The 288,358-nt window shown below is 41.7% G+C and overlaps 11 protein-coding genes and 1 long non-coding RNA gene across 26 annotated transcripts; 6 read left to right on the top strand and 6 right to left on the bottom strand.

Moving 5' to 3' along the window:
• The first annotated feature begins 9,058 nt into the window (after nucleotides 1–9,058).
• Nucleotides 9,059–10,763, top strand: LOC133951409 (uncharacterized). Its single transcript, XR_009920454.1, has 3 exons — nucleotides 9,059–9,234; nucleotides 9,496–9,631; nucleotides 10,451–10,763. It is a non-coding gene; the product is annotated as an uncharacterized LOC133951409 (long non-coding RNA).
• A 93,172-nt stretch (nucleotides 10,764–103,935) lies between these two features.
• sphkap (SPHK1 interactor, AKAP domain containing) lies at nucleotides 103,936–133,331 on the top strand. 2 transcript variants are annotated; one of them, XM_062386696.1, is made up of 12 exons: nucleotides 103,936–104,185; nucleotides 106,164–106,266; nucleotides 107,716–107,826; nucleotides 122,243–122,302; nucleotides 122,665–122,805; nucleotides 123,424–123,688; nucleotides 124,919–128,279; nucleotides 129,418–129,579; nucleotides 130,908–130,991; nucleotides 131,469–131,518; nucleotides 131,950–132,134; nucleotides 132,682–133,331. In XM_062386696.1, exons 1-12 carry the CDS (start codon nucleotides 104,151–104,153, stop codon nucleotides 132,832–132,834), a joined length of 4,710 nt encoding a protein of 1,569 aa, XP_062242680.1. In that variant the 5' UTR covers nucleotides 103,936–104,150; the 3' UTR covers nucleotides 132,835–133,331. The 2 variants fall into 2 exon arrangements, with proteins under 2 accessions (XP_062242680.1, XP_062242681.1); XM_062386697.1 differs by lacking the exon at nucleotides 129,418–129,579.
• A 305-nt stretch (nucleotides 133,332–133,636) lies between these two features.
• On the bottom strand, nucleotides 133,637–142,970 carry daw1 (dynein assembly factor with WDR repeat domains 1). Its single transcript, XM_062386698.1, has 13 exons — nucleotides 142,884–142,970; nucleotides 142,190–142,262; nucleotides 141,577–141,721; nucleotides 140,867–140,925; nucleotides 140,663–140,785; nucleotides 140,438–140,537; nucleotides 140,094–140,201; nucleotides 138,950–139,056; nucleotides 138,723–138,825; nucleotides 137,836–137,950; nucleotides 137,565–137,641; nucleotides 134,913–135,075; nucleotides 133,637–134,609 (listed from the first exon to the last, which is right to left on the bottom strand). The coding sequence occupies exons 1-13, from the start codon at nucleotides 142,921–142,923 to the stop codon at nucleotides 134,575–134,577; spliced, it is 1,248 nt and encodes a 415-aa protein (XP_062242682.1). The 5' UTR covers nucleotides 142,924–142,970; the 3' UTR covers nucleotides 133,637–134,574.
• A 4,664-nt stretch (nucleotides 142,971–147,634) lies between these two features.
• Nucleotides 147,635–150,257, top strand: LOC133951860 (thiamine transporter 1-like). Of its 2 annotated transcripts, none has more exons than XM_062386080.1 (7): nucleotides 147,635–147,857; nucleotides 148,085–148,320; nucleotides 148,403–148,931; nucleotides 149,139–149,217; nucleotides 149,404–149,543; nucleotides 149,673–149,814; nucleotides 149,987–150,212. In XM_062386080.1, the coding sequence occupies exons 1-7, from the start codon at nucleotides 147,711–147,713 to the stop codon at nucleotides 150,079–150,081; spliced, it is 1,368 nt and encodes a 455-aa protein (XP_062242064.1). In that variant the 5' UTR covers nucleotides 147,635–147,710; the 3' UTR covers nucleotides 150,082–150,212. The 2 variants fall into 2 exon arrangements, with proteins under 2 accessions (XP_062242064.1, XP_062242063.1); XM_062386079.1 differs by having other exon boundaries at nucleotides 147,637–147,857; nucleotides 149,404–149,596; nucleotides 149,987–150,257.
• On the bottom strand, nucleotides 150,232–172,930 carry agfg1a (ArfGAP with FG repeats 1a). Of its 6 annotated transcripts, none has more exons than XM_062386072.1 (14): nucleotides 172,547–172,930; nucleotides 164,338–164,431; nucleotides 162,023–162,138; nucleotides 160,822–160,987; nucleotides 159,462–159,624; nucleotides 158,263–158,382; nucleotides 156,745–156,816; nucleotides 155,150–155,365; nucleotides 154,366–154,540; nucleotides 153,715–153,794; nucleotides 153,165–153,272; nucleotides 151,644–151,796; nucleotides 151,351–151,445; nucleotides 150,232–151,137 (listed from the first exon to the last, which is right to left on the bottom strand). In XM_062386072.1, exons 1-14 carry the CDS (start codon nucleotides 172,711–172,713, stop codon nucleotides 151,078–151,080), a joined length of 1,785 nt encoding a protein of 594 aa, XP_062242056.1. In that variant the 5' UTR covers nucleotides 172,714–172,930; the 3' UTR covers nucleotides 150,232–151,077. The 6 variants fall into 6 exon arrangements, with proteins under 6 accessions (XP_062242056.1, XP_062242057.1, XP_062242060.1 ...); XM_062386073.1 differs by having other exon boundaries at nucleotides 151,644–151,781; XM_062386076.1 differs by lacking the exon at nucleotides 155,150–155,365 and having other exon boundaries at nucleotides 172,547–172,929.
• Nucleotides 172,931–173,609: 679 nt separating this feature from the next.
• Nucleotides 173,610–176,294, bottom strand: mrpl44 (mitochondrial ribosomal protein L44). Its single transcript, XM_062386631.1, has 4 exons — nucleotides 176,079–176,294; nucleotides 174,699–175,167; nucleotides 174,424–174,602; nucleotides 173,610–174,234 (listed from the first exon to the last, which is right to left on the bottom strand). Exons 1-4 carry the CDS (start codon nucleotides 176,252–176,254, stop codon nucleotides 174,060–174,062), a joined length of 999 nt encoding a protein of 332 aa, XP_062242615.1. The 5' UTR covers nucleotides 176,255–176,294; the 3' UTR covers nucleotides 173,610–174,059.
• A 1,695-nt stretch (nucleotides 176,295–177,989) lies between these two features.
• LOC133952151 (dynein axonemal assembly factor 1-like) lies at nucleotides 177,990–179,978 on the top strand. Its single transcript, XM_062386471.1, has 2 exons — nucleotides 177,990–179,031; nucleotides 179,111–179,978. The coding sequence occupies exons 1-2, from the start codon at nucleotides 178,152–178,154 to the stop codon at nucleotides 179,953–179,955; spliced, it is 1,725 nt and encodes a 574-aa protein (XP_062242455.1). The 5' UTR covers nucleotides 177,990–178,151; the 3' UTR covers nucleotides 179,956–179,978.
• A 553-nt stretch (nucleotides 179,979–180,531) lies between these two features.
• On the top strand, nucleotides 180,532–182,505 carry LOC133952150 (dynein axonemal assembly factor 1-like). Its single transcript, XM_062386470.1, has 2 exons — nucleotides 180,532–181,528; nucleotides 181,611–182,505. The coding sequence occupies exons 1-2, from the start codon at nucleotides 180,622–180,624 to the stop codon at nucleotides 182,459–182,461; spliced, it is 1,758 nt and encodes a 585-aa protein (XP_062242454.1). The 5' UTR covers nucleotides 180,532–180,621; the 3' UTR covers nucleotides 182,462–182,505.
• Nucleotides 182,506–183,556: 1,051 nt separating this feature from the next.
• Nucleotides 183,557–188,044, bottom strand: mffa (mitochondrial fission factor a). Of its 5 annotated transcripts, none has more exons than XM_062386460.1 (8): nucleotides 187,833–188,044; nucleotides 187,085–187,295; nucleotides 186,610–186,779; nucleotides 186,441–186,532; nucleotides 185,384–185,548; nucleotides 184,468–184,524; nucleotides 184,220–184,304; nucleotides 183,557–184,130 (listed from the first exon to the last, which is right to left on the bottom strand). In XM_062386460.1, the coding sequence occupies exons 2-8, from the start codon at nucleotides 187,287–187,289 to the stop codon at nucleotides 183,999–184,001; spliced, it is 906 nt and encodes a 301-aa protein (XP_062242444.1). In that variant the 5' UTR covers nucleotides 187,290–187,295; nucleotides 187,833–188,044; the 3' UTR covers nucleotides 183,557–183,998. The 5 variants fall into 5 exon arrangements, with proteins under 5 accessions (XP_062242444.1, XP_062242445.1, XP_062242446.1 ...); XM_062386461.1 differs by having other exon boundaries at nucleotides 186,613–186,779; XM_062386462.1 differs by lacking the exon at nucleotides 185,384–185,548.
• Nucleotides 188,045–192,272: 4,228 nt separating this feature from the next.
• Nucleotides 192,273–251,980, top strand: LOC133951285 (multiple epidermal growth factor-like domains protein 6). Its single transcript, XM_062385132.1, has 36 exons — nucleotides 192,273–192,355; nucleotides 193,377–193,511; nucleotides 194,196–194,305; nucleotides 194,527–194,631; nucleotides 211,336–211,458; nucleotides 214,449–214,571; nucleotides 215,788–215,913; nucleotides 216,323–216,445; nucleotides 216,893–217,015; nucleotides 218,792–218,929; nucleotides 219,100–219,222; nucleotides 220,363–220,485; nucleotides 220,608–220,850; nucleotides 220,945–221,073; nucleotides 223,719–223,847; nucleotides 224,499–224,627; nucleotides 228,630–228,764; nucleotides 229,247–229,381; nucleotides 230,442–230,567; nucleotides 231,683–231,814; nucleotides 232,480–232,611; nucleotides 232,915–233,043; nucleotides 238,808–238,936; nucleotides 239,627–239,755; nucleotides 241,123–241,251; nucleotides 241,643–241,771; nucleotides 242,624–242,752; nucleotides 242,878–243,006; nucleotides 245,088–245,216; nucleotides 245,434–245,562; nucleotides 246,531–246,659; nucleotides 247,040–247,168; nucleotides 247,335–247,463; nucleotides 248,959–249,087; nucleotides 249,240–249,368; nucleotides 249,767–251,980. Exons 1-36 carry the CDS (start codon nucleotides 192,273–192,275, stop codon nucleotides 249,844–249,846), a joined length of 4,611 nt encoding a protein of 1,536 aa, XP_062241116.1. The 3' UTR covers nucleotides 249,847–251,980.
• On the bottom strand, nucleotides 224,566–227,833 carry LOC133951286 (EH domain-containing protein 2-like). The gene is made up of 6 exons (XM_062385133.1): nucleotides 227,560–227,833; nucleotides 227,254–227,430; nucleotides 227,013–227,110; nucleotides 226,224–226,636; nucleotides 225,669–225,833; nucleotides 224,566–225,569 (listed from the first exon to the last, which is right to left on the bottom strand). Exons 1-6 carry the CDS (start codon nucleotides 227,778–227,780, stop codon nucleotides 225,009–225,011), a joined length of 1,635 nt encoding a protein of 544 aa, XP_062241117.1. The 5' UTR covers nucleotides 227,781–227,833; the 3' UTR covers nucleotides 224,566–225,008.
• An 8,860-nt stretch (nucleotides 251,981–260,840) lies between the features above and the next one.
• Nucleotides 260,841–287,900, bottom strand: mecom (MDS1 and EVI1 complex locus). Of its 4 annotated transcripts, none has more exons than XM_062386700.1 (17): nucleotides 287,430–287,900; nucleotides 285,703–285,837; nucleotides 279,179–279,281; nucleotides 278,969–279,082; nucleotides 278,325–278,436; nucleotides 278,024–278,171; nucleotides 277,696–277,876; nucleotides 273,413–274,805; nucleotides 273,108–273,195; nucleotides 271,695–271,721; nucleotides 267,416–267,582; nucleotides 267,215–267,292; nucleotides 265,477–265,646; nucleotides 264,207–264,351; nucleotides 261,752–261,997; nucleotides 261,448–261,634; nucleotides 260,841–261,174 (listed from the first exon to the last, which is right to left on the bottom strand). In XM_062386700.1, the coding sequence occupies exons 3-17, from the start codon at nucleotides 279,225–279,227 to the stop codon at nucleotides 261,040–261,042; spliced, it is 3,240 nt and encodes a 1,079-aa protein (XP_062242684.1). In that variant the 5' UTR covers nucleotides 279,228–279,281; nucleotides 285,703–285,837; nucleotides 287,430–287,900; the 3' UTR covers nucleotides 260,841–261,039. The 4 variants fall into 4 exon arrangements, with proteins under 4 accessions (XP_062242684.1, XP_062242687.1, XP_062242683.1 ...); XM_062386703.1 differs by having other exon boundaries at nucleotides 277,720–277,876; XM_062386699.1 differs by having other exon boundaries at nucleotides 273,108–273,198; nucleotides 287,430–287,899.
• Between the last annotated feature and the right edge of the window lie 458 nt (nucleotides 287,901–288,358).

Below are 288,358 nucleotides of genomic sequence, written 5' to 3'. Positions count from 1 at the left end.
TTCATAGCTTTGCAGCAGACTTCTTCAACTCGCCATGACAAACGAAGCTGCATTTAACACAGCTGCAAGTGAACGCCTCATGAGACTCTGAAAAAAGTTACGTCGTCACAAGCTGCGGAGCTGTGTATCACGAAGAACCGGAGAACGGATGGCGAGTCTGGATGAGAGGACGGCGGCGGAGTCACTGTGGACGTTGTTCGCTCAGCAGGTTAGAGTGTGGGACTCAAAGCTTTTTTCCCCTCTCCCGTTGTGTCTTTTCCTGTGTGAACTCTGCCGCTCTCAACAGCAGCACTGGCTATGAGCTAGCTCCTGCTAGCTCCAACGAAGCATCTCTCAACTGCTATGTAAGTTAAACGGACACTTCTGACTGACTGTGATGATAAGCAAAAGAGACACTGTGGATGTGTGATGTGTTGTACTGCATTTGTTTGATCTGTTTACTAATACTAGCTCTAATAAATACTGTATAAATTATATTTTGCTCCTGAATTGAACTGTGTTAAAGGGGTTCACATGGAAAATATATGTTCAATTATGTAAAGGGTGATTTTTGTTACTATTATACTAATGGAGATTTAGCACTTGCTACACATTGTAAGAGCAGCTGTTCAAAGGAGCACTACGTCTTTTAAGGCTCTTTATTCAGAGTCACGGTGTTGATGTCCTGTCACGTGTTACAGTGAAAAATAACCGTGTCTCCCACCTTCAGTATTTAAATCGTTAATCTCAGACTGACTTCACTGAATTCTTTTGTTAAATATGAGTAAGTCATAGCCTTGTACCTTTACTAGAACAGACAGTGTCATACAGAGTTGTGGGCTTATATGCACTACCTATTTCCTAATCTGAAATGATTATGCTCTGATTAACTTTGAACTAATATTTTATTTTTACCATTTAAAAGTCTGTTAATTACTTAACCTGGCCCATGTATGACTTTACATATCTGTGTATTGGTTTCATGTTCCTCTAGAAGGTCCAACTTGACACACAACTTGAATCCAACCAGACTGAACACTGACTCCAGGTACAGACCTGATTTCATTACTTAAAAACAATCAAAGTATTGCACATAATACATAATGTATTAAATTATAATGCAATACTTTTAATGTGAAATAGCTCCATTAAAAACATTCATTGTCATGGTAGTGCACGTTTTAATCCAAAAGCATATTCAAATACACAGTTGAATATCCACAGAAAATAAGATTACACACTTTGTTCATATGTAACTCTTCCTCTACAATAATGACGATCACTTTCATGTTTCCTATCATTTTATTAGGGACAGACGAGCCTGAAGGACACAGCTGTGATGACCATGTTCTGTCTCTTATGGCAAAGCAGAAATATAAAACACTGGGTTCTTATCTAAAGTGTATCAAATCAGATCTCCACCATGTTGCTGCTGAGGACATCAGGTGCTGCAGTTCTTCATCTATGAAGAGAAAAAACGCACTGTTAAAGAATGTTTTGTGTTGTGTATAAAGCACAACAGATTTCAGATAGAACTGTTGTACTGTGGTCTTGGTTTATATCCTCATGGTGAAATGTACATATTTTAAGTCCCTTCTGATAAAAGTGCTGAAAGAAATACAACATTGTACAAATACATAAAATGTCTTTCTACCTCATCAGTACTATTCAAGGTGATAATCTCCCACAGACCTATTGATAACAGTCCAAATCAAGTCTTTCCACTTCTCTCAGTGTGAAAACATAATTCTATAATTAATTTGAGAACTGTTTACAACACTGATGTGTGGAGATTAAAATCATACCTAAACTGTCTAATTCACTGTAAAACTCCATGACATTCGCAGGCCATCTGTAGTTAAGGGAGCAATGCATGGAGTGATGTGTAGATTACTAGTTTGATGATGCATGAGGAGAGGCGGTGGTCGAGTGGCAGAAACTTGGACTATGGGCAGAGAAGGTCTCTGGTTCGTCTTTGGTTCGACTCCATGGAGAGACAACAAAAGTCGAACCTGGATTGATCTGTCCAAAAATCCAAGAGTCTCCCTACCCTCTCTAGTGCCCATGAGCAAGGCACCTCACTCCCCCAACATCTGCTCCCCCGAGCGCCGTACATGGTCGCTCACTGCTCTGTGTGTCCTGCACCAGATGGGTAAAAAGCAGCGATTAAATTTCCCTACCTGCATGAGTGTGCCTTTGCATGTCTGTGCATGTGTTTGGGATGAATAAATGGATTTTAATCTTAATCTTTTAATCTTAATCAGTTGTCTTCCAGTTGACCAGCATGAAGCTGCAGATCTCCACCATGTTGCTGCTGGGGACATCAGGAGCTGCATTAATGAGGAGCAGAAGCGTACTGTTATGAATGTTTTGTGTTGTTTATGAAGCACTACTTATTTCAGCTAGAACCGATGTACTAGGGTCTGGGTTTGTATCCTAATGGTTAAATGCACATACTTTAAATCGCTTTTGATAAAACGTGACAAAGAAATACAACATTGTACACATAGATAAAATGTCTTTCTACCTCATCTGTAATATTCAAGGTGATGATCTCCCACAGAGCTGTTGATAACAGTCCACATCAAGTCTCTCCACTTCCCTCAGTGTGAAAACATAATTATATAATTAATTGGAGAAGTGTTTACAACACTGATGTGTGGACATTATAATGTTATCACTACTGTCTAATTCACTCTACAACTCCATGACAGACTAAATAAACGATGTGAAAATAGTAATGGCGGATATACCATCCTGTATCAGAATATTGGTGAAACAGTTACTATCACATGAAACGTACACGTGTAGCGTATTGATAGTAACTCATTAAAAAAAATAATGTCACAACCAAAACAAGACTGTCGAGTTATCTTGCTTCAATCTGTTCATTAGACGTGATAAATAAACAGTAACTTTTATAACAATTACATATTACAAAAAACTTGAGGCATGTAAGCATATGATGATAGATAAAGCAATAGGTTATGTTGGATAGTTTCAAGGTTACTTACCTCTAGTTCAGCACCAGCGGCTGGCCAGAAGAAGTGGAGCGATCTTCCTTGCCGCACAGGGCAAACGCAGGCAATGTGGAGACGAGCGCTTGGTCATCGAACGTTCTCTCTTCCCCGACCGCAACAGACTTGAAATTGCCTGTGCTCGGGCCCGTTAGTGCTACAACGTAGCCCTAGTTATTAGGGCCCGAGCACCGAAATCGGTGAGAGGACCTATTGAAATTGAAAAGATTATTATTATTATTATTTTTCTTCGCTCAGTGAATTGGCTTTTTGAGGGCTTTAACGTGCTCAAAAAGTTTCTAAAGTGTACAGTAAATTACAAATGTGCGCAAGTTTACGTTTTCTGAAGTATTTTGAAAAGGGCGTGGCAAAATGGCTCAAGAGCGCCACCTACGGAAAAGCCCCTCATTTAGCATTCACCGATCCTCAAAAAAAACAAAGATTATTGTGTATCATGACTAGATGCACAAAAAAGTCCATCAGTGCATTATGAATAACGCAACAGGAAGCCCGCCAGTTTGACTTTAGTGTCCATTTTGGTCATATTCCATATTTTTTCTTTGATGTACTTGTCGTACAGCTTTCATCAGATCAACTTCAAATTTAGACGATCGTCATCACAACAAATTGGAGATCTAAAGTTATTGAAGGATTACGTTTTAGCAAAACCGTCTGACCGTGGTGTGGCGTTAAAGTTTGATGAAACGCCATCAAAACACACGCTTCCATATTTCAGACATATTTTATCCAATTGAGTCCAAACTAGACACATACGACAAGAGTCGCCGCCAGAAGACATCGGTGCAGAAATTGTGACTTACAATCACAGCGCCCCCTGGTGGCAACAGGAAATGTCTTGTTTTTGGTACGTGTTATGTTTTTATGTACTACTCAGACAGCTTTCATCAGATCAACTTAAAAATTAGATGAGACTCTACAAAACAAGATGAAGATCTAAAGTTATCAATATTTAAACTTTTCATCATACCGTGTGACCGTGGTGAGGTCTCAAAGTTCGACTAAACGCCAATATAAGCGAGCTTCTGTAACTTAGACATATTTTGTCCAATCGACTCCAAACTACACATATAAGACAAGAGTCGCGACCGGAAGACATCTACCTAGAAATCATGACTTAAAAGGAAAGCGCCCCCTGGTGGCATCAGGAAATGTCTTGTTTTTGTACATCGTGCGCTTTGATTTATTTGTCGGAGAGCTTTCATCACATCAATTTAAAATTTAGACGGGTGGCATCACAACAAGATGGAGATCTAAAGTTATCAAAGAAACAACTTTTCGACACACCCTCTGACTGTGGCGGGGCGTCAAATCAGCTCACCATGACACACGAAAACGCTTAAAGGGGACATATTCGCTTTAAAGGGGACATATTATTTCCATTTCAACACAGTTGATATGGTTCCTTGGGGTCTTAATGAAATGTCAGTAAAATATTTTGGTAAAAATACCCCAAGGACAATTTAAAAAAGCACCTTTTTACTCTGTCTAAAACAGACCTCCTCAGATCAACCTGTTTTGAGGGCTTTAATGTGCTCAAAAAGTTGTAGGAGTTTGCAGCAAATTCGAAGGTGGCTTAAATTTACGTATTCTGGAGTATTTTGAAAAGGGCGTGGCAAAATGTCTCAAGAGCGCCACCTACGGAAAAGCCCCTCATTTAGCATTCACCGATCCTCAAAAAAAACATAGACTATTGTGTATCATGACTAGATGCACAAAAAAGTCCATCAGTGCATTATGAATAACGCAACAGGAAGCCCGCCAGTTTGACGTTAGTGGACATTTTGGTCATCGTCCATATTTTTTCTTCGATGTACTTGTCGTACAGCTTTCATCAGATCAACTTCAAATTTAGATGATCGTCATCACAACAAATTGGAGAGCTAAAGTTATTGAAGGATTACGTTTTAGCAAAACCGTCTGACCGTGGTGTGGCGTTAAAGTTTGATGAAACGCCATTTAAACACAAGGTTCCATATTTCAGACATAGTTTGTCCAATTGAGTCCAAACTAGACACATACGACAAGAGTCGCGACCAGAAGACATCACTGCAGAAATTGTGACTTAGAATCACAGCGCCCCCTGGTGGCAACAGGAAATGTCTTGTTTTTAAGACGTGTTATGTTTTTATGTACTACTCGGAGAGCTTTCATCAGATCAACTTAAAAATTAGATGACACTCTACAAAACAAGATGAAGATCTAAAGTTATCAATATTTAAACTTTTCATCATACCGTGTGACCGTGGTGAGGTCTCAAAGTTCGACTAAACGCCAATATAAGCGAGCTTCTGTAACTTAGACATATTTTGTCCAATCGACTCCAAACTACACATATAAGACAAGAGTCGAGACCGGAAGACATCTACCTAGAAATCATGACTTAAAAGGAAAGCGCCCCCTGGTGGCATCAGGAAATGTCTTGTTTTTGTACATCGTGCGCTTTGATTTATTTGTCGGAGAGCTTTCATCACATCAATTTAAAATTTAGACGGATGGCATCACAACAAGATGGAGATCTAAAGTTATCAAAGAAACAACTTTTCGACACACCGTCTGACTGTGGCGGGGCGTCAAATCAGCTCACCATGACACACGAAAACGCTTAAAGGAGACAAATTCGCTTTAAAGGGGACATATTATTTCCATTTCACCACAGTTGATATGGTTCCTTGGGGTCTTAATGAAATGTCTGTAAAATATTTTGGTAAAAATACCCCAAGGATAATTTAAAACAGCACCTTTTTACTCTGTCTAAAACAGACCTCCTCAGATCAACCTGTTTTGAAGGCCCCGCCCCCCTCTCACCCCGCCCCCATCTTACCCCACCCCCTTTCACCCTTCTCACCCCTCCCCCCTCTCATGGAGGTGTAGGACATGTGCTTGAATGTGTTCTCACTACAGAATGCATTCAACATCTATAGGGCAGATTATGGGCCTCGTGAAAATTTACGTATTCTGGGGTATTTGGAAATGGGTGTGGCAAAATGGCTCAACAGCGCCACCAACGGTGCTTTCCCTCATTTACGGAGAAACACCTCATTTAGCATTCACTGATCCGCACGAAATTGAAGACAGTTGTGTATCATCACCAGATGCACAAAAAACGCGCCGGAGCAATATGAAAAACGCAACAGGAAGCACGCCATTTTCGATTTCGTGGCCATTTTGGTCATATTCCATAATCTTTTACTTTGATATACTTCTCGTACAGCTTTCATCACATCAACTGAAAATTTAGACGAGTGTCATTACAACAAGATGGAGATCTAAAGTTATCAAAGAAACAACTTTTCGTCACACTGTCTGACTGTGGCAGGGCGTAACATCAGCTCGCCATGACACACGAAAACGCTTTAACTTCCGTGTTCATGGGTCCATCTCCCTCAAACTACATGTGTGTATCATCAGCCCCCCTCCCTTGAAGTTATTCAGATGGTTTTAAAGAATGGGCGTGGCAAAATGGCTCAACAGCGCCACCAACGGAGCTTCCCCTCATTTATGGAGAAACACCTCATTTAGAATTCACTGATCCTCACGAAATTGAAGACAGTTGTGTATCATCACCAGATGCACAAAAAACGCGCTCGGAGCAATTGGAAAAACGCAACAGGAACCCCGCCATTTTCGATTTGGACCATATTCCATGTTTTTTATTTTCAAGTACTTCTTGGAGAGCTTTCATCAGATATACTGAAATTTTAGACGAGTGTCATCACAACAAGATGACATCAACAAAGACACCATGACTTAAAATCATAGCGCCACCTGCTGGCTACAGGAAGTGAAGCGTTTATCTTGCAGCAGTGCGCAAATGCATGCTGAGACGAGCGCTTGGTCATCGAACGTTCTCTCTTCCCCGACCGCAACAGACTTGAAATTGCCTGTGCTCGGGCCCGTTAGTGCTACAACGTAGCCCTAGTTATTATTATTTTTCTTAGCTTAAATGAATTGGCTTTTTGAGGGCTTTAATGTGCTCAAAAAGTTGTAGGAGTTTGCAGCAAATTCAAAGGCGGCGTAAAATTACGTATTCTGGAGTATTTTGAAAAGGGCGTGGCAAAATGGCTCAAGAGCGCCACCTACGGAAAAGCCCCTCATTTAGCATTCACCGATCCTCAAAAAAAACATAGACTATTGTGTATCATGAGTAGTTGCACAAAAAAGTCCATCAGTGCATTATGAATAACGCAACAGGAAGCCCGCCAGTTTGACTTTAGTGGCCATTTTGGTCATATTCCATATTTTTTCTTTGATGTACTTGTCGTACAGCTTTCATCAGATCAACTTCAAATTTAGACGATCGTCATCACAACAAATTGGAGATCTAAAGTTATTGAAGGATTACGTTTTAGCAAAACCGTCTGACCGTGGTGTGGCGTTAAAGTTTGATGAAACGCCATCAAAACACGGGCTTCTATATCTCAGACTTATTTTGTCCTATCGAGTCCAAACTACACACATAAGACAAGAGTAGAGATATGAAGACATCTATACAGAAATCGTGACTTAAAGTGACAGCGCCCCCTGGTGACAGCAGGAAAAGTCTTGTTTTTGTCACGTTTTATGTTTTTATATACTAGTCGTACAGCTTTTATCAAATCAACTTAATATTTAGACGACTGTCATCACAACAAAATGAAGATCTAAAGTTATTGAAAGATCGACTTTTCGTCAAACCGTGTGATTGTGGCGTGGCGCTAAAGTTTGATGAGACTTCGGTGAAACGCACTAAAACACGAGCTTCTGTATCTTGGACATATTTTGTCTAATCAAGTCCAAACTAGACACATAAGACAATAGTTGCGATATGAAGACATCTATACAGAAATCGTGACTTAAAATGACAGCGCCCCCTGGTGGCAGCAGGAAATGTATAGCTGACACTCTGATGTATTCCTGCTCATCCAATATGCAAAACCATGTCAAACTTTGTTTAATGGGTTTCAAGACATTGATAATGTAGCCATAAGATTATTGTGACTTTTTATCATGCGGTTTATTAATGGCATGGCTTGAAAGTTCATCAGCTCGTCGGAGAGAGTCCCATTGAATCCCATGTTAAAATGCCCAATTTTAGAGTAGAATTAAACCTGTTTACAGCATTATTCAAACTTTGGTTTTAGTCTCAATCGCTATGTTCTTCCTTCATTAAAACTCTGAGGGGGTGAACTTTTTCGTAACTACCTCTATATCGCTATAATAAGCGATATAGTGGTTTGAAATTTACGTGACGTCACAGTGAGCTGCGCCCTCCCTTCTCCTTACTTTTTCCTGTGTCATTGAACACAACTCGAGACTTTCGAAACCTCCCACTCAGTATCGGATGAATAACACAGTTTGATGTTTTGCTTGTTCTGCTGACGGACACGTTAAAGACGTCTGCGCTCCCGTTTCTGTGGTAAGTCAAGCTCAGTATTTTATTTAGATGTGTAGAAGTGATTCGCAGGGTGTTTTAGTACCATGCATTCGAGCTAACGTCCGTTAGCATGGAGGCTAAATACGAACTCCGATCTGGGGCATTAACTCCTGTTTAATGCGAACGGCACTATTACCGACACACACCGATATGAACCGACATGAGTAGGTCCGCCCAGCAGTGGCATGCGTTAGTTTATGAGGTTAAATCTGAGACAGGAGACTGTGTGTGTCCGGTGAATTAGCTCCATCAGGATATCTATTGCTATAAAATGGTTTCACTCGCCAAGGCATTTGACTTGACAATGTTACACAGTTAGTTATTCTACTGAAACAGACTTACAGTGATCAATTGAAACGTGCGTATTTAAAGTCACATCTGTATTTTAAGAGCAGATGTTTAAAGGGGAATTCAACTTCCAAAGCTCTTTATTCAGAGTATTGTTATGATGTCTTACAGAGAAAGCTAAACGTTCTGCTGCCTGCACTGTTTACATTGTAATCTCAGGCAGATTTCACTGAATTGTTCTGTTAAATATAAATAAATTATAGCCTTGTATCTTTATTAGAACAGACAGTGTAATAGAGAATTTGATGCTGATGTACACTAACTATTTCCTAAGCTGAAATGATTATGCTCTGATTAACTTTGAACTAATATTTTATTTTTACCATTTAAAAGTCTGTTAATTACTTAACCTGGCCCATGTATGACTTTACATATCTGTGTATTGGTTTCATGTTCCTCTAGAAGGTCCAACTTGACACACAACTTGAATCCAACCAGACTGAACACTGACTCCAGGTACAGACCTGATTTCATTACTTAAAAACAATCAAAGTATTGCACATAATACATAATGTATTAAATTATAATGCAATACTTTTAATGTGAAATAGCTCCATTAAAAACATTCATTGTCATGGTAGTGCACGTTTTAATCCAAAAGCATATTCAAATACACAGTTGAATATCCACAGAAAATAAGATTACACACTTTGTTCATATGTAACTCTTCCTCTACAATAATGACGATCACTTTCATGTTTCCTATCATTTTATTAGGGACAGACGAGCCTGAAGGACACAGCTGTGATGACCATGTTCTGTCTCTTATGGCAAAGCAGAAATATAAAACACTGGGTTCTTATCTAAAGTGTATCAAATCAGATCTCCACCATGTTGCTGCTGAGGACATCAGGTGCTGCAGTTCTTCATCTATGAAGAGAAAAAACGCACTGTTAAAGAATGTTTTGTGTTGTGTATAAAGCACAACAGATTTCAGATAGAACTGTTGTACTGTGGTCTTGGTTTATATCCTCATGGTGAAATGTACATATTTTAAGTCCCTTCTGATAAAAGTGCTGAAAGAAATACAACATTGTACAAATACATAAAATGTCTTTCTACCTCATCAGTACTATTCAAGGTGATAATCTCCCACAGACCTATTGATAACAGTCCAAATCAAGTCTTTCCACTTCTCTCAGTGTGAAAACATAATTCTATAATTAATTTGAGAACTGTTTACAACACTGATGTGTGGAGATTAAAATCATACCTAAACTGTCTAATTCACTGTAAAACTCCATGACATTCGCAGGCCATCTGTAGTTAAGGGAGCAACGCATGGAGTGATGTGTAGATTACTAGTTTGATGATGCATGAGGAGAGGCGGTGGTCGAGTGGCAGAAACTTGGACTATGGGCAGAGAAGGTCTCTGGTTCGTCTTTGGTTCGACTCCATGGAGAGACAACAAAAGTCGAACCTGGATTGATCTGTCCAAAAATCCAAGAGTCTCCCTACCCTCTCTAGTGCCCATGAGCAAGGCACCTCACTCCCCCAACATCTGCTCCCCCGAGCGCCGTACATGGTCGCTCACTGCTCTGTGTGTCCTGCACCAGATGGGTAAAAAGCAGCGATTAAATTTCCCTACCTGCATGAGTTTGCCTTTGCATGTCTGTGCATGTGTTTGGGATGAATAAATGGATTTTAATCTTAATCTTTTAATCTTAATCAGTTGTCTTCCAGTTGACCAGCATGAAGCTGCAGATCTCCACCATGTTGCTGCTGGGGACATCAGGAGCTGCATTAATGAGGAGCAGAAGCGTACTGTTATGAATGTTTTGTGTTGTTTATGAAGCACTACTTATTTCAGCTAGAACCGATGTACTAGGGTCTGGGTTTGTATCCTAATGGTTAAATGCACATACTTTAAATCGCTTTTGATAAAACGTGACAAAGAAATACAACATTGTACACATAGATAAAATGTCTTTCTACCTCATCTGTAATATTCAAGGTGATGATCTCCCACAGAGCTGTTGATAACAGTCCACATCGAGTCTCTCCACTTCCCTCAGTGTGAAAACATAATTATATAATTAATTGGAGAAGTGTTTACAACACTGATGTGTGGACATTATAATGTTATCACTACTGTCTAATTCACTCTACAACTCCATGACAGACTAAATAAACAATGTGAAAATAGTAATGGCGGATATACCATCCTGTATCAGAATATTGGTGAAACAGTTACTATCACATGAAACGTACACGTGTAGCGTATTGATAGTAACTCATTAAAAAAAATAATGTCACAACCAAAACAAGACTGTCGAGTTATCTTGCTTCAATCTGTTCATTAGACGTGATAAATAAACGGTAACTTTTATAACAATTACATATTACAAAAAACTTGAGGCATGTAAGCATATGATGATAGATAAAGCAATAGGTTATGTTGGATAGTTTCAAGGTTACTTACCTCTAGTTCAGCACCAGCGGCTGGCCAGAAGAAGTGGAGCGATCTTCCTTGCCGCACAGGGCAAACGCAGGCAATGTGGAGACGAGCGCTTGGTCATCGAACGTTCTCTCTTCCCCGACCGCAACAGACTTGAAATTGCCTGTGCTCGGGCCCGTTAGTGCTACAACGTAGCCCTAGTTAGGGCCCGAGCACCGAAATCGGTGAGAGGACCTATTGAAATTGAAAAGATTATTATTATTATTATTTTTCTTCGCTCAGTGAATTGGCTTTTTGAGGGCTTTAACATGCTCAAAAAGTTTCTAAAGTGTACAGTAAATTACAAATGTGCGCAAGTTTACGTTTTCTGAAGTATTTTGAAAAGGGCGTGGCAAAATGGCTCAAGAGCGCCACCTACGGAAAAGCCCCTCATTTAGCATTCACCGATCCTCAAAAAAAACATAGACTATTGTGTCTCATGACAAGATGCACAAAAAAGTCCATCAGTGCATTATGAATAACGCAGCAGGAAGCCCGCCAGTTTGACTTTAGTGGCCATTTCGGTCATATTCCATATTTTTTCTTTGATGTACTTGTCGTACAGCTTTCATCAGATCAACTTCAAATTTAGACGATCGTCATCACAACAAATTGGAGATCTAAAGTTATTGAAGGATTACGTTTTAGCAAAACCGTCTGACCGTGGTGTGGCGTTAAAGTTTGATGAAACGCCATCAAAACACAAGCTTCCATATTTCAGACATATTTTGTCCAATTGAGTCCAAACTAGACACATACGATAAGAATCGCGACCAGAAGACATCGGTGCAGAAATTGTGACTTACAATCACAGCGCCCCCTGGGGGCAACAGGAAATGTCTTGTTTTTAAGACGTGTTATGTTTTTATGTACTACTCGGAGAGCTTTCATCAGATCAACTTAAAAATTAGATGAGACTCTACAAAACAAGATGAAGATCTAAAGTTATCAATATTTAAACTTTTCATCATACCGTGTGACCGTGGTGAGGTCTCAAAGTTCGACTAAACGCCAATATAAGCAAGCTTCTGTAACTTAGACATATTTTGTCCAATCGACTCCAAACTACACATATAAGACAAGAGTCGCGACCGGAAGACATCTACCTAGAAATCATGACTTAAAAGGAAAGCGCCCCCTGGTGGCATCAGGAAATGTCTTGTTTTTGTACATCGTGCGCTTTGATTTATTTGTCGGAGAGCTTTCATCACATCAATTTAAAATTTAGACGGGTGGCATCACAACAAGATGGAGATCTAAAGTTATCAAAGAAACAACTTTTCGACTAACCGTCTGACTGTGGCGGGGCGTCAAATCAGCTCACCATGACACACGAAACCGCTTAAAGGGGACATATTCGCTTTAAAGGGGACATATTATTTCCATTTCAACACAGTTGATATGGTTCCTTGGGGTCTTAATGAAATGTCTGTAAAATATTTTGGTAAAAATACCCCAAGGATAATTTAAAACAGCACCTTTTTACTCTGTCTAAAACAGACCTCCTCAGATCAACCTGCCCCCATCTTACCCCATCCCCTTTCACCCCTCTCATCCCTCCCCCTTCTCACCCCTCCCCCCTCTCATGGAGGTGTAGGACATGTGCTTGAATGTGTTCTCACTACAGAATGCATTCAACATCTATAGGGCAGATTATGGGCCTCTTGAAAATTTACGTAATCTGGGGTATTTGGAAATGGGTGTGGCAAAATGGCTCAACAGCGCCACCAACGGTGCTTTCCCTCATTTACGGAGAAACACCTCATTTAGCATTCACTGATCCGCACGAAATTGAAGACAGTTGTGTATCATCACCAGATGCACAAAAAACGTGCTCGGAGCAATGTGAAAAACGCAACAGGAAGCACGCCATTTTCGATTTCGTGGCCATTTTGGTCATATTCCATAATCTTTTACTTTGATATACTTCTCGTACAGCTTTCATCACATCAACTGAAAATTTAGACGAGCGTCATCACAACAAGATGGAGATCTAAAGTTATTGAAAGATCAATTTTTCGCCACACCGTGTGACCGTGGCGAGGCGTCAAAATGTGACTAAACGCCATCAAAACACAAGCTTCTGTATCTTGGACATATTTGGTCCAATCGAGTTCAAACTACACATGTAAGACAAGAAGCGCGACCTGATGACATCAACAAAGACACCATGACTTAAAATCATAGCGCCACCTGCTGGCTACAGGAAGTGAAGCGTTTATATCGCAGCAGTGAGCAAATGCATGCAACGCTGAGACGAGCGGTTGGTCATCGAACGTTCTCTCTTCCCCGACCGCAACAGACTTGAAATTGCCTGTGCTCGGGCCCGTTAGTGCTACAACGTAGCCCTAGTTATTAGGGCCCGAGCACCGAAATCGGTGAGAGGACCTATTGAAATTGAAAAGATTATTATTATTATTATTTTTCTTCGCTCAGTGAATTGGCTTTTTGAGGGCTTTAACGTGCTCAAAAAGTTTCTAAAGTGTACAGTAAATTACAAATGTGCGCAAGTTTACGTTTTCTGAAGTATTTTGAAAAGGGCGTGGCAAAATGGCTCAAGAGCGCCACCTACGGAAAAGCCCCTCATTTAGCATTCACCGATCCTCAAAAAAAACAAAGATTATTGTGTATCATGACTAGATGCACAAAAAAGTCCATCAGTGCATTATGAATAACGCAACAGGAAGCCCGCCAGTTTGACTTTAGTGTCCATTTTGGTCATATTCCATATTTTTTCTTTGATGTACTTGTCGTACAGCTTTCATCAGATCAACTTCAAATTTAGACGATCGTCATCACAACAAATTGGAGATCTAAAGTTATTGAAGGATTACGTTTTAGCAAAACCGTCTGACCGTGGTGTGGCGTTAAAGTTTGATGAAACGCCATCAAAACACACGCTTCCATATTTCAGACATATTTTATCCAATTGAGTCCAAACTAGACACATACGACAAGAGTCGCCGCCAGAAGACATCGGTGCAGAAATTGTGACTTACAATCACAGCGCCCCCTGGTGGCAACAGGAAATGTCTTGTTTTTGGTACGTGTTATGTTTTTATGTACTACTCAGACAGCTTTCATCAGATCAACTTAAAAATTAGATGACACTCTACAAAACAAGATGAAGATCTAAAGTTATCAATATTTAAACTTTTCATCATACCGTGTGACCGTGGTGAGGTCTCAAAGTTCGACTAAACGCCAATATAAGCGAGCTTCTGTAACTTAGACATATTTTGTCCAATCGACTCCAAACTACACATATAAGACAAGAGTCGCGACCGGAAGACATCTACCTAGAAATCATGACTTAAAAGGAAAGCGCCCCCTGGTGGCATCAGGAAATGTCTTGTTTTTGTACATCGTGCGCTTTGATTTATTTGTCGGAGAGCTTTCATCACATCAATTTAAAATTTAGACGGGTGGCATCACAACAAGATGGAGATCTAAAGTTATCAAAGAAACAACTTTTCGACACACCCTCTGACTGTGGCGGGGCGTCAAATCAGCTCACCATGACACACGAAAACGCTTAAAGGGGACATATTCGCTTTAAAGGGGACATATTATTTCCATTTCAACACAGTTGATATGGTTCCTTGGGGTCTTAATGAAATGTCAGTAAAATATTTTGGTAAAAATACCCCAAGGATAATTTAAAAAAGCACCTTTTTACTCTGTCTAAAACAGACCTCCTCAGATCAACCTGTTTTGAGGGCTTTAATGTGCTCAAAAAGTTGTAGGAGTTTGCAGCAAATTCGAAGGTGGCTTAAATTTACGTATTCTGGAGTATTTTGAAAAGGGCGTGGCAAAATGGCTCAAGAGCGCCACCTACGGAAAAGCCCCTCATTTAGCATTCACCGATCCTCAAAAAAAACAAAGATTATTGTGTATCATGACTAGATGCACAAAAAAGTCCATCAGTGCATTATGAATAACGCAACAGGAAGCCCGCCAGTTTGACTTTAGTGTCCATTTTGGTCATATTCCATATTTTTTCTTTGATGTACTTGTCGTACAGCTTTCATCAGATCAACTTCAAATTTAGACGATCGTCATCACAACAAATTGGAGATCTAAAGTTATTGAAGGATTACGTTTTAGCAAAACCGTCTGACCGTGGTGTGGCGTTAAAGTTTGATGAAACGCCATCAAAACACACGCTTCCATATTTCAGACATATTTTATCCAATTGAGTCCAAACTAGACACATACGACAAGAGTCGCCGCCAGAAGACATCGGTGCAGAAATTGTGACTTACAATCACAGCGCCCCCTGGTGGCAACAGGAAATGTCTTGTTTTTGGTACGTGTTATGTTTTTATGTACTACTCAGACAGCTTTCATCAGATCAACTTAAAAATTAGATGAGACTCTACAAAACAAGATGAAGATCTAAAGTTATCAATATTTAAACTTTTCATCATACCGTGTGACCGTGGTGAGGTCTCAAAGTTCGACTAAACGCCAATATAAGCGAGCTTCTGTAACTTAGACATATTTTGTCCAATCGACTCCAAACTACACATATAAGACAAGAGTCGCGACCGGAAGACATCTACCTAGAAATCATGACTTAAAAGGAAAGCGCCCCCTGGTGGCATCAGGAAATGTCTTGTTTTTGTACATCGTGCGCTTTGATTTATTTGTCGGAGAGCTTTCATCACATCAATTTAAAATTTAGACGGGTGGCATCACAACAAGATGGAGATCTAAAGTTATCAAAGAAACAACTTTTCGACACACCCTCTGACTGTGGCGGGGCGTCAAATCAGCTCACCATGACACACGAAAACGCTTAAAGGGGACATATTCGCTTTAAAGGGGACATATTATTTCCATTTCAACACAGTTGATATGGTTCCTTGGGGTCTTAATGAAATGTCAGTAAAATATTTTGGTAAAAATACCCCAAGGACAATTTAAAAAAGCACCTTTTTACTCTGTCTAAAACAGACCTCCTCAGATCAACCTGTTTTGAGGGCTTTAATGTGCTCAAAAAGTTGTAGGAGTTTGCAGCAAATTCGAAGGTGGCTTAAATTTACGTATTCTGGAGTATTTTGAAAAGGGCGTGGCAAAATGTCTCAAGAGCGCCACCTACGGAAAAGCCCCTCATTTAGCATTCACCGATCCTCAAAAAAAACATAGACTATTGTGTATCATGACTAGATGCACAAAAAAGTCCATCAGTGCATTATGAATAACGCAACAGGAAGCCCGCCAGTTTGACTTTAGTGGACATTTTGGTCATCGTCCATATTTTTTCTTCGATGTACTTGTCGTACAGCTTTCATCAGATCAACTTCAAATTTAGATGATCGTCATCACAACAAATTGGAGAGCTAAAGTTATTGAAGGATTACGTTTTAGCAAAACCGTCTGACCGTGGTGTGGCGTTAAAGTTTGATGAAACGCCATTTAAACACAAGGTTCCATATTTCAGACATAGTTTGTCCAATTGAGTCCAAACTAGACACATACGACAAGAGTCGCGACCAGAAGACATCACTGCAGAAATTGTGACTTAGAATCACAGCGCCCCCTGGTGGCAACAGGAAATGTCTTGTTTTTAAGACGTGTTATGTTTTTATGTACTACTCGGAGAGCTTTCATCAGATCAACTTAAAAATTAGATGACACTCTACAAAACAAGATGAAGATCTAAAGTTATCAATATTTAAACTTTTCATCATACCGTGTGACCGTGGTGAGGTCTCAAAGTTCGACTAAACGCCAATATAAGCGAGCTTCTGTAACTTAGACATATTTTGTCCAATCGACTCCAAACTACACATATAAGACAAGAGTCGAGACCGGAAGACATCTACCTAGAAATCATGACTTAAAAGGAAAGCGCCCCCTGGTGGCATCAGGAAATGTCTTGTTTTTGTACATCGTGCGCTTTGATTTATTTGTCGGAGAGCTTTCATCACATCAATTTAAAATTTAGACGGATGGCATCACAACAAGATGGAGATCTAAAGTTATCAAAGAAACAACTTTTCGACACACCCTCTGACTGTGGCGGGGCGTCAAATCAGCTCACCATGACACACGAAAATGCTTAAAGGAGACAAATTCGCTTTAAAGGGGACATATTATTTCCATTTCACCACAGTTGATATGGTTCCTTGGGGTCTTAATGAAATGTCTGTAAAATATTTTGGTAAAAATACCCCAAGGATAATTTAAAACAGCACCTTTTTACTCTGTCTAAAACAGACCTCCTCAGATCAACCTGTTTTGAAGGCCCCGCCCCCCTCTCACCCCGCCCCCATCTTACCCCACCCCCTTTCACCCTTCTCACCCCTCCCCCCTCTCATGGAGGTGTAGGACATGTGCTTGAATGTGTTCTCACTACAGAATGCATTCAACATCTATAGGGCAGATTATGGGCCTCGTGAAAATTTACGTATTCTGGGGTATTTGGAAATGGGTGTGGCAAAATGGCTCAACAGCGCCACCAACGGTGCTTTCCCTCATTTACGGAGAAACACCTCATTTAGCATTCACTGATCCGCACGAAATTGAAGACAGTTGTGTATCATCACCAGATGCACAAAAAACGCGCCGGAGCAATATGAAAAACGCAACAGGAAGCACGCCATTTTCGATTTCGTGGCCATTTTGGTCATATTCCATAATCTTTTACTTTGATATACTTCTCGTACAGCTTTCATCACATCAACTGAAAATTTAGACGAGTGTCATTACAACAAGATGGAGATCTAAAGTTATCAAAGAAACAACTTTTCGTCACACTGTCTGACTGTGGCAGGGCGTAACATCAGCTCGCCATGACACACGAAAACGCTTTAACTTCCGTGTTCATGGGTCCATCTCCCTCAAACTACATGTGTGTATCATCAGCCCCCCTCCCTTGAAGTTATTCAGATGGTTTTAAAGAATGGGCGTGGCAAAATGGCTCAACAGCGCCACCAACGGAGCTTCCCCTCATTTATGGAGAAACACCTCATTTAGAATTCACTGATCCTCACGAAATTGAAGACAGTTGTGTATCATCACCAGATGCACAAAAAACGCGCTCGGAGCAATTGGAAAAACGCAACAGGAACCCCGCCATTTTCGATTTGGACCATATTCCATGTTTTTTATTTTCAAGTACTTCTTGGAGAGCTTTCATCAGATATACTGAAATTTTAGACGAGTGTCATCACAACAAGATGACATCAACAAAGACACCATGACTTAAAATCATAGCGCCACCTGCTGGCTACAGGAAGTGAAGCGTTTATCTTGCAGCAGTGCGCAAATGCATGCTGAGACGAGCGCTTGGTCATCGAACGTTCTCTCTTCCCCGACCGCAACAGACTTGAAATTGCCTGTGCTCGGGCCCGTTAGTGCTACAACGTAGCCCTAGTTATTATTATTTCCCTTTGGGGGGCTTTTTCAGGGTCTAGACATGCTCAAAAAGTTATGAAACTTTGCAGGAAATTCAAGGTCTGCGGATATTTTAGTATTCTGGAGTAATTGGAATTGGGCGTGGCAAAATGGCTCTACAGCGCCCCCTGGAACCAGCCCCTAGGTTTCCACATAACGGATTTTCATCAAAATCTGGATATAGGTGTATCGTGACCAGTCATGAAAAAAAGTCTCATGGAGCATTATGAAAAACGCAACAGGAAGTCCGCCATTTTGCTTTTAGTGGCCATTTTGGCAATATCCCACATTTTTACTTTTACGTACTTGTCCCAGGGCTTTCATCAGATCAACTTCAAATTCAGATGAGTGTCATCACAACAAGATGGAGATAAAAAATGATTGAGGGATTTTTTTTTTATCACACCGTGTGACCGTGGCATGGCGTTAAAAATTGGTTACACGCCATCAAAACACGGGCATCTGTATCTCGGACATACATCTTCCAATCAAGTCCAAACTAGACATGTAAGACAATAGTCCCCGCCTGATGACATCTATGCATAAATGATGACTTAAAACCGCAGCGCCCCCTGGTGGCAACAGGAAATGTCTTGTTTTTTGCTTGTCTTACACTTGGATGAATTTCTCCTCATCCACTGACCTCAACCATGTCAAACTGTATCAAATGGGTCCCAAGACATTGACAATGAAGACATAAGATTACCGTGACTTTTTGTCAAACGCCATATGAATGGCGTGGCATTAAAGTTCATCAACTCGCCGTGAAACACGAAATTGCTTTAACTTCAGTGTTCATGATTCTATCTCTCTCAAACTACATGTGTGTAACAACAGCCCCCCCCTGAAGATATTCATATGGTTTTAAGAAATGGGCGTGGCAAAAAAACTGACCAGCGCCCCCTATAGGGCAACCCCGGCACTACGATGGCCGACATTTATACAAATCTATCGGGACATGTGTCGTTTCATAACAAACAAAAAAATATCTTGGATAGGTATGCTTGACCAAACAGGGAGGCCGCCATTTTGGATTAAGTGGCCATTTTTTTTCCATATTCCACATTTTTACTTGATGCACTTGTCCCAGGGCTTTCATCAGATTAACTTCAAATTAAGATCAGTGCCATCACAACAAGATGGAGATAAAAAGTGATTAAGAGATTGACCTTTCGTCACACCGTGTGACCGTGGCGTGGCGTCTTGAGTTTGATTAAACGCCATCAAAACACGAGGTTCTGTATCTCGGACATACATTGTCCAATCGAGTCCAAACTAGACATGTAAGACAAGGATGCCATCCTGATGACATCTACACAGAAATTATGACTTGAAATTACAGCGCCCCCTGGTGGCTACAGGAAGTAACATGTTTTATACTTTGATGAACTGCTCCTGGCTGATTTACAATATACAGCTCAAATCAGCTCAGTCAAGTCATTAGATCATGGTCAGAATTGTGACGTTTCCTCAAACCGTGTAAACATTGATGTGCGGCGAAGGATTTTCCTTCGCCAAAGGACACGATGTTATCATAACTCCACTGTGCATTGTCCTATCACTACAAAACTTCTGTCACATGGTCAGAGTCCAAGCCTGAACAGCTCTATGTGTCAATATTTCCTCAGTGTCATAGCGCCACCTACTGATTCGCCAGGAAACAGGAAGTACTTTGTTAATCCACTCTGCATTATCCAACCGGCTCCAAACTACTGACCTATGATCACAATCCTGAATAGAACAGCTCCATATATGAATATTAGTTCAGGATCATAGCGCCACCTATTGATCAGTGTGAAAATTAAGTTGTGTTAACATTGTCCAATTGACACAAAATTGCTCACGCTACATCAGAGCGCCTACATGAACAGATATATATGTCTGTGCGTAATAATAGTGATGGCGCCACCTACTGGCAAACCTACTGCCGCAGAGCGCAAAACGCATGCAACGTGGAGAAGTGCATGCTCGATCGATGATGTGCGCTTGGTCATCGATCGCTCTCTCCACCGACCGCAACAGGCTTCAACGTGCGGGTGCTCGGGCCCGCAAGTGCTACAACGTAGCCCTAGTTTAATATGAATCTAATAATTCCAATGTTTCAGTGTTTCCAGTCTGTATACAAATTAATTACTGATTTAATGCTTTGTAGGTGCTCTTTGAGTTGAATAAAATGTATGATTCGTCACTTTTACCACTCCAATATAAAAAGGAACTAAAAGGACAAAAACAGCCGGACTTGTCTTGCTCTCTCTGCTGTACACACCAGTGGTTTGTCTGACCCGGTGTAATAAAACTTTATTAGGTTGACTCTTCTGAGTCCAGTGTGGGCATGCTGTGAAAAGGCCTCTAGAACTGCAGCCCCACAGGGAACGCTGGCAGCAAGGTTAAGAGGGGCCCTACAAAGTCAAAGGAGACTCAGTATGGTTACAGAATACTGAATTGACAGCCAGCCATTGGAAAAGTTGACTGATATATTTTTCTGTACAAAGATCCCAACGATTTCATATATTCTGTTTTTGTGGGGGGTAAATGAAGTTGCTTATGCTTATGAATAATACATAAGCCCTCACTGTGTGTATTTTTGTCCAAAATAGATAGTTTCTAATCTGACTTCACAGCCCTCCCCTTACCATGTACTGTGTCACCTTCAAGGGTGTGACACATCACAGCACTCTGGAGGCCTCAACTGAACATACATGAACTGAATGAGGGCCACTGCCAAGGTCAAACATCACCATATTCTTGGCCGACATCGACCCTGATTTAACTTTTCTTAAAAACCACACCTGTGCTTTTAAAAGATATATATTCAGTGCAATTCTTTACTTCAGAGATGCTCAACAATCAATCATGAATATTTACATCCTTAGATATTTGCAATTTGTCAAGAATTATTCTCTATCATTAGGGCCCGAGCACCGAATGGTGAGAGGCCCTATTGAATCTGTAAGGATTTTTATTATTATTATTATTAGGGCCCGAGCACCGAATGGTGAGAGGCCCTATTGAATCTGTAAGGATTTTTATTATTAGGGCCCGAGCACCGAAATCGGTGGGAGGCCCTATTGAAATTGAAATGATTATTATTATTATTATTATTATTATTTTTCTTAGCTTAAATGAATTGGCTTTTTGAGGGCTTTAATGTGCTCAAAAAGTTGTAGGAGTTTGCATCAAATTCGAAGGCGGCGTAAAATTACGTATTCTGGAGTATTTTGAAAAGGGCGTGGCAAAATGGCACAAGAGCGCCACCTAAGGAAAAGCCCCTCATTTAGCATTCACCGATCCTCAAAAAAAACATAGACTATTGTGTATCATGAGTAGTTGCACAAAAAAGTCCATCAGTGCATTATGAATAACGCAACAGGAAGCCCGCCAGTTTGACTTTAGTGGCCATTTTGGTCATATTCCATATTTTTTCTTTGATGTACTTGTCGTACAGCTTTCATCAGATCAACTTCAAATTTAAACGATCGTCATCACAACAAATTGGAGATCTAAAGTTATTGAAGGATTACGTTTTAGCAAAACCGTCTGACCGTGGTGTGGCGTTAAAGTTTGATGAAACGCCATCAAAACACAAGCTTCCATATTTCAGACATATTTTGTCCAATTGAGTCCAAACTAGACACATACGACAAGAGTCGCCACCAGAAGACATCGGTGCAGAAATTGTGACTTACAATCACAGCGCCCCCTGGTGGCAACAGGAAATGTCTTGTTTTTAAGACGTGTTATGTTTTTATGTACTTCTCGAGAGCTTTCATCAGATCAACTTAAAAATTAGATGAGACTCTACAAAACAAGATGAAGATCTAAAGTTATCAATATTTAAACTTTTCATCATACCGTGTGACCGTGGTGAGGTCTCAAAGTTCGACTAAACGCCAATATAAGCGAGCTTCTGTAACTTAGACATATTTTGTCCAATCGACTCCAAACTACACATATAAGACAAGAGTCGCGACCGGAAGACATCTACCTAGAAATCATGACTTAAAAGGAAAGCGCCCCCTGGTGGCATCAGGCAATGTCTTGTTTTTGTACATCGTGCACTTTGATTTATTTGTCGGAGAGCTTTCATCACATCAATTTAAAATTTAGACGGGTGGCATCACAACAAGATGGAGATCTAAAGTTATCAAAGAAACAACTTTTCGACACACCGTCTGACTGTGGCGGGGCGTCAAATCAGCTCACCATGACACACGAAAACGCTTAAAGGGGACATATTCGCTTTAAAGGGGACATATTATTTCCATTTCAACACAGTTGATATGGTTCCTTGGGGTCTTAATGAAACGTCTGTAAAATATTTTGGTAAAAATACCCCAAGGATAATTTAAAACAGCACCTTTTTACTCTGTCTAAAACAGACCTCCTCAGATCAACCTGTTTTGAAGGCCCCGCCCCCCTCTCACCCCGCCCCCATCTTACCCCAGCCCCTTTCACCCCTCTCATCCCTCCCCCTTCTCACCCCTCCCCCCTCTCATGGAGGTGTAGGACATGTGCTTGAATGTGTTGTCACTACAGAATGCATTCAACATCTATAGGGCAGATTATGGGCCTCGTGAAAATTTACGTATTCTGGGGTATTTGGAAATGGGTGTGGCAAAATGGCTCAACAGCGCCACCAACGGTGCTTTCCCTCATTTACGGAGAAACACCTCATTTAGCATTCACTGATCCGCACGAAATTGAAGACAGTTGTGTATCATCACCAGATGCACAAAAAACGCGTTCGGAGCAATATGAAAAACGCAACAGGAAGCACGCCATTTTCGATTTCGTGGCCATTTTGGTCATATTCCATAATCTTTTACTTTGATATACTTCTCGTACAGCTTTCATCACATCAACTGAAAATTTAGACGAGTGTCATCACAACAAGATGGAGATCTAAAGTTATCAAAGAAACAACTTTTCGTCACACTGTCTGACTGTGGCGGGGAGTCACATCAGCTCGCCATGACACACGAAAACGCTTTAACTTCCGTGTTCATGGGTCCATCTCCCTCAAACTACATGTGTGTATCATCAGCCCCCCTCCCTTGAAGATATTCAGATGGTTTTAAAGAATGGGCGTGGCAAAATGGCTCAACAGCGCCACCAACGGAGCTTCCCCTCATTTATGGAGAAACACCTCATTTAGAATTCACTGATCCTCACGAAATTGAAGACATTTGTGTATCATCACCAGATGCACAAAAAACGCGCTCGGAGCAATTTGAAAAACGCAACAGCAACCCCGCCATTTTCGATTTGGACCATATTTCCATGTTTTTTATTTTCAAGTACTTCTTGGAGAGCTTTCATCAGATCAACTGAAAATTTAGACGAGTGTCATCACAACAAGATGGAGATCTAAAGTTATTGAAAGATCAATTTTTCGCCACACCGTGTGACCGTGGCGAGGCCACGCGACCTGATGACATCAACAAAGACAACATGACTTAAAATCATAGCGCCACCTGCTGGCTACAGGAAGTGAAGCGTTTATCTTGCAGCAGTGCGCAAATGCATGCAGCGCTGAGACGAGCGCTTGGTCATCGAACGTTCTCTCTTCCCCGACCGCAACAGACTTGAAATTGCCTGTGCTCGGGCCCGTTAGTGCTACAACGTAGCCCTAGTTATTATTATTATTTCCCTTTGGGGGGCTTTTGCAGGGTCTAGACATGCTCAAAAAGTTATGAAACTTTGCAGGAAATTCAAGGTCTGCGGATATTTTAGTATTCTGGAGTAATTGGAATTGGGCGTGGCAAAATGGCTCTACAGCGCCCCCTGGAACCAGCCCCTAGGTTTCCACATAACGGATTTTCATCAAAATCTGGATATAGGTGTATCGTGACCAGTCATGAAAAAAAGTCTCATGGAGCATTATGAAAAACGCAACAGGAAGTCCGCCATTTTGCTTTTAGTGGCCATTTTGGCAATATCCCACATTTTTACTTTTACGTACTTGTCCCAGGGCTTTCATCAGATCAACTTCAAATTCAGATGAGTGTCATCACAACAAGATGGAGATAAAAAATGATTGAGGGATTTTTTTTTTATCACACCGTGTGACCGTGGCATGGCGTTAAAAATTGGTTACACGCCATCAAAACACGGGCATCTGTATCTCGGACATACATGTTCCAATCAAGTCCAAACTAGACATGTAAGACAATAGTCCCCGCCTGATGACATCTATGCATAAATGATGACTTAAAACCGCAGCGCCCCCTGGTGGCAACAGGAAATGTCTTGTTTTTTGCTTGTCTTACACTTGGATGAATTTCTCCTCATCCACTGACCTCAACCACGTCAAACTGTATCAAATGGGTCCCAAGACATTGACAATGAAGACATAAGATTACCGTGACTTTTCGTCAAACGCCATATGAATGGCGTGGCATTAAAGTTCATCAACTCGCCGTGAAACACGAAATTGCTGTAACTTCAGTGTTCATGATTCTATCTCTCTCAAACTACATGTGTGTAACAACAGCCCCCCCCTGAAGATATTCATATGGTTTTAAGAAATGGGCGTGGCAAAAAAACTGACCAGCGCCCCCTATAGGGCAACCCCGGCACTACGATGGCCGACATTTATACAAATCTATCGGGACATGTGTCGTTTCATAACAAACAAAAAAATATCTTGGATAGGTATGCTTGACCAAACAGGGAGGCCGCCATTTTGGATTAAGTGGCCATTTTTTTTCCATATTCCACATTTTTACACGATGCACTTGTCCCAGGGCTTTCATCAGATTAACTTCAAATTAAGATCAGTGCCATCACAACAAGATGGAGATAAAAAGTGATTAAGAGATTGACCTTTCGTCACACCGTGTGACCGTGGCGTGGCGTCTTGAGTTTGATTAAACGCCATCAAAACACGAGGTTCTGTATCTCGGACATACATTGTCCAATCGAGTCCAAACTAGACATGTAAGACAAGGGTGCCATCCTGATGACATCTACACAGAAATTATGACTTGAAATTACAGCGCCCCCTGGTGGCTACAGCAAGTGACATGTTTTATACTTTGATGAACTGCTCCTGGCTGATTTACAATATACAGCTCAAATCAGATCAGTCAAGTCATTAGATCATGGTCAGAATTGTGACGTTTCCTCAAACCGTGTAAACATTGATGTGCGGCGAAGGATTTTCCTTCGCCAAAGGACACGATGTTATCATAACTCCACTGTGCATTGTCCTATCACTACAAAACTTCTGTCACATGGTCAGAGTCCAAGCCTGAACAGCTCTATGTGTCAATATTTCCTCAGTGTCATAGCGCCACCTACTGATTCGCCAGGAAACAGGAAGTACTTTGTCAATCCACTCTGCATTATCCAACCGGCTCCAAACTACTGACCTATGATCACAATACTGATCTGAACAGCTCCACATATAAATATTAGTTCAGGGTCATAGCGCCACCTACTGATCAGTGTGAAAATTAAGTTGTGTTAACATTGTCCAATTGACACAAAATTGCTCACGCTACATCAGAGCGCCTACATGAACAGATATATATGTCTGTGCGTAATAATAGTGATGGCGCCACCTACTGGCAAACCTACTGCCGCAGAGCGCAAAACGCATGCAACGTGGAGAAGTGCATGCTCGATCGATGATGTGCGCTTGGTCATCGATCGCTCTCTCCACCGACCGCAACAGGCTTCAACGTTCGGGTGCTCGGGCCCGCAAGTGCTACAACGTAGCCCTAGTTATTATTATTATTATTATTATTATTATTATTTCCCTTTGGGGGGCTTTTTCAGGGTCTAGACATGCTCAAAAAGTTATGAAACTTTGCAGGAAATTCAAGGTCTGCGGATATTTTAGTATTCTGGAGTAATTGGAATTGGGCGTGGCAAAATGGCTCTACAGCGCCCCCTGGAACCAGCCCCTAGGTTTCCACATAACGGATTTTCATCAAAATCTGGATATAGGTGTATCGTGACCAGTCATGAAAAAAAGTCTCATGGAGCATTATGAAAAACACAACAGGAAGTCCGCCATTTTGCTTTTAGTGGCCATTTTGGCAATATCCCACATTTTTACTTTTACGTACTTGTCCCAGGGCTTTCATCAGATCAACTTCAAATTCAGATGAGTGTCATCACAACAAGATGGAGATAAAAAATGATTGAGGGATTTTTTTTTTATCACACCGTGTGACCGTGGCATGGCGTTAAAAATTGGTTACACGCCATCAAAACACGGGCATCTGTATCTCGGACATACATGTTCCAATCAAGTCCAAACTAGACATGTAAGACAATAGTCCCCGCCTGATGACATCTATGCATAAATGATGACTTAAAACCGCAGCGCCCCCTGGTGGCAACAGGAAATGTCTTGTTTTTTGCTTGTCTTACACTTGGATGAATTTCTCCTCATCCACTGACCTCAACCATGTCAAACTGTATCAAATGGGTCCCAAGACATTGACAATGAAGACATAAGATTACCGTGACTTTTCGTCAAACGCCATATGAATGGCGTGGCATTAAAGTTCATCAACTCGCCGTGAAACACGAAATTGCTGTAACTTCAGTGTTCATGATTCTATCTCTCTCAAACTACATGTGTGTAACAACAGCCCCCCCCTGAAGATATTCATATGGTTTTAAGAAATGGGCGTGGCAAAAAAACTGACCAGCGCCCCCTATAGGGCAACCCCGGCACTACGATGGCCGACATTTATACAAATCTATCGGGACATGTGTCGTTTCATAACAAACAAAAAAATATCTTGGATAGGTATGCTTGACCAAACAGGGAGAACGCCATTTTGGATTAAGTGGCCATTTTTTTTCCATATTCCACATTTTTACTTGATGCACTTGTCCCAGGGCTTTCATCAGATTAACTTCAAATTAAGATCAGTGCCATCACAACAAGATGGAGATAAAAAGTGATTAAGAGATTGACCTTTCGTCACACCGTGTGACCGTGGCGTGGCGTCTTGAGTTTGATTAAACGCCATCAAAACACGAGGTTCTGTATCTCGGACATACATTGTCCAATTGAGTCCAAACTAGACATGTAAGACAAGGGTGCCATCCTGATGACATCTACACAGAAATTATGACTTGAAATTACAGCGCCCCCTGGTGGCTACAGGAAGTGACATGTTTTATACTTTGATGAACTGCTCCTGGCTGATTTACAATATACAGCTCAAATCACATCAGTCAAGTCATTAGATCATGGTCAGAATTGTGACGTTTCCTCAAACCGTGTAAACATTGATGTGCGGCGAAGGATTTTCCTTCGCCAAAGGACACGATGTTATCATAACTCCACTGTGCATTGTCCTATCACTACAAAACTTCTGTCACATGGTCAGAGTCCAAGCCTGAACAGCTCTATGTGTCAATATTTCCTCAGTGTCATAGCGCCACCTACTGATTCGCCAGGAAACAGGAAGTACTTTGTTAATCCACTCTGCATTATCCAACCGGCTCCAAACTACTGACCTATGATCACAATCCTGAATAGAACAGCTCCATATATGAATATTAGTTCAGGATCATAGCGCCACCTATTGATCAGTGTGAAAATTAAGTTGCGGAAACATTGTCCAATTGACACAAAATTTCTCACGCTACATCAGAGCGCCTACATGAACAGATATATATGTCTGTGCGTAATAATAGTGATGGCGCCACCTACTGGCAAACCTACTGCCGCAGAGCGCAAAACGCATGCAACGTGGAGAAGTGCATGCTCGATCGATGATGTGCGCTTGCTCATCGATCGCTCTCTCCACCGACCGCAACAGGCTTCAACGTGCGGGTGCTCGGGCCCGCAAGTGCTACAACGTAGCCCTAGTTTATTTTGTTTTGTCTCTACTCTTCTTTAGTGAAATACTTTACGTCATTTTGAGGGTGCTTTCTTACACACATCACGGGTGCAGGCAGCGAATTCTGTACAAAGATCACACAAAAAAACGTGAGGAAAATAAGACAGAACAAGAGAATGACTCAGATCAGCCAGGAAAAACCAAGGAGCTTGTAGGTAAGAGAGGAGCTAGCTCATTTGCAGATAGACGTGGCTTAGCTTGTCTCCACCAGACTCAAACAGCACTAGTCTCCTTTAGCACCTCTTTAAGAATAATGCAGCACAGTACAAAGAGAGCCTACACATTAGGGCGAGTGCTTAAAACATACCCCCAACTATGAAGCAAGAGACTTTAGCCTGCGGCACACCATATGGCATAGACTCACAAAGATGGGAGGATATTTCAGCTGCTGTTTCAACATTGCGACGAGTACAGATATGTAACATTATCTGGATATGAAATGACCTCTATCAGGATGTAAGATTCTGGTCATATCACACAGCCCTACCAAAGTTTGTTTTTTTTACGGAGTGGTTAAATTTCATACTCTATATTTTAAAAAGAACAAGATAATCAATCAAAATGAAAATAACTTAGTTCAAAATATTCTACCACATTACATTTTTTATACAATCTATTTTAATCTCCCTTTAAAAAAGCCAAACCTTATACATGCTCTGTGTTTTCTTGACATCATATAATTGTATATTCTGATAACACATTTCAACATGCATGTCTGTACAGTTTCCATATATAGATTTCTAACATGCACACTGTCAAATGACTTGTATCCAACACATTTAGACCCTATACAACTGGAGCTAATGATGGCAGAAAGCTTAAATATTGTTACAAAATTAATAAAATAATTTATATATATATAGAATATACTGTAGGTTCATAATACCCTCATCACCCCCATTTATAGGAATTTCACCTTTTTCCCAAAATAAAGAGAAAATGTCATGTCTTCAGTTTGGTGAAGCAAGGAACAGTACCACAAAAGATAGTAATGCTAAAACATGGCTAAAAACTGAGAAATTTGAGAGATAGGATTGTAAGAGACATTTTTTTAAGGCACTGATATACAACCGTTAACGATCTAGTTAACGGTTCTAACAAGTCAGAACTTTTTCTTTCACATTCCAGTTTCTGTCCTCTTCTTTTAATCCACTTCTCGCTCTCCAAAAAAATACCCTGGTTTCTTTAACTTTTGGATTGTGCTCTTCTCAGGCTTCTGTTTTACTGGGTATGGCTGCGGGTGAGGAGAAGTCACTGTTGCGTCCTGAGCTGACTCGAGCAGGGATGTATGATTGATGTAATGTTTGCAATTCAGAACTTAATTTATTAACTGGCACCACCCCTGGGACTCAGCAGGGGCTTCTCCTTCCTCTGTTTTCAAGGTTCTACAAAGAAAGGAAAAGGAAAATTGCACTTTATGATTTTATGAGTCCACAAAATATGGTTTCCCAATGCTTTGGATGCAATTACAAGCTTTCACCTGCAGTTTACCATTGTTGATAAATGCTTAACTGATTAAAACAATACATATTATTAAATCTCGGCTTCAATAATAATTATTTGATAGTTTTGGCCCACTCAGCTTTACAACTAACAGTGCTGTTAGTTTTCATAACATGATTTTCATACTCTCCCTACTGAAAATGTTCAGTAGACCATGTGACCTTGCAAACCAAAAGGACAGATTGACAGATTGCCGTCAGGTTTGTGATCTGCCCAACATGGACTCATATGTGGCGAAGCATAAAGATGGTCTCTCATCTGGGAGATATGCAGATACGAGACAAGTGTAAATTGAGCCCAACACTGCACATGCTGAATTGCACTGTGTACAAGCCGCTTTGTGAAGCCTTATGCAGCAGTTAGTGGACAGAAGCTGTTAACTGGCTGGACCAGTTCCAGACAGTCTTATCAACAGCCACTCAGAGAACCAGTGGCTCTATGGATGGCTGGCACATAACATCTACTCCTAAAACTGTCCCATGATGAATGGCCCCAATTATGGCCATGACCTTTCTCTTTGTTACTCACTCCTTCTCCCCGATTGCTCTCATATACTTTCTGTTTCTCAGTTTACCTTTATTTCACCCCTGGTTTCATAGATGCTGCTGTGAGTCACTCAATTTCCCTTCTCTTTTCCTACTCATTTGCTTTTGACTCCTTTTTTTTCATGGTATTTCTTTTTTTTCCTGTTTATTTCTCATTTTGACCATAATGTGCCCGGATGGCATAAAAGAAAAAACACACTCGCCCACCACTGCTGAGATCCTGTTTCAATCTTTGGCAGCAGTGCTTGGGGCCTGTCTTAGTGCTCAATCAAACACAACTGGCAGTTTGTTAGCTGATGTGGGTTCATGTCCTCGTTGTTGAACTAGTGAGTCCCACATGCTGGCAGAGAGGAGAAACAAGTCAAGATTCATCCAAACAGCACAAATGTTATCTGTAGCCTATTTTCAAAAGGAAATGTCTGTATCCATCCTCTACAGTTATGTAAATACTACAGTTTTGCACATCATGAAATCCTTGATGTTGTTAACTCTACTGTCCAGTGCCATTAAAACATTGCAGAAGAAGAACAGCATGCATGATGGCTGGATAGACAGATGGGTATATGCTTTATTGGGTTCAGGGGAATATTTTGGATGTTGGATTTTCTTTCCATTAAATCCTACATGCATCAGTTGAAAGCAATAACAAGGATAAACTAGGATTAAATGGAAGTGGCAAATTGCTCTGAAATCCATAAGGATACAAGAGAAAAAGTATCTTAGCCACAATATTCTGAAATCTGAAAAAAACGGCATTCAAAGAACTGTCTTATATTTCTCAATCTTTGCTTTTTCCTACAATATGTTTGATGCACTAAACACAACCAGTGTGTGTGTGTGTGTGTGTGTGTGCCCATGCTGAGCTGTTTCTCTTCCCTTAGTTTTCAATTTTCTCTCCTCTCTTGCTCCTTCCCTCTCTTCAAACCATTTCCCCAATAGCCACTCCCCTAACTGTTATTCCTGTGTGTATGGGTTTGTCTTATCCCTGCAGGCAGGAGACAGATGTCTGGTAGGGTTTTTACAGCATAAGACTGCAGGCGATGGCTGGAGCAGATGAATTGGATTCTGGGGTCAAGCAGTGTTTTGGACGGGGTGGCTGCTTTCAGTGGTTTCCTCCTTTTATATTGACAAAATTCAATACATTTTATAGAAAAGAAAGGAGACAAAAGAGCCCATCTTCTAAGTTGAATATCTTTAGTGTGACGTGATCGATTACATAAAAAATAAATTGTAATACCCTATCTGGTGACATAAAGGTTGAACAAAAGGAAAAGAAAACACAAGACTTGACACATGCTCTTATTTGGATTTCCAGATAAGAACGCCTGTAGCGATATCTGTTTTGGGGGAAACAAAGGTTTCAGAGTGAACCTCTCTGCAGTTTTAGATGAGGTCAGATTTCAGGGAGATGATCTTTTGTCTGAGGTCGTCACTGTGAGTAAAGATGATTCAGTTAATAATCCACCCAGAGTCACCAGGGCTTTCTTTAATCTTAGAACTGGTTCTTTCACATCAGGGACAGGTCCTTGGTGGTACTGTGCAATTTCTGGTCATAGCTGTTATATTGTTTATCAAAATACCTAACATCATTGAAAAATTAACCAAACAAGGGAACTAATAACTCAGGTGATTTGTTATATTTTACAAGGGAGGTGGTCACCGATCACAGACTTAAAGCTGATTATTGCCTGCCTGCTGAAGACTGTAAAATCTTTTTTTTTGATGTTTAATGGCCACTGATGGCCAATTGCAAAATTCTGTCTACAAATGCAGCTGAGAAGTGCACCCTTCAAATATCTGTATCCCTTTAAAGTCCCAGTGTATCATAATCTGTTGTAGGCCTACAGATAAATCCTAGTGTCTGTTAAAATGGTAATTAAGGTGTCCTTAGGCCGAAGTGGTCACAGTGACAGTCATTGCAGCAAGCCAGTGGCTTAGATGTTGTAGGAAAAGATGTGTAGAGAGTAGTCCCTTTGGTCAAACATGGCATAATCGCAATTGTACAAGATGCTTTTATGCCTAGTTAGTCATCTCACACCTGTGTGTGTTTTAGAGGATGCTGGGGAATTTAGCGTCTTAACTGAGACATGAAAAAGGTTAGGTTGTTGATCTTTTCCACTGCAAGGCAAACTCTCCCTGCACATTTTCTGACTCATCAATAAAAGGAGGAATTGTAGTATGTTTTTATCAATAACAGTTTAATGTGTTTTGGGTTTCCTTTCAATAAATGTATTCATGCTTGATCGCTGAATGTTTTACGACCATTACAACAGCAAGATAAACTTTTATTTGCCACTGGCTATACTATGTGTGAGAGTGAAGCTTTCTATCTACGAAGGCCTACTTAAATCCAAGTTACACATTCAATATTATAATCAATATTTTTTTCTTCTTTGTCAGTTGAAGTTTCAGAGCACATCTGCTTGATCCACTCTTTAATTAGCATTAACAATACAAAATGAGCAGGACACTTAAGGTTTTTTGATTGCACTCATAAATCTAGTAAATTAAGCAGTTTTGTTGGCAGCAGCTGAATTTCTCGAATGCCAACAATAAACTCAGTTGCTCACAGGCGGAGCATATGTGACACTGGTAGCAACTGGGTGTTTGTGTGTGTGTGTGTGCGTGTGTGTGTGTGGCTTTTCTATCTCGGTAAATATGATTGATGCCCTAACAAAAACAAGCAAACTATGAAGATGTGGAAAAAGGGAAATGATCCCTTTGATTTCGTTGATATAGTTTCCACACTACATATCAGGAACTGTTGATTTAGATTTTCTTTCCCTTTTTAATTTGTATAGTTTTTTCCTATCGTGTAATATATTCTTACAACCCCAGTGTTTTTGCAGTCTACAGGTCAGTGCGCTGAAGCATGTGAAGGTCATATGCCATTTTTAAGGACACATTTTTCCATGCAGGTAACATTTCTGTCCTCTCCCGTCCAGTACCCTTTAGGTAATAACCAACCATAAAAGCATTAGAAGAGTGTGGCACCTTGTCAAGCTTTAGGCTTGTTGTCCTGTGCTGCCTGACTGTGTCAAGACTAGTCCTGTTAAGAGCTCATCATATGGACCGTTCATCTATTTAAACATTCAAGCTGTGTATGTGTGTGAGAGTGAAAGAGATTTGTATTAATTATGAGTGGCTCAACCTGGAGCGCCGGAAGAAAGAATAACTGTAGCTTGATGTCATTCACGCGTAGAGTATAGGCTGATGGAGCTGCACTTTCATCAGCGGTCTTCTTTTCATTGAAAAATAGATGCATCTAATTATCTTCATTAGAAGGACGTGTATGTTGTATCTCTTAACTATTACTTGTTTACAACAGTGACGTTAGCACTAATAGATTTGGCTCCTTAAAATAGAAATGCAGGCTAAAGACATTACCAGGGTTATCTCGGTTCCTGAACAACCTAAAATATCATATATATATATGTTTTATTATATATATATATATATTTATTATATATATATGATAGATATTTTATTATATCAGATGTGGAATATACAGCTACCAGGAATATGCATTTCTTTGATAATATGGGTAAAAGACCTAACTATGTATAACATGGTGATTTTGTAATGTTAACGAGCAATGATGACCCTAATAACCAACATAATAAAACAGGTCACTACCACATAACAAATCCCAATATAACCCCTGTTGTGTGTCTAACTCTCCCGTGAACAGTTGCTGCCTAGCACCCACTCTACTCAGCAGGGATTAGGTACTTTTACACACACACACACACACACACACACACACACACATGCACACACACACACACACCAAATACTCTCTATCCTGAGCCTCAGTGAGAGGTTGAAGCGATAGAAGCAGCAGGAGAGCGGAGACAAAAAAAACAACGGTTTGCAAAGAAAGAGAGAGAGAGAGCAGTCTAACCTCTCTACAAAGGCAATGTGATCGACCCTCATGAGTGTGGTGAGTGCTTTTGGGCGTGTTGTAATAATACCTGTTGCTGTTTGATGTACCTCCTCTGTGGATGTCAACAATATGTGGGTGGTGGTTGGGTGCATGTTCCTTATTGTTTGTGTGTGAGTGTGTGTGTGTGTGTCAAAGTACTTTGCAAACAGTGCTGCAATACTTGTTTCTTCTTGCAACAGTGGCTCCTCGCACCCCGACAGTTTAATTTGAAATACTGAGGGAAACGCAATGCTTGAAATCATTGAGATCCATATCGCACAACAAAAGTGTTGTGTTGGCATTTGTAGCACTGAAACCTTTTGGTTCAACCCGGTTGTATTGTCGCTTAGTGCACCTGCCACAGTACAGCTTGATTGCTTTATTTGTTTGTCAGAGTGTTATATGTTCTGTCAGGTTGTAGTGCTGTGTAACAGCACAGTGTCTTTTATATCAGTGCCAAGTTGAGTTTGTTGACTCGGAGCTTGTGAGACAGATGAACAGCCATCAGTCACGCTGAAAGTTCACACTCTCTCTCTCACCTTCTGTCTTTGTTTTTAAACTGATGAATGTGTGGTTGTGTGGCAGTAATCAAGGGATGGAGTGGCTCTTATATAAGACGTGAAAAAATCCCTACATAATTCCAACCATGCCTAGGATAAATGATTGAATATCCCATGTTACAGACTTGAACAGGGCACAGGAGGTGCTACTGCATCTTCAGTTCACCAATGCATATCTCGGATATTCATATTTTTCAGAAATATTTAACATTGTTTTCAGAAACCCCCTTTGTTTCATTGGTTTTCACAATGCAATAATACATATTACGCTTACGTTGATTGTATTTTTTGCCTGTAGGCTGTGCTTTGACATATCTGGCCAAGTGTTTAAATGCATGTTTAGAGAAGATATTCATTTATATTCTTTCATAAATGCTTTTTGTCACCTGACCTGTTGTAGCGCCCTTCGAAGCCAAATTATAAGCAGATGATGATTATGTAGTTTGTTAATGCAAGTATTACCTTTTTGTAACGTGTGGAGGTTAGCATTGTTATGTTAAGAAGGGCTGGACCATGAATACCTTGGAAGCGACATCCGTTTTTTCTGACGGAAGAGCAACATGACAAAATATTCCGCTTTACTATGTTCATAAGTTGAACTCGTACACATATTAAACAAAATAAATGTTTGTATACTGCAAAATAACTTTAAGCTAAAATGTAAATTTTCGAAAGTAATAAGGCTAAAACACAGACTTTTTTCAACAGAAATGCCAAAAGTAAACAAGTAGGTTTTACATATTGACTGGAGGACTAGACATATCATTGAATCATTATTTATATAGATTTTGTGTAATTATAATATTAAATGTTACAAATGTTGATGTGTGATCTGCATTGTTACATGAACTTACGTTACACATAACAAATGTTTTCGTACTCAATAAAAAGCTGCAGTCCTATTGTATAGTATCATGTCATAAAAGAATTTCTCACAGTTTTTAAACATCAGATTGTGGCTTGGTGGAGATCTTTAAAGATAAACATGCCTAAGTGATTAAATCGATGGCGGTAAAACCTTACGGCTATACATTAGCCTTTAGTTAATCAAGAATCGTTAGTATGCTAATATACAGGAAAATGACAGATTTAACATGCGTTAAGTCATTTTTATCAATTTCACCATCGTAGTTTAGCATTTTAGCATGCTAATATTTACCAATTAGTATTAAAAGTATAAAGATTAAAAAGTATGTAGTGTGACAAAAACAAATTGTTTTTTCTCTTTAACTTATATCACAGTGCTTTTCTGAGTTAAAAATTGACTGACACCTACTGCATAATAGTCCAAACTGGCAAAGTACATTGTTTTTATGTATCCTAAAAAGTGTAGCCAAATGGATTTTTAATGACGTGGGTTATGCATTGTATGGAATTGGGACGCCGCGTACAGAACATCTCTCCTGTTGTCAGGGACCTTGTCGGTGCAGATGTATGACCTTAACAGACCCTGAATTGAATGTTTGTATGGCTGATGACTGCTGTAACTGAATAACACAAAGAGGAATTATGCTGGAGCTAACTGGATTAGTGTAAGGCGGTTTAGCAGGCTTCCTGCAGCTTCATAGGAGGAGCGCCTCTTGTGCTGTCTTATTTTTCACTTCAAAAAATATTTGAGCCACTGAGGGTAAATATCTCTTGCAGGAAACTTTTATTCAAAATATCTACTGTTGCATCTTTAAAATAAATATTTATCATACAAAAATGTGATTATAGAAAGTAATAATAGAGAGAAAGATTAAGAAAGACAAGGCTACAGCAAAACAAACTGCTCTGGCTTGAGAGTAAAAGGTTATAATATTAAAAGTATTAAATATACTTATCACCTCCTTTAAGGTGCAATGCATGTAAATAGAAAATGTACGAATTATAGCCATGGTATCAATTGGGAATAATATAAAGGAATAAGAGAAAATTATTTCTTGAGGGAAAGCAAGAAAAAGGCCATGATTGGCAATTGTTCAACTCTGCAGTACACAAAACATCAGCAACATGGCAAAGTAAAGAGGACAACGATTTATTACACTCTAAGTTCCAAACTGACAAAAGTTCAGCTGGTTCACTTCAGATTTTCCAAAATGGTTGCTTTTTATTTTTTGTCCAAGTGTGGATTGCAGGATTGGCCGCATCACAGACAGAAACATAGACATGCAGACACATTAAATATGACAAATGAAAGGAAAATCAATCACAGCCCAAGCTTACTCTCAAGCTGTTGACACAAGCCTGAAATGTGAACATACACAATCCAGACTGTAAATCAACGCCATGACACGACCCAAAGTGAAGCCAACGTGTCTCAGTCGCCCACTGGTGGCCGATTACTACATAGGTCAGGAACCACACCAACCCCATGCTAGCAGCTGAAATATTGGCGAAATAGTTTCAGTCATTTTACGTAAAAGTTTGTTTGTTATAAAAATAAGTTAAAACGTGATAATTGACAGCAAAGACTGACTCACGATTCAAGCACATGAATCAACAGTACTTCGCTGCTGCAGCTTCATACGCTGATTGCTAGTGTGCAACCTCATATCCAAGATATTTTGACTTCATTTCTGGATAATGGAGATACATCATCCATCTTTATAAAGAGTTGATTAAAAAATCACACTCACATATACACCTACTTTTAAAACATGAATACATATTTGATTCTAGTTTCTATGTCCCAACAAAAGATAATTTGACTTTAACACAAACCAACATCCTTGGTTTTTTAGATTTGTTGAACTGAGATTTTTTGACCATCAATGTGAAGCAGTCAACTTTGTCCTTACTCACAATATTTTCCTTAGGACCATTTGTTTTTCTGTATTTCTTCAGCATTATGTATATTGGGGTCTTACTTCAAATCCTATGTGTGCAAAGTAATATGTGGTATTGACTACCAGATGACTGAGCTAAATTTTTGTAGATTTTAATATCATTCACTGGCAGAAAATGTGTGACCTACTTTCATTCATTCTCACAATGATTCCCACAGTTTCTAAAATCCTTATACTTCACTGTCCAACTGCTCCCTCCTCTCTCTCTTCTTTATCTCCCTCGTCTAAATAACTAGCACTACTGTAGTCTGATTTAGAGCAGCAGTTAGCTGTGTAGGTAGCTTAATGAATACTCTGGAACAATTATAGAGTAAGGAAATTACTAAGTAAGGCGATAATAATATGCTACCTCACATGGTAATAGTATGTCCCCTCTGGACAATGAGTTATTAATGGTTAGTATACAATGGCATCTACATCCCCAGTCCAACCCTCTGGCCATTTTCGTCTCCCTGCTGCTGTTCTTTTGAATTTTTCGTAGCAATGGACAATAATGACAAGAGAGCATAACAACACAGGACTCTCTTCATCTCCGTCCCACTTTGTCTCCAACTGTTTTCGTGTCAGCAGCTCGCCAACGCTCTCATCTGATTCTTTCTCACCTCGCTTTACGGTTTCTTATTGCCATCACTTTAGCTCAGGCAACACCTACACACCACGATCCTGGTGGGGGAATGCAGGGTATTAAATTATTCAAACTCCTGGTAGAAGGTGTTACCATTAATCACTTGGATCCTTTTCCGGCCTCTGTCAACATGTCAATAGAATGTTCTAATGCTGAGTACAAATCTTAAGGAATCAGAATTAGAATTCGTAAAGATTAATCATATGAGGTGATGTTGGTAGTTGACATAACCAAGACTGAATCTTCACTTAGCACTGACTTCCCCAGGTGCTTCACAAATCTTAGCTCTACCCTTCTGAGCGAGACCGAACACCCCTTCACTGGATTCAACCTTGTGATGACCACTTATTTATCAGATGGACGTTCACCTGGAAATCGTTTTGGTCGATTTAATCATTATGTGGTGATCAGTGTTTATGGTGTGACGGTGGTTAAAAACTAATCAACGAGAAGAGACAAAAATATGTTTGATTCATAGTGAAGCTGCAGCTGCTCAGAGGACGTCAGCTCAGTAAGAGGTTATTCATATGTGGCCCAGGAAGGATAAGCGTGTGGAAAAGAATGTGGACGCGTCGCCCAGACCATCCCCGGAATGTAGTCTGGCATGATCGAAATGCTCACCTGTACTTATAAAATTGGATTGTAAAAAACACTATCACCAGGTGTGTAAATGAGCTGCTTTCTGCAGGTTAAATTGATAATATGTGTTATCATTTTACGATACGGATTGTAATGGACCTAGTATAAGTAAAAAACATTTACTGTGTATATAAAGATTGACGACGTGACAGCTCCCCAAAAGTGAAGCTAAATTTAAATAATTGAGATCTCCCCCTGGTGGTTGGCTAGACAATAAGCCATGCCTCTTTATGTTAGTCGAGAGGCATGGTTGCACATGCACCTAAAAAAATCTAATTACATATTACATTTTTTTCCCCCGAAGATTGTTTTGGTTGGTTACAATCTGTGTTTTCATGCTATAACAAAGGCATGAAAGGTCACAATCTGAAGTGAGACTAAGCCACGATTAGTCAGCTCTACGCCTCTCTGCAAACATTTGCTCCACAATACGTCAGAGCCCAAGATGGGGGCAGTTTATATTTTCTTCATATTTGTAAAACTGGAAGAAAAGTAGATTCTGAGACAACCAAGCAGTGGTAAATCTTCTTAAAAAGTATTATACTTAGCAAAATGTTCATTATTCAATCGCACAAACCTCGTTTTTAAACTTCATAATGCAGGTCTTACCAATCTCACCTCTGACTGAAAACAAACTCTTTTCTTGGAGTCAATATTTTTTAGAGAGCAGCCGAAGGTCATCTTTTTATTTACAACAACGAACAGTAGTTTGTTCACCGCACTCACTCTTCCCCTTGAACTCTGTCCCATTAAAAGAGAAGAAAGCTGAAATTTTATTTTTATCTCTCCCGGATGTCACGCTCCTTGTCCACAGAGGACATTTTCATTTGTCTGATTGATTCCCTCAGGTTAATTTCACCAACTAGCTAACAAAAACAAATCAATTCTGCTCTACAACTTTGACGACCTCGCCTCTGATAACCCTATGTGTGCCGAAGCACCTAGTTAAAGGAAGGGCCAAACATGAGATTACAGAAACATTGATGCCTGAAGGAACTGTTGCCAGAGCCAGAAGAGAACTAACATGCCAGACGTACCAATAATATTTCTTAAACTGACTGATTCCAACGTTTTATTATCACTTTTGTGATTTGACTACAGAATAATTCTAGTTGTGCAATCATTAGATTTGATGACGTTAATTTATTTTAAACATTCATGCATTCTGGCAACAGCTATTTTAAACATGATTAGACTAATAAACTAAATACTAAACTATAGGCAGTGATACACGTCTTCATGAAGGATACAGCATAAATCCAGCTACTTAAAAAACGTTTGTGCTGTTCATCTATGTGAAAGGCTTATTAATTCTTATAGATTGAATATACAAATGGGTTTTAGGGGTAGTTCTTATATATTTGCTAAGGCCAGCTTATTTGATTACTTGATAGCTGAAATGTCATGTGTTGCAGTTCCATGCAAGCTTCTTATATTTAGATGTCAATGGTAGCAATAAACGAGACAGAGGGATAGAGAGATTTCTTGACAGCCATATTGATTTTCTTTGACAAACTTCTCTCTTGAATTTGGTTTGGATGTGCGATCCACTGACACCTGGAGTGCTGTATCGATGTTCTGATAGCTATCAGTTAATCTACTCGCCTATTGCCAAAGCAAAATAAGATTCCATGTCACTCAGGCTCATTGAAATTGACCAAAATCTCCTTGGTGTCTGATAAATTGTTATTAATGTCATATGTCACCTATTGTTTTGTTTCTTTACACTGTAATCTCGTCTGAATGGCAGTGTTGGAGGATAAAAGTGTGTTTAGAGGTGAAAGGTTCCTCACAGCACCATCCATCATGTTATGAACTAGAGATAGGCAGACGGCGTGTTTTTTTGACTTTTCACATTTGTGTCAGCACCATATGTTTGTGGTTTTTTGCAGTGTATGTGTCACAGTGTGAATTTGTGTGTGTGCCGGCCTGCGGGACACCGCAGCCTACAGAGGTGAGTGGGGTTGAGCAGGATGCTGTCAAGACGGTGTTGAGGATCTACCATTTGAGCAGCAGTTTGACAGCAGACATTCTCCAGAGTGCAGCCCACTGGAAAGCAGGAAAACCAAGATGCTAGCCAAAGCATGCTAATGAGCCATGGGCAGTAATTCTGTGTAGATCGGCATTGTGCAGTGTTAATGTGTGTGTGTGAGCACATTAGAGTTACAGCACCAATATACCAAATAAGAGGTTAAAAATTATGAATTCATGGATTGATTGAATAAAAAAATAATGAAATGATAAAATATATTTATTATTTTTATATTACAAAAGCAAGTGTTTCAATTAAAACCCAGACTGGAATTATGCCTTATACTCAATTATTTCTTGCCACGATTCTAGACCGATTTGATACTTCCGACAATCGGGCGAAATCCAGACTGCAGGGAACACTGTGCCGATTATCTGCCAAAATAATCCTTAAGTGTGGGGGTTTACAAAGTAATCTTATGCCACCAATTGAGTTGGAGCCTCCACGATCTTAAATCATAACCAAATAATCGCTTCCTACAGAAACCCACAATAGCTAGAGAGAGCGCAGTAAGAGAGCAGGCTTACCAGGACGCATCACCAGCAGGATGTTGCGCACTTGTACAGCTGTGACTAAAACCAACAATCAATCCCACTCACCTCCATTTCGCACTGCAAAATGTATACGCCTTCTCAGCCATGTCAACATCTGAAGTTTCTTCTGAAGTCTTACGTTTAATTATGCAAGTGTTCCACACTCCAGATCAGAAGGTGACAGTAATGGACCTAAAAATTGTTAACCAACCATCATTAAAAAACTGAAGAAGAAGAAGAAGCGATCACCGCAGTTTTTGCGGGATTTCAAGTCTCTGGAATCACCTCTGTGAAATTGTTTCCTCCAAAGGGCAAGTGTGTGGTCAGATATTCTTTCCAAATCGTCGAGTGTTCTGAGGATTTTAAGATAACAAATCGGTCAAATCTGTCATTACATCTGTGTTCTCCCACTGTTTTAAAATAGCCCATGAGTTGAAAGTCCTCTAGTGTGCAGCAGCCCGTAATTAACACTTTTTTCAACACTTGTTGATTGAGAATCATTAATTCAGTGTAACTATCTGAAGATAGGTGTAACTATGAGAGGTGTTTGCTGAAACCGCATCCACATTATTTAATTGATGCAATAATGTAATTGAATCAATTTGTTGACATGAAAACTCCAATGTTGTTCAAGGAGAAATATAAGTTATTCTGTGAGCTCTAAAAGGAACAATGCATGATATTGATGATGATTAACACACTGCAGCATCCTTTATTTCAAATAGCCTTTGTATCCTAAGCAGTCAAACAGCCCTTGTAGCCCTAAAGGTCTAAAATAACTAATACTACTATTACATCAACTGGAGAGGGTGCTTAATTTTTACCTGGTATAGGTTAGCCTTAACTATTTTCTTTTAGCTTATATTATGTAGGTAGCCATCAATTGGAAGACTTGTTTTATATGAGTTACCCTGAAACATTTAATCATTCAAAACATCAAACTCTAATGCAAAACTCACTCTAGCAATCAAGGACCCATCGATTCGAAATTGACTTGATTTTCTGATACTATCTGCCCCTGTTATTACTGGTTACCTGACATGTCTTGAGCTAGAACACACCTTAGGTACCAGAGGTTATTGGACACCCGAGGTTACTTTAATTATAAACTCTTTGTGCCTCAAGATCTTTTCTTGTTTATAGTTTGTAATTCTGTAAAGAGGAAATGCTTGTTTTCTGCTCATATTTTTCTACATCCCAAACCCTAAAGGGACCCAGTCACACCCAGCTCATATGTAGTCAGACACTAGTTTTGCTATTTTCGGTTGTGCATTATTGTTGCCTAAACAGGGGTCACTGCTCCTGTCCCTTCGTTCGCCTCCGACTTGGTATCAGCTGCCTCGGACTTGGTATCAGGAGCTGAGAGGAAATATGTTGACGAGACTGTCAGAGTGTGAAAAGGGTGGGGGTGGGTGGAGATAAGTGAAGAGGACTGCATGGGAGGAAAGGGTTGTCTGGGAGAGAGGATGATAAGAGAGATCGATGATAAGGAGAGGCGTGTCTGAGGAAGCAGGAGAGAGAAGTGGAGGTATGACAAGAGGAGAAACAGGGGTATGGGGATAGGGAACCGATAACAAATAAAATAATTTCTTTTGACGGACATGTAGGTCAAATTCAGTGAATTATTTTTGCCTTTGTAAATCCGTTCCAGAGTGATAACTAACTCTCAGTTAGTTGCAGTATATTTTATAATTATGTAAACCTAATTTAAAACTTATATTCTATCAGTTTTATAGATATTTTCATCTTCTGCTGCCAACAGCACTTTTTCCCATTGGCTTTTAAGGGTTTGAAATCTCAGACAATATAATGGTTTAATGGTGTCACAGTATTTCACAATTCTTATGCTTGTTTGGTTGGGGGTTTGAACATGTGTGCTTGTAGGTCAGACTCTGTCTCGAGGAATGTTCCTGTGAAAATGAGGATTTTGTTCTCTTTGTATGGAAACAAATGTTTTTTAAGATGTCAGCCAATGAATGAAGCTGAACTGCAGCAGTGGATGTTGTTGGATGACTGTGACTTTATCATAGCTGGCCAAGAAGCCCCTGGATCCCCCAGCAGCTGATTACCCTACACCTGAATCCCTTCATTGTTTTTTACATTACACAGGAGTAGGGCTGAACGATTTGGGGAAATAATCTAATTGCGATTTTTCCCCCCAAAATATTGCGATTGCGATTTAATATGCGTTTTTTTTATTTTATCCTCCCCCCCCAGAAAAAACATAATGAATAATTTAAATATGACCAACACAATATTAGATACGTTTACTGTACAATATTCTTTCCCACATTCTTATTTAACTGCTCATTACAGACACAAGAACACAAAATCGGGAAACATTTAAGTAATTTAAATCTGTAACGTATTCCGTTACATTAACTAATCTGAGTAACGTATTCTGAATACTTGGATTACTTCCACATTGAATTGCATTTTATAAGTGTTGGAATGCGGCGTTGTTACAGTCAGTGGAGCAGCAGCAGTTTAAGCTCTGTGTCCGCGGAAGCGGCGGGCCAGCTGGATGCGATGGAAGGGCAGCTGGCGGTAGTCATGCAGCGGTATGGAGGCGCCGGGCCTCAGCAGGAACACCCCCATGCTGAACACCTCCATCTCGCAGATGTGCATGTAGGTGACCGGGGGGCTCTGGAGCCCGGCCGCCCCGGAACTCGGCTTGCTTTTCCACGGAGCGATTTTCAAGTCCGCCGCCCGCACCGCGGTCACTGGCGAGATGAGCTCGCTCTGTAAGTCCGCCACGTCGGCCGAAGACTTTAGAACCCTGTAGGTGATGCAGGCTTGCTCCGCTATCTTCTTTATCAGAGGAGTTTTGTGGTGCTGCGGGTGAGGAGAGCAGCCCAGAGCCCTACTCTCTTTCGCACGTTTTAATCGCGCACGTTGCGATTAGAAAATCGCGTTTTATCATATCGCGATTTTATCGCAAATGCAATTAATCGTTCTGCCCTACACAGGAGCCATAACTGATAAAAGTGATGGAAATTCTCTGTGTGAAACATCTGCATTGTACAGGAGCACAGATGAGTGCTGTGGAGTGTCAGTTGTAAATAAAGGCCCATTGCAGCTTTGGGAAGATAGCATTGGAATGACGGTCAGTGAACCTGACCACGTGTTTATAAAAGACCTGCAATCTCACAATCTCACCCAGGCTAAATCAAGCGTTTAAAGTTTTACATGCGGTGGGAATAGACATCTATGCTATATCATAATGGGTTTTTTGACCCATCTGTTCATCCACCATGATACAGGGTCTTCATAAGTCTCTCACAGGACACGTAGGACTGTAAGGTGAGTGGTTTGTCTGTATGTTAATGTTTTTTTCTCTTTAGCTTTAGTTAGTGATGGGAAGTTCGGATCTTTTTACCGTGTCGGTTCTTTGAATCTCGTTCACTAGAATGAACAAATCTCTTTTTGAGTCATTCGTTCGTTTCAACCGGGGGGGTGCAAACGATCCAAAGACTCGTACCCGGCAGATGAACGAATCGTTCACCTCACGACCGTGTCTTCAGATCAGTGACTCGTTCTTCTGCCAACAGAGTCTTCGGATCAGTGATTCGTTCATCTGCCGGATACGAGTCTTTGGATCATTTTCCACGTGACCTGCAGCAGCCTATGCAACAGTCCCGATGTGCGGCCACGAGAAAATGAACGAATCACTCTTTGAGAGGACTTGTTACTCCCGAGTCCTTGTAACGATTCGTTCAAAACGAACGAATCGTTCACGAACGACACAACACTAGCTTTAGTGCCGCTATAGATCCATCAATACAACATCAGTGTTATTATGGATTATTATGGTGAGACATTACAGGTGAATAGGGTAAAATGTATTGACTTTGTTAGCTTCAAAACCCTTTTGCATTTCAGGTTGCAATGTCCTTGAACTCTCATTCAGGCCCTCTCTTCTCCCAGCTTCATCCTCTCCAATTATGGTTACTTTTTTGGGGCATTTATTGGAAGATAATACATCATTGTAACACCAGTGACAAGAAAATTTCAAAAGAAGCATAATTTACCTATAGTTAAAATGTTTGGTGGTTTTACGTTCATCCGTGCATTATCTATACCTGTTATCCTTTGGGGGTTGCGGGCGCCGTAGAAGCCAATCCCAGCTGCCGCCGGGTTACAGGAAGGTTACACCCTGGAAGATCGTTTGTGTATCTCAGGCCCAACCTACAGAGACAAACATCCATTCACACCTACGGACAATTTAGAGTCTGTGATCCTCCTAACCTCAATCTGCATGTTGTTGGACTGTTTAAGGAAGCCTGAGCGCCTGGAGAAACCCACAGGGAGAACAAGCAAAATCCATACAGAAACACCCAGGCCTTACTACGATTTGAACCACTAACCTACTACTTGTGAAGTACTTAATTTAATTAAAATTACATTTTACATCTATTCAGGAATTGAAACGTATTTTATTCTTGTTTTTGTGCTGCAATGAAAATATCAGAATCCCCAACAAATGTAATGATAATATTAAAGGTATCGTTTAATAATGTAGAACATTTGCTGTGTGTGCAAAATTGCGGCTTTAAAAATGTTTCCTGTCAATTTAGTAGCTTCATATTTTGGACAATGGAACATTTGTTGTGGGGATTTGTGATGTACTCCTGCATATCAGTACAAAGCAGGGCAGTATTTTTTACAGTGTGGGCTGAGCTGCCTGTACCAGCTCCTCTCTGCTCTGAGTGATTAGCTCCGTTTGTTAGAGGACAGTGAGAGAGAGACATGACTGAGGCTCTCACAAGTGTCCTAGATTAATGGATTATAGATGAATGGGCTTTTTTTCCCCATCACTTGGTGATAAATGAAACAATTTATTCTCTACTCTCTACTACTCAGTCTTCCTTTTGTCTTCCTCTTTCACATCCATGGACTTTATCTCTGTTCCTCACTTCTCAACTATGTGGAATTGGATTTTTCATCTTTTTCTATGGAGTATGGTCGGTTTTCTCATGGCTGGCTGCTTCTCAACATATTGCATTAGGAAAAGTCACGGCCTCTGGGTTGACACCAAATTGTTGTCGGGTGGGTTGACTCACGCCACAACTCTATGCTGTTCTCACTCTTGTCTGTCAACCCTGGACTCTCTGAAGCACTCACACTGTCACCTTCCCTGTCTCTTTGGACTGAGGTTCTTTATGCCTGGGAGACACCTGTCTGACAGAGGGAACCATATATGTTTTTTCACTGACATGTGTGTGGTCTTGCTCTATTTATGAACTCATTACCATACATATGAATAAGCTCTACCTAAAACAAACCACCCATACATTTTCTCTCAATTTACTCCTCTAGACTTATTACATCACGACTCATAGAGACACATTAAAGTAGATAAATTATAATTCATAATAACCTTGTTTTTCTGCCATGTCTGCAAACCATATCATTATTAAGGACAAAAGCACATGAATAATATCAATATACAATTTGGTGATGAAAAAGGGTTTTCATAGTTATATATTAAATTATTTATTTATATAATATGAAAACAAGATTAAAACTGGAATATAGGTACTGTAATAACTGGCCTATTATACATGCTATCTTGTTTTTCACGTGATATAAATTTAAAGTAAATATATACATTTCTAACTGAATTTCGCCATGATGCAATTTGGATATTAAAGGATAAAATACAATGCCCTGTATGCTTGCTCATAATATGAATATCTTTTTTGTCCAGACTAGTGAAGAAGGTTAGTAACACGAAGAGTGTGATCCCCTCCTTTTCTTTTCAAGAAAGGGTAGATCTGGTAGATAATAGGTTTTAGCTGAGAAACAACTTAAATGACATTAAAAGAGACTGATTTGCACAGTAATCTTCATACGTCTCTCACAGGACACGTACGACTCATAAGATACGTGGTTGGGATGAATGTTAATGTTTGTGTGTCTCTTCAGCTTTAGTGACACTTTTTAAAAGAGTATATCATAATGTCACAGTGGTGACAAGACAAACATTTTTTGGTATTTATCCATTCAAAGCGAAAGATTATTACTCAATGAAGTGGCAACACGTGAACCGCAGGAGCACTTAAGTCCACAAAGCAATCAATGTCAAGAATATCACACAGCCCACGTAGCTGGGAACAACAAGTCACAGGTTTTCATATAACATATTTCATGACATAAGTTTTAGTTCAGACCTTGGTCCAGTCTTGTAGGTATAAGTCAATGCTGGGTCCAGTGTTGATTGCTGCAGTAAAGTGGACTGTTCTAAGCCATGTTAGCAGGGAATTAAAGTCCTCGACAGTGTGTGTCACATGTTCTGCTTTTAAAGTTGCATTTGTTGTCAGTGGCATGTACCACCAGTGATTAACTGTTTTTACTGAAGAAATTGTACATTTTGAAGCTGTTTATTCTCAGTAGAGCAGAGTTACAGAATCGATGAGGAGGCAAGTGTCAGTAAAATAGCATTAAATGTAAATTTTCCTTTTATTTCTAATAATTGTGACACTCACATACTTTTATTAAATTGAAACCAATGTAACAGTCATATTAGTCACATTGCAAGAGAACTCCGGCAGGTTTATAAGAAAACAACCGAGAGATGGAGGTGACAAGTAACAGACAGTTACAGTGAAATGCGGAGACTGGTAGTGCTGCTGCGCAAGTCCTGCAGTGCAATACGACACCATGTGCCGCTGATCATTAATATGCACTGAGGAGTTATGTGACAAAAGGCCATAGCCAAGGCAATTTCATTTCCTAAGCTGGGCCTCTGAGGAGTTCATTTCAAATGCCCTCCAACCACGACTGAGTCTGAATTGCATTTGGAGGGAGAAAGTGGTATGATTGAGGGAGGGAGGGGGTTATTGCTGACTTGTCACCAGTTAAAAAGCAGAATCAACACAGCAATGCTGAAAATATATAATGCCATGAATACATGATTTCCCCTTCAGTGTGTACTCAATCTCTGTAATCCCTTCGATTGGGGAGATCGTCCCCCCGCTGGCATCGTTCATGGAGGCGAGAACAAGAGCTACTGAGCATTAGCTCTACATGTTTAATTTCTCACACGGTTGGTAAGTGCAGCTGCTGATTTGGACACTGATATGGAATGAAATAAAAATGTACAGTTGCAAAACGTATAGTGAGCATAGGTCCGATTTGTCTCGGAGGATAAATCTAAATCTTCTTTGAAAAGTTGGCCTGTTGATACCCTTCCTTAACCCATGTCCCATGTTTATGCTACCTTGCCATATGCTGGTGATCTATCCAGGGTGTACCATTGGCAGCTAGGATTGGCTCTAGCAACCCTTGGAACCCCTTAAAGGATAAGCAGTATTAATTAATGGATGGATATGCTTTTAGGGAAACCACTAGTCTGGCTCCATCAAAGATGCCCTTCGACATCTCCAAAATCTGACATAAGCCTATGTACTGATTTCAGATTAGAGCATTAAAAGTCCTCTAACAATAACCAAAAACTCTATTCTCTAATTTCCCAAAATGTCAAACCATTCCCTCAACAGCAGCTTCTTAATTGCAACTGTTCCGGGTGTTTGCGCCCAATTCCTCACAAGTCCTGCAATCACGGGCTTTGTGCTTTTAGAAAAATCAATGTAATTCTTGGATGTGACTGGCTTGTCAAATAAATAAGACCGTTGTTTAAAGGTGCTCTCTTGTGCCTTTGAGGATGGTTGCTTTCCCAGTTTCCAATGATTTTTCTGCGACTAAGCCAACAACAACTAATCGTAACAGTGAATTGATCTTCTCATCTAACTCCCAGTTCCTCCAAATCACCAAATTCACAAGGTTTTTGGGCTGTCCTTTCAGCAGCTTTATTAGATACCTCAAAGATTCAGCCGACTTTAAATTCACTATCCACTAGATGACACTCAATGGACTAAAATCCCCACCAGTAAGACTTTGATTTCTTGGTCAACATTACACCATGTGGAGATCTGACTGGTTTGGGTGTGTCCATGAGAAACGTCATCAAATGACACCAAATTTAAAAGATCACCCAAAGTGACAGTTGCCTTCAGTGGAGCACATCAACCACAAAAAAAATTTCAAGAAAATGTATATCCACCAATGTGGGTTTGTTTGCAGGATTATGGAAACATTTTGTCGAGGGGTGTGACCAATTACGTTTTTTCTCATTAACATTATGAGAGGAAATTTGCCCAGATTTCTCAGGGACAGTTCATGGATCTTGATAAAAAACATCAGGCATGTTTAGATTTTTATTTGCATCTTGTGAATTTAAATTAAAAAATTCATAAGGGGGCTGTTGGACCTTGGCAGAGGTAGTCACTTTACTTAAAATGTTTCTAACTATAATTTCGAAATTGAATATGTATTTATAAAAGCCAATATATAATTCTGTCCAAATAGAAATTTTGACTTTTCTATTTGGACAGAATTATAGAGGATACCTGGCTAAAGGACACTGAGGAGAAGCTTCTGCATTGTGTGCTGAGTTAGATGCAGTTTGAAAAGGACTTGGCGGCCTCAGATGGGACTTGAACACAAAAGAGAGCCAGACAGAGTGAGTGTGTGGAATCAATGGCATTTAATTAAATTGATATGGGGAGCAAACAATGCAGTATATCACTGGAGCTGGTCCTCCATGCTGCAGATAAGCCACCTTGCCTGCAACATGGGTCAAGAGCAGAGGTTAACTCATGTAGTCTTAATCCATCACACAAACAGACACACACACAGCCGTAAACACACCAGCGAAAAATGAAACAATAAACACTCTTTGCTTGGCTGGAGACCTTGATGAACAATTTCAAGAATTTGCTTAGTCTTTTGACGTCCTAAGTATATTCCATTTTACTCTGAGATATTTTTGTCCTATAATTTTTTTTTGAAACCTTAACACCAGCCCTTTTGCTTTCATGTTCTCCCCTTGTGTCTAATATTAGCATGCAGCACTAAAGAGAAAAAAAAAAACACCTGTCACAGCAGTCAACTGGAAAAGAAATGCTATTTCTTTATTGTCTTGTTTGTTTGAATGGAACATTTTGTTTTTCTAAGGAGCAGGCAGAAGTTGACTTGAGGAGTGTGGGTCTATTTTGCCTGTGTAAGCGCATCAGATGAAAAAAGGAAAACCGAAAGCCATGTCTTTTTAGTGAAAGGTCAGAATAGGCTTTTCTTGCTCCCAGTGGATTCTCCATCTCACTCAGGAGTAAAGAAAACAACAAACACTCACCAGGCTTTAAAAGGAGATTAAATGCCTGTTTCTTTTCCTCCCGCCATCCTTCCTCCCCTCCCCTACCCAGTAGGGATGTAATGGTGCTATCTCCCTGCAGATCGGGGACATAAATGGATTGCATTTAAATAGTCCGTCGACCTCTCGGAGTGCTTTACAATTTATGTCTCATTCACCCTTTCGCACACTGATGATGCAGCATCAGGAGCCATTGATGAGACCATCATCTAATCTGGCTGCAGGGAGCCACAGATACAGTATGTGGGTAATATCATGGGTTATATTTATCCACTGTGAGGAAACCCTGCTGCTTACCATTATTTCTTCAAGTGTATTATTCATAAAAAGGGGGATGTCTTCATCGACACCAATATTCCGGTATTAAGAGAATAAGACACTTCCATGTAAATAGAGTCTTCCGAAGAAGCACTGATAGGCTTATACTTCAAATTACCAATAATCAAATTAAGACCTGGAGTATTCATTCATGTAAACATCATAATTGTACTAATGTCTTATTCAGAATAGGATCAATATTCGGAATATTGCTGTCCATGTGAAAGTAATCAATGTCACCACAGGCAGCACAGGAATCTTTTAAATCTAAAGGCTCATTTAAGCAGCACTTACATGTGAAAAGAAAAGGAACCGTTACCGCCGACACACGTTCATTTGCCCTTTACGTGGGCATTGTGGTCCAGCAATACACATACACTGGAGGGCAGCTCAGAGTAAAAGGTTTCTGACAACATAAAACATGTCATATAGAGGCCTGTAGTTTCTTACCTGCTCAATAAGTTCTGCCATTCTTGAAATTTCTTCCTTGTGTCCCATGGTCTTCTGTCTGTATCCATATGCTTTAAGAAGACGTACCCAATAACAGACAAAATGAACACATGGCTCTGTCTGTTTCTATGTAATAATCTAACGTTGAGCATAAATTTACCTTAAGAGGGATATGCTTACGTTTTAATGCTAAGTGGTTTGTCGGCAAATACACCTTAACATCGGTAACCAGTGTTTCCCACCTTTTGGGTGAAGTCTGACTATCTACATGGACACTAAAATTGTTGTGGACGATAGCACTGCAAACAGTAATAAATCACAGCTATACAAAGCAGTGATGGAGCAAATTGAGATTCCTTGATATTATGAGTAGTGTAAAAAAATGTAATGTTCATTATGAAAGTGTAGCTCAACATATTAGCATAAAGCAGGCAGCCACAGTCTAGATCATTAATGGCTAAGCACTGGTATTACCATGTAAGCGATAGGCAGCCTATCCTTGCCCATGATCCCCTGCAGATTGCTTAATTCACGGCCCATGTGTATGATTTGATAGAGGCCCTCAGGACCGGAGGCTATAATGTAAAACACTGCTATTGCCTCCATCCTCTGCTGAATCGTCCCACACTAGTATTAGCTCCAACAGTTAAAGGTGTTGGAATCCAAAGTATTAGATCAATGGTTAAAAAAGCTTTAGAAGATATTCAAACAGTTCCCTGCTCACACCTAATTAGCTTTTTACAGGGGAAATAAGTGAAAAGAAACTCTGAAGTTATTTAAAGCTTCTCTTTGTCCATTAGATAAATGGATAGTTCACCCAAAAATGTTAATGTACTCATAATCTACTCACCACTATGCAGATGGATGAGTGAAGTGAAGTGTTTGGGTCCACACCTCCATGGGCAAAGTGGTCAGTATAATCATTGAATTTTCATTTTTGTGTGAACTAAGAGGAAGAGCAGACTCAAAAAAGCTGCAGCAATAAAGTCAGTTCATATGGATGTATAATGAACTCAGAGGCTGCTAAAAGAAATGGACATAAAGACCGCTGGAATAAGGTGCTGCAGACAGCAGAAATTCACAAACAATTTAATGGCACCTTGCATCCAGCATAGAGAGACAAATGCTCAAGAGCAGCAAAGAATGTATGAAGGATTACAGATGGCACGGCAAGTTAAGTGAGTAGTTACTAGCAAAATAATTGTGAATTGTGAATTCATCGCAGCACTGTTGGGGGTTACTCACACTGAGGCAGAGGCTGGACACTGACCCACATATACACTCAGAGGCTGGAAGATCAGTGCAATACAGCCGATGAGTGAACATTTGGAAACAGTGAATGCAACATTTAGGTGACAAAACTCAAAAACAGCAACCACCCAAAAAGGGGGAAAGAGAAAAGGATGAAAGAAAGGAAGCGACCGAGATCAGACGAGAAAGGAAGAGAAAGTAGATGAGGCAGGAGACATAGAGAGAGGAAGCTCAAAGAGTGGTGATTAAGAGTGCGTGAACAAGAAAGAGAGAGAGAGAGCATAAAGTAAGCCCAGCACAGCCAACAGGGGAAATATGTTACCAAATACATCATTTTATTTTTATTCCTTTTCTGAACGAGAACCCTTCAAAATAACACGTTGATGGTATGTAAGCAGAGCAGATAAAGAATTTAACTTCAAACCACCCTCTGTTATCATTCAAATGTGTTATTGTTCATTTAAGCTGTATTCTTACTAAACACAGCCTTTTCTACAGGGTTAAAGGTCAGTGCTATTATAGCAGCCAGTGTCACCGTCTCCTTCACGTACACCTGCCTCGCCATCAGTCCCTCATCAGCAGCCATTTCAAAACCAGATTCACTCTCTTGATTGCAATAGTTCTTTATGCTCTTTTAACCTCATTCTCCCATTAATTGGCTGGCTCAACATGGCCAATCACAGCGTGACGTGTTGAGAATCTGTCAGCAGGCATTGGAGTCGCTGTGAAACAATGTCAGCCGGTTCGTCAATGAGACAACAAGGGGTTGCTTTTCTCGAAAATAAGTGTGTGATCAGAACAGATTTTTAGTCACATTGAATTAGTCAGTGGATAGGGAGTAAGAACTGGTATTTTAATGGTGGATTTGCCCGATAGTAGGAGAGAAACCCTTCTCTGCAGAGGATACTCACTCCCTGCATGTATTTTTTTATGTGTTGTTTTGAGATTGTATTGTTGTGCTTGGCCTTGTGTTTGTATCTGATGGAGAAAGACTGCTTTGTATATGGATTCCTTAGTGGTTGCTAACTTCATGCAGTCTATCGATCTAATGAAACTTATTGTCTGGAACTCCTAACCACACCACAATTAAGCTTTTTTTACCAACCAACAATATGACTTTAACAAATTGAATACTGAATAAATAAATCCAGTCAATGTACTTCTACCTGTAGGCAGTGATAAATATTAAGCTTCCTGGTTCAATGTATTGAAAGGTTTAGAGCCCAAAATACCAAGTGACCCTTGCTGTAAGTTTAAGAGCCACATGTGGATGCATGGGTCAGATCGACCGTCAAATAATTCCATTCAGCTCCAAGCCGCTGCTTTAGAGAGAAGTTCAACAGCAATGTAATCCATCTATATGCATCATTTTAGCATTAACTGTAATTGGCTCCTAGTTTCATATTGAGCAGCTTGTGGTGACAAACATTCATCCGCCGGGAGCAAAGTAGACAGATGCTCTCGGTCGCTCTTTTTCCTTCTGCATCTGCTGATATCTGCTCACTGGGATCCCCTTGTGTCTTTCTCTCTGCCCGTCTCACTCCCGCTTTCTACGTCTTGTTAAGCCAAGCGTTCTTTACAGCTTGATGATAACAAATGGAGCAGATCATAGACTGCGCTGGAACCAGTGGTGATTATCAAGTCTGTGAAGTAGATCTTTTGCCAGACTGTGAGATTAAGATTTAAATTGTGTTGTTCTCTGTGTTCAGTTATCTGATGCATTGTGGCCTTTGTTCCCGAGCAGGAGCTCATTGCTGTATACATTAATGTTGCTTCTCTATTAATATTAATTGGAACATGTCAAATTAACAGCAGGCAGTCCAGACTGTAGTTATGAGGGAAGCCATCCTGTCTCCCTGTGTTATTCTATTAGTATGCAAAACACTGATCCTGCTCACACAGCGACCCCATCTTAAGGTCATGCACTTAAACAACTAATAGGTTTTGAGGAAAACAAAATGCCACACTGATTAAGTTCCTTTTTACAAAAACAATGTAATGAGGAAACATTTATACTGATCATATCTATATAACTGTTCACTGCCAATGCAAATACGGGGAGAGCGTGGCCTAGGGGATAGTGCGGGTGTTCTGCAACAAGAAGGTTGCTGGTTCGAATCCCACTCTTTCCCATATGCATGCCTAAGTGTCCTTGGCAAGATAATGAATCCCTACAATGGCCCCTTATGAATGCTGAGTGTTCTAAAAATGTAAGTCGGTTTGGACAGAAGCGTCAGCTAAATGAAATGAAATGACATGACATGTAATGTAGTAACAGTAAATGTATCCACACTGCTCCACACCTTCAATATACAATATCAGCTCAGCTTGATAATCTAAACAAAAACAAGACATTGAATAAAAAAATAATTAATCGACCTTGCAGATTAATCTATAAAGAAATAATCATCAGCCGCGGCTCTGCTCTAAATACAGAACCTATTGCCCTCCTATATCTTGTTTGTGTAACAGTGGCTTATATGCAGGACCCCTGTATCTGTTTCAAGTCTTCATTCTAAGCAAAGCTAAACGACTGCTAACAGTGGATTTATATTTACCAGACAAATATGAGAGAGGTATCAATCCTCTCACTCTTGCCAAGAAGCAAAAGGCTAACTGTACTTCCCAGAATTGATTGAAATATTTATAGTATGAATGATATCTCTAATAAGACGTCAGAGGGTTCAGCTTTCATTTCTAGTTATTCTTATAAAGGCCCATGTTACTCTGAGCTGCAGTGATAGAATCAGAGAATAAAAAGATTAACATTGTCAAGAAATTATGTCTGAAATCAAAGAATCTTTTTATTTAACAAAATCAAGATACACAATTTATTTTGTAGCTTTCTTTATTTTGACAAACCTTCTCTTGATTTTAAAAGTTTAGAGCAGTAAACTGGATTGATTGATCTATAAAAATATCTATTTCTGGTCATTATTTGTCTTATCACTGGAGACGCTCTTGTCCCTATTAAGATCCTGTAGAATGATGACTGGTGAAAAGTAACTTGAACCTATAAAATGAGAAAAAGCTTACACGCAGGTGTTTGCACACCCAACCTGCCTCATTTATGCAGCCACGCTTTCTTCTTCATTCACGCTTGTGTGTGTCAGCATAGACACAGATAGTCAGGTTTGCAGATCAGACACCGAGTGTGCCTCGTTTCAAGGAACCGTAACGCAGAACCCGGCCCTCCCCCTCATCCCCTTCCCCCATGTCTCTGACAGTTTCCTCTCCCCAGCTAAAGCCTCCCACAGTTGATGAGTCAGCCAAGATACAGAAATAGGGCATTTTTCATGTCCTTTTTTCTTCTGTCTTTGTGTCACACTTCTTGGATACATGCTGTGCACGTTGCAAGTGATACACAGAATGAGCCACTGTCATCACAACAGAGAATGAGGAGACCTTACGTAACCAAGCTCTACATTTCATAGTATAGAGCTTTTAATCAAGGCAACTAATGTGATATAGCTTCATTCTGCAACCAGGCCCTTTACAGTGCTCAGCTGTAAACACAGTGTAATTTAAATTTGATGTAATGCTACTGCATGCTGCAGACGTAGAGACTGGATAGAAAGAAAACCAATGACTGGAGTCTTTACATGCTAATGTCTAGGGCCCTGTAGCTCGAAAAAATAAATCTGATAGTGAACTTTAACTAGTGGGAGCTCCACTTCACTACACTGCATTAAAGAAAGGATTCTCTCTCTGAAACGGAAGTTTGATTAACAAATGAATCATTGAAGAATCAATACTTGAAATAACATTAGAAAATCATATTACAAACTTTTAAAGGAGACTAGGGAGTTGGTGAGAAACCACAGGTGGTACACTTCAGCTGTCATGACGTTTCATGCTGTTTTTATTGTGTCAAGTGACCAATTAAACCAAATGTACCATTAAAATAAACACATAGATAAACATTGGTATGATGAGAACTACCTGAAATGAGAAAAAAACATATTTAGTCTTCTTTACCTTTTTAGTTTTATCCATCTCCCACCCACTAACATGGAGGGGGAATGGACAACCATTTCTGCAGCAAGTCACCAGGTGGCGATTGAGATGCTTTGGCTTCAGTTTCAGGGTTCTGTCTTGTCGTCCATCTTTATAATTCAGTCTACAATCACAGCCTCCTCCACCATCGGCATCTTTGTTGTTGTTGGAAACTCAACTGTGCGTTGCTCTCCAGAGGATTTATTTCTTAACAACTATGCCTAGCCTTTCATTCAACACATCTGTGTAACTGAACAACTTAATATAAACACAAAATGAACACAAACTAACACATTTGTAGAACCTTGATCAGCATCTTGTTTGAATAGTTTCTGCCTTTGCTTTACCTTTTTATCAAATTCAAACTCCTGTAGAAGAAAAACTGAGGAAGAGAAAATAGGTTGTGTTATATCACAGAGCTCCATCACAGCACATACTGTTTCTTTGCATTAGTGTGATGTAACCATGCTAATTTAATGAAACTGACCATATCTGAGCCGAGTTTATTGGGCTGTTATAGAAAACCGATGCACAATAAAGCATGGCACTGTGAGCATAATGGCTGTGATGATGATGACATCATCTTTAGAAAGGGAGGTAAAAGCTCTTCTAAAAAGTTTTTCTAGTTCTGCTTCTAGTTTTTTCTCCTCTGAGCATCACTGGGTTGTTATAATACAACTATCAGGGTGAAAAAAAAAACACATCGCTCCAGCCATCAATCATCAGGGGCAGACAGAACTAATTAGATTAAGTGGCAGCATTTTGATTTTCCATTAGGGTCACCTTTCTCACATCACCTATCTTTTATTGATGGGACTTGTGGTATCAAATAACGGCTGGTGGGAGAGAGAAAAAGAGACATACACCCCCCCCCCCCCCCCCCCCCACACACACACACAAACAGGGAGAGGGGAAGATGCGTCAATTTTAATCTGTCTCTGTTAAAGTCTGAAAATGTTGTTCAAGCTGAATGTTGTAAAATGAGCTAAAATGTGGACAAACCAGACGGGTTCATCCATTTTTTTTACTTTAAATATTTCTGTTCCCATCTGGCGGTGTATACGGTTGTGTTGTGGACACACGGCCACTGTGGAAACAATATTAATTACTCTAACATTTGAGCAATTACTCTAACATTTGAGCAAAGCAACAGTAGAGAGGACAGCTCTGCAGCGGACATGCTAATTACTAAGTAACGACAACGCAAACAACCGGCTACAGATACTTGTTAATTCATTGGGAGCCAAAATGTTACCACAGCAAGCAGGATACACTAAGCAATCTAATCTGATAAGTTCAATCAAACTAATGACTATAAAGTAAGAATCTCTGAATAAATATGTGTGCGGTTGTGTGTGTGTGTGTGTCTCCATGTCAAAGCCTAAACTGTACATCCTATCAAGGTGGCTGTAATGCTGGGGACCTTAAGAAAGTGTGTTTGGTCAATAACTGGGACACACAACATGTTTGGTTTGACGAACCTCGAATAAACAAGCGATCTGCTCTGCAGCAGCAAGGCAGGACTTCAAGGCCCTGGAGTACTTGGCGTGAGCACAGTCGTGATCAGAAATGTGAATGTTTGCTGAAAGCAGCATCTCTAATCTTAACTGATACATTTTCTGTTTCTGTAATTTGAACAGTACAAAAATATTCTTATTTGTTTATGATACCCCTGATGACTGTAGATGATAATAACAAAGTAAATCATAATATTTTGGACATTGGGACAATCTACATTTACTTCAGGATGGTCACTATTGTTTTTCAGGAACATTCTGGGGTCAAGAGCATCGGTAACATTTACTGCGAGAGCATTTAGACTAACTAGCAGCATGAATGATGCATGACTGGCTTCTATTTGCATGTCTGTTTGTCTTCCTTTCTTACACTCACTCTCTTTTCTATATGCTCCTCAAGCCCACATTGCCCCTCTCCCCTTTATGCTAACAACCTGTCATCTGTGCCATCCCTAATTATGGTAGTTAATTACACAGTATTTCCAGAGACCAAATATATTTGATCTGCATTGACCTCGCATTACTTATATTGGAAGAACAAGGGGAAAATCTGCTTTCTGTGCTGGCTGCTGTAGTGTTTTTCTACAATAGAAACAATAGTGTTTGGTCACGCAGTTAAAGATATGAGCTTGACATTGCACTCAGCGCTTTGAGCAGACACTCAACATATACAGTGCATAATGCAGCTAGAGTGCAAATATACCTGTAGGTGATCGCAGTCAGGCGTGATGCAGGCGGACATGATTTTCTTCTGTGAACATGCGAACAGGATCCGAAGGAAACGCGCGAGGCTGCAGCATCTGTTCAGATACCATCAGCCAATAATGAGAGAGAGAAGCTCCCTTTGTAACATCGCTGCATACAAAATACACACCACAAGCCCCATAAGACTGCCTGACATGCACTCAAATGACAACATATGCAGGTACAAAACACACACACACACATGCACGTTATCTGTCTGTGTGTGTAGTCGTCTCATAAAAACCACAGGTGTGTGCCACAGGGGTCACTTTTCAGGGGAGACTCTGCCATCAGTAATAATGTATCAGGACTTCAATCGCCTCGCAACACGAGACACAGGCGCCGATTGATTTGTGGGTAATGCTATTGTATGGCTCTGACTGGCTCCCGTCTGATTTAACACACATATGCACAAACAATGTATGCTGATCCATATACACCAGACTGCAGCCAAGTCATTTATAGAACAAATATCAGATGGGTTGTATTCTTTTCATGAAACAAGATACAAGACTGTCTTCACACAATGCCATAGAGGTTCAGCTGTAGCACAGACCTCACTCAGGGTTTCAGCTGTAGGTTTACAACAGAAATTCTGCTTTCATTATGAATGAAGCAATCAAATAAAAAGTGGTTTGCATAACATGAATTCCGAGGTAAAAACACATCTCTATTAATTCCGGATCTGCTCAGAGGCTCCAAAACTCATGACTGATGTAAACAGGTTTAAATTATTAACTGAGAAACAAATTGTAAAACATTTATGGCTGCAACTCATTTCAAATATTGAAACTTAAAAAGAGTATTTCAAATAGAATGCACATCAGGCGATGTCAAAACCCAAATAACTTGATTGCTGAAAAATCTAAAGTTCAGTTACACAAATCTTACAAAGAAAGTAGGAAAATCTGTCTCTGTCAATGTAATTTAGCTTTCGTAGTATTTTACAATAATTGCATATCAGTGGAGCACAAAACACAGCCAGGTCCTTAATTTCTGCACCAAATTTCACACACATCAGTTCAACCTAAATACATTTTTGCCCCTTCTTATAATGTTGAAAGTAAAACAATGTCTGGGTCCAGAGGCAGATCTCCACCAAAATGTAAGGAGTTCTTCTTCGACCCATACTGCATCCTTCAACCAAGTTTCATGTGAAGTGTCTGTCTGGTAGCTTTTGTGCAGCCTAATCTTGCTTACAAACAGACCAACTGATTCCTTGTCTGGTTCAATTGTTTGCATAGATTGTAAAAAATGAAGTTGTCCTAGATTACCACATTGTTACCCAAAGTTATAACACCTTCTCTTTTCACGTGTGAGGCACCATGAAAATGATTTGGTGCACTAGGTTATTTCAGGCACTACACTATATCTGCTCATAATTTGGGGACCACCTCTTTGACTGTAATTATTCATGAGTTGAGTCTCTGCTCTCTGTTACCCAATCAATTATCAAAATACTGACCAATAATGAAAATCAACAAGAAAGCTGAACACTGGTGACATCAAACATGGCTGTTAAGATTCCTAAACTAACTGATTAGAAAGTCTGACCTTTCACTTACACATTGTGCCTTGAGTCAGACTGGAAGAGGTGATTAATCTATCATGAAGCTGCTGCTGGCTCATCATGTATTATCTGTGAGGTAGAAAGAGGAAACTCATCAACATTTGAATAGATTAAAAAGTGAACATTTTACTGACATCACGTCTGTTGCCCGGAATTCAATTCTCGCTCCACAGTGGATCAGAGAGAAATGTCTGAGAAAACAAACCAGAAAACTTGGATTCAATTAGGTTCATTGCAGCGTAAATCTACATTTGATTCTGTAGTCTGTGTCATGAAGGAAAGGATGCCACGTCTTCCACTTTACTTCTCTAGTAAAGTGTACGTCTTCATCCCTCATCAAGTTACTCCATCATGTCTCTTTAAGGTCGACCGGGCAATTAAACTGCCATCTTGGGCTTAAGTGATCTCAGCTTATTACTCTGAATAGGTACATCATTAGGTGCACTGTCTGTCTTCCTCCCACTAAAAAGGATGTCGACTCATCTTCTGTAAAAGGAAAATAAATAAAAGTGAAGTAAAACGTACAACTATTTGCGTTTGGTAATGGCAGTGGGACTTAATGGAATTTCAATGTTTGCGTTATTTAACACATTTTCCCTCCAAAATGTACTAATGTTGAATTGACCTCACACTTCAGATCACCATAACTCAACAACATCTTTGTGAAATATAGCTCGGCCAGGAAACATGGGGACACGGACAAAAGTCTATAAGTAGAAAGGAATCGTGGACTTTGCAGTCAGGTCACAGCCTGGGCACTGATATGAAAAGCAAGATGTTCAGTGAGCGTTATGAACAGGTCATGAAAGTGGTGTGTCTCGGGCCAGAGGCATTAGAGTGTGACTCGGGCTGCAATTCTCTGTCCAAACTCAACTGAGCCAGAGAGAAACCTAGACCGGCCCGAAACCGACAAGCATGCTCGTCATTGTGTTTGAACAAGACCCAAGTTCAGCACAATGAAAAGTGTTAGATAAGAGCTACATATCCCCTCAGCCATGCAATTAGAGCCAGTATTGAATTTAAATAAAACAAAGTAATTAAGCTTGATATAAAACAGTTAAATACAACATTTTAAAACAATTAGTGAGGACAAGTGTAAAACCAAACAGACAAGTGTAAACTGTATAGGATTAATGTCCCCTATTTCACATATTTGCAGGATTGTTGGACGTTAATTGATCCATGAGTTTATAAGAAGGTTGACTTGGTGATAAAAATCTTAAGTCAGGTAGTGCATGCAGCCCTGCTCCTGTACCATCTTAGACAGTAGCAGAGGGAACAGTCTGCTGGCTAGATGGCGCTGTATGCCATCTTGCAGACATTCTGTGACAGGCATGGTCGTCACATCCTAAGATTGCATACCAGGAATAAAACAGGGGTCATCTCAGGAATCCTACTGCTGGACCATACAGGACGTCCCTGTATGATCAGGGACATGAGGAATCTCCCTCCATTTCCCAAGACTTCTTTCTTGTGTCAGCCACAATGTTGTTGCATATGTACATTATTGGACACCTATATCACACGCTCGACGTGTCTTACTGTACACAGGTAGAGAAACTGGGAAGTTTGTTTACTTTGTGAGGACCATTTTGAGCTCACAACCTACATAGTGAGATATTTTTGGGAAAGTGAGGACATTTGGGCCAGTACTCATTTTCTGATGAACTTTGAATGGTCCGTTTCAGGGTTAAGACTAGTGACCAGTGTTTACCGTATATTGCGTATCAACCATGCCAACTTAAAGGACACATGAATGAACAGGTATGTGGACAGGGATAGATTATTTATTTGAAACAGACATGTCTCTATTTTTTAGGCAAAGGCAGCATTAATGAGCTTTAAAGCTTTCTGGTAAATGGGATTTCTTCCACCTATAGTTTACTGTCACAAAGTCTTATGACAGGAGCAGCTTTATTTCTAAACAAGTATTTTGTACGCAAAAAGCAATGACAGTATAACTGTTGCCAAAATTAGCCCAAACATGAGTTAAAACTAGGTCAGAGAAAAAAGGTAGTAATTGGACTCTGCGATATTTAGTCAAATATTAAAAGGGAAAAAATATTCCTCTCTGTGCTGCTCTCTCTTTCTGTGACAGAATGTTGGTCATGCCACGTCTTTCTCGTCCGTGTGTTTACACTGGCGTGTGATCTGTGTTCAGTGATACTGTCAGTGTTCCCCTCTGCTTCCTGACACCAATATAAGAGACTGTGACTGGCTAATGGGTTTTGACAGGGCAGAAAATTGATCAAGTGGCAGATCAAAAGCTTTGAGCTGGGAGGCTGTTAAGTGACAATTTGGGGTGATCGTGAGCGTGCGAAATCAATTTATAGCTTTAGCAGCGAGACCGAGGTGCAGTGTGCTGTGCACTATCATACCCACATTACCAGGGCTATGTCCAAAATATAATTAGGTGCAGGGGGCTTGTGTAGCGAGAAGCTGGTTATAAGAGGATCACACCAATTTTCAGAGTGCGGCTGACATGCTCTGTGCTCTGACCTTCTCTGTTGTCCCAATGCCAAGACACTGTATGACTGGAGGACAAATTAAATTAAAAAATGTTGTCGAAATGCTTTGTGAACAATGGCATCATGGTGTAAGTCAACAAATATGTTCAGCCTGACACACTGTCAATGATTTGGCAAATTATGAAAAGGTTTAAGGGGAAGGATATTACACAAGACCAATGTATTTCACTTTCAGTCAAAAAACGGTATGCTCCTGTTTTTCTGTGTGTGTGTGTGTGTGTGTGTGTGTGTGTGTGTGTGTGTGTGTGTGTGTGTGTGTGTGTGGGTGGGTGTGTAGCTTGTGTGTTTTTTTGCTTGTACCTAGGAGAGATTACATGCAATATATAAACACCTTATTCTATGTCTTTTATGTTTTCAGTTGGCTCAAGTTGGAACATGTATTCTCACTCAGTATTGTTTGGAGCTTGCTCAATGCAAGTTACAAAAGTAATTGATGTATAAAAGCTAGGATTTGTGAAATATGCCCTATGTGAGTTATGGCTGATCTTGTCATCACTTCAGTGTTACATCACATTTGAATGAGTACATTTATTCAGAGTTGACGTGCCATGAAAATTTTACTTTTCATAACATAAATCAGTCTGACTAATTTGTTTCATGATAACCTGTGGTTGAACCCCATTCCACAAACTTAGCTTTTCAGGATTTCAGTTGTTTGTGCTCCTAGTGTTTGCTGGCCTGCCTCACTGCCGAAGCAACCCCAGCCTCAAGGCGAACCAACGAGACATCTGGTATGTCTGTTTTGGTTTTTAGGTACAAAAATAACCTTGCTATAGATTTAAGACTGTTTATCGCTTTGAATCTGTGTGTATCTGTGTGTGTGGGGGTGTGTCGGTGCGTGCATGCATGCATGCCCTTGTGTGGTTGTGTCCCAGTGATGTGTATGAAATAAGGGATGTTACATTTCTGAAACCTTAATTCCACTCTCTTCCTCCCCAGTGTTTTCTCTTTTCCTCCTGCAGCGCAAACACACACACACACATAGACACACACACACGCACACACGCACACACTCTTCCACTCCCATAAGCTTTACTTTGGGAAGTATTTATACTTTTATGATTTAATTTCCCCCTAATTTGTACCCCTTCACAACAATTTCCAGAGGGATGTGGTCTATTAAGGCCTAGTTTGTGATCTCGCAGTGTGGCGTAACAGCAAGATGCATAATTACAGATTAAAGAAAGGTTGAAAAAACATTGTTGTTTGTCCAAAGCAGCTTCAGTCTTAGTCCTGCCTGTTCTCATTTCCTCATGTGGGATTCTGTCAGTTGTTGATGCAGCTTTGGGCACAAATTAGCTGCTCTTGCTTTGATTCATCAGATCTCTCTGCTAATGCAAATGTGGGAGCTATTTACAAATGAGACTGCAGAGAGGAATGAACAAAGTCACAGTTTTAATGTGATTAATCCTTCATCCCTACAGCACTGTGTTACACGGAGGAATAGTATTTTTCCCCTAGTGTCTCCAGGTAGTATTGCTGTACTCGCTACTCTCGCTACCTGGTAAAAGATACTGATTGCTGCAGGACATAACAGAAGCACTTTCCTCTTTCAGTGGTGATGTGACATTAACCAAGAGGTCATTTTTTACCTGCAAAATGTTCTGCCTGATTTTGCACAGACCTGTGCAGTGAAAACCAAGGTTATCGGGCACTAATAAAAAGGCTCATGCAGTTATTAAGGATATGTTAAGCAAAAAAAAAAAATTATTGATACAGAGTCCCAACTTTAAATCTCTACTCACACAGGGTGGACGATCTGGCCTCTAAAAATCACATTACAATCTTGTTAACAGACAATCATAACCCTGTTTATTTTAGAATGGTTATGTGCATCAGTGTCTTAAATCCCAAGTTGTCCACAGCTTTAAATGACAGTTAATGCCTTTTTAGTTTAACACAAAACATGGAAACCTTTTGGACTCTTGTTACCTCAGGTTTCACATTTTACAGCAGACAGTTTGACATTATAGCAGAAAAACACAGGTGTGGATCCATTTAGCTGCTTCTATGTCGGACCTGTTGGAACAGAGTCAGTGTTAATGTTATTATATTACCTGTGACTTTCATAAAAGTCAAAACACGCTGAAAAAGAGCTGCGGCCTCGGGCCTGTGCCACACCGCTTACGTGACCTGTGCATGACGGCTGCTGAACCTCTTGCTTTTCATTGTAGCGCCCTCATTAACAGCTTTGAGCAGCTGCAGAGCCTTTGTGACATGCACATCTGTGACATGTTTTCCAGCAAAAATAGCCACTGAAAAGAGCTGTTGAGTCATATCGACATTATACCAGCAACATTACACAACTGGCACAAGTTTTCATGGCATGACCACATCTGAAAATGTCAAAAAACATTGGGTACATGCTTTTTATCAAATATAATTTATTTCAAGGAAATTTGACATTCAGTTTTAAATTGCCATAAGAAGAATAACTACAAGGTTGCCTCGAGAGCCTACCTTCACCGAGACAAGCGCCCCAAACTCCTGATGTTTTTCTTGTTTTGCATTTCACCTTCACTGTCAGAACAGTGAGTTTGAAACATGGAGAGAGAACAGGGGGAAGACAGAGAGATGCCCAGAAAGTGGATTGGGTTAAATGGGTTGTAACCCCAGCTGTTTTCCAACAAAATAATCAATTGCTCAAAATATGAATCTACTTTAAAACTTAAGACCTCCCAACAACCCCTGCTGAGATTTGATAGATAGATCCCCATTGCTTCAATTCCTTTTGATTAGATAGATAGATAGATAGATAGATAGATAGATAGATAGATAGATAGATAGATAGATAGATAGATAGATAGATAGATTACTTTATTCATCCCGAGGGGAAATTAAGTCGTCATTGCAGCTGGTACATTTGAATACAATAAAATAGAATAAAATAAAAAATATTGAGGTAGAAAGAATAAAAACAGAACACAAGATAAAAAGGTAGATAAGGTGCAGTGGCAGATGATGCTAATAGTGCTGATGATATGATGGTAATGTTATTGTTAGACAGTATATAAAAAAATAGTACAGTATATATAGTATGTAATATAACATAATATATATTTATATATGATAGTAATTATACCAATATAATAACAGTAGTAATAATGGCAGCAACAGTATATATAATAATACTAGTAAATATAATAATAATAATAACATGTACACATGTATAAATATGTGTATATAGACTTATATATACAAAGAATATACAAAGAGTATGATATTATATATGATATATAGTACGGGTATAAATATAAGTATTTGACGATACAATAGATAATATAATATACAATGAGTGTAAGAATATGTAGACAGAGTGTGCAAAAGACAGTATTATTGTATAAAATGATATATAGTATCAATATGGTTTATATTAACGCATGTCACATATGATATGATGTATATGATATATGTTGATGGTGAGCCAGGCCTGGGCTCTCTGCCACCGGATGATGGTTTTTGTCATCTTTTTTTTAGCCAGGTCTCCTTAACAGCTCTGTATTCACTGTGCTCAGCACTAATACACCCACAAGTTGGATAAACCATAAATTACATATTAACTTGTTATGCATTGGTAGATATTTGCATGTAACATAATTAAGTCTGTTTTGTCTTGAATATTAATTGACTTGGCTTTTTAACATTTTTTCTACCCAGTAGATATTTTCCTCTACAATCCCTCCTATTTAATTTGCAGTTCCATGGTTGACCGCAAAAATACAATAAAAACAGTTATGGCTCTGAGGATGCATCCATGTGTGTCATAACATCCATATATGCAGATGTATTCATAAATGTATATGTGTGCCCATATGTGTCATTCATGAATATGGATAGAGAGAGAGAGCGCGAGAGAGCGAGAGAGAGTGAGAGTGAGAGAGAGTGAGAGAGAAGGCTAAACCACAGAGGCAGCATCCGGTGTGATACCTGGCAGAGTCCATGAACCAGCACGTCACCACAGAAACTGGACAAACAGCGTGATGGTGCAATTAACACAGGCCTCGACAAACTATAACGAGCTCTTGGCAGCCCTCCCCCCCCGGCGCAGAGCTCGTTAAACCTCTTGTGTGCGCTAATGAGCCAAATCTACAGTATGTAATCAATTAATCTCTTTGAGGACACAGAAGAAGGGAGTCGAGCCTTTTGAAATTACACTGAGGAATTTGTTTTTTTTATTTAGTTCGTTTTTCCGTGACGTAGAGTTCGAGCCATCCTGTTTATTTTTCCTCTGGCAGCCGAACGGAGGTACAAAAAAAAACAAGTTGGATTCTTCTTCCGAAAGTGACTGTTCGTAATGAGGACAGCAGTCACGTCTAGTAACGTGTGTCTGCTATGTCACCTATGATAGCAGTTCAAGATCATGTGAGATCAAAAGAAACACACAGCATTTAGTACAGTAGCATTATTTAGTGTTTGGTGGAGGGACAGCTGAAGCAGTTGAGTTGGACCAGCTCCAGTCACAGGACGTCTCTCCTCTTTATCACTCTCCAAATTGAATGCACCATGATTATATGTGAAGTGGTCGTCGTGTTCACCTCATTTAAGCTCGAGAGTCTTGAAATGTCCAGACGTTGGCAAATGCAGCACAAGTTGATTGAAGTCTGTGTCGAAATTCCAAAATAACTTTTCAATCTAAAATTTGTGAATTAAACAGATGGAAAATTACACAATTGACTTTGTCATTTCAGTATCTTGAGAGTAAAGTGATGTGTGTACTTAAGTTATGATTCAAACATTTCCCCTTCATGCCCAGATGTTAAAAAAAAATGTATACACCAGCCGGATGACCAGTTATGAAGCTATTCTCGCCAATTCATTTCTATAGTATAGAGAAACTGGCAATGGGCAAACTCTCAGCCTGCAGACCTATGCTGTAACTTCATCAGTCACAGTCATGTGTAACACTAATATTCCAGATTTTGATTCTCTTATTTGTGCACTGTAGATACTAAACAACAACAAGCATGATTGAGGATACATTTGTCCTGTGATGATTGAAAAATAGCCCACTTCAGCTTCCCTGTGCCACAGTGTCAGTTTATCAGCCTCCCTGCCACAGCAGATCAACCAGTGATGTGGGTCAGGCTTTGTGAATACTGCCAAGACCTTATACTCTGCTCATTCATTGTGTATTGTACTGTATTCATGTGTAAGTTCAAAGTTGTGGAGTCATTTCATCCGTGGGACTGAGGGAAACTAATCTTGGAAGAGGATGTATTGTGATGTAGATTGTAAAAAGGTGAGGAAAGGCCAAAACAGTGGGAGAGAGGGAGAGAGACAAAAGTGCAGACAGGGATTAAATGGATGAGAGCGCACGTTATGCCAGGCTGCTGTAGTGCAGGGATCCGGTTACATGCTTTTCCCACAGGGTCAGATCTAATGGACACTGAGACAATCGATCTCTACTGTATTACTGGAACACATGGCATTAGGCTAAATACAGGTCGCACACACACACACAACACACACACATACACACACACACACACACACACACACACACACACACACTTACAAATATATACATACTGTACATAAAGAGTAGTCTTAAATCAACTTCCTCTCCATCACTATTTATTCCCGCATCCAGCCTCACACGTCTGCCCAGAGACAGAACGTGCGGAGAAAACCTCAAACACACATGCAAGGGATCAGTAAGCAGTCAAACACGGCCGCTCGACAGGCTCATTTAGAAACTGTGTGTACGTAAGTCAGGGTGTCTGAAAATAGCCCTGTGATGTAAATAATGCAGCGAGGCCATTGGGAGGCTAAAACCAAAAGGAGGGAGGGAGGAGGGGAGATCGACAGGATGGATGGTGACAGGTGTGAACGTATGAAAAAAAACTTGGGAGGAAATGTTCGTGTGAGTAGATTAGCATTTGTCGCTGTTTATTAAGGTGACTCGCCGTATAACAAATCACACGGAATAAATGAATGAAAGCTGCTTCTAGTGATCTTAAAGATTTTGTTTGCATAATTGAAAAAGCGATCAAATCAATTTTTTTTATATGGCAATACAAGATAATTATATATAATACACTTTTATTTCTAAAGCACCTTTCATACAAGAAACGCTGCTTAAGATAAGAACATTCGAAAAAGTTATATTTAAAAGAAAAGTAAAGAAAAGAAACTGGATAAAAACCGAAATTAAAGAAATTGAGTGGAAGCAAGTGAAAGATCTATTTAAAGGCTAAAATAAAGAGAAATGTTTTAAAACATTTACCGAACATTTACTAAAAGACAAGACAAAAGGTTAAAGACTCAGTTCCCTGACTCATTATTACAGATCATTGCTGTCATGGATGAAACACTGATGACTCATGGCAGGTTTGGAGGCTCAGACCTGCTGGGGCTCTTTTAAACAGCTGTTGTTCACTGAGAACAAGACAGGCTGGAAAAGGGCAAACCATAGGTGTCCTTCCCTCAGGGAACAGTGGTTATATCCCAAATATCCATCTAATTGCTTTTTTTTTTTTCTATCTATCTGTCCAAATTCGATATGCATAAACGATTTGTGCTCATTATCCAGTTTCAACAAGGCAGCATTTGATCACTCTGTGACTTCAGGTCATTCATTTTGCAGTGAGTTTCAAAGATGGCCGCGCCAGGTTCAAAATGATACAGTGGTCCAAGCACGTTTTTTTTGGAGAACAAGCTGTGGCTAAATATTCATATACTGAAAGATATAGAAGTTGCAGAACTGTTTCCGTCATCGTTGACTTCTGCTTGTCACTTGTTGTGTATGGTCATTGTGGTGTCATTCTTAGGAAGGTTTCTTATTAATATACTATTGAATGTTGTGCGAGTCGATCTGGATATGAGGCATCCATAACAAAAATAACAAAATATAACGTTGATTTTTGTAAAAGTATAAGAGTCCTCTCCTCTCCTCTCCTCTCCTCTTTCATAACTGGCATATTGTGTCCGATCACACTGATTCAAGTAAGAATGTGTGTGTTCCGTCAGTCGGACACGGAACAGAAAGCTGAAAAACACCCATTAAACTCCTGATGCATCGACGTGAGAAATGCCCCTCAATCGTTTAGTTTTGTCGATTTCTCCCCTGATTGGAACATTGTGCTGAGGCTTTGTTTATCACTAAGTGCCTGACAGACCTGTATGCCTCCAGCTCCACGACAGGCACATAAATACATCATCAGGTTGGGCTAAAAATAGACCCACTGCTGCTTTGCAACACATAGAAACACACACGCGTACAGTTTCACACAACTACAAAGCTGTTGCCAAACACAGACATTACAGTTTAAAAATTCAGAGGCTGAAACACAGAGGGTCAAACGGTACCTGCACTTCTGTCAGTAGATTAAAACAGTGTCAGTTACCTTGTATTAGTGTGGATGCAGCGGTTCAATGACTATAGGACACACTCTTTGAGTGTGGGGGTGGCGGCCCACCGGTTCTACATAAACACACACACACACACACACACACACACACACACACACACACACACACACACACACACATACACGTACCATTTCCAGCATTTGTCTCAAACGCTCTCCCACATACACACCCTTCCATTTTCCAGTGGTAGAAACAAGTCTACTGTGTCCTTCTGAGTCACCTCAATCCTCTCCCACTGGGCACTGCATGGTCGCACCTGGCAGCCCACATCAGAGGGACACACACACACACACACACACACACACCCACAAAACCATAAAACCATTAGACCATATCTTCTAAAACAAGAAAAAGTGTGTGTGTGACGTAGCAAACACACGTGTGCTTGCATGCAAGTGTCTGGTGAAATGAGGTGACTCAGAAAGATTAACACAGACGTAAATGCTCTCTGACAGGGTCAACTGAGTTTCCAGAGTTATGGTGGATTTAGTATTTTTAAGATATATAAAACACAGTCAAAATGTCAGTGTGATGTCAATGTGGTGGGTCGTAATCTTTCCATTTGAATGGAGACTATTGAAGTACAGGTTCATTTCGTTAATTTGGGTAACAACTAGGTCTAGATCAAGGCCACCACTTCTTGTCGGAATAAATTTGGGTCTGTTGGTGCAGACAGAGGCATCTCTCACACCTGCTTTTTTGGTTAAGACTATACAGAAAAAAGCCCAAAGAACTAGAACAAACAAGGTGGACGGGACAGTGCCCTAGGTGTAAGATTTAATCTTTTGAAACGTGAGAAATGGAAGCCCCCCCCCCCCCCCCCCTCGATCGTCGGATTTGTGTCCACACAGCTCACTCTTCAAGTGAGAAAAACACAGATCAGTTTTTGTTTCAGTGATGAGCCGTTCACGTCTCTGTCAGCGGGATCATCCCAATCAAACCGTGGCTCAATGAACAGATCTGTCATCATTCACTTAGGCAACGTGAAGTGTTCAGTGTAAAGTGTCATTTCTAACCCTAACCCTAACCCTAACCCAGTAACAGCCAAGTACAACACTATCTAATAATATCTGCAGAGGTGGTTATGTTTACATCTGCATAGTTTGTTTGTTACCTAGAAATATTACGCAAAACTACTTGATGAATTACAAAGAAACTTGGGGCAGGATGTGGCGTGGGTCAGGGAAGAGATATAAACTCATATGGCTTCGGATCGGACGGTGGATTTGTTTTTGATTTCTTTCCAAAATATTTTCTTCCAGATTTCCCAGAGAATAATTCATGGTTCTTGATGAGATCGGCATATTTAAAGGACTGAAAAAATATGAGTGTGCAGCTGGATGCATGTCGGGCCTTTGTGGAGATACAGTATGTGCTTGACTGATTCTAGTTGAAATATTGTAGTAAAAAATAGGGTTAAAAACACCTTGATATGTGGAACCATCAGGCAACGGCTGTATTGTCTCATTTCAAGTGTATTATGAATGCTATAAGGGACTGTGAGGGGCTTTGCTGGTCCTGATATATTATTCCACTTTCACTTATGAGCATTGCAACTTTCACATATTTGTATTCACTAAACTCCCTGTGCAGTTTTGTACATACTTTACATATTTCGTATACAGTTCATTCAGAAGGTAGTCAGACCACTTCGCTGTTTGCACATTTTGTTGTGTTACAGCCTTATGCCAAAATGTATTAAATTTTAATTATTTACCTCATTAAATTTACACTAATTAACAAAAGAGCAGATTACATAGCCATACTTTGGCAGTGAATATTGTAATACTTTAGCAGTATATTTTTCAGTCAAAATATACACATTGCAGGTTCTGTGTGTGATTTCTTTCTTTATTTCAAACATTTCCCTTAACACCATGTATCCACTGTATGCAATGCCTTATCTTAGTCACTTCTACTGCTCAAAGGTGACTGTCAATCACCTTCCCTCTCCCCTCTGAGACTGGCCCCCTTCACTCCAGTGTGTCCTTTAATGCCACACATGTGCATCTACCTACTCAGTAGGGCTCTGACCTTTAGAATAATATTTAGACCTCCCGGCACATTAGGCTACTAGCATTAAAAAAGGAAGTGGGATTTTTGCACAATGTGCAGCCATTTATGAGCTCTACAGGGCATACTCTATTCTGGGTCTCTAACATATTCTTATTTTAAGTGTTGTTATTTTCCCTTTCTTACACAGGCAAACAACCTCCCTTTTCATACAGTTCTATTGTCACTGTCACAGTTGTACACTCACCTTTCTCCTCAAAGAGCACATGTAATAATGAAATATAAAAAAACTAGAGGATCATTTGGACTTTTGGGGGGAAAATGACCATTTTTCACATCTGTTATTCCTTCACAAAGTGATACAAGAAAATTGTATGGGTAAAATGGTTTTTGGATTATTTCTGTTATGTAAAGGAGACAATTATCCTTCTTCAGTTTTTCCCTTTCCTCTCGTATGTTTTTTGTAAACATACATTGTAAAGTGTGATGACATGTGACGATGCCCGACATTTGCATAATGCATGACCAGTGGCTAGTCTTGCATAGCCCGGTGACAAAGCCTGGTAAAGCAAGAGTATTTCCTACACACGCTGAAAGCAGATGACCAATCACAACAGAGTGGGTCATATCTATATATATTACATATATCGAAACTACTTGTGGGTAATGTGAAAATAAGGAATAAAGCACCCCAAGGCAAACAAGTCAATCTATCAATCAAATTTTATTTGTATAGCCCATATTCACAAATCACAATTTGTCTCATAGGGTTTTAAAATTGAGAGTCATCCTCTGTCCTTAACCCTCAACAAGAGTAAGGAAAAACTACTAGAAACCCTTTTAACAGTGTAAAAATACGCAGAAACCTCAGAGAGAGCCACATGTGAGGGATCCCTCTCCAAGGACGGACAAAAGTGCAATAGATGTCAAGTGTAGGAAAACATCATCCAGAAAAAGGTTTTAGCAGCAAGTATAAGTAAATGTTTCATGAGATAGGAGCATGTTTTCCTTTGCTAAATCCTTAATCTATGGACGAGCCAGTTTGTTAAAGTGGTATGTAAACAAGACTGTTTTTTTTAACTGTTCCTCTTTTTCACTTCAAGTTATTATGCTTTGACGGTTTTTCTTAAGCTTGCGTCACAAACATTTGGCTTGTGTCAAGCTGCAGAAACTGGGGCGAGGACACTTGACAAAGAGGAATGCCATCTCTCCTACCTGATTAATATACATCATCTCCAAAGAAACTTACTGGTCACAAGTGGCTCCGTGCCTAAGAGTAAAGTAGTCACTTCAAATCCTGAAGCATCAGCGTCTTTTCCAGACCGACTGTTGAGTTACGCTGTGTCAAGTCCTCCAGTCATCCCACTGCGAGCTGGCGATCTGCTGAGATCTGCTCGCCTCTTTCATAACCACTGTTTGTTGGTTAACTTGCAGTCACAAGTAAGAATTGACACTAACGCTAACGCCAAGCCAGCAGGAGCGTTAGCTAAGCAGCGTTTTTCCCTTCTCCCCACTGAGAGAGTGGGCCGGGAGCGAAACACGAGTGGGAGAAGAAGAAGCAGAGGAACACAGAAAAAAACTGACTCACACAAACCCTGTGTTTGGTCCTTTGTCTGCGTGCTGAAGGCATCATTTGTCATTCAGTTAGCATTTGCCCCCGATACAGAGGACGACATAACTGTGTCAGACACCAGGTTGAACCAGCAGTCTGAATAGATGATGCAGCTGTTCGGCGGCTGCTTTTGATCGTTCTTTAAAACAGTGGGTCTCAGTCTCTTGTGGAGTAGTGGACCCTGGGTGATGTGATAATGTGCCAGAGGGATCCTCATGGCTGAAGGTGTTCAAACCCACAATCTGGAAAATGTAAGGGACTCGAGTAGTGATATAATAGAATGGAAGCAGAGGAATAAAAGTAACTTTTCCCTACAAACTTGTCTCAGAGGAGGCTCACACTTGTGTAATATAAAGGCGAAAGAGAGAGTAATATATTTGATCTCTCAGTGCAGTGTCTGTGATGTTCAGTGGTATCAGAGGATCATATACTGCAAAAATTGGACCATAAATGAGAATGAGATGAGGCCTGAGTTAATTCAGTTGTCACAGAGACAATGAATTTGTCCTCAGTGTCAAATTACAGCATTTACGTTGTTTGGTTTTCAAAAACAAATGTGCACTTGCATTGCCCTCCAGCAAGCAATCAGCCGTTTAACTGCTTTTGCCCTTGCACAAAATGAAACCTGCAATAGTTTATTGATCGATTTGTTACACAACTGACAAACTGATTGATGATTAAAATTAATTCCAGTTATAATTAGCTAGTCTACATTGTGTCTAAAATATATTCTCTCTTTTCACTCTCTCAAATTTTCTCTTCAACACTGACATGATCCACATTCAAACAAGCTGCTATTGGGAGTGAAAAGAGCACACAGCATGTGTTACTATATAAAACAAAGAGGAAAGAAGTATTTTTTACTCATTAAAGATGAAAGTAAACAGATAAATCCTTCAAGGCAGACACAATGTCAGTGGCTCGTTTTGGAAATCTCTCTATTCAATTAAGCACCAGACAGGCAGGCTGAGCATGTGAAATCAAACACACCACGGTTATCAAATATGCAGTATATATACAGCAGGGGGGAGAAAGAAGAGGGATGGGATGAAGAAGGAAAGAGAGAGGGGGGCTAATGCAATGATAAGCAGCGGGTAGGACCAACTTCGGTTTGAGAGAAAATTCCACAAAGAAAGCGACTATCAAAGCAAGAATCAGTTCTGTGGTTCTAACTATATAGGTGCTTTATGAACCTGTATTGAACCTGTGTTGTATTGCTTGTATAAAGCTGGATGACTCCCTAATACCTGCCCCCTCCTTAGTAGTGGATGGGATAAGGACCCAAGTAAAAAGTAAAAGTATGCGTCAAATACAATTTTCTCAAATTTGATTATTTAAGGTAGTTATTATCACACTCATTTTTGGAAATGACTGATCGGCTCAATTCCTGGAGATGTGTCGTCCATCTTTATTTACAGTCTATGATTAATTCTTGCCTATGTAGTTTTCATTTTGCCATTCAGCGCCCACATTGTTCAAATAGCAAATACAGTTGCTATATTAAGGCAGCACAAAATGATCATGCAAATTTGTGGATCCATTTCTTCAAAACTTGGTCTAGGTCTTTTTGCCTTAAGTTTTGTTGGAAATATGTGCCCATTTGCAGCCTGTCCATATTCCACATCGGTGCACACACCAGCCAGGAGCAGCAGCGTCTGTGGGCAGAGCGAGCATGCACCCTGTGGACCATGGTAATTGGTGGGAAATGTCAGTGCCTCTGTCCTTGGCCTCTACCTTTCCATCCCTCCAGTATAATTTTTTGTCATCCTCTTCTTTTAGCTTTTGGAGGCTTACTGTAGCCGCTCGCTAACACCAAAGATGGATTCACAGGCCAGAGCTGACTTTTCATGTTCGATTTTTGCCTTATTTTGCTTTTTCCACCGCATAATCCGATTTTTACTGATGTTTATGTTATTGTACTTATTTTAGCATTTTTGTTGCCTTTTTAAATGCCATTTATGGAGTGACACCTGCGAGCTAGCAAAGACAGCTATCTCCAGCTGCGCTGCTCCAATCATGTGACACATATCATGTGACATACCTCACTCTCCACAACCATCTATAATACACACCCACCTTATCAGGTGATCTATTTAAGCAGAGAGAAATTTCCCATCATCCCCTTTACCCGCACTGCAGCAGTGGTATTGCTACCAGTTGCTTCAGCCCCTCGACCACCCCAGCATCCACCTGTAGGCTTCGACGGGGGGGTTACAAGTATTTGCCCATCACTCCCATCATTCCTGTGTAATCATATGGGGAGTGATTAAGTTGGAGCCTAGATGCCAAACACTAAACATGTTCTACTGCTGCAATAAACATTGGAACATGAGTTGTCTGTGTGAACTACAGCTATAGAAGCAATTTGTGAGGCTGAAGAATACTTCCTGTTTGTTGTCTATACTGGTGGGAAGCCGGGGGTCTCTCTCCTAGTTTGCATTCTGTGTTTGAGTTCAGCAGCAGCAAAGTGGATCCAGTCTGTCAGCAGGCAGTGACTCCCACCGATGAGACTCCCAACAGTAGCTCTGCACCTTCGAGCAAATAATGAGCCATTATCTAAACATAAGGGCGAAACAGTCCTCAGTACTCCCGGGCAACAACAAGCAGCCTTGTGCAGAGCTAACATCTCTCCCTCTCTGCTGCTCTGTCACTCACGCTGATGCACACTGAACTATGACGAGTCACACACACTGATATTTTCTTTCAAACCGACAGGCTCTAAGGCTCCCTGTGCAGGCTATTCCTCTTGATGAGTCATTTGCTTGTCAACACCTCACCGCCCCACCTCGCTCTGTCCCTCAATCCCGGAGCCGCTTTGTCACTTACTGACAACCTGAGAAAATGCTGAGCTGATTTTAGCTTGTGCCCCCGAGATAATCCTGCTGAGCAGGTTAGTTGCAGACAGCTCTAACAATGACCTGACCTGAGAATGAATTATAGATATTGATAATTTATTGTTTATTGTTTGTTTATTCAGAGAAAAATTAGCATTAGCACACTGAAATCAAGTTCATACAGGCTGTCCGTTCGTTCCTCTGTCGGTCCAGCCGTCCATCCATCCATTCATCCATGAATCTGATAGCTATGTTGCCTATCCTTTTGAGGATTAGGGTTAGGGGGGAGCTTGAGGCGATACATTGTGCTAGAGACGAGACATGTAGAAAGAATACAGCGATGACCACAATTAAAAGAGAAAGACGTCAAGGAAATATAAGAGAATATGAAGAGACATCATATTCAAAGATCTAAGAATTATTTTATAGGATCGATGAGGGTGGTTTCACTGCTTCTGTGCATATAAAATAGCATTTTTTTTGGCAGATGATAAATTTTGTTGACCCCATAAGGTATCAAACAAGGTTATTTGTGAATAAATGAGAGTATGACCTTTGTACCAACCAGAATTGCATTTGCATTAGTTTTGGGTTAAGGTAAAATAATGGGATAACTTATGCATCACCTTTTAATTTCAGCTTAATTGCTAATGTGAAATTAAAAGGAAAATGAACAGAATTACAGGTTATTTTCTTTTCTGCGAAAAATGAATACAACTAAGGATCAGTAGTTAATTTGTTAAATAGCAGTTGAGGGCTCCGATGATTAAAGCTCAGTAATTAAATATAATAGAAAACAGTTGAGCACACAACTCCCAGCAGTCCCCTTAAACTCAGTCTGCCCCTTTTTCTAAAACCAGGCCAAAAATGTAATGGGTTCTTTCTTGGCCCATGTCTTGGCCCAATCTATTCTGTAGTCTTGGCATTATACTGCTGACAAAGGAAACAAATCAATTGACGGACGGACAGAGGTAAAGGGGTAAGGTGTGCAGTGTTAGGTCCAGGGGGTTAGCGTCATGGTTAATGTAAGGATGTTAAGGGTAAGGGTGTTATGGGTTGCAGTAAGGGTGTGGTGGGTTAGGCTAAAAGTTAAGTGGCTAGGGTTAGACTGCCCACATGCTGAGATTAAAGAGGCTTCAGTATTAATCAGCCACAAAATAAAAGGGTGCTGTGATTTTATTAAAGATATTCAAACTGCGGCTCTGTCTGAGTATAGACATGCACAGTTGTGTTCTGAGTACAAAACACAAAAGAATAAGAAAAGCAGCCACACGTGAATGTGAAATGAAACACAAACAAGTGAGACAGCCCCCAGATGGAGCTGCATATGGAATATGTCAGCAAGGGGAAGAAAGCAGGGAGGATGAAAGCGATCAAACCTGATCAATATGGAGAATTTGATCAACAGAGGTTACATAGAGAGAAGGGGAGCATCTTCTTCATACTGTCGGAACATTTCCCATTTTCTCCTCTTCCCCTGTCTCCCCTTGTTACCGTCAGTTAGAGAAGTTTGCTGACAGGTAATGAAGAGAGACCCGGTGCCATACTGAAGTCCAACTAGCCCCGACACTGCCAGAAGGGCTGAGTGGCTGATTCAGTAACTCTGAGCTGCCATCCTGATTTTATTGCACTTAATGAAAACCTAAACCCCTGCGCTTCTTACTCTGCGGGCCTGACAGAACCATCACCTAGTTTTTTAGTGCTGTTCTATTCACCTTTTAAATATCAACAGTAATAAAAACTGATCAACAGCAAAACATTAAACAATAATGAACATTTACTATAAACGTTGCATTAACCTCTGAATTTCCCTCTGGATTAATAAAGTATCCATCTATCTATCTATCTTAACCTGTCCATTTAGTTCTTCAAGCATGTAAAAGCAAATGTTAAGTGTTATTCACATTTTCTTTTTTCTCTGTGTGGTACAGATATCCTGTTGCGCCACTGCAATATAACACCTGCCACGCATTGAGCCTGACACAGCTGTGATGTGTGAAAAACCCGACGTGAAAAAGAACATGCATCAATATTGTGAGGGATGGCTTCAGATTAAAGTGGTTTGTCGTGGATTAATCTTTAACAAACTCACTTGCAAACACAGCATCGTTTGCCAATACAGAACACCACTAAAAAACAGTTTTCGTAAGACTCTATACTAAGCTCCATAGAAGTGCTGGAAGTTATTCCGAAAACTAAATCATACTGCAGGCCTATTCAGCAAGGAATTTGTCCGACACTCTCGACTCAATAAGGTACCACTGATTTGTTTCCTTTGATTAAGAATGTAGTTCCCTAGGCCTTCAACTACATATTTAATAAAAGAGACACAAAAAATTACCAAAACATTATGCACAGATCACATAATGACAGAGCTACTGACCCAATGATGCTAAACTAAAGCTGTAAGTCATCCATTTGCTCATTGTTTTTTTCTCCAACCATGTCAGCCTTTCTGCCTCTAACGATGCCTTCAGAGAGACGGACTCACTGTCCCTCACTGTATCTGTTGGGCTGCTTGTTTAGTCAGCCTGTCTCAACGTGAAATGACCTTCCAGCGTGGATCTGATATGATGGATCAAATTGATGGGGAGGTAAAGGAAGAGAGAGGGCGAGGGTAATGAGATTATCTTGAAATGTGTTTTTTTTTCTTTTTTTAACGTTCCTCTATCTTGTTCCACAAACCTATTAAGTGCTTGTGGACACTGGTTAAGATCAAAGTGGATCCATCAAAGCGAGTCTACTTTCCCCCGATGTTTATCACCCCTCTTACAAGAAGCATTACAAATTACCCCAAACCCTGTGCCTTGGGACCTCGTAAATCCCTCATAAGAGAGTCCCTCTCTCTCTTGCTTTGTGTATGTGTGCGTGTGCCCCGTGTTTGTGTCTCAGAGTGTGTCTGCGCTACAGCTTTGAATCTTTCATAGTTTTTTGGAGCCTGTCTCTTTATTTCCATCAACAGAAGAGGAAGGGCTACAGTCAACCAGGTGATCTCAGGATGAGAGCTTATGAGATTTAATCTTTCAAATCAATAAGTCATCAGGATCAAACTGCTTCATATTTCTGTCTGTTTATTTACTCTGTATTTGTTGGTCAAGATGGAGTTCAGAGTAAGTCGATTATTAAGAGGCATCACAATCCTACTGTACCCCAACATCGTCTTGCGTAACATTAATACAAATTTTCACTGATGAGATCAGTAGGGGCCTCATTGTTCTGAAGTGCAAGACGCTTTAATATGAAAAATGTCCCCCAGCGTTCAACAGACTAAACACAGGTAAACAATAACTTTGTTGCTGTGCATGGGAATAGCAATCTTTCTCTACTGTCTTTGAACTGGGCTGCAGATCTGCTGAAAGAGAGCCACTAAAGAGGCCAATCAGGACCTGACTGTCTGTCTGTCTGTCTGTCCATGGGACGATTGTCCTGTCTGTTGAGATGTTCGTTGGAGGCTGCTGTGAGCATATAAATGAGCTGCCAAGGCATCACCCAGTATAGTCAAGTTGCAAACAATCTTTAAAGAAACAAGATGAAAGAAAGCAGTATGTTTTCAATAGTGGACACTTCGTATGTCACATGTGTGTATCTGAATGTTCAAAGCTTTGAAGTGTCTCGTTAAGCTTTTTTTTCTATACATTTTGTATTGTTTTCATGAATCATTGTATACGTTGAGCATGACACAAATATGCACCGTTAAAACGCATCTCTAATAATGAAAAAGCATTCTTTTTTTAATCAGGATTTAATCATCAGTTGATATAGTGCTTTAGTGATGTTTATTTATAACCTACCAAGAAAAATTCAATTAAACTGGCACAGTTCAGTGGAGAGTGAATAAACCAAGAGCTGTGCCCTTGGAGTGCCCTAGGGATGAGCACGTTTTGCACGGTTTATAATCTTACTTAGACATTTGAGAGGAGACACAACAAGGTACATTTAATCCAAAATAAACCGCATCCTACAGTATGCACTTTTCAACTGCTAGGACTGACTGTGTTGTTTTCAGCCTGGTCTCATTTAATGCACATACTGCTCTGTGTTTTTCACTTTCTACACCAGTGAGGTGAAAAGATGACGATGAGATTATATAACACAAGATAATAAATTTGACATACACTGTGACCTTTAAATTAAACCACAACGTATGCAGTCAGATGTACTCTTTTCTAAAGGCTCCCCAGGACATTAGACACAACATGCTGTGTTCTGGTCTATTTCCCCAATTAACAGGACATCATAATTTGTCTGTGCCCTCAACATCATGTCAAATTACCAGTAAAACCCAGAGGACGTATATACACAGTTAATGCTAATGATGATGGATGGAGATAAATAAATAGTTATGCCAGAAAAACAATCTCTTGATTTACATTATTACTCCTTTAAGGTTAAGGGAGCTCATGGTTGAGGGTTAAGGGGGATGTCACACTTTAGTAAGCCCTATGAGGCACATCGTGATTTGTAAATATGAGCTGTACAAATAAAATGTTATTGATTCATCATTAATAATTGCCACTTGTTAGAAGATTAGAGAATGATCATGTCAGTAAGAAACAATAAACAAACAAAGGTGTCCCCAGGACAGGGAGCAGGTGCTGCGTCGCAGGTTTAGCGAGGTAACTTAAGGTTCAACTGTTATCAGTGTTATCAAGAAGTATCACAGGATCTTAACAGGGACCAACAAGTTCAAAGTAAGGTGATAAAAAAAATCTGTAGTGGCAAAATTATGCGATTGATTTATAAAAATATACATTTTCTTAAAGGTTCAGTGTGTAGAGTTTAGTGACATTGCAAGTTAGTGCTGAGTTCACCTCACGTAACCCTCCCCTTTCAAACATGAAATAACCTGTCCACAGATTCTTTCAATTCTAGGGTAAAGAAACAACAATTTGTACAAATTAGATGAAACACACCAGTCTCAACATCTCTAGGATTATTCAATTTTTAATTTCTACCAATAGACCCCTTTCACCTTAATCTTACACACTGAACCTTTAAAAGAGGTTATAAGGAAGCGACAAAGATTTTCTTGTTGATCGATGACTCTAGTTTTCTAGTGATCTGATTGGTCAATAGTTGGGCTGTGATCTGTTATCAGTAAATTAACTTTCTCCAGAGCAGATTAGGGGTGCAGCGTAGGTTACCATGGTGATTTATCCCATAAAGAAGGGAACCAGCTTTGATTCTCCGAAGATGAACCTGAAGCTTCCTCAATAACTGCTAATCCTGCCTCAACCCCTTGTCTCATAGGTAGATAACAACAGTGGAGCACTAGCTAATGACTGTTTGTCTAAACCTCTCCTTCCTCTGCACTCATTGTAATTGACTGAACAAATGTTTTCTGACTCTATTGAAACCCTGACGTGTGTTATATGGTAATACAGTTTGCAATTGCATAAGACGCATTCATGATAATTAATTAAGTTTGCATCCATCTCCAGCAATCATCAAGAGGATGTGTCCTTATTGTGTTACAGGAAGCAATTAAGGTGCATGTGTATATGAAATTAACTTAAGCATCAACACAAGTGAAATGACTTCATCATTGTGGGCTCTGACCTCATTAAAATGTCCAAATAATGTAATCAGTGTGTGCGGCAACCTCATGACAATTCTCCATGACCTCATCATAGCACGGTGACAACCGAGCCGTGCCCTCTGCAAACACACAAACAAAGTGTGTGAGAGAAGTTTATCTATTCATCTATAGTTGCGTGTCATTTTATTTCAATTTAAACCTCAAAGTACCGTTATTATAGGAGTTTAAATATGCCACATGTCTGCATTCATTGTTGACTGTAAGGTATTATGCTATAGCTTGTATAGGTGTTTTTAATGCATTAGAGGTTTTAGTGGGATTGCTGATATTGAGCAGTTTCCATAATGTCTAAGAGTCTCTTTGCTTTACATACAGACTTGGCAACATTGCCATAGGGGTTTTACAACATCAACTCCAGGCCAGAATAAATAAAACAAGTACGTGCAGTAGTGAATGAAAATGTTTTTTAAATGCAGATTGTGTCTCGCATATGTTCAAAACCTTTTACTATTCATCTCTATGGCATTAACATACAGTACAAATAAACCCACTATGACAGCTCAATTTCATGCAGCAAAAACTACAGTAGATATCTGTTGTATGGTTCATGCTGATATATTCTGGATAAAAATTATTTTCAACAAAATAGATTTTATATTCTTCTACATGCAGTTGTAGGAGAAGTGCTTCAGAGAGATTGGGTGCAGTTTTAAGTTAAATATTGAACAAGCTTTGGATGTCACGGACTGAATATTGGTAATCAATACAACAACGATATGGAGCATCATTGAAAGTGTCATGAAACAAATAAAAATACATATTATTATTTTCCAGTGTGGTGAGGAGCAACATTTATTTTTAAACTGCTAAAATAACACCACTCACTCCTTTCCCATTGCAGGGTGTGTCATGTTTGACGTCACGATTGCATTGGAAACAAAAGCGTCGGAAGCATTTTGGACTATACGAAGAAAAAAAAGTGAACTGTTGCACTTGTTTACCCTGGAGTCACATTTGAATTACACTGCATCAGAGCTTGAGCTGATATAAACCTGCGTATACTGCAGAGTCATTTGACCCTGAGAGGTGATCCCAATTGTATCCTTTCCCATTGCAGACAAAACCCAGATATATGCAGGAGTTAGAGGGTTTTATATGACCAGTGAAAAATAAGCTTTTCTCGGTTCTGGTCAACCGCAGGATTTCTGTCATGTGCCTGCTAAGATCTTCAGCGGCACCTGCAGGCTAATTGCATCTTATATCTAGTGTAAAAGGCTTTTGTTTATAAATATGAAAATGTGCCTCTTATTCGGTTCTGTTCAGTTGTACTTGTCTGTAGAAAATATTCAGTATTCATAATAAATGGTCAATGCTACTATCCGCATCAACAACACTTAGCAGGATCTTATTATGTCATTATCATTCGATATGTTGCATGTGTGAACTACTTTGTGTGTGTGTGTGTGTGTGTTTGTGTGTGTGTGCGTGTGTTTGTGTGTTTGGGAGTGTTTTAACCACTCACCTGTCTTTATGTGTTTCAGGTAAAAAAACCTGGGCAGATAAATTAGGACAGAGAATTAGACTGAAGATGCTGTCGTCCCTGTTCACTGCGCTGCAGACCTTCACTGAGCTGTAAGACTTTTTTCTGTTGTCTATATATTGACCAAGTTAACTCCTGGAGCTTCCACAAAAGATTGTGTTATCATTCTCGATTGGGAAAGAATTACAAAATGTGTCACTCATCTCATCTAACATTTTGAGAGTCCAGCTCTAACTGGCACTCAGTGGAACACATAGTACCTCTGCCAAGGCCCAACAATTCCCTTAAATTAAATCAAGCTGCACCGAATAGCACACACTTAATACGCTCTACCTTGCAATGTCAAGGAAAGTGGAGAAAAACATTGTATGTCTACCAATTTTCGTGGAGATCCATTCTGTACTTTCTATGTAATGCTGCTGATAACAAACATACCAACCAACAAACCCAACTAACAAACCAACAAAAAGACAGGGTTAATAATAATAACTAATGAACTCTCATTGTTATTCAAACTTGAGTGGACATCTCTTCATGCTTCCATGTTTGTTTTGCTGCGATGGCATGTGGATGCACTCCTTCTTTGGAGTTATGTAGCCTACAAATCAGATAATCAAAATGATATCAATGTATTGGTAGATTCAACTTTTCCCTAAATACCATGTATTGCAGCTTGTGCTTTATTTCTGTTTGTCCACACATTTGTATTTTCTAGCTCAGCTCCTCTTCTTTTTCACCAAATCATGTTTTTGCAGTTAAGGAAATTCCTTGCACCCTAAAAGTCAAGTCTAACTGCTTTTGAAATAAAAAGCAGTAACTTCAAGGTGTATAATCACAACACGAAAGTGAGCATTGCCTAGAATGGTTCACCTGCAAATGGTATAACATTGAGTTAACACACTTTCAAATAGATGAGGCTCCCCTGTTTACATCAGTCATATGCTGGACTTTTACTGAAATCTTTCCTCTTCGATTTCCACACTGCTCTGAGAAGATGTTCTGCATCACAATTTATCACTGTCATCACTTGCTGTCGCTGCTTTCTGTCCCTTCCTCCATCTCACTCTGTGCCCTGTTGTCAAGAGAGGTGGTGAAGGGGTAATGATTTATTTAGCACTTTGTATGCTTCATATTCATAACATGTCAAACTGAATGTTAAAAAGGAAAGAAGTAAACACAGAAAATGTAAATAAATACTCATACTAGATACTTCAGAGAGTCTGGAGAGTTGACTGACCAGGAAAGGCGAGTTGATTTTCTTGAGTGACAGGAATCAATGGCGCTTTCATGGCAACTGCAAACAATTATGTGACCTAGTTTATACAGGGACCAGCAGCCGGGCTTTTATTTGTCAAATCTAAGAGCCCGGGTCATTACAAGGGACTCAGCCGAAGTTAACCGATTACTGCCAGTGATTACTTACTTTCTTCTTCTTGATTAAAAAAATACTTCATCCAGATTCATTTTGTTTGGAGGAGTAAACAATTAAACCAAAAGATTGACCATTGCGAAAACCAGCAACAGTTTTGGTCAAACCAGATTGTGAAATGGATTTGATTCGACAATCCTGCAAGGTCTTTTCTTCATATTCATTTCAACCCATATACCTAATTATTGAACACATATATCAACCTGACATCTAAATTAATCGCTGCCTTGCTCTGATGAAACATCTGATGTCAGAGGGTAATGATTAGGATGAGTCTACTTACAGCTGGTTTGAGCCAAAACAACTTTCCTAAAAATATTCTCTTTGCTAGTTTCATGCAAAGCTTTCACAGACCCCAATTCCTCCCTTGTATGATTCCTCTCAGGAAACCTGCTAGTTGGATGATTTTAATTGTGTAAGTAAGCATTACATGGGCTGATAGGCATAGAGCCTAAAGTGTTCACATTGAAGAGGATGATAGTTTACTAACTTTGCTATTTTATTGTGTTTATCCCAGAAAAACAATTGCTGTCATTATACTTTTTTTATACTGCTGAGTTGCTTCTTTTGTATCAAATGTCTAATGAACTGGAATTGATTTCCATGTGATAAAGCCTGGATATTGGAGGCTCCCCTGCCCTAAGCTACTCATTTTAAGATAGCACCCCTCTGTTTTGCTAGAGTACTTTCCATCCCCTCCACATGGAGGCCCTCTGTATTTCTCCACCACATTAACAACTGTCTCCAATCTGGGGGTGATTAAAATGCTTAAGTTATCATCAGGGTGTGAGCTTTTATCCTCCAGGGACTCAGGTTGGGTAAAGAAAGTGAGATAAATGAAAAGCCAAGCACTTGTGCACGCCCTGGGACTGCTCAGGCAGTGAGCTGGTCATAAAGCACTAATGGTTGCCATGCTGCTGAGAGAGCACAGGCCTCTGAGAGACACCTCATCATCAGCAACAGCAGAACAGGCTACATAACAGGTGCCACAGCACCCGAGTCACACCGAAAAATGAATGGGACAGAAGCTGAAATGGGTGGGAGAATTGTGTGTTTTATGTTATATTAGAGGGAAGGCGAGGAAGCAGCAAGGAATGTTTTGTTCTTGGTTGCTTAACATTGGCAGCAGCTGAGGTTGAAATGATGGGCTGTTGGTGGTGCTGCTGCTGGTAATTTGTTTTTACTTTCATGGGAAATAGCAATGTCCATTTTTTCAGGTTTTTGTGTCATTCCTTTGAGCCAGCAGTTGCAACGGAAAAAGGTTACAAAAGACTATAATGTGTGCAAGTCTGGTAAAGAAGAGAGAAATAAAACATTTGTCACTGAGCATTGGGATGAACAGCTTACACATGAACCGACTGTCGTTCAGTATTTAATACATCTATGGAAAGACAGATTACTGAAGTCCTATGTAAATCTTTAGATAAACTTGACCTGTAAAACACTTGGAAATATGAGCAAATGTCAGCATGAAGCAGCATCATGCAGATGTTGGAAGCACACTTCAATGTGCTGCAAAAGGCATCAGAAACACCTGCTTAAAGGGATAGTTCACCAAAGAATTAAACTCGCCACTATGACAATGGAGGGGTGATTAAAGTGTTTTATTATCCTATCCCTTTAGGATTCTCTGAGGTTATCTGGTTGAACGACCTGAGACAGATTGAAGTAGGGCAGAAAATAATTGTAGGGCAACATGTACTCTGAGTGACAACAACTTGAATATGTACAAGTGAGCAGCTGCTTGAACAAGGTTCAGTTGTCACTGGTCATTTAGAGTGTGGATATGTGTTGAGCACACTAACAAGAGCACAAAAACCTGCAGTAATAGATTATGAATGCTGATTTATAAGAATCTTGTATGTGATTATATGTACCACTCTGTTTGCTTGAAAAGATGGTTGACCTAAAGCTCAGTACTGTACCACAGACGTGTCGGAGTCTAGACACAAATGCTAGCCATGTTTGTAGTTAAGGATGTTGGTTCAGCAAGGGTTTGAGATAAATGATAATGTCTGCATGTCTGCAAGCTCACAAGTACAATACAAGTTTTCTTAGGCTTATATAGCAGAAGCCAGAAAGCTGAGATCATCTATAATTCATCTAAAGGGGTTTATCTCTCTGCCAGGTTTATGATCCATCATGTAGTTGCTAAGATATTGTTTGCACCAATAGTGGACTGACCAACAGGCCAACATTACCCTAGAGCATGGTGTTAGCATGGCAACAAATGCACATTGAATTCAGATATAACAAGACATTATAGATAAAGATAATGTCAGTCAGGTAACCATGTCACTGAGCTGTGGTGCGCTGGTCTTTAAACATTTGAACCATTTATTAGCATTTTCTGAGCAACTGCCTTTTATTTCTAGCCTGGTTTTTTTAAGGGATGTTAAACTGTTGATAAGCACTATTTTTGCATACGTGCACGTTGAAATCCTGTGTTCAGCATTTGCCAAACAATTTTTAAGCATATTCATATCACACGCTCAAGCTTCAAGGTGAACACAAATAAGATTGTGCTCCACAATGATCCAATATCGCATGACAAACATGGTTGGTGTTATTGGATCTGTAAGACTTGGCTACCTGTATTGAAAGCAGTGTGTTTGCCTTTCCTTGTCGGAAACACAAAATAGCCTCAAATCAAGTATGTGCATGTATGGCAGGCTGGGCTATGGTTGTTGCTTGGTTCACAGATGTTGTCAACATATAATCAGTGCTCAGAGGGCTTCTTCTGAACTACACTAATCATAGGGAAGATTGGGTCTGTAACATGGGGTGTAAATTTGCAGTGATTTTCTCCCCGCCTCTTTTCCCAGGCCTTCTCTCTTTCTCCTTATGGTTGAATAAGCTCACCTTTAAGCAGAACAATCCTAATAGCCCTGTGGCTTCCAACCATAATGGCTTTGATGGCTCTGGCTTGTTCTGGCTTCTTTGTTGCTCTCCTTCAATGTATTATCTCCATCTGCACAGTTGACTCTCAAATTTTACTCTTAGTATATGAAATGGATGCACTCTTCAGATCTTCAGCAGCATTGCTGCATTCGGATGCCAGATAAAGGATCAGTGCAAGATAGAGGTTGATAGTGTGTGTCACTGTTGGTTTTCTTTTGATTCTTATTTTTTATAAGCTGTATACCTGCTATCCCCACTCTAAACTGTTTTACTTCTTTGATGGAAAATAACAGAGTTTTATGAGACTGACCAAAAGAGTTGCTTTGACTTTTCAAGCCGGTGGTTGGAGGTGAGAAAGGCTCAGTTATGAGTGTTGTGCCGACATCACACCTCTCTGCAGCAATCAAGGTCAAGTAAACTGTTTTAAAACGGGAGCAGCTGATCAGATGTGGATTGTGAAATGTTGGCCAATGCATGCAGGCTTTCATTCCTTGTTCTTTGATGTAGGATTAGTTTTTAATCTCCCTAATCGTACCCCTCTGAAAGAGATACAGCCTCGTCTCTCTGGGTTGGTCAAGCGAGTGGTGGCAAGATTTGGATTCCCCATTTCTGCTATGTTTGCCTCACAGGCCCACATGGTGAAAGGAGAATGAAATTATGAATAAAGATCTATACCATTTGTACAGTGTTACGTATACGGGAAAACCTGTGTCACCGTAGCACATGAATGACTGTGTGATGAGCTGCAGACCAGGCTTCCCACATGGAAGAGCAGGGATAATGAGAAGCTGATACGATGAGAAGACTGAGGGTCATTAGAGGCAGAGTGTGTGTAACATTGGTGACTGCCAGTATTTTCTGAATGAAAGCCCACCTGGGAATTCACCACATAAACATATATAGCATATGCAGTTGTGTCCAAAATCAAAAGAGACAATTTGTTCCATTAAGGTGAATGGGAATGACCCCACAAAAAAGCTCACACATCCCATAATGCTCCAGCAGATGCTTTGGGGCTGTAGGGACAGATGGACACTGTATCGTTACCAGAGCAGACAGAGTTTTTGGTTGTAGACAGTGCGACGCCTGAGTTAACCTGCCTTCAGCCATCTGTCCCAGCAACTCCCTGCGCAGACTGAATCTGAGACCATTCAGCACGTATTATGGAAGTTGGATTATACAAGTGTGGAGGATTCTGAAAAATGCAACGTCAGCAAAGCCTGATAATCGTGTAAAGTTTTGAGAGTGATCCAACAAATGGAGCAGCTTCATTGGAGCTGAAGAGTTAGACAAGAAGATTGATACTGCTCTCCGGTCTGTGTCAGGCAGACATGAATATAAACTGGCAGTAAAGCAGCAGTTCTTTTTATTTGTATAGATATAATAATAAGATATAACACGACCATACATCGTATATAAAGATTGACAACGTGTCTTGACTTCCTCCCACTGTCCAGAAATGAAGCCAAAATAATTTCTATATGAACGCTGCTATCTTGTGCATTTGGAATTTGACATTTGACATTTACAATTGATTGTTGATTTTGTTTGTTTCCATGTCTCATTCTGCAATATGCAGGGGTTATGGCCCTTAACAAAATATCTCCGGGTGAAAGAGAATCCCATTCTTTTTAAGCTGTAACATGTGGATCTTGTTTGGACAACTTGTTTAGTTAGTACCATTAAAAATTCACAATATATGAGACACAGGTTTGTTTGTTTTTCCATCAGACATGTTGCCTTGTCATCATATAAGAAAATCACAGTGGCTTCATTCTGAGACCTGACAGTGTGAGAGTGAAGCAGCATGAATGATACCAGAACCTTGAAACAGACACACCTTAATGGGATTGAGCCCTCCTTTATTTGAGTATTTACGGCTCTGCTTTTCCCTCTGTGACATGTCAGCATGTCTTCAAGGAAAAGATCCTATTCAATTCCTTGGATAATAATTATGATGTGAAGACCTGTTATGATGAAAGAATTAGACAAATGGTCCCCCCCCCCCCCCCTAATATTTATTGGAAACGTTCATGAAAAAGTCACAAGGAGAAGTACAGTAACAGTACAGTGAGGGGAGTCTCGAGCCAATTTATTTAAACTGCAGCTGAGGAAGTGCCAGCTCACCAGTGGCACAGTGCACCAGTTGACAGAGACAAACTGTTAGCTTACAGCCAGCAGCATCTCATTCGTGACCTTTCAAATGATTGCTGATTAGGAGCACTCAGCGGCCTCAGGCGAGGGGGAGAGGGAAGCAGGGAGGGCAGAGGAGAGGTGGAGGAGGGTCATCCTTTCTAAACAACAGTGTGGGCTGTTAGTGTTTTCATTTAGTATGTTTGGAGTCCCTCCACTGGGCTGAAACGCAGACTGGTTTGGCTGAACACAGGCTGCTAATAGAGAGAGCATCAGCCACTCAGGAGACTAAAGTGTCTCCTCAGCAAACACGGGCTGTTTCACACATCATGAAATTGTATACGGTTTGTCAGTAATCCAATAAACTCAAATCTAAAATATTTTAACTTCACTCATATATATTTTTTAATGTATTTATATCCATATATTGGTGGTTTTAATGTTTTCCAAACGTAGCTCCAGCTGCTTTTAAATATATAAACGTATTTTTAGAAGACAAGGTTGGATTATGTGAGGCTGGGGTCTATTAAAATGTCTTTGCATGGTCCAAACCAAATATCACTGAAAATATGATCATGTACAGCTGCAGCCATTCTGTAAATTCTTGCCCCTTGAACACAGCATGACATTATCTATAATCCCTAATGTCTGCCAGGGCCCATCAGGCCCTGGCCCACATGAATTATTCATGCAACATGATCCTCTGGTTGCATAATATATTTGACATCCATGTATATATGGAACCTTTATGGTGCTTGTTCATAAACATGAAGGTCATTTGGACCATAATGTAGTTTGAAATATGTCAATGCAACCAGCAGTAAACATGAGGGTGTCGAGAAGGCTTCAACTTTAATTCACTTTTACATTAGATTAAAATTCTTATAACAGGGGTATTCCATAAAGAGCGGAGGTCCAGATAGAGAACATTTCCATGTCAAATCAAAGAATGTTCCAACAATATTTATTGATAGTTTTCATATTTTAAGAAAAAAAAACTATGCATCTTAAAGTGCTGGATTTTAGAAAAGTGTAAATGAAGTTTCACCTTTTCTTTTTGTTAAAAAAATTGGTTTCTGCTGTCTCTTCCGCCCTGTGAAGATATTTTTCTCTCATTCAATTATCACGTGTATTCTCCCTCGTCTCATCTGGGTCTGAATGGTCGTCTGAAAGCACAGACTTGATTGACGGAGTGGAATCGCCTGAGAGGATTTACAACAGATGCAATTTGTCTTGACCTCTAAACCAGTGCCATAAAGTCTAGAAAAGCTGCGCCGGTTAAAATAGAAACGCTCCATCCAAATTTTGCATTGGCCTCTGATGCATGATCCAGACTGCAGTTTCCCTTTTAGTGACCTATGGTGTCCATCTTTTAAAGAGTGAGTAACTAATTCATAAGTAAAATTTTCAATCTGTTATACTAAAACAATTTTATAAATAGTTTGTGTGTCTAGTCCATATTCATCATGCCGTAGGGACCTAAATCTGTTCATACAATCATAAAACAGGGATGTGTCTTCCTTAAGGAGACAAAAAGCCAATCCCCATCACGAAAAATCATTAAACTTCAAGGTCAACACACATTTTAAGGTTACGTTGAGGTTAGGGTTTGGTAGACTAAGGTAATCAATGTAAGGCAATGTAATGTCCTCGGAAGTCACACAAAACGAGTGTGTATGCGTGTGGGTGTGTGTGTCACCTCTTTTTAAAATATTCTGAGTTAAAGGCAATTATATGAGGACAGACAAAATAATGACACTCAGAATTACTCCATGTCGGCTGAGGCTTTTTCATCCTAGTTATTTCCTCCTCTGCTTAAGGCAGCCATTTTTAGCCACAGAGGATCTGACACATTGTACGTCTGTGAAAGAAATCGTTGTGGGCGGGTGAAACAGTCGAATTTTGATGGACGACTACTTTTGTTTTCAAGTTATGACTTTACAAACAAGCAGAAGTAGTATTATCATAATAATAATAATAATAACAATTTACAAAAAGGTCTCCGTTGTGGCAGGGATGAATAATATTGTATACCCAGCAGGTATTTACTGAAATAAGAAAAACACATTACCAAGCCATATGAGATTGCAACAAAAGGGAAAAGAAGGGGGCAAAAACAAACAGAGCTGAGGTGGATGTGTGATGTAGACCTGAGGAGGGGGGAGAGAGAGAAAGAATGAGAATGAGTCAGCAGCAGTTTTCACGTTCTCCCTTTCTAAGGACAGATGTTTCCCCGAGATTAATATTCCCACTCAGAGTTTATTCGTCTGTGTTATCCTCACTCTCACCAGGTGATTGCATGCCTCCTGAGCAGCCAAAAAGGCTTTTCTTTTTTTTTTCCTGCAGCCGCCATGTCCAACACTGTCACAGATTTTAATAAATGATACTGATAAGGCTGGGCTGGTGGGGGAGGCGAGTAAGGCAGGGCTAAAATTAGCCTGACAAGGAGCAGGAATTGATTTCTGTTTGTGCCCTTCCCGTGCCATTCATAGCTTTTCCATTTCTTCATGAATGTTTTAAAGTGTGGAAATCTTTACCACTAACGCCTCTGTCCGGACCAGTCATAATTTACTCACAGCCAGTTGTTCCGCACTAAAGGCTGCAGCAAGCCAGCAGCTCCCACTCGCTGTGGTCTTGATTGATCATGGATTTGATAGGTTACACTGAATAATGGATCACCGTTTCCACCGACATCTGAAGGTGGATTTCTGTGTCCTTTTATTTTCTCTCGGACCCCAGGTAATTGAGTGGGCTTTAGAAAAGAGGTATGAGTCTGTTATATTGATCTGCTGGAGGTCATTTCCTAACCTGAGAACGGCTGATCAGATTTCAGTCGTGTGACTGTGTGCAAACTCATGTTGACGTTTTTGTTTGTGTGTGTGTGTGTGTGTGTGTGTGTGTGTGTGTGTGTGTGTGTGTGTGTGTGTGTGTGTATGCCATTGTCCTTTGTGATGGGACAGTGAATGGGTTGCCTTGTGGGGTTCTTGCTCTAACCTTTGCCACATCATTAACTTTACCCACAAATCCTTTGTCCTGTGTCCAATTCTTCTTTTAATTCCCTCACCAAATTTGTATTCTGCCAACTTCTGTTTTCGCAGAGTTTGAGTTTTTAATTCCACCTAATTACCTCCACTAACAAAAGTAAAAACTTTTGTTTTCACTCTTCGCTCTCCTAGCCAGGTACGTGAAACACTTACAAATGCATTTTGCTTAAATGTGAAAATTGCCCTGAAGGTTTTTTTATTATTATCTTTCGTATTTGCAATTTTGCAAGTCATCAGCTGAACAGCATTGCGTTCTGGAACTTTTTTTCTGAGAACTTGAACTGCAATTTAACATCAGTGCAAGGGATGTCAGCATCATTCGGCAGAATTTGGATATTATTCATATTTAATATGGTGAGAAGTGTCAAGATGTTTGATAGACATAAAAACACCTTGAGAAAAATTCACACTGATCTGCTTCATGTTTGTATTTGAGACAAGAGTTAAAGTGTAACATGTGGACCTTTAGGCTGAACTTCTGTATGGGCTAGTGGTGGTTTGATCATGATGTTAACACCAGCATGCTGAAATTCTTAGAATACTAACCAGCAGATTTCAAATAGGTATAATGTTCACAATCTTAAGGCCTTTGCACACCAGACGTGATTTATTTTGTCTGATTCATTTGCACGTTAATAACATTTTTCAAACTTGTATCCAGTCAATACAAGCTTTCACTTCAGGGAAGGAATCTGTGGGAGATTGTAATTTACATTTTTCGGACCAAGTAAGTTTTTCCAAGGTTTCACTTCTGTCATTTGCCCTTTCAACAAATCATAATGTGTGTTGTCGTAACGTCATAACGTGCTGTACACTTTCATTTCACACAGATTTCACCTAACGCTTCAACTGTTTATTAACGAAGTGGACCTTTCTCAAATAATTTACATACTGAGGAAAATACTTTCAGTAGTTCTCCAAACTGACAGACATCCTGAAATATATGTACTGAAGCTACGGCAATACAGTTTAAGCCCCCGAACAAAAGAGTGAAACTCACCAAGCTCAAGTTCTTGGGTGTATCCCGATATTTATTATTTTTACTAAGTAAAAGCACCAAATCATTATTGTTTTATGTTGGTTTCTTCTTTTCCATAAGTGCGATTTCATGTGATGTGAGTCAAGTGTATTGAAATTCCCCTCTGAATTATCTATTTCATGCAGTTTGTCCATGTCGCCATTGATTCGCCAAGGCCTTAAGATTAGCACCAACCACAAATTTGGGTTGTGACGAGTGGCTAAATGTATGCTGCACAACTGTTGCTGTATGTGATACTGTGTAACACAGAAAATTGGATCACCACGACTTTTGAGTCTCATAATGTTAGTTCACAGTGATCTAGTGCTCCACAGTAATTATCTCCATCAGTGCCACATTTAATGTTTAGCTGCTGACGTTTAATACTCTCTTAATTAGACAGACGCAGACACTGTTAAGCTTTTAAAGAGAGCCCTGTGGCTTGTCAGTTATCCTCCGCGCTCATCGTGCTCGGCCACGTTCTTGACCTTCACTGCGTCTCTCGTCAGTGAGAAGCAATAATCGAATTGTGGAGTCAAAGCACCTGGTAGTGCAATTTTTCTTCATGTAAAGTGTGACTGTGAGTCAATTTAGGTTTATTTTAATGTTGGCAGTGTTTCCTCTTTTGTTTGAATCCGCTCAGCCAACTGCTGCTGATGCATGCGCCTCACAGCAAAGGCTGACCAACAAAGACCGGTGCCAGTTTACACCCTCATTGACCTCCTGATGCTGACTGATTAAAAATGGACCAAAAACATCTGGGGCTTTCTAACTTGTTTTCAGTTTTTTACACTGAGACAGAGAAAGTGTTGATTCAATCTTTTTCTTGGTTGAACTCGATTTTTCTAGATAAAGATGGAACATCCAATTAACATCAACAATGTCCCACTTCAGTTGTGTAGGCTTGTATTGGAAACAACTGTAGTGGAACAACACATTCATACCTAGTTGCCATGTATTCATATTTTCTAAAAGTAAAATGGAAATAGGGAGAGGAACAGCCAAGGTGGCTATTAATACTGCACTATTATTTATACAATTTGAAAGATAATAAAATAATGATTACATTATTTCTATACATTTTTTTTAGGAAACATTCAATTATTAACATCCATTGCAGGTTAAATATACTTTTTTTACACTTCAAAAATTAAGGCAACAATCATGAAATGGATCTTTTACAGTAGTTCCCTCTAAAAAAATAAGTTGAACCAAATTAATTTCAATAAAAAAGGCTTAGTAATATGGTCTAATTACACTATTAAAGATTTTCTACCTTCTTTTTATAATCAATCATACAATCTTCCGACCCTTTAAACGTGTTTAGCTGTGTTTAAAGTTGCATATCAGCCCCTAATTATGGGAATCTCACTCTTATTAACCTCCAATCACACGACTGGCAGATGATATTTAAGCCAAATTGGGGCCGTTATGTCAAACATTGGACACATCTACTAGCGTGTCTTAATTATATGTGTGCGTTTCTTTGTTTTTCTTCCTGCTAAATTAAATGGTCACTCAGGCCATTTCCCAGCCTTGTGGGGAAGATTAGGGTGGACAGGTGATAATCAGCTGCCAAGATGGACCAACGTGACTGACACAGAATGAAACAGGGCTTTACATTCAGAATAGGTGAAAGAGGAGGAAGAGTGGAGCCAGGATTATAGAGGGAGAGGGATCGAGATAGAGAGGGAGAGATTATACTCAGTCTTTAAGAAATCAATTCAACCTGCTGCTCAGCTTTTCAATGACTTTTGCTGCTTAGTGATCTGACAGTAAAATCTTGACCGAGTCTTCTGTGCTTTTGCAGCAGAGTACCTGTTATAAAACCACAAGGAGTGTGTCATCTTTTGCAATACCACTGAATTCAGATAATGTCTCCACTAATCCCACATCAAGGTCATCTGAAGGAGTTTTTTCACCTACGTGATACTCTCTGCATTAAATACATATCATAGCATCATTACCCAGCAGGTTTGTCACTGACTTGGCTCGAACAAGGCCACTGGCGGCTTCTGGCCAAAACCTGCAGGCCTCCTCCCAGCAGCAGACAGGAAACACAATCTGTCACCACCAACAGCTCCTACTGTAGTTCAGCCCAGCTCGGTGCTGCAATCATCACCTCTCCTGACACGCTGCATCCTTCAACAGCCTTTTATTTATCCTTCCTATACAATCCTTATTTCTCCAGCTCCACTGTCATATCCTCGAACCATCAATGTATCAGGATCATTCTATGTTCTTGTTACTAAGCCCTGTGCTCCACTCTTACATTTTAGAAACAAAGGGTTTGTGAAACCCTTAAACATTCATTTTAATTCTTTACGAGTCATGTTGAAAAATACTCACCAAAATATAATATGAATACGTTCAGTTAATGCCAATGTTGTGTATATGTAATTTTACTCATAACCTAAAATGTTAGGTGTATATATAATATTAATATTTTAAAAAGTGAATTTTTTATATTTTATAACAAAAGCTGTGTTGGGGGATGACTGTAGACTTTATAGGTAAATTATACAAAGTAAAAAGGTTTGTGCCATGCAAACCATTTGTATAATATATACTTCATATCAAATGAGTCTCTCCACCTGAAACCTTTCATGTATCTATTATGATCAGGTCCTGTAATCCTATGTCTCCACAATGATGGGAGCACATGGAGGATTGGAAAGATGGATGGAACGGTTTAATAAAAATGAATCTGGAATATCTGAGATAAGAGTGGGGCTCGGATTACATTAAATACATGCTCATCAGTTTAAAAGATACTGTGCACTGTACATTAGGTGATATATGTGTCCCTTTTTGTTTTTGTTTTGTGTGGAAAATGCTCATTGGTAAGGTCTGGATATAACCACAAACTGGTGGTACCAGAAATTATCCTCCAATTATTTGTTATTATCAAAACTAATTAATTTCTTCTCAATCAACAAATGGATTCATTAATTTCCTTGTTTTTTCAGCTTTGGTTGTTCAAGAATCTCTTGTGTTTTACTCATTCTTGGATTTGGTCAGAGATTCAGACTAAGACTGACCTCCTGTCTGAGGCCAACGAAAATAGTGGATGGATCTCTCACGTTTGGGGTCTAGTTGCTGCCCCAAGTCAAAGAGTTTAAGTATTGTTAACAAGTTGGGTAAGATGGAGTGTAAGATATTCTTGCAGGTTGATTTGGCTTCTGCAGTAATGTGGGAGTTGTTCTGGACCGCTGTGGTGAAGAGGGGACTGAGCCGCAAGGCAAAGCTTTCAATTTACCAATCGATCTATGTTCTGACCCTCACCTATCTGGCCATGAGCTCTGGGTAGTGACAGAAAGAATGAGATTGCAATTTCAAGTGACTGAAAATAGTTTTCTCTGATGTGTGGATGGGCGCAGGAGTTCAGACATCAGGGGGAAGCTTGGAGTTGAGCTATGGGTTAGGTTTGGAGGGACATACAGTTTAAGTTGATATATAAAAACCTTAACTTCCTCCAAGGAAATCAGAAGTAGCAGCCATGAACTTGGGTGTCAATTTGCAACACTGAAACAAAAATATGAGATTGAATTCATTTAAATATTCAATATAATAACAGGTCTTACTTTTATTAACATCACTCAGTTTGGATTCACTTAAAATTGAAATCAAATGTGTTTCATTCATATTAGATAGAAATGATTGGAGTAATTAAAGGACTTTTTTCCACCAGCTGATCCTTCTGACTGAAACAAATTGTGGCTTATCATCAGCTCCGTTGATACCTTCACCTAATGCCAGCCAGAAGACAGGATTGACTTCATTGTTTCATAAGTTAATACTGTGTCATTTTTATCCTCAAGCACAAAACGTTCACACTTTGTTGAAAAACATTGATACCTCAGTTTGAGAATCTGACCTTGTCTGGCTTGTTTCAGAGGATACTGTCGGAGTTTGGAGCATTGACTAATCGAAACACTATTATGAACAGAATTATCTTTAAATATTTAAACAGTAAATTGAGTTATATTTTCGACATTTTGTTTACTTCTAAAACGCAGGCTTATTTAAGTATTGGTCTCACAGTTCTATCAGAGTACTGTACACAGTGACAACACAACCAGACATGGATCATCATATATCAATATACAGCAGGTCTGTTTATATTTTCAGAGATGACTACTGTATCTGAGCTGCAGTGATAGACATCAAAGCCGGGCTTCATGAACTGAGCACAGTATCTGCAGGTGGAATCAAATGCTGGTTCCGAGCTAGCCGACATATTGCTTATTTACTGACTGAAGCTCCGCTGTGAACTCACACGCCCCACCAAGTGCAAGCCTGAACCCTTTGGCCTCCTGATGCTCTATAAATACCTTTTCACTTCACGACCACTCACATATAACATTGCATCTTCTCCTCTCCCTCACTTTCTTCTTCTCGTCATGTGACTTGATTCTGTCTTGAATTAAAAATAGTCCCACTGTTACTGGGTATTTGACAGAGAGTCTGTTCTCTCTTAATTTGTTTTTTCACTCGCAGCTCCATCAGATGTCTCCTCTGCTGATGAGAGCAGTCAGGTTCCGCTTTCATCTCCACTTTAGTTGTCCTTCCATCTTTTTTTTTTAAAAGTGTGCAGTGGATTAGTTCGCCCGCTCCCCCGCTCCAGAGAAGCCTTGGGATTAGGAGGTGTGGAGGGCCACAGGGAGGATGATGAAAAAGAAAAAGAGGCAGAGAAGACAGAGCTAGAGGGAAAGATAAGGAAAAGAAAGTAAGGGAAGGGTTAAAGGGGGAATCGCAAAAGGAGTCAAAGGAGGATAAGAGCGCATCCTATTTAATAATATCTGTGTGTGTGTGGTTGTCAGACTAAACATCAGTGAAGTTTGACTAGTGTTGGTTTTTGGGGTTTCTAACATCTCCTTGTACCAAAGTGTCTGATGTTTTCGTGGTTTGCTGTAACTGATTGTTTATTATCAGTCTATTGGCTCCTTTGAAAATCACCAAAAGTGCTCCACTGTTGCTATGCGACTGCTAAAAACTGTTTCAAAGCAGCTTGAAGCCCTGCGATCTTTATCTGGAATGATTCACTGTTGGAATCTTCAAAACCATCAGCTTCCTGCATGCTGAGTCTGAATGCTACATGCATGAAAACCATAAAGAGCTGTGAGGAGATGTCCACTTTGTATCACAAACAAAGGCAAGAAGAAGAAGTCACTGGTAAGGAAGGAACTCCTTTGTTTGATTGTCATTCACGTCTTGTGACATAACATAGTCATTTGTAACTGGTGTTCACAATTTAAATGTAACCTGAAAAAGTACATTTTAATTTTTCTCATAAAACGTGGCCAAATCCTTTTTACGGGTAATCCTAGCCGTGCATTTGCAGACAGATTGCGCCAATACGGCACAACTTGGCTGTCTTATTTCAACTGCTCTTTTAAATAAGAAACTGAAAAACGAACCCCTCCATTCCGGAGCAACAAAGGATCCAATGATTGGATCTGTTTCGGACAAACCCATCCCAGGTTCACATTGTACTCCAGCAATAAAGCTAACAGTGCAGTGAATACATCTGCTCAAAGTAGCTATTGATGCAATGATAACACTGGACTCACACATATGCTTTGTGTAAACGCTTGACCGTGGGCGTGTCCGATGCTTGGTGCCAGCTTAATCATCATAATGACAGCAATCACAGTTTCATGCTTAGGATAGACGACACAGCGGGCAAAAGTGCTGAAGTGATGTGCGCTAGAACATAGAATGTAATGGTTTTGGCTCCTTGAAGAAAGCAGCTCCTGAATTGGGCCAATCTCAGATCTCAGGTGAATGTAATTAAATGTATACAGTATGACAGTGTGTATGAAAGAAAGATTTTCCTGCTACCCCTTTAAAACGAGTTGCCTAGCCATATCTAGTGACTCTTTCTCCACAAAAAATGAGTTAAAAACGAGTGGTGCCCATCCTTGTGTATATAGTGTGTAAACATGTAGTCAAATGGACCTGCTTCTGTCTCTTGCAGACATTTCATCCAAGAGGTTTCTCCAAGTCTAACAAACAAGTAACATGTTTCAGGTTTTTAACCTCTGTGGCCATTTACCTATGTTGAGAGCCACTATGTCAAACATGCAGTTCTTTGAAAACCCATGTACCACTTCTGAAGATTCAGTGACCCGGATGACTTAGAACCTTCACAGATACCTTGACATCACTTCCCTTGACCTGTGATATGCCATACTGTATGTCCTGTGTAGCTAATTAACACATTGAGAATTGTCTACAAGTCAAAGGGAGTGAACGCTTATTACTATCATAGTTATATTATGATTATAGAGTTATAAATGAGAGTACAGTGGATTCAACGTCATTGCTTAGATCATATGTTCAAAAAGGAGTGCAAATATGAAGTGTAAATGCAGCAAGTGATTCAAACTCAAATTAGTTAGTTTGCACAAGATCTTTTCCAAATTGATAAAGTATCAATTCTTGCCCTAAGTGGCACCTCTCAAAGATGCTAATAACTGTCTCTCATCATCAAGCAGAGAGATATTCATTTGACGAATTATAACGATGCACGTTTTCCTCTTCTCACGATTCTGATGAGAGAAAGTTTGCCTCCTGTCACAGCTCAGCACATCAGGCTAATTGATGTCAGACAGTTATTTTGAGGCATATGCAAAATAAAAAATATGCTATGTCACCTAAGTCAGATACTACATCCTGACCAATAAGTGTTACTGTGGGCAAGAAATACAAACTATACAAAGGGAAATACTTAATTTTAGTCCCACATTCATGGAAAATGTAAAATGCAAATATGCGTTTGGCTGGAATGATGCCAAATCTTCTATTTTAAAATGCTAATTCATACCACAGGAAAGATCGAATGGATTAGGGTTGTTTCCTACAAACTACAAAACTCTCTCTCAAAAAAAATTACTCTGTCGTTAGAATATTGTCTTCATGTTAGAATATTGTCGTCCCCCCCCCCCCCCCCCCAAATGTTGATGGTACGTCTCTGTTTAGTCTGAGTTTTGCTTTTCCGTAAACTTTCAGAAAACGTGCACAAGTGAAAAGAAAGAAAGAGCTTTTTTTTTTTACATTTTCACAAGTATGTCACTGAGCATGTGTCAGGTTGTGATTGGATAAAACATAATTAGTCATTTGCAGGAAGACAGCTTATTGAGGCTTTCTTAACACCTCATTGTGATCGTTTTCAGAGAGATACTCGACTGGAAAAACAGGGGAGAAGCATAACATTTTGATTTGCTTGAAACTTGCTGAAGTTTAATACACTCAATGAGAATCTTGGGAATGTTTTACTCAGATATATTTGATTTGGGACAGGGCGGTGAGCCCTAGCGAGTGTTTTGTTTGTTTTTAAACATGGGACCTCTGAGGGCTGCAATGCTACACAGAGATTGCCATCACAGACGTTGGGTTTTGATATTGTTAGGAGCTGACTGAAAGCAAATGGCATCTCGAGGGAGGGAAATCTCATGGCTGCTGATAACAGCATGTAAAAATCTATTTTCTTTGAGACAAAGTGCACACTGAAAATAAAAATTTCCCTTTGGCAGAAATGATCCTTTTAGCCGAGTGAAGTGATAGATTCACTTTAGCCCCCGTGCACAAAAACATAATCTGTCTGTCTCTCATGCACGCTCAGGACCACACAAACATATCTCATCAGGACCCCTGCCTTCTTCTCCTGACTATCCACAGGTTCCTCATTCTCTGCCCACCACTTCCCTTCTCCCCCCCAGGGTCTCAGTGGGATGATGGAGAACTGCAGGTCACGACTTCTTCTAGAAATTGATTATAGTTTTTTGTGACTTTCCTAATGGACCAAGGAGGGAATTCTTTACTGTCACCATCAAAAACAGAGATTGTAGATATTGCTCTCTGTATCGGTTCACTTACTGCTTAAGATGAGGGAGATGGGCTATCTCAAGTGGCAATTGGGAGTGAGGAAGAGGGGGGGGGGGGGGGGAGTTGTGATTGTGTGTGTTTTCTGTATTCCTCATATTCTGCTTTGGTCATTGGAGTTCAGTTTTGTCATTGAAAGGAAGGGAGCTTTAGTTTTCAGGGTATCAAAGAACTGAATTTGTTAGATAGGGATTTTGTGAAAGTTTTTCATTCACTGACCTTAAGATTCTAACTATCAAAGACCTTTTTTTGAGGGGGGGAGGGGGGGTGGGGGGGATAATCGGTGTTAAAGGTGCCTGAGACTAGGATATGGACAAACGGACCAAGATTTAGGCAGATCAAAAGCGGTGGTCTTAACTCGGTAAAACACGGTTCGGTTTGTTCGTAGTATGAAAACACTTTTTGAATCATTTTGACATTCTGACCAATTACAGGGAGTTGAGACAGCATTGAACAATAGAGGAGGAAGATGTGGAAGCGACTCGCGGGATTGCTTCCAATGTTGAACTCCGAACGAAACCAATGTAATGAACCAGTTCATTAATTTCCTCTATTCAGACAACACAGAGGCCAGACTCACATCCATCTGCAAACCAATCAATGTCAAGTATAAGTAGACACAGCCTAAGAAGATGGCAGCTCAATTACAGTCTAATATAATCCTCTAAAATGTGACCTTCATAATACAATAATACATGGACAGGTCAGCTTCTGCTTTGCTGGTAAAGAAGCGCTTGAGGTGTGTTGATGGATGATTCTGTGAGCTCTTTGAGGGTCAAGGAGCAAAAGGCGGGTCAAGCATATCATTTATTGCACTGATTTACAGTCCTGTGAAAGGAGGTACAGCACCTGCCTGAACAGAGGAAACTATAGGAGTGAAATTCTCATGCAGGTGACAGGTAGACAGGGCTGCAGGTGTTTGTCACATCTTAGCTTGGGTCTTTCTCAATCTATACATCTTTATTTTTCTAAATTAGCAAGCCTATGTTCATCCCCCACTTCATTACTGGTGCTGTTATACTGTCAGAGCTATATATTGCTGTCTCAGCATTCTTCAGGGATCAATACCTTTATTATCCTCTCAGTCACATCTTAACAAACGGCCCGAGTGTAAGTGGTTGAATGGAGATGGTATATGAGGCGCAATGATAGAAAAACAACTACGCACTTGTGCGCGTGCCACTGTTTGTACACACTAATGTGCGTCAAAATGCACGCGCACTGTCCATATCCATGCCGTTGCCTGCGTCGTGCAGCTCATTACGTTTGATCCATGCGGGCTTGATCCTGCGCCTGCACTCAGCGCACTTGGCTGACAGACGCGCAGGGCAGACAGTGGTCTGCTGCTGCTGCTGATTCCTCCGGCTCACGACACCAGTGCTCCTTCAGTCTGGTTGAAGCAGTCCAGTCTGGGATTCCTTCAGCGCTGGTTCGGGGAGGCGCATCTGGACCGCGGAGAGCGTCCCGGAACAATTACGCGTGGCTGTACCTGAGCCCCTGCCCCCACACAGGGAATAACCGCACCGGCTGAGGACACTCTGCCTTTTTTAAATTGTTGGCAGAATGGCGGGCGCGAAGTGCCTTCTGAAAACACCGAGGTAAGTGACTGCTTATTTCCCTCGTGTAGAAAGAAAAATGTTGATGTGCATTGTCGCATATTTCAGAACTATAGAAGTATCCATGTTGGCTCTGAATTTATCAAGCAGGGGAAAAAAATCGACTTTATAGTGTTGTATTGCATCTGTGGTGTCACTGTAATATCCGTGCTCGCTATTCAATCTGATGTGACATTTGTTGCAGCCTTTATAATATAGAATTTTAGATGTTTTATTAAAGCATCTTTGGGATGAAGCAGCCTAAGTGTAAGGTGACAGTGCACAGCATCGTTTATGTTGCATTGACTCAAAGCGTAGTGTTTTTTGTGTGACTGTACAAACTGTTACAGTTTGTGATCAGGGTTGAAAAGAGCGCTCATTCAGAGTGTTGCAGCAAAGCCGCTTCACAGCAGACTGTCGGTGTTTGTGCAGTAAACAAGAGACAGTCTATTTCAGCCTGCATGGGCTGAATGATGGAAACGAGTGGACAGCAGTCACATAGAGATGATGGGACATTATTTAATAGGATCGAGTCCTGATTTTCGCAAATTAAAGTTCTGCATCTTTAAATATCCAAACTTTCCACGCTGATTATTTGGCCCGATTGAACGCGTTTCCAAAGCGGTTATCAAGGCTCTGGCACAACAGTTGCACCTTTGCTCACTAATGTATCCTTTGGCGAAATCCTCAACCATACAAGCGTCAAATTTACAGCGGTCGATCGTCCTTGAAATACAGATGTTTCTGGGGTTAATTGTGTCCTTGGGTCGGGTTTGTTCCCTCAGGGGCTCAGCGCGCAAGGGGGCGCAGCAACCTGTCAGTCAGCCACTGTGTCGTGATGCAAAGGTCGTTATAATCAAAGGGGTCGTGCGTGAAAGACCTATCTTCAAATGTCTATAGAAAACCTCTCATCATGTGCATGAACACACCAGGTTGTCTATTCATTTTTTACAGTGGTCCTTTTTTTTTCCTTCTTTTTTTAAGCAGAGTTTGGCGCTTCCAATTTTCTGCATGCCTCCAACATTCGCTGCAGAATCGGTGTGCGTGTGTGCGTGCGCGCGCGCGTGTGTTGCATGGGTGTTTTTGTTGTGCGTGCCTCATGCAGCTCCCTATTTAAACCGCATCACATCCAATTCTCTCCAGTAGCATTTAACCGCAAACTCACTTTCCCCGGGTTTGTTTACATCAGGCATGTTTATTAAAGAGATAGTGTGATCCCTCAGGGGCTGCCAACATGGACTACCTTTAATTTGCTTTGAAATATGTGTATAACAGAAGAAAAACAAAACACAACTGCTCCTATTTAAATATGCATCACGAGCCTCTTTATTTTCCAAATTGATCCTCATTAATGCCATTCCAAGATAAGCTTCGATTTGGCTTATCTCAGTGAAAGCAGGCATGGTGGATAGGGAAGCCTTCCTTTGCTTGTGTGAGTTTGCTACTTTGCCTTTTAGGCCCAACGCAGACATTCTCATCTCATTGTTGCAATTTTGTTCTGTGCACCAAATGAAGGTCACATGTTTCGTCCCTGTTTGTCCTGCGCCCTAATCCTCTGCCGCCATTTCTGTCAAAGTCAAATTTCATGATTTGACAAGGTGGTGCTGTATTTTTTGACAATTTAATGATAATATTCATATGAAATGAGTTTATTTTCTCACACTCCTGCAAAAAGCTGCAGTTCTCCGATGGGGCCAACATGCAGCTTTGGCTTCATGTCAGGGAGAGTCGGTTCCATGAGCGTGTTTGTGCAATTTCCTGCAGAGAGAGAAAACTTCACAGTGAAGCAACGTATGGCCCATAAATGGCTTCCCATACGAACGGCCACATGCTGTACAGTGAGAACAAACGTGACATGTAACACGGCTGCTCCAGTCAGAGTGGAGATACAACCCATCCTCGCTGATCACAGACTTGATGCTTGACAAGAACAAGAACTTGCTCTTACAAAGTCGACTTTGTGCTTTTTTCTGCCTTGCAGTAACTTCCAGTCGTCTGCCATGTTTGAAGGCTCTGAGTCTGCTGAGGTGGAGGGAGGCAGCACCGACAGCACCGTGGCCTCGTCCATCAGCGCCTGCAAGAAGGTAAGAAAAACAGAGCTGGGTGCTCGTGTGTGCATCTACCCACATGTGTCCCTCTGTCTGCGCATGTCCTGTATGTATGTGCATGTGCACCTGTCCGTCATATCCGACCCCTCATCACTCTGCGTTTCCAGCAGTGCGAGCGACTTTCATTTCCTCCTCCGGGGTGCCAGCGACACCCAGGGGTTGTGTAATAAGAGGAAAAGCCACGGCCCTCGGGTGAGCCCGGTAGATTTATCATCTCCAGGTGCCACAGAGACAGGAGGGGAAATGGTACAGATCAGTGGGCTGAGGTGGAGCCTAGATTGAATTTCCTTTCAAAGTGTGTGTGAGTCTGTTTGTGTGTGTGTGTGTATCCTTTACTGTACGTGTGTGTTAGTGCATTTGGACTCACTGGTGTGTGCTTCCTAATTAGCTCACCGCCCATGATCTCAACGGACCACCACTCCGCAGCGTCCTGTAGAGACACGAGGTGACGACTTTGTTATAATTGAGCATCAGGTTCTTCTGTCCTGTGGCGGCCGCCTTTTGCTGCGATCACTCCCGGCGAGATCAGCTGAGTGTACGTCACCTTCACCTGGACAAGGGCCCACGCAGATGGCCCTCTCCTGAGGTTGCAAGACTGAGTGCAGGGAGTGATTTGTAGCTAAAAATACAGAGTGAGATGAGAGAGGACCGTGCACACGTTGTATCTGTCATATTTAAAGTAATTACATAAGGACTATTTTTAATATTCAGCCTACAGCAGCACAAACAAATGTCTCATGTATTGATAAAAATAAATAAACCATATGGCCAAATCGTGTAATTGAGATTTGAGGTTTGGATCCATCCTGAGGTTTGGATCCATCCTGGTAAATACTCCGGCTTTTTAACTTTGGGATTATATAAGTCGAAGAGACAAATTAATTAAGCAAAAAAAAAAACACTTGCTTGTCATCGACAGTAGCATCTCTGTAGCTGCAGCTTTCACACAAAAGGCTCCATTACCGCATCTCTCCAGGGAGGAGACGTCAACTGTCTCCTCATATACACTGTGTGTGTGCGTGTGTGTGTGTGTATATATATTATGTGCCGTGTCTGGTTAGCTGACACATTATTGATCTTGTGTCTTGGACACTTATCCTGAAGTAAAGATTCTGGAGAAAGGTCAATTGATCCCATCAACCAAAGGGGGAGGCCCAGAGGCTGCAGGCAGATGAAATTGAATAGGTGACTCAGATTGTGTGTGTGTGGGTTTGTGCGTGTGTGTGTATGTGTGTGTGTGTGTGTGTGTGTGTGTGTGTGTGTGTGTGTGTGTGTGTTTGTGTGTGTGTGTTTGTGTGTGTGTGTGTGTGTGTGGTCCTGGTTTGTGCTCCATGTGTGTCCCTGTGTGTCCCTGTGTGGTGTGACTTCAGCACCACTCCACCTGAACTGTGTTTATTTATCTGTGTGAGTGTGTTTGTGCTGCAGGTGTTGTGCAGTAACAGCGTGCTGGACTCGTCCGACTACTGGCTGAGGAACGAGAAGACTCTGTGTAGACTGGGCCTGCTCGACGATGATGCCGAGGGAGGCTGCACCATGGTGAGTACAGCCGCGCCGCGGGTGATGAAACATGCACAAACTTCCAGCGGTGGCACCAGACAACAGTCAGATATCAGAAATGATGCAAGATATCATCTGAAAACCACACACTCCTCACCCTGTGCCCTTCAGTGGCTTCACCTGACTGCTTTGTTGACAGGAAGTAAATAATGTTTTGTGTTGCAGCAGGTTGCTGACTTCTCTTTGCCCGCTATTGAGCTGCCATGTTTTGCTCAAAAGGTCTAATGTGTATTTTATTGTGTTGAGAGGATGTGTTGGTAAAAAAAAACTTTATTAAGGCCAATGTTAAGTCTGCGGTCACATTACTATGATATTACTTTCTTCTACCACTTCTCTAAAAATGGAGTAATACTTCTTCTGTAGTTTTTCTATTCTAACATATTTTATAATGTATTGAAGAATATATCTATTTCACCTTCAATACAGTAACAGCTTCTGCAAGCAGAGTATTTGTTACACATAAATTCACCTGAACATCACAGATGGCCACATCACAGCTCTATCGGGCTGTTTGTGTTTAAAGAGCGACAAAACAGCAGAACACAATCCTGCTAGTTTAACTTCCTGTTTTGCTGCAGTGATGTAGGGTGTGTGTGCCTTGCTCATGGGCTTTGTGTGCCTGTTGGAAGGTGGAAATTATGACTATTCACAAATGACAAATGTATAACCAAAGATGTTGTAAATTACACAATTACAATCTGCAAAAAAGAAACTCAATGAAATCTCAGCAGCACCTTGGTAATTAAACTCTTATTAGGAAGATGGCGCTATATAGGGTGGCATGTGGTCCAGTCGTTGGAATAACTGTTGCCTCACAACTGAAAGGTTCCCAGTTTGGCTGGGGTCTTTCTGTGTGCCGTTTGCATGGACAGATAGATGGATGCTTTATCGATGCATCTGTTGTATTCATTTTTATGACTAAATGAAAAGATGGTTACAGAGGGTTCTTTAAATTCCATCTCTACTCTACCACAGCATATTAAAGATAGTTTGACTTTCTCCTTAGATTAGAATAACCTCACTCTTGCTCAACAAACCTCCTCTACCTGCCTCTGGACTCTCAGAATGTCAACATCAGTCCTGACATGCCAACTCAGATCAGGTGATCATAAGTTAATGCCATTGGATTAGGTCTACCTGACGACGGGAGTACTACAAAACTGTCCCCATTTGTTTAACAGACACATTTTAATCACATTTATCAGAATACAGTTATGTACTGTAAATACAGCAAGTGTGTCTCGCTGTGCTCACTCTCAACATTCACTTATTTAAAGCTCTTCAATCCTTGATCAAATTACTAAATGTAAAACTGTTTGTTGTAGCCTGACTCTTAAACTGTATCTACAGTGTTTGAATCACTGTAATCACTGTCCTCTGCATCATTATCACGGTGACTAACACCGAGCATATTAATCACAATCAGCAGCACGCATTTGAAAATACATCAATCACTATACAGCAGCCTGTGCACATTAGTCAGTGTACTATAAATTTACCTATTTATTAATAAAGTCTGGAATGTTCGGAATGAGAACTCTGGGCATTTAAAGTTTAAAACAGGTGTAGTGTGCTGCTGATGAAACATAAACTGTCTATACAAAAATAACTCTAAGTTTAACCTTGTGCGTAATGGCATTAATGAGCCGTTCTCAGACTCTCCACGCTGTGTTCGGTGCGTGATGGGATAGATCATGATGAAACTATAATGGTTATTTCAGCTGACATAGAGAGGCAGACTCTTCTTAGATTTTAGGATTTAAGTACTGAGCTTTGGGCAATAACTTTGTTTCTAGAACTGTTAAGTCACTATATGATATATAGTTTTTAACTGTGGAACATTTACACCACTACACCAAAACTCCATCCAGGCCTGCAGCATCAAATTCACATGCTGGCTTGTTTGGCATCAGGGGCCACTGGTTGGTGGCAACACGTGTGAAATGACAATAAAACAGAATACAATGAAAAGTGACATTGGAGTTTAGAAAAAGGGGGATTATTGTCAACACAAATTACTCAGTCGTAGTTCTCTAAAACATTTTTATTGACTTTGACATTTAGAGGGTACTCTGGTCACTGTGGATGTGGGAATTTATAAAATATGTCAACAGAGAGAAAGGGAGAACAAGAGAGAGAGAGAAAGCGGCTATTAGCTGCAGAGGACAAACATGCTTTATCCTCTCTGTCCACCAATTCTGATGTGTCACCTTTGATCACTCGCTCATCCTAAAAAGCAAGTTAAGCATGAACTGCTTTCGGGGCTTTACTTGTATTTGTTGTTGGTGAAGAGGAGTAACAGGCGAACGTATGAGGACAGATTTACAATACGAGTGGTTCATGTTGTGTTTATTTTTTTATCGAAGATGACATTTTGGCTCAGAGTCCCTGTTGTTGTTTGGCCTCATTAAAGAACCAGTCTGAAACGCATAATCGCTTCTCTGAAATGTCATCTCTCAATAAGAAGGACTTTCTCAATCCGCACTTCAGTGATGGCCTGATAATAAGTCTGAATATCATTTCCTCAGGGGGTGAAAGTCAGTATTCTCACCTTTGACTGTAAAAAATCTCTGTTCCCTCCTCTTTGCCATTTCTTTGGTTTGTCTGTCTGTCTCTGAGCCCCGACCTAGACTTCGCTGATCAGGTCCTTGACTGAATGTTCGATTTCCATTCTAACATTTCTAGACTATGTGTCGTCCTTAAGAAAATCGTTCCAGCACAGAGATACTGAAGTGCAGTACAAATGTCTAAATATATAGTGTAGAAGAAATTCACGGAAGATGTCAAGAGAGTTTGTTGAGATAAGGGCAGACGTCGGTGTCGATAAATAAAGTCGCGTGATCTCTGCAGCAGAAAAAATTACGTTACTTCCTGCTTCTTCCTGGCGCAGCAGCCCCTCACCTGAATCCTGAATTTGCTGATGTTGTGGATGTGTCTGTGCAGAGAATCTCCCGCTGCGTCATGGACGTGTGAGAGGGAAACTACAGAGAGAGTCTGGAGCCAATTCTTCTGACTTTATCTGCAGCAGGTCATGTCTGGAAACAGCGTATGAGAGGTGAACCAGTTGTATAGGAAAAGTCAACAACCCAATTGAGCATCACCACATCATCATACTCAAACCTAGCCTAACAATAAATTAATTTCTTTATTGCATCGCATAAAAGCAATTTGCATAAATCTGGGTGCAACTCTCAAATCATGTATATGAGGAGTTCACACAATGCGATTGGCTGTTGTCAGCAACTTCCAAAAATTGTTAATGACTGGAATCAGGATTAAAACTGTTTAGTGTGAAATAGGCTTCAGACTTTAGAGTCTTGATTTAGTGCCTTTTTAGTTCCTCCAAGTCATAGCAAAGATTTAATAGCAGGACAACCTTAATAGAGCAGAACAAATTTTATTTGTATATTCTGTGCTCACAAATCACATTTTACCAAATAGGGCTTAATAAGGTACGAGGTCCTGAGAGACCTCAGGACGGACACAAAGTGCAATATGTGTTGTGTAGCAGAGCACACGTTAACATTTACAACGTTTAATGAGAAAAGAAAGCGTCTGATATAATTGGCGAGGTACGTCAATGTTTAAAGGATTTGTCCAAACTAAAAAGTCTGAGAGAGATGAAGGGAGCAGTAATGACACTTAGTGATTTTTTACACAAAACACAAAGACATTTTTTCCCCCTCCTTCCTTGTCCCTAAAACATGCCTCAAATATTGATTATCTTTACCAAGGTAACAGCATTGATGTTTTAGCGAAGAGCATCAAATCTCACACGCTCACCTCCCAGCTCATAAGTGTGAGCGGCCACATGCTGAATTAAATTTTAGATTTTAAGAGATTTCCTTTTTTGATTTTTGATTTTTTTGTTCAAGTACAGTTCTCATTCTTTACATTCTAGTGGGTTTCTGGAGGACAAACAGTACTACACTAGATTTATGCATTATACCTTGAAAAATTTTACATTTCATACTTTTTCACTGGAAATTCTGTTTCTGACAAGTACTTAATTAAAACAAAGACATCCTCTGTGCCGATCATGTCCCAAGCTCCTGTCTGATTCTGGGATGAAGCATGTAAAATAAAAAGCTTTTTCATAATTTCTGTCTAAATAAGACAATTTTGGCCTGTTCTCTATGAATCACATTTAATGTGGGTGCCAGCAGATGCAGCCCGTCCTCCCGCAGCATCGCTCGTGGACTTGGATGTGACAAATTGCTCTTCTCCGCTCGGCTTTGCCGTGGTTTACACAGCCAATCAATCTTCGATTACGACTGATGACGCTGGGCAAAAGACAATATTTCTTCTGTCCTGGTCTGAACTATACTGGCAGGAGAAACGACGAGCAGAGAGAGGAGAAAAAGAGAAGGCAAAAAGAGCATGTGAAAATGAAAGCTGACCCAGAGAGAATGAGAAGACGATCATAAAATCAGGAAACAGTGGTTACTCGCACATGAAGAGAGCATTATGACATTTTCAATCTGTTGACTTCTGTTGAACAAATCAAAGCAGTTGTAGAATTTAATCAAATTATTAGTGCTTGGCAAAAAGTTAAAAACCGCTGATTCCTCAAGAAACAATCTTATAGATCCAAATGATCCAAAATTAGCACATTGGATTGTCCCAAATATTCACCGCATGAAGGCCAAAAAACATAAAAGATATAAAAAGTGGTTAGTTTCACTGCGTTTCGCTCCATCGTCCACCTCTGGCTGCACCGTGTTGTCCCCTTTGATCACTCACTCATGTTTTCATGCATGAGGTCACAGAGAAGTGTCATGTCGCGGTGACAGTCAGCCTGAATTTCATCACACCCTTGGGAGATTTCACAGGGTGAGGGTTTTCCCTCAGTAGGGTGGCACCTTGTATTAATGTCAAGGTAAATAAATAGTTCCATTATCTCTGCAACTGATTTACATTTAGTTTTTTTCCCTTTATTCATGCATTCATATATCTTTTGTGCATAAAAATGAAAAATAAAGATCAGAAAAGAGGGGGAAACTAATACATGCATGTAAAGTAAAATATAGTCCATTAGAGGGGTCCAGAACTGTGAGTAAAAATGGACGACATGACAGCTCCCCAAAGTGAAGCCAAAGTGTCTTCAGTATGAGTCACAAGTCCCTCCTCCTCCATGTATGTGGATGGGACATGGACTAAAGCCCTCAAAGACTGTCTCCGTTATTTTAAATAGTTCTTATCAGTATTATTATTGCTTGTAGATTTTACTTAGTTATTTGATGTTATAAGAACAAGGTGAAACATCAGGATTGACAGCTGAGACTGACGATTGGTTAAGAATGTATAGCGGCAGGACCGACTGCATGTTAGTGGATGGGACATCAACCAAACTGAAAGTTATAGAACTTTTTCCTCAAAGATGGTTTCTGTCATTTTATGTTGTTCTTATCACACTGATTTTTGTTAAAGGGATCATTTGCTTCTTTGAAAGTGTGAAAATGCAGTGAATTGTCATGACAGCTGAGACCTGCGATTGGTCGAGCACTTGTATTGGCGATCTTCACGATCTCTAAATCGCTATGTCAAGTAATTTATTGTGAGCTCTATAGCTTTGAGCAAAGCCACAAATCAATGAATATAGCTCGGAATTTTTGCTTTATCAAAAAAGACTAGTGACGGGATAGGGGCACCTCAGGGGCCAATCCGATTTCAGCTGGGGCTAGTGCCCTGGCACCGCCCCTGGTTGTTCATCTTCATAGACAGTCTTTGGGTCCGAACAAAAAAATTAGTTATAGAAAAGTTATTTCTGCAAGAAAATAAACCCATATATATCAACTGCAGGAAATGTTTTTCGTTGTTTTTTACCCAACCTTTTCCGTGAAGGATAAGTCAGCCTCCAGTGTCCTTCCATTCCTCTCTGCTTTCTGCCATCCTGCATTGAACCTTCAGTCCTTGGAGGACAGCGATCCATTCATCACTGGATTCAAACACTTCACAGAAAAAGGGAAACAGAATAAATATGTCATCAGCCGTGACAGGAGCGCTGACTTACAGCAGGAAGACAAATCCTCTCCTCTCTCTAAAAAGTAAACCTCTCCTTTACCCCTTTTACATCTCCACCTGACATAATGAGAATGAGCAGTCTTTGCTGCTGTGTTTGCTTTTCTTAAAAGTTGAGGCTGACTATCTATCATCAAAAGCCTCTGGACAAAATCTGTAATCCCAGTTTTGAGTTTGCATTTTCATCCCATGTTTGCATGGGTTTTCTTTCCACATTTCTACCACACTCTAAAGAAATGCAGATTGGGGTTAAGTTAATTAAAGACTTTAAATTGAACGTAGTTGTGAGTGTGGGGGTTTTTGTTTCAGACATGCACTGAACTCTGAACATTCAGTGGAGTTTCTCCTGCCAGCCCCCCCTCTAAAATCTCTGGATAATGTCTTAGGGAGCACAGATTGTCTGTAGGATTCACCGCGAGCAAATGGATGTATTGATGAAAAATGTGATGCTACAAAGATGAAAAACAAAACGAAAACAAAAAGAATACAATTACTTCAGGACACAAAAGCAGAGCCACTCACATAGAAGACACCAACAAAGGCGTCAAGAGAGCTTTTGGTGATGAGGGCCAATGTTGATGTGCTGCAAAGAAAACCATGTGAGCTAACCTGAACGATGTCTGTGTTGTTTTGAACGCGCCGAGAATTCATGCCTGAAAATGCCTTGTGTTGCTCCTGCAATACACTGAGGACCTACTTGACGTGTACTCCGCCTCTCGCCCAATAGTCAGTATAGGTTTGGTTCCAGCCCCCCCTCATGACCCTCGAAAGGAGAAGTGGTATAGATATAGATAATGGAAGGCTTTACTGAACACCATAGAATGGTACCTACATCAGTAGATTTCTTAATACAGTGTTCGTACTCATTATGTACTTACTCAAAGTCGAATTAGAGTTTAGTTCATTTCCAAACAAAAACATCTGATCTTATTGGCTCTCTTTTTCTGGACAAAACCTTAAGATTATTCCTATTGTGACGCTTATAAAACCCTGTGAAATCTTTTTTTAATGAAAACACAACTTAGCCTCTCACCAAATGTGACACATTCAAATGTATGTATTCCACAGACGACAGAAGCATCTTATTATCCACTGAGCCTCCACTCGCAACCTGCTATTCGCGGTTTCCTCACAGCACTTTCGCATTTTTCTGTTCTCTTGTATGAGCATTTTAATATGTTACTTTCCATATTTACGGCTACATGTGTGATTCTCTGGTGAATGTGACACTCCCCAGAGACATTACACATCCGCTGTTTTCAAGAGTTTCCATTACATATCCATATATTTCATGTCTTGAGAAGAACCAGGACAGCATCAAGCTCATTGATGTACGTCTTAGCCCGAGGCTGCAGGATGAGCAACTCGCAGCCAAAACACTAAGTAAAAGTGTGTGTGCTGATAGTCTGCACTCACAGTACTGCTGATTTCTTTAAGCTGTAGAAAGGAACAGTTGATTAAGTGCCAAGCGTTTTCACATCTGTATTCAGGGATGGTACGTTCAACCATATTTTTCTTTTACTACTAAAATACTTGAAGCAAAATGGCCGATAAAAAAAGCAGCTCTGTCAGCCTGAATGTGCAGCATGCGGGTTTCATCGTGTTACGCATTTTATCTGCACGCACTTAAATTTATGAACATGTAATACGGCCGTTTATAGCCACCAGTGTGGTATCTCAGCCTTCCTGTCTGATCCTTGCACCAGAACTGTGGATCTTGTGGGTTGAACATGGCAGAGTCACTGAGCCCGACTCTTGTTTCCCTCCTAAACTTCATGTGAATCAGATCAAAACTTAAAACGGGGTGTAATTAAAGTTGTCAGCTGCTGAGATGAGTCAAAACTCAGAGAGTTATGTCGAGTTAAGGGATTGTGGCAGAGACTTTGGTCAAACAGCACCAGCTTCACAGGGGTGTGGGAAATGGTAACTTATCGTATTTGTTAATTTAGGACACTCACAGACAATGACAGTGCTAATGTGGGGGCAAAGGAATTAACTCTGATTGTATGATAAGTAGCCTGTACACTGTCTGTGTCCTCCTCCGATGTCTTTCATCTTGCAGCAAAAACCAAAGCGATCCACATTTTATTGTTGCTTATGCAAAGAAACACAAACTTAGTGAACAATACAAAGAGGGAGTAAATTAAATTAAAGAGTTGCCTCCCTAGAATCATGAAAAAGAGCGAAAGGCAAAAAAAGCCAGAGTAAAAGAAAAAAGGGAGACAGAAGGAGTGAGAGCAGCAGCTGTGTGTGGGAGGATCATAGTGAGAGAGAGGGACGACGTCCTGAGGAGGTGTGAAGCTTTGATGGACAAAGACACTGAATGTTTGTAATGCTGTCTTATGCTGACCACGTCTCTGCACATAGTGTTGTATTGAAACTGTGGATAAGTATCTGTTTAAGCTGTTTTTTAAAGGGTGTGTGAGTGTGTGTGTATCTGTGTGTGTATGTGTGTGGAGGAACAGAAGAAAAATGCCTGGCTGACAGTTTTTTTATGTCCACGGCCAAATACGATTTAATGCATAAATAAATCGGGACAATTGAACCCTGTGTGTGTGTGTGTGTGTGTGAGAGAGAGATAGAGAGAGTGTGTGAGAGATAGAGCCTGTATGTTAGCATGAGTCTGCATTGTTATTGCCTCAGACACACACACACACTGTACCTCCAGTAATAACACACTGTAACTGAATCTGTCCGTTTCAGAAAGAATCCGCTACTGAGTTGGTATGTGGCATCCGAACCAATGGATTTGAATGGCCACTGGGAAAACCTAGTTCACTGGTTTAAGTAGACAGCTGAAGTTGGTTAAGTGATCTAGAATTGAGATTAAGTTGTTTTCAAGTTTAAGGAATTGATAGCGTTAGTTCAGACAGGCCACCAAGTCAAGCCCAGCTCAGCTCCAGCTCAGCTGATGGCTCAACTGACTCCCTTCCATGCATTCATTGGCAGAGCTCAAACATGGCACCTTATTCAAGCAGCTTCAGCCTGCTCCCCCTGCTGCTTCCCCTTTTAGCCTTTGCAACCCACCTCCACCTTGCCTCCACCCTTTTTTTTTTTACTGTGTTTGATTTATTCACTGTCATTTCTCTTGTCATTGATGCCCACTCTGTTCTGTTCCCTTTGCTGGTCATTTTAAAATATATTCAACGTTTGGCTTCGTAAACAACGAATGACTTAAATGTGCCCCTTACTGAATCAGGAATGGATGTAGGACATATAGTTAGTCCCTCTGTGCAGATTATGGCCCCTGATTTAGAAAGCAACTGGTCCAAATCCACTTTTGCTAATTTAACTGTGATGGGAAAAAGATTTCTTGCTGAGGTGCATGATTCAGAAGGGTTGTACTTAATGAGAGTGTCGTCTCCCAGTCCCTTACAAAGACAGGTGTGATTGCATCTTGGTGAGTTGCTGTTCTAGTTAGAGATTTACCGGGGAGGAGAGAATGTTTCTCTGCAGAGGAATCTGCAGAGGAGTTGTATGTCGGTGCATATTACTACTACTTAAAATAACAATTGTAATACTGACTGGAATGAAATACTGACACTTACTTAAGACCATATATTTGTTGGTTAATCGTACATTTGCTTTTCATTGCCATAAGTAGGGTTGCAAAATTCCGGGAATATTCAAAGCTGGAAACTTTCCATGGGAATTTACGGGAAGAAACTGGAAATTGTGTGGGTAATTTATGCTAACTGTATATACCTTGTCATATACAGACATAAATATAAACATTTTGCTTTGTCGTAGGCTGATTTGAGCCCTGAGGCAACTTTGGGCACTTGACTATATGCTTCTGCATCTTTGTGTCATTCTTAACATAGGTCTTTGCACAGTATTTGCACACAGCCTTTACTCCTACATTGGCTGGGGTGAAATGTCTCCACACATGAGATAGTGCACGTGGAATTGTTCTGTAGAATAAGATGAGAAAAAAGCTTGAAAAAAACACTGCCAGAGATATAAATAGTTGGCCAATTGGAATCGTCTTTAAAAATATTTTACAATTGATGGATAAATGAATAGAAATAGGATAGATGAACAGATGAACAATCCACAATCAGCGTGCTAATATATTTGCCCCAGTAATATTATCGAAACCTACCTGACTAGTCCTGCACACTACAGCAGGCCTCAATAGCCCTGCTGTAGAGTGCAGGATGCTGGGAATTATCTCTGCATGTGATGGAGAAATGTACAGTGGAGGGTTGAAATTCAACGTGCAGCATGTGCTGCATTCCATACATCTTTAAAATACAGTTTTGAATGATGTTTTTATTGCTCAGCGTTTACTTTGTGCATTTTTTTTTTTTTTAAATTCCCAAAATTCCCGAGCTTAATATTCCCATTAGAATTTTCCGGAAAGTTTCCGTAAATTTACCAGGAATTTTCTACCCCTTTGCAACCCTAGCCATAGGACAGCAAAGATTCAACAATGCCCCTAACCACACTTCATTTTAAAACCAACACATCCACGGGGGGCTCGTGCATTTGCTGTTTAGAAAGTGTGTGCACTGGACGGGAAAATTACACAATTGAATTGTGTCTTCGCTGCTGGTATTTTTCTCTGTATCACAAACTGAACACTCACCCGACGCCTTCTCTCCGCGGTTGACTTTCCCTCTCTGTGTTGTCAAGTCTCTTCCGTCGTGTTGTCAGTCGTGGAGGTTGAAACAAGTTATGAGCCCGTTGAGAACGTAAGGAGAAGAAAGTACAGGGATTTGTGATCATACCTAAAAAATCGATGTAAGTACAGTAACAAAGTATTTGTACTTCGTTACTTCCCACCTCTGGCCTGGTGCCGCATTGCTTTGGGTGTAAGATAGAGCCCTAAGAGGGACATACATGGTTTTCCATTTGAAAAAGAAACACCAAGATGACCGTCATTACATTAATACTAAATACTGAATTAGGAGTTCAGTATCTTGCCAAGGATACTTCGGCATGCAGTCGGGTGAGAGTGGGGTTTGAACCGGCAACCCTGTTGTCGCAGAGCCACCACTCTAACCACTAGGCCACACCGCCCTTATGTTACAAGTGTTCCCATTTGTCTGAAGCTGAAACTAAAACGTGCCTCTGCTACCGTCAGCCGCCTCTGAGGCTGTCTTCTGATCACAATTCCTGCTGTCCAGTTTGGTCGTAGCGCTCCATCAGCACAGGGGGTCACCCTGAGCTTCTGGCTGGGCCAACACTGAGCGCAGCCGTGGATTAACAGGAGGTGAGCACCTAGTGATGCAAGGACGCTCGGAGAGACACCAAAACATCTGCCACAGCTGTGGTTTGGACACAATATAATATAATGGCAAATACAGATTTTAGATTTGATTATTAAAATGGTCAGATACTCAACTTCAAGTGAATGCTCTTATGCCGTGTATCTTCTGAATATGTACAAAATAATGGTTGCTAGATCAAATTAAAACATTATAATATGTAAGTTGGTCAGTATTGTGTTTACATATTGTTTTTAGTGGCGAAAAAACTCAGTCAAGTTTTTGTTGCCCTTAAACTTAGTCATCACTTTTTCTCCTAACAGTGTTAGGACTGCCAGTCTCTCTCATCTGGTGCACTTCCCAAGCCCTTGAGTGTATCACTTTGTTTTCACGATATCAATTTAGCCCTGCGTAAAGCTATACTTTCATCCTTTCTGTCTTTTCCTCCCACTCTCTTTTTATGCCTCCGCCGATGTTTGTATTTGGTCAGTCCTTCAGAGACAGGCCGACGCATTCTTTTGTCATCTTGTGTGTCTGTGAAAAAGTGATAGACTCAGAGTGTTACCTCGGGCTAATCTGACACATGGACACAGAGATGACTAAATGATCGTCTGTGTGCCAAATTTGGAACCACTGCCTCTCGGCTCTCGCCGTCTGATGGGGTTAAATTGCTTCTACCCCTCTCAAGGTCAAAATCATGCATCACTCACCTCGCTTATTTCTCAAACTGTGTGTTATCTGAAAGCGAGGAGTTGGCAGGAGGACGATCATCTGGCCACTTTGTTGAAACGATTTAGAGTTTGGTGGATACTGCTGAGGTTCGTTTAAGCAAAGGTTTCATACCTCCTATTTTCATGTTGTGGTATAGACAGAATTGAAAGAGCCCTGTAGCCACTGTACATCCCAGACTGTATATAAAGATGTACATCATGACTGTTCCCCAACAGTGAAGCCATATTGTCTCAATTGCCCTTTGTGGCTGCCTACAGTATACCTAATAAACCCTGCCTCCTCCATATTGGTGCATGGGACATGGCCCAAACTAAAAAGTCAAAGATAAAATCAATTATGGTTTCTTTCATTTTGTGTAGTTCGTATCACACTGATGTTAAAGTGCTCATTTACAGAGTGAATCGCGTGATTGACAGCTGAGACTGACTCCTGATTGGCCGAGCGCATGTAATGGAAGGACCATGGTCCTTCGGTCAGTCACAGATCTCTACTGCACAGACTCTGGAACATAAGACTCCTTTCCATGTATGTTCACCATCAAAATAAATAGCAGTAGAATTTAAAAGCCTTTAATAAAAATGGCCAGTCCATTGTCTTTGTTTTCAGTAAATGGTCCCACATGTGTGTCATTGACATTTAACAGCTTTTCTGACAAACAGGTCCTTGTGACGCATTCACTAAACTGATCTGAACAACAGACAAGCAAATGAGCAAAGTGTTTGTGTCGTCCTCGGGCTGTTATTTCGAGGGAGAAACAACAAAGGATGAAGCTTCTTTGTATTCAGATGTAACAGGTGACATATGCAGTCAATGAAGGGCAGGGGAGGAAAAACACAAACGCACGAATGCATGCTCACTCCCACTCACGCACACACAGGCATACGCTTGGTTTGATCCGGGTGACACAGGAAACCTTTTCAAATATTCTGTCACTGTCAGCTGACATTGACTTCACATTCTGTTACTAGTACGGCTCCATTTTCAAGCAGCAATTTTCATCGCATTAAATGTGATAGTTCGGAAAATGTTTTTTCAACTGGAGCATACCAGATTGGAGGTGGGGGGCAAATTGGTTTGTCTTTGACAGTGCCGCATTATTGCCTCAAATGAAGGACATTTTGGCTCATCAAGCTTTGCAGGCGGTTCTTGTTTTCCCCTGCTATTGTTCCTTTTTAATCTTAGCTTTTATTCTGATGAAGAAAACCCCAGACTGTATTTTGTAGGAAGGGTATTGGTGTATGCAAAGTACTGCAGAATTACAGAAACTCATGAGTGCAGTTTGCTTCACTTTCCAATCTGCAGCTGCTGCTGAAAACAGACATGACGTGATTTTAAAAGGGGGAACATGTAGAGTAAAGAATATGCATAGACCTTGACGCTGGATCTATTGTGGAGCGCATACCTCGACATGAGTTTCTTGGAATAGACCTCGTTGACAACCAGAGATAGGGTGCAAAAAAAGAGAAAGATGAAAAACATGCTATCTCACATAACCTCTGAGGCTGTGCAGAAACAAGCCTGCCAGGATGAACCGAGAGCAGCTCAGGTGGTTTGAGGGAAATTATCTCTAATGGTGATATGTGTCATGATGTGATTATTTGAAACTATATATATATTTTTGCAGAGGAGAGAAAGGGGGAATGATAGCACTGGGGAGAGCGAATATGGAGATGTCAAGAGGTAAAAGAGACAGAGAGACAGCAGGATGCTTGTGCATGTTTTGCATTGAAGAGACATGTCTGCCTCAGTGACTCACATTACAATGAGGTTTGATTAGCAATGACAAGCAGGGACGCATTTAGATGTTAGACCTATATAGATTTATATATAGAAAAGTGTATCTTCGTGACTGCGACACAAAACTGTCACGTCACACCGAAGCACATCCACAGAACATCCGCACGCTCCGCACATGCAGATTATGGCGACTCGGGCTGGAACTAAGCCCCTCCCCCTCAATCGCTGTCGGTGCCGCGCTTTATCCTTTTAGCCATGCAGGCCTCTCTCTGGCAACGCCAACTCAGATCAGAGGACGGGTGATGCGGAATCAAACTGCAGCCGTCGGATAGTCCCAGACCTCCCAGCACTGACACAAAGGCTCCATCACAGACCATTAGACCGCAGAGTGAGAAAGGGAAAGGAAAGGTGGAAAAAGAGACGGAGACAGAAAGAAAACTCATTGCTGGTTTACACCTGCTGTTGGCAGCCGCTGACAAACAGGAAATTGTTCTGAGGACTGAGAGACATTGACTTACAGTGGTTATTGAGAAGCGACAGACAGCTGCTGGCTTTTGCTGAGGAGAGCTACCACTCTGTCTGGTTTGCAGGATTTGTGACAAAGAAGTGACACTTTTCTATTCTACTCTCCCTCAGCGTGTGTGGTATGATCCGCCCATCACTATAACGCACTCTTTCTCTTTCTCTCTCAGATCTGTTTTGTAAATCTCGACCCTCAGAAAACGGACTGTCGTGATGACAAAAACATGAAGGTGAGCTAATTCCTCATCCACGCACATGTATCCCCCCCTTGCTTTCCCGCCCTCTTTTCATCTCCTAGGAGTTGATCGTATTTCGCATTTAAACATTGTCTCAGTTGCCATGGATTCAGGATCATTACCCAGAATTAGAGGGTTGATTAGTTTTAGATATGCAGATTTCCCAGACAGCCTAGTTTATGCAGCTGCTGGTGGCAGCAGTGTGCGATCAATTATCATTACACATAGTTCAAGAGTTCTCGCAGGAAGGCGTCTGTCTTTGAGTTGGAAGCACAGAGAACACTATGTTCAGTTTTGAGGATTTACTTTGTTGTTTAACTCTTGTATTGTCTCTGTGCTCGTCATGTCTCCTACAGAAACTGGCATCCGTGTCCCCAGATCTGCCAAAGCTCATTGAATTACTTACCGTCCACCAGCAGAAGGAAAATGAGATTCTGCTGTTTGGCGGCCTAGAAGCTTCAGACGCCTGCCAAACACCCCCACACCCCCCCTCGCAGGTGAGTCCGCAGTGACTTCTTTGGATCCTTGCAGCCAGTTTTCAACCTTTTTGAATTAACGGCCCCCACAGTGCAGGGCAGAGTGTGCAATCTGTTCCTCACTCTTGTGTAGAAATCTAGTGTGATCAGATCTGAATCTTTTGTGCTTGACACAGACGAATGTGCATTCATTTTATCTATACTCATTCTCTCCATTCTCACTCCAATAAAAACCTATTTGATTCGGTAGCATAGAACTTCATGTTACACAGAAAACCAACATTTGCATAGACAAGAACTACTACTTATTATTATTACAGCTAACTAATAACAATCATTTTATTGGAATTTATCTTTACATTCCAGCCACTTAGTCTCTCACTTGAAGGTCAGTAAAAACAGCTCTGTGTAAAACAACTGTTAAAATCAATACACAGCCTGAGTAGCCTGCACAGACAATTCAACTTTCATGAGGGAGTCCAGTGAGTCAATCATACATTATTACATATATAGAATCTGAGCTGCGGAAACTAACTCAAGGTGTTCATGTGTGAAGGAAGAACATTGTAGAAATATGATGTATATGTATGTCCCTTGGGGTGTGCATGCAAGAAATATAGGTCTCTATGTGTTATTCAGGGCCGGCATCAGAGAAGCACGGGCGTGTGCCTGGTTCAGTGTTCGGGGCAGAGACGATGCACCAAACCCGGAGGCATCATCTTCGAGATCAACAAGTTCCTGATCGGTTTGCAGTGGGGAAAAGAGCGGCAGCACCAGCACGGCCGAGCGGCAAGGCAGCGGGTTGAAGACGACACCAATCGCTCCATCTCATCCATAGAGGAAGACTTCACGACCGCTTCAGAACACCTGGGAGATGACAGCGAGGATGATGGCTTCAGAAATGGTGAGATCTTGTTTGAATCTGTGTTTGCGTCTGGGTTGGCAGGAATTCTCAAATGGGTTTCTGCATTTCAATTACTTTATTTTGACTATTTTCTCTTGAATAACTGAGCTTAAATAAAAAGAAAATTACAGATGTCACATGATTTTTACAGTTTTGTTTCCGAATTTGCAAGATCCAGCCATCTATTCTTATTTACAAAAAGTAATGTAAATGTATCTGTATGAATATTATGAAGTGTGATTATTCCAAAGAAAAATGAGATTTATGGAAGTAGATACTTTTGCACAACTGACAGCTTGAGTCAGCATCCTTTAAATTCAAAATCTTAGATTCAATTTAGAGCACATACTGTGCAGCGTGAAGCGACTGCACCATCATTTATTTTGATGGATGGCATGTCTCTCCAGCAACTACATGACAAGGGAAACCATGAAAATATAAGTTCAAATAATAATACATTTTTAAAGCTTGTCCAATTCCATCGAGTGCATCCACCTATGTGGATAGAATTATTTTCAGTCCCTTACAGCTGTAATGTTAACATGTGAAGGCCAGAGTCAAACACAAAATGCAACACAGTCAACTCTGCTCAGAGTCAATGTAATGCTCATATTCAGACAATTACACTACTGTGTATGAAGGGTGTAGCAGTGACACATATTTACTGTTCTTTCTTAGTCTTTTAAATGGTAATAAAAATGGTAGGGATTTTGTCTTTCCTTGATACTTAAAATTCTAAGGATGGCAGAGTACTTCCATTGCATCGTAAAAACATACATAAAAAAATCCACCTTGCCACTATTCACGAATATTTCAGCTATTCTTACACTGTTCAAACTATATCTTACTATTCAATTTGTGAACACTTTTAATTGTTATGTTTTGTTTTATTGAGGAAACATCAAGTTTAATAAACAAATAATCCTGTATTGTCATCCTGTGGTTTATTTCTCAGCTTTTAACATGAGAAAAGTGCAGCGTATACCGTATCTATTGCCATTTTGTTTTACCCTGGTGAGGAAATGTACCAGATGAAAATAATAATCTGAAAATCAGTCCAAGTGGAAATTGAATCCGACAAAAGAGACATAACCTGGCTCAGTGAAGGATAAAACAGGTTAATATCCTGCTCCTGCTGTGACACACCAGAAACTAATGGAGCTTCTTTCTAATCAGAGCAGACATTTTTCACTCCCTGTCTCTTTCTGTTTCCCGCTTTACTTTTCACAGAGCCCGAGAGTGGTGATCTGGCAGAGAGCTTGGTGGAAGTTGCACAGAAACACTGTGTCAGACTTGCGTTTCAGAGGGGACAGCTGGCCCGTCACCAGGGCAAGGAGGACACTGAGGGGCAAAGGGAAGGGCATCAACTTGCAACTTGTCTCCATGCCAAGGAATCAGCTGGTCACTACGCTACCAATCTGGCCGAGTCAGTATTGCAAGATGCCTTCATACGCCTCTCTCAAGATGAAACCTCCTTTGTCTCGGAGGCTGCTGTCAGCGTGTCTCTTGCAAGTCAGCCGTCCAACTTCACTGGTCCTTCGAAGGCAAAAGAGACTTCCCAACAACGCACCTGCTCTTTTGAACTCCCCAAGATTGTTATAGTTCAAAGCCCAGACAATTCTGATGGGTCTGCAGAATGGCCAGAGACACAGGTGTCCCATGCGCCCAACCAGGATATCACAGCTACAGCCAGAGAGACGACAGAAAATGGGACACAGGTCCATATTCCACCACACAACAATGGAGGACACGCCTCCAAACATGTCGGGCTGGCTTTGGCCTGTGCTGCCAGTGTCATTGGCACCATTACTACCCCACAGTTGACAGAGCAGCTCGCCATGCACTCTGCTTCGGAAAGAGACACAGAGGAGGCACTGCAGGACCCAGAGAAGAGAGGTGACTACTCCGTCCCCTCAGCCATGTGTGGCATGGCTCAGGTAGCTGGCGCTGTAGCAGCTGTGGAGATAGCAGAGGAGTCAGGGGAGGGCTGTGTTTCTGATGCAGATTCCACTGAAATCTTCACAGCATCCCGGGGTCTGATGTCTGTCGCCGAGGCCACTGCAGCCTTCACATTGCACTGCAGTGTGGCAGGGGGTACCAGTGTTGAAGCGTTTCGTGCTAACATTGCTGAGGTTCTGCACAGGGAAGCTGCGGAGGTGCTGACTCAACCACAAGGATACAAAAGTGTAGCTCACTTGCTGGAGGCCACACATAACAAGATAGTAGATGGCATTACTTGTCCACAAAAATCCTGCATGGATGAAAGGGAGGTGGATGACTTAATAAATGAAGTTGCAGACAGCCTATTTAAGCATGCAATAGAGAAAGCAAAGAAAAAGAAAGAGCTGGAGGGGACTGGAAAAGATGCACCAAGCCTCCAGGTTTGTCTGCAGGACAGTGTCAACAACTTGCTGTTTGATATCCTTTGCCTGACACAGAAGAAAATCAGTCACGTCTCTGAAAGCAACCAAGGATCATTTGACACACAAGAGTGGGATACATGTGTTAGGGAGCCTCCATCTACGAAGGATAACAAGGATGTGTTAAGTCAATTTCAGTGCTTTTCTCAGCTTAACCAATACTCTAACAGCGACAACCACAGTGGCACACTGCACTGCACAGACAAGCCTACCATGGTTTCTGGGCTTAAGGAAAAATATTTGTCTGAGGAAACGGATACATTGTCCTCCACAACAAACAACAAAGAGCAACAGTCACTGTGCAGACAAAGCCTGTTTAAATCCACCTCCTTGCCTGCCCATGACTACCAGCCGGGCAACGGTGCCATAAGAGAACCTTGGAGTGAAATCCCATTGTACAACACAGAGAGGAGGGGGCGACTGGTCACAGGAAGGGATAGCAGACAGGCCTCCCTCACCCCGCAGTCCTCCCTCAACTCTTGCAGCTCTCTGTTGTCCTTTAGAATGGACTCAGAATGCAGGACACCTATTACCTGCTATGCTGATGATTTGGCTGCTACAGTGGTGTCTATGGCCACAGAATTAGCGGCCATCTGCCTGGAGAACTCTACTGGCAAACAACCCTGGTTCTGTGCGTTAAACGGGTTGTCTCCTGAAGGGCCAGAAGCCTACCTGATTCCTGCTTGTCGCACAGTGCTCAGGAGGAAAGAGGGTCAGAGCAGCAATGCCACTTCCAAGAAACACCGGGCACCACGCCTCAGTGAGATCAAAAGGAAAACAGAGGAGCAGCCAGAACTAATGGAGCGGCTTGTGAACCGAGTGGTGGACGAGTCAGTCAACCTTGATGAACCACAGGACCCATTTGCCCTCTTTGCCTCAGAAGTCACAGCTAGGATCATGAACTGCCCTGAACTTAACGTGGTAGATACTTCCAAATCAGGCCAGCCACGTAGCAGGCTGCAATGTGAAAGGTGGAGCCGTGGGAAGGCATCTAGTTATGAGAGTATACCAGAAGAAGACTCAGATCCTTCAGGCACACCCAACAGACTGGGGCCTGGCAGTCGGTTAGGTCAGAACTTGAGTCGTGGTAGCTCAATCTCAAAGCAGTCCAGCTGTGAGAGTATCACAGATGAGTTCTCACGGTTCATGGTAAACCAGATGGAGACTGAGGGCAGGGGCTTTGACCTTCTGTTGGACTACTACGCAGGGAAAAATGCCAGCAGCATTCTGTCGGCAGCCGTGCAACAAGCTGCATCAAAGAAAAATGGTCACCTTAATATCCGGGCCTCGTCCTGTTTGTCCAAGCAGTCGAGCACAGAGAGCATCACAGAGGAGTTTTACAGGTTTATGCTTCGGGACATGGATAAGGAGAACAGGGAGTATGGCATTGCCAAGACTAAAGAATGGAGCAACAGCCTGTTTCCTCCTTCTGTTAGGACACCGTTCTGCATACGACAATCATCTGTGCCAGACCGGCGCTCCTCAGACTCAAGGCTGACTGTCAACTCACCCATTAAAGCAAACTCTTTTGATGGATTTGCCCGCAACATGCATGGAGACACGCTGAATATCTACCCCGCCAACTCTGTGTCAGCCATGGGACTGTGTAAGTCAGACTCCTGCCTCTATCAAAGGGGTAAGACTGACCAGATTACTGATATGCTGATTCATGAGACCTGGTCGAGCTCGATTGAGTCCTTGATGAGAAAGAACAAAATCATTGCTGATCCCGAAGACAGTATTGAGCTGGAGGCTTCAGGTGACTCCCAGCCCCACGTGCAGGAGTTTGCCAATCGCCTGGCAGCTGACATAGTGGATATTGGAAAGTCTGCACTCGTAGGCCAGCAAGATGCAGCTGGGAGCACGTCTGGGTCGCACCCACAGCCACATATGCCTGTTGGTGAAAGAAGAAGGGGGTTCAAACAATCTCATCTCAGTTGTGGTCGGAGTAGGTCCAGCCAGGACCAAGCTGGTACTGGAGTAGGATCTGGGGCTAGTGACATCAGCGCAACCCGCATGAGGGGCCCCAGAGATGTGCCACTGATCCACATTGAGGGAGATCATCGGGAAGAGGAGGCTCTCTCAAACCCTGAAAGGCTTCGACGTCAAGAAACCCCACCAGACCAGTCTACTGCCAAGCACACGGAGAGAGCTGCAGCCATCAGCGGCAGGTATTACACTGCTCCCAGTCCTGTGTCAGAGTTAGACCAGTATCAAAGAATTTGTATTGGCTAGTCGTTGAATTATCATCCTGTAGATCATCCTGATTCATCGGAGAAAGTACAGATGATTATGCCAATTAATTAAGAACCACATGGTTATTTTGGGATAAATCATTAAACTTAAAAGAAAATCACCACTAAACAAATAAATTCCTGGACCTACAACTGTCCGAGCTATTTTAAGGGTAGATCAGAGAGTGGCAGGCACAAAGATCTATTCTTGGAGAAAACCAATCTATTTTAGCAGTGAGTGAGGCTTGAGAAACTTGGCTCGGCTGTGACTCACACTGTCTGTCTGGGTGATGTACTGTGTGTAGAAAGCTTTTAGTGGCTCGATGTTTTATCCACTGTGGGGCTGTTGAGCTCTCCTTGATCAGCACAAGTTGCAATCACCCTTGGCTAACACACTAACACCAGCAGACACGTATTTCTCTCTAGATTGTGCTGACACTACTGAGACAAGGACCATGGGTGTTGTATTAGTGTTTGCTTGAGCTGTTTAACAGTTTATTTCAAATCGATTCATTTGTGTTTCATCCTTCTGGTATTGCATTATTAGATTAAGTCAGGTTTACATGTGATATTCAAACCAAACTTACGTTTTAAGAGAGACAGGGAAGTTTAATCCTGAAACAACAGGTGTGCAATTGTTTGTCCCTTGTGTAAGAGCGGAACTCAATCGCTCAACGAGTCAATAAAACCTGATTTCCCTCTGGAATTGTCGAGGATGGCAGCCTTCAATCATCTGATTGTGAATTACATTAATCAGTTTCCTGAAGAAAAAGAAAATCCAGCAGTGCCTCTGGGCAATGCAGTTTTACTGATGCATAAAAAAATATTTAAATGAAAATAGTTTCTTTCTATCTTTTTATGTAGTGCAGTTATTTGAAATTTCAAACGCTTTTCATTTGTGTCATTGTTAGAATACTAACTGTCACAATACTTTAAAACTTTTATACTGCATTTTGGTATTTATTCAAATTGAAAACAAGGAGAAAAAGACACATGTGAACCACACATATCAGCAGATGTTGTGCACATCTCGTGGATGGGTTACTCCCACCATCTTGCGGTTTGCTCTCCCCAGCAGTGAGAGGGACAGGCCAGCTGCGGCGGTGTCTGCAGTAGTGAAGCGGGACAAGCGTTCAATGAGTGCTAGCAGTGAAGAGAGCATGGGCAGCTGGTCCCATATAACCCCAGAGGACGACCCCCACGAGGAGACCAGTAGTTTTATCCAGCTGAGCGAGGGGTCAGTAACCGTTGCTCCTTGATACTGCTCAAAACGCTGCCACCCCCCACCCCCCCCCCCCACCCTCACCCCGCTCTCATTGCTGAGACTTGTGCTCTTTTGTGCCAATTTACTCCCAGCTGCTGCAAATATCCACAGCCTGCTCAGGCCGAGACGTCACTCCGCAGGTCCCTCTCTCCATAGCTCCCATACAGGGCCACACTCTGCCCGTGCTCCATGCACCACTACCTGCAGTAGTGGGCTGCAGTGGAAAGGGGCCATGATCGCTCACATCAAATACCCTCTAGTTAGCTGCCGCCATTTTCTGCTTCATCTAATTCTCATTGTTTCAAGCAACTTTTCCCAAATAGTGTGGAGTCACTGCTTTGTGTTCACTATTTGAAGTAAATCGTAGAGGACGCCCTGCTTTTTATTTGCCTTAAAAAACAGCTACCATGATAATAGACCCATTGAGTGTGTGCAAAGAAAGAAAACATGACAGCTCATTAATAGTGATGATTGCCCCCTGGTGTCTGGCTGCAGTACAGGTTATATAACCTATCTTCTTCATGTTGGTGGAATGCTAATTTCCCCCCCAGTTAATTTGGTTTAATTCGTTCTTTGATGCTATAAAAATGGGGGGAACTGTCGTGATTGACAGCTTAGACAGACCCACGATTGGTCAATCACGTGTGACCTCAATACTTCATACCTCAATTGCTACTGGTCAGACTTCAATCTACTTCACATTTTAGCCTAATTTCTTGATAGTAGAGGAAGTGGAGATATCTTTATATATGTTCTGAATGGACCAAATATTATTACTAATACTAAATAAGGATAAATGTTTAAATTCATTTATTTGGAAAGGTGTCGATTTAAGAGGAAAGCGGAGGCTGGAGGACTCCATGTGTTCAGTGTTGCAATGATATAAAATACTTGTTGCTTAATCAGCTGTGAAGTTATCCGTCCGCTCCACCATTATAACACTTGCTGCTCCTCCCAAACGCTCCATCTACCTGCTCTGAAACTCCACCTCATCCCAGATGTTGTGTCACAAACAAGGGTCAGGCTGCTCGCCCTTCCCCCCCCACCCCCCCACAAACTGCCTCCAGCTCTGCTCATCGTCATATTCAGACAAAAGAAAACCATCAGCTCTCCTTCCTCGAGCGTCCGATTCTGCTGCAGCTGCTATTTAAATGTAAATCGCCAGCTAACGAACAACATGTCCCGCACCGCTGCGACTGGTTATTGTTCTCTTCACAACTCAGCGATTGTGTTGGGTGTCATGAGAGATCATGACGACGCCATCCCTTGTTTTTTATTTATTCATTTTTATTGGTTCACAGGACCGGGACCAGCAGCGCGTCCAGCCTAGGCCTGGCAGACCTGGATACTTTTTCTGATGTGCCCTCTCAGAGCACAGTGATCAGGTAACTGTCACAGTCGTATGCTGGAACAGCTTCACTAGTCGGTACCCCCCACATAAACTATATATTATTTAATACAACAAACTATATTGCTTGTTCTCTGCTCCCAGAGCAGAGCAATCAGGCGACGTGACTATGAGACACTGCTGGAACAACACATCTACTAAACTGATTTTGGGACATAGGCCAAGGAAGACAAAGGGGCAGATCCAGGATTTATTTTTAGTAGTATAGGTCATAAACCCTATTTCCGCCATGTTAGTGGATGGGACAGGTACCAAAATAAAAAGTGCAAAACCTGATTAAAAAATAAAACTACATTTGAGTTTGTTAAGACCCTGTGGAAAGCCTGTATCAAATTCCTTGTCCACAGTAACTCTCGAACAACCAGGGAATTAGTTTATGTCTCAAAATGTTGAATTTAAAAAGTGAGATTTTGTTGTATTATAACTTTCAGCTGGATTTGTTTTTCCTCCACAGCGAGCAGACGGAGAAAGGCCGCGTGGCAGGAACCAGGGAGACTGTATTTGGTGAGTGATGGATTCTCATGTCATCTCAATGTTTTCAGCTTGTTATTTATTTATCATCTCGGCTGTAACGTCTCTACAAATCAAACACTCTTGAGTGACTGGCGGTACGAGCTTGTGCTGAGCCCGTGCGATTATCCATCAAACGTATACGCTCGAAAAACAGTCGATTCTTCTCTCCGAGTTGAGGAAGTTCGTCAATTATTGAAAAGGGCCCAAAGTTCCAAAAGTGTCTCAGCACACACTTCATCTTTGTTTCTTGACTAACACGCCGACGATGATCTCAAAGCAGCACCGAGCTCAGGATATTTATGAAGCTGTAGATACTGCGTTCGGCAGGTAGACTTGTTTTGGGGAGAGCGAGGTGGCTAAAGTTCAGGGTGTGATGTGCAGGGTTATCCTCCTACTACACCATGTCACCTGTGATCTTACAGAGGGCGGATCAGCGAAGGGGGCCGGCGGCGCTGGGAACCTCCGGGAGATGCTGGTGATTAACTGTGACCTCGAGCAGGAGGGCCTGGACTCTGAGCTGAGGGTGGCCCTGCAGTGGATCGCTGCCTCGGAGCTCGGCCTTCCTGCGCTCTACTTCCTCAAGTCCAAAGAGAAGAGGGTCGCAAAGGTAAACAGGGCAAGTCAAATTAAAAACATACACTTGGACTACAGCTGGCTCATACGACTATTCACAAATATATCTGTTACATCGGTATATTCATGTTTGCCGATATGAAGACTTTAATTTTACAGGTTTTAGAGATGCTAATTTATGTTTTAGGAAAAAACAAATGTTGTGTTTTTTATTTTTATTTACATTTATTCATAATAAACTTTATGTTTCAACTGTAAACACTAAACACTAAACTCATGGAGTATTTTTACTCCATGATATCAGTATCGGGACGAATCCCGTATAATCAGTTTAAGCTGGACCCTAATTATTATCCTCTGTTTCTGGCCGTTTCCTTATCCTCCCACCTTGTTGATATTCTTTGATACAGTATAGCTCCAGATGATTTGTTACACTATAAAACCTCTTGTGTAACAGACTGTTCCATTTTCAATTCACTTTAAATGATATACAAATTTGCCTCTAGGTACAATTTTAACACTCATTTATTTATATTTCAGTAGAGAATATTGAACTGATTATTCATAATGTGTTCTCTCAGTTCCAGAGGGTGGTCCACCTCATGTGTCAGAAGGCGTGGCGGGTCGCAGACCTGTTCAGTGCCGTGGTTCGCTTCTGTCAACTGCACGAGGAAGAGGAAGAGGAGGGCAGGTCTCTGTCCAGCCTTTTTGATTGGCTGCTGGAGACCGTGTAGACCAGACGAGCTTCACCCGTTACTGCTCAAAAAACTCCCAAATGCACACTCACACTTCCTGTCTGTCGCCCGACCCTGTGTCAACACACGTGTACGCGCCGCCTGCTGCGAGCTGAAAGCACAACGCGAACAGCAAACTTGAGAATTTCACACTGTTCACTCTTTCCATGGATTTTTTTTATTTTTCTCTGTTTGTCTTCAGCAAATTGTCCACAGTGAATGGACCAGTCTCCCTTTACTGTAGGTAAACCACGGGTTGGAGGTTCCTCTGGGGAATGAAGTGTCCTTCAAGAGATTATAGTCGGCAGGTTTTAACTGCTCGAGATCTATATATATATAAAATATATTTACAGATTCTAACGACCAAATTAAGTGTTTATTTATCTATTCTGAATGAACACAAGTGAAGCAGAGTACCAATAGAAAATAGGAAAATCAGGTTCAGTTCTCCCCACAGCTCCTCACGCTCGAACCTTTTTATTTCAAAACGTAAAAGAGGCTGTTCATTGGCCAACATCCAACCTCTGTTGTGACCTTGGAGTTCAGTTCTGAGTGTGTTATCTTGTTCACGTTACTTGAGAACTGATTATTTTGGATAGCTGCACTGTAAATATTGTAGATTTGGAACTGCTGCACCTTGGAGTGGTGGACTGCTCTCTTTAGCTTTCACTATGTCCGACAGACAGAGTGAGGTTTGTAATGTCTAATTTGTATGTGAACTTGGTGTGTTTCTTTCTCAACTTAGTGGTACTCTCGTGTTACATCAGCAACAGGAACAAAAAAGAAGCACATGATTCAGCTGTAAACTCTGTCACGGTAGAACTGAATGTATTTATCTTTTGACATCAATAAATTTCTGTGATGTGAAATACAAGCCGCCTCGATTCTCACTCAACATTCAGCAGAAGGGAAATGAACACTGGTCAGTATCAGTATCACATTGTATTGCCAAGTTCTCACATTTGCAGTGCGACTGTAAAAAAAAAACTGACTTCCCAGAAACTAATTAATGGATCTTGATGAGAAAACTCTTTCACATTAACGGAACTGATATTTATCAGTGTGTGTAATTTGTTGATGCTTGGCCTGGGAGGAGGTTTGGGCTCGACTGCTTTTTGGGTTTCAGGTGAAATTCAACTTAGAAGCGACTGAGAACATTAATCATTGTGTTCCCTGAAATTACTGCTGAGTACAAGTCACAGAGAAATACAAGGCAGTGGGAACAAAAATATCAGATCACCTCTATCGGCTGAGAATGAGTTAATAAACGTGAAACATATACAAACCATATACCGTAGTGCCCATTTATTACTACAGTGAAAGCTTTTAATGCTGAAACATGTTGTATTGAACAGTAATTATATTTTATAACTATAAACTGAAACCAGACAACTCTCAGCCCCAAAATCGTGTCCCTCGCCCACAGATTCTGTATATTCACAAATAGAAACTGAGATTCTGAGGTCAGGTCAGTACAGCAGGGAACCAGCGAAGCAGCACACACACAGAATCAGTACAGCAGCAACATTAGCGAGACAATTATGGGATTTGAAATAACATTTTTCACCTCACACAAATGCTGTAAACAAGGCTGTTAGTGTAACCTCCTCATGGCTGCAGATGTTTCAGTTGCTAATGCACAATTAAGAATGAATTCACAGTGGGTCGTGCAGTTTAGGACGAGCTCAGGCTGTGTTAGTGTTTATGTCCGTCTGAGCCTCTGGTGGGTGAAGGGACCGATCAGTACCAGATCCGGCATGTGTTATCCTTACTGCCTGCAGGACAGCACAGACACAAACGGGTTGTTGCACAGAAGAGCACAATCAAATATGTGAATCAGAATTGCTTTGTTCACCAAATGTAAAATGTACACGAGAATTTGACTTCACAGAAAAATACATTAGGTTTAAGTTAATTTGGGATTAGAGGGAGAAATATAATAAAATGACAAAAAAAAGTGTATTCACTGCTTGTGGCTTCACTGTAGACGTCAGTTGAGGATGTGGGACTGTCATATAAGGCGGGTATAAATATAAAATATAAATGTGTGTGTGTGTGTGTGTGATGAGAGTGTATACCTGTAATGATGGTGTCGCCCTCGTAGTTGAAGACACAGGAGAAGATCTCGTCGGCGTGCCCCTCCAGGACTTGCAGGCAGACTCCAGACTGAGCGTCCCACAGACGAGCTGTCTTGTCGGAGCTGGCAGTTAGGACCCTGCTTCCCTGGGGGCTGAACCAGATCTGCCAGGACGGAGTCACAGACAGGAGAGACGGTTTGATTCGGAAGTGTGCTACACGGGCGAAGGAGGGAGCATGACAGGGAGCTGAGTACAAGATTGTGCCAGAAATGTTTTAAATGACAAAGGTAAGGGGGGGGAAGTTCATCACTTTTTCATCACGTCAGCAGCATGACTCCACCGAGGTCATTCAACTTGAAATGCTTAAGGAGGATTAAGGAAGCAGCACCACTGCATAGTTAGATGTTTTTTTTCCAGAAGAGTATTATGAAAATCCTGCCCGAAGCTGATTGTGTTAGAGCCAGGGCTTATTGTCCCCCTGAATGGTCTCATATCCCCACAGTGTGAGCTGAAGGAAAGGATGATTAAATGGCGCCGGCTCTAGATATCCATGAAAGTAAAGTATGTTTTTTATCATAACTCCAAACCAAGCACCAAGGAGCGTCTCCCCAGGCAAGTGAAAACTGACTGGGGGAGAAGCTGAAAAAGATGGAAGAGCGGAGAGCGACTAGATGAGTGGAAGCTGAGAGGAATGGAGAGAAAAAGAAATGGTTGGAGGAGAAAAGCATCACGGAAAAGATTCAAACTAACAACATTAACACTGGGCCCTTATTTCCCTTCACTACATGTCCAAACTAATTTCCTAAAAGTGGGTTTCCACACTTCTAAAATTACCAAGTGATGCTTCCTCAAAGTCGCCTGCAGACATGTTCAAACTGGCTGGTTACTGAATGTGTTGTTGATGAACACTGTGTATGGGCAACAACAAGCAGTTGTAGAGAAGAGAGTTTCTACTTTCATCTGACATAAATAGCATGCCATATTCCGACACTGACAGAAAAGCCTTTGAAAGGTTGAAACTGTGTTTGAAAGTTGAAATCTAAAAAACGATTCATCCCAAATCACCATAATATGTCAATCCCAAATAAGCCAGTACACAACATGTGATTGGACTGCACTTCTGCAGGGAGCAGACGATAAGTTAGCAGCAAAGGCCCCCGCCCTCAGGGATCACAACTTCTCTTCAGACCATCAGCTTCTGAGTGTCAGATCAGAGCTGCGGGGCAACGCTGGCAAACATCATGTGACCTATACGCTTTCAAGAGATGACACAATTATAAACCCTGTCAATGTGTTGGAGAAACTTTGTCAAAAGACCACTACGGTTTTGAGGAAGGAAAACTCAGATACAAAATAATGTTTGAAGCCTATGTAGCAATATTCAAGATCTCAAGTTCACAAAACCTTTTAATTTAAGTTTAGGAATATGGCAAGATATTAATCCCAGTTTTGTGATAAGTTAAAAGATTGAAATCTGTTTATCCAACCGGGAAGGTTTGGTCTATTGGTAACATTTTTGTACCAATTTTTTTGTAAATGTGCTCATGAAATGTGTTAATCATGCTAATGGAGCATCAACATTGGAAGGATTCCTGTCACTTGCAGGGATAAAGTATTTCAAAACAAAATGTCTGGTGAATTCCTGTCATCAAAAAATACCAGAATCCACAAAGTCGTGCATTTGAGTCTTTAGAATCAGACATTCCTTAAAAAATGCAGCAATTATATTTCCAGAATTTAAAACAGGATGAGGCCACGAAATGAAAGAAGAAGAGGAGCGACGTGATATAAAACAGGGCAGTTAAAGGGCAAGATGATAAAAGAGAGGGAGGGCCAATTAAAAATAAAAAACAAAGAACATGATAGATAAGAAGCCTGGAGGGGAGAAGGAGGGCTTTCTTGTGGAATCTTCCTCCATCCAGGTAATTGCTCACTGCCGGCCTGTGTGTGTGTGATGTGGTGCAGGACTCAGAGGAAGCTCCTCAACACCTCAGGAGCCACAACCTTTCAGGAAACACTCACTCAGGCTGACAAAGAAACCGGGCAAACAGCAGAAGGGTCAAATCTCTCCCATTCTGACCGCACTGATGCCAAAGTGTGTGTTTGTCTAACTTCTGGACAAACACACACATCCAGCGACGACTGATTCAGGATGCTACTTCTATGGAACTAAACTACGAACTAAAACTAAGAAAACAGCATATTACTTCAGAAATACTATATTTCTGAAATCTTTTAAGTTTATGGACCTAAGAGTCTCTAAGATCAGCAGGAGCTGGTCAGATAGAACCTATTCAAACGAAAGAGGGTGAGGTTAAGCTTCTATGCTTCCCGCTGCTAGAACCAGCTCCCAATGGATATTAAGAAGGAAAACATTACTATATTTTCACGTAATCACTAAATCCTGCAATTAAGTTGTATAATTTAAGCTTTCCTTAAAATATTCGTGCATATTTTCAAATATCTTTTATCTCTTTAAAGCCCATTGAATGACCTCTGTGTGTGATCAAGTGCTGTGCAAATAAAGTTGCCTTTGCTTGTCACTCTGCATTAAAACTGCTTTTTGGGGATGTGTGATAACAAGTGTTTGAATGGATGCAACATTTTCACGGGGGATGTGGATAAATAGCTGTTCTGGGAGCAGTGGTTTACCTTGGAGATCTCTCCGTCATGGCCCTCTAGAGTCACAAGACACTGATGTGTGGTCGCACTAAACACCCGCGCTGTACCTGACAGAGACGGGGACAGACAGGGTAGTTTAAAGTATATACACTGTACTTTAACATCTTAAAATGTTGGCTTTAGCACAGGGAAACGGCATATTGCGATCTGGAGGATTTATGGCTAAAGGAAAATATTGAAAATAGACCTCAGGCATGTGATCAAAACACAGAGAGAGTAAAAGGTTTTAAAATGATCTCACCATCAGCCGAGGCAGTAGCGATGAGGTGACCCCTCAAATCAAAACACACGTCCAGCACCTCTTCTTTATGTCCAACCAGGGTGGCCACACACTTGCCACTGCCTGCTTCCCACAACTGCAAGCACATATTCACATTATCCATATAACACATTACCATAAAACTGTAACACACAAACACACACACACAGAGACATGTGAACATGCACATCAATAGCCTTGTGAAATATGCTCGTGTGTAGCTGTAAGCTATCTCGGGTGGCTTTATTTAAACCATCTCCCCGGGAGGAATGCAGCGAGGTGGATAATTCCTTCTTGTGAGCATGACTCATCTTAGCATAATTAAGGAATTAGGATTGCATTTTTCCCCTTTAAATGAGCGGAGGCCTCAGAGACGGGAGGCTGCGAGAGATGGGAAGTGGAGTGGAGGAGAGTGAATATGAATGAGAAGAAGACTCAGCCACATCAAACACTAATCTATGGCAGTAGTTTCAAATGCTAATTATATGAACATTACTACGAGACTATTTCAGTGGGAAATAAATGTGTATTATGGGCTGGAAAGAGATTTTGTACAAAATATTCAATGAGCCAAAAACACACACAGGTGCAGATTTTGTTTGTAGTTGTAGTGTTGTAATCATGGGTGTGTTGTACAGTTAGATTGAATAGTATATATGTATAATAAACATGAATCATCCATAGATATTTGCATTTATGTAAGAAATGTAATTGTATTTTATTTCAGGTTGCCTTTTAAAGAAACTGGCTATAGGGACATAAAGGGGAAGTGTGCTTATACAGCTAACTCTGGCTCATTCACCGTATTTCATTTGTTTAATAAGCATTGTCTCTACCACATAAAGGAACAGATGAAAGAAATTGCTGACCTTGCAGGTTTTGTCCATGGAGCCTGTCACTATGAGGGAACAGTCCCAGTTAAACTGGACATTGCTGATTTCTCCACTGTGACCAGTCAATGTGTGAACGCGTCTGAGAGAGAACAGAGAGCAGCATCAAGTCAGTTGTGCACTCTTGTATGCCGAATCAATGCATGTGTTGCACGGTGTAGAAGGTGACATGTGCGAACAGGCCACACACAGTGATGACGCCTCACCTTCCTGAAGACACGTCCCATATGGCGACTGTGTGGTCAAAGGAGCCGGTGACCAGTTGATTTCCCACCGTGTCGAAGCACAAAGAGAGGACCTCTGCAGTGTGACCCTGGATGGAATCAAAGACAGAGCGTCATCCCTCATCGTCTCACTTCCTCTCTTCATCCGTCTCCCATTATGTGTGAAAATCACAACAAGGAAAGGTAAATGTGTTCATAAAAAAAAAGTGTCATCAGGACATGACATATCCCCCCCAACAGCCATAGAGGAGCAGATCATTTGGTGCTAAAGTCATAATATTTCTGAAAACCGAAGTTAATAAAAAAGCATCAGCAATATCACCAAATGCTACGTTTTAAAAATTGTTGTTGTAGATTTGTGCTCTGAAAGATAAATTATTACAGGCGGGCGGACGAATGGATTTAACATTTGAATCGGTATTTGGTGAATTAACTGAATTAATGTAGCTTTCCCAGTCCTTTTGAACATTCAAAAGGACTGGCGCTTTAAAGATCAAGTCACGCACACATTCATGCAGCGTTTGGGTATGAAGTACTTTTTCTATCGCACATCATTCAGGGGCTATGAGGGCCAATATGGGTTCAATGCGTAACCCAAGGACACTTGTAGAAGGGAGGAGCCAGGGAATCAAACTACCATCCTACTGGTTCACAGACAGACCTCTCTGCTGTCTGAACCACAGCCTCTTTATTATACAGAGTTTATCAGGACCAGGTATAAATAAATAGGATTCTGCGCGCCATTAACTGCTGTCAGTATGATTGATTGTTCATGGTGTGAAGTGCTAAAAGACGGAGCTGCAAAGAGAAACAGTTCCCACCGCCCAACCAGTCACACCACGGACCCACGTGCAGTCTGCACATGAAGAAGAATCCCTACTCCCCTCGGGTTCTTAGGGCCTTATTAAAAACATCCTCCATCAGGCCATGGGTGTTTGTTCTGTGTGAGGGAGTAAAAGACGCTGGCCATCAGCAGGAGCTGCAACACTCCCTTCAGCAATAATTACCCTGAGACGTCGATGAAAATTTAATAAGCGCATTATTAATTAATAGATGTGAGCGTTGATAGCAGAGAAGAGAGGGGGAGCAGTGTTTGGATATAGTAAGTGAAAAAAGAACAACTCACAGTCAGAGTAGCCACCTCCTCCCCAGTCTCCACATCCCACAGCTTGGCAGTGGCATCCATGCTGCCTGTGGCCACCAGTGTACTCTGGGGGTTGAATGCAAGGCACACCTACACAACACAAGACTCTCTTTTACACTTAATAGTGTTGGATCCTGCTACAAACCCAAACAATATTTACGTTACACACAAATGTTTATCAACGTAGTTTAAATGCTCAGTTGGCGCTGCAGGCTCAACTGAAGGCGCTCGGTCCCGTAGAGTCTGTGTGCAGGAGTAATGACTGACTATAAATAAACAGTGTTTGATTAATTTTCAAACATAGCTGACTGTTATAATATACGTACTATCTCAGCCGTGTGTCCTCGGAAGGTGTGAAAACATTTGCCCGTCTCAGAACACCACAGTTTGCAGGTCTTATCAAAGGAGCCGGTGGCGATCTTGTCTCTAAGTTCAATAGAGAGGAAAGAAGCTGTAAATTTAAAAATGTCACAACAGCATGTTTTCTGAATGTACAAATAGACAGAGAGAAATGCAGACGGTAGGAAAGTTTAGCAGAAACTGTTCATTACCCATAGGGGTTGTTGAAAGCAATCGCGTACACCACGTTCCTGTGACCCTGGAGTGTGTGCAGCTCTGTGCCCGATGCCGTGTCCCAAACCCTGCACGTCCTGTCATAGCTCCCTGTTATAAACCTGCACAGTGACACAGAGGCTTGAATCTTCAAAAGGAGCAAAGTGCATTGTGTCAGGACTTTGTGTGTTTGATAAACGTACCTTGATCCTGATTTGTCAAAAGCTACATTTGTCAGTGGCAGGATGTGTGCCTTAAGTTCCTGCAAAAAAGGAGACCACAGAAAGATTTGAAATATAACCTCAAAGGAAGCCTTTTTAAAATTTCTGATTCAACCATATAATATCCATGCATACGTGTTATTAATCTGAATTCAGTGTATTAATGTGAGGACCGCTCCCACAAGCAGTTGTTTTTATTTTTATTCCATAATGCACTAAAACATGTCTTCATTATCCTGCTTGTTGCCAACTGTTCGACTTAGTAGCCTAACCACTGCTGCTCTCTAGTGCGTCTTTGGAGAAGTGACTGCTGATCCATAACTCAAATAACTAAATAACAACAGATAAAACAAGCAGGTATAAAGAGCAAAAATCAGGAAGCTAATGTAATGCTGGGATTAGATGATAATGAATAAGATGTCATCATGCTAAAATAATTCAAATTCCTATGTGGAACTGAGTCAAACATATCAACTGTATTCATTTTAGAGTCCAAGATTTAGACAATCGATGATATGAAATATAGATGTGCTAAAAACATTCAGGAACCCATTGCGCTCTATGGATGAGGAATCGTCAACCTGTTTCTTTACTCAGTAAACAGCAGACAGGTGACAAATTAAAGGCAAAACCTGAAAACTGGGTCTAGATGACAGGTCAGTGTGTTGATTTGTTTATGGGACAGTGATGACCTTCGAGAAGCAGAACCTGTGGTGGCCCTGCTGACTCTGTTTCTGCTGCAGTCGAAGGATCAGCTCTTTGACCTGATCCGCCCGGGACTCTGTGATCAGAGCCTCTGACCGCCTGATCTCTTCCACCAGCTCATCTGGGTTTGTCCTGAGTGGTGGGGGAAGTCAAGCATTACCTATTATTCCACTTCTACGGGCTGCTATGGGCTGCTTATCATTAAAAATACATGCATAATCATAAACATACAAATGTTGGTTTAAGAAAGTTTAAAATATAGAAATGTAATCATAGGAAGCACTGTTACTTTTGTTCTTAACGTGAGGGACTAAAGCTGAATACAACTTGAAATAAAAATATCACATCAGGGACAACTGTACATTTGAATTACCACTAGTACAACTTACAGTATACTTTCACCCATGGAGCAGGTTGCAAAGGGCATCTGCTGATTTCAGTGTTTAATATCACAACAGTTCAATCATCATGAAACTGATAATGGATGGATCACATGCAAGTTTTTAAAATTATTTTCAAACTATTTCAGTAATAAAATGACAGCTGTTTACGAGATGGTTGCGTTAGCCACAGTGTTGTTATCATATGCAGCTCACGTACTCTGGAGTCAAATCCAGCAGGTCGATCGATTTAGTCCTCAAATCTCCCCCCTTCTCATATTCAAGGATTATACCTGATCATGGAGAGAAGCAGAGTGAAAGGCTGCTGGTGGAATACTATGGAAACCTTTAATGTAGTGTTAGCTTAAATAAACATATTCAACATCTTTAAACTGGTAAATAAATTAGACATAAGATAATTTCTTCATTTTTATATATAACCCATCAGCAAATCATGTTAATATTACATTAATAATTAACAAGGATATTCAATATTATAGTTAATGACAAGACTATGAGACATGTGACTGCGCACATACACACCTCTGAAATGAGTGATCGTTCTGCTGGTAGTCTGAATGTGAAGCCTGATTAAACTCACTTGTCTTGTCTCACAAACACTTCCTGAGCCAAAAAGTTGAAAATTGAGTTAAAAGTCAAGTTAAACTTTCATAAATATAAACCTTGACTATCACCAAAGACAGTGAACTGAGCGTGTCTAAGTTATGACTGTTCTATGGAGATAGAAGCAGCTGTAAAGACCAGAGGTAAACGATGCTAACGACTCCCATTACCGACACGAGAAAGCTAACGTTATGCTAAAGCTAAAGTTTCAAACTTTCCTCGCCGATTCGGAACAACAACTTAGTGTCTAACAAACAGGACAGAGTCACGTCCACACGTGTGTTGGTCACCTGGAGGGAAGAACCGCAGGAGAAACCGCTTCAGCTTCATTTCGTCTTCTGTGACGAAGCTGCTTCACCGTCATCAACACGGAGTTGCCATGGCGACGCAGCGGTCACCCGCAAGCACTCACCGCGCATGCGCAGTGAATCACGCACGGTTTTCACCATAGACATTTTATAACTTCTGCCTAAAGGACATTATGATGTGAGGACTCGTGAGGGACAATTACAGAGACTTACATTTTATGTTGAAATTCTCTTTTCATCAAAGCACGCAGAGTAATGTGTCTCTACCCTTTACACTTTTATTTAGGATTTAATTTCTGACTGTCTTACATATTAAGATATTTTAATTGTCTGTGTTGTCTCTCCCACTCATTTATCTATACGGCTGCACATGCCCTTTACTTGCAATACAGTAATTTGATCTGAGTATTGATCCATATTGTTTGTTAAATGGGAAATTGTTCAATAGCAATAAAAAATTGTATTTACATAGTACTTTTCTTGGGGACAGTACACAAGGTGATGTATGCTCCAAGTTTTAGTGTTTTTTCTAGTGGCTATTGTCAGTTAGTTTTACTTTGTGACTGGGAAAGTGAGAAACAGCATTTTTCTCTATAAAACTTTCATTGCAGTGGCTTAATGTATTGGAAGAGTTCGGGAAAACACTTTTTTAACCTGTGTTAAAAAGGTAATTGTTTTAGAATTAAACAATAAATGTTGCATCACTGCTTTGTATCTGTTACGGCTCCATATCATTGTTTCTCTTCACACTACGTATACTCATGTCTTTATTCTCAGGCTGAACTGGAATATTCCTGCCGAGGAACAGAAGGTTTCATTTCTCTCTGTTAAATTGTTTTCGTGTCCCGTCTGATTCCATCGATCACAGACCAAAGTCTTGTGCTGATAGCCAAACCAGGAAATAGTCTGATTTCATCCCATTTATGCCCCATGTTTCCCATACCAGGTCAAAGTCTGCGGCTCATAAACCAAGACTCAGACACGTGCAGATCATAAAGATTGTGTCTGCAAATTCCAGCTACTGATTAGTACTGAAGGCTTCATGAAAGCTCAATGCACAAAGGGATGATCCAGGTATTCAGACAGGACTGAAGCTGTGCTGTAGGAAATTAAAAGAGCAAATGCGTCCAAACTGAGGACATCTGGCTCATCATCTCCCCGTTGACCTGTCACTCTGGATTTGTTACTAACCACTGAGCGCTTCCTCTGACCATATGCAATAGAACCACACAGGAACATCCCTGGAGAAGAGGTCAGGATGACAGACTTACATCCTGAGTTCCATCTACTTACAGACTACAGCCTGAAGTCATCAATGATCTTTCCTATCGAGCTCCTACCTGAAACTAGATTCACACTGTCTTTATGCTGGTCTTCCCCTGTGGGAGACATTCTCTGTAAGGATCTACTTCTACGTAAGAATCCTCATCTTCATCTTTTTCCAGACTGAAAATAACAGAGGTGCCAGCCCCTCATTATGATACAGGGGCTTTTCCTCCTGAAACTCTGATCAATCTTATTGGAAACAGTAGAATAGCAACCATGGTTCTGATGCCACATTAAGTTTTAGTCAGAGCAGTGAAAGCTGCAGGGTTCACTATTCAGAAATGCACGTGTTGCTCCAAGTTAATTAAAAACCACAAAGGTATTTTATGAGATGCAATCCTGCTGTTCAAATGCACAATGCTGCTGCACTGTCTCATATTACACAAGCAGAACTTGTAAATATAGTTTTATTCAATACATTACCGATAAAGGGGGACTTTATCATAGTCTGTAATCTCTCTCAAACAGTTTTGTCCCATCATCAGGTCAAACTTTACAGTAGAGACCTCCACAGAGTAGGTCGTCTTTCCCTACAGTCACCACTTGATACAAGCAGTGCCCTGCTGGCTCAATACAAGGTACTGTACATTTGGAGCCGAAAACGGCCAGGTTCTTGTCCCCCTTGCAGAACTAGCGCATCCAAGTTTGAACAATACATAATGTAGTGTGATCTCTAATCAACAGGAGTGAACTGCTCCTACATCAGTGCTATTTCATTGTGAGCCTGGCTTCTCGTCTCCTCCTGGATGTCCAAGCCCTGGAGGAGCATGATCTTTAAGGGCAGGAAGGCTGCAGCTGTTCAGTGTTCAGCTGTGCACTCTCAGTCCCAGCAGGAGGGACCGCCGGAAGTACACAGGTCTGAGGAAGGAGCTGGCTCAGGGAAAAAGAAAATGGAGCATAGCAGCAGCCCTGGCTGGCACATCAGGGGAGCTGTGGCCACTGTGAGCCGTCTCCTTAGAGATTCACTCTTTAGGTGACACTTTGACTACAGATCTGAAAACACATTTAGCATATATTTGTCATGTACGATACGTCAAGGTATATGTTACTGTAGCAAATAAGCAAATGAGAGAATTATCCTTTTTTTATTTCATACCATATTCTAATACAATCATAATCTTTTTCATAATGACCATGCAGGCATATACCTATATATTATTGTATTGGGTTTTGGCTGGATATATACAAACCCTCAACTACACCCAGCTGATGTGGGAAGATGTCCAACCATCTACAACGGAGGCATGGCCACTGCAAGCTCTTATAGGAACAAGACTGGTTGTTCATTGGTCCTGGACTGTTTTAGTCTGATTCAGTACCTCCATGTATTTACAATAGTATTATTAACCAAATTATTAGCATTAATGCAGAATACACACAATGTTGAAGTAAAAAAAAAAGCTGAATAATGAAAGCACATTTATTCAAAACACAAGTAGCTCAACTCACTGAAGAACAGAAGGTTTGATAGAAGCAGGAGGTCCCTGGCGTTCACCACTAGGAGACCTTGAAACAGGAGTCCAATTAACAGAAAGAGGACGACACAGACCTATAAAAACTTCCATTAAAAAAAATAACCATATCATCCTGGGTTATATTGGACACCTGCTTAAATGGAAAATGTGTATCGATTTTGAAGAGGGGTAGCGGCACCATTGTCCCGTTGGCTTACGTTCAGCCCGGCTCAGCAAGAAGAAGAGTAATTGCTTCAATTAAGGAGATAGGATCAGAAGGTAATGGGTCGTCTGATTATTGCAGATTCCAGGAGTCGGGGGAAAGTGGTTCATCATAAATGGCTGATGTGGAGGCCAGCACAGGCATGAGGCTGCATGACGGTATAACCTCAAAAAAAAAAAAAAATTGTAGAGGCTTTTTCTCCCTTTATACCAGCGTCAAGGAAAGAAATGTTGTTGTTATGATTAATGAATGAATGAATCACAACAAGACAACACAGGCAGGGGTGATGTCCACTGGTATGACTAATGATTAATCACTTCACTTTTCTTTTCGACTGAGCCAGATGCTGCAGCAGCCGTCTGGGGCCAGCATGAAGGTGACCTGGGTCGATGTGCTCAGCTGAAGGGGCAGGGGCTGTCCTTCTGATGGCGCTCACCAGCTGGGACTGTGCATGCTATACTGGTTATATCTTATTCAAATCCTGCTATATACGTCTCATTGCCATTACATCCTTAATTAATTGTAGTAGTCCTCCAAACCAAATCATGAAGAGACTGAAATCATCTGTCTACCAGGTGAGCTTTTGGGTTTATGGAAACTGGATTCATGTCCTACTTGGCCCCTTTGCTGCACATCTCCACTCTCTCTCCATATTTCAAGCTTACGTTGTCCTATGTCAATAAAAGCAACAATTCCCCCCCCCCCCCCCCCGGCAAAAAAGGAGATTTTTCTGCAAAAAACATCTTTCCTACAAAACCTGGTTTTAGAGTTCCAACAACATATAATCTGCCAGTATTTTCCCTTTAATCTTTACATTAAATCAATCATGTTGTCCATACAACATAGGGAAATACCTGAAAGTGACACTGGCATTGCTAATTCCACACAGGGAAAAGCTAGAAAATACGTATTTGAGAGGCTGTTAACGGCAAATATTATGCATTATTATACAATTTTATCATTTTCTGACCAAGTAACTAATCACCAGATAATTTCAACTCTTTATTTTGGATTATCTGAATTATCTGTCAGTCATTGACAGGTCATATTTTAATCTCTTGTAACTGCCATGTCCTTTAAGTTTTAGATTATATCTGACCTGGTGTTTTGCAGCCCTCTCACTGCAGACCATCACTGCTGTTGATGAAGCTGCTCTGTGTCTGAACACTGTTGGTGCACTTCTATGCATTTCATGACTTCTATTCTGTTTGGGAAAAGCGCGGCTATTTGACAGCGAGATGAACCCATGCTGAATTAATTAATTAATTATGAATGTTTACAGCTTCAATTTCCCTATGGATGACGAACACCAAATGTGAGGACAGAGTGCCATCTGTTGGTCACCATCAACAGTTGCAGGTAGATAAGATGTACTGTATATGGATCCTTGGCATGGCTGAGATAAAAACATTGAGGATTTATGCAGTTTTTCTTCAGTGTTCTCTAACGTGTGCAAGACTATCATATCACCTAAAAAAATGGCACCATACAAAAGTCTAGTGTTGAGCTACCTTGTTTTACATATCTCCATCGAGGAGGTCATAAAGCACAGTAAAGCTGAAATTATTTTTAGTTAATTGAAGATAATGCCCTGATAGTGTTTACCTCCTTGCAACACATGTATCTTGGCTGGAGCTGGACTGTCACCAAGGTTGTGTTGCTCTTTGACTCTTTGGTTGTTGATTGACAAACTAAGCTCAACACTCGAGACAACCTCAGGCGCCTCCTTCATGGAAGAAAAGACGGAGAGAGTTGCACTCGAGGATCACAGCACCTCAGCTCAGACAGAAGTGAAACAGGCAGAGGATGGAGGCAGTGAAGAGGTGGAGGTCGGACTGGAGGTATCCCACCACTCTGCTGTGCATCTATGGGTTCTTCAGCACAGTGAAACCGATGGAACCTTTCCTCATCTTATACATGACAGGGCCCGACAAGAACCTGACAACAGAGGAGGTATGAAAACCCTGCAATGTCAAATATGTCATATTCGCAAAAATGTTTAATGTTGTAGTGCTACAAAAATCAGAGTTAGGGGTGTAATATAATGTTAGTACCAGTTAATAAGTGGTGGTTAAAATCCAGTCATGATTATAAAACCTAGATATAATGCAATTAAGTCCCCATCTTGCATACAACATACGTTTACACTTATCACTCTCACCATGTTGTCTCTCTGTCAGGTGAATAATCAGATTTTACCGGTGTGGACGTACTCCTACCTGGCTGTGCTGGTGCCGGTGTTCCTGCTGACCGACTGGTTGCGGTACAAGCCTGTGGTGGTGTTCCAGTGTGTGATGCTCTTCGTCACCACAGCTCTGCTGCTGTGGACTCGAAGTGTTCCCGCCATGCAGGCCATGCAGTTCTCATACAGTTTGGTGACAGCCTGTGACGTGGCCTACTTCGCCTACATCTACAGGTTGTGTACTAAAGGGTGAATAAGGCAAGTCAATGTTGGAGTGTTGGTGTAGCCCTGACATGTTAAATGTGGTTTGTTTCAGTGTGGTGGAGCAGAAGAGATACCTGAAAGCCACCTCTTTCTGCCGCAGCGTGCAGCTGCTTGGTTACACGGTGGGCTCTGTCCTGGGTCAGCTGCTCGTCAGCTTCCACCTCATGTCCAACGACAACATCGTGGTGTTGACCCTGGTGCTCACCTCCGTCGCTCTCCTTGTGTCCTGCCTCCTGCCTATGCCACGGCAGAGCATGTTCTTTCACCGCGTACAGAACACAAAGAGCAATGCAGAAGGAACAACAGATGCAAGTACATCAATGAAATCCCTGGAGGAAATTAAAGAGGAAAAGAGCAACACGAGCATAGAATCGGTGGAAGATAATACCAGGGCTAAGGAAGAAGTAGGGCCTAAAGTTGAGGACTTGAAGGAATCAGAAGGTTCACAGAGCTGCGGCAAAATTCTCCTCCAGCTGTGGAGAGATTTCAAGCAATGCTACTCCTCCAGACAGCTGCTCTACTGGTCTGTGTGGTGGGCGATGGCCACCTGTGGCTATAACCTGACTACCAACTATGTACAGGTCAGTCATGGAGCCGACATAAACAAGAGAAAGTGAAATGTGTCATACAACCAATGTACCAATCACAAGGTCAGGCTGCAGCAGATTATATTGTGCCACCCTCCCTGTTCGAATTGTAGATTAAGCAGGAAATTCCACTGCTGTAAATGTTCAAATGCAGGAAATCCCCCTGCCTGACACACAGCACATCCACATTGTACCGCGCAGGTGCTGTGGGATCATGTGCAGCCTTCTCAGAACTTCAGCATCTACAATGGAGGAGTGGAGGCCGTGTCCAGCCTGCTGAGTAAGAAGCATCAACTACAGTTCCAGAGCAGAGAACTTTAGGATTTAAGCTTTTATTAAGCCAAATCAAAAATATACTATGTTTGTTTGCAAAAGGGAAGTTACTTTTGGGGAGATGTCACATCCATGCTCCGAGTCTATTTCACTAATTTCTTCTACAATGATCCAACACCGATGTGTTCTGCAGGTGCATCAGCAGCCTACGGTGTTGGCTTCACTGAGGTGCGATGGGAGAAATGGGGAGAGCTCACACTGGGTGGATTCTCTGGACTTGGGGCAGCTGCACTGTTTCTCATGACCTTCATCGGCAACATATGGGTCTGCTACGTGGGTTACATCATTTTCAAGTGCATGTACATGCTGCTGATAACAATAGCCATGTAAGAGAGACATTTTGTTGTATATTTTACCCCCGTGGCTGAAGAAAACAGAAAACAAGCACAATGTGTCCCTCAGGTACCAGATAGCAGCGGACCTGACGATGGAAAGATATGCGCTGGTGTTTGGGATGAACAACTTTGGATCACTGGCTCTGCAGACCATCCTCACTGCTGTGGTGGTCGACAGTGGAGGGCTGGGCCTGGCCATCATTCCACAGGTGAGTGGTCTGATGTATTGCAATCACTCGAGGAAAAAAGTACTGCTCTGTTTTTCAGAATTGAGAAGATTGTTTTCTATAATCATGAGGAAAAAATTCCTCAAGTGATTGCAATATGCTTCTGTAGTTTATACGTCTACATATTACTTTTAAATCATGTTCTCTTTTGCAGTTCACCATCTACGCCAGCTACTTCTCCCTCATAGCTGTTGTTTTTTCACTTCGTGGACTGTTTACCGTTTGGAGAGCAACGGAAAACCAGACTGAGACGACGCCTCCAAACGAAAGCGAACCTCCAGACTCTATCGAACACAGGCTCTGAACGCAGGAGGTTTACCTGCAGGCTGTGATCACATGTCAGTTTAAAACAATAAGAAAATAAAAAAAGGCTTCAAATTACTGACTGCAAAACGGGAATATAGATCTTTTCTTTATACAAAACAAATATACAAGATTTCCATACAATCCATATAAATGAATGGTTTGGTCATTTCTTCTTACTTAAAATTCATTTTAATATATATATACTGTATATATTTACATATTAACTTAAAATCTGCTCATACCCAACGTAAGTGGTTTTCAGTTCATTACTCACACATGGATGTGGTTCACAACAGTATTAGGACCTGGGTCAGCAGGGCAGGAGATGGCAGAGAAATAAGTCCCCTACTCATCCATGATGCAACATTCACTTTCTTCCCCCCCTTATCTCAACAGCAGAATATGCATTCTTTTTTTCTTAAGTGAGAACAGTTTACCTTAAAAGGAATCCTGCGTAAATAGACAGGCTCTTTACAAATGACGGTAACTGGCAGTACCCATCAGCCTTTCCAAGCAACAGCTCCGTCTTCACAAATCTTGTGTTAGATACAAATACTGATATGCAAAAAGAGCTAATTTCTTAAAAGAAAACAATATGTACAGAAATGCAGCATAACAAATGAAATATATTGAATGCAATAACTTAGTTTTCAGCCAGTTTGATTATACATTGTGGCTCAGTGGAGGCCAGTTCAGTTCACCGGTTAAATAGAGACGAGGGGATCAACCTCTCCCTCTGCACACACCATCAATTGTGTTGTAGCCGTAGACGGCGGCGGCACTACTGTCTGTCGTTTCATTCCATCAGGGACAAACTGCGATAGAAAATACAAATCCTTACAAACATTGTGTTTTTAAAGCTACTTGTGAAACAAAACAGTGCAATAGGTGCAAGCGCGCCAGTTGTTGACCCTGTAGTGCAGCTGATTGAATGAACCGCTATAAGAAGGGATTTGTAGAGGAGCCTCCTGTCGGATACTGTGCAGGTGGAGCCGCACCCTGGAAGAAAACAGGGATAAACAAAAAAAAACGTCAGAGGAGAAGGATTGAGGAGGCTCAGAATAAATCCAGTTTAAATTGACAAAACGTGACAAGCAAAATCTTTTGGAACTGAAACTGTGGCAATGTAGTCAGTGGTATAAAGGAGGAATATGTTGAGGACATTCATTTTAATCTCATACAGGATATCAAGCCCTGAAGCTCCTTACTAACCAGGAAAGGGTTGCTTGAGAGCATAGGCCCAGCCATTGCCTGGCCGAAAGGAGTCACAACAGGCTTGGCCTGGCCAAAGGCTGGATATCCTCCACCTGAGAGACACGTACATCGTCATTTAGAACATATGATAAAACACGCAACCTGAAAATCAATTACTGTACATCACCAACAATACAAGTAGGACTACTTTTAAAAAAGGCATTTAAGTGCAACAACTACTAAGTCAGATGCAGTTTCCTAACTGATGCTGATAAGTCTAAAGTATATGTTCTCTACTGAGGCATACACACCGTTGGGTTGTTGGGGATATGCAGGAGGCTGAGGGAAAGGAGCCTGCCCAGGAAATTGTTGCTGGAAAGTTCCACTAAAGCTGGTGGGAAGGTTGAAGCCAGCACTATTACCAAATCCAGAAGGCATACTCATGGAGCCTGTGCCGAATGATGCTGTAACACAGCAAGAAATAAAGTGAACGATGATGACAAAACACTCTCCATCTACAACGTAAAAAGTGGTGTAGAAGTTTTACAACACACAATATAGCACAAACACACACAAAATATGTTAGATTATACAGGAGCTGGCACATATCAGTAGTAAAATAAACTTATTTAAATACTACTGATATCTGCAGTTTGTTATAAAAGCAATATACTGTTGTATGGTTGTAAGCTTAAATGAGTGAGATAATGAACAGGGGTTACAGTGCAGTCATCAATATAGAAAAACATAAAAACGACTACAGCAAACTAGGGAGCAAAAATATACCACTTATGATTTTCAGTGGGTTCATCAACTGCACATGTGACACTTTCATGCATAGTACGATACCATCATAAAAAACATACAAAAAACATTTGTAAAGTTTAAACACATGCAACATTTTAATTTGGTTGTCTGCAGAGAAGCTTTAGGAAAACAAAAGGGATGTGTGTTCACACGTCCGATATGAAGCTACCACACGTGTAGTGCAGCACCAGTGGCTGACATCCTACCGAATAACTACAATAATTTATGTAAGTTTGATAGAAAAGTGAGTTTCAATAATCTCCAAAGAGGGAGACAAGATTTTTGGTGCCAACTGTTAAGAGGAAAATGTTGAGGAAGCCATAGTCACAGAGATCTAAGATGAGCAATTAATACTTCTACTTACTTTTTAAGAAAGCAGAGCATAGTGCTCAAAACCAAAGGTGAATTCATGTCCTTGTGTACACTTTGTATTTGACTATATTATAAATCCTTCCAGGGGAGTAACACATTGTAATATGTATTAAGTATTTGGCTTAATGAGTGGAGTCTGATTTAATAAACTGCTTTGTTCTACAGACTCAGGCCTACAAGGTGCTAAGAGGATTTCCTCATACTTTGTATTTTAAGCTCAGGCTCATCATAATCCATTCTCTCCCAACATTTTCATGGAAAAAAGAAAGGCCCGTCCAGAGTGACGTGAAGAAGAGCCAAGTGACAGAGAGCACAAGGGAACCTACCAAAAGCCGGGGGGTAACCCTGCCCATGAAGAACCCTCATCAAGCCTGTCCAGCATGGCAAGAGCAATCAAAAACAACGGAATCTTAATTTCTACACTTGACTACCTCTTTTACCCTTCTTGTGCACAGAAGTTTGTCAGAGCTTTTCTGAAATATCCAGATTTAATAATTTTCCTCTTCTACTTGTATTTGACACTGCTTGTTTGATAATTAACCATTCCGGAAGTTTCTTTTAAAATTAAACAATATTAATCTGCAGTGCACTCTTGAACTAACTTATTTGATTGGGAGTTCACATGGGTGACACATTAACACAAGCATACACACCTGCTGCTGCTGCCACATGAGCCACTCTGCCGTTGCTCTGGAACGGATTGGTGGGAGGTGCCGCAGGGGCCACTCCAGGAGCCACGAACGGATTAGTTGACGGAGGTGCTGGAGAGAGGCATTGAGTCACCAAACATGAGTACAGACTATGAAACAGATCAGTTAACACCATGATCTCTGGGTGGTAAAACCCAAGACACTGAATCAGAAAGAATGGCATAATGCCTAGAAACAACTGTAATGACTTGTGCGGTAGATTGACAAAAAAACTAAACATAATCTCATAATCAAAAAGTAAGTAAAGCCTGACTTGATGAGAACTAGCTGCCACAGCTTGATGATCCAAGCCCTAAATCTCTGATCACATCTGCAAACTAGTATTGGTCCTAATAGTCCAAAGCTGGAAACTGCAAAAATCCCTTAAGCCAAATCAAGCTGGAATTACCTATGACTCACTGTACCTCACCACTTAGACATTCTTCATTATTACTGATTTCAGTTAGGGAGCAAAATAAGAAAACATTAGAAAAGAGCCTGAAGGTTCGCTCACCACCGAAACCGTGAGCCATGCCAGGCAGAGCCTGCTGTGCTTGTGCTGTTGACACCCCAGTCTCTGAGCCAAACACACTCCTGCAGTGAAACAACATCAACACATGAAGTCATCAGAGGAGCCAGCAAGAAGAGACGATCAAAGAACCTCCATAATGCTAAATGACAGATAAGGTTTGCACTGTATGTCTGCATGGCATGGTGCTTTGGATAAAAGTAACTTTGCCAGAAAATACAGCTGTGACTGTTTGTGTCAGGGATGTTGTGATTTGTATCACGTCTGAATAAAGTGTTGTTTCACAGAAGGTAATGTTTTCTGGATGTTTTTCTATTGTTAGGAGTTGACTTCTTGTCTGTGACATTGGGGATAAGATGAACCGTGAGAGTCCCCACTCTCACACAGATAATGATGATCCTGCATGCCAAATGAAAGATGCACAAATTCCCTGACATTATGTGAACTGTATTTCAGCCCATTGGTTCACATCTTTCAGATATTATACCCGTTATATTTTAGCAATTGGGTCTCCTGCACGCCAGAATAATCTAAACTAATTATCGTGTTAAATAATACGCATTAAGTTTGAATTCATACATTAATTATTCAAATTTTGTGCTGAGGTGTGTGTGTGTGTACTTTGCGTACTCTCACCCATGTGCAGTGGTGGTGTTGTAAACACTGGTGGTAGGGGCTGGGGAACCGAAGACTGTATCAAGCTCAGCGAGAGCAGCATAGCGATCCCCCCCTGTTGGCACCGCTGGCTGCTTCTGAGGAAAACCACCCACTCCAGCTGCTGTGGCTGAGCTTGCCACTACCGGAATACCCCCTGCAAACCAAGCAAACAAATAGCAGAGATTGGTTCAGTCTATGACAGGTCAACTAATCCAGGAAGAAAATTCCAACTAAAAAAAAAAAAAACACAAACAAAAAGGTCCAGGGATAGCTGCCATTTTCAACCTATTCAAAATAAGAAGTGGGAATAAATGTTCAATCATTAGAAAATCTGCATTTTCTACACCAGAATCAAAATAAACTAGTACCAGTCCAGAACAATTCACAGACACTTGAGAGCTAGAATTCTGCACAAGTGGCATAAAAACTGTCCAATGAAACCAATTCATGAGTCATTCCTAGAACAAGAAGCTAGTTCCACCGTGTGGATGTGCTTTCAAACAGGCTGGTTGCATAACACTGAGGCCATGAGATACATTAACAAAAATACTTAATGGTTTGGCCATCCCAAGACACAACCAAACCTTGGCCAAGCCAGACATTAGGCGACACAGAATAATGGGGGACACGTCGCCTGTAGAAGAAGACTCAAATCGGTATTCACTTGATAACATACTGCTTTGAGTTGTGTCAACTTTTGTTATTAGTCCACTCTACCGCTACATATGAGATCTATGAAACAGGCTAGGCAGGAGACGTTTACCTTGCTCTGTTTTGGCAGAGCTAAACACGTTATCCAGGTCAGCCAGGACTGCGTATCTATCAGCAGGGAGGCTAGTACTCTGTACAGCATCTTTGCCAGCTCCTGGTGAGTTACTCTGGGAAGAGGAACTGAAGGCTCCAAAGTCAGCACTACACGAATTGTGGAAGTTGTCAAATTTAGCAAAATTGGCATTTGCTAGTCCCCCTGAGGCACTACCTGTATGAAAGAGAGAGATTGAAGAGTCATAAGGGGGACCTTGATTGTTGTTTTTGAGTGACAGCATTAACATGGTGTAAAGGACAGAGGAAGCTGCATGGAGGGTTAATTTGGGGGGGGAGTCAGGCTCGGGCTGAGATACTTTCATTATCTATTGGATAGATAGCAACAGACTTATGAATGACTTCTTGCACGCTGTGCTATGCGGGCTCTCCATGAGCCTATGAACCTGAGAAATGTATGAAATTATCATTTATTTGTGTAAGAGTCAGTTGATGTACAGAGCCGCACCGGCTCAGTCCAGCACCATACTGTGGATCAAGGCAGTCACAGACAAAACCAGACAAAATGTATTAAATAAGACACAGATAACAACTTTGTTAGTCTGTAACCCTGTGATAGTAACTGAACTCTGTAATGAGTACACATTACTTTTAACCAGACCCAAGTTTGTAACTGGGAAAACAGAAATATCACACATTAATAAAAAGTCACTGTTAGGAGGGAAAAAGGTGTACACGAATCCCCAGCCTATTCAGGAACTACTGAGAGTTTTTCCACTGTAGTTTCAATTTGTTTCACATCTATTCTTATATTCAACAATCATGTGAAATCAGGGACTAATAATAATAATAATAATATTAATGTAATTCAGTTAGGATTCAGTTATTGTTTGTAATGCAATAATTGGACTAACTCATTCATATTTATTGTTCGAGAGACCATTAAAAGACTGTGGATACTGAGGTAAAACAGAATCATCACAGATTGGTCTGTGATCGTAAAGTGGAGATAAAGTGGGATATAGGTGGGTTTGGTAAGAAAATTAAAAACAGCCAGTTTGATCTTAACTAGTGGTTCCTTTCATGCAATATTTGCAGTGTTAAAATATTTAGCTAAGGATAAACAAACCTTTTCAGATAAATTCAACATATCCCAATGAAAAAAAAATATATAGTAGTTATTTAGATAGTTAGAAAGAGTGGACAAATCCTACAGATTAATAAATATTTATTTAACAGGCAAATAAAGTTTTTAGCATTAGCAGCCTGAGAAAATCAGGTACACCTGCTGTTGAATGTTTCCTCACGATACCAACTCAATGATGTTTTTGTAAAATGAAGTCAAAACCTTGAAATTAATAGCTATGTATCTGTGCTTTTTTTTATAGTAACTGATCTATTTCAAAATGTATGGTAGCAACCATTAGAGCTTATTATTCCTGATATTAACCGGCAAGATTGTCAACTGTGATGCAGACACAAAAAGACTAACATGCTGCGACACACATTAAATCTAGAGAAGAGCATTGGAAGACGCATTAGAGGTGGTGGAAAGAGGGGAAGCTGCTAGGGGAACAAGCCCAGAGAGAGACTTACTGTGTGCACCCTGGAGAGGCAGAGCAGTGGCAAACTCACCCATACTGCGGCTGGATGAGAGCACAGTGAATGCTGGAAGCCGAAAATCAAAGAGGGGCGGGTGGGATGGAGAAATGGGGCAATGAGCAACGTTAGACAGGGCGGAGAAACAAAGAAAAGACATCAGACAAACCATAGGAGGAAGAAAAAAATGTAAAGCACGAAAGCCAAAGCAAATCGAGCGGTGCAGAAGCAAAGGAGGAGAACGCACATGAGACAGAATGAACAGCTGAGGCCAGATAATTAGTCAGTGTCTGTGAGAAGGGGATCATCTGACCAAGCCACAATGGAGAGGGGGGATTTATCTATCAGGCAGTGGGCATGCTGAAGAGATCACTGTGGAGATCCACAATGAGAAGGCTACCTATATAGTCCTCCAGCAGAGGGCGCAGTAGTACATGTTATTTTCCAGAGACTAGTAGGTGGAGGCTTAGGTGTTTGATATGAGTCACTGTTTTTGTGTGAGACTATAGAAAGGTGAAAGTCCATCCCTCCATTACAGATAGTGCTTATTATTTGAGGGTCATGGGGGGGGGGAAGCAAACTACCTCTCACAATGGTCTTTGGACTGTAGGACAAGGCAAAGAGAGTAGCAAGAAAAAAGCCACACCTCCACTTGGGTTCGGCTGAGAGGTCAGCACCAAACACTGCAGCACCGTGCCGCCCATGAGAAGGAAAGGTGCTTTTTTTAAGGGCAGGAAAACACTGTTACTGCTGAGGAAATACTCATGATGTGTGTATTATAACAGCATGATGATAAGTGCATCATTACTCCTTCATGAAATATTGTTAGACCCTAATATCTACTATAGAACTAACTAAATATAATAACAGTCTATCTAATAGCTGCACATTGATCGTTATATACTTGGTCACTTGTATCCAATAAATATATAATTTATATATTATATTGCCTATTCAAGAGATAAAAGTCTGAATGCTTTAGTGTGGTCAGTGTCCACTGCTCTAGTGTACAACAATCCCATTCGTTTCAAGGATGGGTTTGTTGTTGATTATTCAAACAAGTGGGCTACTTGTGTCAACCTATCAGAGACAGAGCAGACTTTTAAAGTAGGTCAAAAGAGAGATATGATACGATAAGAGGAACTCGAAAGCACATTGTTATGCTCTACGCCTCAGGCACATGCAATGTAAACATATTGTCATTTGTTCCGTTTCAACGGCTCTTTCTTTTGCTGCAAGAAATCGATGTAGTAAACTTGCACCGCTGTTTGTAAAACTAGTGCCGACAGGCCTTTTATATTATACATTGAAAGAATGGATATTGAATGTGTGTAACGCAGAGAAAATACCTACAGCAGTTAAAACACACAAAACATCGATGACTTGACAAAAAACGATACTGACAATGTGCTGTATTGACAGAGGATGTAAATGTTCTCTATGTCTGTGCATACAAATGTTATATAAATGCAAGACTGATTTTGATGTGTGTGCTTGTCCAGTGAGGAGAACTACCTGTATTTGAGGGTTGGAATGGGGCTTGAGGTGCGGAGGGGAAACCACCTGATGTCGCAGAAGTGCTCCCAAATGCGTCAAAATTTGCAAAGTCGACATTTGCGTTGGCATTTTGTGCTTCTGGAGGTGGTGTCAGGATGAGGTTCAGACAAGAGCAACAAAAGACAATGAGAGGATAACAACGGATGAGACAACAGGAGAATGAATATAAAAATGACATGGCATGGGTGACAGATTGCTTAAGCAAATACGATGGATTAGGTGCTCAATGTGAGATGTAATCATGGAGTGGTTTAACTAAACAATAATATGCATAACAGCCTTAAACAACAGCAGGATGGTCCGACATTCATCCTCTCCCATGAGATACTGTCTGGACTCCTTGTTGAGCACACGCAATATACGCAAATCATTCGTCTGTGCTAATGTTTGCGATGTGGAGATGTGTGCATGCCACTTAGGTTGCTACATTAAGTTGATGGCTCTTTGAGGGGGTGATGACATTTTTCTCCATGGCAAGAAAACACTAACAGCCCCATGTTAAAGACATTAGTAACCATGGAGATGTATCTGTCCATAGCACCTCTAATGCGCTTCCTTATACCATGGCCACTGGAGATTCTAGAGTCTGAGTGGCTGGAAGTATGGATAAACTTTCAGTAACCAGATGGTATGCGAGGGCAATGATGACAGTTTATTTGCGATTCTGAATTGATGCGCCAAATTGTAACTGTACGTAGAGACCGCCACAGCTCAGCTTCAGTTTGAGGTATTAGTGTAGCAACCAACAAGCAACTATGAAGGGAAATAGGCTTCTCATTGACAACCATTTTAATGTAATTTTAAATGTGCATCATATTTGATGTAGTTCAACAGATACAGCCACAATCTACAAGAGCTGTTGAATATAATACGGCATCATTTAGAATGTGACCATCTCTTTAAGCATCTGAGACGTTTTAAATGGCTGCATCAGTAATGATCAAAGTTTAGCAGTGACATTATCTGCTAATGTTCTCCAAATGCCTACGGACAAATAAACATTTTATTATAATTCAGATCAAATGTATTGATTTTTCGATATCGCCCTTTCGGTTTTGGTCCTTGTAGATCCTTTTTCAATGTTTCATTGCCTTTCGATTGACATAAAATTACCCTTTTGTTTTATGTTACAGTAAAGCAGTTGGTCTGTTCCTTACTTGTGTGGCTGTTGAATTGTGCAAAGTTAGCAAAACTGGAGCTGGCGCCTGCGTTCATATTAGGCGGGGCAGCGAAGATGTCTCCACCCAAGTCACTGAGAAGGTCAAACTTCTTGTCATGGAACTGCTGCTGATGGATTTGTCCACGGCTCACCACTGGAGACTGTTGGAGTCAAAAGACAGGTTAGAGACAGTGCAAGTATGTGTTGGTGAGAATGCTAATGAACAGCGGTTACCTGAAAACTAAACAAGACAAGACAGAGACTAACAGGTAATATGTGTCTGGCAGTCTACAGTAAGCATTTATAAAATAGCTCCAATCTATCACTGGTTGTGACATTGGTTTGTAAAGAATCCAACTGTGCGATTCATACCTAAATGTGCGCTAACTGACCGATATAAAATATTCTAGATTTAACGGGTGATATTAACCCTTACTAGGGATGTCACAAAACTCAATGTCAACTTGATACCAAAAGTCTGAAAATGTGAGGAACTTTTATGTTCCCTCGACAGTACCATGGATAAAGATGTGATACTTCCAGGATTGGTGTGGACAGCATTATAATAAAACCGCAAGTGCTGTAGTCTGACATTAAAATGCAAATGGAGGAAGAGAAGGAAGGAAGAGAGAGAGAAGAGCTGACAGAGGAATAATAACAACATGAGGAATGATGCATTGTGCTCATAGGTTTAGCAGGCTACCATCGCTATTTTTCAGTGTGTCAAAATATAACACAAATATAATAAATATTTTCATACTAATGATCTGTCACCATGTTTAAATTACAAGTTAGACAATGATTACATGGAATGGTATACGTGTGTGCAGTATCAAATATGATGAAGGGGTCACTTGTACCAATATAAAATAAACAATTCCTGGAATCACTGCATCTCAACTTCGTTCTTGTTGCAAGTATCGAAGACAAGGGATGTATTTATTCAGCAGACGAGTCAGTCACTGTGCACTTTCTGAGTGTGAGACAGTCATTTAGCCATCTGCTGAGTTCACTACCCAAAGTGGTAACATCTACACTTTTAAGCTACCAACCAACATTGGTGTGAAGAAATAAAACAAAGTGGAACCGAATTAGCTTTATAGCATTTAAGCTATGAACAGAAATATATTGCTGAGATAGAGCTTGTTATACATCTTGCAAATTATATATTGCTGATGTTGTAGTTTTCTTCTAAGGCTTGCATAACATGTTCAACAAGCACATTCTAATTTAGTACCTTTAAATATTTTTAAAGTAATATGTTGAACCCTAGTAGCCCTTGCAGGATGAGCAAAAATGTCTAGGGGATAATTACAGATTCAAGGCGTGTGCATGTGTGTGTGTGACACAAATCTCACCTGATTTGGTGGGGTGTTCTTGTTGAGGTGTAGGGAGGGGGCAGACTCCCCAAGCAGGGACTTGAGTGGTCTAACCTCTGGGGTGCTGCTGGTGCTGCTGTTTGACGATCCAGAGATGGAAGCATGGACTGATGCCACTACTTTGGCTTGATCAGCAGATACGTACCTGGAAAACAGTTATGACAACAGTTCATGACATCAAACCTTACAAGAAATACACCTTCAAAATAATAAAGAAAATGATATATTTACAGAAAAAAGTAATTGATCTCATAAAATATACTTTTGGTTAATGAGATCATATTTAAGATAAACTGACATAATCAAGGGTTTTCAAAATAATGGCACATAATTTGCATTTGAATAAGTCGTTATGCAAATCCAAACAGGAAAAGTTTATTTGAGTGCAAATGCGATTCATATCCTGAGGAGGAGCCATGAGTCATTGAAACTAACAGTTATCACATGGTGCAGAAAAATGGCTGGTGTATGTAATTGTGTGTTTTTGTGTTAGAGAAGAGAGGCTTTTGTGAGTGAGAATGCCTGTCTGCAGTCAATGGAGACATGTTCAGACATGCACTGCTCATTGCTCTCGTTTTAGACAGAACTAAGAGGCAAACCACTAAGATGAAAAAGCACTGCTACCTCACCTAATAGGTGGATTAAACTAATGATTAACTATATGGTACATAGCCTGAACGATTACCTGAATACCCAGAAAAAAACATCTTCTGCGGTACGTCTCAGTCTTTTGTGGAAACAGTAAAACTGCATAAACCAACAGTTTAACTAAATCAATATTGACTGTTAATGACAAACTATAACTTGACAGGCACTTGTCGGTTCAGTCTTTCATTACTTTTATTTGTTTAAAATAACTGATCTCGTTAGCTATGCCCCTCGACAGTTACTATGACCACTTGGAACTATGCTAAACCTCATCTGAATAAAATTAAACCTATAACTTCATGGAGCAACTACATCTTGTACATACCCCAGCTCAACTGTGTTGACCTACATTGTGTGCATTTAAAGAAAGGTATCTGGTGGCTTGCTTGAGGGAAACTGCTCTGAGCTGCATGAGAGACATTCCAAGACTCGGAGAAGACAAACACAAAGAAAACCAACATGTCTCCACAGTGCACATTGTTGGGGGATTCTATGTGCCTCTTCATTGCCATCTTGTAAAACAGACACTTACCATCGCTTCTTCTCGTATTTGTCTTGAAGGAACTCCTTGACTTTCGGTGGTTCTCTGAAGTCTGGTACTGAGGAGATTCTGTCATCGAAAAGGCCGAGCCAGATCTGTTTACATCCCTGGAACACACAGAGCAACAGAACATGTGACTGTGTAGGTCTAGGTGCAGACTTGATAAAATCTTAAACTGTCTCACAGATATTATCCTTCTTTTCAATTTTATGTATCTTTTTGATAAGTAACTTACTTTCTGTAAACAGTTTTCACTTTAATACCTACTTTTCTATGGTTTTACTTACTCACTTCTAGTATTTATCTTTATCTATACTGATCTCCATTAGTAGGTTATTATTTTAACATTTTCACTTTCTTAAATTGCCTTTATTCTGCCAAGCAAGTTGTGTCGCATGCCTAGTACGAAAAGTCTTATACAAATAAAATTTGAAGGATTGATTGATTTAGTTATTTGCCATATTTTAATGGTGCCTGACTTTCATGTTACACTGGCTCAGTGTATACAGATCTGTCTCACCTTGGCCTTAGGTTTTGGATAGCATTCCTAAAGTATTTGCCTAATCCAGTAAAGAGAGCTTGACATGTTTCATGCACGTGTGCACTCAGTATAGGGTGCCGCTTTGTGGATGAATTGATTGTGCTGCAAGAGCCAGCATGGCTCTTTTATTGTTCATATGCTTCTGCTGCTGATTATTCTAGGATGGCTTTGGATCACATGAACATACTCACAGGCTACTTTCAAGCTCACTGTTACTAGATGTTATGCTCACTAGAATCTAGAATTGAGTGCTCTCAGTCGAGAGAAAACAGTAGTTTTTGTTATTGATGTTTTCTGGAAGCTGGTGAAAGGAGAACCCAGGCAGCAGCAGAAGATTTAAATGTAGACTTGATGCATCAAGGAGACCAGAAGGTGAAACAATATACCAAAACGCTAACAGAGTTACATAAGCAATTGTCACCACCAATTCTGAAAATGTCTCCCCATCCCCATATATCTCCCTCTACGTGTGTCAAGCTTTTCAATTGCATATCCATGAATGGTAAAGGCTTAAGTATTTCTTCCTAAATCACATTGTGTCCTTACGTCTTGCCACTGGTGAAATATGCAAAAGAGTGGAAGTTGGTGCCTCTCTGTCTGGTGCATGTGGTTAGATATGAAAGTCCCTAAGCGTAGACAGTACAATTTACTGTTGGTTGGCCCTTTATCTACAACATGACCTTGGGTACTGTTTGGAGAGAGAAGGGAGTATGTGTGTAATTAGACAAGCACTATTCTCAAAAACGTTCAACAGTCAAGCAACCTTGAGCATGTATGGATCAGCTCCAACCTTGAGTCTCCTGCATGACTGCCTGCACTGCCACTTTGCTACAGCTGGTAATAGACTGTGCTTCCCAGGTGACATTGCTCCATTTCATACCTCCTTTACCAGAAATGGCTTTTGAATGATGATTCACTTCTGTGCAACAAATACATGCTCCTACTCTGTGTGGTTTTGATGGATAAGTGAGATCTAAATAATTTAAAAGACAGGGAGGAAGTTTTCAAGACAAGTTTCAATACAGTTCATGAAATACCTGTGTCAAGGTGTAATTGGGTCACTGTACCCGCAGACTCACAACTCCACTGAATCTCCACATTCAATAGACGCAGAAATATGTAATCATCCCAGTGATATCCTCTATCTGGCCACAACACTGAATTGGCTTTCAGGGCTGATTTGTTTTACACCAACTCTTGAGAGCTGGGTCTTGTTCAGCGTTCTTCACTAGCCGTGCTTTTGTGTTTGTGGTGGGTGGTGCAATTGATAAACAGCCTTGCAATAAATACTTTTACACGAGATACTGAACCCAGATTTCCCCTGATGGCTGTGCCGACAGTGTATGGGTGATGTATGATACAAAAGATGCTTCACATAAATGCACTAGATTCGATTTTGTTGTCTGAATCTTTTCTGCAGTTTGACTTGCATCCCAAGACATCCATATAAGAGAACAAAAAAGATGTCTACAAACCTTACGCACAAACAGATAACATTGCGTCAGACATTTAAAAACAACTGGCTGTACAAATAGGTGAATGGCAAAACTGTACAGTTAAGCGCACTGTACTGTAAAACTTTATGTCCAGATTTAAAGGAAGTAGAATTTTTATATTAATTCAAATAGCAAATGCAAATGTATGATAAAACATGAAGATAAAATGGTAGGCTTAAGTTGACAGTCTGTAAAGAACACCTGCCAAAGCAGAAGGAAAGTTGACCCCAACCTTAATTAACAACTGTGACAGGGCAGAAAGTTGTTACCTCATTCCCATGTTTTTGTAGGAACTCGATTTCCTGTTGCGTGAAGGTCGTCATGGAGATGGACTTGACTCTGTGGGGTGGATTCAGTCCTCGTCTGTAGGTGAAGAAATGAAAACAGGGGTTAGGGTTTTAATCTGAAGACACTGTACATAAAACCTCATCTGGACATAGACAAAATGACCCCTCTCAGGGTGGGGCCATTTAATTAGCAACAATCTGACTTGCTGGGGAGAGTTACTGGGGAGAGGGAGACAGCATCGCAGAAGGATATGAAAGAGACAAATAGAGACGGAGAGAAATATTGGTGAAAAAAATTGAGCAGAACAAAGGAATGGGTGAAACTTTCTCCAAACTGCCAATGACAGAACTGAAGTTGTCAGCACAGTAAAAGACTGAGCGATCTCCCTTAATATAGAAACCTCCATTATGGAGTAACATCCATTAGCTCACAGAAGCTCTGCTCATTTTCCTGAGCAGGTCACAGCTCATGCTGCAGCGGCTCAAATTGAAAATACCTCCCAAATGTAGTAGTTGAAAAGGGCCTTCATTAGGAAGTTATATTAAGCTCCAGGCCTGAGTCTTTTTCCTGGACCCACCAGCAAAGTGAAAACTAATGTTGTTCTGGCTTCAAGGTTGCCACCTATTTTGTCTGCTAGGGTGACCAATCAGCATTTAGAATTCAAGCTTGCTGCTTTAAAAGCTACCAGAGTGTAACGGCTGAGCACAGCAACCATGAGAATGATGAAAAGACAACTTATTGCCATACAGTTTAAAACAAGAATCATATTAGGGATTCTGGATGTTTACTTAATTAACCCTGAATTATTTTGGTCAATGCCAGTATGTTTATTTGACAGTTGCATGTGACAGTCACAGTGATATCAAACTCTACACTGCTGGAAACTTTCAACAAGAAGAGGCCATAGCGAGAAGGAAGAAACTGTCCACTTTAAACCAGAAGCCAGATTTGTTGTACACATGTGAACATGTGGAGGCTTCCTGCTACAAGTATGTTGCAGCATTATACAGATAAAATAATGTGATATTTGGTTTTACTACTTATATTATCAAAGAGATTAGATTATGTAAGGAACGTCATATACATGGCATGGCACCAATCAGAAGTTACATTTTTCATTATTAAACAAGCACTTTCATGTTTTAATGAAGAAAGTCTATATATGGAGATGATTCTTTCATCCACATACAAAAAATGTGCTCAAACACTCGTTAAGCTTGAATTAAATCACTACATAAAATGTATTACATTTAAGTGGACCACGAAAAGTAACACTAGTGCACAGCAGATAGATAATAGAGTCCAACAGGAGCCTTAGGGTAAAAGGTTACTGGTCTCTACGTGTAAATTGGTCACATAGCATACCAGCCACTTCCACAAGTCAATTTTCAACCTGTGGAAAAACACTATAGGGCTGTAAAATGGTAATTTGAAGTAGGAAGCCGCCATCCCAACTGAACAGCACATCAGTGACTGAGAGTATTGTTCTTTGAATAAGGAAACCATTAATGAAATGGAAAGCTCTCATCCAATATAGATGATAGACAGACTTGGACAACAGTGGATGTGCAAACGTCTCACATACCATCAGGAAATGCTCATGAGAATCTGACCAACAAGCAGATTGGATAACTAAATGAAATTAATTCATTCTTATTTTCATGCAAAGTATTGAAGTGTACCGAAGAACATTTGAGGAGTTCTCACAGTCCAATGAAACAATCCATCGGTTTACATGTAAGGTTAGAAGAAAGTAGATGATACATCTCTAAAATAGGCCTTATAAATCTCAAGTTGTTTTTGAATTCAAACATGTTTCAATGACAGTGGTGTAATCACATGATAAAACTAGTCACATCTTATTATAACAGCAATTGCTCCAATTTTTACTCCTGCCATATAAACAAGGGTGGAACTTGCTTTCATTTCAAATGAGCTGCTGTATGTCTAAATGATTGCAGACTAGGTGTTATTGAGACATTCTCAATTGACAACTGATTTCGTATCCTCCCTGTTCTCTTGTGGAAAAAAGGACAAACAGCTGGAAATCAAGATATCCACTATTTCTCCAAACTTTTATTTTTTAGAAAACTTTTTCAACTTTTTTTGCTAAGATGTCTGAGCAGCAGCTGCTCATTCCCTAGTCTTAAATGCCTGTTTTTCTCACACACCGTGTTACGTCTCACTTGCATTTCCTTAGGCTTGAGTGGGCCTACAGGTTAAAGAACTTTGGTCCTGAATTTGTTAAAAGGTAACACATTTTCTCAAAAAATGTGTTACGATTAGGATTTTTGGGGCCACAAACTGATCGCTGGATGCAGTCTAAATCGATACCAACTACCAATCTTATTTTCAGAAATCAGAAATACTTCACGGATCCCCGAAAGGCAACTGGTCCACAGTACAGTTGCTCCATTGTGTTATCTGAATGGTTATTCTGGTCTCGGCCTTTACAGAGACCACCAATGAAACTATTCAAAACATAAATCAGTCTATATCAATCAGTGGCCTAGTGCTTACTTAAAATGTTACTCGTCTACAAACAGACAGAACAAAGAACTTACAAAGATTAATTTAATGGGAATACTAATTGTGGTTAGGTACTTACTCTGCCTAGCATAACTTATCATTTGGTGATAGGTTACCTTATTAGAGTCTACAGTATTTGGTGGGAAAATTATGTAATCACAAATAAACTAAATGCAGTATTAACATAGATTAAGTTGAATTTATAAAGAATTATTTGCTTACAGCTGATACCATTCAATATTTAGTTGCTTCTTTTTGTAAGGGGGTCATTACAGTTCTCCGGGGAATAAGATCGACAGTGTCACAATTACAAACACAATGTTATACACATAGGAGGAGCCTAAAGTGAAACACTAGCCAACACTGCTAAATTATTCACTGCTGTCACCCCTTACACAAACCTGTTCTTATCTCCACCCATTCTTTACACATCCACTCATCGGCCGACTGTACAAGCTCTAGTTTTAATAATAAGCTCCGACAGGATCATAGATACCTGGATGTTAACAACCAGGTGTCTATGTCAATTAACACCCAAAGATCATGTGTCTACTGCAAAAAACTGTCCATACGTTTCCACCTTAATATGGAGTAGCTCCACGGGATCTACTGGGGCTATTTCTGGGGTAATGTATTTATGATGTTGTGGCCACGGTTATGTCATGGTGGTGTCAGTTTGAGAGGACAGATGAGGTCAAAGAAATGACACAAACCAAAAAGAAAGCCTCTTAATGAAGCATGTTTCAACATTTGAAGGATCTGACTTGGAATTTGAAGTGGCTTCATTGCCAAATCAATCTAGACAAATAAAATAGCAGTTTAAGTTACTATTAATTAACTCAAAACACAAGAGGCAAACTCATGTCACAGAATGATGAAACCTTTACCGAAAATCAGAAGACAAAATGTGTGAGTAAGTCTGAGTGTATTTGTGGTTTAATGTGTTGTTCAGTGCCCTGAGGAAGGCAGATCAGATCCTAGTCTCATAAAGATGAAACTAGGTCAGACATGGTGAAAGTCCCATGGCCCCCAAGGCCTAAAATATGATGGTAGTATCTCTAACCAGTTGTCCAATTACTGTAGACAGATACTGTAGTTTACACTACTGTGCATCAAATACACAATGTCTTCTTGTATAGTTTAGTTCAAAGTCTTTCTCAACTTATTCACAAACCTGCAAAAGAAGGAGCCATGATATATACTGGCTCTTTTCATATCCAGTGACTGTGATACACAATATAGCTGTCCAACCATTCCCATGTTCTGGATTCCAGTCGGGTAATGAGCCTAGCAACACAATGTTATAGCCCTACAGACCCACACTTATTTCTGCTAAACAAAGTAGATATACAGAGTAATAGTATTCAGCAATAGTCAGGCTGTGTGGTCATTGAAGGTGTCAGCTTGAGGTCAGTGTTTGTAAGTCAGATGTTACAAATAGAAAGACGCCAACACCCAGGAGCCGGGGTGTGATATTTTTTTTCAATGGTCTATTTTATGATCAAGGTTTAAAAGCTCCGTATTTATCATTGGATACAAGTTATAAACTCGACCTACACTCTTCCTTTGGCAGCCAGTTAATATCCAAATTTATTGCAAAATTGACATCCATTCTCAAGGACTCACACTGTGTTTGGGGGAATCCACAGTAATCTCATACTGCTGTTTTTTTGTGTCTTTTTTGGAGGTTTGTTGACAAAGTCAGACCATCTTAACTCTGCCATATACTCTGCTGAGTGTGAGTGTGAGTGTGAGTGTGTGTGTGTGTGTGTGTGTGTGTGTGTGTGTGTGTGTGTGTGTGTGTGTGTGTGTGTGTGTGTGTGTGTGTGTCTGTGTGTGATGCAGACAGGTAGTCAAGGTAAGGCTATCTGCAGGTGAGGTTCCCTGTTACATTGCATTTTTTCCCAGAGAGTAGCAATGTGCAAATGTGCATGGTGTGATAACTTTTCATTTTTATACATATGGCATACTGGCAAAGTGGTATACCAGTAGCAATATTTATGGGGAGTATTAAATTATTATTTGGTATAAATTAATTTAAATTACTTACATAAACAATATTGAAGGCAAGAGATTAGCAATTTAATCAAACCATTGCTTAACTTAGCTAAGTCAACTTTTATATCCTGTCTACTAGATAGCATAGTGCATCAAAGAACATAATCACATATTGCACAATAAAATTATTATGACCCACTCACTAGTGTATTTCAGAACAGCTAAGCTCCAGGGCGAGAGAAACTGGCAATGCCAAACCTCAAACGAAAAGAGAGGCTACATACCAGGCTTCACATTGCTGCTCTTAGTTACTACAAAAAAGATCTTTTATACCTTCTCTATTCATAATTGTTAGTGGTTCACCATTTAATCACCATTTACACCTAGTGAGAGCATCCGAAATATGCCAGCCATAAAATGTTAAACTTATGACACCTTTTTAAGACGTCAAATGTCAAAGACACAGTTTAAGTCATGTCTGCTAACTTGCCATTGATTATTATTGCTGTGAACCTTTGCTGTCAGTCATGATCTCTGCCGTAGCCTTCAGCCTCTGTTGCAGCCCTGCTTACTCAGGAGCAGATAGGCCAAGTGGGGTTACTTCCTGCCATGGGCAGTTCTCCAGAAAACAGACATTGTAAGTGGTATACCTCCTGGGAAGGTCTCCACCTTCAGAAGGAATGTGTTTACATAGCAGATTTCAACTCCACCCTTTCAGCGACCATATAGGGTCAGAAGGGTGTTCTGAGGATATGTGATTGTGCCCCTGCCTATCACCCCCAAACCATGTTACTGCACCAAATGCAAATTCTATGCATAAAAAATACTTGTAAGTTTCAAAAGACATTGTTTAAATCACTAATAAAAAAATGTCGTGACATATGAAATGTTTACAAGGAGGGATATCAGTGTTAAGGGGCTTTCGTTGTAAATTAAAAAATTGAATCAACACTGCCTTGTTCCTAAAACAGTCCGAAGTATTCATCATGTCTGAGCATGAATCTTTACCCGAGCTCTCTCACAGTGCCGTCATCTATGCTTCTCTAGAATTGAAAGGAAAGAAGCGGCAGACAATGAACTCTCTGCCACTTCCTGTTACACATATTAAAACCAAAAAAATCACATGCTGCTGATGTAGCAGCACAGCAATGACATACCACTTCCTGAGCCTTCAAACTAAGGCTTCCTGCATGCATCTCACAGACACCAATCCTATCAAGCCCACACTCCTCTGCTCGGAAGACTGTTTTACTAGCACCCCCCTCCCCCAGACACGATTTGTCTAAATTAAAAAAAGTATGTGAGATCTACAGAAGACGAGAAAACAGGAGGAAGCGTGATCTTGAGCTATAAAATAAGTAAATTAACTCACATTAAAGGCTTCAACACCACAGGGTGAGCAGATGGGAAATTCACAGTGGACCCCCTACAGACCCACTGGTGAAGTGAAATGGAGGGCAAGCTCTGCCCATCAGTAAGCACACAACTAATCTCATTCTTTTCTGCTTTATAGTTAAAAAAAACTTCCAAGATGACAGAGCTAAAACTGTTTGCACAGATTAGGTCTCAAGCCCAAGTCAAACAAGGTCTGGAAGTTGGGTAAAAAGTCTGAGGGACAGGGGCTTTTCAAATGTGTAAAATGTTCCACTGTCGACTAATGCACCTAAAGTCATCTGTAGGGAATTGATGACTGGAAAAAAAAAAACGTTCCTTTTCTTGTGCAAAATCATTAGAATGATAATTTCTCAAACGGAGAATGGCAGGGTGATTTCCATAAAGCATTAAGGAGGCACCAGTGCAGGCTACTGGCAGGATGACCAGGACAGGATGGGCAGATGACCAGCTTATCAAGTTACCTGCTAATCGCCAACCACCACTTGAGGGTTTTCAATTACAAAAGCCTGTGATAAGCAAGGATATTAACTATTTCTTTACGTGTTATTTACACCACACCTATGATGCCATGTCTGTAACCGTGATCTAGGTATAAAAGCATATGCAACAGGTGAGACAATATGCCAAAGCAGTTAGAAGAAAGCAGAATAATTACAAAATGTCTTAAGGGGGAAAGTAGTTATGCAATATGGATAATATAACACAAACATTTCCTCCATGTTAGTATGTCATGGAAGAATTTGATCTGAAGAATTTTTTAGATGCGTATAATTGTCATTATTGTGTTACAACAGGCTGGATATCTTTCTACATTTGGGCTAAACGCACACATATCCCCAATGACCTTTTTTAAAGTGCCACATTTGACAGCTGAAATTGAGGTGGAATACTTATTAAGAACAAACGGAATGCTTCACTAATCCCAAATCCCAAGCTACAGATGCTTGGTTACACAACTGCAGACCAAAGATTTAAATCAGGCTAACCCGATCTAAAGTCAAACCCCCAGCTACACTGGAAACATCAATGAAGTCTGTAGGTTTTCGGTATGAGTCGCTGTGCCAGGTAAACTACTGATATGAGATAATATGCAGAGAAAAGAGAGAAAGTCATTCTGGTAATATTTTAAGTGCAACACTTACAGGAGATGACTGGGCTAAATGCAACTGATGATGGCATGAAAACAGATACTGCATTCATCAGTCCAATCTCAAAATGATGCGACGTTCGAAAGACTAAGTACCATCTTGTAATATTTTGCAAAACAGATTGTTATTGAAACCAAACAGATTTCTTCTAGGTTCTATTAGATGTAATAACTTGTATATAAAACTGTATATATTATTAAACACAACCAGGGGCAGGGCCAGTTTGAAATTTGATTTGGCCAATGAAGTGCCTCTGTCCTGTCAATTAACTGCATACAAAAGTCACCTACAAACAAAACTAACAATAAATATAAGGAATGTTTATTTTGTGTTCTATTTTTTAAGATGGCATCAGCTTTATATGTTGGCTGAAGGACCTGATCGATTCCAGAAAGGTCTGATTGAAGCCATGTCTCGTTACATGAGAGAATAATTGATTTATTGGGAGGAGGGCTGGGCGTCGAAACAATATCAATAGTTATTACAGTATAATTTTCATCAAAAGCAACATAACTAAGGGACAATATAAATTGACTCATTGTGCTGGCCCAGTGAAGAAGAACCTCACATAATGGATCAGATTAGTAACATGTTTAGCAGTTTATCAATTCATTCTCTGGTGACGACAGTTTAGAACCACAATCTTCAGTCAGGAGCAAGAATCAACCTTGACACGTTATCACTCATCATGATAATAATCCATTTCGACTGGTATGGTGCTTTATATTTCTGAATACATTTGGCCATTTTGTCAGCCAGCCCTATTAACCAGAACCAGCTTTCAGTTAACCAGGTTACTACTTGTTACTTGCAAACGTTCCCAGCAACTACTGGTGCCCCCCCTGGTTAGCATTAGAAGCTGGAGTCAGCTAGCACCCCGGCTGCTTTGCTAGCATGCCGTGGCCAGAGCACTGGAGCGCACCCCGCCCAACACCAGAGCCCCGCCGAGACAATGTCACGGCGGCTCCGCTCCCACTGACACTGCGAACCACCGGCTCTACGTTTAGCTAGCGCCGCTCGGGCTAACTGGTTCACATCGTCCCCCTGCGTGGCCGCTGCATCGTTTAAAACCCGTGTGCGCCATGTCTGAGCTAAGGTCACCCGGCGACTTAATACTCACAGGATGCCGGAGCAGGAGGTGCACACGAAGGAGCCCACGGTCATGTTGGCGTAGGTCGGGCCGCGCTGGTAGCAGTCGAAGCACTTTCTGTTGGGGGGCAAACTCGTCATCTCTCGCAGCATCTTCAGGTGTTTCTCCTCCTGTTTTCTCTTCGCGCTCGCCGCCATGGTGGGGACTCTACACGCAGCACGGTTGAATAAAAGCCGACGGGAGACAACGCGGGAGCTCCGACTACAACAAAGGGCTGAGCTTGCTACCGGTGGCCGGGTTGGGCTGCTGCAGACAGGGGGACCGGGGGTCGCGCAGGTCGCTCCGTGGTCGCGGCGGCCTCGAGTCTCCTCGAACAAGGAGGCGTTGGATCAACGGCCGCTAACGGAACTAGAGAGTTACCGCCCCCTACTTCCGCCTTCGTTCAAATCCCGTTATGCAGACTGCGCCGCTTCTTTTTGGGCGAGAGCCAGAAACATGATATTTTGCATTAAATACCCCCCCGGCTGTTACAGCAAACACACTATAAGATTAATATGTTGTGATAACCATGCATTACAATAATTAATGCAATTTAGTGGCCGACAATTACGTTGCTCAAATTCCGAAAATTTATTTCATCCTGGGCATTTTATTAGGTGTCGACAGGGGATTTTGATCTATATTCATGCAATTGCAATTTCGTACGTTACTCTAGCTGTAATTATCGATTGCTGCAGTATATTGAAAACGAACAGAGACCGCGTGAGGCGTTCTGTACGTGGAGTCGGGTGTAAAATAGCAGAAAGGGGCGTGAATCATCTTCTTTCCAAAAAGTAGAACCCTCTTTGGTTGTTCTGACAGTCCACCGCTCGTCTTCAGCTCACCAGCGCCACCGTGCGGATTATCACGATCAATGGGATGGGTGGGGTGCTCTGGGGTTTAGTGTGTATCAGCATTTTAATTTACTAATATCTCAAATGTAATGAGTTTTAAGGTTAGTGAAATGAAAGCATAGCATAATTATGATTTGAAGAAAATATAACACAATTTATAATAATGTATAGAAACATAATTATAATCCGAACACATACAATTGGTTTGGATGTATACATACTTTTTATTGAGCAACATATTACAACAGAATAAACCCAAATAAACCCATGACAATTGTAGTATTTACAAGGGCAGGCAGATATCAGGACGTTATGTGATGGACAGCTGAACCAATAGGTTACTAACCAGGGCGGTGGAGTTGAGTTTTGATTATGTTGTACAATGTATTCAAGAATGCTCCGATTACTGTGCAGTTAATTTGGATCATCAGCATATATCCAACAGAATCATTGTGGTGCGCCGTTGGACTGATGTTCACCAAGTTACATGCCAACCTTGTTTCCGTTGTTCCTTCCTCATAATCCACAAAAGGTCCGGATTCCTCAAACAAGACGTACTGAATCTCAAATGATTTCTGAAGTAGATTCAAGCCACTTTTTCTGCGTGACTTTATCCTTTTAAATGAATTCCGGCAACAGCTGTGACTTCCTTAATTGCTGCTGACGGCCTCAATTAAAGGCTGCTGATGCTGCTGCTGTGGCGAGAAGTCGAAGGGTCTGCGGTTCTCGCTGTAGCCATAGAGTTTTCGGAGGGCCACTCGAGCTGCTTCCTCTTCTGCTGATGCAAGCGTCTCTCCTGGACCCTGAGCCAGAAGCTTCTTATCGCTGAAATACACAGGTGAGCAAAAACAAACAAAATCAGCAACATCGGAAAATAATAAACCTCAGAAGCACAACTTGTAATGTAACTTGATTTTTAACACACGCCAGCTCTAACTACCAACAACTTGTTCTATTTAAAAACTGTATTAACTAATACAATTTGGGTAACGGCCTCCATAGCAGCATACATACCTGTACAAGCCGACAAAGTACAGTGGCAGGACAGTGCTGGCTCCAGCAGACCTGATGAGGCGAGGCTCTGGCAAAGCTACATTCCTCTTTGTAAGCTCCTCCACCAATAGTCCCATCGGGTCAACCACCTTCCACATATCAAACAGGTCCTTTCCTATCAGCTGAGTCACCATGAAATCCTACAGAGGGGACAGAAGGTAAAAGGTGAGCGAGTTCAAGAAGACAGATGTTTTTCTCGGTGGAGTCTTTGTGATCCTGTACACCAAGCCTCTTACCCTGAGGAAGAATCCTGCTCGCTCGGCCCCACTGCTCTCCTGCAGGGCACCGATCACGGCCATGAACGTCGAATGGAGCACGTCATCAGGAACAGGGAATTCTGCGCTCATGGTTAACTCTTCAACGCCGAGATTTCTAGCGACATAGGTCACAACCGTTGAACTGGTGAGGTGCCCGACGATGCTCTCCACCCCCTCGCTCGGCAGGCTCGGGAAGCTGGCCCTGCACCAGTCTGTCAGGAGGCTCTGGGTGAAGCTCACCCCCTTCGCACTCAGCTGAATGTTATCTCTCAGAACCAAAGCGATGGTCTCTGAGTCCACGCCCAGCCCCCGTCTCCTCTCTTGCTCCGCCTGCAAGTAACATGGGTTGACGAATGCCGTCTTCAGTAGCTCCTGGGAGAAGTTCTCACGGAGGCGGGTGCTGAAAGCCTGAACCTCGGCATGGTAATCCCACAGAGGCTGGTGGGAGCTGAAAGAAAGTCAGACAGAAATGGTCTTCTTCTGCACGAGGTGTCTTAACTAGATATTACATACTTGTGAAGACTGGCCAAAGTTGGTTTAATGTTTCCTATGACGCCATCATCAAACCCTTACAAAGAAGGTTTGATATTTTACAGGTTAAACTTATTAAAAAAACTAATAAACAAATACAACCCAATATAACTTAACTCTTTGGTACACATTATTACAATTATATCCTTATGAAATGCTTATATAAGCCAATTCCATCAACCAATCAATAAAATGGTTGGGCCAAAACTTTGGCGAAAAGTAAATATATAAATAACAAAAAAGTGTTTTGAGGAAATATCAGCTCAAAACTATTCAAGATTTCCCCCCACCTATCTAAAGGTGCCAAGATCCCAGCAGGGGTGGGTTCATATTGTGCCACAGAAAAATCTGCTGCAGTTACCGTCCCTTGTTCAGACTCAAGTAAAAGTTTCCATATCAGAGCATACAGCCAATGCTGACACCGATATAGCTTTAAAAGGCTCATAAGCCTACAGGCCATTTTTATTAGTCAACAGATATGGACAGGTCTCAATGATTTATATATATTTTAAGAAATAAGGAGAACATAAAATGTTATGACTGAATTGTTATCAATGCAAAGCTTTTCAATAAAAAATTGGGGGCCCCAGGTTTTTGCCTCCCTATGAGTGAAGGCCCCATGATTGCTAACTACGCCCCTGGCTTCACTTTAAAAGCAGTGGACGTAGTAATAACTCACGTGCTGCTGAACAAATCTGCAGAGAAAAACGTGTTTAATGCAAATATAATGTAGTGCAGATCGATCCTGTAAACAAACACATCCGGACACATGTCAAATCCAAGAATGGCCTTGAAACGCTCTCTGGTGAACTCTCGGGTGATTGTTACCGTGGCTTCGGCGGCGGCGGCCCCTCCAGCTTCAGCTTCTTCGCCATAAGGTACGTGTAGGCCTTCATCCATCGCTTCTTCTCTCGGACCTGTGTCAGCGACACGTTTCTGCAAACACGCTGACAGTGAGTCGCTAATGTCAGCGCACCACGACTCAGTATGAACCCCGACGCCATGTCTGTTCCCTGACGGCGGAGTGCAACGGCTCAAACGGTCCGAGGCGCAACGAGGAACAACATCCGGCCTGTCAGACGTACCGGTCCTAGCGTCACCATGGAAACTGACATAAACGTTAGCTGCACGAGCGGAGGATCGTTGACGTTTATCTTTTAAACCACTAACAAACTGAAATGAATACAAAGTACAGATAACTTCAGTACAGATAAGTTTGTGATTTATTCAGGAAGATCTGGACTAGTTCGTGAACGTTTACTTACTTGTTATTACAGTTATGGTGTCATCCCTTTACTTATGTTTTATTCTTTTCTACTTTCTGTGCTCGTATATATTGTATTTTAATACACCCGAATACACAAATACAATTTTCTGTACTAAATGGCAAGATATATTGTTTGTTTTTTTCAGACAGGCATATATATAGGATTCCTAATCTATGTCACGCTTCAGACTCCTCACAGTGACACAGGTAACAAATAACAAGAAATCCAGTCTCCATGGAAAAAGAAGTTGACTAGTCAGCACATAATACAGATGACCGCTTTGGCTACCCACACTAGGTTTCCCTAAAGATTAAGGAGAACAAGGTAGAAATATTATTTTTTCTTCTTAAGTATTGTGTGTGTCCTCATATTGATTAGTAATTGTGTTTTTTGGATTGCGTTTAAAAATTCAGTGATATTACTGTTGGATACATGTAGGCGAAATTACGGGTCAAAAACCCTGAGGCAACAATCTGCAACATGTGACAAGTGGACACTTCACTGCTTTAACATCTGTACTGGTATTTCCATATGTATATTTATGTAGTCTTGGTCAGTGGAACATGAGGCTTAATGACTGAAACACTGCTTTCTTTTCAATGACTTACATAAAAGACTCAAATTTGTTGTGACTTTACTGCTCTGTCTGAAATGATGATGGTGAGATGCTGTTATTATCATTAGCCAAATAATGTCCGTGCCTTGTGAACCTCAAAGATTTTGTTAGTATTAAATTCACTTTAACCCAGTCTTTACTACAATACCATTGCCATCAGTGACACATGTAAAACCTGCTGTTTGTGTCTGTTGTTGCAGCTCTGTAGCCCTCTAAGGTTCCATTATTAACATTTACCATCACTGACACAATGTCATTAAAATAGACAATGCTATAATTTAGTACTCTTATTTAGTTACTTTGATCTCCATTTGTACAAATGACTCAAACATAACAAAATACAGGCGATTATTTACACATTTTGAATGTCTGTTTGTCATCAAAAGCTAACATTATTTTAGTTTTTCAAGTTGTACTCGAAATAACTGGTTCGCCAGGAAAGTATAAATAGCCGTTTGTTTCAATATCAATACATTGCACTTTATTTTAACAGGATAAGCCAACCTGGATCCATATTGCTGTCCATGGAGTCATTGTCAGTTAACTCAATTCATATAAATACTGAAGACATGAGAATAAAACTTCGTAGTAGGTCAGTAGCTGCTTGTTTTGTGCATCTTTGTTTGTCATTTGTCTAGTATATGCACTGATGCTTTTACACCATATAAGTTCATATCCCATAACAAATATTTAGGAATTGAAGGAGTAACAATAAGTCTAATGAATATGTTCTCATGGATTTTAGTCTATATGACTCCTTGGAGAATGCCTAAAAGATCCCATCAAAAGGAAATAATTTGGGCCAAAGTCAACTGATGATAGTAAAACTGTAAATGGTTTGTATGCAATTAGAAAGTAAACACTGTCGTGAGATCAAAGGCTGCAGCCTCTCAACAGTTTGGCAGCAAAGGCAGCTCCCTTAACATATCAGTGGCGGTTTCTGTTGACACCGGAAGTGCCTCTACAAGCTTCTGCTGCAACGATTTGAGCTTGCTCTTACTGAAAGAGGCAGATCAAATGGACGGGGGAAATCCTGAACCAACTTTTGCTAAGAATGGAGTTGATGCCATGATGGAGGATGGAGGTCAAGAGAACAAAGAACGTGAACAAATACTGTCATGGCCGCGGATGACTAAGAAGTTCCTGAAGGATCACTGCAAGCAGAACAAACTTTACGCTACGCCTCGCCTCAATGACACACTGTATCTGCATTTCAAAGGCTTCTCGACCATCGAGAACCTGGAGGAGTACACAGGACTCAAGTGTCTCTGGCTGGAGAGCAACGGCCTCCAGCGCATCAAGAACCTGGACGCTCAGACTGATCTGCGCTGCCTGTTTCTCCAGCAGAACCTCCTGTCCAAGCTGGAGAACCTCGAGCATCTGAAGAAACTCGGCGCCTTGAACGTCTCGAACAACTACATCCAGAAAATAGAGAACATCTCCGGCCTCCAAGGCCTCACCACTCTGCACGTCGCCCACAACAAGCTGAAGACCGTGTTGGACGTGGAGCACCTGAGTCAGTGTTTGGCGATCAGTGTGTTGGATCTGTCTCACAACCTGTTGAATGACCCAGAGATCCTCCACGTGCTCGAGGCCATGCCCGAGCTTCGAGTGTTGAATCTGATGGGGAACGAGGTGGTGAGGAAAATCCCAAACTACAGGAAGATGGTGATTGTGCGCCTCAAGCAGCTCACCTATCTTGATGATCGTCCAGTGTTTCCCAAGGACAGGGCTTGTGCAGTGGCATGGGTGGCGGGAGGGCTGGAAGGGGAGCGCAAAGAGAGGGAGCTATGGGAAACACGAGAGAGGAGGAAGATTCAGGACAGCTTGGATGGCATAGCAATGATTCGGGAGAAAGCTCAAGAGAGGCAGCGGCTGCGAGAGCTGCAGGAGAAAGGTGAACAAACATCTCATAATTTCCAGATAGGCTGTTGTGTGATTAAGATGATTAAAAGTGTCTGTCTTGTTTATTTCAGGGGAGACTGAGGTTTCCACTTCTGAGGAAAACGACCCCCAGATTTGGACTTCATCTCAAGTGAAGATCGAGGCCTTTGTGCAGAACAGCCTGGATGCACATGAGGAGTTCTTGCAAAGTCAAGCAGCACACACACAAAAACCAGAGAGGGTGCATGTAGAGGCAGATCAGACAGGTGAAGGGTTGGAAAGGGAGCAACTAGAGAAAGATAATCAGTACAAATCAAACAAGAATCAGCGGCTGAGAGAGGACAAAGAAGAGCAAGAGCAAGACGGTGCTGCAGAGATTGTGTCTGAGACAGAGAAAGCAGTTGATCACAAACAGCAACAGAATCAGTCACATTCAATCCAGCAGACAAACATGAGAGAGAACGGAGAGAAGGAGCAGCCTCCTCTGGTCAGGGCAGCTCCTCCTGAAGCAGAGGAGGTAGCACCTCCACATGGTCCAGGTCCGTTGGTGACAGAGCTTCAGGATGAAGAGCAGCTAGAAACCATCCTCCTCCCACTGAATCGCTCACTACACATGGACGACCTGCCCGATCTGGAGGACGTGGACGATGCAGACTTCACTGCAACGTTCTCCTCACAGCAGCTGTTCAAACCCATGATAGAGGTCATATCAGGAAGCAGCGATGAGGATGAGCCGAGCGGAAACCAGAACGAGAGCATCACCACCATGAGTCCAGACGCAAGTTCAACTTTCACTGAAGTCTCTGAAGATTCTTCATCTCTGTGGTATCCGGGGGATCAAGATGCCCCCAAGCCACTGATATTTGAGCCGGTGGGGAAGACAGAGACAAACCAAGTCCCCTCCCCATCACGCTGCCTGATTGAGGAGCTCGACTGATACTTTCAAGTTTGAAAAGAAACAATCTCACTGTAAAACTGTGAAACAACAGAATAAAATGTTCTTATTCTGGTCAGTGTTCTTGTGTTTAACTTTGGAGGGGCAAATTATACTTTTATACCCACAGTAAAGCAACACAAATGTTTATAACTAGATTGTGAACAAACAATAGCTAAAATGACTTCCTGTCAGTTGTCAGTGCATCTAGAGAAAAAAAACTATTGTTATCACATCTTTATAACAAAGACATTTTATTAACCATAACTTTATTATAAATAACTGCATAAAAAGGCTCATATCAGACAATATTATCGTCTGATCGATATTTTGGTCAGACTCAACAAGAAAACGGACCTGTGTCAACGACACGTTTCTGCAAACACACTGATAGTGAACCCCTGAAGTCAGCGCACCACAACGCAGTGTGACACCTGACTCCGTGTGGGCTGACTGAGAGCCGAGTGCAGCGGCTTAAAATGTCCGATGGGCAACGAGGAACAACACCCGGCCTGTCAGATGTACCGGTCCTAGCGTCACCATGGAAACAAACACAAACTTAAGCTGCACGAGCGGATGGTCGGTGGAGTTCATCTTATAGACAACTTACAAACAGACATTAATACAAAGTAGAGATTACTTCAGTTTCTTTTGCTGAATTGAAAAGCAATGACAGGAGATAAAGATGCAGCCCAAACGGAGGGAGGAGATCCTGAACTATCTCCTGCTAAGAAAGAAGTTGATTCCATTATGGAGGATGGAGGTCAAGAGAACAAGGAAAATGAACCTAAACATTCATGGCCGCAAATGACTAAGAAGTTCCTGAAGGATCACTGCAAGCAGAACAAACTTTACTCTACGCCTCAACTTAATGACACACTGTATCTGCATTTCAAAGGCTTCTCGACCATCGAGAACCTGGATGAGTACACAGGACTCAAGTGTCTCTGGCTGGAGAGCAACGGCCTCCGGCACATTAAAAACCTGGACGCTCAGACTGATCTGCGCTGCCTGTTTTTGCAGCAGAACCTCTTATTCAAGCTGGAGAACCTGGAGCACCTGAAGAGACTCTGCACCTTGAACGTCTCGAACAACTACATCCAGAAAATAGAGAACATCTCCAGCCTCCGAGGCCTCACCACCCTGCAGATCGCCCACAACAAGCTGGAGACCGTGTTGGACGTGGAGCACCTGAGTCAGTGTTTGGCGATCAGTGTGTTGGATCTGTCTCACAACCTGTTGAATGACCCAGAGATCCTCCACGTGCTCGAGGCCATGCCCGAGCTTCGAGTGTTGAATCTGATGGGGAACGAGGTGGTGAGGAAAATCCCAAACTACAGGAAGATGGTGATTGTGCGCCTCAAGCAGCTCACCTATCTTGATGATCGTCCAGTGTTTCCCAAGGACAGGGCTTGTGCAGTGGCATGGGTGGCGGGAGGGCTGGAAGGGGAGCGCAAAGAGAGGGAGCTATGGGAAACACGAGAGAGGAGGAAGATTCAGGACAGCTTGGATGGCATAGCAATGATTCGGAATAATGCTCGGGAGAGGCAGCGGCTGCGAGAGCTGCAGGAGAAAGGTGAACAAACATCTCACATTTACCAGATATTGTGTGAATGTGGATTAAGATGATTTAAAGTATCTGTCTTGTTTCATTTCAGGGGAGACTGAGGTTTCCACTTCTTATTCTGAGGAAAACGACCCCCAGATTTGGACTTCATCTCAAGTGAAGATCAAGGCCTTTGTGCAGAACAGCCTGGATGCACATGAGGAGTTCTTGCAAAGTCAAGCAACACACACACAAAAACCAGAGAGTGAGCATGTAGAGGAAGATCAGACAGGTGAAGGGTTGGAAAGGGAGCAACTAGAGAAAGATAATCAGTACAAATCAAACAAGAATCAGCAGCTGAGAGAGGACAAAGAAGAGCAAGAGCAAGACGGTGCTGCAGAGATTGTGTCTGAGACAGAGAAAGCAGTTGATCACAAACAGCAACAGAATCAGTCACATTCAATCCAGCAGACAAACATGAGAGAGAACGGAGAGAAGGAGCAGCCTCCTCTGGTCAGGGCAGCTCCTCCTGAAGCAGAGGAGGTAGCACCTCCACATGGTCCAGGTCCGTTGGTGACAGAGCTTCAGAATGAAGAGCAGCTAGAAACCATCCTCCTCCCACTGAATCGCTCACTACACATGGACGACCTGCCCGATCTGGAGGACGTGGACGATGCCGACTTCACTGCAACGTTCTCCTCACAGCAGCTTTTCAAACCCATGATAGAGGTCATATCAGGAAGCAGCGATGAGGATGAGCCGAGTGGAAACCAGAACGAGAGCATCACCACCATGAGTCCAGACGCAAGTTCAACTTTCACTGAAGTCTCTGAAGATTCTTCATCTCTGTGGTATCCGGGGGATCAAGATGCCCCCGAGCCACTGATATTTGAGCCGGTGGGGAAGACAGAGACAAACCAAGTCCCCTCCCCATCACGCTGCCTGATTGAGGAGCTCGACTGATACTTTCAAGTTTGAAATGAAACAATCTCACTGTAAAACTGTGAAACAACAGAATAAAATGTTCTTAATCTGGTCAGCGATCTTGTGTTTAACTTTGGAGGGGCAAATTATAGCTTAGTAAGGCACCACAAATGTTAATTAATAACTAGCTTGTGTAAACGTACATATATACAATAGCTAAATAACTTCCTGTCAGTTGTCAGTGCATCTAAAGAAAATCTAAATTTGTTATCAAATGTGTAATTTAACCATAATCTTATTAACAACAGCATAATATTTAAACCAAATATTTAGAACTTAAGATATTTGAGGTAAAAGTAAATAAGAATATATATAGTAAAGTAGAAAATACTGAAATGTTTATCAAAAGCTGCATAGAATGACACAGACACAATAATTTGTCCATCTTCTTCCTGTGCTTAGTTTTTCATGTTGATCAACAGGTAATCCAAATCAATCCTTCTTCTCAGGAGGTAAAAAAATAAAACAAATTACAAAAAATAAGATAACAGTAAATATATGAATAATAAATTTTCCTCACTTTCAAATTTTTAGCAAATTTTGGTAAAAATGTGAGCATGCTAAAGCCCTCAAAAAGCCAAGTAATTTCCCTGAAAAATAATAATAATCCTTACAATTTCAATGGGGCCTCACTGTCTGTCAATGCATGTCAGTGCTCGCGCCCTAATAAACATAAATGCACTGTCTTATCTTTCTTTGTCAACCTTTCCATTGATTTGAATAATTTATTAATCACAATGAAAATAAATCGGGCATGTTTATGAATGTGTAGAATTTGGCGCAGATCCAAATAAAAAGCCGGAGCAAGTGAATATAAATGTGGTGGCTGAGGTATGCCCTTTTGCCTTTCTGGTTCAAAAGAGGTTTTCTTAAAAGCAGATACCAATAAGCCTGTGGTAGGCTCATATCAGCCAATATTACCGTCCAATGGATGGATTGATCAGACTCAACCAAAAAAAACCCATTAAAGAGGAGGTTACACTTCAGATAACAACCTGCGAATCGGAGAGACACATAGTTGCAGAATCATAATTATGTGCATCACATGCTTCAATAAAAGCACAGGACGGCACATCATGTATATGGCTTTATTTAAGGTTCAAGTCACGTACGACTCTCACTCGCATTAAATATATTCAACATTTTACAGCCCCAATTCTTTATTTTGGTAAACTACGCTGTAGCTCTGGATCACTCCTCTCCAAAGCTCTGAGTGACATGAACAACTATTTACAACAAGTCATGCTTAGCATTGAGAAATAAGATCTCTAATACAAAACAAAGCACATGAAAACAGAAAAGACAAGAACAAGCCAAGAGTAAAAAAATAAAACTGTACATGTATTAAATAAACAAAAATCAAAAGATATCAGCCCTGTGCCCAACAAGGCCTTGAACACGCGTCAAGGTCTTCAACGCACAGGGCCGGAGTGCAGCGGGCAGCTAAAGTTTGACACATAGAATAAGGATATGTACGTTCTCTTGTCAAGGTGATTGCAGAAAACACAGAACGGCTCTAACGTCGCATCCACACCCAAGTGTTGACGAGCCAGAAGGCTACGGAGACCGAGTACACGATCATCTCCCGCTTCGCTCGCTCCTTGTTCTCCTCTTCCAGATGTTGGAGTCTCCGGTTTAACTTGATGAGCTACGGATCAATCAGGAACAAACCATCATTCACATGGCTTTGGTGCTTAGCTCCCACGCACAGAGATAATGAATTTCGAATGAACTAACCTGACGTCGAAGTGTTGTTGCATCAACCACTGTCAGATCATCAGGCCCGGCGTCCAGCGATGCTTCGTAAGAGGATAGTGCAAGCCTTGGGGAAATAATTGACATGATTCAACCATTCGCAGCAGAGTGTATTTCCAAAAAAAGCACATTTACACATGACCACCAGGGTTTGATCTGATATCTTGAAATGAGAGTGTAAGATGAGGCAGATGAGAGGGGAACAGATTGAAGAGGCCAGGTGAGGTTACCTGGTTTCATGCAGGGGGTTGGAGCCTGAAGCTGACCCCCCTCGCAGAGATGGTTTGCTGAAAAGGTCGGGAAAGACAGGATTGGGAGAGGGAAAAATAAGAGAGGTAGAGAAACACACATGGTACAGTGCTGCACACACAAAGACACAACCTGCCTCGTCTTTTGCATACATGCAAACGTTGTGTGAAATCAACAGACTAATTTTAGTTTTGTAATCCTTTTCAAGGTTACAAAAATTCTAAAAGCACTTTCCAGTTTGAAGAAATCATACTCTTACAAAATGTGGGGCTAATATGGGTAATTTTGCAAATCATATTTCTGAAGTGTCAGGAGTTTTCTTTCTGCTTTCACCTCATCCAGTCCCCAGGAGGGCAAACAGTCAAAAGTTCATCGAGCTGCAAAACTCAGAGGAATGTGTACGTGAGCATATTGAGGTTCTCTTTGCTTGGTAATGAACTCCTATGTTCTACACACTGTCTTAGTTTATTTTCTACTGTTTTTGTTTTTTAACTTCTCCTGACCCATGAGCACTTTAAAAGCTTTAAGCAACGTGGGCTGTGCCTTAGCGTTAAATGGACCAGTTTTTTGATTGTTATTTCGGACGACGAATCTAAATGAAAGAGTTCGAAAGGTCCTGGCAAAACTGAAACAAGCTGGTGACGAGGAAACATCTACACATCATTCTCTAATAGATGCTGTATTAATATTGTTACTAAGAGTTTGAAAATTGTTGAAAGTGATCATATTATGCCTGAGGCTTTTACACAAACACCCACAAACACGACGTGAAACCCTCTAAACATCGGGAGCTCAAGAGTCTGTAGTATGAAAATATCTGCACTGTCCTCTAATATCTGTTAAGACCATTCCAGCCCCCCTTTAAAGTAAAATATGACCCGGGTATTGGGAGGTCACCTGCGAGGGTTCTCATCCAAGACCTCCAGGACCTGCTGGTAGGCCCGACGTGTGGTGGACTGGAGGAAAGATAATACGCCGCTAGCGCTGTACAGGTTGTGCTCTTCCTCGGTCACGGTGAGAGGGAGACAAGTGTGGATAGTGGCTGGGGGGGACGGGGTCGCACTGCTCAGTGACCACCATTAAGAGCAGCCAATCAGAGGAAACAGGGAAGAAAAAGAGGAAAGAGGGGAGGGAAGAAGGGGGGGAAGAGAAATAAGGAAAAGAAACTTTCCTAAGAAACTGCTTACTGACTTGTAAACATCTCAACTGAGGGAAATGGACTAAAATCAATGTTGCAACATCAGCAAAAGATCAAACCTGCCCACAACTGCTTTACTAACATAAAATACAACGCGGACACAAAACAGAAATGAAAGAGGGGACACGATCTAAAGGCAGCGACAAACAAATTGGAAATCTGCATCTTAAAATTTCAAGTTTGAAGGAAAGCAGAATTCTATAACTCATAATTATGTCAAAAACCAAGACCAACTCTGATATCTTTAAAGTATCAACCTAAAAAATAAAACTAGGACTAAGAGTACGACAACATTCAAATAAACAAAAGTTTTCCAGGTGTGATTGACATCTAAACAGCTTCTGTCTTGAAAATGTTTCTTTTCATGTTCTCCTATTTTTCAAAGATGGAAGTGTGGTCTTATGTGTTTAGACATTAAATAGCTAAATTGACCCCTTTTGCCCAAAAATGTAAGTTATTTAGAACAATTACAAATGTGAATACTATGGAATGAAAAGTGAGGAGACTCCTTTTAAATTGTGAGTTAATGGAATAGTGTCATTGAAAAAAACCGCTGCATTGACACTCAATGCCAAAAAAAAGCTGAAAAACAAAGCAGCTTACAACACCAGTGACAACAAACAACCAGCTGTGTCCCACAGACAAAGGGACAGAGCACAAAACCAAAAGAAAGAAGCAGCATGCTGGTGCATGCATGAAGGAGATATGAGGGAGCTAGCCCAGGTGTAATGGTGCCATGTCCACGCCAATACTCACGATGAATTATTTTTCATCGGCTGACTGATCTGACGGGTGGGGGTGTTCTCACTGGCTGAGCGTTCTCGTCGCACTCGTCCTTGAGGCCGCAGCTAGATGCAAAAATTGACAACTGGTTTATTCAATGCTTCTTTGTAATAGAGAAATCATTTGTTTTTTTATAACCTACCACCTCCTCATCGTCCGGAGCCCCCTGCTGCTCCTCTTCCATGAAGTCCAGGGGTCGCTCATTGAGGGTGAGGACTCTGGGTGGTGTCTTCAGTGAAAGGGCTTCAAGTGGTGTTGACTGGATAAGGTCGAGATCTCTAGGTCTGGAGTACTGGGAATCACTACTGTCTCCTGGTGGAAGTAGAAGTAAAAGAGTAAAAGTGGAGTTGGCAGAATGATACAACGATTGGAAAGCAGCCTTTAGAGGGTCTTTGTGTAATTTCAAGTCTTAAATATGATTCATAATACTTATGTGTGTCAGGTGCCTCTAGGAGAGGGATGGACAAAGTCCTGAGCCACTGGTAGAGGGTTATCTAGTATCTTCCAGTGGCTGTGACTAAGCCAAATAACAGCTAGATAACACCCAGGGGACAGTAACTAATGAATTGCTTGCAATAAAGGACTTTGAACCACACATCATTGGATAGCAAACCGACCTGAAATCACGATTCTCTCTGGCACTTGCATTAAGACGCTGCGGGGGACCTCTTGGGATCCAAAGTTAGGGTCCTCGTTGGACACTTTGAGCATCTCAGGGATGCGCATCCTCTGACTGATCCCCTCTGTGTAGTCCAGCTCATACTGGATACGGTTCATCTCCGCCATCTCTGCCGTGGGGGAAGGGAATGCTGCTCCGTTCATTTGGCTCTGAGGAATTATCACAGCAACACAGAGTATACAACTTGTTGGGAAATGATCTCAATAGGTGTTCGGACGGTTCGTTCTGATGCTCTGTGCTGCATATCTGCTGATCCATCTTAATAAACTGATAATCTCCTGACACACAAAACAAGGATCTAGTCAGGAAATGGTTATTACTGATGCAGCTGATGAGCTTCAGGGAGGAGAAAACACATCATATGACACCAAGGTAGTGTCTCATGATGGAGGGAAGTGAAAGGAGGCTACAGGCACCAGTTTATCATCAGCCTTGTTGACAGCAGTTGTGAGCCTGGTGCTCGTACTCGAGGACATTGATATAAACTGATATTAAGGTTAATTTAGACTGTGACGCCGCATTGACCAATATCGTTATTGTTATACGTATTAATAAACTACGGTTGACCATCTCTGTGGTTTAAATGACTGTCGGGTTATCTAACAAACCCCCAAATCTCTGGTTCCTTTTGGTTTCGCATCACATTAGCGCCATTTCAAGCTAACACGTTAGCTTCGGTTTCTTACCTTGTTGCTGAGGACAGCGACCTCTCCGAGTAACAGTTTATGTGTCTGTCCCTTAAGAGACTGGAGATCAGTGTAAAGACTCCGTGGGGTTGGGTTAAGTGTTAGTGTCGCAGATGACGAATCTGTCGAGCATCACTTTGTGTTGATGTGAGAGAGGAGCCTCCTCTCTTCCTTCTTCTTCCTCTCCTTCTTTTGCCCGGACTCCAAACAGGAAGTGGCCAAGCTTGGGAGGAAGCTACGTCACTGGCATCAAGCGCTGAAATTAAAAGCAGAAATGTCATATATTTATCTATCGTTGGTATAATTAATTAGTTTCATTCCATTTTATCATTATTATGTATGCCTATGCATAAAATGCATTTGCCATATATATTACTATTCTGTTTACTTTGACTTCTTCCTTCGTGTGAAATTCCGTCCTGCTACTCCTCCCGAAGTTTTCGTCGTAAACGCACGAAACATACAAAACGTGTGGCTTGGTCGGTAATGGTGTGTTATTCTTTTTACGGTTCGCAAGAAAATCAACAAACAGCAGGGGGGGGGGGGGGGGGGGGCGACATTCTCAGAGCTCCAAGTGCAATTGGCAAAATAGCCTATATGGTTCAGCACAGCGACATAGATCACCTTCAAAAGGTCATATCTCATCCAAAACAGTTAACTCAAGCTTCAAAACCAAATCATTTTCTCCTATAAATAGTCAGTGCCCCCAAAATGAAAAGTTCCTTCTCGATTGCTGTTGTTCATCTCTCTCGAAAAAAAAGACGTTCTTAAAGCTTTAAATACATTTGCCACCAGGCACCTGCACAGACACTTTTGGTGGCATTTGCTCCAACCAAAATAGAGGGCACCCATCGCCAAAATTATTTATGAAATTGAAAATAATAATAAATAAATAAAAAACACAGTATATATATTTTTGTTAGCAAACTAACTAAAATTATCAATTTTAATAAACAAACGAATAACAGGTAAAAACAGACAAAATAAGGCCATATTGAATAACCAAATAATATGTTAGGGTTGGGGTTAGTGATGTGATGGGCTCCTCTGGACCAGGTAGGGCTACTGATTCTCACTCATTTGTTTTACAAGTTGATGGCCTGATCCCAGATATAAGAGGGCTGCTACCCTGAGCTGCTTGCTGCAGTTCCCCGTCCTTCTGCTTTTGGAGTCTCTCTTTTCTTGGCATTATGCTGCAAATTTTATAAATGAGATAAATCAATGTTGTGCAATAGAGTGACTTACATAATCTCTATAAAGCTGACAACACAGTACACACAATTTGTTTTTACTGTTTTCGGACAGAGTTGAAGCATAAGCAGCATTACACTAGTAATATACCACAATATAGACTGTCATGTAGCTCAACTTAAGACCTTCCTTTCATTTCAATTATTACTATTTTAAATGAAACAAAACTAGTGAACTTGTCTAATTTGTAGAACAGTAAAACTGCCTTTAAATTCTCTGTCTGTCTGTCTGTATCTCTCTCCTCTCTCTCTTCGGTAAACATGACAAACGTCAGTAAACAGATGGACAAGGCTTTGAAATCACGGAGTTTTTTGTTTGTTTATTTTTTAGGAAACGTCGGACCAGTTGCGACGTGATGTTTTCAGTGGCGCTATTGTTGTGGTTCATTTATCTCCAAACAACGTCGGGGGATTGCACAAACACCATCATTACCTGTTTGTCTGGTGCTACGGGCATTGTTGTGAAAGTTCTCACCTCTCATGAACTAGTTCATAGTTCAGTTAATGTCATAGTTTTAAGGTGGAAAGTGAGAATGAAAGACTTAACTTGTTAGAGAAAACCTTATCCATCACTCCCCCTTGCCTTTACTGTCGGAATCTTTATTAGACAGTGTGTAAAATCCCTCTCTGCTTTCTCTTGCAATCTGTATATGAGACGGAGAGCTGTTGTGTTGCAGGTATGGCCTGCCCCTTTAAGGAAAGTTTGCAGTGTGTGACGTAGTGCACCAGGGTATTGTGGGACAATACGCTAAAAGTGTGTGTATAACGATAAGTGACGGACCACCTAGAGGTGACGCGAGTGTTGCTCCTGCTGTATATCCGAGAAATAAAGTACCTGAGGTACAAGCGCTGCGAAAAGCGGTCCGCTCCTTTCCCCGCCCATGTTAAACACTTGGGCTGTTCTTCCCGGCAGCGTAGTGCCGGGAAGAACCAGGAAGCGCCGCGGCCACACAGACACACACAAGCACATAATCTCCTGTAGGGGGGTGGCGGATACAGGCTGCGTACGTCAGTCACCTGTGAAGACCAGCATCATTAACCACTGAACCATCGTGGAGAAATTATGATTATTATGAAAAATTAAATATAAAATCAAATATAAAATCAAATATAAAATTTAATTTAATTTAACTGTCAGTATGGCAGTGGACCATAGAAATATTCCTCATGTGCACATTTCAATCTTGGCTCAGTCCTTTGACACTGATTGGTTGCAGTAGATGTTTTCTTTCCAGAATAAAATGTGTATCAAACAGAAAAAAGATTAATTCAAGGTTTCACATAAAATACTTTATTGCACTCATACTACCATGGAAATTGTTACAGTAATTGCCATACATCCTGGCTACAGTAACAGAAAATGTGTACAGCACAATATACTGTCAAACAATAGGCACATGGAAACTAAAATTAGGTATAGCCTACACTAACAACACATACAGTAAGAAAGTAAAGCAAAGCTGGAGTTTGCTTTACTTACCAGAGTCTTCCTCTTCTTCTTCGTCCTCTTCCTCGAGTAGGCAGTTGCCCTTGGCCGTTTCCCTGGCCAGGTGCTTCCATGTTCATAAATTGTACTGAACTTGGTCAAGCTCTAGATATTTGATGGAAGCATTTATACTCCTGTGTAGCACCAGGAGTATAAAGTCAGCTAATTAAACTTACTGTGTGATTAGTGATCAGATGTGTGAAACTCCACCTTGACTAGTAAAGTTCTAGTTGCACCTGAAAATTAAGCCGATGATCCAAGAGATCCATATTACAGTATATACCATCATGTGTTTCATGGTATTATGTGCCTGTAAGATGTTGACAGTGGAGTAAACTATTGTGCAGGTGATGATGTACACAAGGAAATGATGCCTACATGTTCTGCAGAGAACGACCACTTGACTGAGAAGCGACAGTCAGTTTAGACCAGAAAGATATATTCAATTGGTAATTGGGCAAACAGAAGGCAATCGTACCTAACCGTTGGCAAAGGTGTGCTAAATCATTGGAAATTTGTGCAAGCTGTAGGCAAATTTACCTAACTGTTTGCAAGGATGTGCTAATACAGTTCCAATCTGTTGTGAACAAGTGCCCAGTGGTTTGGAGGTTTGCACGTGTTGTTTTGAGAATGTCAGTTATGTTTCGTGAAATGAGCCAAAGCAATGGAGCTATAAAACTGTAAAGTGCAGAAATACTAGATGTGGATGTTTCTCCTTTTTTATGTTTTTTTATTTGTTTCGTGTCCATCATATATTTTTTTAATTTGTATTTTATGTATTTGACAAGACTTATATTATATATGCATAATAATTTATTTATTTTCTATTTATTTTACAACAAAAAGTTGAAATAACATAATTTGAAAAAGATACATGGCTTGATGGATCGATGCATGGATGGATGAATGGATGGATAGATAGATAGATGGATAGAAAGATAGATAGATGATAGATAGATAGATAGATAGAGAGAGAGAGAGAGAGAGACAGACAGACAGACAGACAGACAGACAGACAGACAGACAGACAGACAGATAGATAGATAGATAGATAGATAGATAGAAAGAAAGAAAGAAAGAAAGATAGATAGATAGATAGATAGATAGATAGATAGATAGATAGATAGATAGATAGATAGATAGATAGATAGATAGATATAAAGATAGACATATTTTAATAAACATTGACAATAAAATATATGCAACAAAATCGTAGTCCTGCCCTTAGTTCAGTAATGCAAACTGCAAATGTATTTCGGTTTCTTTTCCTTTTTTAAATTCTTCGATACCACATTACCTTTGACAAACAGGCTCCTACTATTTAACATGTTATCACACGTCATGTTTATTCAGAAGATAGCCTTGCTGCCTGTGTTAATATGTGAGTAGTGCGAGCACAGGTTGCTGTGGCCGGGGGTCTGAGGAGCTGGCCCCCGCAGTGATAGTGGGTGGTGCGTTTCAGACGGAGCCATTCAAAGGCTGCGATTGACATGAGACAAGTCTGCTTCCACCGGTGCTCGAGGAAATCACGCCCGGATCTCTGGACACATCCAAACACAATCGTAGATTCTGAACTTCGCCCTGTCGCAGGAGGAACTCGTGTAAACGTCAGGATGCTGCGCTTCATCTGATGCTGGACTCAGAGGCTGCACCGACTGTGACCGAGCACTTCTCTTCTCCCCGCGTCTCTTACAGGCTGAAATCATGCTCCCACAGACCATCATCCTGTGGGTGATATCACTCAGCACCGTGCACGTCGCATCATCTCTGCAGCTGCAACCGGACATGTAAGTCATGTGTCTTAATTTGGTTTTCCACCGTTTTTATTTGCACTTTAAAATATTGTATTGAGGTGGTGAATGAGAAAGATTTAGTTTCTTACTTTGACATGCTTTGAAATACGACAAACGCAACCTGTCGAGTCTGCACTCAAAATAACAAATATTCACATAAAGCTCAAGTTGAACTAATGATTCAACTTTTTTGTTGCTTTACGCTACTTTACATTTTATACTGTCTAACGCCCACTAGGAGTCGCTATTTCAGGCCCCCCAATAGGTTGAATGTGTATTTTACAGCACTGATATAACATGCTTCTGCATAATAGCTTCCAATGGAATGTATTTTTTTATGAATAGTCTATTACTCTAGCAGAGGTTTCCACATATAAATAGAGCGTGTTGGACAGGATGGAAGAAGTCGTTTTCATCAGCGGAGGAGCCGAATACTTCCTCTAATTAACTTCAGGCTGCTGTGTATTAAAGCCAGATGGTTTTGTGGAGGAGGACACACTTCTGGACAGTTTACCTGCACTCACAACACAGATGGACACAGGCTACTTATGACTGACTCATGTACCTGCACGACAAACCCCCAGGCTCTTTAATGAACATGCACGTGAACATGCTAACAGTTCTGGAGAACACAGACTTAATTTCCCACAGGATTTCAGTGGTTGTTTATTGGGTGCAGTGGGCAGCGTCCACAAAACTGGGACTGTTTCCCCCCCCCCCCCAGCATCTTAATCAAGCACATTACCACAACCAGGAAGCTGTGTAATTATCTGACAAACACAGTGTTTGATGAGGTGATGTTCATACAACTGAACATGTGTAGAACATTTGGAAGCTCTCAACTCAGTCGACTTTGTGCATCAACATATTATTTATAGTAAAGACAAATTAAGTACTGACACGCTTGTTTAGAAAGTCATCAAAACACTACAAAATTGTTTATTTTAAGAGTATATTTAATTTCTCTGCCCATCACTTTCCCTCGCTCTTTCTCTTTAAATGTCTTTGTGCACAGGCCAAATGTTTGTGCGGATCAGGAGTTGTCCATGCTGGGGGCCCCTCAGCCGTGTGTCCAGGCTTTTACCCGCATGGTGAAGGTGTGGAAACAGGGCTGCACCAACCACAGATGGTGTATGGGATACGAGAGGAGGTAAGAGCAAAAGTATTCCAACAGTTTATTATGGATCCTCACCCAAGAGCAACAGTATAGTGAGTGGAGATGGATATTACACATATTACACATATGGATGGATTTCCAACTATGAGTCTCCCTTGTTCAAATGCATTTGTCCTTGACTCGAGTAATAAGCTCCACTGGAATGAATGGAGCTGTGCCTCTTTGTGAATGACGGATGGATCAAGGAAGAGAACATCCCTATTTAATTAATCTGCTCACTGAAATGAGAGATCATAACCTTGTAGTCATAAAGATATAGCCACACATACAACATGTACAGTTCCATACCACTGACCAATTATCTGAGTACAACAACATATCTTTCTGTTGTGATTCGCTAACGCCTTCAGACCTGCACTGACATTCTCCTGAAATGATCTGAAGGGGCTGAAAGTGAGAATGTAAATGTCCAAGTCCGTTTTTGTGGAAATTCTCTGGAACCTTTTCCTGTTGTTGAGAACGCGCCCCACTAGGACAATCTCAGTCTCAACCTCTCATTTGTGAAAGGCTAAGTCTGGAGAATGTCCAGCCCCAGTTGAGTTTATGATGGAAATTGGTTTATGTTGACACATTGGATTATTTTCATGTATTGACCTACAATGTCACTGCCAGGTAATGCCATTATGTGACCACAATAACATCACTTCTCCCCACCAGGACAGCATACTACACAGCATACAGGCAGAGGTACAGCATGGATGTCCACACAGTCTACAAGTGCTGCCCAGGTTGGACTCAGAGGGGTGAAGAGATTGGCTGTCTGCATAGTGAGTATTTCACACACATAGATCACATAGGCCTAGTTCTGATGTTGCTATATATTAATAAGATATTTAGGATAATGATTGAACTGGAAGAATGTCAGTTTCAATTGGCAGGAAAGAAGCCCAACCACTGACTGGATGGACACACAAACACACAGGCTTCATACATCTTTATATCATCAGCAGCGTTATGGAATACACAGTATGATATGTGGTGTCTGCAGGGGTTTGTGCTGCCAACACATGTTTCAACGGAGGCCGATGCTCACAGACTGAAGACCAGATATGTCTGTGTTCACTGGGCTACAAAGGGACAAGATGCCAGTACGGTGAGTTACAATTCCCCTCCACCAAACCTGCATGCTCCGTTTAACCTTACAGGCGTTCATGTACGATATGGAGCGAGAGTTGAGCTCAGCATTATTAGTCTGACACACGTCCTCTAAAGCTTTAATAGGCCCGGTTTAGGCCTTCTGCTTTCAGTTTATAAAAGCAAGAATGAGCCTGTAGTGCCGCTCTGATTGGACGAGGCTGCTCTGTGGGGGTCTGTGGCTAGTTAATGGCAGAAGAAGTGCTCAGAGTCCCCGGGAGGATTGGTCTGCTTTGAAGGCTACAGCCTGGAGTGCTGTGGCTAACCCAGCTGAGCCTTCACTCTGTAAAAACTGCATGTTAATAAGGGTACATCTGCAGTTTGGTTTTCATTTGGTACAGAGAGAAATAGAACAGATTCCTAGTCACTTATAATAATAACGCATCTATTTATACACTATCCAGCCACAACATTAAAAGGTTTTATTGAGGGATCTCTTTGTATTTATTTTACACTCGCAAATTCGCGAAGTGGCGAACCTTCTGCTCCCTTTATCTTCCGATCTGTTCGAGCAGGGACGTGAATTTAACATTTGCTTCCCCCCCGGAGACATATTACAGCCTGGCATTGCATTGAGTTCAACTTTGGTGAACCTTGACTCACAATATTCGCTTTGCTTTTGCACTGAGAAATAAGTTTTACATCACATTACTGATGCTTCAGGATGATCTCACAGATGCTATTCATGTCTCTATCAGTGCGTTCCTTCTACTGTTCCAACCCTGCAGTCTACTTCAACCCCCAAACAAGAAGACAGTGAGTAGTGTTTTGGAAGACTCCTGCAGAGATAAAATGGTGAACTGAGACTATTTGGTTCCTACCCCCCACATACTTGCTAACATACAAACACACACACACGCACACACGCACGCACGCACACACACGCACACACACACACACACACACACACACACACACACACAAACACACACACAAACACACTCACACACACACACACACATGCAATGCAATGCAAAGGGTTTCCCATTGGGTTCCTAGACTTTCCCAGGAGGAAGGACCTGTCGACTACAGGTTGTAAACAGTCCTCGCTCTCAATAAGACTTTTCACAGGAACGCGTCATTGTTTGTCAGAGGCAGCGCTGCTATCCGTTTGCTTTGACACGGCCTCTTTGGCTTTCACACCTCGCAGTGGCAGATTGAGAGCGGATAAGGATATTAGATCTGATCGGAGTTACAGGTTTTTGCTTTCACTCTTTTACATCCTGTACTTGGCTCCACCTCAGCGCAGAGAACTCACATTTTGCTCTTTTTGCAAAACGTTTTTCCTTCGCTCTTCTCCCGAGACAGATTTATCCTCGCTTTTCTGCCAGAGTCATTATACGTGGAAACAGCCAATCTCCCGTTTTCAGCCAGTTTCCTGAAACTGCACCGTTGATAAATGCACAGGCAAATATAGGCATTGATAATTTGCACTGATAATTCTGTGTTGTGAAGGATTTAGCATGTATCAAGGATATTTTGAAAGCAATACTATTTTGAAAAGAAAAATATCCACAATCCTTGTGAAATCTTTCAACCTAAGTGATAGGAACTATAAAAGCTTACTTACATTAAACAAACGGAGCATTGATGTGAAAATCCTCCTAGGAAGTATCCCTGATGACATGAAAAATTTCAGGCTACTGGCATCAACTCAAACGTGAGAACATAAGAACTTATGGCTGCCCTTAAGTTAGGCAGTACATATCTATAATGACACTGAAAGCCAAGTTACTTGCAAAAATCACAATAAATATGATAATTAACATGCTGTTATTTGTATCGTGAACTATATACCATGAGTGAAGGTATGAAAGTGAGAGTGATCAGTGAACATGGCTGTGAGAGAGTTTTCTGAACAATTTTCTGAATGGACTAGTGGCAGAAACTTGGACTATGGGCAGTAAAGGTCTCTGGTTCATCTCTGGTTCGACTCCACGGAGAAAAAACACGAAGACGAAACTGGATTGATCTGTCCAAAAATCCAAGAGGATTCTCCCTACCCTGTCTAGTGCCCCTGAGCAAGGCACCTTACTCCCCCAACATCTGCTCCCCGGGCGCCGTACATGGTTGCTCACTGCTCTGTGTGTCCTGCACCAGATGGGTTAAAAGCAGAGGTTACATTTCCCTACAATTGCATCAGTGTGCCTGTGCATATCTGTGCATGTGTTTGGGATAAATAAATGTATCTTAATTGTAATCCTAATCCTAATCTTAATCTTAATCTTAATCTTAATCTTAATATTAATCTTAATCTTAATCTTAATCTTAAAACAGGCCAGCATGGATATGCACCAATCAGCCACAATATTTAAGCAACGCTGTGTAACTATTAGCAACAGCGCCCTCTGCAGACACAAGTGGTTAATTATTTCTGTTGGGCTCCATCTACGAGCGATTAAGAGGTTTTCATGTAAAAACAAAGCCTGTTATCAAGTGTGTTGACTGGAGTTCTCACTGTGTGGTCCCACTCACTGGAGTGTGGCTATTGTCTACAATCTCTCATTTGCACACTGAGCCACCAGGATGTCACCAGGGAACACTGTACACTATTGAATTTATATTGTGAGCTTTTACATTCCACAATGACAGCTCTATCACTAACCTGCTTATGATCCATCTATCATGGAAAAAGATTATATACTACAGAGAAGCAGGAATTTACATTTGTAGATTTATCTTGGAGTAATATGTTAAAGCAACTTGACTTTTGCTGTTTGGTCATGAAGATATTTTCAGATTTATTACATGTTTCCTGTATGTTCCCCGCCTTTCCCATATGATGTCTCTTGTGTTGTAGTGTGTAAGTGTTTAGGTTTTTAGTGTTCTTTTTCTGTCTGAACATGTGCCTACCTGGATGTGCAGAAGGTTGCTCATTGTGTTAGATTCTCAAATAATTATTACTTGACTTTTAGCTCATTGTTGTGGCTGTCTGGACCTTCACAGTTTTGTTTCACTCTCCCTGCTCTCATCGTCATCATTGTCTCTGACAACCTCAGCAGTCCCATTTAGCCACTAGTTGGCAACCACCTCATTTAAGAGAAGTAACATCTTTGAGGGGGGTATTGATGTATTTCATGTCATAGAATAAATCCTGAAAATATTTTGAGCTTGTGTGTTTATCCATTCAGAGAACTTATCACCTTTTTGAATCCAAAGTGCAAAAAAAACGTATTTCTGGGTGTATTCCGTTTTGACACTGTCAATGGGTCACTGCAGTACCAAGATGGAAATACTCAGCTATGGCGTTTACTGCTCATGTTTTGCACCATATTAAAAACCCCATATGGACATGTTAACAGGGTTGAAAACGGAATTTCCATTGGAAGGGGGATTTTTAAAGAACAATCCGGGTCTGGTAATAGTTCAAGCAGGAGGCCCTTCCCATGCTACTACCCCCTTTCAGCACTCATCGGCAACTGGCTTTTTGTACTTTACTCTCATTGGTGTTTCTGCCAAGTTGTGGTGGTAGAGCGGTGGCAGAGTCTGTGATGTGTTGGGGCCAGTGGGCCACCTGCTTCTAATCTCTGATATGAGACACAAGGCACCATCCATGGAAATGTGTGTCAGCCACTGACACTAAGGCTCTGGTGTTGACACTTTGAGGTAATTAACAGCCTGAACAGAGCCCAAGCATGTGCCTCGACACTGGAGCCTGCTCCGTGATAGTAACATTTACCCCTGCTTGTGAATGCCACTCTGTCTCACTCTATTAAGCCTAGATTAGGCTTTGCTTTGGCTAAATTGGTGCACTGGTCTGCTTGAAATTAAGAGTGTGCAGGCACACAACAGTGTGAGGACAGAAACCATCTGGTCCTCACTAAAGAAGCCTGGTTGTTTTCAAAGCACATTAGAGCAGAGTGATTATGGACACTGCCTGAGACTGGATCCTGTTCTACTGGAGGTTGTAGCAATGTAATAAGACAGCTAATGACGTCAGCGGTTAATAGGAATTTTCTCGCGTTTAAGAAAAAGGAGGAAATTTCAGTAGTGAACACGCTTGAGCATTCACACCATTAAGCGTTTATTTTGTTTAAAGGGCCTGTGTTTTAAAGTTTTCTGATAGTTTGTTTGAGGTTTTGATCGTCATAGAAATATGTTATATTTGTGGATTCATGTACCAATAACCATCACATAATTTTACATATTGTCTTTTTCACTTCTCTCTGGAGAGCAAGCTCATCTCTGAGCCTCTCTTCTGATTGGCTGGCTGTTGTCTGAGTCAGGCAATTACATTAAATTACATGTCTCTTAGCCAAAGTTTCTATCTAAAGCAACTTCCAATTAGTGCATTCAACTTCCATTCAAGGTTCAGCATCTAGTGTAGTTTGGTAAATCTGAATTGTGATGGTCAGTCAGTGCTGGAAAGCTGAACTCAAAGTTAAATCTAAATAAAATGCTCCAGTTTGAAAAAAACAATTGTTGCATTGAATTAATCATAGTATTATCCTTGGGAAGGCGTTTCAATGATTTATTGGCCTCTTGACATTTAACACCTTTGCAACATTTCTGTTGATATTTTTCTTGCAGCTTGTGAACTCTGCAACAGGATGACCTCTTAGTGTTGTGTTGATAATAAAGTTAAAACAAATGAGAATAGTCGCTTGGTCTGGGTGGGCCGAGTTAGGGGCATGATTCAGGGTAGTGACTGTATAGCTGTGACATCTCACAGCAATGCCTACAACGCCAATACAAAAAATACATAGAAATCTGACCTTTAAGAAATTATGTTTACCAGTAAAAGGGCTTCAGACTTTCGTCAGTCCCTTCCTTTATGGAACTCTGCAAAAAGCAACATAAATCGTGATTTGTCATCTGTTAATCACCTTTTTTCATATGACATTCGAGTTCAATCTCCAAAGACCATGGTCTGTCTGTCTCAGTTCTCTCCTCAAACACTCATGTCTGGACAAGACGGGTCAAACTCCCTACTAAATTAAACAAACGTTCGCTGTGTATGTTCATTTAAATCACTCCCTACAATAAGAATTTTGACAGTTTGATAATACATGTTTTATTTTCAGCACCTTCAATCTGACATAAAATAATAGATGTAACATTGAAGTGCCAATTCTCAGCTTGAATTTGACCATGTTTAAATCAGTCAGTTTTGTGTAAATGTATAGCCCCTCACATATAGTACAACAATAGAAAAGAGGCCGAAATTAAAATAAAACGAGCCAAACAACAAAAAAATCGACTAGTCAGTGCTGTACAAAATTGGAGCCAAAATTACACAAATTACTGAAATTTATTAGAATATTACACTGTAACTTTGAATAGAATGTGAACAGCCAAAATGTCAAATACCTCTCCCATGGAGTACAACAATAGAAAGGGGAGAGGTGACTATGGAGGCCTAGACATGATTACAGATTTGGTGTCATTATACCAATAAATATTAGACCTCCTGTCCACACAATGCTGTATGATTGGCATTGTTCGGTAAAATATTGAAATTAGTCCTCAGCGAAGGGCCATTAAATATTGGCTCACTATATGTAGTAGTTGTATTACAACAGCAGCTAACTCTGTATTGAAGTCCTTAGTAGACTATAGTGGACCAAAATTCAGTGAGGACTCAGAGTCACATGTGGTTTCTTTCCACAGGGTTGTTGATATTCAGAGGGAAGGAGGTGAATAAATAGAAACGCTGACTCAGTGCTTCAGATTTAAAACCACCAGGCTTTCTTCCTCACAGTCTCTTGTGTTATATCTTCATTTCTGTCACTGAAACAGAACAGTGTCCATATCAGAAAGGTGTTCTTGTTATTTATACTACGTGGGCTCAGCTCGTCGGTTACCCTCTGATGTCTCTATTGGGATTTTACATATTGTGTACTATTCTCTTCTGCTATAACTTCTCCATTGGATTATCTGAATTCCATTTGAAGACAGCAACCATGTGGTTTTTATTTATCTCAGAAACATTTGCATCTTGGGAAAACTCTGGAATATGATGGCGTTATGTCCTCACTTGGTCTTTTATATTATAGATCTGATTTCCTTATCCAGAGATTGATCTCCTCTCTTCCACATGTCTTTGGCAGTACTATCATATATCCCTGTGACTTTTTGTTGGATAGAAATAAAGGATTTTACTAGCATGGCTGGTCCTGAGAGCCGGTGAAAGAATTTGTCTTTCAAAATGGAAAGAAACTATATTTTTCTTACAGATTTCTGGAAGTGATTAGGCTCAAAGATGCTGTTGAGTCAAAATTTCAAGGTGTAGTTACAACAAAAATATAGCTGAAGGAAAGTAAATAAATCTAGAGCTAGATTTAATTTGCTAAAAAATTGTGGTGTAAAGTCAAATTCCTTTATGAAAAACGAGGTGTAAAAAAAAATCATGTCCTGCTAGCTGCTGTGGTTTTTCTCAGGGAACAGTGATGTCTTTTACAGGTTTGGAGTGAATCCTCCCCCCTTCTGCTAACTGACATACCATACTCTGAGTTTATCCTCTCCCAGTCTGACCATGCACTTAGGTCCACTGTTAAACTCCATGTGAATTATAAAGCATTTTGTTTTTGGCTCCTGAGTAACACAAACCTCTTGAACGTCTATTTCCCCTCATATTTCTTTGTCTATGAGAGAAAAATATTTTTTTTTAGGGCTGCTTTATTTCCAGTCTATATCTTAGTCAACAAACAAGGTGAGGACATAATCTCATTTATGCACCGCACTCTCATGGTTTCACTTGGTGATACAGGATACTGCACCCTACAATGCAATTGTCCAGTTTACAGATTAAAGGGCTTGAACCATGTAAGTGTGCAGCAGAGTTAACATATGATGGGAACCATGTGGTTGTAATGAAGGCAAGGCTTCTGCTGTTTGTCTTGGTCAAGTTTCAAAGATTTATTCAACCAGAGTTTAGTTGCTAGACACTAAGGTGCTGAGTGTTTGGAGGTGCGTGTGTCATGCCTTTCTTTGTTTTCAGTGAGAGCTGCAGAGCAGACCTCGTGATTACCTTTGACAGCTCGCTCTTTGCTTTGGCTACGGCTGCTCTCGTGCTCTTTTGAATCGGAGGTTAGTGAAAAGGTTCACTGAAACTCAATTTACAGTGTAAGCCTGCAGACCTGAACAGATCCCTTTAAGGTTTTCTATTCTGGCTTAATATGAATTTAATCACCAGTTGTCTTTATTTTTATTCCTTGAGTGAAAACATTAAAATAAATGTATTTTGAAGATATTCCTGAATATGATAACGTATTAGTGTGTATAATCATATGCAGTAATGATCAGCTATTAAAAACTGACCTACAATGAAAAACAAAATAGTTTACCAACTTAAAAAGACCCTTTAAACTGAAACAAAAATTATTAAGTTTGGTCAAGTGAAATTTGATAAGTCATACAGTATTAAAACAATGTATAACTTTACCAAGTAAAGTCCTTTTTTAAGCTGGTATAGAAATTTATTTTGTCAATGCAAAACTGTTGAAGCTAAATTAATACATCTAAAACGACAAGATCTATGTTATATATTTTGTTTACTTGTTTTTAATAACAAGTCATCCAAAATGTTTTTCAACAATGTTCAAACGCAGAGAAGTCCCACATCTTTATAGAAGGTTTTATTCATCACCTTTATTTGTATTATATCAGCCACAGGGGCTTTGGCTCTCTTGTTTGTTTTGGATTATTCATTGCCATTTTCCGCGTAACGTGAATAAAACTTGATATTTATATATATATACTAAATTAACTCATAAATTATTTTAAGGAAGGTTTTTTATCCACAATCGAGTTGAAGAGGGGAGAGCATGGCCTAGAGGATAGAGCGGGTGTTCTGCAACAAGAAGGTTGTCGGTTCGAATCCCACTCTTTCCAATCTGCATGCCTAAGTGTCCTTGGCAAGATACTGAACCCCTAAAATTGCCCCTCAGAAATGCTGAGTGTTCTAAAAATGTAAGTCGCTTTGGACAAAAGCGTCAGCTAAATGACATGTAATGTAATGTAAAAAACAATAGCTCCCATAGTCCCAAGGTGATTCACAAATTCATCAAAGTAGGTATTTTCCTTTGACACACCCCTAGCATCCAAAGTAACTTAAAATAATTTGAAAGAGAAAACTGAAAGCAAAGAAAGTTAGTCAAATGTTTCCCCTCACCAGATTTGAATAAGCATCATTCACACTGGATATTGTATACATAACTTTATGCTGTTCCTCCATGAGGATTTAAAAGGCCAGGTGGCTGCGATGAATTGCAATTCCATATTTTGTCCACATGCAACATCAACCACAGCTGTTCCACTTACAGGGTTATTTTTTTATAACCGACATGTAAGTCTGGTGAAGAAATAGTGAATCCATCACGCGGTCAGGATGAAGTCATCTGAAGTGCAAAAGGACAGGATCTATAAGGATAAAAGGAAAGCATCTGAACGGTAGACATTTTGTGTGACTCTCTCCATAGAGAAACAAAGGTCGCTCTAAAAAGCAGTGAGACTAGGATGGCACTATTTGCTTGTCATTTACCCCTTGAAACTCCTCTTCCTGTTTTAATTTCATTATGGGTTGGATGTTGGAATCCTGATGCCAAGACAGACTTGCAGGCTGCTGGCCTGCTGACAGGAGGACACAAGCAGCGGTGCTACAAGCTAAGCATTGCTATCAAAGGAAGACACTCATTAGAGCCCTAATGGCTGCCATATGGTAGGGAAGTTCTCACACACTAAACAAGCAGACCCTGGTCTCCCCAAATGCATTAAGGCACAGTTGTGTACCAGGTTAATGCTGACTGGGTCGGAGCTAATGGTCTGTGTGATTGACCATGTGTTCCCAAGACTCACTGTGAGATTCCTACAGTAGCAGCAGAGCATTGTCAGTTCATCCTCGTTGAACTCCGTCTATAGTGTTAGCATTAGATTTGGGTAAATAAGTTTGAGAACAAGAGGTCACTGTTGGGATCCTTTAATGGGCATAGTGGAAGCTTCTTCACTAAATATTTCTGATAATAGAGACATTCATCAACAGTACATTTTAGTTTGAGCTCTTTGTAGTTTTATTGTCATACTTCTGTTGTTTTATAAAAGCTATCATAGCTGAGCTAGCTAACCATATGAACTATCTAACTTTCTAGTATTCACTTTCGCCCACGATCCAGAAAATAAGCCAAAATATCCTGGTTACGAACACCACCATCTTGCACACGTTGAGCCAGATCAACAATGATGATCACGTAGCGAGGTTCTGATCCTGGTTTATAGGATTGTAGTTTGGTCCAAGTCCCATCCACTAATATGGAGGAGGCGAGATTTATGATATATGTAGCAGTCAGCAACCAGGGGTTAAATGAGACATGTCGTCCATCTCTATGTACAGTGTATGTCCTTACCAGGTTGAGACAAACATTTGGTTGAAGATTAATTTGTTTTCTTTTTCCAACTATGCTACAGAAACAACTGTTGGTTACAGCTGTTTAACTTGTGTGTGTGGTACATGTTGTTTTTCAGAAACAAGAGAGACTCAGGGTTTACATAAATGTTTTTTCAAGTTGCAGACATTGATTAATCCTGTAAGATAAGATACATTTTCAAAGGCAGTTTTTACAGAACAATCATTATAGACACAAATCCTGCTGAATACATGTCTGTGAAATCAAACCTACTCTTGTTTTGTTTAGTTTTTTGCTTTTGCTTTGCGATGCCAGGTTGAACACAAGGAATACAAATTCACAGCCACGCTGCATCCTGTCTGTGCAAGACATTTTCTGCCCTATCTGTTGGGGATCTAAACAGGGATGACTTTCCCAGATGTACAGGGACCAAGTTTGACAGAGGCTTTAATGGAGACGTAGGAGAAAAGTTCAAACAGGACATTCAGGTCAGGTTCTCCAGCTATTTTACTCCAGATGAAGAAGATATTGTAATTAACATTTTATTTTTGAATATGTTGTTTCAGAATCGCAGATTAGGTGAACTTCATTCATGCTACATCGAAACATAAAAGAAGAGAAATATATGTTTACAGTGAGCTGAAGGCAGTTTTTGAAAATCCTTATAATGTCAGAGCATTATTTCTGTGTTGAGTGGACAAATGGGAAACATGTGAGCTGCTGGAGTGAGGGAGTTGGTAAAAGTGTACGACCACATGATCCGAAACGTGTAGGATACATGGTTCCTCACAAAGACACTGCAGTGAGATGATCAGAGAAATGCAGGTAGTTTCTCACAGTGTTAGAGCCCCACCCAGGTCACTTAGAATATAATAAAACTGGCAAAATGTGAATCTGCACCATCAAACACAAGCTCTGGGAATCTTTACTCTTTTTTTTTGTACTTGATTGATGACCGAATGACGACTTCCATTCTTCCTCCAGGTTGAAAAGCCATGATGGATTGTGTCTCTTTCTATCCATTTCATTCAGTGCAACATTTTCAAAACAGTCCCACTTTTGTCTCCTCACTGTTCCTACTGAGCTTATTGTTGGAGCTCTCCGCAGTGTGACAGGTTCCTTAAGCTCCTCGGCTGTCCATAAAGAACCTTTGACCTCAGTCTCATGGAACCTTGTGTTTTCCCTATCAGCACTCAATGGACCTTTGTTCGCTCTGCTATTTATAAGCATATAGTGATCGGCAGTTACTTACTGTCCCAAGACAAATGCAGTACAAATATATGTAACCGGCGGTACTGGTTTAAATCATAGCTATAGGAATGAGCATGAATGATATGAACTGTACATCACCAAGAGGAGAAGTCAGGACATCACCATATTCAGTTAGATTCATCCTCTGGTGATACCGAATGTCTCTAAAATGTATGTTACGATCTTTCTTACTGTTGCTGAAAAAGTTTAGTCTGGACCAAATTGGTGAACTACCTGATCGACCGACCCAAAAAGTAACGGTGCCTCTCCTGCACTGATTCACATTCACCTTGACGTAAGTGACAAGGCCCTGAGCCGAGAGCAGTGGTTTATTAGATCCAAACCAATCACACGTGACATCGAGCCTTGTGCAAAAAACAGTAATTAGGCAGATCACAGAAGCAATGCAGTTGCCGCAATATACAGAGCCTATGAATAATAAATGAACATAATATACAAAAGTTTGGTTTACCTCACATTACATCTTCCAAATTAGAATAATGAATGTATCGCTGAATGGGAGTGAACCAATCAAATCATCAGGTGTAACATCTCTGCGTTGAGTTATTGCAGCTGTGTTTTTACAGCTGACTCTCCTGCAACAATCCGTCTGATGTTCAGGAGAATCGAGGAAAGAACGTTTCCTGTTCCTGACAGTTTTATTTCTTCAAACTTTGTGGACCTCATGTTGCAATATCAAATGTGTTGTCCACTTTTGGTCATGTGTCATTTTCAGTTGAATGAAAAGCAATGGAAAGATGAGTGTTTTTTGTTAAGTCTTTACAATTTTTATGAGGGTGGAAGGCTGCGATAATAGAAATAGACAAGTTCATGTTAGTACGGTAAGCTGCATTCCTTTTCTGTGTCGTTTTGTTACAGTAGAAATGTGGGAACGGGGACTTGGAGAATGTAGGAAATTCAGATTCCACCTAGTGAGGAAGAAACAGTAAATCACTGGAGCTCTGAGTATCACTTACAACCACTGAGGTCCGAGATCCAAAGCCTCCACGTCCATTGAACAGAGTGGAGAAATACACCGTGCAACTGAGGTCTGCTGATTCAGTTATTGATCTTGACTTATCTTTGTCTAATATCTTTAACATCAGCGGATTGGACACTTAGTTGGACATTTGTTGATTTATGTAATGTCCTTGTACTTCCATCTTTCTTTTTTTAGAGAGGAAGAGCATTGGTCCTTGGAGAGACTGGAAAGGGGCAGTACTGTTCTGTAGAGGACAAGTAATGTTAATAACACCTAATGAGATTAACAGGTACTGGAATATCGGTCGCTGATGTCTGAGAACATCAGAGCACTCGAGCAGCTGTCCTCTCTATTGATGGGAAACCATTATCACCCCTATTCATAAACCAAGAGGACACCATCACTTTCCATTTCTGAGCTATCAATGATCTCATGTTATTCATTTAAAACATATGATAGTTTTCAAGATTGGCATGTAAAACATTATGAGACAATGCAAATAAAGTGGGAGTGGGAGAAAATGGGTTATAAAGATATGGATAAAGACAATGTCCAATATACCAGGAGGGCTCTGTTGCTCCAGAAGATTTAGAAAAGAATGACTCTGCGTTGAGGTTAGGGGTACATGAGGTCCATCGTGTCAGTCCATCAGTGAAATGAAGATTGATGATGCAGATTTGTAGGTATGAGACTCAAAGGCCACATGAGGGAGTCAGAGCCGGTGCACATGGAGAATATCAAGCAAAAGGCTGCAGGTGTTTGGGTATCAGGGGCTTTGGAGCTCAAGGGGAGAGTTACAGCATGTGCTTGCATACCTCAACAAGCTGGTTGACAGTATGTCAGGATTCCATATTATCATCATGTATGGAACATATATAGTTGACGTAACAGAATAATGGGACCCCCCCCCCCCCCCCCCCCCCGAAAAACAAAACAAGTGTTTAGTGTGTAGGACACATTACGTGTTTTAAGACATGAACTCCAGAGAAATGGGTCAGGAGGAGGTGCATTCACAAAAACAGGAAAATGTCTGGGAAATGTTTCAGATGAGAGGTGGTGCTTTGGTGCCTAGCACTCAGGAGATGCATACAATTATCTGTTTTGTTTACAGCATATTGACACCGAAAATTTCCAGAATCTTGTTGCCTGCCTGCTTGACATCTTTGTCTGCATCCACTTCGTGTATGGTTCCTCTTCTTCATCCTGACATATGTGGATTCTCTTCAAAACATCCTAAACGTGCCCATTTGCTTGCTGGGAAATTTTCAATCTTTCTTCCTGCTGTATTCTCACATAGGCTAACTCAGACATTTTGCGGACAGGAGAAGTTCTGGAAAATGTCTGGATTAACTGATATGGAAATTAACTTTCTCACATACAGCCCCTCCGGACTTCATTGTATCGCTGAAAGCAGCTATAGAGTGTGTCAAGCTGTTAGAGAGAAGAAAAAAAAAACTGACCTCTTTGAAACTGCCATATTGTGTCTATTGAGGCCTGTTTTATCTTGGAAGATGAAAGATCCCCTCAAGACATTGGTGAGGTCGATGGAATTGTTTAGGTATAAATGCATGCATTCATGTGTGTATTCATGTATGTAATGTTTGGTTGGCCCATGTAATACATCTAAATGCACCACAGCTGAACCAAGGCAGAGATCTTAATGCCAACATGCTCACGTTGTTAACGTTGCTCAGAAAGTAAAATAGGACGGTTTCCATGATTGAAATCCTCCGGTGCTGCGCAGGTCACAGTTTAATCTGATTACGTCTGGGTTCTGAGAGACAGCGAGCGGCCTTGTTTACATGTACATGCGTGTGTTGAGATGTGCTCTGTTACCAAAGCAATTAACCATCCAGGTCATGGTACACAGTGAGCATCTGAGAGGTGCTGTTATGCATGCGGAGAAGCTTAAACCCTGTGCCCCATCTGGAAGTATTTATGATTACTTTTCTACTCTAGAAAAAGTCACAACACAGTAAGAGAAGTAGTCCAAAAACTCAGGATACAAAGCAGAAACCAATGCTAGTATAAAAAGTAAACAGTTTGAGTGTTGGTGACTTCTGGTGAAGGTTTCTTAAAATAATGTTTTAGCCCTCGCCACCATCTTTGTCAAATATAACGCCCCCCCAAAAAAAGTATACACATCTCCTCTGATGTTATTTCTCTGTGTTTAGGTCTTACTTTGCCCTAGTTGATACGCTAACAGAACTTGGTGGTTAATTAAGCAACAGGAAACAATTGGAAATCGTTCTTCATCCCTTTTTGCCAAGGGCCTATTTTTTCCTTGGTCTGAAAATGTCATTGCATGTCCTCAAAAAGTGTGCAGTTACCATGTGGAGTCTTCCAAGCTTTCTCTTCAAAGCAGGTCTTTCGAGCTAAACTCATTCAGCAGTGTAAAGTCCCGAAGTTCTGCATATTTGACTGATATGGTCTTTTAAAATCTACCACAGGGATGTATTGGATGATGCTGTGCTATAAATTAGTTTGTATAATCTCTGCTCTTCACCTCCCTCACACTGATTGCTGACAAACCACAATGGTAATTTGTAATGCATACATCTCCTTATATTTCCTTGTATTTTCATAGCACAAGCCCTTGAGTATCTAAAATGATTATATCTTATATCCTTTTGATGAAGGTTGTGCACAAGACTTAATACTAACAAGTCAGGTCTTTCCATTTTTTTTGTTTAGCACGATGTTCACTTGATGATGGTCTGGTTAGACCAGAGACACAGAGCGTGACCGATGACTTTCAGGCAAGGCCAAACCACAAAATGAGAAATCTGTAAATGGATTTCTGTGTGTACTTTAGGTTTCATTGAGGTAACAGTTTTATTTGAGGTTACAGTTTAGGTTCAGGTCATAATTTAGGTTTGGTCCGAAATAAAAAGACGTTGATAACAAATATGTCTTTCTTTGAGTAACGTTTGACTTTCTGCCTTTTAAGCATCATGTTATCCAGACGTTCTGAAGTGAGTGTTTCTTCAAATTTGTTTTGTCTGTCTAGTTGGCATTTGACAGTGAACACAAATGACCCTGAGCTGACATGGAGAGCTCATTAGGGCTCTCAGGAGCTGTGGGATCAAAGTGGGGATGTGTAAAGGGGGTAGGGCTCTGAGGTTAAGGGCCCGTTTCACCTCCCTATGAGTTAATGAAAAATGCAGAACAGGATTGTTTCTCTGTGTGTAATTGTGTGTGTGCGTGTCTGATACTTTCTGAGATCCCCCCTAGTGAAGGAGAATGTGCTGAATGCTGAACTTCTGCTTTAGTAATGGCTTGTAAAAGTCCAGACATCAGGGCAACGCAGACCTGGAGCCCAGTCTGCAGGTTATATATCCTCTGCTGAGTTAACAAAAAGCATTAGGAGGAATTGTCATTTACTCCTATCAAATAAAGCAAAGACAGAGAAAGAGCAGAAGCTTAACCTGAAGCAAAATAACTGAAACAAAGTGTGATGACCACTATAACTCTGCCTGCCCTTAGAAACTAAGTGTGGGTGTGGCCTGACACAAATAAATATGGCGACCCATCCTTAGTTTCTGAGGTCCTGTAGAATTCTGCAGAAGCCAAACCACCATATTTCTACTAATCACTGCCAATGGATCTGGAAACATAGTATAATTTCCCTTTAATTGTCAGTGTAGGTGAGAAACATTTGTCCTGTTACTTCAGTTGCTTTTCTTTATTTGTTCATCCTCTATAAAAAAAATACATGTGTAGCTCTCTATCTTCATGGAAGATATATGTGGGGAATCCCTATATATAACTCTAGCATCACTGTTCTAAACAAGTGTACTTAACTTCTCTTCTATTAAAATTAGCTGAGTAGATAATTGATAATCCCCCTCACACAGTCAGGGGGTCAATTTTGTCCTAATTAATCCTAATGTTTGTAGATAATCACATAGTTTGGTTTATCATTGTTTATTCATGTGCACATATATACACAGAGACATTATCAAATGTTTTTAGTCAAAGAATAGACCGACAGGGGATTGTAATGCTCTGAATCTGCTCATTTAACATTTTAAATCTAAATCAGAAATTGTTATCAGGTTTTTTACCGGAGGGGCCTTTGTTGCATGTGCATCTTTACTTGCGATTCATTATTGGCATTACATTTACCTGTGTATGCTTTAGATTAACATTTGCATTCATAAACACCAGGGGATTAGAGGAAAAGGACATATTGTGTCAACAAAGCCTAAAAACATTGTAAAAACTTTAATTAGAGGCTTGGTAATGATCCGATCCACTTCCTTGTTTATTGCACAAGAGCCATAGGTATGCAGTGGCATTTGATACACTGTGATTCTAAAGGCAGACCTTGAGTTGTCATGTGCTCTCAATCTACACAGACAAGCTGACAAACTTAACCCCATCTCCTTCCGCCTGCTGTCTCTTTCTATCTTTCCAGTTTGGTTTTCCCAAGTTGTGCTTCTGAAATTTCCTTTTTTTCAAAGACAAACAAACTATAACGGCTCAGTGCTTCCATTAAATATTGTACCAGATGGGGACAAAACACTAAATAACTTTCTCCTCTGTTCCCTTCCTTCTTCCTTCACAGGGGGTGTTCGTTGAAGTGCAATGCATTTATCTTTCACCGTCTCATTTTTCCAAACGTACAACACTGTATCATCTGCAAAAGGTTCAGCTGTGACTCTGCGCCATGGACCAGAACCACAGGGGCAATAGCAGCAGTTTAATCAATTGAATCAGGTGAAAGTTCCAAGGGAGAAAAAAAATCATTACAAGATTCTGCTGATTCGTTTACGTGCCTCCAGGAGTGCACCGGTCCTAAAAGATTGGCAACAGACTCACTATCAACTGCCTGCTAGATTATTAACATCAAAGTATTTCTGTGGCAGAAAGTCAGGAGGGTCAGGATCTACATGGAAAATAAACTGCACAAGTTTCCTTAATTTTGTTTCTGATGATAAGGGAAAGAACTGAACAAAACAGGAAGGAACCCCGCAAAGAGAGAAGAGAAGAACGTCTGTCTGCACAATCGATCCAGCAGCAGTGTTTTGAATATCCTACATTGCTGTGTGTAAGTAAAACTGGCCTTTTTATCCTCTTCCTTCAGATGTTAACGAATGTGAAGTGGATGAAGGCGGCTGTGAGGGTTACTGCTGCAACACTATCGGCAGCTACTACTGCAAGTGTCCCGAAGGCAGCAGACTGGAGCCAGATGGCAAGACCTGTCATGGTAAGACTGACATCTGGATGTAGCTAGTGTACAGACAGACGGTAGCAAGCTCTCTGCCCGGCCGGGGCTTCCTGTACTGCTTTATTAATGGACAAGTATTTTTCAGGCAAAAATGTGAATTTATTTGATGTTAAATATAACTGTTGTTTTTCCAAACCACCACAAATACCTAATGTAATGCACACTATAACATGCCTAGAGGGCGCTCTCTGGTATTTTTTAACTTTATTATTGTTTACCCTATAGACCTTGTATAAATATGGACGGCGTGTCTCCACTTCCTTCCACTATCCAGAAATGAATCCCCCAAAAAACTGAAGGAATGCTGTCATGGTGCATTTTTGGAGCCAGTGTCTGCACAAAGCGACCGGGGATGGAGTCGTGTTAGCATGCTCCAAATGCTGTCTGCTGTTAATCAGGATGTCAAACATCAGTGTGATAAGAGCTACCTTAAATAACGTGCATCTCCTCACGAACATGGAGAAGGCCGATTTTATGTTCCATTCTTCAGCCGGCACTAAATGTAAAGCACACATATCTTTTGCCTGCAAGAGAATTCCTATTTTTATATATTTCATATTCATACTTGCACAAACACACCGAAGCAAATTTCTAAACCTTTTTGGCAATAAACCCTGAATCTGATTGATCACCATCTACATTCTAGATACATTTGAATGCATATATCCTCCATGAAAATTTAGGTCACTCAATTTAAACCAAAATAGTGTGTGTGGTCGTATTTATGGGGAAAGACGGTGAAGTGCGGGTTCAGACTGTGGCAGAAAACACCTGTAGGAGAGATATTTTTAGATGGTGTTTTAGGAACTTTTAAAACCAGTATCACATCCTGGAAACTGAAAGATGAGTGAGACCACTCGACAGCCACAATGGGGCTTTTTACACACATTTAAACAATTGCTGTCACACCAGCTCCAGTGCCTCAGATCATCCTTTGGTTTTTGCGTAAATTCAGCCCCTGTTGCGTTTCTTTGGAAGACCACCTGTTTGGTTCCGCCACCAAAGCTGCGCCAAAGATGCTCGCTCAGCAGCTACGCTCCGAGCCAGGCGGTGTCACACAAAACCATTCAGAGCTCATGGCCCTCGACCTCCGACACCGCCGCCGCCCCTCCTACCCCCGGCCACCACACACACCACTTCACCCTGTGGTAAAAGGCAGCCATTGTGTGTCTCCCACTGAAATCCTTTCACACGAGGAGCCCAATAAGTATATTAACCTTGACAAACCTCCCCTCTGTTGTTTTGTATACCAGGGTGCCTCTACCACAGCTGCCAATGTGTGAATAGCCTATAATGACACGATCGCTCCTGAATGTTTGCATAACCCGTGTTAATGCTCCGGAGCTACTTCAGAATTATTCCTTGTCATTAGTGAGTCCTCCTCAAACTGTCCTACAATTATACTGTCACTTATTACTTTTTATTGTTTGTGTCCTCGATGTTGTGTGCAGTGCTTTTAAAATCCATGTGTTCCTCCTGCCTGGTTTATCTGCAAAGAAGATTTCATAGTCAGTGTTTTTCATAAAATGAAACTGAATTTTCTTTATTTATCATCATGTGTGTAGTATATTTATAAGTGTGAGTGATTTACTCAACTGGTGTAATTTTTCATGAATGCATTTCAGCTATTGAAGAGGTCTGTTAAGCTTCCGACATAATTTTTGGACCCAAATTCAGAACTTTCCAAAAACAAACCTGAATATCTGTTTCAGTCTGATAAGGTTACCTCAAATCTGATCACACAAATCTATTTGCAGGATATGAAAATTATTATTTTTATGGTAAAAAGCCTCAGCTTTGTCCCTCCCCTCCCTTTAGTTCCAACACAAACAAATTAAAAATTGTCTTGAGATCGTTTGGAAGATGCCTGTTCCCATTAGTCTACCAGAGACTTTCTAGTTCAGGGAAAGAATACACACACACACACACACACACACACACACACACACACACACACGTGTTTAAACCATCAGAAAATTATTTCTAGTATTTGCACTTTAGGTGGGAAGAGCTCTGACCTTAACGATGGTAGTGCTTCATGCAGAAATAAAGCGAAACACATGTTCTTAAAATAAAAAAAAGAAACTGCATCATTTGGCCCTCTCACGCGGCCTTTCTCTCATCACCTGCAAGAGAAGAAGCTTCAGGAGGACATGTGATGTGTTGTCCAGATGTGTAGTAAAGTCTGATTATCCTTGAATTAGCTGCCCCAGGTAGCGTGTCTCCTCAACTAGCCTCTATCTCTGCGGGAACATGAGCTTCAGTCTGACACACGCACAGACATACCTCTGCTGAGGAACTCTCCCCTGTGTAAAATTACATCGATATTCAAACACACTACGAGAGAGTGATAAGCCATTCATCATTCTCCCACGATGACACCCAACATGTGCATTATTCCCAAGAGAAGTCTGCAGAGCAAAGGGTCAGTGTTATGTTTCAGTGGGCTTCTGCAGCAAGTGGGGATTCAAGGGCACTTTGAAACCTTGGCTGCAAGAAGACGAAAAGGATTGAATGTATAGAAACTTTTCAGTATAAGCATTTTCTTTTGTCATTCACTATTGAATACTGGGAGGTGATGATAGTGAGGCTTGAACATGGATCTGCACCAAATCTCACACACTCAAGGATAGCAAATGTAATCAATCAGTTACAGCTCTTTAAATCTGAAATACTAAAAATATATAATATTTTCTTCTTTTATTTGACGGAATCTTCGATCAGACCGACTCAAAATGGAATACTCTGTTTTAAAAGTTGTGAGACATTTCTTGTTTCTAAACTCCAGCTCATTTGAACCAGCTATTGATATGTGTTTGGCCCTGAATTGACCAAAGCAATGCTTCAATTTTTAACACAAAAAGGGCAAGACACCTTTTATATGGATTTTTAATTATGCCACATTCATGACAGGCACACTAACAAATCCCTTTTTTGACTAAATAAACTGTACATATCTGTTTGCTCAGATGTAAATGAGTGTGAGGAGCTCAATGGAGGATGCCAGCAGATGTGTGTCAACACACCGGGCTCTCACCACTGTGAGTGCAGCGAAGGCTTCCGCATGCACGCTGACGGTCGGACCTGCATCCGTAAGTTTATACTCCAATTATATCTCATGTATATATATTTCCAACATTCCCTCAGTAACATAGAGGAATACGTTTAGTTTCGTTTTGAGATATGTTCTTTGTCGTGTTGAATTCTGTTAACCTGAAGCCAACCTTGTCCTAACACTAACCACTGACGGGTTGTAGGATGGGGGACAAAATTGGGGAAACAAATCTTGACTGTGAAGCATAATTCGACATAACGTTCATGTTCATGTTTAACATGAAGTCTCTGCTGGTTTCCTTCAACTATTTATTCAAAATAACCAATAATCAAACCAGACATTTTATCTTTATTATTGTGTATTGTATTGCTTTAGCTAAACACTGCATACAACTCACAAATTGGACATCCACTATTTCCCCTTTTTTCAAGTTTACAGTCCTTCGAGGTTTCAGGCTATTTGTGTATTTTCACAACTTCCAACTTTGATGGGGAGCATTTGAGATTTGCTAATGACCTGCTCACATCTGGAGTGAACATCTGGTCCCTGTTTGCCCTCAGGAGACTTGACTCACACCTTGTGTGTTTTGTGAGAGAACATACATAATGAATTTCCCCAAATGTCGATTAGCACGATAAAACACAAATGAGGTGCAGTGCTGAGGATTATTGATTAACCCCAATTTCAAGTTGGAAATTTCATTAGGATGGATCTAAATATTTAGCACCAGGAAATAACTAAGTAAGAAAATTGTTATTTGCTGATAATCTGTTTGCCATTGTTACTTTTTGGTTTAATGTCTTAATACTTGATGTAATAGAGGTATAGATGGAGGGATAGGAGTGGAGTTAAAGGGATAGTTAATTGTGTCTGCAGAAGTCATCAGGGTTTAAAACCAGTCGCTCTCTCCCTTTTTACAGCCCGTCTGTGTCATCGTGTCTATGTTTAGAGCACCCACAAGGCACACGGCTAATATTCATATTTGGCACATCATTAAATCACAGGAGAAATGGGATGGAAAGATCATTAGGAAGTAACCAGCAGTACCCACTGGACCCAGCTCGGAAATCATTTGACACATTCCAGGCTTTACCCTGGGGTTTTCAATAATTAGACAGCGGCAGAGTTGCGAGTTGCGAGGCTGTTTTAGGCTGCCAACAATGTCAGTTATATCTCAGTTCAGGTATTAAAAGCTGTATAGCTTGTCTTTATTTACACTTTCTGTGTGTGTGTGTGTGTGTTTTGCCTTTAAGCTGTGACTTCTTGCTCAGTGTTGAACGGCGGATGTGAGCACAAGTGTGTGGACATGGGGAGCAATCATTACAAGTGTGAGTGTCGGAAGGACTACCAGCTGAAGAGGGATGGGAGACACTGTGAATGTAAGTCCTTTTCCCAACAGATGCATGAATATATCAAACAAGAATGGCGCTGCAGGACAGCAGATGACTCTATAGGGACTTCGGCTGATGTAGATTGGACCACAATACAGCGCACAGCATGCTTGTGGTTACTGAAAGTGTGCAAGGTAGGAAAAGGAATGAATGTAACAAGCAGCTTTGGAAAGAGTCAAGAAAAGGAATTCAGATTTGACCTCCTGCAATGGATCTTCAGATCAAATATCACAACCCCACTTCTCACCCATTCACAAACCATGGAAAATCTGTAAAACGATGCATGTGGCAAATTCAGAGCGTCAGAAAAATCTTAGGAGGTAACCATTAGGGTCACAGTGTCACCTGCTGGGTTGACCTGTCTTTAATCTTAATTGTGTGTTTGTGTTTGTGTCAGTGGTGGACCCCTGTGAGGAGAGGAATGGAGGCTGCGCCCAGCTGTGTCTTTCTGAGGACGGCCGGGTTCACTGCAGCTGCCGACACGGTTTTACACTTGCTGGAGATGCCAAGAATTGTGAAGGTGAGGAATTGCACGCACACATTTCCATCAGTTGATTTATCATAATGGGGATAGATGCACGTACATATACACAGACACACACATAGAACACATTACAAACTCAGTGAGGATTGGCAGATTTTTATTGCAGCTTGAGTTAGAGAGGAGGAGGAAGGAGAAAGTGAATTAAAGAAAACATGGAGAAGGAACATTCCAATTAAATGTCTTTAATTGAAATTGGAATCTCATGCGGTACATTTGGTTAACAATCAAACTATCCATGAATGAGAAATAAATATCCATTAAAAAAGTGTGGGATCTGTGTGTGTGCGTGTGTGTGTGTGTGTGTGTATGGCTGAAATGTCCAAATACATGTTTCTGTGTCTGTATGAATCATAATAACTCGGGTCCTATTCTCTCTGAATGTAAATATGTGCATTCATGTCCTGTGTTATTTCTCTCCTATAGACATCGATGAGTGCAGCGCCGGCCGTGCCAAGTGTTCCCACGGGTGTGTCAACATGTTGGGCTCCTTCAGCTGTGTGTGTCACCCAGGTTTTGAACTTGGTGCTGATGGCAAACAGTGCTACCGTAAGTGTAAATTCAAGTCCAAAAATTCCAATTGCATAGAACAATATCCTTTCTCAACCTCAACATTTATATCCCAAACATTATTCATCTTCTAAATACAACAAATACATAAATACATACATACAATGCCATCTTGATAAGAAGTAGTAACTCAATTATCCTTTCTCAGACATATGACCTGATGAAACACAGAATATCAATTCTGAATTTCAGATTTCATGACAGTCGTATTTGGCTGAGAATCCCCCAAAAAAGGAAAGCTTAGAAAGTCTCTATTCCACCCTTTTCCATGAAGGAGAAGTTGGTGCTGGTGCTGTGGTTAGAATGCTTTTTCACAAAAATGTGCTTTTTGCATGTAAAAGTACATTTTCTTGCCTGAACTGTTGTGTCAAAACAAATTGATTCAGGTAGAAAAACTTATATCATACATGTTGATGAACTTCCAACATATAAAACCATGTATGCTAGCTGTAGATTAGCCTAAATTGCTAAGAGATGTTGTTTTTTCTTAAATGTTGGCTGTGGGGTAAGGTGAGACAAATGCTGTGGGGTAAAATGAGACATGTAGCACAAGTTAAGTTTAGTCTTAAACATATTTTAGTGTAATATTACATTACATATGTTTTATTTTTAATGCCATAAACATTGTAGAAAAGCCATCATGCAAAGAAACTACACCAGGGCCGACACACCCCTCGCAGAGATGTAGAGTGAAGCCGCTGAGGTCATGCAAGGACAGAAGTCCTTAAGAAAAGCTGGAAGGGATAGAAATATTGACAAGACAACCCTGAAAAGATTCATAATTAGAAAAGAGAAAGGGAAAGTAAAATCAGTAGCCTGGGGTGCAGTAGCTCAGGTAAAGAGAATATTCACAGATGAGATGGAGGAGGAGCTTGCCAAACACTTGAGACAACTAGCTGACCAGTTCCAGGGCCTTGCTCCAGTTAAGTGCCATGAACTGGCATTTGATAATGCAGAGAAAAACAATATCCCTGTCCCTGCCAATTGAACAGAGAAACAATGTGCAGGTTAGGTAGGGTGTGCAAGAGATCACATGAATCATAATAATCATAAATGTGCTTAATTGACCTATTACAACATGTGTTGTTATGGTAGTTTTAAAGTGGAAAGGGTAAGTGGATCACTTTAACCCCTTGATTTCTCTGGTCTGTCTAACTTTACCCCTAAGCTGGGGTAAAGTGAGTCACAAGACCACTTTTTAAAAAACAATCATATTTTCACTGCCCTTTGTCCTGAAGACATTCTGATCATTTCCATTGCTAGGAAACATCCTGAATTAATGGGAAATGTGTTAATTTTACTGATATATCATTTTAGCTCGCCTAGAGGAGAGCAAATGTAAAAAATGTCTCACATTACATTACCCGAGGGTACAAACCCAGAACAACAAGAATCAAGAAAGTACAATTTCTTCAAAAATAGAGCAAAACTACAAAGTGCTATAAGTAAGTGCCAAGTGCTACGAAATTGTTAATTTTCTTTATATAATTTTTTGGAGGCGGGCCAATTTAAAATGGATGGCGGGCCGCAGATGGCCCGCGGGCCGTAGTTTGGACACCCCTGGTCTATATATTTATTCAGCACATTTATGATTTACATTGCCAGGATATTAGAAAGGTTAAGTTTAGTTCTGTCTCTTATCATCTTTACCCAGCAGTTAAAAGACTGGGACAAATAAAACAGTCCTTTAAATGCCCCCAACATTGGCCTCATGTGTCCGCACTGTACTCATGGTTGAGGTTGTGTGTCCTCCAGGCATTGAAATGGAGATCGTCAACAGTTGTGAGAAGAGCAATGGAGGTTGCTCTCATCACTGCGAGCACACCACCAACGGCCCGCTCTGTTCCTGCAACCACGGTTACCAGCTGGCCCGAGACAGGAAGACATGTGCAGGTAAGAATTTCTCCTTTCTGTCTGTTGCTTCTTCTTATTCCTCTAAGTCTTGTTCTCCATCGTTATTGTATTGTTTATTCTTTCACTCTTCTTTGATATTAGCTCTCTTTTGGTTTCTTTATTTGTCCGTTTGTCTGCTGAAACCATGTGCCACTGTGTGCCGTCCTCAGATAGTGATGAGTGTGCCAGTAGGGAGTCGTGCTGTAGTCACTCCTGCAGAAACTACCCGGGCGGCTACGAGTGCAGCTGCAGAGCCGGCCACAGACTCAACCCAGACGGCTGCGGCTGCGATGGTAAGAGACGGTTGGAGTGTTAGCAGATTGCCTGGTCTGGTGATTTTTTTAAGTGTTGTGACACAGCTGCGCAGGACACAAATTCCCAAAGCAAATATACTAACTAATTACTCCGATATTGAGCCTTTTCAAGTCCTCTCAGAGCAGAAAACAAGAAACACATTTGTTTACTGAAGAGCAGATTTTGCACAATCGAGAGCAACTGCGAGATTATTAACGCAGCAAAAAACATAATCTGCATATGGAAGAATTTAGATCAAATAAATGCTCTGAAGTGAAACTGTCTTATCTTCATCTGGGTGGAAAAAAATGACAAGGCCGACCTGAGCTTGAACAGGGTGCGTTCAATCTCAAACGTTATGAAAGACATGTTTGCTCAAAAAACTAGTGTGCCGACTTCGATATGTTTTCTCTTGTTTGGTGGGTGTGTCCGAGCTGTTGCCCTAGCAGCAGCGACATATATAAAAACCCTGCTGTAATAAAAAGGCAGTGCACACAATGGATTACCAATGTCCTCTATCAATGTGACAGCAATTGTTTACTGTCGCATCATTGAAGTTGTTCAAAGCAGCTAAAACTAGAAACTGTAAGTTAGAGCATATTTTTAATTATTAAATGCTTATTGAATCCCTCTAGAGACAAAAAATGGTCCTTTCAGCTGCTATGTTTGGTTGTCTTTCACAACCATAGACTGTATATTAAGATGGATTACACATTTCCTCTCCCTCCCAATAAATAAAAAGGAAGGTATGAGGTTTTACCTCGTTGGCTTTGATTATCAAATAACTGATTAAAAACAAAATGACTGGAGAAATTACTTTTTAGTCTCAACAACTAACATGGAGGAGGCAGGGTTTATGAACTATACTGCAATGAAAACACTTTGGCGTCATTTTGGGTAGCTGTCATTTCATCAACCTTATGCTTATGATCACAAGGAACTGTTAAATAAACTTTGACTACATTTTATCTGGGCTGAACGCAGCTCTGCTCAACCTCTCTTCCAAAGAACTTATGCATCACCAGTAAAAAACGCTTTTGAGCAAACTAAATAAATCCAAGACACACTTACAATTGAACTGAGCTATTAATACTCTGTCGTTTCTTCAGCGGTATGATGTTTGTGAATTCCTTTGACAGATATTGATGAGTGCCTGGCAGAAACTTCAGGCTGCGAACACTACTGCGTCAACACCCTGGGAACATATGAATGCTTTTGTCGACTCGGCTTCCGCTTGGAGCAAGATCAGCACTCGTGTATCTGTGAGTAAAGTTTGGACTCTAGCTTAACTTGTCATCAATTAATCGATAAAAACTGTCATATTAGGAAATCCCAGTTTGTCTCATATTAAACACAACCCTAACTTTGTGCTGGGTGTCTTTAGCTCTGTATGGCAGAGAACTTGATGAAGATGAGGACGAGGAGGAAGACGACGAAGAGCAGCTGGAGGTCCACAGATTACCAGATCTGCTCTTCCGCAATGCTCCTCAGCTCCTGCAGTACACAGCAGCCTTACACTCCCGTTATCCCAGTGATGATGATGATGGTAGTGATGCTGGAGACAATGAAGAAGGATCCCAGATGCAGAGAGATCGCAGGGGAGAACTCAGGCTGGACAGCCACATAGGTGCAGTAAAACATTCAAGTGATGAAAATAAAAAGAGAAATCAGACGGACATTATTTTATTGTATTCATATTATGTATTCATATGTTTTTTCAGTGTGTCTAGACGGCTCATTTGGGGATGACTGCAGTGCGAGATGTGAAGACTGTGTGAACGGAGAGTGCGGTGAAACCAGAGACAGATGTCAGTGTTCACCTGGATGGACTGGGATCATCTGCAACATGAGTAAGTCCAGTTTATACAAAGACCTTCTACATTCCTGTGCATGTGTCGCTAACGTCCGATTTGAAGCACAGGAGTGAAACTATAAGGGCCTGGCAGCAGGAGATAAGCTACTTATAAACTCTTAAAAATCATAGTTGAAAAACAAATAACTCCAGTTGGTCAGGTTTAGGCACAAAAACAATGTGGTCAGGTTTAGGGAAATATCACAGTTTGGGTTTGTTATGAGGAACATGTATTTAAGATTACAAATGCTTATAAAAAAGAAAGAATGGTGGTTGTTAGTTTGGATCGGTAATGACCAGCAGTCTCTCCCATGTTTAACTCCCATAATCCATTCTGTTCTCCTTCTTACATGGATTCAGTTTCACCAGCCGCCTCATAGTAATTGCAGCCGATTGAAAGCTTTACCACTTGAATATAAAAATATCGTTTTGGGACATTTGTACAAAAGACGGATGCTGTCTCACATGACCACTAGATGTTGCTGTACAATAAAACACAAGTACAGGTCACAATAAGCTGACCGCACCATTTTTATAGTTGGACATTTAGGCAGAAATACACTTTTTTTACTATCTCTCAAGGGGTTACATGTGAACAACAATTTGTGTTTTTTACACTTGCTTGTAATCTGGTAATGACAAGAAACTTGCTATTTTTGCACTTATACAAATAATGTTGAGTTTTCATTTTGCTATCTTTGCACTGACGAGGGGTTACGGCCTTTCCTATGCTATGCTAAGCTAAGCTAAGCCAACTGAATAGCTACATATTTTACAAGGAAGGGTCTCAAACCTCAAGCCAGAAAAGTTATTTGAGTGGTCCTACTAAACTATATCTGTAAAAGTTTATAACAATATTTCATTTTGTAGAACATATAAAATAAGTGACTGGCTAAGACTTGGATAGGAGACCAACATAAATAATTTTGGTCCAGTTCATACACATAAAGTGAAGATAATATTACAGGACAGAACCCACACCCATACACACACACACAGTATTGCTGGTTTTCCCCACAGAATATAGCCTCTTCTATAGGTCTATTTGAGCTATGATGTGGTGAAGCTGTGGGGATGTGAGCGCTCCCACTGTGCATCGATCCAGGGCCATGTATCAAAACCTGTCGGCTCCTCTGCATGGGAGGCTGGCTTGTTTACGGCTCCTGAACACAAGAGCACCGGGTGAATCAATCTGTCTGCTACTGGAGCGAGGCCGAGCAGGGCCCACAGTGAGAGCACATGCCTGAGGCCAAGGATGTCCACTACTAAAGCAAAGCTCCATTGTTCCCATCAGGCTCCATGATTAATGGCTGTCTTTGCTCCGAACAGGAGTCAGGCTCGTAATCATGTGAGGAGAGCCACTTGGGATGAGGTCCGTTAGAAGCAATCTGTCACTTTTAGAAACACGCACCCCAGGTGGTGGTATTCAGATGCACACCCTGAAGGGGAAGTGTCTGGACATGGGCAGCATTTTCAGATGGGGTAGAGTAGATGTCCAGTTTTACTGCCTGAAGCACAGATATGGGAATTGCCACTGTAGAGTAATAACATAGGGATCTATAAAGTACTGTGAACTGCTCAAAACATGGTGACAGCCTCGGACCTTCAATGGCCATTAAAAATTAAATAAAATATTCTACCTCTTTGTCTCATACAATTTGATTGATGTCACTTCACCACCTTATTTTGTGAAATTATAGCCAAAAGGAAAACAATAAATTAGTTTACACTGAAAGTTCATGTACTGGGAGTACAGCAAGTTAAGTTTTAGCCTCTCTTTCTACAATCTGCTTCCAAGTTAATCTCTTAAAAAAGATGTGCAGGTCATAAGCCCCACCTTCTCCATGTTAGTGGATGGGACGTTGACCAAACCAAAAATGGCTTAATTAGTGTTTTGATGCTTGAAATCAGGGGTGAAACATCAAGATTGACAAACACAGGCTGACTCGCGATTGGTCGAGCGCTCCTAACGGCTCCATCCCTCAATTGCTAATGTGCAGACTCTGGGTTCAATTACGCAACATGGCAGCGTTCGTATGCAGGATATTTTGGCTTCATTTTCTGGATAGTGGTAGGCAGTGAAGACGCGTCGTACATCTTTATATACAGTCTATGATCCTCAGCTTAAATTTGTGATGCATCTGAATTAACATGGTAACATGGTTAATACAAATATGGTTAGAATTGATTTAATGGTTTCCCATAGTTTTCTTTACTAGTTAATTCTTGTTTAACTAACACTTTCTGCTTGTTAATTCCTGTAGTCATCATTATTTTCACTTTCTGTCTATAGGCGGTTGCATGATGAAGTTACCCAAACAGATTATTACAGCTGTCTTATCTTTCAGTGAGTGACATAAAGCTGCTATGTGACATGGAATTTAAGCACACATTAACGTGAGGGATTGCAACACGTCTTCAACAGCCAGATGGTTCATGTTATAATGTCTAACAAGGCCACAGGGATTAGGAGTGTGAGGAGAGCACACACATGAAGAGAGACAGGATAAGGAAGAAGCGTTGACTGACTTCTTACCACCAGTGCTTAGACCTTGAATTTACCACAGTTTGATCCAGTAATTGATTCTGATATGCCGTGCTTTTTTTTTCTCATATGATCCCACCTCCTCTTGCTCTCTGCAGCTTGTCCACAGGGGACCTACGGTCAGGCCTGCAACAGTCTGTGCCGTTGTCAGAATGGAGGCGTGTGTGACCCAGTGACTGGGAAGTGTTTGTGTCCCCCAGGGGTACAGGGCCTGCTCTGCGAGGATGGTTCGTACACTCTTTCCTCTATAGAATCACACTTTAGGCAGACATAAACACACACACTCAATTCGAATTTACGCTTGTTTTGGTTTAAGAGTAAGAATATTATGAATATGAAGTCACAATTTAATGAGAAAAAACTGAATTGGCCTAAAATTACAAAAATAAATACTTAAAAAGAAAACTGTTTATATATTTAGGAAAAAGGTAGCAGGGAGAAGAGGTGCTCACTGAAGTCCCACTCAATCTTGATTACCTATCTCACTGTTTCTCAACTACGAAACCCCTTTGAATAGCAAGCAGATGTAAAGTCGACCGCTACCAAACATTTTCTCCGCCATAATAGAGGCAACTTCTTCCAAGTGTGTGTGGTTCTTTCTTCAGAAATATAAAATCAGGAGGCTGAGACCTAATATGGCGCTGATGTGCCAAAAGATGAAGTATTTGTGAAACCTACATGAAAAGTATATCCAAGGTTTATTATCTCTTTTTAGAGTCCCTTATACTCATATTATTGAGCCCATATTTTTGTATTATTTCTTGCCTAACCTTGTTAAACAGTCGTCCTCTGCTTTTATTCCAGTGGAGCTTGTTTTACTGAAGCAGATATCCTAACAGAACTATGACTATATTTCCTGTCATTATTCATGTTCACAGGTTGCCCAAGAGGTTATTTCGGGGGGCACTGTACAAGAAAGTGTAACTGCCCAAACAACGGACACTGTCATCGTCTGTATGGAGCCTGTCTGTGCTCTCCAGGGTTATATGGTCGTTTCTGCCACCTGCGTGAGTACCAACATGATGATGGTGATGATGATGTTATCACAAACAATAAATATTAATGCTGGCTAATCATCTTTATAAGTTTAATGGCAATTAAAAATAGATACATTATTATTATGTAAGAGTAAATATATATATATATATCCTGAATGAAAACTCCATCCAGTTGAAGGTTGGAATTACTGCTGTATTGATTTTGTGCAAAATTCTGAAGTGAAATGTGAGATTAAAAAAAGTTTTCAGTGATCAGAGCCATCAAACATGAAATTAATGTTTTGGTGTCATTCTGATTAACGTATTCTCTGATGAGATTATATTTAGAAAATGATTTACATATTTTACATATAATGGAGACATGTCCTCAGTTTTCCACTTCCGTCATGTTTACTCTTCTTCGCTGGCTGTACTTAGGCGCTTTGACGGTGGCACCAGGTGAGAGGGCAGCTCTCTGGGCAGCCAGTGGCCTTCCAGCTTCCCCTCAATGAGGTGGACTGCCAAAGCGAACTCCTCATTGTCCAACATGCCGTCTCCATCCACATCGGACAGCCTCCAGACGTGAGCAAGCACCGAGTTCGGCAGAAGCGTGGTCGTCATCCACTGTTTGACTTTGCTGCCGCTCAGTTTGCCCGCGTTCGGACTGAGGTTGTAGAAGATCTCATCATACTTGGGCTTGTACTTCTCCACGATCCACTCGTCGAAATCTGCCTCGCTGCCGTCATCGTCTCTGGTGAGCTCCTTGAAAGGATCTCTCCTGTAATGCTCGCGACGGAACGTTCCCAAAAGGTCCCCGTCCAACATGCCAGGGAGGGATTTCTTCTTCGTTTCTTGCAGTTGAAGTAAAGGCACCAGGTTCGCTATGTCGGTGGTCAGGAGTTTATCCAGGGAGGCCATCAGACTTGGTTTCAGGGTCTTGAACTTTGAGAAATTGTGACCCAGAAGTTTCTCCTGTAAATGAACACAGTTACATGTAAGACACAAAGAACATATTTAGGGAAGTTTCAACATATATGTTCTTAAATTAGCAATTGAAACGTAGTGTTTGACCTGCATCTTGGCGCAGTCGGGGAAGTCACCAGCTGGAACTCGATGCTGTTGCTGGATCTTGTGGAAAATCACAGGAAGCTGATAAATCAGGTTGTGCTTCTTGCTTTCTTTGCAGAAAATGGTCGGCATCTCCTGCTTTAGATAGCTGATAATATGTGCATGAGCCTGGGAAGGGAGAAAAACTCCAATGAGACACAAGATCATAAAATCTGCAGCTGGATTTTTTTGCATATTTATTCCAGATACAATACAGATGTTGGCCACTTCAGGCAATGATGCAGCACTTCTGATCCTCTTGTGGCCTGGACATAATTGATGTGGGCCTAAAGAAGTGAGGTTGTAAAATAGCAAATGTGGAACATAATAGCCCAAAACTAATTCGGCCACCTTTGGCACCTTGTTTGAGATGCGGTATGGCAATGGCTGACATGTGGCCCAAGCGAACAAAGAGTAGCTGACCTTCCAAGTGCCATCATTCCACGTGGTATGTTGGCCGCATGTGGGATGTAGACCAAATTGGAGCCTACCCCTTTTTTGCTATGTGCGATCTCTTACCCGTACTAAGCGTGCCCTCTTCACCAGGTCATTAAGCTTCCGTACTGCAGCATTCCGCGGCAGGTTCCGTATGTCACTCAAAAGATCCTCCTCCTCCAGCTCTATCAGCTGGTAGTGGTCGCACATCTGCCTGGGCTCGGACCAGAATGACCCGATGTATACCCGCAGGATCTCCGGGGTCCGAAACACTTTCCCCAGTGACCACATGAGGGCGCCGTACACTCTCATGAGCTGCTGCGAGTCCACCCTGTCGGCCTTGTTGAGCACCACCCGCAGCTTGTCCTCGTAGCCGCACAGAGATCCAAAGGCCCGGGTGAGCTCGTCGGAGAACTCAAGTTTGTGTGCGTCGAAGAGCAGGATGATTCGATCCACACGCTCCGCAAACCAGCGCAGCACTGCCGGGTAGTCGTAGCCTGGGGAGGGAGAAAGAAAACATAGGGTTTTCATCAACACTAACTGTAAGGGGGACTCAGGCTCTCACTGGTTTCGAGCCATTTCAGTTACACCCATGGATTAACACATCCATAAAACAAAGCTATGGCAGCTCCTTAACTTACTCCTCGTCTCCTCCCAACTTTAATGTCACATTACCTTTGTCTGCTGTTCTTCTGACTTCATGTGTTGGACGGAGATCCTGTTATGTTATTGCATCTACTATGACTCCTCTTTTCAGGAATTTAAATCCCCCCGACAACAACAATGCTGTTCGCCTCTAAAACTTGAATACGTGGACATTAGGGCCCACTAATAGTTTCTGCCAGTGAAAAGGAAATTAGCAAAGCATCTCACCTCGACTCAGCTTTCTCTTGGCTGCAGTCAATATCCCCGGTGTGTCGATAATGCTGATGCTTTCAAGCACTTGATTTGGCATCTGAACACACTGAAACCTGCATCAAACAAATATTTGTGAACAACAGAAAGGGAAAAAATCTAAGTCAAAAGTTTAATCAGTGACTTTTGGTAAATTAAGTTAGAACTCCTCTTATTCTCCCCCTTTTTCATTTTCTGCTTTTGTGTCTTCTTGAGCCACCTGTTCAGAAAAGAGTTTCCAAAAGGGCCAAGGTTGCGGAAGGGTTTCTTGGGATCCACCGTGAGGGCATTCCCAGGGATGATTCCCTCCTTGTCTCCGTACATGACAGCGCTGAAGCAGTCAGTGGTCGGCTCTGGCCCTACTCTGCTACCAGGAAAATCTTGCTCTATGAGATACCTGAAGACACAAACAACGTGGAGCACCACCTTCATCATCCTTTGATCCAACACAGGGTTAATCACATGCACAAAATGCAAGGAATCTGCATATTTTTAATGGCTGAAGAGTCGGAGGCCACAATCTTACCTGATGAATGTTGTCTTTCCTGTTGAGTACTGGCCCATCACCAGCACCATTGGCTTGCTGTCAAAGTCTGCGTCCTCATAGCTCGGCATGTGGAAGTGATGGAAGGCGCAATATTTCTCTATCGGCAGCAGCCTCTTGTAATAAATATTCTTCAGCTCCTCTGTCACCGTATTGACATCTCCCATCATTTTAGGGCTGCTCCTGAGCCTCCGGATGGACATCTTGATTTTTGTTTTGCTCTCGACCGTCTCAGTGTGGAGGCTGCTCACCCTTCCAAGACCAAAAACCGAATGACGGAGGAATGTGCACAAGGAATATTATCAGTTTCTCACAGCTGTCTGCTCCATCCTGCAGCGGGACATACAGAGGGTGGAGAGGGTGTAACCAGAGCCTGCAGCTGCACCTAACATAAAGCCAATGTGGAGAGGGACAGGGTGGAGTGGAGTTCAGCTTTTTGTTGCTGAGCAGAGACAGTCCTGGCAGAATCTGATTGTTTTAAGCACTTAATGAGGACATGGCAGTGTTTAAGTTTCCAATGTCTTACGTTACACTCTACGTATATTTGTTCAACGTGTCAGTTTATGTGATGTAGTTGCAGAAAATCTCCAATAACAGTGGCCACCAAGTTGCTGCCATCATGATTGTCACAGCTCAAACTTTGCAGGAAAGCATTTGCAGAAACTGCCGGCCTACAGTCAAGTTAGATCTGTGATTTTACTGATATAGTTGGGATGAACGATACACCATAATTGTGCATGAAGTTCATGTGAAACAGGAGTCTGCGGTCACATGACTTGGACTATAGCAGAGGTCTGGCGCTGTGATAACACGGTGGTCGGGTGTGTTTGTTTTAATAAATGTAATCTGATATTTCAAAAGTTTTTCTTAATGAACTCACTTGTTTAACTGGAAAGAAACGTTTATGAAGTCGTTTTTCGTGCAGCAACACTGTCAGTCGTGCAGTTTGATCAACATTTGTGTGAGAGCCTATTGACACCATTCGCTGCTGTACATCGACCTAACTGCTTTTCTTTTGTTCCGTTTTCCATCCCATCCCATCCACCCCTCAGCGTGTCCCAGGTGGACGCACGGCACAGGCTGTTCCAAGGAATGCGACTGTGTTCAAGAACATTCCTCTGGCTGTGACCCCAAAACGGGGAGCTGTTTCTGTAAAGCTGCACACCACGGCCCACAGTGTGAGAAAGGTAGGAACACTTCAGCACGACATCAACGTGTGCATCAGTATCCAAGGCCTCAGGAATGAAATGGTTAAGATTTGAATAGAGTAGTTAAATAGAGTAAACTATTTCAGGTCAACTGCCTAACATGCACTTTTCAGCCACAACCTGATGTAGACATATTGCTGTAATGACCATTTCACAGCTTCAAACTTTATTAAGTTCCTGGTTAATCTCCTTGGCCGGTGGAAAATAAACTTGGTGGTTTGCTGCTAAATGCAGTAAAGGTATCTGTATTATATATAGAGGAGCAGCCCGAGATCATAAACAGATATTTCAGAATCATCACTGGTTTGATCAACACAAGTGCTTGACTCTCAATGGTTTTGCAAAACGTTTGGTTTGACGTTCTCTGCTGTGTTAATCTTCTTTTGCTCTCTGCGTGTGTGTGTGTGTGTGTGTGTGTGTTTGTGTGTGTGTGTGTTTGTGTTTCCGTTCCCTTTTTGTAGAATGTGATCCTGGCTTCTTCGGTGCAGACTGTGAGCGACCATGTGACTGTCCAGGTGGGGGACCATGTGACCCCAGGAGCGGGGAGTGCAGCCAGCGATGTCCTGCAGGACTTCATGGACATAGATGTCAGATCGGTGAGAAGAAAAGCTGCTGCAATGCAGTTTAAATAACATTGTTTGCTTTGAACTATACAAGTGCTGTGTAGGGGAAGTGCAGAGTCAAGTTATTTTAGGTCTAATTTATGTTTAAACCGTTTTTTCTTACATCTGGCGTTCATCCAAAAGTCATATTTTTCGTTTCAAATGTTTCCGACACAGTGTCAATGGACAGTTAGAAGTCCCCCATCAACCTTGACTCCACAGCGCTCTCTTGTGGTTACATAGTAGAGCACCACTGTGAGTCAATGCAGTATAACCCCGCATACTGGTGCATGCAGGTGTCAGCATGTCTGGTTTTTGTTTGCATACTTCATGCTTGTGTAAATGTTTTCGATAAACTGACAACACAAACTGTTATTGATGAGTTCCTGCAATTTCTTCCCCTTTGTCACAACCTTTTTCTTTTTTTACCGTAACGCCAATAAATCCTCCTTTATTTTCTCCTTCTATTCACGCTCTGTTGCCTTTGATGGATTGAGTGGATTTAGCACTTGAAATAAAAAAAGTTCACCTGGTCAATGCAGGTGTTCCTGTTATCACGAGTTGTTCCTTGGCAGCAGGGCATCCTCTGGCTGTTTGCTCTGCTGGTTGAAGGAAAGTTCAACCCTCTGTGTTTTGATCTAAAGTGATACTGAATATTGTTCCGGAGCCTCTGGTATAAAATGTGACTTTGTGTCTCTGTGGAGTGGATTAAGACAACATGACTGAGTAACAGTGTGTCAGCGCTAATGCACAGCCCAGGCCCGGGCTTGCAGAGTTTTGCTGATGCCAAATATAAAACAGGAGTCTTCCAAATTTCTGACTTTTACTGATCTTAAGTTGGTGGCCAGGTCATGACAGGGGTAATTTACTTGAGTTACTACTACAGAGGCTGAATAAATAAACAGAAAACGAGTCAGAATTTCTCAACTGTAGTTTTCTCCTTTAGCCCATTGTGCAATATTGTGTTACCCTTTCTTGTGGTTTTTCTGGTTTTACACTGGACGTTGTGTTTTACACTTTTTTATTTCCATGTTTTCATTGTGTATTGTTAAAGCTTGCAAAGCTGGGAGCTATGGACAAAACTGTCATCTGACCTGTGACTGTGGAGGAACGCTCTGTGATCCCATAACCGGAGAGTGCATCTGTCCCCCTGGGAAGACAGGACACTCCTGTCAGGAAGGTAGGCTTATTTTCATTGTCCTTTAAAGGAAAAATAGTCTGCTTATATTCAGTATCATGATTTCAACTTGAAAAGATTAAAATGCTTTTATTTTAAGTAAACACATCACTTTCCTCACACTGTCAAATGCTGCAGCTCCTTTTTTCAGCCTCTGTCTGAAACTCTCTGTAAGGCCTCCCCCCTCCTGAAAAAAAAAATTGGCCTCCAATCTAGATTTACCCAAATTTGTTAGGGGGGGGGGGGGTCTCAGAATATCCACTAGGTATGAAAATGTGTAGGACATGGCATCACAATACTCAAGGTATTGGCTGGACCACAGATGAGTCTTATCAGGGGATTCAGGAGAAGTGTTTTACAGACTAGGCCTGTCGAAATAAAATTTGTTTATCATGACACATTAGTATGTACCGCATACCGCTCACCCCACGTGCACGCCGTCAGACGAAGTTGAACATTTGAAATTGCTCTAATAGTCTGTGGTGCCTCCTCTTACCAGTAACAACTTAACATTACTGACTTACTTTACTGGTCCAACGGGCATGTTATAGATGCAGGTGACAGTGAGCGCCCTCTGCTGAATCACGAAGCAAACTACCTCAGATAAGCTGATGCGCTTCTAGATTTGTTTATTTTGAAGTCCAACAGGTCAATACAGTTCAAATGTTAACTATTCAAATAAAAACTGACAGCTCTACTTTTGACTTTGGGCTAACCTTGGAGACCTTTTACATTAAAAAAAACTCCATGTGCCTCAAAGTGATAACTATAAAAGCATAACATGTCTAGAGAGCTTTGGGACATTTTAGCCTGATCGTGTTGCAGATTATAGGAGTAAGAAAATGTGTTGAGGGACAATTTGAACTCACTGACTCACTACCAGCTTGCAGTATTATCTCCATACACAAAGACACCATTGTGGTTGTGTCCCTTTTCCTTAACTTAACCGAACCAATTACAAAGTTGTCCTTTGTTTTAAAGCTCACTTGCCCAGTGTCACATAAAACATTCCTCTCCCAAATGATTTAGGTATAAGAAGCTTTGGGGCTTTAGAGCGACGTTACTAACATAAGTGGATTACTGCTCAGTTAATCCATAAGACACTTGATGCTCCGCAGACTGCCCTGATGGATTCTGGGGGTTCAAATGCCAGTCGTCTTGTCCTGGCTGTCAGAACGGAGGCTCCTGCAACAAGCAGACTGGAGGCTGTGACTGCATGCCAGGCTTCACTGGAGACCTCTGTCACAACAGTGAGTTTCTACTGAGGTTTAAGACAAAAAGCATGGGATTTCTGTTGTCATTTTAGGTTTAGTTTTAACCATTGACTGTTTGTTAAGATGAACGACATGACTGCTCTCCAAAAGTGAAGGCAAAGCGTGTGGATTGACACCTGTTGGTTGGTAACAATATAGATCATAAGTTCCGCCTCTTTCTTCTTTATGGATGGGACAGGGACCAATATTAAGATCACATGCAAGAAGGGGTACGCAAGCACGCAAGGAGCTCTTGCGTGCTTGCGTACCCCTTCTTGCTTGTCTCTGAAAACGTTAATTTTTTTGTGTGTCTGCTTTGTGAAGATGTTTTTTACTTTCACTTTGTTACTAAAACGTGTGTCCTGTGGATGTCTGTTGTATCCAGAGTGTCCTCCAGGTTACCATGGAGCCGGCTGCTTCATGCACTGCTCATGCCACCCTGACGCCGGCTGTGACCCACACACTGGACACTGCGTCTGCCCTCCTGGCAAAAGAGGCCACGACTGTGCAACACGTGAGAACTGCACTTAGCCTTAAAATATACCGAATCTCATTTTGATTATTTATTAAATGGTATAATATTTTATGAAATTGCAGTGTTATAGGGTCAATGGCTAAAAATCTATCATTCTTACGTTGTGTAACATTTTGGACTTTCGCAGCCTGTGAGTCTGGCTACTGGGGCCAAGGGTGCACCACTAGATGTCAGTGCCGGGACAGATCTGTGGGCTGTGACCCGGTCACCGGTCAGTGTGTGTGTGAGACGGGCTTCACCGGAGACCACTGTGAAGAGAGTAAGTTGACCTCTCCGATGTATTTTGATGAATGCTGCCACCATGGGGCGTTTGCAGGTATAGAATCCCTTAATCTAAAACGTTATCGTACTATGTTTAATATTGCAGTTGATCCTTGGACTGTGATTTACTTTGTAAGTGGGATGAACAACATGATATTTAGCACCACAGTTTAACACCACAGAATGTATATTTGGTTTCTAACAGGCTGCACTTTGGTTAAATAACTCAAGACTTCAGATGCTGAAAATCATCCATCACAAGTTTTCTGTGTTGAAATGTTCACATCACTGTCATCCACAGAGTGTGTGAATGGCAGTTATGGGCAGGGCTGTGCTCAGCAGTGTCAGTGTCACAATGGAGCCCACTGTGACCATGTGAGTGGAGCCTGCACATGTTCTCCTGGATACGCCGGCACGTCTTGTGAAAAAAGTAAGTTCCTTCGTTTAAGTTACTGGCTTTCCTGCCAGCATAATTTCTTAGAAAAGTGAAGCCATCCTTTATTATATAGTATTAGTATTAAACTTCAAATGTAGGAAGTATAGTTCTGATAATAATCCATCCAGTATTTAAAGTGATGGGGATATTGTAATCTGTGTATGGAACTTCACGGTGAGGTTAACCTGAAAGCGAATTGGTGCCCATTGATATTTTAGATTTCAAGAAATGTTAGTTTTTCTGTCAATCGATGGCAAACTGAGAAATGTCTCTCAACTCAGAACTTTTCACCAGTAAGCAAAAGAAAGACACCACACAGTTGTGTTTACAGGGTGAGGATATTAAAGGATTTGCTTGTTATCATCAGCACTGAATTAAAGGAATTCTCAATAATCCACAGCTGCAGTTCACATGAAATGAGCACGATATAAAACAATGATTAGAAGTTGTTCATGTAATGCAAAGAGTCTTTGACATTGCTGCGTTTTTTATTTAATTTTACATTTTCTGTACGGCAAAACGGTTTCTGGTTTGAATCCAGGTCCAGGACTGAGTCTTTCGGTGTAGAGTTTACATGTTCCCCCTGTGTCTGCGTGGGTTTTCTCCAGGTGCTCTAGCTTCCTCCCACAGTCCAAAGACTGAGTCTAGTTGACTGGATCGTAGGTGTGAATGTGATAATGGTTGGTGAATGGTTGTTTGTCTCTATATGTTGGCTCTGCGATACACTGGCGACTGTTCCAGGGTTCACACCGTCACACCCAATATCAGCGGGGGTTGGCTCCAGCACTCCTGCGATAAGCAGTATGGAAGGATGAATGGATGGACAGATGAATGGATAGATAGATATGTCATATAATGCAGAGGGTTACAGTTTCTCAGTCGGTCTGTCTGTCCATTTATAAACATTTCATTTAAGGAGCAGAACTCCCAGTTGTGTTATTCAGGGAGGGAAATGAAGTAATCCTCAGTATGCAGTATATGCATTTTGTCAGAGCTGAAAATATTTCTATTTTTTACTATAAGTAAGTGTTCTGATAATCAGTCGGGGCTTAAGTGTCATTTTTCTAGAAAAAATATTGAAAATTCCAGCTTGTCAGTTTGGAGGATTGCTACACGTAGTGAACTTAGTAGTTTAAGGTATAATGTCATTGGATATCACAAAATACAAAAAACAGATTATTATATAAGTATATTTTTTTGTCAAGTTATCCATTCTGAACCTAACCTAACTTATTTAACCACATTCCCAGTCAAGGCAACTCTGCTGCTCGCCATTACAGTGTGACAATATCATTTTGATACACTAGAGGGCACTGCAGGATCTTTTCTGATTGTCTTCATCTCTGGCCAAGTTTGATTGAATCCTCACACAGATTCAATGAATCATCTTATCGTCTGTGTAACGTCACGAGCAAAACACATAAAAAACACACACAAATCCCCAGATATAAAATGTGTTAGTCTTCCTGGGACAGATGAACAGTATTTCACAGGAAGCAGTTGTTTCATGCGCCACCACATGGCAAACCCCTTCTTCATGTCACCAATATTCCTCTCATCATTACGATATTTGTCCTGAGCAGTGAGACACGGCAACAGTGAGAGAGTCTTAACAGTATAATAGATTTGTTCTTGATTATAGTCTTTTGACTCAGAGTGGCTTCCTGTTATTACAAAGTGTAAGATTTACTGGAAGTGTACGACCAGGCCCAGAAAAGCCATACCACCGCCGAAGCGCGTGGGGCATCGTAAATCACGGCCGTGTCACTCTAGAACAGGGCTTCACATCCCTAGTCATAACACTCTTATGGCCTCAGACGCAGACGTCACTCTGATTGGTCATTGCTGTGGAAGTTCTGGCCATCGGTCCGACCAGATTCTGTTTTGCTGAAGGCCTTTTCCCCCCTCAAACAGAGGTGTCCCGTTTCTCAGTCTTCTGCTGGGGCCTCTTCCTTCAGGAGAAGTCAGGAAGAGGCCTGCGCCGTGAGAAGGACCAGATCTCTCCACTTCATCTGTTTCGCAGAATTCAAATGACTTTTTCAACGTTTGCTCCTGCGCGGGCAATTTTCATCCCGACTCTGGCTTCTATCTCATCAACCATGAAAATCACCGGCCGCTGCAGGACTCGCAGAGCTCGTTGCTATGATGCAAAAAAAAACCTTGTCTCGCTGTGGCTGATGCTGAACATTTCAGTTGAGTCGTTGTTGTGCTGAAATGGGTCCGTGCACACCAGACCTCTTGTTCAAATAGCGTTGGATTGCTGCTGCAGTTCTGATCCACAACTTTGATGTTTGCATCAAAACAGCAGTAAAACAACGAGTTCAACCGGCATCCAACAGCTGCGTTATTGACGAGGAGGCTGGCGTATTTTTTTGTTGTTGTTGTTGTGTTGACCTCTTTCATTGCAGGCCCTGAATAGCACCAGGATGTGCTATTCTGTGTTCTCTCTATCCACTCTGTTTCTGTGGTCTGCGCTCTCTGGCTGTGTGGTCCCTGGACCCGCTTTATGGGCTGACAGCAGTGGCTCTTACACAACCAGAGATCTGGAAATAATCCTCCTGTCTTAAAGACCTCATTTAGTCTGAAGAGTCTTTCAGCGATGGCACAGCGTGTGTGTGTTTGTGTGTGTGTGCGTGTTTTTGCATGTGTGTATGTGTGTCTGTGTGTGAACATGTGTGTGTGTTGGAACGTCTCATCTGTGCCTACCTATAAACAAAGCTTGGAGGGAAGAGTCCACATTTACAAACACTAGCAGACACGGTGCTAATATCCGATGACAGATTGATGCGCTGTGGTTAATATGGAAACCCATCGCCCCCTGCTGGCATAAACAAATAATAAACTTTGCATTTCGGATGTGTCAGGGTCGTCCCTGAAGATCTAACGTAGAGAACGTTTGCCGCAGAACCAAAAAAAGACGGAAATTGCTTTAACATGTTGATTTGATTAGTTGGCTTGGTGTAAAGTCGCCATTAAAGGGAACATCACTCCTGTGAGATGTTTCATGTTTATATTGGAACATCAGAGACATGTGGAGCCTCCGTTTCATCGCTAAACACATGATTTATCAGAGTGACAGCCTGTTGCCATGGTGTCAGCAACTGCTATCCTAATAATAAACAACAGACAATAAACCCATGTTTTCTTTTTTGGGGCCTGAGCGTTACTACAGATCTAATGTACAGCTGGGCTAAGATGACAGCATCCTCAGTGGGCTAGTTTTAATAACGTCGCAGCTTAACCACTACAGAGGCAGGCGAAGACGTCATGCTGTCAGCGTGGGAACGAGTCGGCGGCCATGCCAGTAACTGCCGAGCGAGGAAAGATACGTTTTCTTTTCCCAGTTTGAGGCCTTGAGGCAGAAAAAAAAAAGTAGAAGTGGGGACAGCGTCATCAATTGGAGCAGGAGAAGGAAGCTATGATGTATAGATTGTAAAGAGGGAAACACCCTGAGTGCAGCGCTGTGGCATTTAGAGCACATTCAAAGCACATTTCTGTACAGTGACCGGTCGAGGATTTGTCCAAATCAGGGGCCGTGAAGGGGTCACAGTTTTCACAGAGGGGCCAATTCTACGTCCATACACTGTTCCTGATTCAATGAGATGCACAAGTAATTTAAGAAGCTGTCGGCTCTATTGCTTTGAGCAAAGCCACACATCATTGAATATATTTTAAAAAGTCATATTTATTGTTAGTTTTGACAAATGTTTATTTAAGACCAATGAAAAAACATGGGGCACTTCAGGCCCCAATCAGATTTCATTTGGAGCCAGTGCCCCCCTTCCCTCCCCACTTGCTCTGTAGTACTCCCAAATTGGGTTTTCATCTTTTGACATAGTGACACTGCTTTTCTTATACAGATAGAAGAGGTGGTCAATTAAACAAAACATCAACCCTGAGAAAATTGGGAAACCATCAGCAGGCTTATATTCTATTTAAGTAAAAGTAAAAACAAACAGACAAACATGACCTCAAGTAAAAGTACCATATTACATTTAATACTTGAGTAAAAAAGTGTGTAGTGTACTTTGTTTTACACATACTTAAAGTAAAAGTTCTTGCAGAGTGTAACCTGTTCCCTAACGGTCTATCACAAAATTAACTGTGCCCACTGTATATTTAGCTTTATATAAGAATAAAGCAGATTCTGAAAACGCTATCATTGTCATATTAATGTATGTCTGTGTCTCGGAAAGAGACGTCTTCTGAATCCATTTTGGGTGTTTCTATGCAAGTGAGGGCCTGGTCACACATTTGTGAATGCAAAGCAAATATCGCAGGTCAAAGTTCACCAAAGCCCATGTAACGCAGCAATTTGCCCAAATGCAGGAAGTGAAGATTTTATTTATCAAAGCTCGTACAGATAGGAAGTGAACGGGAGGTTACCTGACCTCTCTGATCGGGTCATTGAACCAATTCCCCTCTTGTATTGATTTATTGAAAACTGCATCTACATGCCAAGCAATGCATTGTAAAAATGTAGGAGCAAACAGTGCAGATATTTGCTTGTATAGGTATTGGAGTAAAAGTGAAAAGTACCTGAAAATTGGTGTGTGAGATTCAGGTGAAAGGGATCTATTGGTGGAAACTGAATATAAAATAATCGTGGTGATCGTATCACTAGTGTGTTTCATCTAAATTTTACATATTGATGTTTCCTTGACCCTAGAACGAGCCCTTTATATTTAAATACCAAATATTTACATCGGGGGCGGGTCCGCTCAAAGAAGGCCGCCATGTTTTTCACAGTCGTCCAAACTGGACAAATTAAACCTTTTGAGTTTTTATGACAGCTGAAGTCTGCTACAGGTTCTATGTCATGTTTGGAAGGGGTGGGTGAGGTGAGGGGTATTCAGCCGCAACATGCAGCTTCACAACTAGATGTCACTAAATTCTACACATTGAACCTTTAAATAAATAACCCATACATGAAAAATGTACTTAAGTACAGTAATAACATTAATGTACACTGCTACATCGCATCATTGCGAAAAATACCTTTAATGCTCGAATTAGCCCGTGATCTCCTTGGCGACAAATTGATCCATCAAAAAAACATCGTCAAATAAACAGAGTCATTCTTTCCTGCTCTGGCAGAGTCGTGCTTACAGACAATATTTACATGTGAGCGGTTGAGCGGCCCGCTGCTCTGGCAAGGTTCTGGTGGATAGTAGGCACTGTGTTTACCAAACTCTCTTGAGTGTCAATTGACTCTACACACACTTAAACAATCTCTCCTTGAGAATGGGAAACAGATTCTCACACTGGCATCTCTTTGCATCGGCGGCGGTACCGTAACAGTGTGTGTGTGTTAGCGGGGAACGGTAACCTGGCTTTGTTTTGCAGTGTATCGGTGGGGCCTGTGGACTCAGCAGGTGCTCTAATTACCGGCTCTCTGTGCCCCATCCACCCCCCCCCCCCCCCCGCAAGGGGAACAGCCTCCGAGCCGCCGCCGACTTTGATGTGGCCAAGATCCACCGCATATGTGGGACATGAGCTCACTTAACGAACGCAGACGCTCTGCAATTGAACAGCCGCAGCGTGGCGCTGCCATGTGATATTGGTATTTTCAGTAGGTGGTAAGACAGAGAGGGAAAGTAGCGGGAGGAGAAGAGAGTCAGAGACGGCGGAGGGAAGAGAAGGAACTAAATGAGAGAAAAAAAAAAAGTTGGCATCTAAACCTTTTCCTCTCCCCTTTTTGTATTTTTTTGTGAAGCTGCCAGTTCTAACCAGTCGGATGTTTTATCTCGGCCCACAGTGTGCCCGGACGGCTTTTACGGTCTTGACTGTGGCCAGATGTGCGAGTGCAGGAACGGTGCCCGCTGCCACCACATCACAGGAGCCTGCCTATGCACCGCCGGCTGGGCAGGACCACACTGCATTCTGGGTAATGGAAGCCACATCATTAAAACAGGGTGTGAGGGAGGCCCTCGCTGCAGCCCATCACGACATCCTCTCCTTAAACACGACTAAGATGTGTTTGTGAACAATTATCTCTATAATGAGACATTGCCGATGACTTTTTTAGGGATGGGTAAGGGCGGAGAGGGGAGAAAGGAGGGAGGACGAGGGTGCCCTCCGGCATACGAGGTTTAATTGAGGTCTATTCTGGATAAATGCACCCACGTGTTTATAGTGATCAACATTATAGTAGAGGAAGAACACGACTTTTAGCGGCGAACCAATCGCCGTTCTCATACTGAAGTTTCCTGAGGATTTCAAGCCGTTGTTTTAATGAATCCAGTGAAATGCCCACTAAACTTCTTAGCCTGTCATTCTGCAGTCTTATTCAAGACTTTTCCTCTCGCCACAGTCATTTTGTGGTCCCGACTATACCAGATCCAGAGTCAGCACAAAGCTGAGAGCATGACTTAATGATGCATCTCTGTCATTAGCGCATTTTCCTCTTCCTTAGATTCCAAATGTCACTGTGGACTTTGATCATCAGCACGTTTACAATATGGGTGCTAAAAAAAACTCACGCCCCTTGTACGTTGTCAGTGCATGTAGCTGCAGCTCATTTGAAGGTATTCATGTGTGTGTGTGTGTGTGTGTGTGTGTGTGTGTGTGTGTGTAGAATGCCCGGGGGGTCACTTTGGAGAGCAGTGCAGTCAGACCTGTGAGTGTCAGAACGGAGCCAGGTGTGACCACGTCACCGGGCGATGCAGCTGCACGGCCGGGTGGAGCGGCGGGAGCTGCCAACTGTGTGAGTAGCTCATCGCTCAGTCTCACAGTATGATATATCACATGCATTACTTACCAACACAATAACGATGAATGAAGCTGTCAAATATTTTTAACATTTAAAGTTTAAGATGGTTTTACTTAGTCATTTTACATCAATATTTACCTTTTGGTTTCATTCATTAAATATTCTTGATGTTTTTTGGCAAATGATAGTGAACATTAGGTCTGTATCAGTTGTCTGTGACATTAGTGTGAAGAGGTGATGCAGTGTGGACTCTTTAAAACCGCCTGTTTCTAAACTGCATCACTGACACTGTTCAAACTAGACTCAGTCGAGCACAGTACCTCCTCCAAGGCCCAACAGTTGCCTTCAATTCAGTCAAGCTGCATCAAATCTTACACATTGAGGGATATAAGTTACCTGCTTTGTTGTCATTAGGATACATGCATTATTCCCTGGGAAATCAGTTTAAAGGTCAGACAATGCCCTCTCTAGTAATGTTAAAGTATAAAGATATAAATTCTTGATCCGCACCAACATTTTGTTTTTTTCTTTTGGTCATTCTGCACCTCTCAATAGAATTTCATGGATGCTAACACGATAATTGATTTTCATTCTGTTCAAAAGTACATGATTGAAAAAAAACTCAATCAAACAGTATCTGAAAAAAACTAACTTAACATCCAACCTGAACTGGAGGAATTGGTAGATGAAAATGTAAAAACAGATGTTATTGCATACACCACTGTGTAGCCCTTAAAATGCACCACCTCATCCCAGGTTCAGAAGTCAGCTTGTCCATGTGAATCCAACCCCCCTTATTTGAAAACATGTTTAAATTGCAGGGCTGCTTCTTCTCAAGTGAACTTTAATATCCAGTGTAGGCACCTTTCTCTAGAACAGCTAAACACACAAAGACTGGTTCAAACAAAAATCAACCTTCACTGTTGAGATCTGCTCCTCTTCATTAGACAATTTGAATATTTCCTGTTTATCTTATTCACAGTAGGGATCCGCTACAAATAATGACAGCAAACAGATGTTGTCCTTGTTTTTTGTTTATTTATCTATTTCTGTGTATGTACGATGAGTGCAACGGAAACGACGGAGTCAAATTTCTTGCATGTGTTCGCATACATGGCCAATAAAGCTGATCCTGCTTCTGATATAAAACATGGGCCTTGGAATCTAAGTTAGTAAGATGGAAAGTATATTATTCTCATTATTAATCTTTGCTAGAATCATCAGTTGATTTTGTTATATTAATCTCTGTACTCAAAATGTGCATTCTTTTGTCTCTTCAGTATATTTTCATTTTAGATTTAATTCATTAATTGTGTGTGTGTGTGTGTGTGTGTGTGTGTGTGTGTGTGTGTGTGTTTCAGCCTGTCCTGCAGGGCAATATGGGGAACACTGCTCTGGTCTGTGTCTGTGTCAGAACGGGGGCCCTTGTGACAGCGTGACAGGCCAGTGCTCCTGCCCACCCGGCTGGACTGGAGACGCTTGTGAGTTAGGTGAGTCCTTCTTCCAATTTGTCCTTTCGCTACACTTTCAGGGTCATGGGGAGAGACAGAGCCAATCGCAGCAGACTTAAGGTGAGAGGAGCTTTAAACCAGACAGCTATTCAAACTCACATCCACATAACATTGAGTCTTGTGCATGTCTTTGGACTGGGGTAGAAAACAGGAGGAAACACTAGTGGACATGAGGAGAAATGTCTAACTCCATACAGAAAAACATTTCCCAGACGGCCCATAGGTTTGAACCCACTGAGAACTGGTAGACACTTCACCACCATGCTGCCCATTGCAAACTGACATTGTTAAAAAAAGCGTTTTGAGTTTGCGCAACACATCCTTTCTTGAGTGTTACTTCCGTCTGAGGGTTCCTTCTCTTCTCTCCTAGAGTGTGAGGAAGGACGTTATGGAGCGAACTGCATCCTGGTCTGTGGTTGTGCGAGCGGAGGGAGGTGTGACAAGATCACTGGAAAGTGTGTGTGTCAGCCCGGTTGGACAGGAGAGCTGTGTCAGTCAGGTGACTTCCCGAGCTTTACATCAGCATTGTCACATAACAGCATAACCGTTTTCATTTCTCAGTTTTATGCCTCCGTGCTGGTGGGAGCCAGAGGCCAGAGACATTATGTTTTCATGTCCATTTGTCCATTCATTCCATTCCCATTGTGAACACGATATCTCAAGAATGACTTCAAATCTGGTTGAAACATTCACTTGGACTCAAAGATGAAAGCAATTGACTTTTGTTTTCAAAGGTCACGACCTTGTGATCATAATACACCGGGAACACACATATTTTATTACATCTGGCCTAAACATTTACTTGACTCAAAGATGATGTGATTAGAGTTTGAAGGTCAAAGGTTCACCGTAGAACGCATGCAGGTGAATCCTTTCACATTTGGCACACATGTTCACTCTAGATTTACAGATTAAATGATTGGATTTGGGGTATCAAGGGTCAAAGGTCAATTGTGACCTCACAGGAATCTGAATTTATATTTATATCGACTGAATCTATCAGTATAGTATTAGTATATAATATTATTTAATCTGTTTTTCACCTATCCCATTAAGAGATAGATATACATATAGCTCAAATGCCATCCAACAGTTTCCATCTTGTGTCTATAAAACCTTGAAGAAGTGTAACCTTCCTCTCACCTTACACCTTTGTTGCATTTCTGTGCAGCAACAACAAAACCTAAGAGAAGGTTTACTTACTTCCGAATGTATTCAACTTGTTGTGTCAAAAGCTTTTGTGCATTTAGTCCTAATGAGCACAAACCCTCTATTCTGCCATGTTGAAAACCTTTGTCTTCTGGTCGTATGTTTCCTGCCGCACGTCAATGCTCGTGTGTTTCGTCTGAAGCCTGTTCAGAGGGATTCTTTGGAGAGGCCTGCGAGCAGCGGTGCGACTGCGTCCACGCTGCGAGTTGCCACCATGTGACCGGCCGCTGTGAGTGCTCGCCAGGCTGGAGAGGAGCCAGGTGTGACAAACGTGAGTGTGTGTGCGTGGGACTGAGGAAATGCAATTGAATGATGTTTACAATGGAGCAGCTTTAAACAAGGGGGAAGCTGACTGTGTGCCCCCCCCCCCCCCCGCATTTGTGTGACTCCCCTCAGCCTGCCTGCCGGGGTCCCACGGTGCTTCCTGTGCCCGGCGGTGTCAGTGCTCGGCTGGGGTGGCCTGTCACCATGAGACTGGGAGCTGTGGCTGCCCGGCTGGACTCACAGGGACCGGCTGTGAGAAAAGTAAGAATAATACACCCATCGGTAAAATAAAACTTGAATACCCTCAGCAAGGTTTTGCATTCGTCAAGCACGATTATGCAAGAAAACTGCTGGAGCTGAACGGATTATCACGAAACTTTGTGGAAGGTCGGGAAAGAACCCATACAATTTTAGCCGCAGAGGTGATCAGGGGGTGGGTTCGGATTTTATTAAATTGTTGTAGCTTTAACTAGATAGGTGAGATAGGAATAAAAAAAAAAACACAGGCGCGTTTAAGGGACTGGTATTTAAAAATGGGAGCAATATGGTGCAGATCCAATTCCATATCTCGTGAATTTAAATGTGGCCTTCAGATCTGAGCTCTCTGAGAGAGTTACACAAATATAAGCTTTTTTTCCTCTGGTTTAGTTTGTATTTTAATGGTAAGGTGAGTAGCAGCTTTTCGAAGGCATCTTAAATCCTTTGAATGAACATTGTGTATCTTCGTGGGTCTTTTATGTGTGAGTGTTCATGGAGAAAGCCCTGACACATGGCTAATATCACTGTCATGCATATAAAACCATTTGGCCGACATCCGTTCCCTTTTTGATAGAAACCCCCCCCCCCCCCCCCCCCACAATGCACCACTTCCATCAGGAAGAAAAGGCATCATGGGATGGGAGCGATCCCCAAGAATCCTTCTGTTAATACTAATTAAAATGTTTTTTCCAGCGTGTCCTCAAGGGGAAAATTACCATTTATTGCATTCCAGGAAATGTATTCTACACACAGCACTAAAGCCTCACTGTCACAGGACTTTATGCTAATGTTTCATTATTTAGACTATACCCTTTAGAACTGTATACGAGCGCCTTCACTACACTCAGCCCCTCACCACTCCGTCTGCACCGCCACCTCCCCTCCGCCTCAGCTCCCTTCCTCTCCTCACACACTCCCCAGACATCTGATAAATGTTACACACCGGTTGCCAAGTAAAACAGAAGGCATTGTTTTTGGAAGGCAGACATGCATAATGACAGCGCCGTAATTGCCTCTTTAGTCTGGAGTCCTTTCTTATCTGTCCCCCGCGCTGCCTGCCGCTGTCTGATTGAGTAGCCGAGTGCTGCGGTCTCACCCCGAAACATGTTCGGTTCACAGATTCATCTTGTTCGCTATGACCGAGTGTCTGCGGAGCCCATTCATTATTGTGATGAGCGTGTTTACGCATGTATGGAGAAAAAAAAAGTGTGTGAAAGAATGTCCCTATGCGTCCATCTGGGTCCGGGCACCAGGGAAAGTGTTTTTTTTTTTGTTTTGTTACCAGTCTGTTTTGAAGGTCCCAGTATGTTCACACAGGAATCGGAAGAAGGAAAGTGAAGTGGAATTTGTATTTGTTCCCACTAACTACTGAAAGACCTGTCAACTGTCATAATTAAAACATTGTGCTGAAATGCAATTAATGTGCATTATAGTCATTTTGGATCCTTCTACGTAACACCTAGAGTTTGTGATATGTTTCTGACTGTGTTCTCTCAGCGTGTCCTGCTGGCATGTTCGGCCAGATGTGCAGTCAGCTGTGCCAGTGTTCAGGTGATCAGGAGCAGTGCCATCCTGTGACGGGAACATGTAGCTGCTTGCCGGGGTACTACGGGGCAAACTGTGGGCTACGTAAGTATACCGACTGATGTTGGGCTCGTGCTTAGCATTAACTGTATAGAATGATGGACGACGCATCTACACTTCCTTCTTTTTGAGGATAAAATAAAAAAGGTACTCTGACTTTTCAGTTTGGTCCATGTCCCATCCACTAACATGGTGTTTTTGGTTCTTTAATTAAACGTGGAGTCTGGATTTGTCCAATTTGTAGATTTGCAATGGAGCTAAATATTTACATGTGATTCTTACATTTAAAACTTTTATTCATCTGCAATTGTTTTAAGGTGTTTACAGTTTCAACCAATTAAAAATGTTGACTTTTTTTTACTTGTAAAGTCTATCAAAAACAAATCAAAACTGCTTGTTGTGCGTACTCTGCACGACAGTAAAGCTGGATCAGAATCAAAATGACACAACAGTTTCCTTCCTTCACCTTTCTCCCTCTTGTCATCACGGTTCGTGTTCAGGATGTCGAGCAGGAACTTTTGGGCCGAACTGTAAATCCAGATGCAGCTGCGTCAACGGCGGTCGCTGTGACTTCAGGACCGGAACCTGCTACTGTCCTCCGGGCTTCATCGGAGCCGACTGCAGCTCGGGTAAGTTAGGAACCCTGACACCTGTTGGTTCTGCACAGCCCCGGCTTTATGATTCGTGCTTGGAGTTGGTGTTTTAGGGACGATAATCATCACAGTATCTTTGTTGCACTGGAGATTTCTGGTCAACTACGGCCGAAGTGAAGCCCAAGGCCAATGACATCTCCTTACCTTGTTGATTTGTAGTTTTGCAGGTATTAAAGCGTGATCTTCTCTGCAGGTTGTGTGAGTGGTTACTATGGGAAGGACTGTGCCAAGCCGTGCTCCTGTGGCGAAGGAGGGCAGTGCCACTCTGTAACAGGGAGGTGTATCTGTGCCCCGGGCAGGATGGGACAGTCCTGCCAACAAGGTGACTTTAAACTCTCATAAACATAGTCCTTATGTATATGACAATATATAAGTCAACTTCAGGTGTATTATTCCACTGTGAATTATTTTAATGCTATTTCACGAGAGAAGAATTACAGAGGCAATGTTTTTGCAGAAAAGATAAGGATCGGCCAAGGAGTAAAAGAGAAGTATTAACTATATTACTTTTTTATTACAGAGTTAAAGATTATCATGCAGTAAACAAATGTTCGGCTTTGAGATGGATATCGAACTTTGTTTTTATTTTTTCTTACCAATTCTCATGAGCATAAAAAGAGTCACCAGTGCAGCTGACATGCATCAGTAAGAACCATTGGCCCTAATGAGTTCTTCAGAAACAGAGGAGCTCACTAGAAACTGAGAAACCGCCGCACAGATTCGGGCGTGTTTCTCAACAGCTCTCTCGCTGTGTATTTACATAATGAATTCTCCAGTTCCTCAGTGCGAGGCCTCCGATGATCACAGGGATTCGTTTTCCGCGTGAAACAGAGGCAGAGTTTCTCTTAATCTCTCCCTTTATCAGCAACTCAGCTGGATTGCGAGAGGGGCTTTCCAGCGCTGCTGGTCACTAAACGTTCTCTTCTTTCTCCTCCTGCATTCACTCGGACATACCACCTCTTAAGTTGCTCTTGTTGAATGTTTACAGAAACCTATAAGTAGCTTGTTCTCTGTCTTCCGTGTCGATGGATCTGGCAAGGAAGCAAATAAATAAACAGGGAAATCAAAGACGGCCTGCTTATTGTGTTCCTGATCTAAATTACCCAGAGAAACATGATTATTCTTTTATATCAGCGCCAAATTAGACTACTTTGCCATCTCTTTAATGAACTATTGCTTAAATAAACATGAATGTGGTTAGTGCCATTTGTGTGTGTGTGTGTGTGTGTGTGAAAGAAGAACATGCAAAAGGAACTGAAGTTTTTGGGTGTTTCCTGACTGTTTCTTCAGCATGTCCCAGAGGGCGCTATGGCTCACAGTGCAGGAACACATGCAGCTGTCAGAACGGGGGTCTGTGTGACCCTGTCGCTGGGTCCTGCAGGTGCGGACTGGGCTGGACTGGACCACGCTGTGACACAGGTACAAGAGAAACACATCAGAATGGAACAAAATCATATTGTGCTCATGGGAAAATCGACAACAAACAATAAACTTGGGTCATTTTTCAGGTTTTACATTTATTTTCATTGAAAATCTTGTTTTGCAATATTGTTCCTGATACTATGGGCCAGTCCTGCCTTTGTTTCACTATATTTTATGTTTCATTTTTTTTTTTACAGCTAATACATACTATTAATTGCCATTATCTTTGATTTTAATGGTATTTACAAATGTTTCCATTTAAGACCAATCGTGTTGTTTATGATCACTGTTTCTTCAATAGTGCCTCTAATGCAGTCCAGATCGTGTGTGTTTGTGTGTGTGTGTGTGTGTGTGTGTGTGTGTGTGTGTGTGTGTAGCCTGTTCACAGGGAAAATATGGTGTTGACTGTGCACAGGACTGTCCATGTTCCAACAATGGGACGTGTGACGGTGTAACTGGCACCTGTAGCTGTACTGCCGGATTCTACGGCCACTCCTGTCAACACAGTACGTAAACCTTTACTTACAATTCTTCAAATCTTCTAACCTCACATACACTTTAAAAAAGACTTGATTTTTTCTTTCTTTGTGAAACGTTTGATCGTCTATAAATGAAATACAACATGATTTTCTGGCCATTTTTAACCATATACTGTTTTTGTGTTTCTCCCAGGATGCCCTTCAGGGTTTTTCGGAGTGAACTGTGCCCAAACGTGTGACTGTAAAGTGGGTCAGTCATGTGACCAGGTAACAGGCCAATGTGCATGTCCACCAGGCTACTATGGGTCACAATGCCAAAGACGTGAGTACATATGAACAACCAGAAAAGCACAACATTACATTTTAGCATATGCAATAGGCCGAGGATTAAAAGTACAATTTTAAATAGAATGGATTAGATTTGATGAAACAGTAACTTTGAAATAACAGATGCCATAATGAAGTAAATTCAAGGACTACGTCAGTGTCCCAGAATAACTTATATCTGCTAATATTAAGAAAGAACTATGTGACTACAGAACACAGAGACATTACATGCACCCAAAACTAAAGAACTACATTAAAGTATTTAAAGTAAATTTAAGTACACAACATTTTAAAATGTTTAAGACATTTTAAAGGCCTCAAACTCAGATGATATAAATTTAAACTTTTTAAGACCCTTCAGAAATCCTGAAAAAGACACTTAGATATCAGATTTCAAATATTTTATGTTTTTTGAGATACTTATACTCCAGCAACTGTATGAAAGCAGAAACCCTGTCATGCTCACCTTCACATACCGGCACTCATTAACAAGCAGCCATTTGGATCCTGCAGTTGTACATGTGCAGATATGAGCATGAATGAACAAGAGATGTGCGTGTGTGTTCTGGCAGACAGACAGACAGGTTGGTCGGTAGGTGGGCAGGCAGCCTGGTTATTTGATGAGAGACAGGTGTTTCCTGCTTAATGCGTTCCTGTTACATCCCTGTGCCCCCCCCCCCCCCCCCCCCGCCTGCTCGCTGGGCTCTCAGCCGCAGTGTGAGCGCCTAAATGGCCACTTCAGGCCCAGCAGGCGATATGACTGAGCATTACAGAGCAGCTGTAAGGCAGCCAGAGACAGAGCGGACTCTGTGTGTGTCTGTCCGAGGAAATGTGCATGCACCTTTTATTTTATCACTAAATGCTCATATACGAATGTGAGGAAATCTGTTTTTTATGTGTGTCTGTTCCTGCTCGTATATTTCTTTTTACGTGATTGTGCAGTCACACGTGTGTGGTCTTGTATTTTCACCTCTAATTGTGCATAAGGATTGAAAAGTCATGGTTTATTATTGCTCATCACATTTTAAACGTCTAAATGTAACTTTCTTGGAAAAAAGACATTTGTCCAGTTAGTTAATGAATCCTTCTACAAAACAATGAAATCACTCAGGATTATAGAAAAAAATCTAGTTACGGTTGGTAGTTGCCGATTTTATTTGTCGAGACTACACCAGGCATTCTCTTGTTTAGGGAATTTCAACACACTTATTTCAACAACAAAAAAGTCAGAGAGCAGTAAAGAAATCTGAGAGCAGACGTTTGACCTTTACAGAAGAAGTGTGAGCGCAAGACGAGCTGAGGCTGCTCAAGCACGATTGACTGGAGAGGTGTCACGTGAGGAGAGATACCTGAATACAGACAGGATCCATATTTTATAATCCACATGACAACTATTAATACTAAGTGTCGCAGAAAGATCAAATTATCGTTCATCGTTGAAATGTTGACATTATTGACCTAACCCTAACCCTGGCCTTTCTCTTCTTTAGGCTGTGAAGCCGGCAGCTTTGGACTGAGCTGTGCCGAGTCATGCAACTGTGCTGGTGAGGCCCCATGTGACCCAGCGACAGGACGGTGTCTCTGTCCCCCCGGAAGGACGGGAGGGAGATGTGAAAAAGGTAGGCGTCGCCATAAGGGAGCACTTCTGTTAACAAGTCGATGTTAGAGTTATTGTAGAACTATCAGACATTTAGAAAATGCACCTTAATACACTTTAACCGTGTGTGTCCGTTGTGTTTATTCAACCTCTCCCTCCTCTGCGCTCGCTCAGACTGCGGTGGGGGTCATTTTGGCCCTGACTGCTCCCTGCCGTGCAAGTGCTCCCACAGGGCCCGCTGTGATGGGCTGACTGGCCGATGTCTGTGTCCGCTCACCTGGCTGGGCCCCACATGTAGTGAAGGTACTGCTCGGCTCCTGTTGCCATTCGCACGCACACACACATACTGACACACACACACACACACATACACGCACACACACACACACACGCAGGGTCACAGGCTGTAAAGCTGAACCAGCTTTCGTGAAATACTATGTCATGAAGTGCGGGAGGCTGAGCCCCATCACTCTGTGTGTCACCCTGTCTCCCTCAATCGCCGCTCCTGTCTCCTGACAGTTATTTTAATCCGCACCCAGCGTGGCGCCCGGCTCAAGGCTGTCTTCGTTTCACCTCCTCAAAGCCGAGCACACGGGAGACGCCGCACCAGTTTCTTCTCCTCCACAAACCCCAGAACATTTGCTTTTGATTTTCAAATAGTGCTGATGTCTTCTTGCCTTCTTTTTTTTCTTGTCTTTCAGCGCTGCAGCACCAAACCTCAGGACTGCCGAACGTCTCCATGTCCCAAAGAAAGAGAAGAGCGGGCGGCAGAATCACATAACCCATAGCAGAAGGTGCAAAGTCCTGACTGGACAATCACAGACAGGACTTGGCTTGTGCGAGGCGTTTCAGGAGCCTGTATCTGCAAAGGTGATGTTTTTTTTTTGTGAACCAGCTGTCAGAACGCGGCGCTACATCGTACTCGCGCCGCACCGCACTCATCACCGAGCACGCCGCCCAAGCCAATCCACCAGTGAACCTGACATGTGAAGGGCCCTCGGAGGACCAGCAACTCCACACTGACCCCAGACTGTGTAAGATTAGAGTCCAGGGTTACACAGACTCCTTAGCGATACACACTAATACCTGCATCACATCTGCTGAATGAAAGCGTTTAAGTTCCTTTCTCCAGTTGGACGTTTAATGAGTTGTTAAGAGTTCAGTTTCTTTCTTCGGGCCGTTTGGACGCGACACGTGACTGAATCGGAGACTTTCTTGTAACCGGAGAGACTTTACATCCCCTACAACTCTGCTCATAAAAAAAAAAAAAACGTGGTGGTTAGTATAGCGGAATGCCGAGCATATTTTTGGTGAAGATTAACAGCAGCTATAACGGATTTAGAAATATATGGGTCATGTATATACTTATTCTGAAGAGTAAAACCCCAGGATCCGCACATACAGGGACTGCAGGCATGTGAGCTCCGAAACATGTGGTCCAATGAATGTTCAAGCAGAGGATTTTGGTTTATGGTTGAAATTATCTCCATACGTATTTTAAGATGTATAAACATGTTTGAGTCATAATTTATGTCTGATATATTTTTTTCCACAGTAGAGTTCAGTTACCTGGTCACGTATATTAAAAGTAAGCTACGGCCATACCTTCTCCACAATCCTAGAATGTATAAGTGATGTTTCATTTCACAAGTTTAACTACAAACGGATGATATTTACTACTTTACTGAAATGTCCATTCTCAGTATATTTGTTCTGCAGTGTCCATATCACACCTCTGTATATTGGAGCATACAGTAATTAGCGAAGAATTCTGAGCAGGGCAATATGGCCAAAACAATTTGAAGATAATTAATGATAAATGTCCCTTTATTATTTCTTTTAACTTTGAGCTGATTTTTGTTCCTGACTGCAGGTTGTGATCTTAAACCTCATGAGCAGAGAATCACAAAAACGTCATTAACAGCCAAACATTTTACAAATCTGAAGTGTTATACCGCCTCCCAGTTTTTCCACTGAGCACAAGCTATAGGCTGTATAGATTTATTGTGAACCTCTGTTTTATTGCTTTTCATAGAAATTACACTGCAATAATCATTGGCATTGTTTTATCACCAATGCAGTCTTAAGTCTTAAAGTCAGACTGAAAGGTGAGCAAAGAGGAGCTTTCTCTTCTCAGCAGATTAGGAACATGGCCCTGAAACTGCACATACGTTGTTCTGCACAAAGATGATGTCTGCAATAAGTGCAAGGTCAATAAGCAAAACATGTTGGAGTAAAGGAAGAGTTTAATTGAAGTATTCAAACAAAATAATTTTTTCTTATGCATTCATAATGGTGACTCACAAAAAAGTGTCTGTGTGTCTTCCTTGATACAAATATTTGGATTTTTACACAAGTCTCCTTGTGATCTCTGTCAAACTGCATCATTTCCCCAAAAAAAGTCTCAGCTTTGGATTCTTGGTCTACCTACCTTACAGTTTTAAAATAATGGATGAACTCTCATCTTAGCTTATTTAACTGTTTATACACTTACCCACAGATGTCTGCAAAAATATCATCATTATACATATAATTCCTTAATTCTGTTTATGACATAATGGAGTTGCACTTGTTGCACATGTCTGCTGAATCAGCAGCTGATACCGAGTTTGGGAGTTTTGTAGAAAAGTCTGAGAGTTGATATGTGTTAACGTCTTGCTGCAGTCGTGGACATTTTTAATTTTTATGTCCAATATCACTACTGCGATCAACAATTATGTGTGTTTGATTTGAGGGTTAAACTTGTAAAAAGAATGTGTGTATTATATCTCAGGTCATTTATCAGAGATAAACGAATGTGCTTATTTTTCTGATGGTGTGTGGTGCTACATTGATCCATTTTGATTGAGTTAATGAATTACGTTTTTTAACTGTATTATGCTGTTGCCTTTCTGTTTTTCTTCCATGATCTTTACAAAGAGCCATGAACCAAATAAATACCAAAAAACAAAATGTTTCTGTTTTTATTGTTGTTTGTCCAATGAGCTGTGACTGCGGCCTGGCATGCTGCTGATTTGTGTGATCCTGCAGTGGGTTGAGAGGGCACAGTGATGTGCAGAGGTAGAAAGAGGGGGAGAGAGGGTCCAGCTGTCACAAGAGACCTATGTGTTGTGAGTGGATGTGTCGGGGGGAGGGGGGGTTGTGGGTACTACCAGGCATCGCTCATCAGCCCGAGAAGGGTCAAGCATTAAGGCCATCCCTCCCTGACAGTAGTCTAAAGAGGGAGGGGGGTGAGAGGCAACTGAGGAACACAAGTGGTGTTAGGTGTGTGTGTGTGTGTGTGTGTGTCATGTCAGAGGAAGAGAGAGTGCTATTCCTCAGACATTTTTCATGTGCGCTGGAGCATTAAGTCTGCCATCGGCCAGAAGCGGCCGTGGTCCGGCAGAGGCAGGCAGGTGCCTGGACCAGACATGCACCCGGTATCCAGCATCCACGAGGTGAGTGATGGGTGTACGGGTCCGACAGCAAAAAGGATGGAGATGGAGCCCTCCACCACCACAACCACCACCACCCACTCACCGGTGTGGCTGATGGATGGGGGACCGCTCCGGCTCGCCCCGTGTTGTGACAGGCAGCAGATGTTCTCCAATAATGTTTATCGGCCGGGCCTTCATCTTCGGATGACACACACCTGTTTCCAGTCAAACAGGCCCAGAGAGGCCATTCATCCCCGGCGCTCATGGGTGGCCACTGCACTGCCGGATCTGCCCTCCGCATAGAGCGCAGGGTGCCACGGCAAAGAGCAGTGACACAAAGGGTCCACAACTTTTGGGGGATTTCTACACTGTTTCAGTATGTCAGGACTCAAATATTTGGCGTAGAGGTTACTCAAAAATGTTTATTTCAACTTTTTGATGTAAACTTAAAACACTGATGCACAGTTTTCCTATAATTGAAGTCTGAACCAAGGCTCATGTGTTGTCTACTTTGTTTTTGTTTTATCTGGTTAGTTGTTGATTTTATATTTTAATTTGAGACTTTTGTTGGACACATGTACGTTCTCTCATCATTACCTGTATCTATACTTGACCTTGATTGGTTGGACGGACAAATGTGTCATCAGTACAGCTGATGCAACCCCCGACCTTGTAGTTCCTTGAACTGTGAAGTGTAGTATCTTTATGGTTTTCCAAATTAACTTCCTCTTTCTTTAAACCTGATACTGTTGGATTTGAAAGACAACGAGTCATATCCACTTCTTTTTCTTCTTCTATCATTTTATGTGGTTTCAACGTTTCCACATAGCTGATGAAACAGACCACGGTTCAGTTTGATTCTGACTGAGACCACCTCCTTTGGTCGGACTAAATTACAGCACATTGATTCAAACCGTGGTTCACTTGTGTTGATTTGGTTTGGACTAAACTGAAGAGTCAGAGGGTTCAGACCGAACAAGGAAGGTGCTCGAAAAAACAAAACCCTCATTCATGCATCATCGGATCATTTAATTGCCCTCTAAGCATCATTTGTTTTATTACAATTGCACACAAAGAAGTTTGTGCTTAAACGTTTTTGCAGTGAAATTGTCCTACTGTTGTCCTGTCTGCACGCTGGCTTATCAGGAGTGAGTAAGAGAGAGAGAGAGAGGGGGGGGGCAGGAAACTGGCGATGAAATAGCCCGTAAAAGGTAAGATCGCATCACGGGGACTTTTTTCGCCGTAATTATCCATACACCACTCTTTGCAAAGGAGATTCTATCGCTTCACCGCCGTGGCTTCACTTCACGTCCCGGAGATAATTTCGGCCCCTCTGTGTTGAACCAGATCTCCCAGAAGGCCGCGGCGTTTTGAACTCGGGCTGACGAAGCTGTCGGCTCAGATAAAGGAACGAGGGGGGAAATCATTTCAACCCGTCCTGCACCATTTGTTTGGCTGTTGCCTGGAAAAATAAATGTTGAATGTCGAGGCTGCACAAAAAAAAAGACGATTTGTATCGTTGAACTCTCCCACACTCGGCAATCGGAAGGTATCTTTGGTTTTAGACACGTCAGCTTTTTTTGAATAAGTTGCATGTGTGTTTAAGCAGATTGACATCTTGCAACTTTTTCTATAAAGTAAAGTACAATTTTCGTGTTGACTCAAATTGTGTTCATCAAAATCTAAATGAGAAGTTGTAGGTAGGTGTACGTTGCTGTTTCCACCACTGGATGGCGCTCATAATGGAAAACAGAGTGTAACTGAGAGGATCCGGTGGGATAATTACCCAGGCTTATGTTAAAGGTACATAGATTTCCCACTGTCTGATAATGAGACCTATATTTATAGGTTACAGTGTCACAACCTGACACTGCTTCACCCACCCCCTCTAACATGGAGCTAAAGGCCTGATTAGCTGCTTTCTGATCTATACTCCATGAGCAAAGAATGAGAGGACTTCAAATAATTCTGCCACCACGCCTGTCCTGATTAGACTCGTCATATTAAAACCATGTGTACGGCTGCTCGGCTCTGTCCCGGTCTGTTCCCTGGGACTGAGACTGGGGTGTCCATCAATAACTCTAATGAGCTGTAGCCTGCAGGGGGAAAAGCAAACAGTGTAATGAGACCGCAAAAACCTTTAGCTCTGGTGCTTTCTAGGAGAGAAGGCAGGCGTGGAGGAAAGACATGGGGAGGAAGAAAGAGAAGAGGAAGAGAGAGTTGGAATGGCTTGCACGTGCGCACACATACACACATACACACACGTATCTCCATGACTTCAGAGGACATTACATTGATTTCCTACCCAACCCTAACCCTAAATCTGACCCTAACCTCAACAAGTTTCTTCCCCTTAAATTGTAATGATTCACATTATCATTATTTTTTATATGTATATGTATTTAAAACTATGACTCAAAAATGTTTATATTTACAATCCTCATTTTTATTTGACTCTATTGACTCTGGAAAGAGATCATGGAGGCTTGGAGCCATTATAATAAGCACTGACCCATCCCGCTGTCTTAATAAACCGACTATGGCCTGAATCAGGGACATTTAAAGTGTCTTTAACACATCCAGTCCCCTGTGCCCAGGTCCCTCAGTGCACTCATTTTGGGTGCCATGGCTAGACGCAACCCTAACCCTAACCCTAACCCTAACCCTAACCTAAACCCAACCCAACTCAACCTTAAACCATGTCTTCCCCTTCACATTTCTTTGATTTACATGATGAAAATTTGCTTTTTGGTCCCCATAAAAATGTCAAATCCCCATAAAGTGAGAAAGATACATGAGTAATACCTTGGCCATCCATTATTAGGACTTCTTATTAGGGCATCGGCTGCCATTGTAGACAGCCAAGGCTTTGGTCCCTATGAGGTCTCTTGGTCCTGACAATTTCAATGATTATTATGGTAATAGAAATGAGGGTGCACACACACACACATACACATGCAGACAGAGGGGGTGCTTCCATTATTGCAAACACAACAAAAACTTGATGTTATGATTTGTGGAATATCCCCATCCAAACACACACTTGCACACACAGAGCAACACACTTCCCACTTGAGCCAGCTGTTTGCAAGTACCCCTCCATACCACCCCCCTCCACCTCCACCTCCCTCCTCGAAAGCCATGCACTCCCACACCCATCCATGCCTCCCTCTCCCAAAATGTTTCCCCTGGCGTCTGAGTCAGCACGGGTGCCAAGTCAATCTGCGTGAGAGCTGCCAGCTGCGATAGCTCCCCCTCTCCGGGGGCTTGATGTATGTGCGAGCGAGGGGAGCGGGGCAGCTACATGCCACACAGGGCCGGCTGCGCGGACGAGTGGCAGAGGAAAGGAAGGGAGGGTTGTGGTGAGGACAGAGAGAAGGAGGGGAGGAAAGAAGGGAAAAAAAACGGACAGTGGCTGAACAGGAGCTGTAATGAGGCCTGATGGATTCTGAGGCTGTGCCAGCTGCACCATTAGCTGAGTGGCTCCATGGCCCACCGAGTGCTGCCCACGGTGTGCCCACCCGACCACGTACACACACACACACACACACACAGTGGGGACACGGCAGCTTGGGAATCCAGCACCTCCTCACACACGAGGCCCTGCCAGCCACACTTCAATACACACTGAGGCCCTTTATGAGACGCTGTGGGTTAATGACGGCAATAACTCGTCCCAACGTGTTGATTAAGTGTGAGAGGATACATGGGTGACATTGGCATGCGCTAATCAACGCTGATCAAACCGACGCATGCACAGCAGTAAAAGCGCTAAGCTGCCAAACTCACTCGGGTGCCCTCCCCACACCCCTTCACTGCCCACACACAATGGCATTATACACACTGATGTCTATTCATAATATTTGGGTGTTCTTTCCAGAGCCGGTGCCTTTGGACTTTTTGTCTGGGGGGGAAGTTCTTTATGTAGGTGATGTAATTACATGGGCAATTTGAACTGCAGTGGGGGTGCAGTGGTCGGCGAGGGGGAGTGGCAAAGGTCCCACCGCCAAGTTGGTTCCCAGATGCAGTCGAGGTATAATCCCTGTTTGTTAAAAGCTCGTTGAACAGTTAACATTTTTGACAGTTTTATTATAACTGCACAATGATGCATAATTTTTCTCTGGATAATCGCTCTGCACCAACCCGAGGTGATTCAAATGTTCTCGTTATTTCTTCCAGTTACAGATAATTTAACTTAAAGTTGAACCATGGTTACTTTAGTTCTCCTTCTCACGCAATACCTGGCTTAGTTAAAAATGAATATCAGGCAAGCGTGCATAAATTCAATATCATGAAACAGGGACATTCACTAGGAATACCAATTCAATCTATAATCAATAATTTGACAATAGCAATGGATCATTTGTGGGATTGAAGGTACATGTGCAACCAAGAATGTGCATAATAGATAGACATCCCAAAAGTTTTTTTGATATTAAAAACTGCAAACTTTAACTGACTGGACTCCTGCAGGTCAGGAGGACATGATCGAACAATAGATGTGTACCAGTACATATGAAAGAGATGGCATGTTGTGTTGCACTGGAAAATGCTACTTACATTATGGGGGGAAGGGGAGGAGTGTTTTCAAATGAATGGAAACTTTTATTGGAGTCACTTTAAAACTGCAATGTGTTGCAATTGTTTTCCCCAAACTGCTATATATTTCGGTTTGTTAAAATATAGCTATTAATTTTTTAATCTTTGGGATTTTTGTTTTTCAGGCAATATTTAATATCATTATATCTTGATATTTCGAATATTGTCTTATTATAAATTGTTTTACTTTTATTTTGTTCGTCTGATGAGTTGAAGATAATGTCATAATTCTTCACTGTTGATTGAAACAATCCTGTTGTCCATTTATATGAATGACGTAAAAAATCTCAAAGAAAATGTTGGGTACATTTTTTTTCAAATGACTCTGTGCATTGTGAGATGCAAAACAAAACAAAAGGTAAATTGCACGCAGCTCAGCTGGTTTTCTAGTCTTTCAAGTTCTTTTTTGTGGCTTTCAAGGTTTCACCTGAGAGGAGCTGGCACCACAGTTTGGTTGATGAACTATAGTCTAATGCAAATAGAACTAAACAAAGCAGACATTCAATACAAACAAACAACAGATAAATTCCTAAATTAAAATAAAATAAAAACTGAAACATGGGGAAATGAATGAGTCAACAGACCAACTGACAAAGACTAAGGGAAACACAGAGACTACATACACAAGGGATGATTGAACACAGGTGAAACGCATCCGACAGGTGCAGGCGATCTCAAGGGCAGGAAACAGGACAAAGACAGGAAGTTAAGGAAAAGAGACATATGAGGAATGAAGTTAAAAAAAAACAGTAATGAGAGGACTCAGAGTGTAAACCACCCAATTCCAAACACAAGGAAAACAACAATCCTAAAATGTTGTTCACAACAACTCATGGGGCAGATTCATGACAGCGGCCTTCAAATGTAATGTCTTGTTCTCTCTCACTGCTCTCACAGTGTCATTTTTGGCCGTAGCAGGCAGCAGCTTTTAGCAGGAAAGCATTGACAGCACACAGCTGATCAGCTACAAACTACAGACAAACTGTATTTGGCAATATTTGGCTGAAAGAGAGTCAGGTATTTCCAACAGGAGTTAATGGATACCAAAATCAAAGCTAGTTAAGAGGGTGAAGTCAATTTGCCAAATCATATATGGAGGAAGGGAAATTAACCTGAATGTTGTTCCGAATATGTTGGACTAGTAAATATGCGTGCTCACCATGTGCATGTTCAAAAACTGTAATGAGCAGATATTAAAAGAGTTTGTTGCAAATCTTAAAGAAGGGATGAAACTGTTGCACAAATTCATATAATCACAAAGGCTTGAATTAGTCCAAAATAATACAGGTGGCCAAACTCATACAAAGGGCCATTATCACTGCCACTCTATTATGGTCCTGGCCTGCGCCAACGCTACCATCATTGCAACTGACCTCATCAAAGCTGGACGACCCACGCTGACCTCATCAGCACTGCGTGACCCCCTGTGACCTCATCAAAGCTGGACGCCCCACGGAGCCCCGAGGGCCGACAACAGGCCCTAAGAAAACACCCCATCCATTAGGGTGCCAAGAGCACTGTAAATGTGGAGTGTCAGCGCCAGCCATCTTCACTGTCATGCCCAATTCTGCAACCCCCCACTTGCCGGACAATGGAGTCGCTGAACCTCCAACCCTCGCAGCCACAATGTCCGCCCACGTCGGCTGGCAGCATGTGACAGAGGGGGGCGCCGGACGGGGAGGCCTGCTGCAGGATGGGACTCTTATTGAGCGTTTGAGCGATGAGCCAGGTCATCACATCTACCCACCTCATCCATCATGCCCCACAAACGGACACAAATAAAGAGGACACATTCCTGCCTCCGCTCCCACTACCACATTCAGGCGCTCTGCAGCCTTTTCTATGCTCCCCTCGCTCTATGTGAGCCAAAGCCCCGAGGAAAAAAAAGGAGCGGAGCAGAGTTCAAGCTCTGCCCCACTCTCGGAGGCCATGAGAGCGCCAGAAAAAAAGCACCAGGTGGTTTTCTGACTCATGTCTCTCTGTTTAAATCTCTGTTCGGGCCCAAGTGATGGGCAGCCAGAAGGCCTGTATGGAGGGTGAGGGTGTGAGCATAAAGGGAGACAAAGAAGTGAGTAAAAAGACGTTTAATGAGAAACAACGGAAAGACATGTCAGTCCACATTGTAGTCCTTTATTTCTTAGTTGTTCCTCCCACAGTATTGAATTGAAATGCATAACAGTTACATTGTAGAAAGCATTAAAACAAAGTACCTCAACTTGCTTGATTACTTTTTAAAATCGATTATAAACAAAACAACGACAAAAACAAACAAAAAAAACTGGTCCCTCAAAACGGGAGAATAAATGAAAAGTAATCTGTTATTTATCATAAGTTTGGCACAAGGGATTAACATGAACCGAACGTCACACAAGCTTGCAGACAACCGTAGAAAATGTCAGATACAGATCTTACCAAGACCAATCATGCGCTTATGAAGAAATTATACCTGGCTTCATTTTTTTTTTTTATTATTCATTCTTTATTTTTTTTCCATTTTTTACAACTGAATCATTAAATTGTCTTAGAATAAAAAAAAACCTAAGTAATATCTATTCATCGACCGGTTTCATTAGAAGAATAAGGAGTGAATCGTATGTTTAATACTATCCGGCACTCGAATGTAATCTACAAACCCCTTGGAACTCTGGGATAGCCCGGCGAGGAAAGGTCCTCGTCACCTGTGGGCTAAGAGCAGTGCTATTCAGTAAACAAACTACAGTTTGCCAAGAAATAAATACAATTCTCAACATACAACAGCAAATAACAACAACGACACCCAAAATAAACACAAGGAAAATAACAGAAACCCCAAAACAGAACAAAAATCATGATTGTCTAAAAATGAAAGACACACAAGCATGGAGTAGCTAACGACTAGCATTCAGGCTATTTAGTGGTATTGTTGACTGACTAGGATGGATTCGAGGGATTTTTTTTTTCAAAATAAAACAGACATATGCCCTTTTACAGAACAACAATTAACTTCAGCACTGGCTACTTATCTCAGTAAAAAAAGGTGTTTTCTTCTCTTCCACTACAAAGACAATCTATTTAAATCCTTTCACAGATAGCGCAGGCGGGTGGGATGGAGTGCAGTGGAGACCAGTTGGTAGACACAGTGCTGTGATTGTACGGACACACGCAGCCATGGAGACGCAGACGGGAAACTGGCCTGATTTCAGTTTGACAATTACTTTTTTTTCATCTCTTCAGTGATGTCGAAGCGATGCTAGCGCTGTCCTTACATGGAGCGGTTCCCATCTGCACTGAGGTCGCTGTAATCGCAACCTGTGATCCTTAACATTAAGAACATGGATCTATGGGAAACGACTGTGGGTGTCTCGGGTTTAGAGGGATTTCTTGTGAGATAATCTTTTATCCAGATTAGAGGGGTCCTATTCTTTTACGCACAGTGTAGCTGGGGCCGTCCGTCTTAGAGACACAACACACCCCAGCCTCTCAGCGTGAAATGCTCTCCTCGCTCTGTATGTGCTGGCCAATGCAATGGAGTCTAAGCAATGACTCAGCACACCCATCTTCCATGTCCACCAGCTGCCTTTGCTGTGCAAAACATAGAAATTCAGCAGAATAAATACAGCTATTATTATTTTAGCATTATTATTTTCACCACATCCAGTTTGGTGTCAATGCAAGAAATCAATTTTGAAGGTCTCAGGGGGACATTTTTTTTTTTTTGCTCTCTATCTGTTGGAGGTCTTTCTTGGGCCGGGCGGGGGGGGGGGGGGGGGGGGGGCTGGGTTCTGCACGCCCAGTAGCCCTGCGTCGTGTGAGGCGCTCCGCTCAGCAGTCAGATGGGCTGTGGTTCTGCTCAGCAGTCACTCTGTGGATGATCATGGGGGCCCCCCCCCGCAGATAGCCCCACTGTAATGGGCTCCCAGAGCCATCGGTCAGGTGAGGAGGGGTCGAAAGGTGAAAGGGAAAAGCGCAGAGGGGTGTCATCATACGTGGCTGAGGGACTGGATGGCGCTGGACTCGGCGGCGGCCCGTGCCAGACTGTGCCACATGGTGGCGGGGGTGTGGGTGGGTGGGTGGAGAGAGTCCTTTTCAGCCAGGGACAGCATCATGGCGTACGCCTGAGAGAGAGGGTGACAGGGATTACATTTAATGATCATGTCATCATGTTAATTCAAATTTGTATGTATACTGTGAAGGTGAACCATGGATACACTGCATATAAAGATGGACGACATGACAGCTCCACAAAAGTGAAGCCAAGCGCAGACTCTGTGCACGATGGTGATGTTTGTATCATTTTTGGATACTGGGAGGAAGTGGACACGCGTCGTCCATCTTTATCTACAGCCTATGAGATAAACATGAACATGAACTGTCAGTATCTCTCTTACCTGTGACTTAGATTTTCTGAAGAGTGGCTGTTTGACGGCCTCGGTCAGAGAAGGAGAGCCGAATGATTCATCGTCCTCATCTGCGTCACCATCGCTCACTTCACTCTCCTCCAGCTTGCGCATGTCTGAAAAGTGGCGAATGTGATCCAGGGCTGAGTAGCTGCTCTGCTCCTCCTCATCCTCATACCTGGTGGGCAAGCAGAAAACTCAAATGAAACACTTTCAAGATGCTTTTTTTACATCCCGTCATCATTCACGTTTTACTACATGATGTTTTAATCGTGTGCCTCTGTGTGAAACTTACCCCCTGGGAGAGGTTTTACAGTTGAGGTTCAAGTCGTTGGGCCCAGTGAAGTCCATTTCCTCTTGTGTGACATCATCACTGAGGTTGCTCGGGAGCACCTCCCCTTCCGGTTTCCCGGAGGCGTTGCGCGGCTCGTCTCCTTCTTCTTCATCAGCACCGAGCTCCTCTGCTTCCTCGTCTTCCAGGTCACGTGACCCATGGCTGGCCATCAGTGGCTTCTCCTCTTCAAATTGGCCGCCATTTAACCTGCAGACCAGAGACATTGATTAGATCGATACAGATTGATTGAGTTTTTTTCAATTACAGTGGAATCTCCATTAATAACTACTACTGCTACCTTTTTTATAAATACTCTCTATGTTTCTGAAAACAGAGAACATTTTTGAAAGAAATGAAGAATTGATTTCTGGTGCTTCTTAAACAAAAGGGTTGTCTCTATATATAGTTCGAAAAACAATGGCGTGCATCGAATAACCCTCAGAAGGAGATGAATCTGAAGCGAGGCATGGCAGCTGGGATAGAGCAGAGGCTGAATCCCGTATGTCATCGAGGCTCGGGGGCCCCTTCGGCCACGGCAGCAGCACCGGGCTGATCGTTGCAGTACTTAACTGGAGCGCTCTGCCCCTCTCCCTGTTTATTTTCTCTGCTATCTCGTGTTCATCTAATAGGCAAAATATTTAGCTGACAGCCCCATTTGGTGAGAGAGTTATGAGAGCGATGCCAACCGGCCCATTCCTCTTTCCCAGTGGAGGGAGCGAGAGCCAGCTATCCAAACTGCCGGAGTCTTAATCTGTCCCTCTGTCTCAGCACCACAGGAAACCACCATTTGGTAAATCATCTGGAACCACATTAAGACTGATTCACTAATTACACTCTGGGACGTCTTTCGTCATCTCCCAAAAATGCCATTTTCTCTCACAAAGGGTTCGGGGATGAGAACCGAGAGCTGGACGAGGAGAAGTAGACAGATAGAAAAAAAAAGGCACATCACCACATAATTACAGGGTGCTTCTAAACAGGATACCTGCACTGGGTTTGAAAGGGATGCACTTGAGAGACTTTAGAACGGGGGAGTTTTTGCAGATTTTAGGATCGACATCATCTTTTCGCCTTTATTGGCAGCTGATGACATTGTGCTTCCGACAGAGCCCCCCCTCCCCCCCCCGTACAGACGGTACTCGTGCTGTGTCGAGCTCGCGGCGCTGAGAAGAGGGACCAGGCTCTACTAGGGCGAGAGTGAGAGAGAGCTCTGTGATTAAGAAAACAGATTCGCTAATTACGCTTTCAAACGTGGTAATTTGCTGAGGATAAAGTATCTATCAGAAGCAGTCAGGAGAGAAGCACTTTGAAAGGAAACACGGGCCGACCCTGTGACCCCACCCCCTCTACCCTCTTCCTGTAGGCAGACATGTTGGTTCCAGATGTGCGGCACCCCCCCCTCCCTCTCTCCTCCGTCCTCCTGCTCCTCCCCCTGGCCCTCTGACACTCTTCCCGCCCGGGCCCTGCTCTCACAGGCCTCCTGCACAATCGCACACACTGCGACTGTGAGATCCGTATCTGGCCTCGCAATCTGCCCCTGTGATCACACCGACGCGAGGCACGTGAAAACAAACTCTCCGAGACCTGAGCGGACCTCTCAGCCGCTATCCGCCCCGCGATCGCGGCTGCAAGAATTTATTTGCATATCGCTGCAGGCAGAGTTGCGTGCGCGCAGATATCTGTTCGTACGTGTGGCCAAACAGGCAATTGATATAAAGAGCTCCTGCACGTTTCCAAAACCGGTGATTATGTTAAATGTCATCGCAGATGATTGCTCTCCACTCCAGACCCCTGAACATGATGTGATTATGAACGATAGCTGGCTGGGTGGTATAAAAAAACACACGTCTAAAATGGGCTGATAGCAGCTGACCCATTATTCATTCTTATTCAAGCCTTTGGAGTCCAACAGCGGTAATGAAGCCACAATTACTGCAGGAGTTCAGTATGCACTAACGTAGGTCAGACTATCAGGTCCTGCACAGTTTACGAGAAATACAAGTTATGGTGTATCTGGTTCCATTTGTACCTGCTGTGAAGACTAGTGAGGTGCTTATAGAGGCAATGGTATTAAGAGTGTGAGCCTCAGGGACGGATCTAGCATTTTAATTAAACGGATCTAGCATTAAATCAAGGGTGATAAATTGGCCCCAGGGGGAAATTATATCCAACATCTATGCACCAATCCTGATTCAGTAAGGTGAAGATTTACGTAATTCCATGTTTACTGTAAGTAAATAAGTGACAAGTTCATATTATTTTTTTTTAAAAGGCCGGACAAGGGCAATTCAAATGCCAATCTGATTTCAACAGGGGCCTGTGACCCCCCCTGACCCTGCCTCTTGATCCGCCCCTGTTTCACTAATGTTGATCTATAATCATCTTCGTGGTCCTCAGAAACAAACAATGTGCTCACCCTTCCTCTGAGGGGTCCGGGGACGTCTGGTTCTGCCCAGTGTTGCTGATAAAATTTCTTATTTCGTTGAAATACGAGTCTTCTTTGTCGTCCAGTATGGCGCTGCTGCCGTCCAGTTCAGACCGAGGAGACGACATCGCGGTGCCTGCAGGAAGAAACACTGTGTTACAGTTTCATCTCTGAAGGTGTGTTTGGATTTTCAATTTCGCTTAAATTTTCTCCGTCTGTATATTTAAATAGAAACACGCTCTCTTCACACTGTGTGCTGGTGCATAGTCTGCGTCTGCTGTTTACAACACTCGAATGAAGTGATAGAAATGTTCAAATCCAATTTCTTCCCACTGATGTAATGCTGGAGCCCTGACATCAGTGGGAATAACCGAGCCATGAATCAGGTTAAACACGTTTCCTCTGAATTCTCCGTGAAACATTTGGTGTCTTTGGAGACTTTGAGATCTTTGACAACAATTTAAAGGGTTTGAGATTTGGCCACGCAAAATGCATTTGTAATGACGGACCTGCCAAAGTGGTGTAAGTTCAAGAGGCTACGCTGCTATTATTTTAAGTGTGGGAAGAAAGCGTCTCCTGCTAATACTACCAGTCTGTTGTCCTGTAAGTCTCTTCAGACTGGCCAAGTGTCACCGCTCATTCTGCTGACTCAGAGTCAGACTGATGCCACTTAACAATCCCATGAGCTCTGCTGCTCATTCAAAAAAAAAAATCCTGCGGTTGCATGCTTCTAAATGTGATCTAAAGTTGATTATGATTTATACTAATCAGCCAAGTCTTTGTAAATCTCAAAAAGTAGAAAAACAGCTCTTGTTTTCTCTGATAACATATTAAAAAGGACTTTGTGATGATGGGATACTTTACTCATTTAATCTGGGATTGCCTACAAAAAATTGGATTTCTAGAAAAAAAGAGATCAAAACAGAAATCAAAAGAGTTTGGGGTATCAATTTGAATTGATTAGTTAATTAGTTAGTTAGTTTCGCTCCTCTTGTTATGTTTCTTTTCTATCTTATTTACAGAAGTGTCTTTTATTTCCCTTTATTGTCCTGTATCACAATTGTAAGTTAACCTATTTGGTTAAGTGGACTGATATCAACGTTGGATTATGATTATACTATGATTATGGATATATCTCCATCTGTCTTGTGTGTGGAATAAAGTCAAACTTCAACGAAAATGTAAACAGCAGAGAAAACTTGAAAATGTATCATCTAATATTCTATCCTATTCAATTATATACAAAGGGTTTTCTTCTCACCTGACAGGTTGCCGTTCTCGTGCTTCTTGAGGTGACGGTCCAGGTTGGTCTGCTGGCCGAAGCAGCGGTCACACAGGTGGCACTTGAAGGGCTTCTCCTTGTTGTGGATGTTGCGGATGTGACGCTGCAGGTTGGAGGAGATGCTGAAGGAGCGGTCACAGTATTTACACCTGCAGGACAGAGTGGACACAATTCACTTAAACAACCAACGAATGACAAAAAACTGAAAGAGGTGCACAAGCGACAACAGGGAGAGTACAGCTGTGATACCCAATGAACCAGGAAACGCTGGTTTGTTCTGTGGGAAACATAATGAGATACATTATGTAGAACACACACACACACACACACACACACACAGGCACACACACACAGACAGTCCCAGCAGTCCCACAGCCCCCGACATGATGGAGGAGCTTGTTTAAGGTGAAACAGCTCCGTCTCTTATCTCCAGCCAGCGCAATAAAATTGCATTCTTCTCTCACAAAACAAGCATGCAACAGATTTGGTCCTAACCCTCCAAAATTAGAGCCCCTTGCCAAGTTTCTTCATGCAAAATTATACGAGAAGATTGCATCTTTTCTTCTTGTGGAATTAGCTCGCTCGATTGGCTGTCCCTCAGGAACCCCCCGGTTATCTCCCCCAAAAAAATAAGAATTACAATAAACAGCGGTGATCTTTAATGGCGTGCCAGCGGGCCGAGTGCAGGCTATCAGGCTGGGGCAGCAGAGGCCTGCGTCTGCGTTTCTCTCTCCCCTGTGGTCAGCCGGCCTCCTCCGAGCTCTGGGCCAACATTCCTCCACCTTAGTAACTACAAAGCCGAGCAGCGCCGGCCATGGCTTACTCATTATCCGAATGTAGTAAATGTGCTAGATTAATTTTTACATGTACACTGAAGTGCTGCTGCATTGTTCCTTCTGCCTCGGCAGCACCTGAGTAACTCTGCAGCGTCGGACGGGGAAGACAGCCAAGTTTCCTTGAACAAAAAACATTTTAAATTATTATGATTACTGTTATTATTAGTGAATTCTGAAGCGCTTAAGCTTGTGATCTTTTTTATTTGGACTGAAAGCCTCACTTTGAGCAGAAAATAGCCAGTGGGCTCGCAGATGAGCCTGGCCTCTTACACGCAAGAGAAATGACCTAAGCTGCCGGGCCTGGACGTTTGCCCACGCTCCATCGTCTCCCCAATTTTTCTCTGAACTTTCTCACTTCCCCTCTCAATCGGCCCAGCTTCCAACCCCCCCCCCCCTCCCACTCCCCCTCCTCCCTTCGTCCTGTCATCCAGACAACGGACACCATCTTTCATCAAGAAAATGATTTGCCGGTGGGATAATTATTCCAAGCTTTCTACGGCGTAAAGAGAACGCTATTAAACTCCTCTCTGACTGTAGACAAGTGTTCTCTGGGAAAAAACCTCAATGTGTCTCTCTGTCTGCTCGAGAGTTTGTTTTGTAAAAAGCGCATTTTGCTGCATTCGCTTCATATTTGTGAGGGGGAGAGAAGCGGTTCTTCATGGAGGGACTCATTGTGCTATTGTGAGAGTCTGATACTTGTCTATATGAAGTGAGGAGGATCTTTGGCGCGATGCTGGAGAGAAGCATGAGAGGAGGAGGATACTCAGCTCACATGTATATGTTGGACTGTCTTCTTCAACAAAAAACACTGCTCCAAGTGTGTGTGTTTGTGTGTGCGTGTGTGTGTGTGTGTGTGTATGTGTGTGAAATAATGATCTTACCTATATGGTTGCTCTCCGGTGTGAGTCCTGAGGTGGCGGGTCAGGTTGGCAGAGCGCGGGAATATTTTCCCACAATATCTAAAAAAAAAATACGATTTGTAAGTAGGGTTAACCTGTGTTACTATAGTGATATAAAAACTATATTATCAATGAAAATATATATATCATTTTCCAATATACCAAATCAATCGCTGTAGTTACCTGCAGGTGTAGCGCTCCTTGCCCTTGCGCAGCAGCGTCTCTGGGAGTGCAGAGGGAGGGGCTCTGAAATCAAACATGGAGGGGACGGAGCGCAGCAGGTCACCAGACTCCGGCTTCAACGAGCCAAACGTCTCCAGCTTCTCCGCCATGTTCTCGATGGCCGACATCTGAGGGGACAACAGGAGAGGGAGGACGGAGTGACGGGTTAGTGCTGTGGCCCAAAACACACTCGAAGCTCAAGGCAAAGTCCCTCATGCAAAGCAAAGAGGCTGATGTTTGATGTTTGGTTTCTGTATGCAGGATGCAGTGAAATGTAATTAAGGCAAATATATATCATTAAAGATTAATGTTTCAAACACTAGAGAGATAACAACAGCCATATATTTTACATTTGCTGTGGATACCTTATCATTTGATTCTGATTGACTGTTAAATCGAAGATATAATTAAAACCTTTGATGCAGATTTTATTTTGAAAGAGGAGCCTTGTTTACAGGCACGCTACCAGGTGGAATGAAGTGAAATCGGTGACTTTCATCAATGATTCATCCATCACAAGGTCGAATCCCTGGTCTACGTGAGCATGACACTGATTCATAACTTTGATATAAAACCAAAAAAACACACTATTCATCTGTAGAAAGCAGGTGTTGAAACTTTTTTCGTGTACGTCCTCCAACTCTTGTCTCTAATGTAAGCACGTACAGTGGGCCCATAAACACACACGTACACACACATATAGGATCAAAGACCGCAGCCAATCTACTAATGAAGCTGAACGCTTGCTTCCATCACGATACTCTCTGAGGAGATATGTATACTTGCCAGTCGGCCTGTGCACGTACGTATGTGTGTGTGTGTGTGTGCGTCTGACTGAGAAACTATGTGCCGCATGGTGGTCGCTGATTAATTACCATCGATGTATGTGAAAGAGAAAATATATGTGTGAAAGAGGAGAATGTATTCGTGATGCATGTGTGTGTAGTGTGTGCAGGCACGGGAATTTTGGGTGTGCTTGTACGTGTTAGTGTGTATCTGTGTGTGTGAGTGTTGTGAGATACATGTCTGTGTTTCTGTGTGTGTTTATGCGTGTGTGTGTGTATGTGTGTGTGTGGGATAGAGGAGTGATTCATGTCCACTGCTGGGCTGTAAACCATTCTGTGCACAATGTGGGCAGACAGCACATTCGTCAATATGAAAGATGTTGACATTACTGATCAAGGGCCAGACATGGGTAATAATGATATCGCTGTGCTGAGAGGGGCGGGATGGGGGAGGAGCGGGGGGCTGGAGGGAGGTGGGGGGGGTGTGTGAAGGGAGAACTGGAGGGAGGGGCGGGGGCGGGGGGGGGGGTCCCAGTAGGCCGCAGGGCCTGTCAGCCCATCTCACACATACACACACACACATTCACCCCCTTCGTTTTCTTAAGGGGCCACACAAATTTGCATTATTTTGCGTGTATTGAATTTTCAGCCTGTTTCTTATTCTTATTTCAATAAGGCAGCAAATCAATGGTGATTCGGGTCCTCCACCAGAGCCCTGCTCCGACTCTGACATTCCATCTCCTGCTTTCACCCCCTGTCACTCTCCGGCGCCGCGCCAAGACGGAGCGCACCGAGGGGAAAAGCACCGAGAGGAGGAAGAGAATCAGAGAAGAAGAGTGATGAAGGACTAGACGATAGGGGAGTGAAAGAAAGAAAGAAAGAGAGAGAGAGAGAAAGAAAGAAAGAAAGAAAGAGGAGAGTCTGGGGAGAGGAGAGAAGGGCTGATGGATGGCGGCGGGGCCTGGCGTTGGGAGTGGCTGATTAGGAGTGACGGCCGAGTGTAAAGTTCCTGCCGCAGCCGTCGACGTTCCCACTGAGGGAGGATGTGGAGTGTCAGGTCCGTTTGATTATGAATATGCCAATGCTGCACGCCATGAATCAAAGGCGAGAGGAGGGAGAACAGAGTGGGGGGGGAGAGAGAGAGAGAGAGAGAGAGAGAGAGAGAGAGAGAGAGAGAGAGAGAGAGAGAGACGGAGGGATTGGATTGAAAGATAGGCGAGGGGCTTGCAGGGAGAGAGGGAGGTGAACTGCTTTCATATTTCTTTTGAATGTGCTCTGTGTATTTCATTGGGCTCTTTTTCAGGCACCGGAGTGAATGCTTAGTTTGTCTGCCTTAGTCAATGAGAAGCCATAACTCTGGGGAGCATTAAGGCCCCTAAAGCTGTCGACAGTATCGAGCACATCTGATAAGACACTTTTTTTAGAGCTCAGACGACTCCATTCCCTCCACTGGGGGATTTCTGATCCCAGCTCAGCCCACTCGTGCTGCTGCACTCTATTAAGAGTTTAAACTCACACCTCAGGTCAACATTTACCTCTGTATCATTTACATTTACGGATATTCGTATGCCTCTATGTAGTGGAATGCATTGTCAGTGTATCCTATGTTTTGTCCTTTTCTTTTGCCGTTACTTTTAAATGATGTTGTATTATTTTATCTCATGTTTTATCATTTTGTATTATATAATTTGCTGTCTGTGATTTCAACAAAATTATATTTATCTGCTTCTTGTCTTTGATGTTTGTGTTCATGCTTTTAATCCTTTTTATGGATGTTTTAAAAGGAACAGTTTAAATAGATTATTATTAGTAGTACTGTTACTTAACATGGTTACAGTGTTTTTGGCAAATACCTCCACCAAGGATGTTATTTTTAAGTCTGGGTTTGTTTCTTTCTCAGCAAAAACCACTAAGTAAATTTCCAAGATTTCTGCTCCATGTTTCCGTGGAGGTATCAGGCAAAAATATTACATTTTGTAGCAGATCTGTATCAGGGGTCGGATCCAGATTTTTTTCAAGTAAGACAGGGTTTTTAGAAAAATTTCGTTGATTACTTGAGCGAATGATTCATGGATTTTGAATTTCAGACATGATATGTATATGTGTATGCAATTTTGTGCATAATTAAAATGTGGATCTAGTGAATTTAAATGTGGTTCATAAGGGGACTGTTGGCCAGAGGTATGTGGCCTTCTAGTTGTTTTTATTATATTGTTAATTTTAGGTGAAGAACATGGATTTGTCAAAATATATTAATATTTTTTTCCTGTTTGTAAATATTTTTTAACACACTGCTGTACTGTCAGAAATTGTTTATGGAAACCAAATAATGCTTTTATCTTTTTCTGCAATGTTTTGTCATACGTAACCATTTTTCCAAAAACGATCCAAAGTATTTGGGAAGTTTCTCTAAACCCCTCAAACGCTGTGTTTGATGTGGAGCGGCAAATGGTTCACGTGTCCAATCCCACGGATTAGCTGTATTAGTGACTGAAAGTAAAGTAACAGGCTGCACAGATCACACTTCAGAAAGAGCCCTTCTGCCACTGCTGGGGTTTTATGGATGGTGAGTCAGTGTCATTAGGCCACTGTCTGAAGAAGCCATGTGTGTGAAATGTTGGAATTAAACGACAGGAGGATAAACAGCTGCACATTTAACTCTTAAGTGATCTTTCAAAGGTTTCGTACATTCCCCCCACTTCTTTGTAAAAAAGGACCCCCCCCCCATACACACACACACACACACACACACACACACACACATCCATATACACAGACCTCCAGACCCCCCCCCCCCCAGGCAGTGTGTTAGCCTCTGTGAACTTGCTTGTTGCTGTAGCGTCGCTCTGGGACCAGCAGTTGATTGGCTATCTTCAGATGTCAGTGATGCTGTGAGGGCCTTAATTAGCGAGATGCATTCTCAGCTCTCAATTGTTGATGTTAATCGGGAACCAGATGTTTGGAGGGAGGGACCAGCCCCCCCGCCCCCCGACACAAATGTGTCCCACAGAGACTGTTACCCTTGCACTGATGTAAAGCAGCCCCCCTGAACACCACCCTCCAGCTCTCCCCACCACTCATCCACTCATCCAGCCCATGCCCATTTGAGAGAGCCCACTAGTGCCCAAATAAGCAAACACAAATTCAGACGAGTTGAATGGAAATCCCCCGCTTCAACCCTTTCATGTTTATCAGACAGCGGATACATCTAGATGTAGATGTGAGATGTAAACAGATAAAAAAAGCAACGCACAAATACTTGGGAAAATTTCCTAAAAGTGACACAGAAACAGACACAAGTCTAGCCAGTGCGTGGTGGTGATTGGCTGAAGCCGTGCAATGCTGTGTGATGTCAGTTGTAAACTGTTATGCAGCCCATGCATTAATTAGGGGATGGGGTCTGTTTTGCAGAGGCACAGACACATAGCATTACTGTACGTTATGGAGGAACTTACCCAAGTTCTCTGATCTGGCAAACGGAACTGAGGGAGGCGGAAAAGAAGGAAGAGAGACAACAGTCAGAACCAGGAAGTGGCGCATGAATCAACAATTTTTGAGTGGACACATGTGGGCATAGAGGGGATGATGGATCTTACAGTGATTAACTCTGGAAGAGAAATTATTGGCCTATCTGTAAAGTTATGGCGCTGGAATTTAAGGAGGCTTTAACAGTTCCCAACACTTCCTGGTGTTCAATAAGCTCATTATAGCCAGCTACAAATACAATTCCAGTATGTAATCTAAGCCAGAACTGGTTAGCAGTAAAATTCCCTGCCAGGAAATAAAAAAGCTGAATCACCAAAGGTTGAAAAAAGGTTCCAGTCCCCACAGCTTTGCAACCTCTTTTATTTGATATATGGCTCAAAAGTGAGTCAGGTGACTGAAAACAACCCCCCTCAAAAGTATACAGAAGGGCCCCACGCCTGGTCTGGTTTAGGCCTTTTACCCAGGTCTGGTGTTACTGGGAATGATTTGTGTGTCCAGACATCATAAAGTCATAAAGATGGCTTAAGCACTCTGTTAGTGTTTCTACTGATAGGACACCTCATTAAGGCGTGTTGGACGGCCATGTGGCTGCTGCAGCCTGAGCCCATGCAGCAGTCTGGACAGGGGACATAAATCAGACAAATGAAACAGCCTGTAAAAACCAGACCTGAAACGTCCAGAAAAGAGGAAAAAAAGAATCATACGCCTGAGAAAGTGGTGTTTTCACTTTCTGATGGACCGTTCTCACCCGCAGGGGAAGATTGAACAAATGAATGTCAACGCAACATGTCATGGACACACATATCCACATGCACGCACGCACATATACACATATATATATATATATATATATATATATATATATATGTATATATATATATTTTTGTGCGCGACTCCATATATTTATGGAGTCGCGCACTGGAAACCCTGGCACAGAGAACCCAGGGGCAGAAACCAGGGGCAGAAATCATTGCTTTAAGAGCATATCGTTTTTCATATTGTAATCAAAGACACGTTACGGGAAGACGTGTCACAGGGTGCCCTTTCTTTCTGCCACATCTGTTTCAGATAGCCAACAATGGGCTTAGCAGGCAGTAGCTTGGATATGGCTGGAGCCACATACTAATACTCATTAATCCAGTTTGGTCAGTCTGGGACGACCATAAAACCCACAGCATGATAATATATATTGACTGATTTACTGTCAGGCTGTTGTTACATCTGCAGCTATAGAAAGCTAACAGTCATAACAGTGATGTCGCCATGGTAAGATGACACAAATCATCAATTTACAGCCACTGTGAACTCAAATGGCGACGATTTACAAAGAAATACGGATTGAAATAAGGTCTGTTGCTGTCGGTTTAATCAAAGGAACGTACCTGTGGATGGAAGAGGAAGCCGGGTGCTGGCCGCATGTACTTGTCTTTCAGATTCTCAAACGGATCGCTCATTCTCCTCTTCTCAACCCTGCTAATAGTAGACTTCTATCAGTTCTTATCACAAGCACAGCAGCAAGTACACAATATACACTTACATTCAGTACTAGAAAATATTACAGTTGGCAATTATATGATAGCAAATTATACAATTTAAAGTATGTCATCTTTTTCATGCTTTTTCATAACGCAATGGTTAACGGTGGTTTGTTGTGAAGTTCACATTAAGCTACTGGGAATAACAATACCTGTAGATGGGGTCCATGAAGAATGGGGTGGGCCTGGCATGCTGTAAGGAGGCATCTGCCTTTGGGATCTCCGCCGCTCCCTTCTCTTCTTCATAACCAAGGTTCTTCTTTGTCTCCTGCTCTCTTGGATTCCGTCCCCGGCCCCTACTCCCCAGACTCAGGTCCAGTGGCTGATCCTGACCACGAGGGTTGGAGGCCTCCGGTTTGGAGGGAGCGACTGGAGCTGGCTTTTCCTCCTTTCTCTTGGTAGTAAGGTCAAACGGCGACTCGGATGAAGATTTGCTCTGGGCCTTCTTGCCATCATCTCCCGGAGACTGGGGCTCGACCTTTAGGCCTGGAGGTCTGACGTCCCTGTCTGGGAAAGGGTAAACTGGAGGAGAGAAAGCTGGGAAGAAAGGCATAGGGAACATGGAGGGGTAGGGCAGAGGCCCAACCTTCTTGTCCTGCAGGCCAACCAGCCCTGTGGAGCCAAAGTACTTCTCAGCAATTGAGGCTATGGCCTTAATAGAGTCATTCACAGCCCCGGTTACAGCTGTGTGCTCGTCCAGCGAGGGTGGGATGAGGGAAGGGCCTGCAAAGTCTTTGGCAGCACTGCTGCCTGTCAGGCTGGGGCTCTGGGGGCCTCCCTCACTGGCCTTCCTCTTGGGGCCTTTTCCATTTTCTCGAGCAGCCCCCCTCTCCCTCTCACTGTCCATGTCACTCTCCAGCTCGGAGCCTGATGTGCTCTCCAGATCACTTCCGCTGGGCGTGCTGACATCGTCCAGGTCGCTACTCTCGGACTGGTCACTCTGTTTGATTCGCTGCTTTGTGGAGGATGAGCTCTGAGTATGGAGCTCTGAGGCGGTCATCTGACTGCCAGGTGAACCGCCATCCTTACGGAGAGCTTTGAGGAGCTCTCGGGACTCCTGACAGCCAGGGCTCGGAGGCAGCAGTGGACTCTTACTTAGCTCTACACCAGGCCCGACAATAGATGCATGTGTTGGTTGCCTGATAGAAGAGGTGGTGGCAGGGATGAGCTGTGGCCGGTGGTAGAGTCCAGAGGGGAAGAGGCCGGGGAAGCTAAAAGGAAATGCCGGGGCAGCAGGGAAGGTAAGACCTCCATGGTGACGACTGGCCCCGAAGTAATCAGCCAATCCAGCAACGCCGTGGCCCATCGCCAGGGCTGATTTGTCCAAGCCAGGGGCGCCAGGGAGGGACATACCCTGGGCAAACAATCCCCCTGCAGTGAAATGGTTCTTTCCTTCACAGAAGCGCCGGTGCTTGTTGAGGGAGGATGTGGTGCTGAACATCTGCCCACAGTCCTTGCACTTGATTTGTGTGCGGCAGTCAGCATGCATGCGCTTGTGGCGGCACAGGTTAGAGAACTGGGTGTAGGACTTGTGGCATACCTCGCCTGCAGGGACACAGAGACAGACACGGAACGTATTGGTATGCAACAAAAAACAGACACAAGAACACAATAACATCACATGATATGACATCTCTTGCTAACATGATTCAGCCCGGTTGAAGCTGAGGCAGAGGAAATAGAGTCTGAATGATATTCCTGTGTTCCCATCAATACTCTGACAATGGATTTCCAGCACAATAAGGTGGAGAGGTGTGTCCAGATCCTGGCATTGTAAGTGAATCTGTTTGGTTGATGGTGTGAGTCAGTTGCTGCCACTCATCACCTGCACATCAAACTGAATTCCCAGGCATCTCCAGGCCCATTGTCCTCCCAGGGACGCTCCCAGGGAGTCCGTAAACAATCACACACATAAGCAGGCACATTCACAAAATATTCACATAACACAGAGAAACTGAATCACACACACACAGGCATGCAGACAAACATATACACACAAACACTCACACACATTCTCTGCCGCATGAAGTACAATGGCTCTATTTTAAGTTTGTGAAGGAAGCGGAGTTGAATGAATCCTATCCTGCAGTCCGGTTCCCAGGGACAGGTCTCACGTCCTCTACTGCCCCTCTTCCCTCTTCCCCCTCCGGGCCACTCCTGTCACCCCCTCAGTCCCCTCACTTTGTCCCCACAGCCAGGTCCCTGTCGTCCTGAGCTAAGTGACCTTCCCACAGTCCACCCCTGTAACCGGCACTATGTTAGTCTGACCCTGGAAGACGTACAGTGACAATACCCGGCCTCAAATTATCTGTCGCCATTATTAATATGTCAAAATGATATACAACCAAATGAGGATTTGTTTGAATTTACAAAGAGGGGTGACAGCGAAGCACTGGGATCTGCACGAGTATTGTTTTCACAAGCCCTTTCCTATTGGTTATCTTGTAAAAGCCAAGCATATAGTTAATGAAAAAGGCAACGGGTCTTTGTTTGGCCCCCTTCTATAATATAGGATATTTTACAGATCAGAAACTCTACATGAGACATTTCAAATGAAAGTAAACGTACTATTTCATAAAGCAGCGAGGAGCCGCTCCTGATGATTGATTTTGCTTCACAATGTTATTAGATCTTCAATATGAGGATAAGGAAGTGGTTAGGCTCACACTGTGATTACACTTCTGCATACTTTGGATGCCTTCCAATCTCAAGGTGCACAAGAGGCAATTTAAGGAGATCGACAGGAAGAGCAGGAACAAATTATCGTGGAAACAGATTTACATAAAACACCCCAGAAGAAAGCTAAACAGGATAGTTCGGACCAGGAGTAAATGTCATCTTATTTATTTAATTTTTTGGTGGATTCTTTTGATTTTCTTCTCAGGAAGTATCTGTCTGGCAGGGCAGATGAAGAAATTCTATGAATACTTTTACATGTATTAAAGCAATTTTGAAAAACTGTATCACAGTTTCGCAACACAAATAAAGCTTCTAACGGACTACAAATAATTATTAAAAGTGTGTGTTACAGGGTGTAGCTGTTGTCTCTCTCTCTCTCTCTCTCTCTCTCTCTCTCTCTCTCTCTCTCTCTCTCTCCCTCTCTCTCTCTCCGTTTGTGTATGTGTGTGATTTTTTTATGAGAACAGCCAAATGGGAAGGGGAAAAACTGCATGAAAAAAAGGCCCTGCACCATAAATCATGTTCTTGTGACATTTACAGACCAACAACGCAACTGCATGACACACTGAGTGTGAGACCTGACTCACGACACATGTGCATTCATCAGCTGTTAATAAACTGTAAGAAAATATTATAAACACATTCCTGGGAGTGGAGCGGGGGCTAAGTAGCGGCTAGCTGAGTGTCTGAATTAATAACCCAGCAGGAGCTCCTCTGTAATGGGGAAAGGTCGGAGATACACACACACACACACACACACACACACACACACAAATTAAACACACCGTGAACACGAACATGCATGCATACAGTGTTATACTGTCTCAAAACATAAAAACACACATTTGTGCCCTTAAAGAGCACTCGCACAAACAAACATCTCAGACACACACATGGTTTCTCCCAGGCAGCCGGCATGTCGTAGTCGCTATTTTTTTACACAGCACATTAGCTGTTTTCGAACCTGCATATTTTCTGCTGATTACAGCAAATGGACTCCTATTCAGAGGGAGCACAGGGAAGAGGGCCGTACATGTGGTTGCTATTTGTGAGGAATGGTGGATGTGGCGGAACGGGAGAGGAGAGTCAGAGGTCTGCAGTGGAGATGCAGTCACTACGACCTATGCATACGCGTGTGTGTGTGTGTGTGTGTGTACGTGTGTGTTTGGAGAGTGCGTGTTTTTAGTGTGTGTGCTGGTGTGTAGTGTCTGGGAAGGAGAGAACGAAAGGGGCAAAGGGTGAAGGTCATAATGCTTTAGGGGAAGGAGATGAGATCCGTGGTCTGAGGTGTTGTAAGTGTGAAAGGTCAAAATGTGTTTGGGTCTTGCAGGAGTTAGCTGAGGATTGTGTGTGTGTGTGTGTGTGTGTGGGGGGGGGGGGGGTGAAGGTGTGTGTGTGTGGGGGGGTGTATGTGTGTTAGCTGCAGCATTAACCGTCAGGCTGGGTCACTGTGAGGTTAAACCAAATGGGATTGATTCAAATGTTTAAATGCTGCCATCCCCATAGCAGCAGTGTGTGAGAGTGCTGATGCAGATGTAACCGGGTGACTCTTGACTTTAAAGAAATGGTGCTGCCCCTCTGAACACAGCTACTCTACATCGACCACGTGTAATCCCTGCAGAGCATCACATGACCAACACGTCAGCTGAGGAAGGACAGACAATATAGTGTTTTGCAGAAACATTGTGTTCTATTAAAGGCAAGTCACAAGCAGTCATTGTTATTATTATTGTTATAACGTACTGAGGAGACTTACATAGGTAGGGTCTTAGTGACTTACACATGAAGGGCTTGACACTGCTGTGGATGTGCTTATGCTGCTTGAGGCCAGAAGACGTAGCGAACGTCTTGCCACAGTCAGAGCAGGCGTGGGCCCGAGCCCCGACGTGCTGCGAGCGGATGTGCCTCTGCAGGTTACTGGGGTCTGTGAACACCTGCTGAGGGAAGGAACCACACAGACATCGGGCGGAGTTATTATCTGCTTCTTAAAGCATGAAACAAATAATTCACACCCGCTATGCAAACAAAACAGACCTGTAGACAAACACACAAGACCATAGCCCCATCAAAAGTCATCACATTACCTTTGAGCAGTTTTCACATTCGTAGTGCTTGCCACTGTCATGTGACATCTGATGTCGGATCAGGTTTGATTTCCAGTTGAAGGCCTTGGGGCACTGGTCACACTTGTACTCCCTCTCCTCAGAGTGGGACAGAATGTGGCCCTCAAGGCTGCAAGGGAGAGACAATATAACCACACAGAGGATTTATCAGTGCATGGAGGACTTTCTTTCCTATCAGCTCTCTGCATGCATCTGGAAATGAAAGTTGCAACATTTCTCTGGCGATAAAAACACTATTGGAGCGTGTCAGCTGCTCACTCACCTCTGAGCATCAGGGAAGACCTGGTCACACTCCTTACACTCGTGCAGACCGTTGGACAGGTGGAGCGGTCGCAAGTCTTCAGGTTCCTCTGCATTCACGTCACTGTCCCCTCCTAGATTCATCAGAAAAATATTAATCCAAGCAGGACCACTTTTTAAATGTATATATACCCTATACAGCAGAATAACTCTTGATATTCCTTAGGGTTAAGCTTATGTATCAGATGAACTTCTAAATTCATGCAACCTGCAGGTGGTGCAAGTTAACTTAAAAATGTAAAAAATATAAGAATGAGCGGTTTGGGTGCATGTTTGCTTTCTTTAATAATTGTCTATATCATTACATAGACTCATACAGCAATAACGTGCAGAGTTTTACATCACTGCATCACCTGTGTTGCACAGTGGTCTTAATGGTTTCAATGGAGTTATCTACCAATATTTTGTTTTTTAACCTTTTTCACAAGTTTTCTTTCACTCTATACTTATAGTGTATTACTGTGATTTCTTTTTCAGAGGCTTATATAATTAGTGTCATGTTCTCCCAGCCAGATTCTAAACATCCTTCTTGTCACTCTTCACTATACCCACTGTTTACAATGACATGAAAATAGTCCCTCTATTCAAAAACATAAGAAGTCAAACCTGGGTGAAGGAAGGAGGAGGGGGGCATCCCACACGGCTGCTTCTGGTGGTCCAGCAGCTGGTTGCGGGACTCAAAGAGCTGGTCACAGTCCTCACAGCGGTACTGCCTCTCCTCTGCAAGGTGACAGGGAGGGGGGGAACATATAGCTGTGTAATGAAGTATGTGTTGCTTTAGATTTGAACAGAAAAGTGTATTTGTGTGGTGTGTACCGTGAATATCAGGAGCCATGATATCACATGGATACTCTTCAGCCTTCATGAAAAGTAGCAGCTCCTCACCGGGGAAAATCTCTCTGGTGACTTTGTAGAAGATCTGCAACACACACACACACACACAGGGATTATTATTTAAAGTTAAAGGTCAAACAAAAGTGTGGAGGTCATGTGCAGAATTGTAAATTGTTGCCTGTGATGTTGTGGGTTTTTCGTCTTTTGCAATGTGGGCTTAGCAATCAAATCTTTAAACGAGCAGAGGTCACTTTGGGTAGCTCTTGGTACCACTAAAATACACACACACATGCAAATTGACTATACAGTTGTGTCGGGTGTGATTGTTATACTTGCACCAGTACAACTACACACACACACACGCGCACAGAAAACCTACACATGAAAATCCCCACGCTCATTAACTTGCAATCAATCATCATGTAAAACATCCATCTACACGGAAACAAAGTGGAAGCGCGAACAGCCATACTGCAGAATAAATATACCTTCTTATAAATAGAATACACACACACACACACACATACACACAAGCACACACACACACGCTAACTGGACTCTCTCATAATGCATGGAGTTGTCAGGAAGCCGCCAAGAAATGTGTGGAGAGCGAGAACGGTGATAAACTGGAAAAATAAACAAGCTGTTGAAAAAAAAGGCACTGTGTGTTAAGTGAGTATTTCAATGATGGATGAAACTCACAGTGAGATCATTTTAAGAACTAACATCACTTCTATGTGCTCATTAAATGCAGCACAGCTCACCGGTGTGGCTCCTACTTTTAAAAGTCTGCATTTCTACATAAAAAAAAAAGATTAGAAAACCAGAATAGATTTCACGTCATCGACAAATCATACAGATCATGGAATCCCGCTGCTGCTAAATATTTGGGTGCATGCAGAGAGGGTCAGTCATTTTAAAGAATCTGCTGAAAGACCCTTGGATTGCGGCGCTTCCCATGGACACACAATAGCCTTTCTCTGTGAAACAATCAGACGTGGCGTTATTTTTGGCATGCTTTTGGAAGTTTAACATATTAGTTTCCTCTGCCACATAGACGTTACAATGATGACAGAGGAATTCATTAGAAATGCAATAGGAAGGGCCCCCCCCTGCCCTTCCTGGGGGCTTCTGGGAAGGCATAGGTCGCAGGTACACCGCTCGTTAAGGGAATTCCTGGCCGTAGCACAGCCAGACCACTAGAGCCACTGCGGCTCCGCAGAGGGTTTTGATAAATATCTCAGTCACAATAAAAGAGCGTGATGTATTCTGTCGACTATTCTATAAACGTCTGTGACATTGTTCTAGCTTCTGGCAAATGATATATTATATATAATTTTTTTGTGACTCGCTGAGGCACAGGAAGTTTCGTAGACTTGAGGGTCACTGGGGTAAAGGGAGCAGAAGTCAATAGTGTGCAGAGTCTGGCCGAGACAGATCGCTTGGATATGAATAACGGAGGATGAATGGATGCACTGTAACTGAATTGATGGAGGCATAAACGTATCTAAACATGGAGAGACATGTTGCATGTAAATTATTAAACCCCTAATTGACTTAACCCCAAAAAATATTATTATTTTTAATCTGCCGATGGAGTTCTCTGTGGACCAACAGAAGGGCGCAGTCCTTAAACTCCTCGCTGTTTTATTGTTCTGGTCAGATACAGAAGAGTTAATTGCATTATTATAAATATAAAGAGAACTGAGCAATGAGGTTCTTAACAGCAGCTTTAGTCACTGACATACCCAACTCCTGCTTCTGTCTCCACCGCAGACACACAAATGAGCAAACATTCACGAAGTACACATATGCAAACAGACACATTCTCTTTCCTGTGTCTGTCACCTCTGTAAGGCCACACAAATATTGTGATTCAGAGACAATCAGGCAGCGGCTCAAACAGACACGAGCGTCTGCAGGGATTCCGCTCGGAGAGACTGATACCGAGGCCGGAGCAGGGAGGCTCTTTGGAAAGCTACCAGGGCGTGGACTGAGGCCTCGGAACATAAAACTTAATGGACGCTGTCAAAACCACTTTGTTCATAAACACAAGAGCACGAGGTTCAAGGTGGAACGCAACCATGAGTCTATAATTTCTGTACGTTTCAGAAATAACGTGGAGGGGTAACGAAACATATGGCGAGGTAGTGGAGAAATAGAGCATCAGCGAGAACCTGAGTTTGACCTTTGATTGCTCTCTTGAAGTGATCAATAAACATCTGTAGCTCTGTAGCTCTGTTTCTCTGTCTACATGAGGAGATGTATTTTGGCATAGAGTTAGTAACTGACCAGAAACGGGAGGGTGATTATGAATATGACGGGAATTACCCAAAAAAAGCTCTAACCCTTCCCATGAGGGGTCGCTATGGATAAACAGTGAAAACACACACACATAGATAAACAAACACGCAGCGAGTCATACTCTGCTTGATCATAAAGAGGTCCTCCTTAAAGCAGGTCACGGATATGCCAACAACAACTAAACACACTCACACACACACACACACACACACACACCCACACACACACACACAGTGGCTTAAAATAGCAGGTTAGTCCGTATACCAGTCGTCTTGGTTCCAGCTGTGGATGGCAGCTGCCACAACGTAAAGGTCATTACTTATTCTCACTGCAACCAAAAGCAACACTAAAAAAATATTATTATTTACCCCTTCATATAACTTTCATGTTTTGACCACTTATCTCCCTCCCTCCCTCCCTCACTCACTCACTCACACACACAGACACACACTCTGTCAAAGGTTATAACCACGAGAGGATCAGAGGCCACAATCGTACTGCTTTGTTACCTTGACACCATTAGTCATTAGCAAAGTAAACACAGTCACATTTTCCCCCAGTCGCACCCTGTTGGCCGACTCCTCGCTCACACAGAGCTCATTGGACAGGTATGCCATTCACTGACGCTGCCCTGCCAAGATGAACCATTGAATCTGGGCACTGCCCTTGGAGCAAACACTCGATGTCTTGTAAAAGAATGTAAAGTATAGCTTCCCATTTCTAGCATTAAAAAGCATTAGATACAACAATATGCTTCAAAAGTGACCTCTTGAAGAAGCAGAAACCTTTGTGGTATCTCATAAAAGGATGAATCATCAATGTTTACCGTTCCAAGCCAAAAAAATGAAAATGTACCTTGTTGCAATCTATATGTACAAGCCACCTCTTTTTTTTTTTTAAACCATGAATTTCAGATTTTTCTTCCCAAACCTGAATGAGCTCTGTGAGTCACGTTCACTTCACGCTTTCACCTTCAAGTGTGTTTACATAGCGAATGACCGTCAGTGGGGGGGGGGGGGGGGGGGGGGTTTGCCACTTCATTCCACTCAACAGTGAGTGAGAATCAATAGAGCGGATGAGATTAACGCTCATATCCCTCTGCACTGTCTTATGAGAGGCTCTTCAGGGCCTCGTTGGATGATGGTAATTACACTTTTAATCCATTTTTCTTTCAACTGAATCAGTACAGTCCACAGCGCAGTAAAGGGTTTTTAAACCACTAATTGCTCTAATTATCTTAACGACAAAAGCACAGGGGATGGAGGGGGGCTCTATGTAAAGTAATGCTCAGGCTTTAGTGTATCTAATCACATGAGATCATCAGGAGAGGAGGGGGCTCTGTGTTGGAGCAGCAGGTTGTGGGCCACAGATGAAAGATTGAACTGTTACAAATGAACTTGACCAGGTTTCCCTGTTATTTCCTGCATTTTTGAGAAATGCAAGTTTCTAATTAAAACCCAAACATGCAAAATAAACCCCATTCTCTTCAGAGAGCTGTTTTCTGTTTGTAAAAGAAGGAATTTGTAGCACGTTGAATTAACTACAGATTTCACTAACTGCAGCACCTGCCATCTCCTTCCTCTCCGCTCTTTCCTGTTTCTGTCCACTCTGCAATGTCCAATATATAAAGCAATAAAACAGAAAAGGCATTAGACTCAAGCCAACAAATTTAAATGCACCTAAATATACTGTATTTACAGGGAAAGTCGGCCTCACAGAGCAACAAATATAATCCATTATTTTTTCAATATTTCTGCAGGTGGTTTCAAAACATAAATCTTTTATAGCGCGCTACGCAATCTAGTAGATCTTACAGAGAAAAAAATAAACTGAGAGGGAGAACCAGAGGAGAAAAGCAAAGTCTTATCCCTAACATTTCCTCCAGTCAAGACAAAACAGGCCTTTTTCCCTCCCTCTCCCCTCACTCATTCATTCCCCCCCCCTCCCCCCCCCCCCTCACCTACCAGAGATTGCTCATAAAGTTTTATGATAAACAGAACTGGGTCAGAAATAAGAGGACAGAGGCCAGTTTTACTCTCTCACACTGGCAGGCCTAAAATTGGTGCTTGAGAGGAACGAGGACTAAATAATGACCAGCACACCTGGAAATTGCGGCCGTCGTGCGACGACCCGCTCGTAATAAATCACACAACAAATCATCTCGGCCGGATGACACCACGCGAGGACATTTAGAATTGCTTCTGAGGGAAGATTTAGCAGATCGTGTGAGGTTGCTCCGTCAGGCCCCTCAGTGGAAATCTTGTGACGGTGCACGGACGTGTGGCCAGTGTGTAATGTGTGGTTGAGACTCAGAATTTCTCTGTGTCAGTAAAAACCTGTTTGAATAAGGTACTGTTTGTTTAAATATTTTCAGCTCGCAATGAGAAACACGGGGAGTCATCTGAACCACAGTGAACAAAACACACAGTCCTACAAACACACACGATTGTACTTCTATGTTAGTGAGCACACTTATCGACATAATACATTCCCTAAACACTTACCCTAACCTTAACCATCCAAGCTAAATGCTAACACACACACACACACAAAAATGCAAGAGTTCACACATGCATACATGTAGAAACACAGGCACTTACAGGTGTGTACACACACTTCAAAATACATAATGAAACACTTCCCACACTAACAAGTCAGAGCACATAAACATGTACACAGGCACACAAGCACACACACACACACGCACACACACTCACGCACGCACACACAGACGCCCTGCAAACTGACAGCAGGTTTACAAGACCACCCCCACTTGGCCTATTCATGTTGCACCTACAGACAGCCATTGTGAGACGCTACAGTGTGTTTTCAAAAACACCAATGTCGGCCCGGAAGGCTTAAAGACACCACATTGTGCCGTGTTGTGACAGTGTGTAATACTTAACAATCACCTCATCATAGCCATGTCCGTGACCTGTCTGAGCCTTACACGGGCACCCGAGCAGAACCGCAGTGTTGACAGCGAGTCACACCTCGAGGAGAGGGCAGCTCGGGGGAAAGCTCCCCCTGCCTGATTGTCTCTCTTTTTAAAACCAGAGTGGGTAAGTACTTCTGGGAAGCATCTTTTCTTCTTCTTCCCTCCCATTGTGGGCTGTGTGCTCTCTTCAGGGCTTTACAGCGAGCACAGGGAAGGTGAGAGGAGCAGAGACGTGTGAAGGAAGATTTGTTCACTTTTAGTTGCTGGGTAAAAAGTATTTCATGACCAATGAAACCAAAATCATCCTCTGGGAAATATCCAATCTACCCTGTGCCTTGTAGCCTGCTCACTTATATGCTGTGTACTTATATGTAGCTTGTGTACTTATATGTTTACACTGGGTTGTGTGGCAGAATTGACAATGAAGTTGACTTTTGAAGTGTAATTACATTTCCAAAGGCCACCACTGCATTTGGATTATTGTGATAAACGTGTACTTTGTTCTGGTTATACTTCATCGGGTGACACTCAAGCAGTGACGAAAAACACGCAACCCAGATTATGTCTTTTCATTCGGGTCAAGCTGCGCGTTTGCTCGGACACACGTGTCAAATAAAGTTGAGCCACTGTTGGCGCTGGGATTACTGGGGCGCGCGGGCCCACACGTGCGCACTGCACACACCTCCCCTGCACGGCCAGGTGAGCAGCAGCGAAAGACGCCGCGACATTCCTGGCATATCTGAGAGTTTATATCGCAAGCGGTGTACTGGGGAAGTGTTGTGGAGCGATCCTCCTCTGATCCTGCCCTGTGGTCCTCGCACGGCAGAAGCCAGCGCACAATTACAGAAGGAAAACACGCGCACAGATAGTGAGGAGTCTCTGGTGGTGCAGCGCGGAGAGAGAGAGCTGTGGGTTTGTGGGTGTGTGGGTGTGTGTGTGAAGTGAAGTGAAGGCCGGGTGGGCCAGCCGCTCATGGGACAATCTGATTCAGATCACAATAACACCTTTTAACACAGCCGCGCACAGACAGGGACAGCCGTCGGAAAATACAGGGAAGCCTTCTGGCACCGGTGCTGGGCTTGAATAGAAGCAGCGTGTGGCTTCAAAGATCTGACTGACTCTCCCGGACTCAGAGGAGGACACGGCACCATGAGGGACATCATGTCATGTCCACATGTTTGTCTTCAGATCATACTCGACTCGTGTGTGCTTGCTGGAGTTGTTGGTCTGCCAGGCGGCGCGCGCTGCAAGTGTCTCCACGTACCTGATCATCTATCTGGCACGCTGTCAGGTTGTGCTGCGTGGCCACTGGGGCGAACTGGATGTGCTTCAGCCAGCTCCCGATATCTGGCTTGCTGGCATCCACACAGAATTTCACATGGCCTGACCCATCCAAGATCTGCAGAGAGAGAGAGAGAGAGAGGGAGAGGGAGAGAGGGGGAGAGAGGGAGGAAGAGAGATGGAAGGAGGGAGGGAGAGAGAGATCAGACTTTGATCAGTATCAGTCCAGGTTACTGTGTCCAAACACTGACTAACCACATACCTCCCACTGAGAAATCAGACTCAAATGTTAGGAGTTGGTCTGTGGCATGCACCAACACACACACACACGCACACATGCACACACGCACACACACACACACACACACACACACACACACAAACACACACGCGCACACACACACACAGGTTTGGGTAGAGGGAAAAAAAGGAAATGTATATAATATCAAAAATAATCATCTGTATTAGAGACTGTTGGCAAAAATGTCAGGCCTAAACGTTATAGGCCTATAAAGATATATGTATTTTATTATTATTCATTTATAAAGGATATTAATGTAACTCTTGAAACCACAAAATATTAAAAAAAAAATTTAAGAAAACAAATAAAAAGTGCAATAAATATGTGGACATCTTTTACTTTAAAAAAAAGAAAAACCTGAATAAACTTTCAATGAATTGTATCATTTCCATTACAGCAATAAAACTATGTAAATTGTATTGTGTTTTTCATGATTCAGAGTGACAATAATAAATCAGCACCAAAACCAGAAGGTAAAACCCCTGTAAAGCAGATGTGTGTATATGTTTGCAAATAAATATATGGACTGCAACAAATAAAAGCAGATTTAAGTTCACTTCCAGTTCTACTAATTATTGTATTATCATCCTAATAAACGAAAAAAAAACGAAAAAGTTAAGAAAATGGTGCAGTTAAAATACTGTATATTTGCTTGTTTGAATTCGTTTTTGAAAATGCAGATTTAACGAATAAATTCTCAAAACTACTTATAATATATGTTGTTATGGGCCTAAGGGATAATCAAATTAGAAGGCTCTTAAAAATAATAATAATACAATACAACTACTACTCATACTAATTAAAATAAGAACAATAATAATAACAACAATACTAATACAATCAATATAACCAATGCTAAAAATAATAACAATGACAATAACAATAAATGAACAGGTCTGTTGCATTGCTTTGATCCAAAACACAATTGAAAACACGTCAAGAGCAAAACAACAATAAACACAATGAAGTGAATTATTATGCAAATCGTGAGCTCAGTGGATTTTACGAAATATTTACGCGACATTTCTCCGGATGGATCGTATACAGCTTGACGTTATTTTTTTTTAACATGTTCATATTCATCACACAGCGGCTGTAAACTTTACAGGGAAACAAATCAACTGCAGGAAACCGCGAGTGATAAGAAATAGACGCGAGAAGCAGAAAACAGAATCACCGCGGTGTCATCTATAACCTGGCACTCAGTAAATATTTGGGTTGTGGAAAGTCCTTTGTGCAGCGGAACACTGGATCTATACAATTTAACGAGCTGCAGGTCTTTTCACGACATTAAGTGAAGTTTACAAACACATGGACACAGAACAGCCGCTTAACTTGTTTCGTTATTTGCTCTCGGTGCAAATCGCTTCATAAAACAAATGGTGCCCCTTCGTGTGGTTTCCTCTTACCGTTGAAACTCTTGCGCACCGGCGTGTCACACTTAAAAAACCTCCTGGGATGAGAAGCGCGTCGTTCACCGAGAGGAAAAGTGATTAAAAAAACGCGGAGGATAAACAATAAAACTAGAAATCGTCTCTTCTCTGGCTCCTTGTCTGGGTTTTTAAAAAGTGAAAAAAAAGGAACCAGCGTGTGGCTGTGTTTTTGTTTCGGTGTCTCTTCGCGTCTCCACTCCGCGGGACGAGTCGACTCCTCGCCGGTGCGCGCACGCTTCACCGTCCCTCGGACACCGCGCCGTGCGTAAAAGTAGATCCCCCCTCTCTTTCTCTCTCTCTCTCTCTCTCTTTCTCGCTCTCTCTCACGCACTCTCTCTCGCTGTATTGTCTCTGAGACACCGCAGACTCGGCAGATCTCCCTCCCTCACTGTCACGCAGACATCCGCGGGGTCGCAACTAAATCCCCTCCGGTGCATCGACACCCAGCTCCCAACTTTTCACTCTGGCTGCGCCTCGCTCTGCTCGTCCGCTCCTCTCTTGTCACCCCTCCTGTCCTGACGCACCCAGGTGTCCTCTGGTAGCCATTCAACTTTTCTCTTCCTCTCTTCCTCCCCCCCGCCCCCCCTCCTCGGATGATAGCGGACAGATTCGGTGGGGGAGGACAGGGAGGGAGGGGAGGGGGGAGATTTCAAGTATCGCCCCCCATTCTACTTTGCGCGTCCCGGACAGATTGTGCGATGTTCCTCTGTCACGTTTTGACTCGGTATAAAGAAAACATAATCATAATACTAATATTAATAATAATAATAATACTAATAATAATACTAATAATAAAAATAATAATAACAATTAATAATACTAATAATAATAATAATAATTATAGTAATAATAATAATAAGGGACGTTCGTCGCTCCTACAGTCCGGAGAGAGGCGACTCTGAGGA

Source organism: Platichthys flesus, chromosome 4, assembly GCF_949316205.1.
Source record: "Platichthys flesus chromosome 4, fPlaFle2.1, whole genome shotgun sequence".
In the NCBI taxonomy this organism is placed as follows: domain Eukaryota; kingdom Metazoa; phylum Chordata; class Actinopteri; order Pleuronectiformes; family Pleuronectidae; genus Platichthys; species Platichthys flesus.
This window is presented reverse-complemented; position numbering and strand designations above follow the sequence as displayed.

Bases quoted from the DNA above. Each gene is read 5' to 3' on its own strand.
- sphkap (XM_062386696.1), top strand. From the start codon at position 104,151: ATGGCGGGCGCGAAGTGCCTTCTGAAAACACCGAG. The intron at 106,267-107,715 runs GTAAGAAAAACA...TTTGTGCTGCAG, and splicing joins CCATCAGCGCCTGCAAGAAG to GTGTTGTGCAGTAACAGCGT. The intron at 122,303-122,664 runs GTGAGCTAATTC...TGTCTCCTACAG, and splicing joins GTGATGACAAAAACATGAAG to AAACTGGCATCCGTGTCCCC.
- LOC133951285 (XM_062385132.1), top strand. From the start codon at position 192,273: ATGCTCCCACAGACCATCATCCTGTGGGTGATATCACTCAGCACCGTG. The intron at 224,628-228,629 runs GTGAGTACCAAC...TCCACCCCTCAG, and splicing joins TGGTCGTTTCTGCCACCTGC to CGTGTCCCAGGTGGACGCAC. The intron at 245,217-245,433 runs GTAAGTTAGGAA...TCTTCTCTGCAG, and splicing joins CGGAGCCGACTGCAGCTCGG to GTTGTGTGAGTGGTTACTAT.
- LOC133951860 (XM_062386079.1), top strand. From the start codon at position 147,711: ATGGAGGCAGTGAAGAGGTGGAGGTCGGACTGGAGGTATCCCACCACT. The intron at 147,858-148,084 runs GTATGAAAACCC...TCTCTCTGTCAG, and splicing joins AGAACCTGACAACAGAGGAG to GTGAATAATCAGATTTTACC. The intron at 149,597-149,672 runs GTAAGAGAGACA...TGTGTCCCTCAG, and splicing joins CTGCTGATAACAATAGCCAT to GTACCAGATAGCAGCGGACC.
- daw1 (XM_062386698.1), bottom strand. From the start codon at position 142,923: ATGAAGCTGAAGCGGTTTCTCCTGCGGTTCTTCCCTCCAG. The intron at 141,722-142,189 runs GTACGTGAGCTG...CCCACCACTCAG, and splicing joins CTGCTGGATTTGACTCCAGA to GACAAACCCAGATGAGCTGG. The intron at 135,076-137,564 runs GTAAACCACTGC...CCGTCCTGGCAG, and splicing joins ATGACGGAGAGATCTCCAAG to ATCTGGTTCAGCCCCCAGGG.
- LOC133952151 (XM_062386471.1), top strand. From the start codon at position 178,152: ATGGACGGGGGAAATCCTGAACCAACTTTTGCTAAGAATGGAGTTGAT. The intron at 179,032-179,110 runs GTGAACAAACAT...TGTTTATTTCAG, and splicing joins GCGAGAGCTGCAGGAGAAAG to GGGAGACTGAGGTTTCCACT.
- mecom (XM_062386699.1), bottom strand. From the start codon at position 279,227: ATGAAGGCTGAAGAGTATCCATGTGATATCATGGCTCCTGATATTCAC. The intron at 278,437-278,968 runs GTTTGACTTCTT...TGATGAATCTAG, and splicing joins CTCCTCCTTCCTTCACCCAG to GAGGGGACAGTGACGTGAAT. The intron at 278,172-278,324 runs GTGAGTGAGCAG...TCTCCCTTGCAG, and splicing joins GTCTTCCCTGATGCTCAGAG to CCTTGAGGGCCACATTCTGT.
- LOC133951286 (XM_062385133.1), bottom strand. From the start codon at position 227,780: ATGTCCATCCGGAGGCTCAGGAGCAGCCCTAAAATGATGGGAGATGTC. The intron at 225,834-226,223 runs GTAAGAGATCGC...CTCCCTTCCCAG, and splicing joins AGAGGGCACGCTTAGTACGG to GCTCATGCACATATTATCAG. The intron at 225,570-225,668 runs GTCAAACACTAC...GTTCATTTACAG, and splicing joins CCGACTGCGCCAAGATGCAG to GAGAAACTTCTGGGTCACAA.
- LOC133952150 (XM_062386470.1), top strand. From the start codon at position 180,622: ATGACAGGAGATAAAGATGCAGCCCAAACGGAGGGAGGAGATCCTGAA. The intron at 181,529-181,610 runs GTGAACAAACAT...GTTTCATTTCAG, and splicing joins GCGAGAGCTGCAGGAGAAAG to GGGAGACTGAGGTTTCCACT.
- agfg1a (XM_062386072.1), bottom strand. From the start codon at position 172,713: ATGGCGGCGAGCGCGAAGAGAAAACAGGAGGAGAAACACCTGAAGATG. The intron at 164,432-172,546 runs GTGAGTATTAAG...CTTCACCTACAG, and splicing joins ACCTCCTGCTCCGGCATCCT to ACGAGGACTGAATCCACCCC. The intron at 151,138-151,350 runs GTTAGTAAGGAG...GTTTTCTTCCAG, and splicing joins TCTCAAGCAACCCTTTCCTG to GGTGCGGCTCCACCTGCACA.
- mffa (XM_062386460.1), bottom strand. From the start codon at position 187,289: ATGAACGGAGCAGCATTCCCTTCCCCCACGGCAGAGATGGCGGAGATG. The intron at 185,549-186,440 runs GTGAGTATTGGC...GTCACTGAGCAG, and splicing joins CCGATGAAAAATAATTCATC to TGCGACCCCGTCCCCCCCAG. The intron at 184,305-184,467 runs GTAACCTCACCT...TATTTCCCCAAG, and splicing joins AACCCCCTGCATGAAACCAG to GCTTGCACTATCCTCTTACG.
- mrpl44 (XM_062386631.1), bottom strand. From the start codon at position 176,254: ATGGCGTCGGGGTTCATACTGAGTCGTGGTGCGCTGACATTAGCGACT. The intron at 174,603-174,698 runs GTAAGAGGCTTG...TCCCCTCTGTAG, and splicing joins GAGCAGGATTCTTCCTCAGG to GATTTCATGGTGACTCAGCT. The intron at 174,235-174,423 runs GTATGTATGCTG...TGTGTATTTCAG, and splicing joins TACTTTGTCGGCTTGTACAG to CGATAAGAAGCTTCTGGCTC.